We start from the raw sequence: 265256 nt of genomic DNA, 5'->3' as shown, positions 1-265256 counted from the left end.
TTTCTAATACCCCATCAGTTGATTGATACTGCTTAACATCAGAAGGAAAACAAAATCAAATTACTGTTCAGTGTGGTCTAATTCTATGGAGAAAAATATGCGAAAATAGCTACATCTGACACCCGTTTTATTAATCAGAATATTTTTAGAAGATAAACCAGTCGAGAAAGCAGCAGGAGTTTAATAAACTGTACATTAGTAGAACGATTATGGAGTAGTTGCAACAGAATGTTCCCTCTGATAGCGAGCAGTAGGAAACAATGTTCGGCTGCAACGCAATTCAGCATTCAAGTGAATAATAAGGATTTCATGGCCCTCTACGTCTTATTCTGCAAGGCAGGTTTTGAAAACGTTAGGGAATGCCTGACATAGCTCCATAGCACATTAAACAGCAAAGGACCTCAAAACCATCAATGGTTTTATACTCACGTCCTCCTCCTACAGAAGGAAGCACTGATACACTGAGCAGAGGGGGATGCAGGCTGGATTTTATGTCTTAGCCAGGGGCTGGAGCTCCTATTCTACACACTTGTTCTTTAAATGCCCTGGATGAAGGTTTGTTTTAGAAAGCACCCATGAAAAAAAAACATTTTCATCTTCCAGCTTGTCAACTGAGCCCAGGCTGAAAAGTTATGCAAATTTATGTAAATTTTATGTTAATCCAGAAGGCCCTAAAGATACTAGATAACATTTTGTCATCAACCGCTGGTGCCATCCCTACTAACTCAAGCACTACCAGATGTACAAAGTGATTTTAAGGGCTGAAACAAGCAGGAGCAGCTCAGACGTATCCCTTCATTCCCTTCTGTCTGTACATTTTACCAACGACTAATAATAACTATTGAGTCTCATAAGAAATAAATTGCATATAGTAACACGCTGGCTACTATGTCTTGTTTCAAAGTAACTTACAGGCACTGTATTTCCCCACTGCAATGTGAGTCCTTTGCAGTAATGAAGTTGTCACATGCAAGACAGATTTCTGCGTGGCTCCAACTGCCTTTTTTTACATTATAACTGTTTGCAACTTTATGTCATCTTCATAAATGTGATCAATAGCAATAATAACGTTGTAAGACAGATTCTTCTTTTCCCCATAAGCCCAGCCTCGCTGTTGGTGGTAGCTCTACTTTGGTTTTTTTCCTTACATTTTCACTGTTTCTTGAGTGAAATTCATACAGTAAAAACATGCTGCCCCCCTGCTCCTGCTGGCTGCACTGTTGCTGATACAAGCCATGATGCCATTGGTCCTCTTGGCCATCTGGGTGCACTGCTGGCTCATGCTCAGCAATGTTTGCCCTGTGCATGGCTCTACATTACAATATATATGGCCTGAAAGTGTCACCTCCCAGAGTCCTGTACAAACCAAGACTCTTCACACCATCAGACCAAGCAGGCAGACCAAAAACTCCCCGAAAAAAGAACAACTTTATCTATGAGCATTCTTGCATGGTGAATAAGCAGGTAAGCAAAGCCATTGTCATTACAGCACACAGAACTGGACAAACCTACTGCAGGGAGCCTGCTTTAGAGGGGGGATGGATTTGATGATCACCACAGGTCCCTTCCAATCTCTACAATTATGTAATTCTATGCTTCCTTCTGCTAGAGGAAGTCTAAACAGACAGGCAGTTATGTGAAAAAGTCAACAATTAGCCAGCAAAATCCTTTCCAACTCTGAAACAAACAGCATAATTGAATCTGAACCTGTATGACTAATTAAGTTAACCAACACAGTTATTGCTGTACCTCAGGCACTGTGAAGTTCCAAATGAAGTATTGCAGACACCAGCAATAATGTATTTGTTAAATAAGCTTAATACAAGGTGGAGGCTGGAGGAGAAATACACACGTCCTGGGGCATTACTCCATCATTTCCTTAGAGATCAAATATAAACTGATGGTTTGAGGAACTGGAAGCAGTGAAACATTGCTGCCAACCTGCAGATGCCCATCCTGCATGCACCTTTAGCATTGATTAATTCAGCCAACCCTTAGATAAAGCTGATCCACAAGATTGGAGGCCTGAGCAAGTTCTGCCACAGGGAGAAAACACAATGATGCATCCACACTGATATCTCTATTATAAAATCTGTCATGTTTCAGAAGCTTTTGGGAGCTTTTCAGTATCTAAAGGGAAACTACAGAAAAGAAGGGGACAGGCTCTTTGCAAGGACTGTGTGGACACAACAAGCACAAATGATTACTGTCTTAACAAGGGGAGATTTAGGTTGGACATAAGGAAAAAGCCTTTTGCAGTGAGAGTGGTGAGGCACTGGAACAGGCTCAGAGATGTGATGGAAGCTCCATCCCTGGAGATTTTCAAGGCCAGGCTGGACCAGGCTCTGGGCAACCTGACTGAGCTGTGGATGCCCATGTTCACTGCAGGGGAGTTGGACTAAATGGCCTGCAGAGGTTCCTTCCAACTCTAAGGATTAGATTATTCTGTTCTACAGTTCTATTCTAACTTACAGGCATTAAATTCTATTTGAAGCTGTGGATCTCAATAAACCCTTAAGATCTGAAGAAGAGACTGAATTACTACAGGGGGAAAAAAAAAGTGACAAAAGAAATCCCACATTTAAAGCAAACAAACAAAACACAGAGTAAAGCAAATACGGTTTTATGGCAGAAGCAAAAGCGGAGCAGTGACAGCATGATGGATGAGGTAAAAAAAGCCACGCAGAGATCACTTAGATAACAGGAAAATTCTGAGCGCTGGGCACCACCAGAACGTGATGCTAATTTAAGGCAGAGCACAACCTTGCAGAATGCAGGCTGACGGCAGCGGCTCCAGTGACAGCTCTGCGGACTGCGGCTGTCATTGTCCTGACACCATGAAATATAGGAACAGCAGAGCATCTTGATCTATGGTGGAGCTGTGAGGTGCTGCCTGGCTGAAATTAGACCCCGACGAGAAAAAAAAGAAGTTATGAGGATCACCTGGACAAAGTCAGCTGTGGGTGGCTCATACACTAAACTATGTAGCACAGTCATCTTTTCTGCCGGACCTTACTCATGTTCAGGACGTTATTCCCAATCTCTTCTCAGTTTCCTAAAGCCATTTTAACTATGCCCCATTCCTAGGCAGAAGAGAGCCTGCAATTTTCTCCTCATCTATGTCTGGACAGTAATAACTCCATTCCAGACTGCTCATTTTAATAGCAAACACCATTACTGTCCAAGCAATCTCTGCACTCCATGGGAAGCGGTCAGTAAGCGCTCTCCTGTGCCACATCCAAGCTCTATCTTTGTCTATGGGCACTCATGCTTCCCAGTTCACCAGGGCAGAACATGTTTGCATCGTGTCATGGTGTGATGCCTGCAGGAGCTGTGGGGTTTGCTGGGAGCCCCTGAGCTGCGTAGTGATCAGATCTGTCCACATCTCATCCTTGTGACCAGTCAAAGTCAAGCACAAAGCTTTTGTAAGGAAGGGAAAGAGATGCTAAGAGAAAAGCAATTAAAAGCATCATTTAAAAACACAGCTGTGTGGGTACTTGCGTCCTTCTTGATGGCATGAGAAGCACAATCAGAGCACTCCAGATTCTGTCTACGTGTCCTTTCCAAAGAATCAGAGCATTCTCCAGTCATTCCTACCAAAGTTTTTATCTCAATGAACATGCAAATACTCCTAAAGGGCAGAAAGTAAAAGGGATCCAGGAAAGCTGCAAATGTGAGAACTAAGATGTTGGTCTCACGTGGCTTAGAAAGAAAACTGCCTGGAGGAGCAATTACTCACAGGTGCACAAAACAGAAATCAAAACGAGCATGAATCAAGAGTGGCAGAAAACAGGGAGATGAACAATAAACAACTGCGGGTAGATTCCATTTGTCATCTCCTCATCCCTGTAAGGGAGAGTGACGGATGGACACGGTAACATCTCTATCACCTGTGTGTCACATCCTGAGTATCAAGGAATCCAACAGTGGCACCGTTTGCATCAAGACGAATGCTAAGAGCTGTTTGATGGGAAAGGGATGGGGTTATCTGTAGAAATAAAAATCATCTGCCTAAAGAACAACCAGGACAGTTACACCTCTGACATCACAATCTAAATCAACTTATAATTGCTCATTCTCTTTCTCTCCTTTCTACCTTTTGCTCTAAAGGTATTTTGCTGGGTATGATATTGCTGTAAAAGGAACACATCGTTTTCAGCGCACAGAGAAATTGTGAAGATGAAGGAAAAAGACTATTTTTTTTTCTCTATGGAAAGAAGAAGAATTACAGATACGTGAGCAAATGTACAGAATAATCTGCAAGCTATAATTTAGGAGAGAGCTACAGATTTCACACTTGTCATTTAGAAGGGGAGACAATTACAGAGCATAGGAGCCCTGGTGCTGTGGGAGTGCCTCTCTAACTGCAAATTTATGCTTGTTTTACATGTATTAAAATGTATATGAAAAATGAAAACTCCTGAGGATTTGTTGATGCAACAAACACTTTGATGGCATTTAAGAAAACAGGCTATTTACCTCAAAATATTTACATTACAACGCATTGGGTTGCCATCTACTTTTCTTCTTGCAAATGTCCTCCAAGCTCCCAGAGAAAAAAATGGAGTTTCTCTAAGATGTGAGTGCTCTTAATAAAAGAAATCCTGCTGTGTGATGGGAAGGCCACAAATATCTGTCATCCTTATGCTTAAGAAATGGTGAGCAAACCTTGTTCTACCCACTGATGGTGAGACCCTGACACACCTTCCTGGAGATGCACTATCCCAGGTAAGAAGATTGGGAATGAGGCTATTGAAGCCAAAGCAGTGATGGATTACACCCCTCCAGTGAATTATAAGGGAAATCAATATTATATCAAACACTTGGGTTTGAGGTTGGTAGCAATTTGTGATCACACTTTCTAATTAGGAGATGCTAACAGGATCGGGCAAAGTATAGCAAGTTGTTGGTTTTAGTATGTACACTGCTGAGAGAAGCCTTAATTAATCAGCAAGAAGATGAAAGATAGCAAAGGACACACAAAGTGTCCATGCAATATCTTTAATGTACCATGCCTGGCTATCAACACTGGAACACAGAGCAAAGTGACCCCAAATCAAGGGAGAAGAGTTATTAAGGTGTTATATATAGAAGTGTGAGTATGTGAGAGTGTTTGCTCTTGGTACCAAGTTCCAGCCACTAAGGCAGATTTCATGGGAACAAAAATGAACCTCCCAGCTGTAAAACTGGGGATTTATAAAAGTGACTCTAAAAATCTCGTAAATTCAGCTGATCTAATTTTCTTTGATGAAACTGAATGCCAGAATCACGTCCTTGTCACAGAAATCAAAGAAGTCTTCATCTTTAATCTAGGTGCTGCTCTACACCATCTCTTCCACAGCGGTGCAATTCAGCCAGCTGCCATTGAAGGACTACACTCCATTCGCACCAACCCAATGAAATAAATTATATTTCATTTTCAGCATTCAAACGAGTCCCTGCACTAAAAGCTATTCTGAGGTTGCTTGAAAAGTCTCCGCCTGAAGGAAAAGTACAGTGAAAAAAGAGCCTAAATTTTCATCTTGTGTTGTGCACTTTAAAACAGGAAAAAAAGGGTTTTTTTAAAAACAGATTAAATTATGGCCACTAACCGGTAATCAGACAAAACTGGATTATAATAACTAGTTAAAAAGCCTGGGCTATAGATAATTCAGTTAGGTTACATAAATACTCATCAGTTATAGTCTAGCCAGAAAAATATAGTTGATTACATTGACAGCAAAACTGATACGACTCATCCAGATACACATTTTACAGCTCCTATAGCACAACAAGAAAATCCTAACCGATGTGCCCTTGAATGAATGAATGCCATCTCTGTGCCCGTAAGCTGAAATCCTCCTTGACAGAGTCCTCATAGTAGCTGTCAAGGAGTAGAAGTATGCTGACGAATTATCCTCTGCTCACAGTTCAGACCACAGAAACACATCATGTGGGTCACCACGCATCCTCAGGGCTTTCCCAGTTGCTGTGGTCAGTATTCTGCCATCTGTCACCAGCCAAAGTCTCTCCTTCAGTACAGCTCTTTGGGCATGTTGTCATATATCAGCTGTCAGTAGATCATACCCCAGTGGCTCTTCCTGCTCTTGCACCAGGATTCCTACAGCACCCTGTAAAGTGGTGCTGGTGAGTTTGGGTCGGCCTCTGCTCCAAAGGGCTGAGAAGTGATGAACTTAAGTTTCACCAAAGGAGGTTCAGGCTGGATATTTGGAACAATTTCTTTTCCAGAAGAGAAGATCAAGCAGCGAACAGGATGGACCCATGAAGGTTTCTCATAGGCAGAGCATCTCATCTCCTCTCCTGAGAAACACCAACATGTGTCTCTCACAACAGGGGTTTAATTTAATTTCTTTCCGTAGTGCTCATCTTCGGATGGAAATACATAGATTAATTTCCTGTGTTCATGACAGAGCTGTGATAACCACATGGGAGCACATACTGAAGTGGCAGAAAAACTCTAAGCCTGGTAAAATGCTCTGAACGGAGCCATCTCCATGGCAGAATAACCTCAGCCTTCCTCCCCCTCCATAACGGCATAAAAATGCAATTGTGTATTGCTTCCTCTGCGAAGGTGATGGGCCGAGGAGACTGAAGGGGATATAAACTCCCCATATTCTCAGCATGAACCAATTATTGGGAGATAAAAAGAAAAATCTGCAGGTGATGCGCCCACATATCATCTGTATAATAGAAATAACAGCAGCACTGCTCTGCTCGGCTTACTGCTGAAAGGACGAACACGCTGGAAACCTCAGGAGGACAAACATCCTTCTTCATTCCTTCCTAAACTTTACTTCTGAGACATGAACTGCAAAGACACCGTCCTCAAATCTTCATTTTGTCATCAGTCTCTCACCTCTCCCAGGTGTCTCTGTATATGCAGATACAGGGGGAGGTAACAGAGGCTGCTTATTTTTGCACTCAATTCGATCAATTTGTTTTGGAAAGACAGTTTTTAATCATTCTCAACTTGAGAGCTGGCAATGCAACATTTCAGGCTGGTTTCATGGCAGATTTATAAGGGAGTTACCGACAAGATCTTAACTATAGAATCATTAATGTATTGCTACAGTAACCCCAGAAACATTCAGTGATTTTTATTGGAACATACATATTTCTTCAAGACAGTTCATGACATCTTATCAGATTTGCTTCTGTAAAGAAAGTTTTCCTATTACAACTAAGCCATTTTACTGTTGCTGTGGTAACTACAGCACCAGTTACAAAAGGTAACCGCAGAACAAATGCAATCGCTATGTAAAACTCATAGCCAAGTTTTCTTCATTATCTGGGAAAGGAGGGAGAGGAGCTAGAAATAGATACGTATTAAAATTCAATAGCAAACTGCAGTTGGGGATCTGAAATTTGAGGTCAACCCTTTAACTCTGTATCCTTCCCAACCTGATGTCTTACCCTTGGTTGGCACTGGGACGATGTGACCAGATGCTGCTGGTGCTCCTGCCATCACCACCTCCCTCCCAACACTCAGAAACCCCAAATTCCTTTCAACCCAAGAATTCTGCAGTCACAAACATCAGAGTAACGACGTGTCTGAGCTGGATGGGTTTGGTGCTACTTTACTCTCAAGGCAGCGCATGGTGCTGCACATATAATCCTGGCATCCTCAGAGCAGAGGTTCATTTGATCACCTTCAGAGCAGCCAATGCTCAGCTTCCAGATGTGTCAAATCAAATGGAATATCAAGGAAGCACAGCACTCACATGAATTCACCCTAAATCCAGCATGAATTTGGACTCTATGCAAGAGCAAAAGTTTTGTTCCATTCTCTCCCAGAATACAACAGCAGTCTAGCACATCGCCTATTACAGGTGGATAATATGTTTAAAAACTGTGGGTTTTTTTTGCTCTACAACAGTAATTTTCACAATTCTCAGGTCAGAATCCTGCAAGTCTGGCAGTTTCATAAGGACGCCTGTTCTCGCTTTGCAAAATTGATGCTGTTTCATTACGTTTGAGGAAGGAAAGCTGTTGAACAGCAGCATCCTCCGGAACCGACGTCATCTCCTTTAATCAAGGAAAATAACAGTCATAAATCAATTGGTGTTTTAACTTCTTCAGCAACGATGGTTACAGTCAGTGTGTGCTATTCCATGGCCCTTGTTGCATCTCATACGCAAATGATTCTGTCTTAGAGCATACAACAATAAATGCTGCATACAGAGCTACTGGATTGCTTCCACTTCCTTGCACTGAGCTGTTGCACGCAGCCATACACCAATATCTGCACAGCAAAGCCCTCAGGGCAAGTAGCATCATCTGCAAAACAGCCTCAGTGGAAACAAGCACGGGGTTACAAGTGGAGTTAGAAGAGCCAATAACCATGGACAACACTTCAGAAATAGGATTTTCTGGCAAAGAGACTCCAAATGCCATTTCTGGAGAGATGGAACGCTGGGAAGATAACTTCAAGTTGTTTGAAATCTCTTCTCCATTCTCTCGACAGCTTCATTTCAGACAAGTCCACAGGTCTGTCTGTTACTTTCTCATTTACAAAACAGGTTGCCTGGCAATCCAGAGAAAATCTGCTCCTATCGGCCCTTTGAGACCAAGGTGTTGCCCCAGCAATTACGGGGGCTCTGAATTATCTTTTAGAAAGATACGGCTCTTCCCAGCCCCTGAAATGTTGTCATTTTCCATTCAGTTCTGCAAGGCCTCCCTGGAAGGGTTTGCCTACATGTACAGTAATGACACAAGATAATTGCACAGCCACTGAAATAATGCATGAGTCTCTGGGAATGAGACCTCAGAAAGGTCACAGGCTCCCTCATTATCTTTCTGCTTTCTTTTGTTTCTCTACTCTGCCCTTTTTCATCCTGAGAAAATGCTTCTGAATGCTAATGGTACAGTGCTTGGCATCCTCTTCACCAGCCGTGTCAGCATAATTAATTAGGATGGTAGAACAAACACCATTTCACACAGGTCAGGTAAACCCATCCTGACACCAGAGGAAGAGCAGACACAGGAGGATGATGCACAGTACCTCACCACGCTGCCAGGACTCAGGAAACAATAGAAGAAAAGAAATTTCAGCTAGAAATCATGGGATGAAATGGAAAGAAATGCAGCCTGCCCATCAATGGAGACTTATTATAGCAGAGAGTCACCTGGGAAGGATGCTGGAAACCAGACAGAGCTTTGAGGCTCTCCACACACAGAGTCAGACCCTGCCTTCAGGCACAACGTGAGCACAGAACAATTCAGGAAAGCATTTATGGCTCATTTTCCCTTTTCCTTCTGTCTTGCTGACTGGCAGCAAGATTGGCACCAAAGTGTTTCCTACAGCTCTGAACACTCCGATCCCTTCCCATTGCCCACAGACCTTTTCCAGGGACTTGGTTAACTACAACAGAGGCATTCATTTCATTCTATTTATCCTTTCACATACACACACTTGTGTTGCAAAAGGTCATTACAGAAATAACGCAGCCTTTAAAGCCATGGGGAGTATTTCTGCATCTTCAGTGAACAGATTGTTCTTCTCATACACAACCTCACGTACACGCTACCCCCAAGGAACAGAAGCAAAATACTGTTGCTGCTCACAAGATGTTAGTCATGCTGAGACATCACGATTCCTTCTCATTTAACACAGGTGCCTATGAGAGCTGCCACATCCGTATTTTGGGCTCAGAAATCAAAGGAAACATCCCATATGTCAGCATTCCTCCTTGCAGTCAGAGAGTGCCCAGGTAGGAGGTTTCAAAGTAATACTCTGGCGGAAAAATCCTGCCAATGCCTTTAGCTCATCCTTAATGTATGGTTGGCATGGATGAACTTTAATTAGAGCAGATCTCTGGGACATCGTGCCTTGCTTGACGTGAGTGTCACACAGGAAACCACTGGGACCAAGAGCAAGACAGCTAATGAGGAAACCTCTCCCTGGTTCATCCCAGCTTGGGAAGTTGCTCACACTTGAGCCCTACCAACATAAAATGCTTTGATTCGACCAGCCTTAAGGCAGTAAACTGATTCAGGTGGGGGGCTATAAGCAACACTCATTTTTCCCCTTCTCCCTTGGTATGAGATGATGTTTGGGGGAGGAATGTTAATTTCTGCATCTCTCATCTGACTGATCAAATCTAATACTTTTAAATAGAAACTGTAAACTGAGCAACTCCAAATGTCAAAACGCTGCAGAGTGGTATTAATATATTGATTCCTATGTCCTCTGACACACAAAGAACACGATCTCATTGACTGCGTGGGGAAGTACTCCATTTCTGATTACTTTAAATGTCAGAATGGTCAAATTGCTACATCCAGTATCACAGCAAGGAAGGACGTGTGGCCAGACTGTGCCCCTCCTATGCATCAGAAATGGATGCTATGCATGCAGGGGAGGGCACCACTGATTTCTGATACCATACAGTTGAGTGCAAGCCTCTGCAACATGAATGCCTGAAGAAACAGCCCCGAATTTTGCAGTCATTTGTTCAATCTCTCTCACCCCTTAACAAAAGGATCTGAGTAAACCTTTAGGGAAATAAACTGAGACTGACGCAGAAAATGGACAAACTCCTGGTGTAAATAAACTGCAGGAACTAATGGGACCACCTAGAAGAAAGAGGTACTCCTCACAGATAGGCAGAAATGTCAGCAAGGATGAGGGGAAAGCATTCAGACAGAGCAATGAAGACCAATGGCACAGAGATACCCCACAGCAAAACCCATCTTCTTCAACCAACAGGTGATTCAGGTTCCACTGCCCAATCTAACTATTCATACACTGATTTTCAGTACCCAGAAAAGAAATTAATTCAATGAGCAGGGCCGCATTCAGCTCTGAATGCAGCTTATAGGCTTCCCTTCAATGTCCTGTGGGATGCTGTAGGGCGTCTTACAGAGGACTTACAGAGCACTCATGTAGTGCACAGATTCAACATAGGGCTGCATCACACTGTGGGGATGGGAGATATTTCCTTCTGCAGTTATCTTCCCTGTCATTTTTAATGCTTTTCTTGTAGAGGTCCACATCTCTACTACAGCTTCTCAGCCAGATCCATGGGAATTCATTTCTTCTCCTCAAAAAAATGCTTTTCACTTTCGAACAGAAATAGGTTTGTCAACTGGATGGATCTGATAGTTAGATGAATGTGTTTTATCAACGGAATGGATTAGGCTGTTTGCATTTTGTCACTGCAATCTCAATCCATCCTGCCAATAAAGCATATTTCATCAAAGCTTTAGGCCACCATGCTAACAGAATGTGTTTTGTCAACAGCCTAAATCCATCCTGTCAACAAAATCCATTCCAAAGGAAAATAACTCAATCTCTTCTGTCAACATCAGGAGCAAAAACTTGGCTGTTAGTATATGGAAAGCGGAAACAAACTCCATGGTTAACCATCAATATTTTCAGGTCAAAACAGGAAAAATACAAAAGTATCCATCAGCTTAGCACATGTAAATGAAAACAACTGGGAAAATTAAACTAAACTTAAGCATTTCCTGCTGTGATTGGGATGTGAACATGCTACAGAAGTGTCCAGTCTGAAGCCTGAGGCTTCTGCCACCCAGACTTCAAAGCCTGATCCTAGAAGTGATGGTTAATGAATACATATTAATTAAGAAAATTCAAAGGCTCTGTATGCAAATTACCAAAGTTCATTGAAGACAGAGAGCCAGAAAGCCAATTTCTCTTGCTGACAGAAAGCTACAGTGGCAGAAACATAAATAACGCTGTCATGGAGGCTCCATCCTGTCCCTTGTGCTTTAATTAGAGCTTGCAAATTAATTGGACTGATCCAGCCATTACGGTCGGTCATGCTACTTCTTATCTGTACCTCTACTGTTGATTTCTACAGTCACTTTAAGGCACAGCGTAGATTTTTTAAGCAAGAATAACATCAGGTCAATGCCAAGAGCCTTTCCTAGGAAGATTAGAATGGTCTCAAAGCAAGATTGCATATACCAGAAGTCTGATAGCTCCACTTGTAAAAGAGGCCTTATCTGCTCATCAGTGCTCTCAAAAGGACACTGAATATTCACAGTAGCTTCCATTCTAAGCCCTCCCTTCAGAAAAGGCAGCCCATGAACTATCACAGCCAGGCATCCAAAATCAACAACCCCATTTAAGATGTTTGTTCCTCTCTAAAATTAGCCACTGTGGAATTGTAAACCTTCAACCTCATAAGGCAAAAGAACTTAATAAAATGGCACTCCATTAAACACTCACATGACTTTATTTTGTTGCTTTTATGCTGTAATCCTTGCAAGTGGTATCATTAGGACAGCCTTAGGTAGGGGAAGGTGAGAGAAGAGATGCAAGACTAATATCTGAAGCAAATAAAGCCTAACAAACCGAGTTTTCTCCAATAACTAAGTAGAACATGTAAATACATAAACCTGGGGCCATTACAACACAAGCTTCATTTGTTACCTCAGCCTATGCTGAATCTTAATATAAACACGAATAAGAAAAAACCCTCATGTGTTGTGAAGAGATCTGAGAGTACTCAGCACTCCATTAAAAATTCATCCCGAGCAACAGGACGTCACATACATCACTCCCTGCTAAGGAAAGCCTTGCATCATTACATTAATTCAATTCCTCCAGTTGCTCACTTCAGCATTTCACCACTTGAAGTGAAATTCCTGCTATTTTACAATTGGTTCCAGCCTCTTATTAAAAGAAGCCTTACCTTCCTCCAGATGGTCTGTGCTAATTATCAGCCTTATGCGTTGCATTATCTTAGTCTGTATTGTGAAGCAAAAGGATTCGTTTTAATCACACAAAACAGTAATAAAATCATCTCCATGGGGAATTCCACAATGTGGTGGGGTTTTTTTTTCACCTACAGAATAGTCTTAAGTGTTTAATGATTTATTGATAGAGTTGCTTTGGCTTTATAAGCTTTTTAATTCTCTTTATTATGCATACTGCCTTCCAGACCCTTGATTACACCACTCGCCTTAATCATTTACAACTTGACATCATCTTAGCAGGCTCTCATCAAGCTCTGTTTCATAACATTCGGCAAATAAATATAAACAACAGCAGTAGGCATTTATTTTTCCTATTAAAAGAGATTCTTGTATTGTGACCTCTGGCAATGGGATGATGCACCCTCATCATTAACAGGACGGAGTCCTTTAGAACGGATATCATCTACTAATTACCACTGCAGAAATTCATACTACTGCAGAAATACTCTCCTCCTCCCATGAGGATAAATGCCCAATTCTCATCTGGTTCTTACAAGTATTAATCCATTGACAGCTCTGCAGCACAACTTCTACCCCTCTCATTGTATTCCTCTATGCACAGATTCACTCATCACCTGCAACTGGAGAACTTGGGATACTCAGAGCAAACAGTATAAGGCACATCATTGCTGATCTGGCAACTAGGAACACAAAGATTATTTGGTGCAGAAACAACACAACACGAACCAAAAGGAGGAATCAAAACGTGGTTTGCAGTAGTAATGCAGATCACACTAATGAGCTGTTGCTGTCACAGTTCAGCATCAGGGCCAGCAAAAATCATTGGGAGAAAATATTTGTATGTGCGTCCATAGACACGCAGACACACATATATGTGTGTATTACCATTGAACCATAAAATATTCCAAGTTGGAAGGATCATCGAGAGCAGCTCGTGTCTCCGCTATGCTCATATTCATCATCATCACAGATGAAACAGTTTATTTTACTTCTAACAGCTTACTTCTGGCTCATACTCACTGCCTGTGCATTTCCAGAGCAGGATTCCTGTATTTGCATTTTTATTAAAACCTTATCAAGCCTAATGCCTCCATTTGTCATGGTACAATTATATAAAACTAGAGATTAGGCAGTCTTACACATCCTGCCTTTTAGGTGCTTTATCATGTCCTTGTAGTGATGGCATTCATCAAGTCAAACCCAATGGCCCCCTCGTCCACTATATGCACTGGTGGCTGCTCTGCCTGTCACCTCTGTGATTAGGGATCTTCCCTAACTCCTTTTCCTAGCTCAGCTTTCTAGCTCTGAAAAGTTACCCTCCAGGTGAGCAAATGCTGTTGCATCCCCACCAGAATCTGCTGATGTTGCTTTGAAGCAAACAGTGACTAAAAGCAAAAACACCCCTCACTTGGCACAAAACATTGCAAGCAGCAAAGCCAGTTTGTAGCAGCACAGAGGAAAAGAGGCTTAGCAGCCCAAGCATTGCATTTCCAGCACTGTAAAAGCTGGTCAAATAATGGAAAAATGTATGCAAGTATCAAGTCATTTGATGATATATGGGGAGGATTAAGCTCTGTTGAATAAGTTATCCTCTGCAGAATGTATTTTAGCCTTACCATCCTGCCCGACAAAGAATGGGCAGATTAGGTGGCTAAATTTTGCACGAGGTTATGTTTCCTAGGGCTGTAAACCACCCCCTCAACACACGACATTAAGGAAAAAATAGGTTTGGTTTTTTTAACTTGAAATTTGCCTTTTGGAATTTTCGCTCCCCATCCTTAAAAATTCATCCCCACAAAAGAGCCCAATAAAATTAATCTGCACAAAGTCCCAAACTGGATTTATTAAACCACATTACAGTGACTACATGTTCCTTTCAGTATTTTTCATGTATGCGGTATGATAAAATGACCCGAGGCTACTCTGAATCTGGGTGAGAATTAACACTGGGGTTTAATTAAAGGCTCAGAATTTCTGTGACTTCACCAAAAAAGTTCTTAGAAGAGTTTAAAAACCTGCCTGTACCGTGGCAGCCATAGGGTGAAATGCAGATTATTCCAGCTCCTGTTCCAGGATGGAATATTTTCACACCAGAGTCTTTGTTATGCCAAAGACCCTCACAATAAATGATCTGCAGACATCTCACTCGAGTCCCCTGGCTGGAAGTGAATACCAATCCCATTACTTAGATTTCCCATAAAGGGAGAAAAGCCATTTCTCTTGCCTTCCTGTCTGCCTTCTCCTCCCAAATCAAATAAATTTTAGATATTTAAATGAATTAAAAGGTAATAAATCCTCACCTGAGAAATGGTAGGAGTGCATAGCAAACACTGCGCTTAAATAATTTACAACAATGACCTGCTGTGATATTATGCCTTCTGAAGTTCAGGTATTTATTAGAGTCCCTTTCTTTGTGCTTTGGTTCTTTCATGAATACCATTACATCAGCAGAGGTGTCCCATGCTGCAGTAATGGTCTGCTGGCTTAGTGCACCTCTAACAGCTCCTCACATTCCTTTCTGATGGCTGAGGCACCTTGGAATAAGAGCAATGACGTGGTCCATAAAGTGTGTAAGGCCCAAGAAAGTACAAAGAATGGGACATTTCTGATGTGCAGGGCAATGAATCTCCTCAAAATCCGTACCAAAAGCTCAACCAAAGACTCAAAGTCACTCTGCCTCCAATAGAACTACACTGATGACGACTCTGATCCAAAGCAAAGATCCAAAGCATCAAGATCAGTATCCTCTTCATATATCTCCGGACACAAATCAACACACTGAGAACTTGTCTCTGGTGCAGCATCCATTAATGGAATTAGTTAAAGTTATACAGGCACACTTGAAAATGTTCACACTTCTTTCCACACTCTACATGGATTTCTGCCACTATAAACCAGCTGTTTATACCCTGACCAAATTCCACATAGCAAATGCCCAAGAAGAAAACAATTGATTTAATTGATTACCTTGTTATTCACACATCAGCCAGACAGACGAGTGCTTGAACTGGATCAGCAGGCCATGGCAGAACATGAGTGGAAAGCAGAAGGCATCTACTGCTGCCAGCATCCCCATGCCTACAAAAAGAGAGGACTGAGAGTCAACATTTTAGCCATGCATGTGCTTTTTGGTACAACTTCTGACACAATAAATGCCAAAAGATTGGATATTCTAGGCCTGTTATCAAATAAGAAATGAAGTCTTCCTGAGTGGAATGCCTTTTTTTGGGTCCATGCAAACTGTATTTTGGGTCTATGATGCTCGTTGGGTGTTTCACACCAAACCGCTTCCCAACTCCCTCAGCTCAGATCCCTCACATTGCTGAGAATCCCAAACAAGGCATTTCATACCCATTTTATAATAAATGCCCACTGACAGATATTGAGCCCACACTGGTGGGTAACTTAATCAACAGTCAGTTTCCAGCAGTCTGTATAGCAAATTATAGCTGGCATTTAATAGAACTGGAAAGCAGAAATAGCGTTAGCACACCAGTTGGTATTTTAAACCACATAATGAATTCAGTGCTACCCAGTTACACATCAATTAATAGCACTAAACATCTTTAATGTATTAACAAAAAAGTCATTCAGGCATTAAAATTTGGATTAATTAAAGCAACGATGAGGTTATAACTGCCTGATGTCTTAGAATTCACCTGATCTTATCAGCCACTGCAAAAGGACCTTTAGCCAACAGACATCAGCCTCATGAAATTCAAACTCCAGAGAAAATTAAAGACATGGACTTGCAAATATTGCCACGGAGCACCTGACTTGGGGTCAGCACAGGGCCCCAAAACAGCCCCAAAGCAGCAGGATGAACAAAAGAGCCATTCCAGAAGCTGTGTTATTATTATCTGAGGTGATCTGAACCTTCAGCAGATCCACGCACAGATGGAAATCAAGTCAACTGCTCCATTAAAAATCCCACCGGTGGCTGTGTGTATTTACCCAGCGGTTTGTGGCTGGCTGGGTTGTGCAGTTAACTGGGAAGAAAGCAAACAGGAGCAATAGAGCTGTGTCTGCAACGGCACCTGCTGACCTGCAAATATTGAGGCAAAGAAGGGGAAGAATAATAGGTTGGACTCACCCTGACATGAGCTTTTAGCACAGAGGTTCCTGCAGGATGATTACGGCCCATTTGAAGCTGTATTTTTTTGCACCGATGGTTGCACGGGGATTTACAAGACTTGAAGGTAACGCAGGAAAGCTGCCTTCAGTCCAGGACTAGCAAATCGCACTGATGAATTTAATATCATTTTCCTGCATTTGCACGATTAGTTTGGGGCCCAGGCTAAATCAATCAACCTTTATACACGAAGGTCATCTCCATCTCCCTGCTCGTGCTCTCTCCCATCTCATGGCATCTCTTTGCTGAGCTGCACAGAAGCTGCTGATGCTCAGAAATACTTTCTGTTGCTCAGGGGTCCATCTGTCTCACTGCAATTTATAGGAGCAGGGTCTCATGCAGCAGACCCAGCAGAGTCCATTGGCAGCAGCGATGGATCTGAAGGCAGATACCTGCCTTGTTCTTCAGCACACACGCATCTTCTCCAACATGCAGGTGTCAGGTCGTGAGGAATCTGACGTCAGAAAAACTCACTTCGTGGTTGCTGATCCCTCTTTTATCCTCCTTTTTCCTGCCTCTGTGACATTCTGGGTGCCTGATAAGAGTCATGTGCAGCACCCCGAGATAAGCCCACACAAAGAGCGCTCTTGTTGCCCCCAGCCACCAAGTCTTTAGATAAAAGACTTCTCCAGCTCTCACCACCGCTTTCCTGGCGGTGGAAAAGGAAAGGAGACAAAGGAGCGATGGAATGAGGGAAGAAACTGAGGCGGTACCAACGGTTCGGCTCGAGACCCGGCCAGGCGCTCCGGGACAGGGGGAAGGGCAGAGCGCGAGCGGATCGTTAGAACAAAGAGCAAATGCAACGGCAGAGACATGAGGAGGAACTGGAATGGACCCCATGGAACCGAACCGAAGCACGAGACGAGCCACGAGGGCAGCACGTGCTTTGCTCCGCAGCTGAGACGGCCAGAAGCAGAGAGCGGCTGGAGTCCGGTCCGGAGTCCGGTCCGAATCCCGGCCCGGTTCCTCCTCGTGCCAAGTCCGCAGGGGATGCCGCCCCTCCCCTCCCAGAACCCAAAATGCCTCCTTTGCACATGGATCAAACCGACCTGTGCATCCCTATGCACAAAATGCATCCTGCCTGTTCCAACTCGTGCCTGCACTCACAGACAAAAGGCTGCCGGATTCGAGTCTGCATTCTGCTTTATGTTAAATTCTAGTGCTGGAAATGCTAAATCCAGATATCTGCTGTGATTTACTTTCCTTTTGAACAGCAATCAAATTAAGCTTGACTTTTACTTAACTGCCTCCAGGTGGGCCCCCATGGCTGGGGTCTAGCACTGAAAGCAGTAGGTGTGTAATCAAATCGAGTTAGACAGTGATTGATATTTCGCATACCCCCTAATTATGTTATTAAAGATCTGGCACGTTGTTTGATGTCAAACGATACGCGGTTGCTGGAAATGAAATGCAATTCATTCCTTAGTTTGGAAGGGAGGCTGATAATGGGTTGTGAGACACCAGCCGTGTTCTGCCAGCCTTTGGGGTGCGTCGTGTGCAGTTTTGATGTGCATCAGAATGAACCCGTGGGTGTGCCCGGATTGAGCAGACCATATATTGGTGCAGTCCTTTATCTGATGGATCTTTATCTGATCTAATGACATATCCCACTGCATCTGGCAAATCTGCACCACGAGGAACTTCAGCATAAGAAGCAGATTTGGTTTTCAGATGTTGTGGGGCTGTTGTTACCTACAATGCAGCCATTGGGATTCCCTCCATCCATCCCCAGCCCCGTGACCAGGCTCCAGACTCCCTCTGTTATGGGAACCATAACCACATTAGTGGCAATTCCTCATCCCTATGGAATAGATCTCATTCACTTTCCTCCCCTCACCCCAGATAGAAACCAGCATAACATACAGGTTTATCTACACTTGAAAGTTAATTGAAGGTTATAGTAGAGCACGGGTTTAAAGAGAAAGAAATATTCTTCAATAAGCACACGGAGACAGCTATTCTGGAATAAAAGGGTCCTATTTAGTTTAATTCACTTTCTTTAATCACTAATCCTAAACAGGTGATTAGCTCTTTATTAACACACTGAAACCATATCCCAACCCTTCAAAAGCCATTTCTTAGAATTCCCAGGATAACAAGGCTGGTCACAGACCGTAATTAAGCTCAGAGTGAGGAAGTGCTGTTCTGCATGGGAGAGCCAAGCTGAGCTGACCGGGTGTCAGACTGAAGCTCCACTCCAAGTCCCACAGCCACGTCATCTTCCTTTTGTTGGTAATTGCAGCACTGGATAGAGAGCAAACTCCTCAAAAGCAGCATTAGCTGAACTGCCCCCTTGTTTCTTTGTACAATCAGGAGGAGTGCTTTGGAAATGAGGTTTTTATGATCCGTTATAACAACCCTCCAGCACAGAGACTTCGCAACCAGAGGTTTCAATTTATTTGCATGATGGTTTTAGAAAGAGTTACCCACAACAAGATGCCCTCAGAGCATCATAAATAACGCGCTGCTAAGGCTGAATCTCTGTAAGAAATCCCTCAGCACAGGAGAATGAAAGAAATTGACCGAAATTCCAGAAATACAGAAATTACACAGGAGAAATAACAGAGGAAATATTCTCTCAAGCTTTCACAAGGAACTGGCAGCATTTCATTCTTAGGTAATTTATTCCTTTTATTTAAATTAGCCATTGCTGTGTTTTCTGATGCAGTCTTGTAACAGAAGCAGCCTCACAAGCCTGGGATATTGGCCTTGGAAATGGAAATATATCAACCCTGAAAATATATCTGGGTGTTTTGGTAGGAGACACCTGTATCATGAGAAGGACTTAAAGTGGGAGTTTAAGGGCTTCGCAAAACTAAATCCTTGCCAAATGTGCAGATTTAACTCATCCTGTAGACTTGGTCGGGTAGGATACAATTATCTGCTCTTTTCAATTTAAAATGGTAGAAAAAAAGTATTAAATTAAGTTCAAGAGAGCTTTTCAATCAGACCTCGAGAAGCCCAACAAAAATCCTACAGTGGATTACTGAAGTGGATACTCAAAGCATGGGAGCATTTGAAAACTGAATCCATATCTTAAGTAATTGATATTGGCCTTGTAAAGCAAATTGTAAGGACCTTACTCTAGAAGGATCTTGGGCAGAGGAAGCCCAGCAGAAGCTGTTTGTATGTGTATGAACCTACGCTTGTCAGCCACACAGAACAATGTTCAGGGTCCAGCAGTAAATACCTTTTGCACAATGAACTAGATCTATTGGTTCCATTTCATACAATGCTGAGCCTTTAAATCAAGGCAATAATACAAGCTGACTCCTTGCACACTCACAGCTAAGCACATACTTAGCACTGCAGAAGTTGGGCAGGCTCAGGATGCTCTGCCCTTCCTTCCCTTCAGTCAGAATTGACGGGAGGCTTAGAAACCTCACTTATCTTCATTGAAAGCCACCACTGGGGCTGTATAAACCTTATCTGGGCTTTAACAAAGCTGCTTTCGCAACTGCACCAAAGAGCTGCAAGAATGATGCTAATGCTCAAGGCCTTGGATTAGCTTTAATTCTTCGCGCGAAAGCTTGAGAAGGGCCAACTCTGGGAGAGATACCTTACAGAATGCAAGGCTGGAGTGATTTCTGAGGTCTGTATATGGAAAATTCAGTGAAATAAGAATGTCCAGAAACAGAATGTGACAACTGGAAGTACCAGTTTAACAGCAGCACCAGTTAATTCAGCTCCAGTTCACATCATTGGCCATAATGACACAGTTCAGTGCATGTCATAGAATCATTAAGATTGGAAAAGACCACTAAGATCATCTAATTCAACCATCAACCCATCACAAGGATGGGTTCATGAAGGGATGAGGTTCATGAAATGACCTGGGTTCCTTCTTCATTCTGTCTGAGTGGGTTTTTCTCTCCCTTTTAGCTATTAGGAATGAAACCTTTTCAGGACAACTTGTTTAAGAGAAGAAACAAAACAGCAACTCTCAGCACAGCAAGGTACCAGTTTTCTGCACTGTTCTGAGGTATTCTGCAGAAAACAAACTGCTGCATCCAAAGGGAAACATCAGGAAGTTCACCACCACAATTATCTCTTTCGCCAAACGCTTAACACCCTGCAGCTCAATTGAAAATAAATAGGTCAGCTGGATTGAATGAAAAATCACTTAATTGAGGCATTTCTTACTTTTAATTTTGCCCATAAGAACTGAATACTCGGCTGGTGTTTTTATTGAAGCTACCTGATTTATATAACGCTGAATTAATTAATTTTGAATCACTATTTGATCTCTTACGATATTGCTTTACTTTCTTCCTCCTGCTTGCAAAGAGTGATTAGGCTGTGCCACTAATGAGAAACATTAATAGTTTTAAAATACATCATTAAACTCATTCCTTGAACGCATTAATATTTCTGATTTATTTTGAATTCAAACACCAGCTCTTCCCCTTTAAGTAATGAAAACTCCACTCTGCATTTCTAATGCAAGCAGCTGGTGGTGTGCAGGGGTGTCTGCCTTCCCAGCCCTGTGACTATGTATTAAAGTGTAGAAATCGCTAAATTCAGTGACCAACTCTTCCTTCCATGTCCAATAGCCTCAATGACCAATAGAGCAGATAACAGGAAAATTCCTAATGCATCCTACAGCCCTAAATATTCCTCATCCTACAGCACGCTCTGTATTTCAACTGGAGATTCATTCCTATGAAGAACAGTTCTGCCAACACACAGCAGCCAAGGAGCTCACCCATCAATTACCATCAATGAATAGTACAAAAGGAAAAAGAGGAAGAAAACAAAAAGGTTTTTGGGATCCCACATAGCAAAAAGAGCAGAAGAAATGAAACTAAAAATTATTTCCACTGATGAGGATGCCGGCTCTAAGACAAACCATGTTGAACATGTTGCATCAATTTCATGAGCCCATCTCACAAGGAAGGTTCGGGGGTTTCCAGGTTTGTATTGTATCAGTGGTTCGGCACAGTTCACTGCTTTCAGATGTGCTCACTTCAGATTGTTTGACTGCAGCTGGAATTCATTTGGTGATGGATTGCATTGAGAAATGTAAGGAGGCATTTAATAGCAATCGCATCAGATCGCTTTGCTTGTGCAGTCAAACAGAAACATATTACTCTGCTAGGGTAAAGCAATAATGGATTTAGGCAACAGGGCACAGATACATGTGTGTATGACAGTGACCAGTATCTCTGAGCTACATCCTTTCCTTTGCTTCTATGGAAATGACAGTGGAGACCAAACCAGTATGTATCAATCAATAAAAGAAATTCAAGATCAAGAAATAAAAATAGGCATTACCTCATCAGTAGCAAAACAAGATGCCAACTTATCTGAAGCTGTGCATAGGATTGATGGTTAATTTCCTTGCAAAGCTTTGCCCCCTTTGTAAAGGAAAAAGGACCTTTTTTCTTCCTTTCCCCCACTCCCTCCACTGCCATTTAGTATATTAAGCAGGGAAGATGAACTTCCAAGCACGAACCCAGCTCTTGCTGTCATGATGCCCATCTCCCAGGTGCAATACAACAAGCAGAGTGAAATTTCTTTCCAAGATCAAGCCCAGCGAGAGTGGTGCTTTTGTGGTGTTTTTTTTATTGCAGATCTAATTTATCGGTGAACAATAAGGGTTATAAAAGCAGTCGTCTCAAGGTTAACGTGCTACTCAAAAATCCAGCAGTCAAGCAGAGTGAATAATTCATAACTAATTGCTTATTTAATTGCACACTCTTTGTACATGATGCAAATGTAGTATTCCTGGAGGCTTCAGGTTCCCCCCTTCTTTTCAGCAAGCCATAAAACTTCTCTATCTGGTCTCTAACACGTGCACTTTGCTGTTTGACTGGGATATTTCCATTTCCCAAATAGATTGCTTCCAAAAGCACTAATTGTAGCATCGTGATAACAACAACCCAGTGAAAACTTTGTATAATCCATTTTTAAGCTCTGCCTGTGTGTTCTTCTCTTTGTTGGCAAAATAATTAGACTTATACATGGGGTTCCTGAAGGAAGGACTCACACTGAAGATGGAATGTGCTGTTCCACTGCACCAGCGTCAGACATTGGTTTGTCAGAACAGACACAACTTTGCCACTATTTCTAGCTCAAAACATCCATTCCTTTACTCTTCCTCCTCTGTGCCCTTTTCTAAGCTGACCTCTAGCAGACAAAATATCACCCCCACATCTGGATGACACCCACAAGTGCTCACAATAGAACAGTGACATTTTACCATTAGCCAGCACATGCATTTTGCTGCCTACCTACAGCAGAAGAGAGGGGTGGTGATATATAAAGATCCTAATTCTATTCATACTGACATTTAATGTGGAATTCCAGCAAGAGAGAAAACCTCTCATTTTTAAGCTCTTCTCACAGACAAGTGGGCTAGAAAATGAGGTAGAAGTTTCAAACCCTTGCAAAGAACTTGCAAAACCAACTGACCTGCTACATGGAAATACCAGCGTGTTTTAATTAAGCAAAATAAAATATTTTAAAAGCCTCCAAATTGAAGTCTTTTCAAAGGAAAGGTATTGATTTCATCAGGGTACCAAAGAACTTAATCTCATCCAGATGCAGCCTCTTGGTTTGAATCCATCCAGTTTTAATGGCAAAAAGTCCATTTCAGTTCTTCTACTCCAACCACACAACTCCTCTCTTGGCAAAAACTCTCCCTGAAGCCATTACTCCATTCTCTACTTCTTAAGTGATATAATTCCCAAAGAAAACTGGAGAAGCAGTTCAAGATTAAAACATTATTTATTATATTTTTTTTACCCTAAGAAATGAAGATGTTCAAGTCACTACCTGCCTCTTGGCAGTAATTTGCATGCCAATGGATTATGTGGGGTTTTAATGTGTAATTGTTTTGTGATTCAAAATGAACTGTTGCCATAGCAATCCCTACACACTATGTAAGATGTATTGTTAGTGAAGTGTCTCAAAGAAAAAGCTTACCCAGACATGCACTGACAGCTTCAATAGCCTCCATAAGCCAACCCATAGATCTCGATGTCTGCACACTCAAGACATTTCAGAACCAGAGATCCAAAAAGAGGGAGGTCAAAAGAACAAGCCACCAATATTAGCCATTTTTTAATTCTTTTACAACAAAACTCTCACACAGCTGATGTACATTGGGAATTATTTTCTAGTAGAGGAGCATCCTGGTTTTAGGATTTTTTAGGAAATATGTGAACAAAACTCCCCTTTCCTAGATCCCCTCTGGTCCACAGCAACAAAGAGTTGCCAGAAGGACCAACACAAACTTCTTGCTACATCACAACAGCATTTTTCAGACTGACCAGCTAAAAAGGAGCTGCTGGTGTATTATCAGCTGAAGTACTTGCAGTTTTGAGACTATTTATTACAACGCTTTAAAAGGCATTGAACACTTACCTTGACCTAAACAGATTACAATAAGCAAACAAACAGGGCCCTATTTTTACTCAAGAGTTGTCCACATTCTCTCTTTAAGTTCTCTTCTATTTCTACAAATAGAAGTTTTACCAACCTGTAGTTGAAGCCCTTAAGATTTCTTTGCTGAACTACAATAGTTTCCATTTATACCCCCAACTCCCAGTGCAACATATATATCAAGCTGCTCTTTCAACTCCCGCATTTCCAAATATTTTAAACACCTTAATGGCTTTTCTCGGTGAACCATAAAAATTATTTATAAATTCATTTCAGGACATTCATGCAACAAGAAACTCATAACGTATCATGGAACACAAATTATGTTCAGTGGAGTACAAAAAATCGTTTGGGTCTTTGTAGATGCAATGAAGAAAAAAAGCCAACAGCTTCTCGAAGTGGTCTCTTACTACAGGCAGTCACCAACTGCCAGGTGAGGAGGTAATGAGTTATTTGTTCCAGAGTAATTTTTTAAACAAACAACCTGACAGGAAAGAACAATCTCTTCTAAGACTTAATTTGAATTAAGTACGTTTGGTGAGTTGCAGAAGGATCGTGGTACTTCATCCAGTATTTTTCACATCCAAGTAGCTGCAGCATCTGCTTTTCCCTAAGGTTAATACTAACACCATGGGCTATTAATCTTTGTTATCTCTCCACAACTGAGCAACACTCCACAATCACCCCAATGCTGACATTTCAGGGGAAATGTTTTTAATCAAGATTCATATGTTATTGGGACTCCAGAAGAAGGAGAGGTTAGTTTCTACATAACTAATGATATGTGAAGTGCTGACAGCTGGTAGTCGTTTTGGAAACATTCAGCTGTTGGAGGCATAACTGTGTGAACACGAACACAATCAGATGCATAAGATTATAAACCACTAAATCTAAAATTTAAACTGAATTCAAAGTTCTCAAAACACAACCAGCAGTTTTGACATTTTACTCCCAAGAGTCATCTGCCATGGCCACGATCTGGGTTATACCCACAATGGATCATAGCTCAGTCATGGAATTTGGCAGGTAGAAGAGGGTCTCTCTACAGCTCTCTTGTTCCTGTTTGCCCTTGTAGCAGGCTTACTGTTGTAGCTCATCCTGTAGGGCTATAGTACACTGAGAAAAAAAGGCTGGAAGTTATTAGCCAAGAACTTTTGGATACCCTTTTAGGCCCAGCTGGTCACCTTTAGGACAACACCTCAGTCCTTTTGGCCATTCTCAAACAAATGTTTTTCTCTTTCTGTCTATCATCAAATGCTGTCCATCTGCCACACCTTCTCCTTCCCTTTTAGTAAAGAGCACAGAGATTGCTTGCAAAGAACCATTAAAAGATGATAATGACAAAGAGCATGCTATCTTTTTAGCACTGATGGAGCAGGATTCTCTTCTCTGTAGCAAATGGGTCCTAACATCTCTTTTCAAGTTTAGTATAAAGTATTTCAAAACAAAGCGTAATCTGCCAGATCTGTAATGTAGACTTTTAGTAAGATCCTTTGTGCAAGGAAAAGGACATAAACCACCTGCCTTTGAATTCAGATGGAAACACTGATGATCTAAATCATCCAACCCTGGTGTATAAATGAAAGGCAACAACCAGACCAGGGACTGATCCCTGGAGAACTCCTTTATGATTCACTGTGGAAGATGAAAAGCTGTCTATGTAAACAAATTGTTTATGGTCTGTTAAGCGAAAGTAAAACCAATGGAGTGCAGCAGATGCAATTCCAGCTGAGGATTCAATCTTACAAAAGTGCACGGGTCTGACCCTGCAGCCCTTTTTCATAAGAACCACTTCCCTGCAGACACTCAAACAAGCAAGGACTGCAGAACTTGCCATCTGTGCCCGATTGGTCTCCAAAGAAAAGAGTCAAAGCTTGAAGCAGCGCTTTGTGTTCTGCCATTTGAAGGAGGGCAGAGAAGCTGCAGCCAAAGGCAAGCTCTGGGAGTACAACAGCATCAATCAGTTCCTGCATTGCCACCATGATCATCCAGAGAAACGTTACTCTTCCAGAGAGCTTCACTATTTCAGGTTCCAGTCTTAACTCAGTTATAGAGTCATAGAATCCCTAGAGTTGGAAGGGTTCTTTAAAGGTCACCTAGTCCAACTGCCCTGCACTGCATGGGGACTTGCACAGCTACATCAGGTTGCCCAGGTTCTGACCCAGACTCAACTTGAAAGTCCCTGGGCATCCACCACATCTATGTGTTCTGGTGCCTCACTGCCCTCACTGCAAAAGACTTTTTCTTTATATCCAACCTAAATCTACCTTCAAGTTTGAAAGTTAAGAGCAATTTGTTTTCTGATGGACACTGGTGCCTGCTATTTCCTGTTTCTTTCCAGACATCATCACACTCAAGCTCAGATTTCTTCATTAACCCAAGGCTGGTATTTCCCAGTATCGCATGACAGCTGCACCATGCTGAGCAGAGGCAATAAAACACCTGCACGCTCTATGTACTCATCCAGGCAGACAGGAGCAATGGGGATTCAGCTAATAATCCTGATGTTCTTCCATGCCCACCTGGCCTCCTTTATGGCATCCCTTAGGGCATTATACCTCACACCACTTTTTCACTTTGGTTTTAAAACTAACAACCCTTTGACATTTCCAGTTTACAGGCTCTTGATAATTGCTACTGTGATCAGACAGCAAGAAAGAATAAACACCGCCCAGCAGAGCCCTGGGGAGGGGATTTGTGATTGTGTAACAAATTCACAGGTAAAATAAGATATTACAAATCCATTCCTGTACTCATCTTTTGAGTTTTAGGGTTTGTAACCACCCCGTGGGTCCCAATTAAAGCTGGCCTCTGCAGGCCCGTACCACAAGAAATACCCACTCTCCTAACAGAATAGGGATAAGTAAACGTCTGGCACTGGGAAACATTCAAAAATCAAATCGAGTGTGAAATATGGGATGCTGGAAATAGAAAGAGATAAATGGTATTAAGTAGTAAATAAGTGAGACAAGGTATGTGTTGTTCAAGTGTGGCCACTGGGGTGGGGAGAGCTTGCCCTACCCAGATAATTGTCTTCAAGAGAAAAGTGTAAAAGATTATGAAATCTGGAGTATTTTTGTATTAGTCTGAGATGTGCACAGATCACTTCTTCTAATTACTTCTGAAGGGGAAGACATTTATCTCATTACTAAATTAGTGCCAACAGCAGATAAGGAAGATGTCATGCCAAACCAGCTCTTAATTCTCAGATGCATCTCTAGGAGCATTGTCTAAATGTCCGTATCTCCAGAAGGCAAAAAAGTCATAATCACAGGACAAATCTGATCTTAATAAGCAGAAAATCGTAGGAGCTTCCCACATCTGTTTTCTTCTTATTAGATTAGCAGTGGTGTCACATTCGATGTCATGCCACTATACACTGACCTTCAGCAACTTAAAAGTCGCTGAAGCTTTTGGAAGGAAGCTTTTGGAAGCTGCTTTTCATGGCAAGGAACACATGTACACAAACTGTGTAAGTGGAGATGTCTAAAAAGTGCCTGACCAGGGACATGGGGGAGCCCATATGCAAGTATCCCCAAATAGCATCCAGCCACCCTCAAAGCTTCTCTGAGAAATGAGAAGCGTTTGTCTTAAAAAAGAATATTAAAACCAAATTTTTGCACATTAACCACAGATGGAGGAAATGCAGAGAGGAGACATCCCAGCATCCAATGGGATCTATTGTGTAATTATGCACCTAAGTAGGTGAGCTGTGAAACACAATTTCCTCCAGTGGTGTAACCAAACAGCCCTTCAAGTACCCGGCTACAAAGTTATCTCATGTGAAGTCTGCAATTCAGAAATGACAGAGCTCAGCTCCTGAAAGATATTCTGCAGAGGCAGCAGAATTTGAACACTGCTCAGCATCACATCTGTGCAGCCTCACCTGCTGAGTTCAACCACGTGTTCGCAGCAGCATCTGGGATGAGAAGGATCAGGTTTGGGGTTTGATGCTGAATTCTGTCTTGGCCTTCCTCTAGGCTGATGAGCACCATGTTCTGCCTTGAAAATGTCTATTTTTGCACTTGGACTATTTTATTTCCTTACTGTGTTAAAATGAAAAACTGGCCAAACCATCTCAGCAGTGCCTGTCACACACTTGCTTTCTTCTGCAAATCCTAAAGCTCTGATTCTCTTCATTAAGTCACTGATGATATAAAGATAATCCTCTATGTCAACTATCACCAACACAGTTAAATGCATAGAAATGATGTAGAAATTGACCTGTACCATCACTACAGTACAAACAGAACTTTCTGAAGAGGAAATCCTTCCACATCCACAACCTAGAACTCAAAACAATAACGACCTGAACTTTCAAAGCTTTCTTCTATTAAATGCTGTGACAGGATTCAAAGCTTTCCAAACTTTATAGATCGTTTAAAACGAACAGAAGCACAAATAAAATATCCCACCTCCACTCCACACCAATAAAGCCATCAGCTGTGAGAAGACAGAAACAGAGTTATCAATCACTCCTCCCTGCAAAAATGCAAGCCCAGCTGAAGGTCAATCCAATAGCCTGCCAAGCCCAGTTTATCTGGTAGTGTGTGCTTAAAGAACAAAGTAATCAGAGACAAGCACACAATGATACGTCACTCATCCTCGTGGCAGATTTGCAACACGTCTTTGCCAGAATTCTCCCCTCCATCTTTCCCCTGAATATCTGCAGTGATGGCAGCAGTGCAATGCATGACGTTCCTTGGAGTTGGAAGTGCTTTGTAAACAAATAGCCACATCTTCAAGTACAAAACAAGCAGATCCGGCTTTCAAACATTTGGCAAGGTGCAGGTGCACGATGACAGCGTGTTAAATTCATTATTCAACACACTGCAGAGTGTAACATGTCAGAGTGACAATTTGTACCGTACTTACCTCCAGTCAAAGGTATTAGAACAGAACGACGGGTGCTTGAGCTACAGCAATACAGCAGAAGAGACATCCAACCTGGAGCAGCAAAGAAAACCACTTATCAGAATTAAATGTCTTCATAACAAAGGGGAATTCAAGGAAATATTTTGAGCTGGAACAATTTTGTTGATAAAACCATTTAAACAACAAAAACAACTTGCAGTTGTTTCCAGTATCCTTAGAGAGTTGTACAAAAGTGGGTTCCCAAATGATATCATACAGCACTTCCCTTTTATTCTTAGTGATCCAAAGAACTCAGTGGGATCTGCTGCACTTGAGTCTGCTCAGACAGAGATGTTGGTCTTCCAGGATGGGCTGAAACCAGATGATCTTTGAGGTTCCTTTCAACCCAGGCCATTCTATGATTCCAATGTTCTTATCTGTGTCCTTGCTGATGAGAACATATCCCCATAGGTTGGCAGAATTGGATCATCCCAGCTCCACTTCCAGCCTGCAGGCTGACCTGGAGCTGGGGAGGTCGGTCTGGTTTTAAAGTGAGGATAACACTGATACTCACTGCCAAACTCTTGGAAATGAGTCAAAGTAAAGCACATGCTACTAGGACAGGCATCATTTTTAGGGTTAGTGCTGCAGTCGAGCTCCAGACCACGTCATTTCTCCTGCTGAAGAATTCTCCCAGCAGCAAGCAAGCAAAACATCCTGAAAATACTTAAGCTTTAAGTTGATAAACAAGAAACCTCCGCTGCAGGCACCAAGGGCATAAAGGCAACGACTGCCTTGACAGCTCAGGTAACTCAGCCTTTATGGCTGCAGAAGTTGTCAGTGCCATGCACACACCATGCAGCCAACAAGTGGCAGCATGGGGCTCCTACTCCTGTTTATCGTAAATCATTCATTAAAATGGATGTTACCCAACATTAAAAGTATGTTGGGTGTCTGGGTGCAATAAGAATTAATTTGCCATTCACAAAGCTTCTCATTTAGTTAAATCAGCTCTGTTCCAGCTTCGTTATCTGTGTGTTTCTAATGTATTCCTTCCCTGTATTTTTGCAGAGCTGGCTCAAACTGAGCTTTATTTTTTATTATTAATTTAATGGAATTTGTATGTATTCCTGGGAGTAGGCCACGTCGTAACAACTGTACAGCTGCACTGCCATCTCCAGGCAAGAGGAAGAACTGTCTAAGAAGCTCTTTCAGATCTGAATACAGATATCCATATAAAGGATTTTTTTCAATTAAAGATCACTATTTGTTGATGTTAAAATCAGTCTTAGAAACCAGAATGACATCGGAGTATGTTAGATCTAAGCTGACGAAATCTCATTAGGTAAATGCAGTGCTTAGCCAGAGCACTCCCCATTGGAGAAGAATGCAGCTGAAACATAACTAAATTACTGTGCATAAATAGGAACCAGATGAGCATTTTTATGCTTAACATGTTTGCTATCTGTTTAAAGGGCCTTCTTCTCTCTCATCTCTAACATCAATGCCAAATGAAGAAACTGGAAATAGTACCAAACATTTCTAGCCAAGAAATTAATAACCACAGAAGATAAATACAATTACAGAGTGAAGAGAAACATGGTGAACTGATGGCAAATTTTAAGGTCAAAACAGGGTCTCATTTCCTTAATCAAATCATAAAGGCATCCAGTCCTTGATAGCAAATGACAGATTCCTGCCCTTTTGCTAAACCAACTCTTTTCACCACTGCCCAGTGGCAAATACTGGTAATCATCAGTAAAGCACAGATGAAGGTGAGGATCCACACAAAGCACTAATGCTACACACCAAAGCAAACAGAACAGATTCACCACTGAGGACCAGTTAAAGCAGAACATCAACACGATGTGCTCTGTTTTACCAATGAAGCATTGAGAGCCTATGTGAAACTGCAGACTAATTCAGGTATAGTTTTCAAACTCATTTCTCATCTTGTGACAAAAAAACGTATGTGGCACAGAAACAAATAGTTCCATGCTCTGAGCATATCCAACGAGACTGGTTGACACGACAGTGTTGTAAAGGCCATCCAGACCTGTTTATTCTGACTAATTTCCATAATCTATTGTGCCTGCATCTGGAAGTGTTTGACTCCATCACTTTTGAAGGCAGCTCGTTTTTCCAAACCCATCTTCAATTTGGTGGCATCAGGAAAGAATTTTTCACTGAGGGAATGGTCCAGCATTGGAACTGGCATCCCAGAGAAGTGCTGGAGAACCATCTCTGGTACTAATTAAGAGACATATGGATGTGATTTAGGGATGGGACTCAGCAGATAAGTTGCTGGTTGGATTTGATGACCTTAGAGGTCATTTCTAACCTGAATGATTCTATGTGGGGCAGACTGTGCATATTCCCATGTGGGTCAGCATCCTGGAGCAGAACCAGGCTCGTCTCAGCAGAGATGACTCAGATCACCCCAGTTCCTTTGTCACTGAACTGCAGTTTCATGATGTTGCAGAAAATCGGACATAATTCTCCCATCACCGAGGCAGTAAACCCCCGTGATTCCGAAGTGCCCTGAGTTGTGTGAGTGAGAAGCGCTAAGTGTACTATTACTACTCTCAGCAGCCATCAATCATCCACCTTTCAGCAGCACTAAAAACTCAATCCAAGCTAAACCTCAGCAGAACTGCTCCAGAATAGGTCAAGCTACATAATGAGTATTCTCTCTTTTAGGACTGATGGGCTGATACAACACATAAGAGTCCTAGCTCAGCATGCTGCTCTGCTAATGCTTCCTCACGTACCCAATTATACTCTTGTATTTGTTAATGTTACATGAAAAATCTTTACAATTACAGTAAATCACCCACTATGAATCCTGCAGCTGAAATTTTTTAATGAACATTCATTATAGGAAGAAAACATCTCCTCAGGCAAAACCATGGGGGAAAAAATAGATTTATGGCACATGAAATTCTGCCTTTCCTTATCTAGTAAAATTTACTTTGTAGATTTAGCCCGACGCAGCTCTTACACACGTAAAATGCCAATGTTTAACCTCCACACAATCAACTGTAAGTGGGAAGGTCAGCAGTCTCGCTAAGATTTTGGTTTCATTACACCAGCCAAAACATCATCAGAGCTTGGCCATTTGCAAATGTCATAGTAAGCTTAACTGGCATCACTCGTGGCAGAAGTGAACTGTAGGGAAAGGATTTATTTCGATGTTTTGAGTCGCCTGTAAGCCCAAGAGTCACTGAAACACATCTATGCCAAAAACACAGCATGCTCTATAATCTCAGCTAATTTAAGAGTATAGGTTTCCTTTCAATAATTCCTGAGGCATCTCCCCCACAGGACACATCACCACTGATGGAGATGTCTGCATTGCCAGCCTTAAGAGGGTGAGACCTCCCATGCAAACCTTCTTCCAACTGCTATGAATAACTGGACTTTTATTTGTGATCTCTGAAAATCAGCTTGTTCTGAGTCCTTCTAATTAGCTTCAGCAGTGGCTGAGAAATTATTTATGATAAGAGTGACCATGCTTGCATTAAGAAGGTGAATTAGAAACTTATAACTCACACCAGGACTCAGTGGGGTGGTGAGGAGAGCAGAATCAGGACATGCTTTGCAAAACTTTTCATTGTAAAGCATTGTCTCTAAATCTGCAACTTAAATAAATAAACTTCAGGTAAATCAAGTTATTTTAGCCATATAGAATGGGGGAGCTGCAATATCATAGAATATCCCATGTTGGAAGGGACCCATGAGGATCATTTGAGTCCAACTCCCGGCTCCACACAGGACATGAACTCTTGATTAACATAACTCCAATTGAAACCAGAAACAAACTGCCCTCATCACTTCCTCAGTGCTCTTAAACCACTTTAATTAATAAAGTGGTAAAAAGATTAACGAATCACTCAGGAATCTGACATGAGCGAGGACCACGCTACGCAATGACGAGCAAGGCAGGGTAGACTGAACTGTGCCACCTGCAGGTAAATTGGTTGTCTGATCCCACCCAGCAATACCTGTTGTAATTTGAAATGCTAATTATTATCGTGGCTGAGCTTTATTTGGTAACGGCGGGGAAGAGATGGATCTTTAGAAGCTGTTCATTCTGCAGAAGAGAGAATCAAGGCCATTACGTCAGGGAACAGCTCAATTACTGCATTTGCTGCTACTGGAAACAAATCTGTGTGCCAGAGGCACAGCGAACAACTGTGGCACGTAAACGAAGAAATTAATTCCGGTGGGTAATGAAATTCAGATGGAGTTACATATCATAACCATGAGAACGCTGAACGAAGAGCTCACTGCAATGTGGTGGGAGGAACAGCCACAAGGATGAGACCTCCACCTCCAGCTCCCATTTCAGGTTTATACCTTCCCTGCTTTAAACCTCAGCCTGAAAAACGTTCTAAGAAATATCGCTGCTAATTCTCAGCTTGTTTTCTCCAAAAAGCAATATAATAGCTGTACTAAGTGGTAGGTGGAAGAATAATAGACAAACACCAACAGCCTTTGGTGCAAAGATTAATAGATGAGTGAGGCAGCATCCCTGCAGATAATACGGATTAGTGATAACTGCAATAAGTCCTTATCAGGCATTCCTCCAGGTACCAAGAAAAAAGAAAAAACAAAGAAAAGGGTCAAAAGAAAAGTGTAATTAATTAGTGGTGGGGAATTGGAAGACGAGAGATAAGTCTCAGGGCTGAAAAATGGAAAAGGTTTTGGTAAAAAAATCTTTTATCGTATCTGTTCCCCACTCTACAGGAAAGCAGCCTCAGAGAGAGGAGAAGAGCATGGGAACAGCTCAGCTGGGCTGGAAATCTGTCATGGGATTTGGCTGCACAAACCAGATTTAAGGAGCAAGTTATCTGGTCTAATAAATTGACCAATAGACCCCAGAGAGATTTGCTAGGAGGTCCATATGCTTGGGTCTCAAGTACTTCAAGCTGCTTTTTTTCTTAGATTGAGTGATGCTGGATCAAGCTTGGTTGAAAACAGGATTGGAATTGAGGTGTTGACAGCTTTGTGTCCACACAAACTGTGACTTGTGCCATGGGAGCAGCCAGGACCCTCAGGTGCCAACCACAGGCGAGTTACCCAGTGGAAACTCTTCTTACATCTTCGTTCAACCTCAGTGTATGAGCTCAGCTTGTAAAGGAGTAAAGCAAGGTGCTGCCTTTCTGTGAATGGCCAAGTTCTGCCAAGTCAGAGATGGGAAAGATGAAAGCCATCTAGAAATCATTATGCAAATTCTCATGTTGGTTTGAGGGGGGGAATGACATTAAGGTCATTTTGCAAGACCTTGAATATTTTTAATTCAAAATATGTATCACATTTTAATCAAAGCGGCTTGCTGCTATTTCTATACAAGTAATTTGCATTCTGGCTGTGTCATGGGGGCAGTTATGAGTCAGCTAAGCTCTCTAATATAATAACTATCAGAAAATGGTCTTTCATTATTCATGTTAATTATGCTGAACCAAACACTATGGACAGGAAAATGTATTTCCTGTCATGATACTTTTTTGCCTCGTAAAGATTTTAATAATCGATTGGACCAAATTTCTTCCTTAAGATTAAACCTTCAGAAATCAGCAATGTCAGATACATACATGCCTTTGCAGACAGTGGAAGATCTGGGTACTGGCTAACAAAGCTTCGACTTTGTTATGGTGCCTATCATTAACCCTAGCAGGGTACAGGTACCTCCTACTCAAAGACTTAGTGTTGAATCTCAGCCTTTTAGGCTCCAGATGTCCCTCTTGTCATAACACAAACTTCCCCAAGAGAGCAGTTCTGCTGAGGCATTTGAATTAATTGCTGGGAGTCCCTAATTTATTGATAGTGAGGCCCTGAGTGTATTGACAGGTATCAGTAGGTTCACATGGGCATAGATTTCATGAGCCTGAATGTCAGCCAGCACAATTATCCACTGCAAAATACACCAATTATCAGGTCAAGTGAAGATGTAGTAATTCTTCTTAAGAACTTAAATAACCTTTTTACCAGCTAAATAAAAAGGAAGGTCAGCCAACACTAATTAAATACAATGCAGCTTTGTACAGCAAAGACAAAAGACCATGCAAGACCATTAATGAGCTAACAAAATCAAAATTAATGGCTTTATGCAACACCTCCCATCAATTATTTTGCAATAGGCATCTCAGCATACAGCAAGTTACCCAGGCTGAAGTCTACCTTGCTGTTTTCAGTTTGACATAAGAATCCATCCGACAAGTGGGATATTTCCCATTGCTCACTGCAGTGGGACAACCAGCCACAGCAGAGCTGTGAATGAATGGGTTGATCTGGGTTTCCAGCTTGCCCAGACATCTCTACTTTATGGTTCTCACAGTAGTCTGAAGATGTATGCCTCAGCTGAAAGCTCCTTGTGAAGTCAACAGTTTATTCAGATAATAAACTGAGGCAAAAAGAAGTTATAGCTGTGTTTTCAGCCAGGCCAGAAGGAAAAGGTTTTGGTATTCTAACAGCATAAAATGGTCAAATTAAAAGAAATGAAGAGTTCATTTCTGCACATCTCCTTACAGCCAGCTTCCCAATGCTTCCCAATGAATAGCAGAGCAGAGTTTGCTTTCCCATCACAGCCAACTGAAAATGTGTTATTTTCCTTTTGTGCTGTAACCATGCAACACACAATTTCCGTTGACAGGCACTGGGAGCTGCAGGACACGCATTTACCTTTCTGCCTCACATTGGTGGCTGGCCATTTGCGTGACACCACAGTGAGCATTGCAGTGCATCCTCATCCAGAGGAGAAGAAGAAAACTAGTTGTTGTTGCTGAAGGACTGCAATTTGGAAAGCCCAACAGCATCTTCAGAAAGTAAGCTTCACTACAGGAGACAAAGATGAGATGTGACAATTACTGCAGAACCATCTATCGCAAGGAACACTCAACAACCTAAAAATGTCAGCTCTTGTCATGTTACTGACACCGCCGGTGATTTTAATTGCCTTTCGTCCTTCTCAAGTGAGCCATATAAAGGACAGGTGGAATATTAGATTTAAGTCCCTGGAAGTTTAGTCCAACAAACATAAAACAAATGTAAAACCTTTGTCGCCTCCTCCGCAGCAAGAGAGGCTGTCAACGAGCAGCTACACAACCACAGGGCCAGGGAGAAAACTTCTAATGGGAGAGTTTTGTCCAAATCCCCGTTGAAATTACAACACAGACAGCTGTGTTCTGCTTCCACATCCTTGACCATTTGCAGTGTTGGAGGAAAATAAAATACATTCTACTCAATGTGAGTTGTTCAACACATCTGTGGTGAAATGCTGTAGAGTAAACCAAGGTATGGTGAAGGATAAGAAATAGATGCTGCTGTGGCTGAGCACTGTTCTCATCCCAGATTGATCAAAGAGCAGGATGGGGAACAAAGGTGAAACCGCATTAGACATCTCATTCGATCATTAAGGATGACATAGATCAACATTCATCTAAACACCCTACAGCAACTGGAAGACACATCCCTATCTTTTAACTGTGGAAAATTCTTTTTGACCAAGGAGGGGAGCAATGCCTCCATTGTCCTTGTTCCATTGAGGATAGCACTTTCCCTAAAGCTTCTTCTCACATCAACATCAGCTGTCTCATTTCCTCTCCAGAAGGGCCCCAACAGTCAGAGGTAGTTACACGACTTTGAATGACAACAAAGTGAAAGCAATGCTACACCCTCCAAGGATCCTCCTCAACAGATTCAGGACATTTTCCTTCATCATTTTTATTTTCAGCCTCTACAGATAAGGAAAATGTTATAATTTTGATGTTTATAATTAGAAAAGAAAAAGAGAACAGGGGAGATTCTTGAAGGTATCGAAACTAAGTTTTCATAACAAGCTGTCCATTTTCTCACTATCTGTAATGTATTTACCATCAAGATTTCCATATGTATTCAAACTTCTGGGAACAGCTTAAATGCTTCCTAGCAAAAAAGGCACTTTCTATTCTGAAGTGTTGTGTTCCTTAAGCCTCACAAAACCCAAGACTGAGTCCAGATTTGTCAGCAGCATTTTGTAAATCCTTTGCATGTGTCAATTGCCGTGGGCATCTGCACTTATAATTCCCCATCCAGCTGTGTTGCAGCACAGCTGCAATGCAGCAAGATTTGCACACATACCTTTCCAGTATTCACTCAGAAAGAATCAGTTTCCAACTTCAGTTCAGTGGTTCCACAAATGCTGTCAGTGTATCCATCAGCTCTTCAGGAAGATGGTAATAGATGAGCTCACAGGAAAAACTCCAGGAGATTTGTCTGCTGAGACTTGCAGTGTGGAAAATTGTATTTAGATATATGGGAAGGATGCATGAAGCCTTCTATTACACTGCCTGTCATTGAAGGCAGTTTAATATAACTGAAGCTCTATTACTATGAGGACCAATGATGGCTCTGGATGGTTCAAGTTTAGAGGAAGTTTACTGGTGCAGGAGGGGCTCATTGACACAAATTACAACACACAGCTGAAATGTGTACTGTAAGCTTTCTGTTACCCTAAACCACAGCATGAACACAAGAAGACACAAACTGAAGGAGCAGATACTCGCTGCTCTTGGAAGGAGAGCTGCGATCGATAAAACCCGAAAGCTCTGGAGCTAAGGCCAATAAAACCCATTGCCCCTCTCAGGATTTGCAGCCTAATGGAAAGGTTCCCACTGATTTCAGTGAGCTCCAGGTCACGCCCTGGGCTTTGACAAGCATCCTGGCTCCCAGCGCCCATTTCTCTCCTGAATTACACAGGGCCCTGGGGGTGACTTATCCAAATAACCCCACAGGCCAAAGGTGGTGGTCCTTGGAATCAATCCCCCTCAGACATCCCTTCCAGCTGCATTTATTGGAGCACTAAGCACCAGGCACAATGTAAGCAGTGTGTGGGAACTCTTCACCCACAGCAGAATTGGAAACTTGGAAGAATCTTGAGCCTTTACTTTCCTTTGCAAAGTAAGTTTCTTCCACTCAGCATACTCTGCCCTACCAACAAATGTCTGATCTTGGATGGCTGTTAAAAACTGGCTTTGGTAGCATCTGAATGTTAAAGAATTGGCTCTGGTAGCAATCACTGAAATGCAGAAGTGCAACCTTTTACTGCTGTGCACACACAGTGTCCATGACACAAATCCCCTAAGGAATGTAGTGGGATGTCCAGCACTTGCTGGCCACATCCTTGCCATGGACATCTCATTTGCTTTAAGTTCATTACCAGAGCTGCAGCAACAACTTGAATGTTTTTCCCCTTTATCTTACACACATGCAGAGAACTTCTCCAAAGTTACTCATGCAATATATTTAAGGAGGTTAATTCAGGACAAAATCCCAGGAAGCGAATAGCACAGAAACTACCAACAGATTCCCTTTTTTATTGTTTCTGACAATCAGTAGTAAAATGTGTTGTTGCTACCAAGGGAGCCAGTTCTAGCATTACTCATTTTACATTAGGGTCCAGAAGAATAAATCCTTCCAGAGCTCTTGCCGGCATTAAGCTGAAACATAAGTCTAGATTTGTAAAGGAAATGTATTAAACAGATGAGACAGCAGTAGAATACAGATTTAAAGGAGACAAGAGATGCTGTATCTTCCTGCTCTGTAAGCTATTAAAGAATAAACAGAAGGGAACCACATGGAAACAGCTGAGCTGCAAATAACTATCAACTGATGAATCACTGCATTTCCACCGTTAATTTTTAGTTAGAATCTGGAAGTTTCTGCAATGGTAGATAGAGTGATCTGGGAGAGAGCACCCATTGGTTTGGGTGAAAACCATCACAAATTTGTTTCCTATAGAGAAGAAGAGAAAATGCAGTATGTGAAAACACCACAAAAATCAAATTTTTTTTCTTCCTGGATGGTATGGAGGAAGTGGTTTCTTATCCCCAACCTCCACCTCCCCTGGCAAAACTTAAGGCCATCACTTGTCATCCTAGACAAACCATTTGACAGCCAAGCTTCATGAAAGGAATTGAAGCTCCCAGCAACCCACCACCATACATGCATGGCTTGCACATCCCATTTCCCTGCCCTCCTTACAAGATGAGCACGATTAGTTTAGCATTCACACCACATACCGCAGCAAAAGAGCTCTTCTTTTCTTTCTACTATGAAATTTTCAGTGCTCATTCACGTCTAGAGCTTGGCACAGCAAGAGAAAATCCAAGACTTGTCTATAGCTCAAGATGTCAGTGTGGGTGAGAAATCCATCATCACTTCCACCACCTGCTCTTGGAGATCAGATCCAGCATGGATCTTGAATTTAGCAAGTGCTGCTCAAGGTCTTTGTGCAACCTTTGGCAAATCTTCCCACTACCTTGCCCATCAACCATGTAACACAGATAATGCCAGCATCATCTGTGTGCCCTGCAGGAAGTCACAGCACTCTCCTGGAGAGCATTCCTAAAATCACAAAAGTTTGTCAACATTTGATTTGTTTCCAAGTCATGTTCAATGTGAAAGACACTCGTACACATCACCAAATGTTGTGCTGTGTACCTGAGAAAGGCAGAGCTGAACAGTAAACTACATTTATCAGCCCGGTGCTCTGATAGTTGGATACTTTATGGAAAAAAGATGAATTGCCAAAAAATAAAAACCATAGTATTTTAGGACAATTTTATAAGAGCCAATGCACATCTATTAATAGAGAAATCAAGAATATCCCATTGAATTTCATCCAAATTACATGCATTGAGCAGGGGACACTGAATAGTTTGGAGAATATAAGCAAACGAAGGACAAATAAAACCTAAACACTGCCTGAGATTCTGCTCAAGGGGGAAATTATAAGCCTAAGTACTACAGTTCCTCTCAGCTGAAATACTCTTGTGTTAGTCAAAACTGCATTTATTTCCAACCACAATACCATGGTGTACGCAATTATAGGGCAGAGATTCCAACCCGCTGCATTTACTTCCCTTTACACTGTATAACATTAAAGTGGCCCAACACACACACTCTATGGTTACCATGAGAAAATAGGTTATGAGTTCCCTGCTACAATAACATTCCAAACTACAGCAGTGTTTTACCATCACACTACATGAGTGGCAGCTGTGGGTGATCATAAAGAAGATTTGCAGGTATGAGTGGGTAACCATTAGGTCTGCACACAGTCCACAAGAGCAGAACCATGTCCTGAAGGTATAAAAGGTGTGGAGGAGTTTTCTTTCCTCTGCCACCAAGGATCATCATTTGCAGCCCAACGGAAAACTTTGCACAAACCCAAACAAAATAATTCATTTCCACTTGAGTTAGAGAAAGCTGCATTTTTGCTTAAGCAAAGATTCAAGATAAGAGATTGAACAAAAGTGGCAAAATTGAAACTGCTATTTTTTGCCTAACATGTAGAATAATAGAATCCTTAAGGCTGGAAAAGACCTCTAAGAACATCAAGTCCAACCTCCCACCAGTACTGCTCACTGAACCACGTAGCCACACAAACCACACTTGTCTGGAACTGCCATAAAACAGAAAAATCATCTCAAAGACTCACTGACAACTTTAAGTGCAGCCCGAGCTACCAAATTCACTCATACTCTAAATAAATACTGCCAGGCTACTCAGATATAGCATTTAGTCTTCAATTGCTTTTTTTAGCGAAGCCTTCTTCCAAGTCATGACATAACAGATTATTCTTTGATAAGACAAATTAAGGTCTATACAGACTTCAGAAGCATCACATTTAATGACTATTTACTTTGAGCCAGGACTGTAAATTGTAACATTTAAACCTGATAAACCCATGCTGCTAGAGAAGAAATTCTCCTTATATCACAGCAGGATTTGACTAACCTGCTTGTTTAAGGGTATTTATCCTTCTGAATCGCCTACTGAGCTTACTTTATAGTCCTTGAAAATACATTTTATTTCCACACTGGATGACAAGGCCAGCTGTGGGATGCTCGTCACCCTTCTTTCGGCTTGGTTTCTTTCTGAATGAAGCTGCTGATGCCCTGTTTGTTTGCCCCTGGAAAATAATCTACTGAACGTATTGCCAGTCTTGACAGAAAGTAATGAATGAGGTGATGTTAATGGAAGCAGTTGTGCTGTTTACAAGGATTTCATTATTAGTATCAAATAATGCATTAACTTTTGTTTTATTGATGGGAAAATATAGCTTAATAACCTAAACCATTGCAGGCAGAGCAATGTAGAGCTTAATTAAAATTGTGTTTCTTTCAGACTTTTTTAATCAGCCAAGCTGACCATCCTACACTTGGGCTAAGCAATTCCAGTGGTAATCACCCAGATTTGTTATATCCCCTTCATTAGGTGCTTTCCCTACAAATACCTCTGCAATGTTTAATAATGTAGTACAAAACAGATCCATCAAATTTCCAGAAAAAAAAAATATATATATCTATGGAAAAATTATTTCATTGCGCCCATGACTAATTTTATATTAGACAAGCTCAAGAATGCAGCATGTTACCTGAGTTAGTTACTCAGCAAGACTATTAGAATCCAAGATTCACTCCTTTCAGAAAGATTGCCGTTTAAAATTAATCTCTCACTAAAAATACACAAATATATACTGCACTTTGACAGCCAGGTATTATTTCCATGCCTATGACACAATCCAGTACCTAAAATTCATCAATCTTGATGGCACCCCAGTAGCTTTCATTAAATTACCTAGGAATCATTTTCTTCAGGGTAAAAAAGCTGCATATATTGGGAGTCCCTCATTGGCAGTATTTGGTTCTCCACTTTGTGTGACATTCCTGGCCCCTGAGAACTTCTAGAACAGGTAAATTACAGAACATCCACCCTTATTGGGACACCATGAAAGCAGATAATCAAACACCTTGTCCTCAACTATTCTTGGGTTGAGGTTCTCATTGGTAGAGACAACAAACTGGTGGGATTTCCACAGGTATAGGCCTCACGCAGCCTGTTCTTTCCCAAGTCTTTGTGTGTGTACAGTTGGAATAATGCAAAAATAGTCATGTATAGTTAGAATAATACAAGAATAGTTGTAAATAGATAGACAGAAGGTATCTATGGGAAAAACTCACCAATTCTGAGGCCTTCAGTCAAGATGGAAAATATTGAGGCCTACTACCGGAACTCCACAAAGGAGCAATGTCCACAAAGAGATGCTGCTTTAGTGGTGGTCATACGGTGTGGGATCTGCCAGACTGATGGCAGAACCAAAGTCCTCTGTGCTTTAACACTAATATCTCAACCACTCTCAGATGAAACCCAACCCAAAACAAACTCTGGGTCAGATGTGGATGCAAAGGTTTGGGATCAATAAGAAAAACTCAACCTTAAAGACCAGCCTTCAAGATTTGGAGTTGCTCAGAAGTTTTAAAGGACAGATTAGATATGCAGCCTCAAAACAGCCTTTCAGAAGCCCTACAAGCTTCAGGTTTTTTCCTCCCTCAAAAGGGAATAGAAGCTGTTTATTTCAGATGTAGCATGGAAAGGAAAGAAAAGGACAGAGAGTTAAAGCCTCCCTGTGTGGAAAAGGAGGATGAAAAGAAATACAAGACTTATGTGCAAGGTTTGTGATCATTTCTTGCTTCCTCTCATCCTGCTCCAAGAGCTGATCCAGGCTACAACCTAACCCTCTACATTGCTCTGTTTTACACTCTGCTTCCCACTTCCTTGCATGATCCCCAGAAATAAGCACTGCAAAGCACGCTGTGACATTGCCTCTAAAGAACCTTCTGCTGGGAGCAGTGCCAGGCAGCATCTTCCATGTAGCTCCAGGGCCACTGAAGCTGCTTTATTTTACAAGAGCACATGAAAAGGGATTTAGCATGACAGAATTTGGTCCCAGTAGAGAGAAAGTTTCAGAAGTTTGAAATCAAATGATTTTAAGTGCCCCGAGATGGTGTTTCAAGGGGAAAAACCAACAACAAAAACAACCACCACAAAGTCTTTAAAAAATGTGTGTGTTACTTTGACGGCATCCCCTCCAACCTTCAGTTTTATGCATCGGATATTAAAGGATTTTGAGCATATATATTAAGGCTAAAGAAATCCACATCTCTACTATTTTAGCCTCACCAGACTAAAGATATTCACCTGGGACATTCAAAATACAGCACGCAAAAGCCTTGGGAAGAGAGATTTAATTGCAGCTGCAGCTTCCATTTCCACTCCAGCTGTCTCTGCTTGATTACAGCAGGGCTTAGGAAAGAAGGGAAATAAGATCACAGGGACTCCCAGACTATTTCTAGCTCTCTCAGTACCCAGCAGCCTGGAGCAGTGACGTGTTGGGAGAACCTAAGGGCTGAGCAATGGTCACATCTAAAATATAGAAAACTTATTCTTGCACACTTTTTCCATGGCCTCACGAACAAGCTTTAACTGTATTTGCAACCTTAATCGTACTGCTGTATCTGATCAATGTGTGGCAAACCTCACTCCATGCATAGACAAATGAGGACTTCTCAACTATGCCAACAGACTCCAACTGGAAATGCTCTTTAGATGGGTTGCAAACCATGTGCTGCCATCAGCACATAACTCCTCCCAGTGCCACAGATCATCTCTTGGCTCAAGCCATTGAGCTTTTGCTTCACAAGTCCATTGCTCCACCTGAGCTGCCTCTCGGTTCTTGCAGTTAACTTGGAAGCCAGGAAGAACTGAAATATATAGAGATATTGCTAGCTGGCTTGATATCTTTGCCCTGACGTGACGTGAGCTCTGCCTTAATTCTGAAGCTCTACCCAGTGCTACTTTTATAAAATGCATTTGTCTCTCAACATCTCGCTACGCTCTTTCTCCTCGAAAGCCAATTTTAGTTCTAAAGGAGCTGTCTTAGCACAAGGCCCAATGACACGTCTCAGCCAAGTCCGGAGCTATAATTAAAACCTGTATGGGAGGAAGGTAGGTGGCATCAGACTTCCAGCTGCTCTTTTTAATATATTGCTCCTGTCTGGTGCAGAAGCCAATGTGCAGTACAAATGGCATGCTCCTGTTCCTTCCCACCCTCACCTTTAAGAAGCAATGCTTGCTAATTGGCAGTTAACCACTTCTTCCAATGGGGCACATAGCAAGTGGAAATTTGATTGCTATCCTTGCGAGAACCAAAATGTTCTCTAAGCTGCAAGTCTACAACAAGTCCTATTTTGCACAACCAGATGGAACATGAGCCAGTAGCGTGCTCAGGTGGCCAAGAAAGCCAAGGGCACCCAGGGATTCACTGAGGTTGCCAACTTTTGCAACTGCATCCTGTGCTTCTCTCCTTTTCTCTCCCTTCTGGCTGCAAAGAAGCAAGGCTTTCTATGCTCTAAAGAAATAGCTGGACTGGCCATTGAGATGGGAGAAGGTTCTGTATATTTAAAGTCATTTTTGTCCTAAATCTGCAAGCTGTAACATTATTGTTACCTCAGAGCAGCATTGCTTTCTCATTTTTATTTAGTCCCTTAGCCCCATCTAGTGCCAAAGTGAAATAAAAAGCCTTGTTCTTTCAGCAGCCCCACTTGGTCCTTACAGTCCATCCTAAAGAACCAACAGTTTATTTCCTGCCCAGTTCATAACATCCATGTCTGCAGACAGGGCAGCCCCAACCAGAAAGAACCTGCAGCTCGAGCTCAGAAAACTCATCAGGTAAAACATTCTCATGTTTACTGCAATGTTGCTGAGCAATAACATGAGGAACTTTAGACCTTACAACAGCCCTATTTTCTATATTCCTGCACTGAACGTCAGATCAGATCACCTATTATTAACCTCTGCTGCCAGACTGATCTTTCAACTCTCCTACAGCAAACACGCATGGCAGCCAACAGCCAAGGGGATTCAGCAAAAATACCATGTGTGATTTACAGCCCTCAGTCAGGAATTTGGGCTTTTCATTTGGGAGAGTCAGGGGGTCCATAACTGGAATTACACTCTAAATAAATGGTGCTGGGAGCCTTGCAGACCTCTGGGTCCCAGCTACACAGCCGCTGCAGCAGACTTCTCATAGCCGCACTGAATTGCCATTACTTAGCATGGAAACAAATGCACTGTGCATTGGATAATTCCCAGCATAATTTAAGCACTAATTAAACAAAATGGATTTTTATCATGAATCTTAAATATTTACCCAACGCAAGAAGCATCCCTTAAGAACAGAGGCTTTACTGCACATTCATTGAGGAACACGATAGCGTTACAATATTGTGCATTACCTTACTTGATAATCTGGGCATTGATTGCACCCTCAATAAGTTTGCAGTTGACACCAAATTGGGGGAAGCATCGATCTGCCTGGGGGAAGGAAGGCCATACAGAGGGACCCTGTCCTTCACTAAGGTCCTTCATAAGGTCCTCCACTACCACTACTACGAGTTATAATTGCAGTATGTTTGATAAAGATTTGTGCCCATATATGTGCTGGGATATGCTGTAAGAAAGCTGATGAGCAGAAAGTCTGCTTCCAATCATCAGATGATAGTGAAGGAATACTCCAGGGTTGTGTATGACTGTAGGCTAACATGTAGTGTAAACATGTTAACATTTAATAACATTTAATGCAAACCCAACGTGTCTGTGCTCTGCTAACGTGTTAAGGTTGACAGGTTTTCCAAGAGCCCTTTCAACAAAGAGAACATTTCCATAGCAAAGCTTAAAATCTGTAATAGTTGTTAGCAGGGAAGGAGACAAGAGCATGCATGGGAAGTGCCAGAGTGTGTCAAGGAAAAAAGACACCAAGGTAAGCAACCTTCCTAAGGGTAATAAAAAATGCTGTTTAAAGCAATTGCTGAAGCCCATATAAAGAACAATAGGGAAAATCTTCAAATAAGGCTTTTGCAGAGACAGAGCTGTGCTGTATCTAGAACATTAACTGCTTAAACACACACAAACACATCCCCTAGGGCTTACTTTTCAAAACACCTGGTTCAAAATAGGAAGCAAAGCAATGAAGCCAGGGCTACGCTCTCAGCTGTGGTAGATGACAGTGTAAAAACAGCAAAAAATAAACCCCACCAGAATTCCCATGGGCCAAGTGGGTAAAAGCACTCACAGGTGCCTGTTTTCTTGTATGTAAAAGTATCCTGCCTTTAAAATTAAGTGGACATAAGAATATTATGCTAGAGGTTCTTATAGGAATGAAGTCAGGCACGTGAAAATAGAGGCAATAAAAGATACAATGAAAGATGAGTTGTCTGACTTTGGAGACATCTAATGAATCAATCAGTGCTTAAATCCCACTGCCTGAAGGAACCGGAGGGCAAAAAATTAATATAAGCTATGGACTTGCCAGTCAAAAACAACCTGTAAATGTAATACCAGATAACAGGATAAAATGGACTTAAATAGTGAACAACACTGTGATTTGGAGTGACCTTCAGCCTTTCCAGTCTTTAATAGCAAAACCTTTCTGACACCAAGGAAAGCATGATGGATCTTTTACAGCATTCAGCTGCCTCTTGAAAGATGTCAAAGGCAACCTGAGCCGGTTCATCTCACTGCAGCGCAGTGATCAGAGGGGCTGAGGGGATTAAGGAGTGAGGGCGGTGCACTCAGGGGTGCTGTATTTTAGGAAGATAAACTGAATATCAGAAGCTGTGATTTAAAATCATTAAAGAGGGTGAGGGCGACCGCTAAGGCAGTGTGAAGGGGAAGCAGAAGGAAGGGCTGAAGTCAGATCAGAGCAGGCGATGCCTGCTAAGCACATCAAGGAAAATCCCCATGGCAAAGGTGGCAGCCAAGGGCTCCAAGCATCTTCCACATTCAAGCTCCAAATTGAAACTTGGGAAAATCAGTGCAAAATACCAAGGCAAATGGGCCTGTCCATCTCTCAGCACCCAAACAGGAGTAATAATGTTTGGGAGACTTTGCATTTCCAAATACTAATTACAAGAATGTGATGGATGCACCGCCTGAATTAAATTCATAGGAACAAAAGAGTACAGAAGGGAAAACAAACAGAAAGTGGGAGGAGGAATTAATGAGGGATTTAATGAAGAGAAATCAAAACTCAGTTGTTGTTTTGGGAGGAGAAGGCAACTTTTAATGTGAACGCAGAACTAGCTGAGCAGCATCAAATTGATGTCTGGCCTGTCAGAGGTAGAGTCATAAATTACTATTTTCCATGATTTATTTTTTCCTTCTAAAGCAAATACTTCATTCTGTTCTGCTTCAAAGCCACATTATTTTAAAGACAACTTAAAAATATCAGTGTAATGAGCTATAACGTGGACATTTATAGCATGCAGCATTTTGTGATGAGGTGTTTAGCTTCCTAGAAGTAGTAAGGAGCAAATTTTTTTAGTAAGAGGTGTATTTTCCAAGCAATTAGGCACAGGAGCCTAATTAAAAATTAAGTCAGTGTTCAAATAAGCATAATAGATTATTAGCTGTGATCTGCAGAAGCACCAGAACAGCTGGAGTGCTGCTTGGTTTTACTGCTTCCTCAAAGAATGCTGGAGATGTCAGGAATGCATTCCAGGATGTGCATTTTCAAGGTCACCTTTGGAAGTTCACATTGCTTCACACCAGGGAGAGGGAGGGTTGGATTTTGCGTGGTTGTCTTTGGACAGGTTTGCCTACATCTGGACACAGATAGAAGCATATCAGGTTGGTTATTAGTAAGAATTGTCATTCAGGGGAGAACTTTTTACATTTAATAATTCTGAGGGATAATTTGGCCTCAGCATAACAAGCACAAAGCTTAACTTGTACTATGAGGACTGTGATTACACAATCAATGAAAGCAACAAGGGACATTTAAACATGACACTGACATTAAAGGCAGTTCCAGCAGGTTAACTGGAAGTCAATTAACATTGAGAAAGTTAATTACTAAAACCGTCTTGTTTTCTAACAGTAAAATTCAGTTTCACATAGACAAGCCCTCACAATGCAACCTCCACCCAGATCAGCTGGGTGTCTGTATGTATTCACATCAAAAAGAGAGGGGTCATGGTGGTTGTATTATCAGTGTGTATGAATACTCCATGGGGAGAGCAAAGAAAACAGAGCCAAACCCTTCTTGGTAGTGTCCAGACACATGGCAAGAGGCAATATGCACAGAAACATCTCTTGTTAGACACCTTAAACCTATGTAATATCCTCACTGGGTCATTAATTTGGGGAATTTTCACATGAATTCTAATACTCTACGCTATTCCCAGTGAGATCCTGTAGCTAAATTAGCTATTTTACTTTCTTTAACTTGGGCATTTAAAGTCATGGAGTTTAATCTCCCTGAGAATTAATGAGCCCCAGTTAAAGAGATTACCACAAAGGTCTGGGGACCCAAATTGATTTTAATCTATTTATTCTATACTCGCTTGGAGAGAAGATTACCACTAAACAAGGCTTTTGCGTCCCTGCCTGGCTATGTTAATGTACTTTTATTATCTATTCTATCATCTGGACTGTGGTCTCAAACTGCTTTCTAAGAACTGAGCATCCTCTTTCACTTTTGGAACATGTGGCTGCGTGCTTTCCCCATTTTCCCTGTTTAACCATTAACTGCTGATAGCATACAGCCCATTACAGCCCAGCAGCACTTTAATCGTGTACAGAAATCCCAACTACAGACCGAGGCTAAATATTTAAGCAGACAACTTTCTGCAAATAGGCAACAGTCCCTGGCTCAGCATTGCACTGTAACATTGCCTCACACTGTGAGTTTTAGTCTGTACACATGTTAAATGATGAAAATATGTGGAAATAGTGCACGTGCAGTTCTAGTCCACGTAATTCAGACCCTTCCAGTGATGAATTTCTCCTGCCAGCTCCTTCTTCCTTCTTCTTCCTACTTGCCATCACAATAATTACAGTAATTAGGCTCTCTGTTCACCTGTGCTCCAATTTCATATTCAGCGCCTCTATTGCTAAGTGTGGTCTGCCTGGAGATTTTAATTAGCTTTGCATGAAATATCGTTCATTAAGAAAACCTGAGGACAGTAAAGCATATGCCAATTAGCTCAGGGTGTAGAGGGGAACAACACATGCTGCTCGCAAATAGGAGTGATTCTTATTTTTATAGATCTGAACACACGATATTTATGGAGACCTTTTTAACTCAAATGCCGAGAGAAAATCAAATAACATTTCAGGCATCGCTGTTTCACTCCTTGATAAGATTTCTTATCTAAAACAAAACCGTGGGGAACTCTGAATATTGACTACCTGACATTTTTCCTACTTTTCAGCTTTGCATAATTGGGGTGTATTGGCAAAAATATTGGCCAAGGCTGTCCAAGATCAGACCAGCATAGCCAGACCAGCAGAGCCAGGTAGCCTGATATGTCTGGCTGCTGTATCGATTAACCAAGTAAGAGAGTAAATCGGTTACTGTGGGGCAACAGCAATTGAGGTCTGGTCAACTTCTGGATGATTTCTTCCATGCGACAGAGCACGGAAATCAAGAAATATCCATGAGAACAAGCAGCCCAAAGTTCGGAGAGATGCTTTAGAAGCAGAAAACTTCTGTGGGCTGTTTGCTGCTTCTTAAATTCTTAAGCATTTAAATCGGTAAGTGGCGGTGATGGATTAAAGGCTGCAGAGTTAAGGGACAGTGAAAGAAATGTCCAGGAGAGGGAGCCCAGAAACCACCCGGAAAGAGCAGACTGCAAAGCTGGGAGCTTAAAGCCAAGCGATAAAACCGAGTCACTGCATTGCAAAAGAAAGAAAGAAAACTGTTATTAATGCTTTTGTCAGGACTTTGGCTTTGTGTGTGTGTGGAGTAGGAAGAAAGAGGACGTTTTGTTTCTCAGTTTGAAATTAGCTTTCCTTTGCTCACTTTCTTCAGCCCCAGTCAAGCTGACCCTGAACCTACCAAAAACTGGCCAAGCTTCAGGACTTAGAAGCCAAGTCCTCAGTTTGATTCAGCCCTTTGCATTCAGCTGTCTGCTTATATATGCCTTATATATCTCCTTACATGAGCCTTTCCCTGCAGGACCAGCCCTGATTGCTTTTGCTGAGTCACAGAGCGGAGCCAAGTCAGTGGACTTGCACATTTTACAGCAGGAGATCTGTTCTGCTGCTCTTCTCCTGCAGAACATCCTCTCTGCAGCTTCTTTGGAAGCCCTGTGATAAAACGATGAGACATCAATGGAAATGGCACGACTTTATTACCATCAATATTATTTATGTTAAAGCGTGTTTACTCGGAAAACAGAACATTTCCCCCCCAAACACGTTGCAGTTAAGTGACACATTGCAACAGACATTCACATAAAAAAACATTCAGGGATCCATAAAACCAGATGAGTTTATCTCCTTCTCTGTCTGTCTGGATACAGTGAGATGCTGGCTTCGTGCAGCAATCAAAGTAACGAAGTGCTGTAACTTTCTGTTTGTTCAGCTAAGATTTTTGTAAGAATCACTCCAGAAGATCGTCTGCAATTTGAAGACTATTCTAATTTGCACTTATGCTTGGACATTAAAATAACAGGGTGTTAAAATTACAGCCAGAAAAAAAATGGGTGAGTCATGTTGTTCCCAATTGCTATAAGGAAAGTTTTGCATTATGAAAACAGTAGGATGTTCAAAAATGACTTCTTGGAGCAATACAGAGGAATCATTGTCAGCTGTGCTGTGCGCTTTCCTCATAATAACACAGCAGAGCATTGAACTTCTTTTGGTGGAACGTTGCTTAGTCGTTTAGAGAGATCTGAAGAAGCTGCAGCATCCCATTTCATACCTTCAGTCTGAGATATTTGGGAACGCTTGATTGTTATGGTCATCAGTTAAGCTATGATTGCAGTCTATTATTGCATCTCCGTGATGCTGGGAGAAGAAAGCAAAGTGAGCAGCACTGCACGTTCAAGCAGGAGGGCAATGGGAGAAGGAGCTGTTCATTATTGTATACAGATATACAGAGGTTTTTTTTAAAGGAATGCATTATCTTCCATCTGCCTTAAATCAATCGTGTGCTCTTAGTCTGTATTTTCAGCCCATTTACTTCTAGTTATGCTCTTCTTTACACACAGCAAGCTGGTAAGTGCCTTTTCAGCATCCATTCCTCATCATTATCAAACTTCCTTTCTGCCTTGTGAAGTTAAACCCTCTTTAGAGGATACTCGTAAATGTGCTTGGAAGAGGGAACAGGCTGCCGGGGGGAGGAAATGGGCATGCTTTACAACTTGACCTCCCGTGACTTCCAAGAATGCTCAGACCCAAGGGACGTATGTTCTTAACTCTGCTGAAAGCTGCCTGGATGGCCGTAGCCAAGACATGTGCCATTCCTGCTCTTCACACTTCAGTCAGTGCAGTGGGACTGTTCTGTCCTCCTCCCTTCCTCCTCTTTTCCTTCCCTGGACTGTATGCTTGGCATCTGAGAGAAAGAGCTGTGCTGTCTCTACACTGTTCCAATGTTTCATCTCTCTCTGCTCCCAAACCCAGCTGCAACTACATACAAACTGTTTGTACGGCCAGCACCTCCCTTCATCATCTGCTGCACTAATATCTCTATATCTATATGGAATGCTCTCCCATACCCAGAATGGCAAAGGCTCTGTGTTAACCCATCCTCAAATCGGTTCCTCCGAGTCATCCTGATGGCAAAGGACCACATTTCATGTCTCAGAAATAGACAGACCACATTTCTCCCAGACTTAACTCCAAGCATCACAAGCTCAAAAAGCAGCAAGAATGTCTGAGGTCGGTGAAAACCTCTGAAATTCCTTTACAGTATTCCCTAAGGAGCCCTCCCAGGCACACACTGGCATTGCAAACAGCTCTTCTTATATGACACAAATGCATCCAAGGATAGAAAAGATTTTTCATGTGTGACTGCAGGAAGATGCTCAGGCATCAAAATATCCCTTCCTAACTGAAATGGGGGTGCACACCATGAGCTCTGTTCAGTGTGTTGTACAATGGCAGCGTGGTGGGATATTTTGGTTGTCCAGATGCTACCATAGTAAAAATAGAAGGTAGTGGTCATTTTATGCAGAAATTGGAGATTAAGTTGTAAAATCTGCCCTTAATCTTGAAAACTGATATTATTAAGATAAAAAAAAGACAGCTGACAATATGAATAATGCCAGTAAGTCCAACCCTTCACAGCTGACACTGAACCCCAGTTTGGACTCATTGAGCGAAGGCTGGAAACAGCCTCTCAGTAGCACTGCAGATCAATTATTCATCTTCTTTCTTGGAAATCAGTGTCTGGAGGAAGAGCTCAGGCACCAAACTGAGCCCACATCACGGTGCAATGCTCCCACAGTCATTTGGTGAACTGGAAGAAACAGAAATCAGTTTTATTATGCCTGCAAAATCCTTATAATCTCATTCTGAACTGTTCCTCTGGATGATATATATCCCAACGTCCAGGACAGGTAAAACAAGGCCAAAAAACCCCACCAAGCCCATCTGTCCCACATGTGTTTTCATTCCCACACTAAAGAAAGCTCAGGCTATTTCCTGGTGCATTCTCTGCTTCTTCTCAGTGTGGCTTAAAATTAAATTAGTCACTTTGCTCCACCACAAGTATGTGATCTGGTTACAGTATTGGCTCATGTTTACTTTAGCAAGCAAATCTCAGAGACAGCCTAATCCTTCAGTGCTTCCATCAACATTTTTCATGTCAGAGAGGAAAAAAAACCATCTACAGGCTTTTTAAATGGGTAAATATACATAGTGCACACCATGTGCTGTTCCAGAAGGGCGAGCGCCGTATGACTGATAGATAATTCTTTTCCTGTTCCAGCTCTGCACAAAGGAAAAGTAAATAAGTGTTTGAAAGAGAAGGATTCCTATTTTTAATGCGGTAGCACAGAGTCAGCCCAATCTTTGTTGAAATTTCATGTATCCCTGCACTGTCTCTGTCCAGCAAAGCACTTCTGCTTCTGTTTGACTTTGACTTACAAGCGCTTCAGGTCTACTTCTAATCTGCATAAATGCCAAAAACGCAGCCCACAGCATTTTTAGCACTATTCATTCTTTTGTCGTTTTGACTGTAGGAAATTGTTAAGAATGAACCCAAGTACTGCCAGCCCTGCTTGTCATTGGTTTCATTCTATAGGAAACCCAGTCATCTTTAGGAGTATTTCAAAGGAGTCTGCTGCTCTTCCATATGAGTATCACACCTGGGACCACATGTTCCCAAGGGGAAATACACTAAAAGGCCCAAATTTTCAAAGGCACACAACATTTTCTCTATGCTCTGCTTCTGGATTGCTTCCCTTATGGCTGTATCTATGCAGAAAGGTGAGATTTATTACAAAATAAACAGTATTCCCTGGCCACACAATGGGAGGGTTGTAGACTCTCCAATTAAGGTAGAAATTAATGCAATGAATATTCTCTACAGGAGCAGGCTGGTGTGGGATATATTATGAAGGCTCAAAGTAGTCCTAATCCTCAAGCAGATTTTGGGTACTTACTTAATCACAACATAATTCAATGATGTGAAATGGTAGACACATCTGGGAGCAATACGATTGCAATACCCAATAGCATCATTCCAATGGGCCACATTCTGCTGCCAGGATCTCCCTTGTGAGGTCCACGGTATGAGTTTTGTTGATACTTGTGTGATTGCTGCTGGACCTGGGCCCACTAAAGGCACATTGGATGTAGTTAAAGGCCTGGTTAGAGATTTTCTCATGAAATGGGTTTCCGTTGGAAAATGTCATCTTCTCAAAACCCAAACTATTCGTGGGAACACATCTAACTGCATGCAGCAAAAACGGCATTCCTGGTCACAGCTGGAGACAAAGGGGAAACAAAGACAAACAGAAGAGTAGGGGGAAAATTCTTCACTAACCCAGAATTAGAAGTATGATTTCCATATGACGATGCAGTCCCATCCCATTAAGTACTTAAATACAAAGGAGCACAGGATTGACAGTTCTCTGATGTAATTTGAGTAGTTAGCAGTAAAGAGGCAAGACTTTAGACTGTGATCAAGGCAGGAAAACCACTTTTCTGTTGATCATATTGGATGCTCCTGTATCATCTTCTCTTCCTCGCATGCTTTGTTGGCAGGCATCTCAAACTGCTCTCCTCACCTCTTTCTGCTAAGTGTAGCCATGCATGAAGTGGTAATAGCAGTGCTGGTATGTAGCTTTCAAGCTTAATTAATGGTCCTGAGAAACTTCAAAATTCTTGACAAGAGTTCCTTGGTGCAATTAAGTGTTATTGCCTAGTGCAGACTAGATCCTGAAACCTTGGAGAAATTAGCTATGTGATGTCATTGCCCATTTACAGAGAAGTCACTGCAGATGTTAGTTTTAGCATACGTTGTCATCAGGAAGGTGGTAGATGATACAGCTGTTCTCTTGGTCAGTGGCTTCTGAAACCAAGGGGTTTCAAATGATCCCTGTGACTTTATTGGGGCTCAGCTTCTGGAGTAGATGTAAATTAATATTTCAGATCAGCTGAGGCCCTCAATGTCTTAAGAGTTTAAATATGACGGAGTGAGGACTCATTTGGCTGGGTGAGGACACGGCACAGCTGCTTGTCTGGGAGATGGAGCGAGCGACTTCAGACAGGCACTTATAAGTTACCAGGTATTGTATGAAGCCAAAAACAAACTGATTTGAGGAATACTTAGAGCTCCAGAAAGGCCATGTGGTGGCAGAGCTCCCCGGGGTTTTAAAAACAGCACTGCTCTCTCGCAGACGCAGCGCTGATTAACCATCTGATTTGTTAGGCATTTAATTCTGACAGCTGCTTTGCTGAATCTAAGCGCACGCGATAAGCGCTCATAAAAACACTCATGGACATTATTGTACATCACACACTGTATGCGCCAGGCAACAATTAACGTAGCGGGATTGTTATTGTCTCCAAGCAAAAAGTATTATTAGCAGCACTGGAACATCTCCAGTTCTCCAGCCAATTGCATTCAGTTCCCACTGCTAATAGGATCTTGCTCGTTTTAGAATCCAGACGTAAGGCATATCAGCGTGACGAGAGCATATGTATAGGTCTAAATGCTGAGAGAACTGCTTAGATATATCAGTGTTGGATAGCAAACGTTTACAATCTCAGCAGGGTTTGCTAAGAAGTCTCCATCTTTCGTGCATAGACAGAATTATCAAGATAAGGGCTAACCTGAGGGTGGCTTCCTCCTCAATCAGCATTTTGGTGAAATCTCACAGCACTGTTAGCAATGTTAGGCTTTTTTCCCCCTTCTGCTGTGTTGTTTCCTTACACTGTCGGCAGGTTGCAGTCACAGCTGTGTCACGCACCCATTGAATTCCAATTGGAGCCTGGAGGGAATTAAGAATTCAGTTTGGAAGGTAACAGATGCTTCCAGCAAACCTCTGGGCTGAATAGCACATAAAGCTAGCATTAGGCAAACGCGTCCATCTTTTACACTAAGTGAAATCTCATCCTACTGAGATCTGTGGGAATGGTGCCACGGACTTCTCTGAAGTCATGCATTTCTCCACAGCACCCCAGTGCTTAATCACAAGCCCTCTCCTGCATTAAGAGTTGGCTAAATTCATTAGCATCCTATAGACTTTTTATTTAATGTAGCAAACGCAGCCAAATATTTATGATGATTTTGCAATGGTAACTGCATGGACTGCTCCTCCATGGCCTAGGAGGAGTGTGCCAAGATATCATTATTGTTAATTAATCAAGTCTATTTTGAGCCAACTTCTGCTCCCACTGAAATGAATTGCATACATTTCGGTGAATCCAGGATCTTCACTATTTGGCCATCCTTACTGCTAGACGCTGTATTTCTTTTGTTTCATTAAGCAAGGTGGCCTTACCAGCATTTCCTGGCATTTCTGCTTTATTTTAATGAGGCCCTTCAGGTCAGTTCCAACTGTTGGGGGCTGAGCTCAGTGAAGCAAAATAGGGTCACTTCTGTGTGTCAGATCTCCCACAGTGAGATCTGTTCACCTATTTCCAGCCTGGTATATGGCCACACCTGGGCCGTGCTCAATAGAAGTGCTTGGCTTTGGGTAGACCTTGAGGTCTACCACGCATGGCAGCGCTGCATCACGCAGCAAAGTCAGCTGGGACAGGGGTTTGTTTTTCTGTAACTGATGGGAAACTGGTTTTTAGGCTGGGAAAAAGCAGAACTTTAACCCTCAGTGAACTAAGTGGGAGATTTGAGGCACCAGGCTGAATAATTACAAAGGTGGTTGATACAATAAGATAATTCAGTTCGGGTCCATGGGCGCCATGGGCTATGGTTTAGTACAGTGACACTGATTTATTCCTCACCTCATTTCATTGACACGTGTATAATTACACAAATTGCTTTTGCAGACAGAGATTCCTCACTGTCAGGGCTGAGCAGATCGGCTCAATCACTGCCAACCAAATTGTTTCATCAATGTAATGACAAAAAATTATTTCATGACCTACTGCTCACACAACAGCTGGGAGCAAGGAGTGGGAAGAGCTGATCTGCTTGCATTGGCTGGCATACTGGGGTACAAACCAGCAGCTCAATCATTTGCTGAAGGTGGAGAAGCCCGGGGTAAAATCCCTGCTGCAAAAAGGAAAAATAACTGCTGCATGGAGACATTGGCAGTGAGAACAGCAGACCTCCTCCAGTATACATAGTGTTGTTGTCAGCTGCCTTCTGCTCCCAGATCCCAAAGGATTTGAGTGTCCTGCCGGCCAAACTGGGTGGAATTGAACAAGGAAATCCATCAATGGGGAAAGCTTGTGAAGGAAGATGGGCAAATCTATTCATTGCCCTGCTCTCCCTTCTGTCCAGGAGGCTGCACTCTCCAAGCAATGGGAGAACAAATGGGTCAGTGCAGCTCACATCTGCTGCTGCTGCCTGGATGGCCCACATCCTCATCACAAAGTCAGCACAGCACAGCTGTGCCTTCTTGGAGGCTTTTGTGTGCTGCTTTTCCCTTGGAAGCCCTGTTTTCCCTTCTGCCTCCTGCCTGGCATTCCCCCACCTTTGAAACAGAGGCCCGGAGCTGTTTGCACTCTGAGTTTTGAAGTGTGGTTGTGCCAGCAGATGAACCAGCATAAGAGAATGGTGCCATTAAAAAGGCAACAACATGATACTGGGATATCTCTGAAATTTGCCATTGGAGGAAAAGAAACGTTCACCCAGAGTCCTCCAGTCTCAAAGGTGCTTTGCACCCATCAAGCTGAGCTCTTCCAAAATAAATGTCCCCTTGTATTTGTAAAGCATCTCTCACCCACAGAACAGAAAGTGCAGGGAATTACTATTAAATCTTCTATCACCTTGCCAAGGCATTCCTAGATTGTACTGAGTTATTTTCCCTTTTATTGAAGGCATTAATTCTGGAGGATTTTACTGTCAGGCAGCCAAGGGGACTCAAAATCTGTCGACAGCTCCCTTGATACCAGAACAAACAAAGGAACTAAGTACACTCCTGTTCTTGTTTTATGGTAAATAACAACAGATCACACCCTTATAAGAACCTAAATCTGAGCTACAAAATGCTCTGGAAAGCCAACAAGGAAAGGTCCAACTACAGCAGTGCCACAGCTGAGAGCTACCAGCAAAAGGAGCATGAGACCGTTCAAAACCCTTACCAGCCACAAAAATAGCAACAAGCAAAGTTTGTCCCTGGTCTCTTGGCTTCAGCAAGCATCCCGTAATGCCAAAGACTTGTCATCAGAAGCACCAACAGGACATGGGAAGAGTGAGCTGCTCCCCTGCCCTCGCTGCTGCTCAGGCTTGAAGGCAGCTTACAAGCAGGAGAGAGACCAATATTGACATGGTCTGATAGTGAGAGGGCAAAGGGGAATGGCTTTAAGAGACAAGATTTAGGTTAGATGGTAGGAAGACATCTGATGTGTCATTGGAGCCCAGAGAAGCTGTGGGTGCTCCATCCCTGGAGGCATTCAAGGCCAGGTTGGATGGGATCCTGAGCAACCTGGTCTGGTGGCTGGCAACCCTGCCCACAGCAGGAGGTTGGAGCTGGATCATCTTAAAGTTCCTTCCAACTGAAGCCATCCCGTGACCTATGATTCAACAATTCAACCATTCAGCAATTCAGTGATAAATCACACGCCAGTAGGAATTCTCCCAGCAAATGACAGCTGAATGTGCTTAAGCCATTCAAAAAGGTATTAACAAATATTTTCAGCTCATGGAATTACAGGGACTGGAGTCTGAGAGCTCTGGGACAACTGCTGGACAGTTTATTTTCCTTGTTCCCTTTCTGCTTTGCTTTTCTGAGAATATTTGTACAACCCCCAGCTGAGGTGATCTTTGACACTAAAGTTTATTTTCTTTCAGTTTCATCATTTGTCGCTGATGCTTTGATTTATTTCTTTCTCCACAGAGCATAATATTCAAAGCTCTCTGCAGTGAATGAGTTTACACCGCCAGGAAGCCAGCAGGACGGAGATCAAAAGCACTTGTTAAGGACCTCAAATAGCAGCTGCTGAAGTCAGTGGGAAAGGATGTTTGCTGGCTTTGGCACATTTCAGGTCAGACTCCAAAAAGCAAATGAAGCTGCCTGGAGAGGGGGCTGGAGAGAAGCAGAACAAAATGGGAAATTAGATCAGATTGGATGAGGGACATTTGTTTGGAGTAGGAGGCGGAAAAGTAACTTATTTCTGTATTTGCTCAAGTACTTTGTTTGTGCTGCTTCTTCTCTTAAAACCTTTTAGGGCACTGTACAATAAGAGGGTCTGGATTTTGTGCAGGTAGTGTTAAGGAACCTCAGAGATCACTGTCTCTTCAATATCTCTTTCTCCTGCTCTTTTCCTAAGGATACACTCCATTCTTTCCATCTCATACAACCCCTGACAGAAAACCCTGAACTTCATTCAAAGTTATTCTGCTGATGGGCTGGAGACAAACAGTGTGAGGGACTTTATGAACAGTTTACAAGTTCAATATATTAATGGTTCTGCTGAGACGCAGATTGTGAAATATTAGAGACTAAAATAGCTCCTATGATTATCTTTTGTGATGCCTTGAAATTACTTTGCCATAAACATACGCCTCCTCAGATACTGTTGGAATAGATTACTGCCAGCTATCTTTCACTCTCCGGGAAGTTAGAAATTTTAAGTGGAGAAAAGAGCTTCCATCTCTTTTCCTGTGCAACTAGAAGGATTTCTCAGTGTTATTTAGCCTAACTCTATGGAGGAATGATTTAATTTCCAAGTTCAGTCTTCCTCCATTTAGCCAAGATGCTGAAATTGTGACAAATATCTTGGAGTTATAAAAAAAAACAAGGTAAGAGGAAGAGATAACCAATTAGCTGTGAACCTTCTGATTAATTTCACAAGCCTTCTGTCCACCTAACTGACAATTTCTTCTAAACAGCAAGAAAAGCTTCCCTACTAAAGTGCATTTTTCAAGGCAGTGCAGCTTTGACTTCAGTGTGAGTGTTCTAGGAGGGAAACGTGTGAACGTCTGCCTCATGAAACAGCAAAGAAGTTGGGGGAGTACAAAAGAAAATACTAGTTGATTTCCAATGGTATCTCAAGTTCCTTGCCAGAGAAATAGAATAAAATTGAATGCCAGCCATTAACAAAATCTATACTCTTTTATCTGATGCTTCAGGCAGGGGCATTACATCCAACTAATTAGTTAAAAGACGAGGCCAACAAACTTTCCTAAGAAGTTTGGCATTGATATTGCAAACTAGCTCAACAGAGTTAGCAAAACAAGAAGACATCCAGCTATCCTTTTCAATAATCTCTGTGCTACTGGAAGCTTTTGCTAGCACAATAAACAAGAAAAGCAGCGCCTCTTCCTATTCAGATAATGGAGACAAATTTAAAAAATCATTTCACGGTGGATGAACAGCCAACTTATTTGTAGCTGTGCTATCATAAAGACATTGTAAGCCTGGAATCGAAATGGGGAGAGAAACAAATGAAAGACTGGGCAGTTTGTGCTTCTGTGTTTGTTGCTGCTCCCACAATCTCTTGCATGAAATTGGGAGCCCCCTGCAACCAATGTGCAGGCTTCTGCTCTGCGTCTGATGATGCAACCAGTGAATATTTACTTCAATAAAGGGCAAAGATAATGCAGTGCATTGCAGCCTGGTTTCAGACAGACTTAATCTTTTGGGGATGTAATTCTTTCAACCTTGCTCCTCATCCACTTTGTTTCTGAAAACCAAGGAGAATGATTTTGCTAAGCGTGGGCACTTTGAGCTTCAGAAATATCCACTCCTTAACCACAGCTACTTTGCACACAGCTGTTCTTAAACCTCACCTATAGGTAGAATTAAATAGGAATTTTGGCTTGAGCATCCTCTGATCTCTTTCTTTATAACTCTTTTTGTCCAACAGGCAGGAGAATCAGAAGCCACAGCAGCACTCATCAAAAACCGAGTCAGCTGTTGGCAGCATATCAAGGCCTGGGGAAATATTTTAATCAACATTAAATCGGGTGGTTTCGAAATCACATTGTCTTAGCACCGCAATGAATTCATTTCACTGAATGTGTTTCATTATTAAAGCCCAGAGACAGAACTGATCAGGATTTGAGCAGCCATCCAATAGCAGCATCCTTGTAACCAGATTGGTAACGCTGAATACAGATGACCATCTTTAGGAGCTAGCTGTAAGAATCTGAATTATTAGTTGCCTGCTTATTAGTCTTGTTACCTACTGTCTTCTTACTTGGCTACTTGAGGTTCCTCGCTGATATCCACTGGTGTTTCGTAGTTGCAACAAAGATGTGGTTATTTAGTGAGGAGTGAGAAAGCACAAAACTAAAACACTAAAGCTGTTCCTGGGTTGGAAGTGAACTGATAACAAAATAGCTTAAAGCTCATAAGATTGTGGGATGCTCTCAGTTTTGCCTTCCAGTCTCTGTAAATCAAATACAATCCACCTGTATTCTATTCTGTCAAAGTAGGTACCCCAGATTAATCCATCTCACTAATAAATAATTTGAGATTTTCCTGTTTTGGGGTTTATCAAGATGGCTTTACACAGAGAAATACTGACCATCTCGTACTCAAGTATCTCAGTCTCTGTTAATGCTGAGAGTTATTAGTGCATGCTATCATGGAGATGGGTGTTTGGAATAATTGGGTGACTGGGACTGTGCCATGGGAAGAACTGATTGGAAGCAAGGCTGTAAAACACAGTTGTCATGACAATCTGTGAAAGACTGTGGAGTGCTGGGATGTCTGTGTTTCAGTCATCAGTCCAGATTTTGTCACTGTAATCATATAGCAATCTTTGGCTTTACGATAAAGGAAGAAAATATCAGTGTTAACTGATAGAAGGAAGGTTTTAGTGATAGAGAGCACCTTAAGCTTGCCCTTGGACCATCAAGAAAAAAAAATACTGTGTGTTTTAAAGCACAGCAATGCCTTACGGTTGGGTAAGCATGATATGCTCTGCCCAGATAAGAGCAACACGCCGTGATTTGTTTGGCTGATGCACCCCGATGCCACGCAGCGATGATGCATCAACCAGAAACACTCATAAATCTGCAGATGCCTGAAAACCAACGTCACACACTTTTTGTTAGTGGAATGTAACATCTTAATGCGTAAACTGGGCAGCCATGACTCAATTAAGAGCAAAGCTATTAAGATCTTACTACAAATAATAGAAGACTGACCCATACTGCTGTCTCCATTGTAGTAACACCTTAATATCCTATTCTAGCTGTATATTTTGTGTTGACAGCAGTAGGTGTATGACTGATGGATTAAGATGAGTGGCCGTAACTTTTAGCCTTCTCCAGAACTATTAATGAGCTCATTAACACAATGAAATGACAGACAAAAGACCCAAGGTGAGAAGCTAAAATCAATAAGCGTTGATTTCTTTGTATCAAATAGCTTCCCTTGAATTTATTAGCCTTCTGTACTGCCGAGCAAGCAAAATTATCATTTACTGTAACTGATAACAAGTGATGATCAGAAAACAAAATTAATGACAGCAATATTTCAGGCAGCCCCAAGCAAATAGGCAGTAAGGCTGAATATAGATCCCCAGTACTGTGCCATGAGAGCCCTCCAGGAAACCTACATTGCAGCACTTTCTGTACTGTGATTTTGGATCTGTAATTTTCCAGCCCTGGCAAAATCAAGCCATGAGGTTGTTTGTCCCCCGATCTCCTTCAGTCTGCACAATGTCTTCAGTTGCTGGAAGCTCTGGGTCACAGAAATAAAGGTTTGCCCCTTAAAAATGGATTAGTCAGCAATCATTACCCATCCCAGATGTTGTGTCATTTTTCTTGCACACAGATAAAGATTTAATAACTGTTTTTAAAAGAGAAAAAAAGAAGAGAAAACAAAAATGATCTCTGGCCTTTGCAAAAAAGTCCTGAGGAGACAATTAGGTTAAAGCAGAACAAAAACATTTCCATCTTTCCCATGCTCTAATTGAGGTCATGAGAGATACTCCTCAGTTAGGAAACTGTTGTCTTTGCTTAATTATTTTCTCGCAGAGTGAGACAATATAAGCTGTAGGAACTTCACTTTGATGGTGAAATTTAGAGTTCTTTCCTTTTTGTCTCTTTGTGTCTCTGTTAGTTGATTATAAATGCAACCAAAGTAGATGGATCAGATATAGGCACATACATCACCGAGATAGGCACAGTGAGATAGATGAATATACTAATTAGCATTTACCTGCCTGGGAAAGAATAACTGCAGTGGCACTCATTACATTTTGTTCTACCAACCCTATTTTTCCTATGCGTTTGCTGACTTAATGTGTTAACACTTCAAAACAGGACGTAAAACCAATTCATTTACAGTTCATTAATAATCTTAAGTACATTCTGTCACATGTCTGCTTTCCTTCGTGTCCTCAATGCCAGCTTGGTTCTGTTGTGAGAGAAGATGACATTTCTCACAATTTTCAGTCCTCTGGGGCTCTGATAGTGGCAGTCTCCCATTACTAGAATGGCAGAAGATCAGTTTCACTTCTTCATTCTCCCTGAACGGCTGTGGTTGTAACTAATTTAAGCACAGATGTGTTTTTGAAGGAACACAATTAAGCAGTTTTATTGTTCAGCTCAACATAGCATTCACTGTTCCATAGCTTAAACCACTCAGAAGAGTCCAGCTGCCCACCTAGATGCTACCCAAACCCACAATGCACCATTTGTAATAGGATCCATTTTTTCCTCACTCTCCCATAAAAAACCTGTTATTATCTCTGACCACCACTGCTTCCTTACAGCTGGGAGCCCTCCAGTCTGAAAATAGATGGTTATAGTTGACTTTGTGTTGCTTTAACAATCTGCTCTCCTTGTGCCTGTCAGTTGAAACCATCCCAAAATCAAGCTATCAATCACAAAATCACTGAGCCAGCCCTGAGCTAGCAGGAATTATCACTATCTAAGTCATCTCCGTGGGCTACCTGTCCAAAATCTACCCAAGCAGGTCTTGATAAGAAACCTGACCGTGTGCTTTCTTGGCTTGGTGTTTTGAGCCTTTAGTCATGGGCAAACTCAGCTGAGTCAACATTGGGAAATATCTTTGAAGGCAGAAGAAAACATTGAGACAACCAGAAAGTGCTGCCTTTCTTGTTAATCAGGTTCAGACTGTACTGCTGCTCACCAGCAAAGCTGTAGCTCCCAAATATACTGGTTCCCAGGGAGCACTTTTAAAGCAGGAATAAAATCATGGAAATGGAAAATGGATGCATTGCTTTCCCCCTTTATATGCCTCATGGACATCGTTTAATCTTTTTCCTACAGCCAAACTTGCATCACCCAATGAGAGGAATTCAGAGTGAACGAATGGATCCGGCCCTGCCTGACTGCAGAGCGTTAATAATTGTGCTGAGCTCCCTGCTTCGGTTGCTATTCACAACAAAATTTTGGCCAACCACAAATGAGCAGTGTTTTAGATATCAAAGCCTTGGAATGGCTTGCCAGCTAAATGCAAGAAAGTCTATCTCTAAGCTTGTTTAAAGCCAAGACTCCCAAGGCACCACTTAGCACATAACAAGTCAACTTCCTAAAAATACAGACATCTCACAATTACGGTGACTTCATTCCTTGTCTTTGCTTTGTGCATCATAAGAGATTTGAATTCCCCAGTCCAAGCTAGCAGAGAAACTGCCCATGTCTGCACCCATAAAGGCAGCTGCAGTGAGCTGGGGATGGAGAAGCCAGTAACACGATAGATGATATCAAAATAATGAAGCAGTCCCGAGTATTATGCTCTCCACTCTCTCATGACAAACACAATTCATAGATGCTTAGTTTAGCTTAGGAGCAGCCCTAAAGAAAGATTATTTTATCTCCGTTTTACAACCTACTCAAAATAGAGGGCTTTGCTCTCCCCATCCCCAGCCCTGCACCTAAATCTTAAATCTTGTCCTTCCTACACTGCTCTATCATTTGTTAATCCTGATCTCTAATAAATGCCATGTTTGAGAAAGATGCAATAGTACACAGGGATAAATAAATTCAAGTTATATATCCAAAGAATCATCTAGCAGCAACTGTCCCTTATGCCTTGCCAGTGTTCCTCAGCCCTGAATTTAAAGACATCACGTTTGGCTGTGACAGGGCCATCCATCTGCACACAGCAGTTACACATCTTGCTGAGTACCCACAGCAGCAGCACTTTATGGATGGCTGCAGATGCGTGGCACCAATGAGAAGGAAAGAGTCCAGGAGGGCTGAGCAGAAGGTTATTTGGGATGCCTGGAATCAATGCTCCATTGCCTGAAGATGTTATTTCATCTGTTTCTCCAGTTTTTACACACTCACAGTGAAATCAGGATACTTTCCCGCTTTGCAGAGGTTTCATAGAATCGTAACATCATCCAGGTTGGAAAAGACCACTGAGATCATCATTTCCAACCCAAACAGTTCCATTATTCTACACAGCCCATACTTTAACCTCAAGCTGACTGCATTTGGTATTTCCCAGCTGACCAGCACAGATTGGTCTCTGCCCTTAATGTATATTGAGTGCCAGTAAACAGGAAAAGTTTTACAGGACTAAAATATGAATGCGCTGTTTGCTCAATGAGAGAAGGCATAAAAGCTTGAGAACAGTTGGTTGCAAGCAGCCATTTAGCTTGCAAGGGCCAAAAAGTGAGTGCTAGAGCAGAAGAGCTTCGGTTTGCCTTGTATAGAAGTAAAAGGAGGATGTTTCCCAATGTGGGTGAATTTCTTGCTGGCACAGAAGTGGAGGAGCTGGCAAAAGAGAGCAAATAAATCGGGTCCATCTGCTCAGAATTAACTTCTGAGCTCTTACAATCCGCAGCGCAGCAGTAGTGCACAAAAGGAGCATGAAACCAAGAGTGTGTGAGTTATGGTTGATCCGGACGTTTCCAACTTGGCGGAATTTTCTTGTGGTGATGTGCTGGTTTTGTCAAATAGAAGCTTTTTTTCTCTAGAGCTTCAGTCTTCGTTCAGAGCAAGGCGATGAACCTTCATTAAATAGCAAGGACAGACCTGCATGGAAACCACCATGTTGCCATCCCAAGGCAGACGGGCTGAGCTCATTCTGCTTCTGTTCTAACGCAGGATGAAAATGAAACATGAAACTTGAGCGGTTACAAAACAGATTAGTCCTCTCCCACTTGGCTCTAATGAGAATGTTTTTGGACAGAGGTCAGGAAGGGCATTACATAAACATACAGGTCTATTTCACATCTTTAAAGGGAATTCCTGCGTTGTCTACTAACCATTAGTGACCATCAGGTTGCAGCAAACACTAAGCCTGCAGTGATTCGTACCTTTTGGACAGCCACTGCTAGGAGTTAGCACAGGTAGTCAATAGCAGTCAATAGCTTTCCTCCTGCCATGGTTCTCCTGATGCTAACTGAAGTGTTTCCACCCACCTTCCCCTCAATGGAACCTACTGATACTCTACACCCTTCCAGTTCATTGCCCAGTTCCTTTTCTAGGGGGTCCCTGTTTGTGAAATGCTTTAAATGACCTCTCACGTAGGGTTGGCTCTGGTGTCATGCAAAAAAAAACCACCCTATTTTCTGCATAGCATTCAGGTTTTTATTTTTATTATTTTTCTAAGAAAAAACCAAAGCACATCACTGCAGACAGATTCTGATGATTTGAGAGTTTTGTTTTCTGATACGCTGCAAAGAGTGGGAAGAAAAAACTGCAAGGCACAACAATTCATTTCTGGCTTTCTATCACCGAAGCATTTATCGTTCAGTTCTCTAATATAGTCTCCCACTTCAGGCAGAATGAAAGCAGAAAAACACACTTATAGTTCTTTTATTTAAGAGAAAATGTAGTTTGTACAACTAATCTTTATGGTGTGTTTTTGCAGTGGTAGGAAAAGAACCCTCTGCAAGAAGCAATGAACTTTGGCTGATGTGAGCAGAGATATTTTTCCAGCCTCCAAGAGCTGGTTTAAAATGTTTTTATATATTCCAAGCACGGTCTTTACCAGATCAAGCCAATTAATCATAGATTATCCCTAGTTGGAAGGGACCCATAAGGGTCATCAAATCCTCCCCCTTTATCACCTTCACCTTTCTGCTAGAATGAACTGCTGTCTGAGCCCGTCCTGTTAGATCACTGTTGGGAGTAGAAGGTGCAGCAACAGTGTGCTGTGTGATACCAGGATACCAGGAACTCTATTATTATTAATCCCTTGAGCAAATCACACTGAAGTATGGACAAGAGTATCCTATACCAACAGTTGCAGAAGCAGTAACACTCTCTACTCTCACTCAAAGCCATAAACATACTTTATAAGCCCAATCTTCCCTGGATCAATGATCTTTGCACGGGATTTTCCAGTCTGTGGGACAAGAACTGAAGTGGTTCTCCTACTCCAGACCATGAATGCTTGTACCTACTGCCTGGAAACTGAGTCAGGCACCTAAACATAAGTGATGCAACTATGTCCTTCACATTAAGCTTAGGAGAAAGTTTCGTCATGGGATCCAGCACTCAAGATTGGTTTCTCTGATGTTGAGTCCTAGGAATTCTGTGTGTTGTTTGAGCATGGAAAGGGGAGGGAAAAATCATTTCAGTTTGGGTCCGTTCCTCAGATTACAGAGAACATTGTGTCCCCAGATTCTGTCAAAAATCAGCACACACTGGCACCAGCCATCATGGGAAGTTCTGTGCATGTGGCAGCAGCTCTAAGGACACTAAAGACACATTGCATTTCCAGGAGTGATCAAGAGCCAAAGTATCGTCCTAGGTGTGTGCTAATGACCACGTGTCAGTTCAGAAAGAAGCAAAGATGTCTGCTTACTGCAGGCCAAAACCACTTAAAACACTTAGAAACCACTTAAAAAATAAATAAATAAATAAATAAAAACTATGATAAACACAATGGCAAGAAAGTAAGAGATATCAAGGGAATCAGTAGCATCACGCCTCTGAGATGGCATTTATTAGGTGATAACAACCGCATAAAGCTAAGGAAGTGTTCTCAACAACAATAAACGCTGACTATCTCCAAATACAGGCAACATAAATGTCAGTCTGAGAGCTGAACTGAACCCAAAGGCCACGGCTGAGGCTGACTGGCCATTGCCAGATATCTGAGCTGGATTACAGAGCATCCCTGCAGGAGCAGTGTTGTATTTTTCGTGGTTCTTGTTTTCATTTTCCCCTGTGTGACAGCAGTCAGCACAGAGCACAGAGCAGCTCATGGTCCTGCTCTGCAGCCACAACCATGATGCGTCCCCTGCCTCCAGATAATAACCTGTCCAAACAGTGGGATATTCTGATCCCTTTCACATTTGTGGGTGGTATTCAGTATGTGGCCGGATTAGTCCTTAGAAAGAATCAGTGAGAAGGATCCACATTTGCTTATAATTGCACTCAGTTTCTTGAAAAGCTGCTGCTGGCAGCTCTGCTGTGGTCTGGAGAACAATAAACAGCACCGTGGATCATTTCTTCTCCGTAAAGTAGATTTACAGCACAACAACCCCATTTCTTCTTTTTTTCCCCTGTCATTTCACATTGAAATTTAGTAACTTTTGTGGCAGCGAAAGATGTCAGAAATCTTGGCTTAATAAACATCCATTTTGAGGTATTAAAAAGCAGGTAGGGAACTCTTGCCATGTCTGTCTTCACACACAGGTGACCCAGGAGGCTCAAGCCAAGTAAGGCAAGGTCTGTAAGGCAAGAAAACAGCACATCATGCCTTCCTCTATAGGATTACACCATGGGATAGCAAAGCCATCTCTAATTCACACACAGAATCTTCCAGGGGCACTGACTGGAGTGTAAATAAAATGTATAGCATCATTGAATTCAACTCCTTAACAAATCTGTGCTTTGCAAAAATAATTACCATTCCTGACTGTTGAAGTTGTGAAATGTCAGGCAGTTGGCAGAGTTTGTTTGGATTTGGGGCTTTGTGCTGTTTCTTTGTTTTTCGTAAGATGTTAATTTGCCGTAATTGTGTTATGCAGTTTTAAGAGCCTGGCTCCAAGGAAGGGAATTATTGGTGTGTGCATTTTAGTAATAATGATTAGAGGGACAGGAAAAAAAAAGGAGAAACTGAGACAAGAGAAGGAACACATTGCTAAAATGCTCACATCCTTCCCAAGAGAGCTGCAGTTTGTTGCTTTAAGGGGAAAATTCTGCCTGTAGTCTCTCTGACACCTGTGCATTTCTACAACACAATTAATTCAAGGCAATTAATGGAAACGAAGGCAGAAATGGGCAGTGACTTGTGTTGTGACACACATGGAAGCTGCGAACTCCTGCAGTTTGAGGTTCTTAAGAGGAAGAATCCACCTGGGGAGGAAAAAATAAAGCACAACTGCTTGTTGATGCTACTGTAGCAATTCCTCAATATCTTAATTAGGAACACAGCGTGCTCTGCTCAGACCTGAAGTAGCTCAACCCCATGTTGCTTAAGACATAATAAAGCAGATGGGCAAAGGAGCAGGCAGGTGTGGCAAAAGCTAAATTCACATCCCACACCTGCCCAGTCAAATCCATAGCTGAGGGGCCAGGCTGGTGGGTTGGCTCCTAAAAGGCTGATGTAGTGGCTTTTTCTCTTGGAAAAAAAAGGCTTTTACCCCAGGTTAAACCCTTCCAGGAGTTTGAGCACAACTTCAGCGCCCCACAGCCGTTTTCCATATTAAAGATCCATGTCAAGCTAGGGTAGAGGAAAATGGCACTACAGGAATGCAGCAGCAGCATCATGAGAAAGGACCCAGCTCGACATAGGAGACAAAAAAGAAAAGAGCAGAAGGGATGAAAACTAAAAAAAAGGCACTTTTTTCTGGGTGGATTTTTACAGCAGTGGGTAAAAATCAATCTTCCCCAGGCTAGAGGATGGCTTTGTTCTCTAGACGTGGTTAGACTTGTTCATATCACCCAAGCAATACGTCAAGTCACTCCTCATGAGTTACATGGTAACTCTAACGTCTCTATTGATTAGGCAGCCTTCAGAACGGCAGCCATACACAAAAACCAGGGCCCCAAATCTTCACCCACTGCAAAGTGAAAAAGCACTGCTGGCTTTAATGAAGCTGCCTGGCTTTACATAAATGCATGGCTCCTATCTGCCTGGCAATCAGCCCATGCTTAAGTGAGTCAGGAACACGGTGAAAAAGTCCCCATGAATCCCAAGATGGAAAATTTGAGACATCTGTAATACTTGGACATCTCATTATTAAATGGCTTTTAAATAAACACACAAACCTGTCTTGTTTGAAAGCTTTCAGCCCAATTTATCTTCAGCTCAGCTGTGCTACAAGCTCCGGGCTCTCCTAATCTCAAAAGGCAGAGCAATGGGTCCTCTTCCCTCCAGCTGAGGTTTGCTACACAGCATTGAGCACAGCTTGCCTTTGGGTGGGCTTTCTATCTTCTCCAAGCATAAGCAAAACCCCAACTGAACCCTGAGGGTTTAGCAGCAATCTTCACCACTTTCTGAAAGACAATCAGCTCCAACCATACCAAAGCCAACAGCACCACAGAGAAGAGCTCCACCTCCTCCAGCATCACAGGCTGCATTTCTTGATTTCCAGCATCCCTGCTGTTTTTATCCTCAATCGTTATCAATACTAAACTTCTGAACTGGCCTTGTGCAAAGACTGCTCCATCAGTCTCAGCTGTGCCAGTCATCCTGCCCCATCCGTCTTCATCTGATGGCACACATGGACCATCCTTTGTTCAGTGAACCTTCTGACCTTGGACTATTTGCGGTCTCTGGATGTATGAGTTCTTCACTGCAATGCATTCATTTTCTCTGAGAATTTTCGTGGATAAACAGCTGTCTGGCACTTCCTTCTGCTTCCCTTCAGTTCCATAAAGACATCTTCCAGCAAGGGAATTACTCACAGGGAGCTGGTATGCCATAATACAGGGCTATTAACTGCAGCTATGAATGTGAATTTATTTCCATTGTGCACTTAATAACTTGGAACAAGCCACCACCATGAAGAGGTCATATGGACCAGTGACCTCATCCTTTGCTTCCTCAAACATGCCCTTAAGTCCAGGTATCATGTTCCTATTTCAGATTGCCTCCTTGAAGACAAGCAGGAGGAATCAGCAGGGATTTGCACTGCACACCTCCAGGATTTCTCTGCCCAAGAAGGAAAGCCCCCCAGTGCCAGTCCCCATGCTGCACACCCAGTGCTCCATCCCAGTGTGCAGATAACAGGCAGTGACAGCCATGCTGCTCGTGTTCTTTCCTTCATGCTCCATTTGTCTGGTAGGCAATTCTCTGTTCACATCACCACAAAAATTACTTGTTATCCTGTACCACCAGAATTGCTCTCTAGCCTGCAAACAGCATCTTGCTAGCTGGCTTCCGCTGTCTGATCTCTGCAGGGACTGGCAGTTTGCATAGGGCAGAAAAAAAACCAACACTGAACACACCACTTGGCATCAGATAAGTGCTCCTTCTTTCTAAGCAATACGGGAACAGCAAGAGATTACGGTAACGCAGGGATACTGCCTGCTCCAGCAGCAGAGCAGCAAAGTTCCTGCTGCTCCTTGGCAGCGTGGAGCCGAGAGCTGTGAGTGGTGCTGGGCTCCCAGGGATGCTGGAGCTGAGCTCCCCCCGGGCACTGGGATACTGGGAACCAGTGTGAGTCATCACAATGCTGGTGAGGAAGGAGAGGAGCAGGGGGTGTGCAGGCAGAGAGTCCCACCTCTGCATGAAGAGAGGAGGCTGCTGTGCTGTGGGGCTGCCCATCCCCTTCCAGATGCTCAGAGCTGTTCCTTCTGCTACAGACTGAGGTGAGTGTGTGCTGGGGGGCACAAGGGGTGAGGGTGAGCTCTTCCTTTGCATCTTCTCTCCCCACAGGCAGAATATCACCTGGTTGCTTTGGAGCATGAGTATCCATCAGGCATTTTTGCTGCATCTCCTTATCTTACCTTGAAGTTTAGTTCCAGGTGCTTAAAAAAAAGCAAGTTTGATGATGGCTTCATTTCCTTGTCCACCAGCACTGCTATAATGACCACAGTTACGGTGATCACAAATGCGCAGTGCCACAGCCTATTTTCATTGATGTGCTCATTAAAATCTGTCATGTGGGGGTTGGAACCCTCCAACTTAAGTCATTCTTTCATTCTGTGATCTCCTTTCTTGGAATTATCCTTCAACTCATTTCCTCCTGGGGAAAAGAAAATACAAAGATTGAATTTGGTTTCACTGCAGGGAGGGCAAATTCCCACAGTGGAATATCTCTCCATTTCCCTTCCCCATTTTCCCTGTTACAAACTGGGCATTCCAGAGGTTTGGGGTAAGAGTTGTTCCAGATTTCTTTGCCCAAAGGAAAATGTGGTTTTGTGACCAGGCTACGTGACATTTCTGCTGTTTGGTGTTTGCAGGAGGTGTGATGTGAGGGACTCATCCAAAGACCTATACTACAACAGTCAGCCTTACCTTAGATTTAACCGGAGCATTATTGGTGGTGGTTTTTCAGATGTCCCATCAATATTTTGGATGGCACTGTTGTACCTACATGTAGGTGTTGGGAGTGGATCTTAGCTGACATATGCAGTTTCTCTTTGTAGTCCTGAGTCTCAGTTCCCGGTTTATTCTCACATCCCCATCTGATGTACCTTTTCTCCATATTTAGTCAGCCGAGGCTGAGCTTGGCTTCCAGATACATGAAATGTTGTCTCTCTCAGTAGGAAACTTGTTCCTTGCAACATCTTCTGCTTGGCAGAAGTTGCTTTTCCTTATAGATTTCCAAAATTGGCTGTTAGCTGGACTCGTGAGTAGTTCAGTGTGTAAACGGAGTCGCTCAATAAAGAAATTTCAGGTTAAATTCTGGACTTACAAATCTGCCTCACAGTCTGTAGTCCCAAATTGTGTCCTGCAGGCTTCTCTCTCCAAGAGCAGCTCTCTGCAAGTGAGCTGATGATTGGGATGCATTGCTGTCCCTAAAGGAGAGCAGAGTGCTGCTAAAAAGGCAGTGAGAAAAATCCAAGCGACAAAATTCACATTGTTCTTGTAGTTGTTAAACAATGCTGGGCCGAAAAAGGTTGGTTCCACCAGCTGGAGCCAGCGTGAGGAAGGCTCCCTAAAATAGCTCCCCACTCTATTCTTATATGGGAACCATAGCAGTGAGTGAACGCTGCTTCTGGGAATCGCATTGTGCCTTTGTCTCTTCCAGGGGTTGATCATCTGAAAGCAGCACAGCAGCCTGAGTCAACAGCGTGGCAAACTTCACTCTCCTTCAGAGCCAGAAGTGGATGAAAACCAACTTCAAGGAGCTCAACTGCCAGCTGCTCCACATGCAGAGGCTCAGATCGACCCTTTGGACCCTACAGAGAAGTGGTGGCACACATCCCAAGTGACGCTGCAACAGCCTCCACCTGCCAAACTCTTTTGTAAGATAGAATCAAGGCTAGCAGACGGTAATTAAAAGCACGAGTGACTGTTCCTCTTTGGAGAAACCTGGATTTGAGACCCTATGGAATATTTTTGCTCCTTAAATATTCCTTCTTCCCAATTAGATAGAAATGACTTGCACCTGTGATTATAATACTTCTCATCGCATAATCCTGGAAAGCAGGAAAAGCAGCCTCAGTTCCATGTAGCCTCACTTCTGCACCCCAGGAACAATGCAAAAGGGGTTAAATCTGACTTGGAAATGGAGGCAATTCGCTGTGATAGAACAGTAAATATCTGGGGAGAAAAGAAGGCTTTTGACTATATTTTTGGATCCTTCTCATTGCTCCTGGTGCTGCACTTCTGAAACTTCCTTAAAAAACTCTTCCACCCAGCAGAACCAGGCGATGTTGCCTGCAGGACGTTCTGAGGACTGATCCCATCACTTCTTCTACCTGAAAAGGGCGTGAAGTACAGCAGCCTTGCATGACCGTTGCCAGCCACTCACCATGGTTTTCCTCTCTGGGAACTCATCCGACTGTTCCAACTGCACCCACTCTGCAGGACCCGTGAACATTTCCAAGGCCATTTTGCTGGGTGTTATTCTAGGGGGGCTGATAATTTTTGGGGTTCTGGGTAACATTCTGGTTATCCTCTCTGTAGCCTGTCACAGGCATCTTCAGAGTGTCACCCACTACTATATAATTAATCTGGCTATAGCCGACCTCCTTTTGACATCCACTGTCCTGCCCTTCTCAGCTACCATGGAGATTTTGGGCTACTGGGTCTTTGGGAGGATCTTCTGCAACATCTGGGCAGCTGTTGATGTCCTTTGCTGCACCGCTTCCATTATGAGCCTCTGCATCATCTCGATAGACAGATACATCGGGGTGAGCTACCCACTGCGATACCCCAGCATCGTGACGGAGAAGAGAGGCCTCCTGGCTCTGCTGTGTGTGTGGGCACTGTCTCTGGTCATCTCCATTGGACCTCTTTTTGGATGGAAGGAACCAGCACCCGAAGACGAGACCATCTGCCAGATCACTGAGGAGCCCGGCTACGTGCTGTTCTCCGCACTGGGCTCCTTCTACCTCCCCCTGACCATCATCCTGGTGATGTACTGCCGGGTGTATGTTGTGGCTAAAAGGGAGAACAAAGGTTTGAGGTCAGGGCTGAAGATGGAGAAATCTCGTTCTGAAGCAGTGACCCTACGGATCCACCGCAAAAATGCTCCCGAAACGAGCGGGTCCACGGCCAGCTCTAAGAGCAAGCATCACTTCTCCGTGCGTCTCCTCAAGTTCTCCAGGGAAAAGAAAGCAGCCAAGACCCTGGGAATTGTTGTGGGATGCTTTGTTCTGTGCTGGCTCCCATTTTTTGTAGTCATGCCTCTTGGTAAGTAATGCACAAACCCCTTCGACAGCATCTTCCCCCGAGGGAGAGCTGTGTTTTTGCCTGTGTTCAATAGAGCTGATCAGAAGAGAGCTGAGGGAATGGTTTTCTGTTGGAAAGCTGTCAGAAATCAAAACATGCATCAAAACTGAAGGTGAAAAATGAAAGTGTCAAACTTAACCAAGCAGGTCTGGTTCAAAGGGAAGCTAAAATGCTGAAAAGAATGAAACTGATTTTGACAGTCTTTTTCCACCTAGAAAATACTCTTTCAGAACAAGGACTTATTCCTGATCAGTTCTGCTATAGGAATGGTATTTTTGCTGCATGGGTTTATATTCTATTTTGCGGCCAGTTCTTTGGGTGATGTAAGTTTATAAAAGGTCAACCCATAAAAGTGTTCATGGTCTCAGCAGCAGTTTACTGTTTCAGGACAAAACTCTCTAAGTGCTCAGAACCCGTTAATGCCCTGCTATGAGAAATAATCAGCTCCCTAATAGAAGGTGTCACGCTATGAAATACCATATTCCAAATGAACGTCTTTTTAATTTATCACCCATCCAGCCACAGCGCAGCCGTGAGGATCCTCCAAACTAATTTTACACTTCCCTGGTTTGCATCCTACATGGAAACCCACAGGGCACACTGGCCAAACACCGGCTGCCGTCTCACCCTCTGCACTGAATACAAATATTTATTCCCCAGCCATAACTCTAAAGGGGAGGGATGTGTTCTGTTTTGCTATCACCGAAATATAAAGTAATCAGAACCTTAATTAAACTTTGCTCAGTCACCTTTGATGTGGTTTCAGGATTTAGAACCAGAATGCTAATTTTATGATATATCTGAGCGTGGCACATCACAGAAAGTTTGCAAGGCGAGAGCTGTACTAAATGCTGGCACTGGAAACAAGGAACCTTCCATCTACTCTGTCCAATTTCAGCAGCTTTTCTACAGGCTCAGGCTGTATAGGAAAAATAAAGTGAGACTGCAGAATGCACATGAGTTTTAGCTAGTAGTGCTACACTGCATACAATGAAAAGGAAGAAGGATGCTTACCTAACTACTAAAAGGTTTGGGAGATTATTTTCTTTTCTTACACCTTACAAAAGATGTTGGGTTCTTTTTCAATTAACCTCTCCTGGGTTAACTTGCTTGTTTCCCCCCCAAGAAAAACATCACGAAAGTCAACAAACACACAAAAAAAAGGTACGGATTCACTCTGATTGGTCAATAGGTGGAGGTGATGGAGTAGGAGTTGGAGTGTGAGCTGTAGGAGTTGCATAAAGGGAGCCCTGGAAAGGCTGGCTCTGCTGCCCAGGGTGTCAGCATGTTGGAATGCTGGTTGCCAAGATGCCTGAAACATACCCAAAAAGGGTTTGTGAGAACACATCCAACACGCTACTTTTCATCTGCTGTGCGGTTGCACACATGGCACTGTTGCTAATTTGCTTTGGATTAGGAAATTTGCTTGATTGAAGACCCAGCTCTGCGTCTTTCTTTGATCCCTTATAAAGCAACTTTCTTCAGGTTATTAGCTTCCCTGTCTTTGCGGAGTTGCAATGTTGTTTTTAAAGTCTTTCAAAATGACTTGTTGATTTGTTAGAGACAAGGAGCTGTTAAACTGACAAGAGGTGCAAAAGTAAACAAGCATCCTGAAACAGGCTGCTCCACCTCAACCAGCATCATCAAGATCCCTTCATTTCTTATCAGCCCTGACAGCTGGGAACCAAGGTGCAGCTAGAAGCACCTGGCTCATTGAAGCACACAATGAGCAGGAGTGGAAATGTTTGGGGTGTAGGTACAGGGAAGGCAAGAGTAATAAAAGGAGATGGAGAGTGGGATAAAGGCGTGACATCCAGATCAGCAGATATCGCCAAAAATAAATGGAGAAACAATTTGAGTATCCCTGCCACATGACAATATCTTAATTGAAATCAGTGTGTAAAATTGCCAGTTGCAATCTATGTGAGTAATGTCTTACCTTCTTGGATCCCTCCATGGGAATGAGCATTATGTTCCATACACCTCCTCACTTGGCTTTGACAATTGTGGAACAAGCCAGCAAACAATAATCTTGTTGCATGGAAATAAATGAGGTTAGGGCACTGGCATGCAAACTCTGCTTTCACAAAACGTCTCTGATTTGAAGGACTGTCACATCAGCTCATTTCCCCTGGAAGAAGACAGGTTTTCACTTCTTCGTGTGCTTTCTCTCCCTCTTTCCATCTGACCAGTGGACTTGCTCATTATTACACATAGAGCTCAGCCTATCCTCACAAATCATTTAATGAAACTTACCTAGAAAAGTTCTAACTCAAATTGCAGTCCTGATTGAGTCTCAGCTCCTCTCTAGACAAATGACTTTCTTAGCACATTGTGAGGTTCTTTTCCAACACAATTTAGACTGATTGAAATGCAGGTTCCGTTGTATCAATCCTCCAATTCATTTAAGCCTAAATAAGAGTTTAGTCTCAGAACCATCAAGAATGGTGTCCATTAACCTCTTTGAATGATACCTTTTCTTACTGAGCCCAAGTCCTTTCTGGCCCACAGCAGTGGAAATCTGATCCCATACAGCATTCTATCATCTGCAAATCTCTCTTTGAATTCTTATCGCTCCCCCCCACAAAAGAGCTGTAAACCCACTAATGAACGAACTTTATACAGATACTTCCTAGGAGGAATTGTGTCCAATGCTGCAGCCCTCGTATTAGGTTTTAAGCTAAGGAGACTGAAGTTCACATGCATCTACATCTGCCTGGTTTGTATTACCAGCAAAAAAAAAGCCCTATCAGGTGCATCTTGATGGCTCTTGCACATTTCAGGACCGTCTGAGGTTCCGTTCATTATGTTCTCCTGTCACAACACATTTTGATTGACTCCCACTGCTTCTGGCTGAGCCATCCTCCATCCTGCCCACTTGTTGGCGAAGTTATTGGGCTTCAGGCCGTGTTCCTTCTCATGACAGGGTTGGGTTAGAGATGTGAAGTGGGTGCCTGCTCTGTCCATGTTTTATTGTAGGAGGAAATCAGCTACCTGCTCCTGCCTTGACATTCACACTCTGCAACTCACTGTTCCCCTCCTGCTGACTCCTTCAGACACTGATGCTTTAATAAGCAAAAACTGAGAATGACTTTCAGAAAAATAGAATCCAGCTTGAGAGACACCAGTTTGAACATTATTTTTAGGGTCTTTTAGGGGCAAAAAAAAAGAGAGAAATGCTTGTGATTCATCCATTTCCAACTGTCTGACCAACAGTATGAATGGGAACTAGTACTGTGTGAGATTCAGAAGTGAGCTGGGATTTATCATTGACAGGTAAACTGCAGGTACCAAACAGAAAGTCACCAATTGCCTGTAGAGTCAAAGCTATTTTGCTTGATGATGCTGAAGTATTGGCTAATTCTGTGAAGGCAGTGCCAAAATGTTTACAAGCTGGGAGAGTAACCCCATTTACTGATGGGGAACATAAGGCAGAGTAAGTTAAAGCTTCCCTGGCAAGGATGGGAATCCCCCTTCTTATCTTTGTTCAGCTGATAATACCTAAAATAAAATGAATAAAAGCTGGGATAGCCTTGCCCTAAATAGTTTTCATATCAGAACATGCTGAATTCCAGCCATGGAGAGAATATTCAGAGCTGGATTCCCTATGATAGCATTTCAGCGTGCTTCCTCAGCCACAAAAAGAAAATAAAAGGGAAAGAAATCCAGAGTAGAGCCCAAGCTACAGAATGATGGGTCAGAAAGAATAAGGGATTTTAATGCTCTGTGAGTGACGGATTACAGGGCTGTGCGTTAAGACATTGAATGGGGAGGAAAAATAAAAGAATCAAGATATTTGGCATGTATGTTTTGTCTGATCTCAAGGGGTGTTTTTGTAAACACAGTCTGCAAAGGCCTTGTTGGTGTAAGCCAGTAACAGCTATGCTGCAGCCAATGGCAAAAATCCCATTGACATCCCCATGGCCAACATTTCTCTGCTGTCACCAAGTCCTGAAATGTGTCCCACTGACTCATAATGCAGCAAAGCTGGAGAAGGAATTGCTAACATTAATAGCCATTGAAATGCCAAGCAGGGAGAGAATGTGGAGCGAGTTCTGCAATGTGTCGTGATTCATATCCACAGCTTTCCTGCATGAGTTACCTGTCAAGAAGAAGGCTCGTCCTTGTCTTCAAAATGTTCTTTCTTTGTGCAGTCACCACCTGCAGGCACCTGGAGTAAATGAACCACGAATGTCATTTTCACCCCCTCTCCTCTCAGACATCACGGTGTTATTTAGAATTCGTTAGGGACTGAAAGGTGATGAATAATTCTCCCACCCCACCCAGCAGATTTCAGGGCTTGTCTTTGATTTGGATGCATGAGGGCTGGACAGTCAGCTTTTGCTAAAGAGTGTAATTCAAGTGTAGCAAACCCCAGGGATTCCAAATCACAACCAGCAACCAACTCATCTTTTCAAGCAGTCCTCTGACCCACGCCATTGCTTTTGCTTCTTATTATTTAAGTGAAAGCTGAGGTTTTGTTGTAAGTGCACGCCTCCAGGAGCTGGGGCTTTGGGAGGAATAACCGCTATGACAACAACATCAGCAAAGAGATCCTGAATCATTCCACAGCAAGGGAGCTGGAATTTCACTGGCAATTAAAACAATCTATAAACTGATGTTATCATTTGGGCTTGCCGAGGTAAGGAAAACTCAGTTCACCTTCCCATGTTTTTGGAGGGTTTTTTTTTCATCTACTTTCTAAATCTGCATCTGCACACAGTGAGACTGGAAATAGTTTCTTAGTGAGATGTTTGCTCTTTGCCAGAAATATCATCCATCCTAAGTGGGTACAACATGAAACAGAGCATAAATTAGGCCTGAAAAAATCTGAGTAATCAGAGCACCATTCCCAGGCTGACCCACTCCCAATGTCCATCTGTGCCACCTGTATCCTTTGGAGATACCCACACCCTACAGAATGACCCAGAGATCTGAATTCAGATCCTTGCTCCTCTTCCTATGGCTGTTTATTGCAGCTGAGAGAGATCCAAGCACAAAGCCTTTCTCATTTTCCCCCTGAATCAGCCATAATAATCCAGATCCTGGGACAAGCACAGCTGGGAATGTGCAAGACTTGACAGATGCAGGCTCTTACCCTTCCTCACATCTCTTCTCACTCAAATACTTAACCACTGTTCTGCATTTGCTGCACTAATATGATCATAAAAAATAACAGAAGCGTTTCCTCCGGTTGAAGTGTTCTTTGATCCCATTTTTGTTCCCACGGAAGATACTTTCCATACGGGTGGGACGTGCTGGGACGGAATATACATATAGAGTGCAGCTGTTGCATGTCAGCAGCAATACTTACACATGAATGCACTCTCTGCGGGGTGGCTGTGTTTGACCCGAGGTGCATATGGAATGCTGGTCTCGTGGAGTAAAGTTCACCACGAATGTTGAGCTTGGGAACATGAGATGATGTTCATTTGTCAGCACTGGCAGCACAGAGATGTGGAGTCACTGGTCTGTGGGAAGATATTAAGGATCCTCTCTGCTCCATCCTCTTTGTCTTCAGGGCAATTGACAGATCCCATAAGGCCTGAACTCCATGACCACACAGCCACCCCTGTTTTCAGCTTGCTATGATTGCAGATGCTTAATCCCAGGTGTCATAGGCAAGAGATGTAAAGATTTCAGACTTGTGCAAGGCATGAATGCACTTTTCTTGATTCCCTTGGATGCTTAAAGCCCTGCCAGCACAGTCCTGACAAACTGCATGTGGTTCTGTGCTCACAGCGTGCAGGGTACTGCTGTCCTCCCCCCAGGTGGGATTGGACTCAATGATCATTATGGATCCCATCCAGCTCAGGATGTTCCATGATTCTGTCTGATTCTGTGAGTGTTCCCATACATCCCTGCCTGCCTTTCCCTGAGCTCTGACTCAGTCAATAAATTTACACCATAAAAAGAGGGGAAAAAATAGTGAACCTAAACAGAGCTGTGAGATAGAGCTGGATTTTAACAAAGAGGTCCAGGAGCCATGGAAATCTATAGGATCTTATTCCTGTGGTGCTAATGGAGATGATACAGTGTGAACAAGAATTCTCTTTAGTCTGGGAGCTGCTAAGTCCCTCTAAGCTGTCCATCAGTGAAATGACATGTGACATCAGCGCTGGCTCTTAAACAACCTATAATCAAGCAGCTCTATAACTTCTGACTAATGACACAGTCAAATTACATCTCTGGGGCTGAATTGGCACTTACTCACCGGGGGGTGCGTGGAAAACTTCTCTCTCAGAGCTGAAGAAACCTGAAGTTGACAACAGGAAAATAAATGGTGAGGGAAAGGAATGCAGTCCTGGTATTTTAGGGGTAAGCAATGAGATACTTCATGGCAGAGGATCTCAGGATGCTGATAGCATGTTTTATTTTATTTAATATTCATATAGCAAGCAATTGAGTTGTGCTACTGGCACTCAATAATCCTCAATCTGCTGTAAGCAAAGCAGGAATTTCAGCATCCTTTAAGTCGTAGAATCGTAGGATCTCAAAGGTTGGAAAAGACCTGTAAGGTCACCCAGTCCAACCATCTACTTATCACCAACACTTCCCACTAAGCCAGCTAGTCAGCCTACAAGTCAAAGACATTAAGAGATGAGATGAAATTTCCTTTGGTTCCAGCACAAACTATTGGGAGATAATGGCAGATGAAGGCTCTGAGCTGTTTTGCCACTATTTATTATTTTATGCCAGGAAAGACTTTAAGACCTCCACACATGGGATTTTTAAAGGTCAAGAGGCAAATGAGGCCATTACTCCATCCTCCTGTATGTCACCTACCAAAGGTTACCACCTCAAACTGCTGCGTGGGATACAGGCAGCCTTATGTTGTGCGACGTTAAAGCAGAGAGAACTCACCATTCTGCCTGGTTATTTTTTCTCATGGTTAAGAGCAGCCATTCTTAAAAAAAAAATAAAAATGTTTTATTTCTACTTTAATCCTGTCTGGCTTTCAGTGCCAGCCGCTGCCTGTTTAAATGTCTCTGCGCATTGAACAAAATACTTTATCATCAGGCTTAGCAGCTCTGTTTGAATATTACTCCTACTTGCTACCAGCTCCATCTACCACTGATATTAACCATGACAACAACATCACTGGATATTTCACTCCCAGAAAAAAGGAACACGCTCTCAGTGTTCCCCTGAAGAAGAGGTGGCTCAGGGTAGAACTTCTTGCTCTCTATGATGCCCTGAAATGAGACTGTGGTGAGATGGTGGGGGTCAGCCTCTACCCCAGGTAATAGCAATAAGATGAGCAATAACCTGCTGTCCCAAACCCCAAGTTGCATCCACCCCTGCAAAGAAATAGCTAATGACAACATGTAATGGGACCCACTCATAGCAAAGTTTGTACGCTGTCAGTTCATTTGCTGTACTCTGACAGTGTGTTGTTCCAAGGCAACAAATCTCTACACCAATGTACTAAAAAAGGCTGCGTTAATAAATTAGCATGCTGATCTCCATCTCCGCCCCCCTCAAAAGAACAGGAAAAAAATGAGCAAGAGGCAGACTCTGACACTGGCTCTTCACTATTTTTAGCAGACTTTGGCAAGGCACTCACATTCCGTTTCAGGCGAACCAGAAGTTGCAGCAAACAGGAATTGTTATTGTTTACCCATTCTTATACTCAGCCTTACACCTGGGCTTGTTTCACCTTTGTCTCAGCACAAGATGGGAGAGCAGTGGGTGTGCTGCACCTAAATGGAGAAATAAAGGGAAAATGGAGCGGGATTGGGGCATTCTCAGTGCTTTCATACTCTTCATCTTCCAATGACTTCAGCCAGAAAGCTCTCCAAGAAGCTCATGTAGATGTTTTTAGTAGAGGCAAGTGGTGCTACCTTGCTGAGAAAAATCCTGAATTGAAGATGTACCTGCTTACACTGAACTGCAAAACAGGAACTGCTGCTTTGACATTGTCAGTCATAGAAAATGACAGCACTGAAAGCAACAGTGCTGCACGCAGCAGGAGGAGGGGAGCAGGGAGCACCATGTCTGGTGTTTGATGGGTGCTCCCAGTGAAGGATACCTGCAAGCAGCACCCCAGCACCTCTCTCCCTGCCTATCCCCATAGGGGATGGAACCCAGCACCTCTCTCCCTGCTTATCCCCATTTCTTCCATAGGGGATGGAAGAAATTTGGCAGTGCTCTGCATTTCGCAGCAGAGACCACGCTCAGCAGAAGCAGGGTGAGCGCATCATTAATCACACTGCACTGTTTGTGTCCCCTGGTCCAGGCAATGTTTTGATACATTCTCACACAGGCAAAAACACCATGAGAATTGCTTGCTGCTTGGAAGCATTTGCTGCCCTCGTTGTCTCTTTGTTTGGCAAAGAAAGGAAAGGATAGGGAAGGAAAAGTTTCGAACCAAAATTCAGCACTCTCAGAATTCAATTAGAAGGCTCTTGTTGCTTCGCAAGCTTCTCCAGAGTCAGTGGAGGTCCAACAAACAGGCCAACCTCTGTCAAGCTGAGGAGTTGATGCAGAAATCAAGGAAACTATAGAGGATATATACTTGCTGGGAAATTATTTTGCTCCCTGTGCCCATGATAAGCAATCAAAATGAACTGCTGTCAAAGGAATGATACAATCACTTCCCTTTATTTTTTCCTGTCTCACTGGAGGTAAGCGAGAAGCAGCCTTTCCTTTGGCAGCATATGGGAAATGTTTTTCTCTTTTTTCTCATTCTGGATCTGTTTTGCAAGGCTGGCCTTAGAAGTGCTGTTATCACTTATCCCACCCCCACATCGCACGGAGTTTGGTTTTCTCTTTCACTCGCATTCAGCCAATATTGTTTTTATTTCCACACAGAGAGAAGTACCAATAAGAGAATTAGAAGGTCCTGTTACAATGGCTGGTTTCCAGTGTCACTCAGCAACAAATTCCTAAGCCATTCTCCATGAATTGTATTTCAACGATAGCTGATCATTTTGAAGGCTTCTCGTTGGTCAATCCAGAAATCCTCTTACTCAGACTTCCAAAATGCTGTGATTTTCTACCTTTTGAAGCCCTTTTTGACAACCTCCTCAACATGATTATTATTTGTCTTTCTGATCTTGAATTAGAAGTTCTAGAGGGAGCAGTTTTCCTTTATCACTTGGTATCTGCTCTCTTGCCTCAGGCTGTAAATGGGAGAATACAATGCTTGTATAATGAAGTGGGTGTCTTGAGCCTTGAATTGATCTCTGATAATATCCTTGTAATTGTACAGCATCATACATTCTGAAAGACTCTTTCCCGCAGGAATTGGACTTTGAGTCATAAATTTCCCAAGACAGCAGAATCTTATTTATGTTTTTCCAGTGTTTAAGTTTCTTTGGTTACCTGCAATTTCTCACCGCCTCTGCCTTAACACTCTGTATATTTTCCATTTTAGGTTCTTTCTTTCCTACAATCAAACCCCCGGACACACTTTTTAAAATAACATTTTGGCTTGGATATTTAAACAGCTGCATCAACCCCATCATCTATCCATGCTCCAGTCAAGAGTTTAAGAAAGCGTTCCAAAATGTCCTGAGAGCGCAGTGCCTCCCAAGAAAGCACGCAGCAAAGAAGCAGTCCCCAAGCTTCAACCTCAACCATCCCAGCAACCAAAGCATGGGAGGTGGCAAAGGTGTGGTCCGTATCCCCGTCGGCTCAGGAGAAACCTTCTATAAGATTTCCAAATCCGACGGGGTCTGTGAATGGAAGATATTCTCCGCCGTGCAAAGTGTGCCGACCAAAAACGCGGTTCCTAAAGACCAGTCCAGCTGTACTGCTGCCAAAGTGAAAAGCAAAGGTTTCCTCCAGGAGTGCTGCTGTGCGGGCACTTCAGGGAGCGCGGTCCATGAGAACTGCAAAGTGCCAACCATTAAAATACACACCATGTCCCTCAGTGAGAATGGGGAGGACGTTTAAATGCTCTGACAATGAGAGGTCTCTCCCATTTTAATGGGATTATCCATTTTATTGGGGATGGAAGTAGATGCTACAGCAGTGAAAGGGGTTGGGATGAAATGAATAGCATGCTGTAAAACAGTACCACGCCTTGTGGGAGTGCTGGTAGCCTGAGGAAAGCCCTTAAAGACAGTGAATGTCTGTAGTGGATGGTGAGCACCCTCTGCTCTTCCAAGAGACATGGTTTGCCTGAGATTTGAAGGCCTCATTTTCACTGCATTTCCCCATTTTGAAGTCCAGCTGCTCATATTTAGACACAGTGTGGGAGCAAGAGCCAACTACAAGGACCCTGTTCTGACTTCAGCATGGGTACTTTCAGACAGCTCCAAGTTTAGAGCCAATTCTGTGACTTTTGTTTGTTGTTTTTTTTTAATAGATGTGTGTACAAACGTTGATACAACATCCAGGAGAGCTGAGGTTGGGAGGCTCAGGTCTTGGGACAGTGTTTACAGATCTCTGCTTACTTTTTGTTAATGGACTGTGGATGAGAATGCATTCCTACCATGTCTTGCCTCTTCTGTTCATCCCCAGATTGAAATGCAAATCTACACGCATCCTAAGTGTGTTTGAAAGCTTTCTGCGCTTTGATGTGGGTCTGATAAAATGGAAAAGGAGGTAAGACACCACCAAACAAGGCTCAGAAAGGTCTCTTCTCTTCATCTGTTTGCTTCCCTTGTTTCAAGTTTAGCAGAAAACCACCTCAAACCTCAGAAACTCCTTGCCCAGGTGCTTTCCCCAGTCACATCCTAAGGTACTGCCGTGCCACAGTCACTGGAAAAGCTGGATGTCCCATTGTCCCTTTGCCCAGCATTATGCTACAACCCTCTGCAGTGCAAAGTACCCTAAGCCTTCCAAGCCTGTGTACCATGAGGTCAGGAATGTTATCCTTCTTGAGAGCAGTGGGAGCTAAACCCAGTAACTGACTTAAGGCCATACATCCTCATGAGAAAGGCCCTTCCTATGGGAATATGGGCAAAAAAACATTTGGGAGCCTGGTATATTTTAATGCAGCTAATCCAAACAAATAAATAAATAAAGTGGGCTGCTCAGCATCTGGAAAAAAATAGCAGGAGGAATTCTCTGTGCAGTATTAGAAATAAGCAGCTCTTGACATGCCTCCTCCTGAGGCTGCCAACTGAAAAACGCAGCTTCCTTGAAACAGCACATGAGCCTCCACTCGTGTCTCAGCGTCAGCTCCTGAGATGTGCTGGGTATGCACTGGTTTGGAAAGGAAAAAGGCTTAAACTCAGCTTTTTCAGGATGGGACCTTGGAAGGACAATAACCTTGATGAGGAATCGCTCTTTGTTCATCTCTCATTCTGTATGGTCTCCAGCATCAAGACAAAATCTATTTGTTCTCTCATAGAAATGCTGGGTCAGAGAGCTACAGATTGTCCCAAACAGGTTAAAATTAGAGAAGACTTCAAATCCAGTCCTTAGACTCAAGTTCTTGTTTCTTTCCATACTTGCAGGCAGCATGTCTGTAGCATTGTCCTGTTTTTATTTATAATGAGAAATCCACTCCACCCTTTGAGCTTTTCCTCAGGTTTTCAATGATTGGAAACCAGGAGTGCTAAAATACCATGAAAAAAAAAAATATTCTCATGGTATTTCAAGCCAAGACCAGAAGCAGAAAAGCTGGAAATCTCATAAGAAAGTCATATGAGACTCCAAGCCAAGGTTCTTGGTCTCGTGGGATTCAAATACGTGGGACACTCGCTTGAATAAAACCTGAACTCTGAAACACTGAAAAAACACCCATTAAATGGAGCAAAACTAGTGAGACAGTATCTCCACTGCAGCCAGGTGCTGCCCCATTTGGACGGATACCTGCTGTGTAACTCAGACCAAAGGGTCAATGTGCCATCTCTCCTTTAGAGCTGTGAGATTCCCAGTCTTAGGTTTGTTGTAGGTTCCACAGTGTCGGGCATGGGGTTGTTGTGGAAGTTTTCCCATTATCCAGATAAATGTCCCCTCATTTTTTCCCTGCCAAGTCCAAGGATAAATTACACATTGTGTAAAGCAATATTTTCCTTTGCCAGGCTTCCATGGCATTGCACTGTATCTTACAAGCTACACCTTTCCCAGCTACAAAAGGGAGCTAATCCATAAACACCATCAACTACTTTTTGAAGGTATTCACAAGCAAATGGTTTAATGTATGACAGCGTTATGGAAGTCCAAGGTACTACAAGAGAGTTTGTGGTGCATTAAAACAAAGATCTCCCATCACCTAGCTTGATAAATGTAATTGAATCACTTCTTTCCCAGGAGGAGGTTATAATGTTTGTATTTGGGATTCAAGTAAAATGTCACGCATTCTAGGCAGAGCGTGCTGCATATTTCTCATACTGGCAGAGAAGGGGAAAAATAGCTACAGGGAAATGAATTGCTAAAAAGAAGAGCTGGTTATTGCAAGCAAGTATCATATCGGAAATAACATGTCTTGTAGTTGCATGACGTGCTCAGAGGTCTCGTTAATGCGGATTACTGTCTGTTACACCGAGCTCAAATCCAGGCTGACAAACATCCTCTGCTTTAGCATCACAACACTTCCAGGTCTTTTTCAGAGCCAGAATGTCCAAGAGTTTACACCGCAAGGCAGAACTGATTTTCCATCACTCAGTGTGTCAGACCGAACAACAAGAGCTTCTTGTATTGACCTGCACTGCGACTGTCAAAACTTGGCAGTTCTTCTTCTGAAGAAACAAGAAGAAAACATCCTAAATCTGGTCTGCATCTCAGATTTCCCTTTAGAAAGCAGCTCCACTCGGCTAATAATCACAGCATCATTAGTCTGTGGTACAATGGAAACATGCTGAATATCATTAAGAACTCAGTTGTACTTATCTTACAACTGTGGGAATTGTACGCAAGCCGGGGCCGTTATTTTGTTGTTGTTGTTTGGATGGGGGTTTTTTTGCTTAGGCAGCCTTTGGCCGAAAAAAAGGTTTTATTTTTCCTTCTGTCTGCAGCAGCACTTGGCCTGCATGTCATACACGTCTGGCTGCCAATGGTTTCTATGGACATTTCTTGAAATGGGCACTGCATTTTCTGAACGTGGTATTCCAGTATCACTGGGGTTTGTACATGCTGTTTTTATGGACTCGTTGTTTATGATGCAACTTGTTTGAACAGTTGTGCTGGTCATTTCCCTAAACAACATGAATGTATATGAAATATTGCTTGGTGAACAAATAAATTATTGGGGGGAATGTGCACTTTGGAGCTACACGTTAATCGCTTTTTTTATCTCTTTCTTCCCCAAAACATTTGTACACCCAACCTTTCCCTAAACACAAAGTCTTTGGGTAGAGGATTGGGTTCTGAAGACCTCAGTGGTTTTAGTGGGAGTAAGATACAAGGAGAATAAAGGAATCATTCTGTTTCTACTGTCCAAATGATGGATGGACATCAATGCAGCTATAAATAACGTACAGTGCAAAATGCCTCTGTGATCAGTATGTCCACTGCCACATAATAGAGGCTATTTTTAATCGATGGCAGGAAATAAGTGGAGCTTTTTTAGCTGTGTAAAATAAATCAAGATTACATAGAAAGACATCAGCCTTTCTTAATACGATGGCTCTGGGCCCCTCCTCTACTAGGAAACATGTTCCTTTGCTGTGAACAAGGCCAGAAAGGAATCAACTTTTCTGACACATTGGACGAGGGGTTTATTTCCCTGACTCAGTTGTGATTTTCTGACCAAATCCAAGCACTCTGTGTTTAAATTCCCACTGCAACAGATGTGATCCATTCCAACTGTCCCGGGAACACTGAGCTTCATCAAATGCCAGCAGTGACTTTGAGAAGCTGACATGTGTCAGGACAAAAAACGAAATAAAACCTGGTGTTTGTTTCACGTCATTCCAACGGCACGAATTAGGCAGAAGCTGCCAGTGCTTATTCCGGGATAAACTTCCCACCCTTTTCCGCTTCCTGGGACGTCTGCGATGGATTCTCAGTCCTCACAGTCCCATTGCATCCTTTATATCTAAAATCACACTGAGATAAAGTTTGTGACATAAAGCTGAGGAGCTGATGTGTGTCCTTCACTGTCCTTTATTTTCTCACTACAGCTGCTGAGATGGAGTCAGATTTTTGTTAACACCACCCACACTGAGCCAGGACACTTCTTTATCATCGTGTTGCTACTGGAAAACTGCACAGATCCAATCTGAGGTGAAGCATTCACTATTTATTAGCGAATTAAGTAAACGGTATCTACGTCTGTTGGCCCCACGCCTCTTAAACCAAACATCCCACATGTTGGCAGCTCCCATGATTTATCCTTGAGAGAGGCTGTGCCATCTGAACTCCGGCTCAGGGATTCCAAAATGCTACTTCAGATTCAGGAATGTTCTGCATTTCCCTCAAGAGACATAGAAAGCTCCAACTAACGGCGCTATATCCAGAGCTGCAGTGGAGGAGGGGGCTGGTAGGAAGAAGATTGCCACTGAGTTTTGATTTTTACAAATATTTCTTTCCTTGGGTACATATAAGAGGGAAGACAAGTCGGTTCCAAGAAGCGCTGTTAAGTGCATTTATGATCATGGCTACGATCTGCATTATTAGCAGAGAACTTGCTGCAGACGGTTCAGATGGGATAAATTCATGCCCACCCCAAAAGCCAGTGCATTCCCATCCACCGTCTGAATAGTTGTATGAGAATTTATAATGTGCACAGCAAATATGAAAAGCCAAAGACATGCCAATGCTGAGAAAAAGGAATATGTAGTAATTTATGAGCAGTAAGTCCAGACCCATAAACTGCCTCCTCCTTTTGCCAAAAAGAATAGGTTCCATGTGGTTGTTAGCAGGCTATTTTAAGGCACTTCCATGCTTTTCACTGTGTAGACATATCCGAAGAGCATTTGATTGGGGATTCATTTCTCTAATTCTGAATGCATGACACATACCCAAAAAGAGGCAGTTAAATTTAATTGCAAGCCTTGCTTGGGTTGTTGTTTCATTTGTAACCTGCCTGGAGTGTCTGCTGGCTTCACCGGGAAATATTGCAATATAAATGTCATCTCAAGCTCTATTTACATATGGCTCTTTGCATATTAAAAGGCTCCGGAGGACTCATGAGAATCATACACCCCTCCCTGGTGCTGCAAAGGGATGGTGCCTCGGTCCTCCAGAGCCCGGCATTCACATCAGGCATAATGCTGGGGACATTTGTTTTGCTGGAAGCTGTCTATAAAAACACAATTCAGCGTCTATCAAAGCAGGTGGCAAACACGAAATGGGCCAATAAACACCTGTTGCATCCCTGGTACTTTTCAGGGCATGTTTGGCACAGCTTTGCCATCTTGTGGCCTGCTCAGCTCTGCAGGATTGGAAGCAAAGCTGGGGTAAGAAGAGCACCTGAAAGTGGGGAAGAGAAAGCAATGGTTCTATGGGAAGATATGGCTTCATCTGCTGCAAGCTGAATGCTGGAGACTTGAGAATCAAGCAGGATGGGGCTGGAGGAGCTTTAGAAGTGCATTAGCCTAATTGGTCTCATTAATCAAACTAGCATCATATCCTCTTAATTCATATTGAGGTTAATTTTTGTTTAGGGAAAAAAGAAATGGCTAGACCTTTGTTTAATGTTGTTATGTGTGCCTTTTAGAACAGCTATTTTACTTTAAATGACGGATTGAATTAGGGGTATAATTTCCTCTCAGGTTCAGAAAATTAGCATCTAATTATCCTTAACCTAAGGGATATTAGCACTTCTTACAAAAGCCAATCACAACCTGACCTAAATTTAGAAGAGAGACCTTCCCAGTGCATGGCGAGCCTGGAACTGTTTGAATACAGAAGCAAATCACATTAAAAATGAGAATCACTCCCTAAAACATCAGGAATCTTTTTCTAGGATGACCAACATTAAAGGGCTCTGCCTGTTCCTGTATTTGTAACATCACCCCGCAGGCCCCAACCTGCAGCTCCTGCATGACGCAGCAGTGGGGTTTCCATTCCCTTTGAGATCCCCCTGAGACCCAGCACAAAGACATGGCAGTTTTTGCTGTCCAAAAGCACAACATATGGTGGCCAAAGTGTGTGTACTTTCTATTGAGGGGGGTCCTTATTTCTGTGTGGAAAGGAGAGGGGAATAGGCTTAAGAAAGCAATAGGAATGTAGTTTAAAAGCGTGAGCCTGGTGCTCTCTTGTGGAAACTCTTCAGGAGAGCAGCACAAATGCTCCGAGCTTTTCTGTGTCTCTGGAATGGGGATTTTCTTTTCCTTAAGTTCCACTCAGTGCGGACTGAGGGAGGGAGGAGAGTTTGGAGGAAAGGAATGGGGCTGGTGGGGACAACCCTGGGACACGACACGTTGTGCTGCCCCGTCCTGCCCTGCAGGTGGGCACTGGGGTCTGGGGGGGGATTTGGTGCTGCATGAACTGCAGGCGGAGGCATAGGAAAGTGAATACAAAACATTTAATAATATAACATATAATTTAACAGAATCTAACAGAATCCAACAGAATTATCTAACAGAATCTAACAGAATTTAATGGAATCTAATGGAACCTAACGGATCACGTTGTCTCAGTCCAAGGTGTTGTTGGACAGCTTGTGTGGGGTTGGGGCTGATGATGGAGCCCCTGGAGCGCTGCTGCTGCTCTCTGTGTGCCATGGGAGCCAGAGAGGAGCCTTATTCACTGGCTGTAGCTGTTGTCTCCTGCTGCTGGGCTGGTTTCTGTGGGCGCTCTCACTTGTGCTGAGCCCATCCAGCTTCACCTAACGCTGGCGTTTCAGTCCTGGAACATCCTGGTCCAGGGGCAGCTTCCTCTTTCTGGTTTGGTTGCTGCCATTGCGCTGCTTTTGCCCTCTGCTCTTGTCTTTCCTGGTGGTGCAGATGGGCACGGGGCACTTGGTGCCATCCCCAGGGTGGTTGTCTGGCACATGGCAGGACATGGAGCCCGCATCCTCCATCAGATGCTCCCAGGACAGTGACTCAGAGGATGCTGGCTGCCCTGAGGACGGACCCCTGAGGGGTCTGCTGCCAGCCTGTGCCACTCTGTTGAGCTTCCTGCTGTAAGCCCGTGCCATTCTGTTGATCTTCCTGCTGCCAGCCCATGCCACTCTGTTGAGTTTCCTGCTGGCAGCCTGCAGCGCTCTGTTGATCTTCCTCCTGCGCCTGGGAAAGCTGGAGAGCGCCCTGATGAAAGCAGAGGTGCTGAGGTTCCTGGAGACGTGTGGGGACATCTGCTGCGGGTCCTTCAGACAACTCGATGCTTCTGCAAAAGCAAGAACATAAGAACATCCCCAGAGCGATGATGGCAGCCCTTCCCGCAGCCTCTCAGTGCGGACGTCCACCTGCCACTGCTGCAGCCCCTGAACTCACCAGCGATCCAGGTGAGCAAGTCGTCGATTTCCATGTTGTCACCTGGATTGTCTGAGCTGGGTGTCTCTTCTGGAGGAAGGAAGGAAATCCCCAAAGGGGCAATGCCAGCTTTCCTGCAGCCACTCACTGCAGACATCCCCGCCTGCTCTGCAGACCCTGAACTCACCGTTGCTGATCCACTTCAGGATATCATCGATCTCCGCGGTGTTGACCGGGATGTCTGCGTTGGATGTCAGTTCTGGAAGAAGGAATAAAATCCCCACAGGGGCAATGCAGCTTTCCCACCCTCACTTGGTGCGGACACCCACCCGCCACCTCTGCAGACCACAAACTCACCAGTGATCCACGTCAGCAGATCACCAATGTCAGCCATGTCCTCTGTGCTGTCTGCGCTTGTTGTCACTGCTGGAAAAGCAAGAACATCCCCAATGGGGCAATGCCAGCTTTCCCACAGCCACCCAGGGAGGGCAGCCAGCCGCCCCCTCTGCAGCCCCCAGACTCACCGCTTGATTCTAGCACTGAAGCACTGCAGGAGAGAGGAGCCGTGGCGGGTTGGGGGCACGCGTTGGTGGGTGCTGGGTGCCCCTGGTCCTCCTTATGCATCACGGCATCTCTGAAGGGCCCCACCGCCTGCTCCCGGCTGGCAGGCAGGGTGCGGGGCACCTTCTGCCGCACTGAAGGAGCTGGCAGAAGGACTGGTGGGGGGCTGGTGAGACGGGGGGCCTGCAGCGGGCAGCTGCGTGCGGGCTGCAGGGGCTCCCCATGGAACACAGCCCCAGGACACAGCCCCATCGGCTGCTGGGGCTGCAGCGTCCCTGCCAGCAGGTGACGGTGGGCAGGGGCTTTAAGGGGAGCTGTACCTGGGTGCAGCCCCCAAGGTGGGAGCTGAACCACAGTTATAGGCAGCCACCCAGGTGGGAGCTGCACTCCCTGTCCTTGGACACATGGTACCCCAGACCAGGCGGTGGCCTGAGGCGCCATGTGGATGACAGTGGGGACAGGGAGGGGTTTAAGTGGGACCAGCACTGCTCTGCTGATGGGCTGCATTGCAATGGCTGGTGGAAGTAGAAACGATCCAAATAAAACGGCGTCGGGTGACAAAAGCACCTTCAGCATCCACAAGGGAATTCTCTCTGTGGGGAAACGCACAAACGGGTGTTGGGTGAGACCATAGAACCATAGAATCACAGAATGGCCTGGGTTGCAAAGGACCACAATGAACGTTCCAGCCCCCCTGCTGTGGGCCAGGCACCACATCCAGCCTGGCCTTAAATGCCTGCAGGGATGGGGCATCCACAGCCTCCTTGGGCAACCTGCTCCAGTGCATCACCTCCATCTGGGTGAAAAACTTCTTTCTAACATCCAACCTCAACCTCTCCCTCCTCACTTTCAAACCATTCCCCCTTGTCCTATCCCTGTCCACCCTTTAAGCAGCCATTCCCCCTCCTGTTTATACACTCCCTTCAAGTATTGGAAGGCCACAGTGAGGTCTCCCAGCAGCTTTCTTTCTCCAAGCCAAACAAGCCCAATTCTCTCAATGTTTCTCCCTCGCAGAGGAGCTGCAGGGCACTGGGATCACCTGGCGGTGCCGGGAGCAGGAGGGTCGTGCTGCGTTACCTGCTGGGACAGCTCGAGAATGGCAGCGGGGGGCTCCGTGCCCACTGGGGCCAACCCTGTGCCCTGAGCTCACAAACAAGGGCTCTGTGATGTGTCACAGTCTCGCTCTGTACCTGCCCCGTCAGCAGATGGATCCCACAGCTCGTGGCTGCGGCTCATTGTGGTTTTCTATGGAGTTTTTACACGTTGGGGCGGTGACGGGACAGATTTAAAGCACAGACACGGGGTTGGATGCGATGTCAGGGATGTTCGTTACACCCGGCGCTGTGCGTGACCACGGCACAGAACGGACACGGGGCGGTGTTGGAGCTGAGCACGGACTGAGAACGGACAGAGACGGACAGAAAACGTTTAATATCGTACATACAAAGCAATAAACGGAGAATTAACCCCATTTCCACCCAGTTCCCATCCGAACCATCCCCCCCCATCACAGTTTCCCGTCTCGGTGATAACACACGCGGTTCCGTCCCGCTGTGCTGCCGCCCCGTGTCCGCCCGGTGTCCGCCCGCATCGCTTCCCCGCATTGAGCCCCGCAGCTCCGCCATCTTGACGGCGCCATAATGGCAACCTCGCGTCCGCAGCCGCCATTGGCTGAGAGGCCTATTTGGCTCCGCCTCCTCCGCGCTCCCATTGGTCAGTTCGGCGAATGGGGGCGGGTACTTTTCGTGGGGTCCTTTCCCTCTGTCGTCGCGCTGTTGTTGCGTCATCACTATGCGCGTCCTCATGGCTGGATCCCGGCTGTCCGCGGCGCTGCCCGGTTCTACGCCCGGTTCCATGCCCGGTTCTACGCCCAGCTCCGCTCCCAGCGCTCCGGTCCCGGCTGGTGCTGCAGGAGGAGGATGCGGGGATGGGGTGAGGCCTCACGGGGCCGGTGCTGCCCCGCTCAATGCGGCCGTTCCCGCTGAGCTTAGAACACGGGCTGGGGGCTGCCCGCAGCTGGGGGGGCTGCTCAGGCCTCACCCTGTCGGATCTCCTTCCCTCCTTCCTTCCCTCCCTCCCTCCCTCCCTCCCCCGTGGGCGGGTGCAGCGCCGTGTGTCCCTCGGTCCCTCCCCGCCGCGTCACGCCCGGCCCAGCCCCGCTCCGCGCTGTACGGACGCGCCCTGCGCTGGGGGTGAGTGGCCACGAGCGACCACGGGACGGAACGTGGGGATGGAGCGTGGGACGGCACGGAACGGGGGGCGGGGGGGAACGAGGAGCTGCGGGGTCCGGTCCGGCTGTGATGTTAATTAATGTTAATTAATGCCCAACGTTAATGCGGAGCGGTCAGCTCTTTGTTAATGCCGAGGGTGGGAAAAGGGAGAAAACTGTTCGTTTTCTGCTGCCCGGGTTGTAGATTGTCCGCAGTTCTATGAAGGAGGGGACGGGAGGAGCTGCTGTGTGCAATGCAATGCCGGGCTGAGCTGCTGTGTGCAATGCAATGCCGGGCTGAGCTGCTGTGTGCAATGCAATGCCGGGCTGTGATGCTCCAGATGTGTCAGAGTCACATGCAGGGCAGGGCAGGAGCTGCTGCTCTTGCACAAGGGCTGGGCTCACCAACACAGCGCTCAGCAGGACAAGGGTGTCACTCTGCTCTCTGTAACCTCAGCCAGGCTGTCATTCTAGGGATGGAAAAGGCATTTCTTAACCATTGGTGCCATTGTCTGCTTGTGCACCACGTCCCTCTCATGCAGAGCTGCTGTCCTGCTGCATAGCAGCCCTTGTTGGCTCAGTGCAGAGCAGACTGGTTGTGTGTTTGTGTTCTTTCAGATTGGGAAATGATGTGTTTATCGTCATGCGTTATGGTCACAGTCACTTGACCAGCACCATAAAGTGGCAGGGGGGTATGTTCTAATAACTGTTAGTTAGAAAACTGGTTTTTATTGCAGTTACCAGCTGTTGGTGGGACCTGAACAAGAGACTGACCGAAACCTCGAGTGATGGTGAGTGTGTTTGTTTGCTGTGCCACGCTGTGCCAGGCATTGGCTCAGATCACACAAACACAGGGAGCGTAGATAGGAAGAGCACCACCTGGCTTTTTATGAGCGGTGAATTTGTAGCTCCTTTCTATTTCCTCCTAGGGGACAATGCCCCACACATCTCTGCTTTTCCTGCTCAGGAGTTAATGAAAAATCCAACTGAATGTCAGCTCACAGAGCGAGTATTTTTCCAGATAAGCTCTCTGGGCACGCTGCTCCCTCCCGGTTCAACCCACAGGGTTCCACCCATGCAGTGGTTATTTCTGTGCCTGTTTTCCAAAGCCCAGACTCCAGGAAGGTCAGCGCTGTTTTGCTGTTGATTGGAACAGAGATGGGTCGTAGGAGGCAGCCTGAGCCCACAGAGATGGCACTGAGCAGGAGGCAGGAGAAACCTGTTTGTGAATGGCCAGTTTGAGCCAAACACGGCACGTCGTGGTGTGTAACGGAACCATGGAATGGTTGATGTTGGAAGGAGCCTCTGGGTTCATCTGGTCCAGCTCCTGCTGCAATAGGGCCCTAAACTGGTGCCTGGGACCATGACCAGATGGGTTTGGAGATTGACATGGAGAAGGATGAAGGCCTGGTGGGACTGAACACAGATGCCAGGTGGTCCAGCTTTTGTTTCATTGGAAACCAGATACACAGCAATATGGAGATATTTTCTACCTGTGGTTGTGCCCCCGTGGCTTCTTTCTGATGTGCCTGGGAAGTCCCAGTAGAATACACTGCTGTGTAAGAGAGAACCTGATACAACATCACTTGTGTGGGTGGAGTTTTACGTCTTTTACGTTTGTTTTTTGGTGTGTTTTATCTCCCAATCCAACTCTCTGTGTGCTTTGGTGCAAATCTGCCTTTGCTAAATCCTTCTCTTGTGGCCTTAGGCAACAATCAAAGGGGTCTCAAGTTTCAGCGCTGAGCAAGAAGCGCAGGCACTCAGGAAGGCCATGAAGGGCTTTGGTAAGTTGATCTCCCTCCACGGGTTGACTTTTATTTCCCCAGCACTGGGAATGGTTTCTCTGGTGGTTTGTTAGAAGGAAATGTAGCTGCTTGTGTTGCTCTGCTGCACAGCTGCCCTTAAAATTGTTGGGAAGTGGAAGCAGAACTGCTCTTCATGTCCTGAAATGCAGCTTCTCTGGTGGGCTGGGACCTGGCAGCTTTGTGTGCATGGATGTAGCCCTGGGGCTGTTGAGAACTGGCTGTGCAGGGGACTGGAGGTGGTACAAGACCAGAGGGCACTTCTGATTCTTGTCCACACAGCCTGACTGGCTTCCATTTGTTTCTTGCAGGCACGGATGAGGATGCCATCATCGACACCTTGACCAAACTAAATGTTTCCCAACGTCAGCAAGTTCTGATCACCTATAAGAGCACTATTGGCAGGGTAGGTGGCCTCCAGAGATGTGTGAAGGTGGTTGAGGTGGTGAAAAGTGGAAAACAGCCCAATCTCCATAAGAGAAAGGTTGGCAGTGACTTTACCTGACCAAGGTTGTTTTGTTCTTGCTGAGTTCAGAGCAGTTGTTGATGCAAGGAGGGCTGGAGCCTGAAGAGGAGTGGAGATCAGCTCAGTTCTGTCTGTCCTCGAAGGCTGTACCTCCTGCCAACTCCTTTCTCTTGGCCTTGTAGGATTTGATTGATGACTTGAAGTCGGAGCTGAGTGGGAATTTTGAGAGGGTGATCATTGGGATGATGACTCCCACCACCATGTATGACGTGCACGAACTGAGGAGGGCTGTGAAGGTTTGGAAATCTTCCTTTTGTATTGTTTAAGTTCTGGCCAAGGTCTTATTGCTTTGCTATGTATGTCTTCTTGTTTATTATTAACTCTTAAAGAAACCTGCTTGCATGTCCCGAGCTGTTGTTGGTATCTTACATCTTGCCTTGGCAATTCCTTAGGGAGCAGGAACAGATGAAGGCTGCCTGATTGAAATTCTGGCTTCTCGCACCAACGAAGAGATTCGTCGCATTAATGAGAACTACAGGCTCCGTAAGTGGTGTCACCAGCATCTAAATTGTAGTAAATAAAATGGGGAGGAGCGTCCTGTCTGTCAGCGGGACGTATGGCTCTCTTGCCAGTTTCTTACTGTCTGTGCTGCTTAATTGGAGGCTGTAGCACTAATGATGATGGCTGGAGTGCTGCAGTGATGCTGAGCCCTGGGCACAGTTCAGTACTTAGCTAGGAATGTTGTGGGCGGCACCCAGGTGCTGGCCCTGCTCCTAACGGATGCCATGTGTGTGTTCTAACTAGAATATGGCTGCTCCCTTGAGGATGACATCGTATCTGACACGTCTTCCATGTTTCGAAGGGTCCTCGTGTCCCTTGCAACGGTGAGTGGAGCCAAGGGGAGAACAGGGTGAATCTTCTTGTGAGCACAGCTCTGTGCTCAGCGGTGAGGAGCTCCAGGCTGGTCTGTTCTCACCCTGTGTGTCTTTTGGTCTGCTCCTATAACCCAGCTTCTGCAGGGAGGGGATTCTGACTCATGAATGCTGTGGGCTCTTTTCTAAATGTCCCAGTAAAGTGGGTTGCTGCTCATTTCAGAAGGAAGCCCAAAGCACATTTTAGTTGTTTCACTATGTTTCTAAGCTAGTATTCCTTTTGAAGAACCCCATTACCCATCTCCAGCAGCTGTTCCTGAATGGAGAACTCTCAGGAGTTGCTTCCAGTAGGTGCTGTGGGAGCTGAGTCTTCCATCCTTGTGTCTTTGCAGGGAAACAGAGATGAAAGCACTTATGTGGATGATGCCCTTGCTCAGCAGGATGCTCAGGTGCGTAGTATCGTGCTTCCCTGCATGAGCAATATATTCTTGTGCGTGTGATGCGTGGTGAAGAGGAGCCGACCTGTGAAATGGGAATGATGATTCTAGTCTTGTTTGCAAGTCTCTAATGAGAGGTCTCTAGATAAGCTGGTTACTTGGCAGGGGCAATGACGTTTTGGCTGTGGGTTGCCATGCCTGGTTGGTGCTTGTTGGAAAATAGCCATGATTTAGACAAGTACAGGCCAGCAGTTCTCCAGCACCAATGAATTAAAGGTTTTCTGTACGCCCAGTCTTGTCCGTGAGCCTTATGTTGTCATCCATAATGTCTTTAAGTGCCTGTATGAAGCGGGGGAGAAGAAATGGGGAACAGATGAGGTGCAATTTATGTCCATCCTCTGTACACGGAACAGGTATCACCTGCTGAGAGGTAGGACCCCTCCACAGTGTCCTGGGCTTTTCTTTCCTTTCTGTTTGCATGATGCTCCATACGTGTTCAGTCAGTGTGAACTCCTCTGAGTCAACAAATGTCCTTGAGAGAGCCTCACTGCATCTATTCCATTTGGGCTGTTTTATTCCCTCCTGAGCCTAAAAGGGACCTCAGAAACCTAAGTGTGACCACCACTGTGACGGGGGGGCAAAGAGATTCATCTGCCAGCATGAAGTAGCAGGTCTTGAAAATGGTACCAGCTTTGATAGGCCAATTAACAAGACTGTTAGCAATGGAAATGAGTTATTTCTGTGGGACGGTCCTGATTTAGCTGGCAGTGCTGCAGGAATCATACAGCGTTCATGCAGCTTATGAGGAGCTTGTTTCAAAGTGGTCCTTTGAATCTCTCTGACTCTCCACCATGGACTCTTCCTCCTAGTTTTTGATGTGTACAGAGGCATTGCTAACAAGGACATAACAGACAGCATTAAATCTGAGATGTCAGGAGACCTGGAAGATGCTTTGCTGGCTGTGGGTGAGTGCTCTGCTTTTAAACCTTATCTACAGTGTAGTAATGAAGTGATCAGAGGTGCTGTGTGTTCCCTTGAGTGGCTGTTAGAGGTTTCAGGGGGCAGACATGGTTTGTCTTTGTGCACACAAAGCCCGGCTGGGTGGGACTTGGAGCGCCTGGTGTAGAGGGAGGTGTCCGTGCCTACTGCAGGGGGGCTGGAAGTAGATGATCTTAGGAGTCCCTTCCAACCCGAACCATTCTATGCTTTTCAGACCCAGTCAGGTTAGAAAGCTTTATGCTTTACGGTACATTGTGCTTGGCCAAAGGATGCTTTGGCAGCAGAGGTTTGCTGTCAGGAGGCATTAAAGCCTCAGCACAGACACATCAGCTCCCAGCACATCACTGGCTGTTGGTGCCCGCACTGCCCCTGCTGTTTGTTAGCCTGGAGTTGCATCTTGACAGAAGAAAGTGCTGCAGAGGTGTGGGAATCCTCCTGCTTTTGCTGACCTTAACTCTCTTGTTCTTGTCTCTCCTCACAGTAAAGTGCATGCGAAACAAGCCTGCGTACTTTGCCGAAAGACTGTATAAATCCATGAAGGTAAATAGATTGTTTGTGGAGTAAAATTGCTTGCTTCTTTCTTGCATTTTCGTGCTCGAGTCAGCAGCATCACAGCTCCTGCACTGGGCACTGAGACCTTTGTGTCTGTGGGTGATTCTCCAGAGGGTTCTGTGTTAGCTCTATGTGGTTGTTTTGCTTTCTAGGGCCTGGGAACAGACGACAACACTCTGATCAGAGTGATGGTGTCCCGCTCCGAAATAGATATGCTGGATATCAGAAGAGAATTCCTGACCATGTATGGGAAGTCACTTCACTCCTTCATTAAGGTAAACTTAGACACAAGGTGGGATTTTCAGAGTCCCCCCCATGACACCTTTGGGGCATTTTAGAGCAGCTGAGACAAAGCAGATGTTACAGAAATATACTGAGAATGTCCCTGAATGTTCTGGCGTGGTCACCATTGTTCACCTTTGTATCCCCAGGGAGATTGTTCAGGAGACTACAGGAAAGTTCTGCTGAAGCTTTGTGGCGGCGAGGATTGAAGGGTTCCTGGTGTATGTCCCATGTTACAGGGAGGAGGGAATCATAAGGATTTCTCTTAATTTCTGGGGGCTTTTCTCTCATTAATTGCTGAGTAGTGACGTTGATTAATGCTCTGGTTGGGTGATGGCAGTTGCATTTTAACCTTAACTTTTGTATTTTTGCTTGCATTGCCACTTTGTATCTACCTGAGCTAGGAAAGCCTTATTTAAACAGAATGCTTTAACCAAATCTATGCAAGCTTTGTTACCTCCTTGCAAGCTGCCCCTCTGCGCTTGCAGTAAATCCTGCCAAATGAAGCAAATTTGGGTTCAGAATGTAGGAATCTGCAGAGGGAAGAATGAATTCTGTCATTATATGGAGAGAATGCAGCCTGCCTCCAGCTTCTGGAGGATGATTAACCCCCTCCAAAACAAAACTCATCTGAAATACAATCAAATTAGATGCCATAGTGCTCTTCTCCAACCTAAATGATTGTAGGGTCGCCAAATCCAATGCCAACCCATTCCCACTAATCACATCCCAAGGATGGTCCTTGTGGAGCTCCAGCTTGTCAGTGTGGAGCACAAAGCTCCGTGCTGCACTTTGTTGCCTGTAGGTCTGGATGTGGGGAAGCTGCCCCGGTGGCTGCAGAGGGGACTTTAGCTGCACTCCGCCTGGTTGCAGGTCGGCCTCGTAGCCTTGGTCTGTCTGCCTTGTCTGGGGGTGTAAACCACAAGGTTTGTGGCAGCCCTTTGCTCTCGGTTAATTGCTGTCATTGGGATGGTACCTATGAAGGAATGACCTGTCCTTGAAGTATGTCTCATCAGCACTGTCTGATGCCTCACACTGAGCTGCCTTGTTCTGGGCTCACGTACCAAAAGTGCCAGCGCTGTCTGCTGGGACTCCTGCATAACACTGCCAATAGGAACTCTGCTTCTGGGGCCTTTGTGTGATGTGAAATTCCCTACCAACCTCTGAAATAAATGCTTTCCCCTAAGCTTAGCTCCTGTCTGCTAAGCTGTGGACACTACAGCGCGTGGCTCTGGTTTGCTTTTACAAAGTGTAACTCAGTGGATGACGCTGGGATGGCATCACAGATCACCTGCTTGTCTCCATAGTGCTCAGGGGCTTTTCTGAGCTGCTGGCCCCACAGCGCAGCCCCACAGCTGGTGATGGACTGAAGCTGGAGCATCCTGGCAGCAGAGGACGCTCCTGCCCCACAAGGGCTCACAGCTCCACCGCCCCCCTGCTGGATGGGAGGCAAAGCAATGACTGCAGTCCAGCCAACCTTACACCTCGTGTGGTTCACTGCCAGCAGGAAGAAAGGTGGGCACAGGTAATGCTGCATCAAAAGGGACTGCAGGGGCACACGAGGGCACAGGTTCACGTATTGCACCCACTGCTCCTTGCTGTGCCCCAGGAGCCCCTGGTACCCGCTGCTTCCTGGCTCAGGACGGCCTCGTGTGCCCCCAGCAGCATCCCTTCTGCCTCCATTTCCCCAGCAGACCCTTCGGAACACGAGTGGGTGTGGGCTCATCCCGTCCATCGTGCAGGGTGGCCTGAAGGGGTGAAGGACCCCTGGCTCCACGCGCTTAGTGCTGCACGTGGCCGTGATGCAGGACCTGCAGGGACACGAGGTCTATGGGGACACAGGCTGGACTCCGACCCCATGACGGGGGGGCAGCGGGGCGGGGGCACCCGGCCACTTCCTGGGGCAGGTGCCACTTCCAGCCCCACGTCAGCGATGGCCCCACGAGGTGATGGCCCACAACAGCCCAGCCCTGAGCTGCTGACCCGTGTCACATCAGTGGGGAGGACAAATGGCAGCACCCAGGTTTGCTGCCAGCCCCCCCATCCAACACCCCCCATCCAACACCCCCATCCAACCCCCCCCCATCCAACACCCCCACCCAACACCCCCACCCAACACCCCCCATCCAGCCCCCCCATCCAACACCCCCCATCCGACACCCCCCATCCAACACCCCCATCCAACCCCCCCCATCCAACCCCCCCATCCAACACCCCCCATCCGACACCCCCCACCCAACACCCCCCACCCAACACCCCCCATCCAACACCCCCCATCCAACACCCCCATCCAACACCCCCCATCCAACACCCCCCATCCAACACCCCCCATCCAACACCCCCCATCCAACACCCCCATCCAACACCCCCCATCCAACACCCCCCATCCAACACATCCTGTGCCCACTGGGCCGTGGTTCCTGCTGGTCAAGGTTCGGTCCCGTAGCACCGGGGGTCGTGCAGTTGGGGGGGGATAACACAGGTTTGGGCTCTTTGAGCCTGGATAAGGGGGGGGTCCAAACGGGACCAACCGGGGCTGGGTGACGCCGTGATAGAGGTGGGGTCCTGCCGGTCCCGGTACCACGCTGGCCCCATCCCGGTACCGCAGCCGGCGCACTCAGACCCGGCCGTTGTGTGGCCGCACCGGGTTGTTCCGGATCCGCCCCCAGCGCCGCGCTGTGTCGGTCCGGTTCGGATCCAGCCCGGCCCGATCTCGGTTCCGCTCCGTCCCGTTCACGCACGTGGTTTCGTGGCGCGCTGCCCGCGCAAGGACCCGCCGGTCGCGCCTCCGCCGCCGAGCGGAGCTGACCAATAGCGGCGCGATCCCGACCCCGCGGCGCTGAGCTGACCAATCAGAGCTGTGAGCCGGCTGTGACGTCACGAGAGGGCGGGCGCTGGGTGTGGGCAGGCTATAAAAGCGGAGGGGCGGGGGGCGGCCGCGCAGTGAGAGGAGGAGGCGGCGAGTGGGGCGGGTCGGAACCGGCGGAGCCAGCGGAACCGATTGGAGCCGATCGGAACCATCGGAACCATTGGAGCGGGTCAGGGCGGTTCGGAGCGAGTCGTGCCGTGTGCAGCCCCGTCCTTCCCGGCCCATCGGTGAGTGTTATGGCCGAGCGAGGCCGAGCGTGGAGCGGGACCGGGTGGGTTCGGGTGGTTCCGGTGGTTCGGGTGGTACCGGCTGCCGCTGATTCCCGCTGTCCGCCCGCAGGACCCGCCGTCATGGAGCCCGGCCCGGCCCTGCCCGCCCGCCGCGTCCCGCCCCGCCGGACAGCGCTATAGCGGCGGCAGTAACGCCGCCCGGTTAATTAATTAATCCCCGCCGTTATTTATTGCTCCACTCCCCCCACATCCCCCTATATCCCCCCTATATTCCCCTATATCCCCCCTTTCCGCTCCCACCCCCCGGCTCCCCTCATTGCCGGCCATGGAGCTGCCCGTCCCCACGGCCGCGCTGCTCCCCCCGCCCGCCCCCTCGGGGCCGCTCACCCCGCTGCTGTGGATGCTGGTGCTGGGTTTCATCATCGCCTTCGTCCTGGCCTTCTCGGTGGGCGCCAACGACGTGGCCAACTCGTTCGGTACGGCCGTGGGCTCCGGCGTGGTGTCGCTGCGCCAGGCCTGTATCCTGGCCAGCATCTTCGAGACCGTGGGCTCCGTGCTGCTGGGGGCCAAGGTCAGCGAGACCATCCGCAAGGGGCTGATCGACGTGGACATGTACAACGACACCCAGCACCTGCTGATGGCCGGCTCCATCAGCGCCATGTTCGGTGAGCCCTGTTCCCCCTGGGACCCCCGGCTGCTCCCCATAGTTCCTTATTATCCCCCCTTTGCCCTTCCAGGCTCGGCCGTGTGGCAGCTGGCGGCTTCGTTCCTGAAGCTGCCCATCTCGGGGACGCACTGCATCGTCGGAGCCACCATCGGCTTCTCACTGGTGGCCAAAGGGCAGAAAGGCGTCAAGTGGTCCGAGCTGCTGAAGATCGGTGAGTGGGGCCGGGTGATGCCCCAGGAGCAGCAGTGCACGATGCTGTGCTTCAAACCTGCATCAGGGCTCCAACAAACAGCGTCTCCTCTCTCCTAGTGTTGTCCTGGTTCATCTCACCCCTCCTCTCCGGCATCATGTCTGCTGTCCTCTTCTTCCTTGTCCGTAGGTTCATTCTGCACAAGGTAAGGATGGCCCGGCTGTGCTCATGAGCTGCTCACTGCTTTGTGTGCTGGGCTATGTGGGTCTATGTGGGTCTATGTGTGTCTATGGGGAGGCGATGGGGAGCCCGGGCAGCTCTCATCCCATGAGGTGGGGACCAGGAGATAAGGAGCTTTCACTTTCCTCCTACCAAAACATCTGGGCTGTTTGAGCAGCTTTGCTGCCGGAGTTGATAAGGTTGGAGCTGCATCTCCGGCTTTTCTGGACTCACGTGAGGCTCTTGTGCTGCAGTGGAAGGTGACAAGTGATGATGGGGCTTTTTTTGAAGCCGGGAGGACCAAAATTGTCCCCGGTGCCTGGAAACTGCACTTCCCTCTGCGGGAGAGGCAGCCTGAGCAGCCCACACCTCCCGGCTGTTCTGCAGCCACTTCCCCACTGCTGCGAGTTTCAGCCCCCTGAAGTCAGGATTTGGGGTGTTGTGTATGGTTGGTAGCAGCATCGCATGGTGCTCCATTCAGACCCTTTGGTCTCCTTTGGTGTTTGGGGGAGCTGCTGCCTGCAGACATGGGAGTTTCCATCCCGAACCACTGGAGAGCAACAGGTCCAGTGTGGGGCTGAGCCACATGGGGACCCTCTGGTGGTTGTGTGCCGTGCTGTCCTGGCAGCTGAAAGCTGTCCTCAAAGCTCCTTGTTCCTCCCTGCCCTAAACCTTGCCCAGGACCCTGATGGGGCAGTGAGATCTCAGGGGAATCCAATAGCTGTGACTGTGCTAGAAAAGATTTCTGCTGTTTGGAGGGTCTGAAAGTCCAGCAAAAAAAGGGGTCTGGCACCTGGAACATTGGGGGGGTGCAGCTCTGGAGGTCATTTCTTGGGGGTGATGAACTTGAAGCTCTTTGATCCTTTGGGTTGGGGGCATTATCTGTCAGCACTTTGTTCTGCACGTTTGGGTTTAATGACACCCGTGATTTTAGGTCTGGAAGAACTACTTCTGCTCCAGGAGATGTTAAGATCTTATCGCTCTGCTTTCTGCCTGGCAACCCTTGCAAAACACTCCCGGCGTCACTGCTGTGGGAGCTGCCTTGCATAACTGCCCTTTCCGAGCCCTGCCTGCCACCTCCTGCTTCCCGCTGTCCCTGTGCAGTGCTGGGTTGGTGCTGCCTCAGGACTGCAGGGCTGTGAGCTCCTTGCGAGTGAGGGCTTTGTTGTTCTGCTTGAAGCAGTGGGGAAAAGGCAAAAGCTTTGTCTGTGGAGCTATTTTATCCCAAAAAAAGAGGGATGGTGGGATGGAAAAGCAAATGTTGTGTTGCAGACAGACCCCGTCCCCAATGGCCTCCGTGCTCTGCCCGTCTTCTACGCCTGCACCGTGGGGATCAACCTGTTCTCCATCATGTTCACCGGCGCACCCTGTAAGTACGCACTGCGGTGCTTGAAACCTCGCTTTGGAAATCACTGTCAAAGCCTCCATTAAATGCCCGATTTACCCCTTTTTGCTTTTCAGGGCTGAATTCTCCTAGAAGGCGGCTGGCCTGTGCCGGTTTCAGAAGGCGGCAGGCTAGCGTGCGCTGAGTTCTGGGCTATAGATAGGTGCCTGCCTGAACTAAACCCCACTGAGCTTTGCCCCTAGAGCTCCAGATAGTGATGTCCCCTCCTGTTTTGGGTACCCAGGTGTTGTTGGGGCTGCTGTGCTTGCCCTGTAGTGAGGAGCGGGGCCGGAGGCTCTTCCCACACACCCACCCCTAGGAGCAAACTAATGATCCTGGAGGTTTCCTGGTGAGAAGAGGAGCTCATGTCGCAGTTTGCAGCCCCTTTGGGAACAGCAAATAGGAATGTTTGTGTTTGGTTGTTGTGTAGGGGGATGGCAGGGTAAGGGCTGGCACACAGAGAGCGGTGCCCGCAGAGCTGAGGGCAGGTGGTGCAGGAAAACACACAAATCATAGCTTCCATCAGGCAGAGCTGCTCGGCGTGAGCTGTTTTCAGTCTGAGTGGGTTTCCTGTTGTGGAACAGTGGAAGAGGTCATTGGAGGCTGGAGGTGGAGTGACAGAAGGCAGCGTTGGCTTCCGAGGGTTTTGTCTGTAAACAGTGCCTGGAAGGCTCCGGGGGTGTCTGCTTCCCTGCAGCATCCACAGGAGGAGGAGGAGGAGGCAGCAGTTGGGCTGTAGCCTCCAGCTGGACTCTGTGTGCTCAGTGCTGTGCAGCTGTTGTGTTGGTGCAGAGGGAGCAGCGTGTTGCTGCCTCCAGCGTGGTCACCTCGTTTGGTCTGGGGTCTGCAGGCCAGCCCCTGGCTAAAGGCACTCATTGCCTGGTCATAGAGTGCATCAGGTTCCTCCTGCAGGTGTTGGAGCAGGAGCTTTGAGTTGAGGTGTTACAGCAGAGAAATCCCCTTCCCAGAGCTGCCGAGGTCCCCGTGTGCCAGGCAGGCAGCGTGGTGCTGCGGCAGCCGTGCTGCTGTTCTCTATGACATTGCAGCAAGGCAGGGCGCAGGGCTGAGAGCGTTCCTGCTGCTCTCAGGCAGAATGCACAGCGGGCACTAATCGGGTTTGGCTGCAGGAGGGGAGGGAAAGTGCCTGAGCATGTGGAACAGATTAGCTCCCCGTGGGGGAGACCGCGGCCCCGAGGGGCTCTGTGAGCTCCAGCTCTTGTTTGCTGTGTGGTCTCCGGGCTGGGGGAGCAGAGTCGGACACGGAGGGGTCCCCGGGGGTTTCAAGATCCCTTGTTTTATTTCCTAGTGCTGGGCTTTGACAAACTGCCTCTCTGGGGTATCCTCCTCATTTCGGCGGGGAGTGCTGTTGTCTGCGCTCTCGTCGTCTGGTTCTTTGTATGTCCAAGAATGAAGAAGAAAATCGAACGTAAGTACGTGGCGTTGTGCAGCTGGGTGTGCTGCTCCCGGCTCCTCTTTGCACCCACCAATCTCATTACCACGGGGCTGTTCTTAGCAGGGATCTGCAGCTTCACTTATCACTTAAGCTGCTCTGGGTGCGTGCAGGCCATGCTGACGGCCCTGAAGGCTCCAGCCAACCCCACAGCATGAGGGGACCCCAGATTCCTGCTGGGAGCAGCTCCGTGCTGCTGGCTGGCAGCCCGTGGCCCTGCCTGCACTGCAGGCTGCTATAACCTTTAATCCCGGTGTTCTGGGATCGATGTGGGTTGCGAGGCAGAGCTGTGCAGGCTGGTGAAATCCTCCCCCCGGGTCAGAAATACCCATTGATAAACACCCCCTGCAGCAGCTCCAGCAGCATGGGAGGGCTGTGCACTCACATACACACAGAGCACGCAGCCTGCTTCCTCATTTGCAGACCTGTAGGCAAGGGGATAACGAGTGTCCTTGTCAGCTGCTGTAATTGGGGTGTGACTGACAGCTTTATGGCTGCCCGAGCTCCATGCAGCTGCAGGGCAGGCTCCCTCCTCTGCCTTCTCCTTCCAGCCCATGGGAGCAGCCTCAGCTTCTTGCCTTGGAAAGCAGAGGCAGATGGGGATGTTTGGGCTCACAGCTCCATGATGGGGGGGGTTTTGCAGGAGGGGATGGTGCTGGCCTGGCACAGGTCACTGCATGGAAGCAATGATGGCTCACGTGGCTGCAGGGCAGCCCGAGGGAGGTTGGATTGCTGGGAAGGGATCAGTGCCCGAGGAATAACCGGCAGGAGCCCGGTCATGGTGCTCACCACACCCCGTGTGGGTGGGGGGGATAAAAATAGGAGATGAGCTGGTGCCGCGTGTCAGACAAGGTGTGACTGATGAGCACTGGGCTGGAAGGGGAGCAACAAAGGTCAGAATTGAGGAGCTGTAAAGCCATTGATCTGCCATAAATGGGGGGGGCACAATGCAGGGCAGGTGTGGCTCAATGGCTGTGCCAAGGGCTGGGGTGTAACGGCAGCTGATCTGTGCAGGAGAAATCAAATCGAGTCCCTCTGAAAGCCCTTTGATGGAGAAGAGCGGCAGCCTGAAGGAGGAGCGTGAGGAGCCCAAGGTGCCGCTGGGCGACGCTCCTATGGGCGATGCTAAGAGCCCCAGCACCGAGGCAGCGTCTGCTGTGCCACCACGGGCGGCCACGGAGGAGCGGGCTGTGTCCTTCAACCTGGGGGATGCAGAGGAGACCCCCGAGCGGCCCCCGAGCATCGACCTGAAGGAAACCAATGTGGATGGTGGTGAGCAGCGCTGCGGGCTGCAGTGGGGCTGCGGTGCTGTTCCAGATGGGTGCTCACTGCTTTGGTGCTCACTGCTTTGGTGCTCACTGCTTTGGTGCTCACTGCTTTCTCCTTTATCAGGAGCCGTTCAGCTGCCCAATGGTAACCTGGTGCAGTTCCACCAGCCCGTGGGCCACCAGCTGACGTCCAGCGGGCAGTACCAGTACCACACTGTGCACAAGGACTCGGGGCTGTACAAGGAGCTGCTGCATAAACTGCACCTGGCCAAAATGGGGGACTGCATGGGGGACTCAGGGGACAAACCCCTGCGGCGCAACAACAGTTACACGTCGTACACCATGGCCATCTGCGGAATGCCCCTGGACTCCCTCCGGGCCAGGGAGGGGGAGGAGATGGAGAAGCTGGCCTGGCCCGTGGCGGACACCAAGAAGCGGGTGCGCATGGACAGCTACACCAGCTACTGCAACGCGGTGGCCGACGTGCACCCCGCTGCCGACGTGGATCTGAACGCTGCTCAAGTGGAGATGGGCCTCGGGGACAGGAAGGGCAGCAGCAGCTCGTTGGAGGAGTGGCAGGACCAGGACAAGCCCGAGGTGTCCCTGCTCTTCCAGTTCCTGCAGATCCTCACGGCCTGCTTTGGCTCCTTCGCTCATGGTGGCAATGATGTCAGGTCGGTACCAGCAGTGCTGTTTCTGTTGTTCTGAGCTGTGCTCCAAGCTCTGACCCGCTCTCCTTCCTCCTGCAGCAACGCCATCGGCCCCCTGGTCGCACTCTACCTGGTCTATCAGACGGGTGATGTGGCCACCAAGGTGGCAACCCCCATCTGGCTGCTGCTCTACGGGGGTGTGGGGATCTGCATCGGGCTGTGGGTGTGGGGCCGCAGGGTCATCCAGACCATGGGCAAGGACCTGACTCCCATCACACCATCCAGGTAGGGCTGAGCTCTGCTCCTGGGGGCTGTATGCCCGGGGTGGGGGGATCTTGCCCCCTTCTGGTGCAGCTGTGAGCAGTGCCTGCCTGCACGCCCACCCTGCTGTGCACAGGGGTCGGTCCTGCCATGCAGAGGGTCTGCCTGGGGGGCGCAGGGTGGGCTCTGTCTCACTTTCCCTCCTGTTCTCATCTCTGCAGTGGCTTCAGCATCGAGCTGGCATCCGCCCTGACCGTGGTCATCGCCTCCAATGTGGGGCTCCCCATCAGCACCACGCACTGCAAGGTAGGGCCGTTCCCATGGGCTGAATGTGTCTCCCAGCAGCTCCTGGAAGGGCTGCAAACCTCGAGGCTGGGAGAAGCGGGGGGCAGAGCTGCAGCCCCATGTTGTGCTGTGGGGGTCCCGGGGGGCTGCACTGAGCTGTGCCGTCCCGCAGGTGGGCTCGGTGGTGTCGGTGGGGTGGCTGCGCTCCAGGAAGGCGGTGGATTGGCGCCTGTTCCGTAACATCTTCATGGCCTGGTTCGTCACCGTGCCCATCTCGGGTCTCATCAGCGCCGCCATCATGGCCCTCTTCACGTTCGCCGTGCTGTGAGCGCGAGCCCACGCTGTGCCTGCTTGCTGCTGCCCGGCGTGAGGAGGGGGACACACACACAGCCCCCTCCCCACCATGGGGCTCCCTCCGTTCCTCCACGTGTTGTCACCGAGTCTCTGTATGGTTTATTTTTATAGCTGTGTGGTGCTGGGCTGTCCTGCTGCTCTCAGCCCAGCACTGACGAGGGCTGCGTTACTTTTTTATCCCCCCCTTGCCCTCTTTGCCCCCCAGTTTAACCCGGACCCTGCAGTGACCCCCTGGGGGCCATGGGCTGTGCTGTGCTCGGCTTTGCCCCCCGCACTGCTGCTACCTCGGACTCAATAAAGGTTTCCTTCGTACGCCAGCGCTGTGCCTCCCTTTGGGGGGGGTGGAGGGATGTTCGTCACCCCCTGGGTGTACCTGGGGCTGGGAATGCTGATAAGAGCCTCACGTGTGGCCCCGCTGTCATGGGATGGGGATGGTGTGTGCGGGGGGGGCTCTTATCAGGGCTGTGCAGCCGCGTTGGGCTGATGGCAGCGTTGGCTGCTGGGGGGGTTGGGGGCCTTTGGTGGGGGGGACTCGTGCTCCATAGTGTTGGGGCTGCCCAGGGCCGGGCCTTGACCCCCCGGTTAATGATTGTCCGCTGCCTCGGGGGAGGGGGGGGGCGGAGCGCGGTGCCCCTTAAAGCGGAGGGGAGCGGAGGAGGAGGAGGCGGCGGTGATGGGCAGCGAGGGACAGAGGGGCCCGGCGATGGGGGGGGGCGACCCCCGGGCACTGCGCAGGGACTGCCAGCATCGGTGGGGAGGGGGAGGGGGGGGGGGAAGCGGACGAAATGGGGGCTCCTCATTGCCTCCCCCCTAACTTCTGTCGGTTAAATCCCGATTTTCTGCCCCAATAATTCACCGTCGGGGCCCTCCACAGCCGGGGGGGGTCGCACGGCCCCGTGCTGCTCCGTGGGCTCCGGGCCGTCCCTAAACCCACTGCTGTCCCCACCAGGATCTTCGTGAACCGCAGCCTGGCGCTGGAGAAGATCAAGTGCTTCGGCTTCGATATGGATTATACCTTGGCCAGTGCGTGGGGCTGGGGGGGGGGAGGAGGCTGAGCCGGGTGTGGGGGGGGGCTGAGACCCCCAGACCCAAACCCAGGTGTCTCCTTGGCTGTGCAGTGTATAAATCACCTGCCTACGAGGAGCTGGGCTTCAGGCTGCTGCTGGAGCACCTGGTGTCCATCGGGTACCCCACCGAGATCCTGCACTACAAATACGACCCCACCTTCCCCACCCGGTGAGTGCTGCGGTGGGGGGGGGTGGTTCTGGGGTTGGGATTGGGGGGCACACGCTCATTGGGACCCCTCTGCCCTGCTGCTGGTCCCACAGGGGGCTGGTGTTCGACGCGCTCTATGGGAACCTGCTGAAGGTGGACTCTCATGGCAACCTGCTGGTCTGCGCCCACGGCTTCCGCTTCCTCCGGGGGTGTGTGAGCATTTCTTTTATCCGGGGGGGGGTTGGGGGTCCCTGGGTAGTGCTGGGGTTTGGTTGGAGGGGCTGAGCGGCCCCTGTGCCCCCCGCAGGGCTGAGATCCTGCACTACTACCCCAATAAGTTCATCCAGCGGGACGACACCAAGCGCTTCCACATCCTCAACACCCTCTTCAACCTGACGGGTGAGCTGTGCCCCCCCCCAGACCCCAGCCCTCCCCCCATTTTGGGGTGCTCCCCCCCTCACGGCCCCCTCCCACACAGAGACCCACCTGTACGCCTGCCTGGTGGACTTCTTCTCCAACTGCCCCAGATATGTCAGGTGAGCGGGATGTGGGGGGGTCTCTGTTTGGTGATGGGGGGGTCCGGGGGTCCCCCATGCTGTGTGGTGCTTTCACCTCCTATTTCCCCATTTTTCTGCCCATTTTTAGCTGTGACACTGGCTACAAACACGGGAACCTCTTCATGTCCTTCCGCAGCATGTTCCAGGACGTGCGCGAGGCCATGGACCAAGTTCACCTCTCGGTGGGGCTGTGGGCAGGGCTGGGGGACCCCGCAGCCCCACCAGGTCTTGGGGGGGGGGCTCCAACCCTCTGCCACCCCCTTACCACCCATCTCCCCCCCCCACAGGGCTGCCTGAAGGAGAAGACATTGGAGAACCTGGAGAAATACGTGGTGAAAGATGTGAGTGTCTGTGAGCCCCCCCAGACCCCTGGAACCTCCTCAATCCCTGTGTGCCCCCCAGTCCCTGTGTGCCCCCCCCCACTGCTCTCACTGTGCCCCACAGCCCCGTGTGCCGCTGCTGCTGAGCCGCATGAGGGAGGTGGGGAAGGTGTTCCTGGCCACCAACAGCGACTACAACTACACCGATGTGAGTGGTGCCACTTCTGGTTTTGGGGGGGGGGGGGCAGAGCTCAGGGTGACCCCACAACCCCACCACCCTCACGGGTGACACCGCGTGTTGTTGCAGGCCATCATGACCTACCTGTTCGACTTTGGTGATGGTGACAAGGTGAGGGGACAGAGCCGAGCTGGGGCTGGGGGTGCCCCCACCCAATGGTGACCCCATCCCCTGTCACCTTTCCTCCCTGCCCCCATGCAGACCGGGACCCCCCCACGTCCCTGGCGCTCCTACTTCGACCTCATCGTGGTGGACACCCGCAAGCCGCTCTTCTTCGCCGAGGGCACCGTCCTGCGCCAAGTCAACACGGTGGGGACCCTGGCACCATGTGTGTCCCCCCCCCCCACCTGCCAGCACCAAGTGGGCAGAGGTGGCAGTGAGCCCACGGGGTGCTCTGTGCACACAGGACACGGGGAAGCTGCGCATCGGGACCTACACGGGGCCCCTCCAGCACTGCGCTGTGTACTCCGGTGGTGAGCGCCTGGATGGGTGACGTGGTGGTGTCATGGTGTGGGGACATGGTGACCCCAGGCTGTGCCGTCCCGGTGTCTCAGGCTCGTCAGACTTGGTGTGTGACCTGCTGGGCGTGAAGGGCAAGGACATCCTGTACATGGGGGACCACATCTTCGGGGACATCCTCAAGTCCAAGAAGCGGCAGGGCTGGCGCACCTTCCTGGTGGTGCCCGAGTTGGCCCGAGAGCTGCAGGTGTGGACGGAGAAGAGCGGTGAGCAGCCCCTGCCCTGCCCCCCATCCCTCGGGGGCTCTTCCAGCCCCAGGTATGGTGATAGGGCTGCAGTGCAGGCACTGAGATGGAGTTTGCCCTGGCAGAGCTGTTCGAGGAGCTGCGGAGCCTGGACCTGTTATTGGCAGAGCTGTACCAGTGAGTGGGCACCACGCTGGGGTCCCTGCAGCCGGGGGGGGACACAAAGGGCCCTTGTGAGCCCCCCGCTCCCACCGCAGGCATTTGGACAGCGGCAGCAGCGAGCGGCCGGACATCAGCTCCATCAAACGGCACATCCAGGTGACCCCAATGGGACCACATCCCCATCCCACAGAGCAGCCCACACGTGGGGTATCGCTGCCCTGACCGCCCCGACGTGCACACAGAAAGTCACACACGAGATGGACATGTGCTACGGGAAGATGGGCAGCCTCTTCCGCTGCGGCTCGCGCCAGACCCTGTTTGCCAGCCAGCTGATGCGCTACGCTGACCTCTACGCCGCCTCCTTCCTCAACTTCCTCTACTACCCCTTCAGTTACCTCTTCCGGGCACCCTCTGTCCTGGTACGTCTGGTGCTGTGCCTCAGTTTCCCCCCCTGCCCCTCTGATGTCCCCAAGCCCATCAGGAGCCGGGTACCAGCCCCAGGTGCCAGCCCCAGGTGCCAGCCCTGCTCCTGCTCATCCCACTGCAGATGGCCCATGAGTCAACGGTGGAACACGGCCCCATAGATGCTGGAGAGGGAAGCGCAGCCCTGGAGCTGCAGCTGGAGCAGCACAGCCAACAGGTGGGGGCAGAGCTGTGGCACAGGAGCCAGGCACCCAGTGCCCACACAGCCCAGCACCCAATGAGCCCCTCTGTCTCAGGTTCTGGGGCTCCCCCAGGACTCCAGCGGGGAGGAGGAAGAGGACGGCGAGGCCTGAGCCCACTGATCCCCAGCAGACAGCGGGTGCTGCCCCTGGGCTGATGGTAGCAGAGCATCCCCGCAGCACGGTGCCCATCTCCACCCCCAGGAGCTGCTGCAGGGCAGCACGATGCACCCAGCAGCTCAATCAGCTCCAGCACTGGGAACTGCTCTGGGGGAGGGGGTTGATGCCCGAAGATAACAAGGTCCTGGGGCCAGCACTGCTCCCTTTTACCTGCTGAGAGTCCCAACCTCTCCCCTTCTTTACCTTTGTCTATTTATAAAAGGCACGCTCACATCTTACAAAGTTTTATTGGAGTTACAGCATAGTGGAACAGACATAAATCATATTTTTTTTTCAAAGGAAAATTCCTTTGCCCCGAGCCTGGGGAAGGTTGGAGCAAAGGGCATCGCCAAGGCCTGGGCTGGGAGCTGGGATAAGTGCCATGGATGCACACAGGCCCTGGGGCAGCCCTGCACTGTTGGTTCTGCTGCTCCTGCTGTTTGTTAGGGGCAGGAGGATGGAAAAGGGGCTCTGCTCTGTGCTTAGCAACAGCAGAACCATCGTGCTCCCCTTACAGGGGGGAACCTGTGGCATCCCCTGGGCTCTGGGTGCCCTCTGCCCACAGCACTGCTGGCTTTGAGGCCCAGCACAGCTCTCCCTGTGGTCCCATACAGGGGCTGTGCATTCCTTCCTCCTTGGGATGTCACTTCCCAAACCCTGCGAGGCACCCAAAGGGCTGCAGCGACCAGAGCCATTGGCCAGCACAAAAAGCAGGGTGTGCTTTGGGGTGATGGAGCTGACCCGACAGCACAGAGCCCATATCTCCAATCCCAGACCTTGCTCAGCTCACACTGTAAGGCTTTAAACACTTAAAAACAGTGAAAAAGGCTTAAAGAGGCCACCCCTGCAGAGTTACATCTGAGAGGCGGCAGCAGTCAATGGCAGGGCAAGGCAGCCCTCAGAATCCCTCAGCAACATCTGGGGCTACATATTCAAAACATCCGCCTTTGCCACCTGTGACAGAGCTTTATTCTTGCGGAATAAGAACTGGGTCTCCTTGTCATTATCCAGGATCTCGCTGAGGGACGACACCACGGGGTCGTGGTCCTTGAGCATCCCAGGGTAGCGGCTCCCAGCCTTCTCAATGCGCGTTGAGCGCCGCACCGGCGTCAGGAATTTCAGCTCTTGTCCTTCTGGCACCTGCCTCACCCTGTGGGGAGGAAAAAAAGGCATCAGTGAGCAAAGCCCGCAGAGATGGCACAGGGTGTTTGTGCTGCCAGCAGCTCGGCCTCACCTGGGCACAGACTTCACTTGTAGCTTGATGGCGGAGGTGGGCAGGCTGCTCAGGGCGCTCTCTGTTTGGCATGGAGTCATGGCCATGTGCTGCCTCTTGCCTGGGCAAGGAGTGGTGGGCTCCCATTGAAGGCAATGCTCAGGATTTTCCCCTGACAGGAGAGAGGGAAATCATAGATCAGAGCAGCTTCGGTCAGAGTGGGACTTAAAGATCATCCAGCTCCAACCTGCTGCCATGGGCAGGGTTAGCAGCTGCCAGCTCAAGCTGCCCAGGGCTCCATCCAACCTGGCCTTGAATCCATGCAGCATTGGGGCAGCCACAACCTCTCTGTGCAACCTGTTCCAGTGGCTCAACCCTGAGTAAAGAATCTTTTCCTATCATCTAATCTAAATCTCTCCTCTTTTAGCTTTAAGCCATTCCCCCCTGCCCGACCACTATAAGACACAGCACTGTGACTTGTGGCTTCCATTTGGACATAGAAAAGGGCAGCAGGATTGTAGAGAGGGAATAGAGCTGCAGCTGCAGGGGGCACTACAACACTGCAGAGCTGTGGACATAACCCTGGGCACCTCACATGCTGTGCCAGGCCCAGCTTTGGCAGAGGAATTCTGCCTCATTTCTGAGTTGAGGGTTCTGGACTTTCACAATGCTCAGCCCTCAGCCAACTCAGCAGGGACACGGAGTGCTGGGACAGGCTGCAAAGCACGCAGGAACACCGGCCTGCCCTGTGTGCACGTGTTACCTTCTGATGGCTGCTCTGCAGTCTTCAAAATATCGAGGACAACAACTCTGAGCTCCTGGAGGGGCTGCAAAAAGGGAAGAGAAAAATCAGGACCCGGGTCAAGGAAGGCAGGGAGAGAAGAATGAAGTCCCAAAGCAAGCAAGACCCACAGCTCTAAAGGCCTTTTTCACCAATGACCACTAAACTGATCCCAAAATCTGACCCTTTGGGCTTTGGTACAACCTGCTGCTGTGCAGGAGGAACCAAAGAGCTCCCTACTCACCTCAGCACCAGCACAGACCGCTGCTTCGTACAGCCCCATCACGTCCAAAGGGCTGCTGCGGGCGAGCAGCTTGGCTTTGCACATCCAGAACTTGGCACATTTCTCTGCACTGGGCTCACGGCACAGCATTGCTGAGATCTCCTCTGATGGGGCTCCCTGCAAAACCAGGGCAAGGTGCTGGAGAAGAGGTGGGCACGGAGGAGCTGCCCATGTACAGCATCCTCCCAAACAGTTGGGGGACAGGTCACCAAACCCAGGGCTGGGCTAACAGATGCCATTCCCAGCAGTGGGACCCATATCCTGGAGTGGTTTGAGCAGCCTGGGCTGCTGCTGCAGGAATCCCTGCTGCAAGATGCACTGCTACACACCAGGACATCCGCAGGGATGCCTGTATAGGGGCTACCAAGCCACGTTCCTTGTCAGTGCATCTCCCCATACACCCTCAGCTCCAGGGGTGAATTGAGTGTGGTGACTTCTAAGCCAAGCAGAAATGCCTTGCTTCAAGAGCCCCTTCCCCACTCCCACCTCCTCGATGAGCTTCAGGCACTCGCTCAGCAGCGCATTGATCCTGGCCAGGTGGAGCTGCTCCAGCTCCTCTGGCTTTTGCTCCTCCTGCGCAGTGCTCCCCTGGGGCGGCTTCTCCTTCTGTTTCATTGGCTTTTTTGGGGGCAGCCCCATGGGCGGCCGCTTGTAGCACTTGCCTTTGGAGGCCAACCACTGCTCCAGCTGCCTCCTGTGAAAGGACCAAGGGATCAGTGTTACCAACACAGCAGACCACTGGCACTTGTGAGGCTGCTGCTCTTTCTGCCCTTTGGATTTCTAGCTGCTTGGGAAGAACTTCTGCCCTAGGGATCACACCCAAGCCAGGCTGGGAGAGAAAAACCCTCCCAAACTTAAGATAAAACAGGAGAGGCAGCACAGAACAGCAAGGCTGTATCTTCAGACGCTGCTCCCTCACTGCTGCCTGCAGGCAATTATTGCATGGGGGGAACAAGGGACCCAAACGACCATCAAACCTCACCCCCCTGTACTGCAGCATCCCCACAGCAGCACACAGACCGTGCAGCTGGGCCCTGCAGCTGACTCATATGGTCCAGCACCTCACTCTGCTGTCCCCAGGAGGACAGTGAGCCATGGATGTCACTTACCTACGATCCTCCGGTGTTGGGGTCTTGGGGACACGGCCAGCATGCACTCCATGCTTCTGCGGCAGCTCTGCTTTATGCACCTCCCTCCTGCTCCCAAATCCACCCTGATTTCCTGGATTTCTGGAGCTGTTGGTGCTGGGAAGAGGCTGTTTCTGGGGGGCTCCCACTCGGGATGTTGCTGTGTGTCCTGAAGGTGCTGCCTTCACGTCCTTCCTGTCTGCTCCCCCCCTCACTGTGGGTCTTTGCTGCTGCACCGTGGTGCACAGCGTCAGGCCGGGTGTCCTGGTGGGTCCATTTGTGGTGCCCTGGGGCCGGCTGGAGGCTGGGGGCTTTGCAGGAGCTGTGTTGGAGTGCTTAAGAGTTCCCATCCGAGACGTGCCGAGCTTCCCCACAGGTTCCCTTGCTGCATTGTTTTTCTCCTGTTTTACAGCTGGCTTTTTATGTAGCAAATGTGTGGAATTAGCAAGTAACTGAGGGGGCTGCAATGGCCGAGTTGTGCCGCTGGGTTTTTGGGATGCGCCCTTTGAGCCTGGCAGGGGATTCCTGGATTTGTCCTGATTCAGCATTTCCTTAGTGTGGCAGCCATTAATTCTGTCCTTTGGGCCCTTGACAGTCCTTGACACAGCGCCTGAGCTCTGCCCACGAGCCAAGGCTCTCTCGATCCCCACACTGTTCCCATTAGACTGAATAGTGTTGCTGGGCACGGGGTTTGTAGCTGCTCGTGCTGGTAAGTTCTCTTTGTCGGAGCCAAGCCATCGCTGCCGGCTCTCATCCAGGGAGCAAGGTGCCCCGGGCACAGACTGCCCACTTCCAGCCTCCTCCGGCCCTCCAGGGTTTAGGTGACAAGAGGCAGAAGGTGGGACCTTCCCTCTGGGCTGTGCAGGGGGGTTTGTGCTCGGAACGAGCCCTGCAGGCAGCTCTGTGCCCTTCCCCAGCTGCCGTGGCCGTACCACTCCTACTCTCTGAGACGCACGTGGATGCTGCCGCAGCGTAGCACACCCAGCTGGCTGTGCAGGTTTGGCTGCAAGTTTGCCATCCTTCCAGGTGCCCTTTGCTACGTGTTGGACGATGCCCTTGTTCCTGCCAAGCTGCAGAGACAAAGAACATCAGGCAGAGCCCAGAGCAGAGCTCAGCTCAGTCACACCCCGACACTCAGCCCCACCAGCCCAAGGGATGCACACAAAGCCCAGTGCGGGGAGACAAGCCCAATGTAACACCCAGCACTGAGACAGAGGATGATTCTCTCATTATTTGCTCTGAAAATTAATTGCTTGTCTCAGGGCCGGATGTTTAACAACGTGTTACTACCACCCACCTGGGGTCAGGAACTCACCGTCCTGCTCTGTGTTCCCCCATCTGCATGGATGCACTTCAAGCACAAAACCAGACTGAAAAGAGTCCATTTCTACTTACATGTTCTGGTTCAGAAACTGCTTTTAAAAGTGGATCCAGGTGATTAGTCTGGTCCTTTAAACAGGCCCTGCAGAAACAAGGTGAAAGAGCTCAAATGCTTCTGGTTGCTTCAGCCACAGCAGCTGATGAGAAGCGTTTGGAAGCCTGAAAGCTTCAAGGAAGAACCACGTCGTGTTTCTTTCCCTTCCGTGTGGCAACAGAAAAAGTGACAGCAAAGAGTGTTACACAACACACAACTTCCACTGACGGGAAAAGCCATCAAAGCGCTTCCTGCAGCTGACGGGGCCGGGCAGGACATGATGGGAACCCACCTACCAGATCAGGTGTGGTAACGAGCTTCCTCCTGATTGCTTTAAATGGGCTGAAGGTGTCCCTTCCTTATTACCATAAAACAAAGCTGCACAGCTGGCAATGCAACCAAAGGCTGCTCTGCAAACCCAAAGCCTGGGATGGGAAGGTTTTGTGGAGACACCCAGCATTAAAGAGCAGGAAATAACAACTCAACCACGGCTGTGTTGATGCTACCAGGAGCTGCCCCAGGCTCAGTCTGGCACAGGGCTGCTCCCATTAGCACACACTGCAGAGGTGGCAGATGCTGGTGATGCAGATACAGCTGCACAGCCCAACTTACTTGGTGCTGGTGCATTTCGGCTTCCTCCTGGCCTCCAGGTACTCCTGCAGCTTTCTTCTCCGCTCTTCTGCAAAGAAATGGGAGGAGAACATGGAGCACACAGCGCTGGGAATGGGGGGTATGGCCGTCCTGGAGCTCAGCGCTGCTCACAGGCACCAACAGCACCCAGCACATACAGAGTGATGCCCATAGCAGCACTTAGACACACGGGGTGCTCCTATAACAGCACTTAGACACACGGGGTGCTCCCATAGCAGCACTTAGAGCACATGAGGTGCTCCTATAGCAGCAATTAAAGCTCTATGGAGATCCTATAGGGCAGGGCAGGTGCTGCCAATGCAATGGGGCACCCGCAGCTCCTGCTGTCCGTCCCACCCGACCCCATTCCCACCCTGTAGCACCCTCCATTCCGGTCTGGACCCGGATCCATCCCATATCCCATACCCCATACCCCATATCCCATACCCCATATCCCATATCCCATACCCCATATCCCATACCCCATACCCCATATCCCATATCCCATACCCCATATCCCATACCTCATACCCCATATCCCATATCCCACACCCCATACCCCATACCCCATATCCCATCCCTCACCTTGTGCCGCCATCATCTCAACCCCCCCAACCTCCGCCACAACCGCCGCCCCGCGCTCAGCGGCCGCCGCCGCTTTCAAACCGACCAATGGGGAGCGCCGCAGTGAGGGGGCGTGGTGGGCACGGGGAGCTGTGATTGGGTGAAGTCAGAGGATGGGGCGGGGCCAACGGAGACACATGGCCGATAAGTGTAGGGAAGGGGATGGGGGGGGAGTGGGACGGATGGGGGGGGGTTTGGGAAGGGGGTCGTTGATGGGTCTGGGAAGGGGGGTCCTGGGGGACATAAAGGGGGTCTGGGAGGGACATATGTGGGTCTGGGAAGGGGGTTTTGGGGGCATAGGGGGGCCTGGGGGGGACATCGATGGGTTTGGGAGGGGCTCTGGGGGACATAGGGGGCTTTGGGAGGGACATATGTGGGTCTGGGGGACATAGGGGGGGTCTATGGGTCTGGGAGGGGGGTCTAGGGGACATAGGGGGCTCTGGGAGGGGGGTCTGGAAGGGACATCTATGGGTCTGGGATGGGGGGTCTGGAAGGGGGGGTCTGGGGGACATAGGGGGGTCTGAGGGCGTTTCTAAGAGGTTCTAATGGTCTGCAGGGGGTTCTGGTTCTGATGGGGGCTTTGTGAGGCAATGGGGTTGGCTGTTAAGGGGCAGTAGAGCTCGGAGGGTCGTGGGCATCCCGAGGGCAGCAGTCGCTGTCTTTGCCCCCCAGGTACCCGCCGCTGTGTGGGCAACGCTCCTCCAGCCTGAACCACCCCGACGACCCCCAGAGGGACCCGGTGAGACACGGTGAGACACAGTGAGCCACACATCCACAGGGAGCCTTTATTTGTGAGAGACAATAAATAGCTCCACCCCAACGCGGGGGGTGGGACAACAACGTTGTGATCAAATATAAAAAATATATAAGTTAAAAGCAACAGGTAACGAAACATAACGGTGTGACTCGGGCCCACGGGGCCCAGAGCGGCTATTCCACGTGGAACAGCATGGAGGGGCAGCGGGTTGTACTCGGTACATACAGCACGAAACCAGCCACGGGCCGGTTTGGGTTTGGTTGGGTTGCAGGGGGCACTTAGTGCCCGCTGAGCTTGTAGGTGGCGATGTTGACCTGGTCGGGTTGGTTGGTGATGCCCACGGGCTGCCGGGGCTGCAGGGACGTGCAGATGAACCAGCCGGGGAAGGCGGCCGACTCGAAGCGCGTGGTGCCCTCGGCCGGGCTGTCCAGGCGGTAGAAGATGAAGCGGGTCAGCTCCACGCTGTCAATATCCCGCAGCACATCGGCTTCCTGCCATACGGACACGGGGGGGTCAGCGGGTGCTGGTGGTATCAGAGTGGGATATGAGGATGGGATGGGGGCTGCTCACCTCCAGCTGCAGGGTGGGCTCAGCGCCGCTCAGCACACACGACATGTACAGCTTGTAGCCCTTGATGCCCAGCGCCACCGGCATCTGCCCGGCTCCAGAGCTGCCCCGTGGGCCACGGGGACGGTACAGAGCGATATTGAGCCTCACTGTGGGGAGAAGGGATGGGTCAGTGGGTGTGATGGGGGGCAGGGGGTAGGGAGAGGGATAGGGGTCAGGAATGGGGATAGGGGGTAGGTATAGGGACAGGGATAGGGGACAGGGACAGGGGTAGGGGGTAGGGACAGGGATAGAGATAGGGGGTAGGGATAGGGGTAGGGGATGGGGATGGGGATGTGGTGCCCTCACCTTTCTGGCTGGAGGAAGGCCCCTGGAGGTGCAGGGCCACCAGCTGTGTGGGTGACTCCAGCACGAAGCACTTCTGGTTGATGTCGAAGATGTCGAAGGACTGTGAGCGGGTGTAGCGGAAGGCGGGCGCCCCGGCGTAGCTGCTCTCCAGCCGCTGGAAGGTGACGGGCTCTATGGGGGGCAGGAGGGCAGGGAGGTCAGCGGGTACCAACAACAGCCCAGCCACCATCCCTCCTCCTTGTCCAGCACCGTGCTCCTACCAAACACCTCCTCCAGGAGGGCGCTCAGGTCGCTGTCATTGAAGTCCCTGCTCCTGGGCCTCCGCAGCAGTTTGGTCATGGCCACCACCAGCACGGCAGCGTGCCGAAAGCTCCGGGCGCCGCGTCCCTTCCTCACCGTCACCTGCACGTCCACTGAGCCGCCGGGTCCTCCCGTCCGCACCTTCTGCTTGCAGAGGCAGGACGGGCCGTAGAAGGTCTCATCGCTGAGGCTGGAAGGCAAAGCAGACGTTGAGCTTTGAGCAACGTGAAGCTCAGACCCACCCTGAGCCCCCAGCTCATCTCAGCGCTCACCTGCTGCTCTCCAGCACGTCCAGGTCGGGAACAAACGCCATCTCTGTGCTCTCAATGGGAGCTGAGGGTGAGGCTGCCTGCAGTGCTGTGGGTGCTGTGGGTGCTCCTGCTCCTCCTGCTGCTGCTGCTGCTGCCTTTGGAGCTGTGAGCGCTGCTGCGGAGCGCTGGGTTTTGAAGGGTTGCTGGAAGGAAGCGGCACCCAGCGGGATTTCCACGTTTCGCAACGGTCGGAGATTGCCGAGTTTCGTTATCTGCTGCAACGCGGCACCGGCGCCGCCTCCGTGCTGCTGGCTGCGGGGCAATGCGGGGCAATGCAGGGCAATGCGGGGCAATGCGGGGCCCATGGGGGCTTTGGGGTCACTGTAGAGCTCAGAGCGTGCTTTCTGCTTTGGGGCTCAGAGGGGCTGTTTTGGGGTCAGTAGGAGACGCAGAGCTGCTGTGATTTGGGGTCACAATGGGGCACAGTTTGGGGTTGGTATGGGATGCGATAGAGCCGTGCTTATTGTAGAGCTGAGTGTGCTTTTCACCCATGCTTTGGGGTCAGAGCGGTGTTTGTCAGGATGATGCTTTGGGGTCAATGTGGGGCTCAGTGGAGCCGCCCTTCAGAGCTGTTGTGGACCACACAGCAGATGATGCGTTGGGATCAGTGTGGGGCCCAGCAGGGCGTTGCTTTGGGGCCATGCACAGAGTGGGGCAATGCTCGGGGTCTGGCTGACACATTGGGGCTGCCCCATGGCCGCCAGTGCCCCCGATGACGCCAGCTCTCGTCAGGGCTGCAGCGAGGCCAGATTCCCCTATAGGGGCCGGTGGTGTAAGTGCTGCCGCTGCCCCATTTCCCCACCCAGCCCCACTGTTTCCTGCCTGACCCCACACGTCCCTCTCCCTCTGATTGCTGTCTTAGGGATGTTGTCCACTTGGGCTTCCTGCCGCTCAGACCCCACATCCCCATTGCCGTCCTATAGGGCACCACATCCAGCCCTGGTGGCTGCCCCGTGGTTGCGCCACGCTGGACGGGGATGTGCGTGTGTGGGGTGTGTGGGGCGGCCGCGTGTTTTCCTGCAGCCGTTTCACTTCCCAAATGGTGTCACTGTCCCCACAGGACGTGACTCAGGGCTGGACCCTCACGACCCTCCCACCACCACGTCTCCGTTCCCAGGATGTCCATCCCCTGTGGGCAGCGTCCCCACGCTGGGTTTCATCATCGTGGACGTCCCCGTGGGGGGATGATCCCATAACGGATGTTCCCCACACCCGGAGGGCTCTGCACCACAATGGCCATCCACAATGTGCATCCATTGTGTGCTGCAGACCCCAATGGTTGGATGGCCCTATAGATGGATGGATGGATGTCCCTATGGATGAATGTCCCTATGGATGATGTCCCCATGGTTGTATGTCCCTACGGATGGATGTCCCTATAGATGGATGGATATCCCTATAGATGTATGTCCCTATGGATGGATGTATGGCCCCATGGATGGATGGATGTCCCTACAGATGGATGTCTGTCCCTATGGATGATGCCCCTGTAGATGGATGTCCCTACGGATGGATGTCTCTATGGATGGATGGATGTCCCTATAGATGGATGGATATCCCTATAGATATATGTCCCTATGGATGGATGTATAGCCCCATGGATGGATGGATGTCCCTATAGATGGATGGATGTCCCCATGGATGGCTGTCCCTACAGATGGATGTCCTTATGGATAGATGTCCCCATGGTTGTATGTCCCTATGGATGGATGTCCCCATGGATGGATGGATGTCCCTATAAGTGGGTGTCCCTATGGATGTATGGCCCTATAGATGGCTGGCTGTCCCTACATCTGGCTGTCCCCATGTATGTCCCTACAGCTGTCTGTCCCTATGTATATCCCCATGGATGGATGGCTGTCCTTATGGATGGATGTCCCCACGGTTGTATGTCCCTATGGGTGGATGGCTGTCCCCATCTATGTCCCTATAGATGTATGTCCCCATGTATGTCCCTATAGCTGTATGTCCCTATAGCTGTATGTCCCTATAGATGTATGTCCCTATAGCTGTATGTCCCTATAGATGTATGTCCCTATAGATGTATGTCCCCATCTATGTCCCTATGGCCGCCCCCCCCCCCCGTTCTCAGCGCGGTTCTTTGGGGGCGTGTCCGTCGTTGTGGGCGGGGCGACGCGGTGACGTCAGAGCGGGGCGTGGCGACGCGGGGCGGCAGCCGGCGGTTGGGGGCCGCTGTCAGAGTCGGGGCCGCGAGCGGCAGCGCGGAGCGGCAGGTACCGGGATGGGGGACGGGGCGGGTCGGTCCGGTCCGGTTCGGTTCGGTTCGGTCTGGTCCGGGGCCGGGCGGGTCGGGGTTGTTGTGTTGGGGGGGGCGGCCCGAACCGGGTCCGTGTCCTTGGCGCCGCCGCCAGGGCGCCCCAGGGCGGGGGAGGGGGCGGGGCCGCCGCGGGGACGGACGGTCCGCTCGGCCAATCGGGGGGCGGCGACGCGCCTCGCGCCGCTCTGATTGGTGGCGGAGGGCGCGAAGGCCGCGCGGCGGAGGCGGGCGCTGATTGGCGGGCGGGGCGCGGGGGCGGGGCCGAGCCTGGCGCCCTGCAGCACGTGGGAACCGGGACCGGAACCGGGTCGGAACCGGATCGGAACCGAACCGCGAGCGGGGCCGGGAGCTGTGCAACGATGCCTTAATGCCTTAATGCCTTAATGCCTTAATAATACCTTAATGCCTTAATGCCTTAATGCCGGCCGGGAGTCCAGGCCCGGCACTGCTGCGCTGCCGTCACCTTTAACGGCAGCAGTTCTGTACCGGGAGGTTCGGATGGTTCGACCCAAACGCTCGGCACCAAAATCCGGCACTTTAAGGGGAATCGGAGCCGCAACGGGGTGAAACTGCGACCGGTCCGTGGGGAACCGGCAGAGATAGAGACAGAACGGGGGGGTGTGAGCTCATAGAGCCATAACGGGCTGTGAGCCGCCATTATAGAGACATGGGGGCGAAAAGGAGCCGAAAAAACATCAGGGGTGACCATAAAGTGATGGGAAAATCAGTGTGAGGCTGTGGGGGCACATCCAGTGTGGGACGGGTATGGGATGGACACAGGACAGGGAGTCTCGTCAGCCCATTCTCATTGCTGGGGCTGTATCATTGGCCTTTATCGCAGTGTGAGTGGGGAGGAGATGGGGGGACCTGCCCAGGACCCCACACCCTCTTTGGTCCATGGGATGCTGAGTTGTGTTGTGGCCCAGCTCCTCCTGCAGTCACTTCTCCCATTGCCCCGCAGTTCAAGGTGAGCTGTAGCACCTCGGTCTCTCGCTGCACTCCCAGCCCCACACATTGTGGGGTCAGCCCCATCCCCCTCAATGCACTGAGAGTCACTGCGGGCTCCTTGTCAGATGGATGGAGGCCAGAGGCAGCGTGAGTAATGCAGCAGGAATGGGCCGGGCTGAGCCGCTCTGCTCCACGCGCAGCAGGAAGGGGAGCGAAGGAGAAAGCTCTGGTTATACAAACCCTGCTCGGGGTGCTGTGCTGTGTCCCGGCAGGACGGGGTCAGCTGAGCGCAGGGCAGCGCAGCATCCAGCTGGTAAGAAATAAATCAAGTCGCTGGAACTTTCCGGGCTGGTTTGGCCCCTGTTTGGGTGGCATCCTGCAGCTCCCAGCCCCGACTGTGCTCCTACACCCAACAGTGCTGGGCTCTGATTCCATGCGGTGCTGTCCCAATGCACACCATGGGCACGGGGCACTGCTGCCCATGGCCTGGTGTGAGCTGGGCACCTCGCAGGGCTCCCTTGTGCCGCAGTCACGTGCCCATCAGCTGAGTGCATGGGGAAGGGATGGGAATAAATCAGCAGCAGCTCCGGGCTGTTGTGCGAGCAAAGGTTGTTGCTCACTTACGAAGCTGGTGCCAGGGGTGACGGTGCTCGCGCTGCCTTGCGCCCCTTCCTAAAGCTCTGTTTGCTTCTGTTCCCACAGGGACTCGTGTGAGGCCGTCGGACAAACATGTTTAACTTAAGGACTTGTGCAGCAAAGCTGAGGCCGCTCACGGCCGCTCAGACTGTTAAGACAATTTCCCAACAGAGGCCGGCAGCGCCCAGGACGTTTCAGCCCATCCGGTGCTACAGCGCGCCGGTGGCTGCCGAGCCTTTTCTGAGCGGGACTAGTTCAAACTATGTGGAGGAAATGTACTATGCGTGGCTGGAAAATCCCAAAAGTGTACATAAGGTAAGGAGCAGCTCCCCGGGAAAACGCCTCCGCTTCGGTGTGTGCGTGGCCCTGGGGGCAGGTAATGCAGCGTCCCACGAGGATTCATCAGGGTGTGGATGTCTGTTCCTCTGCGCTCAACTGAAAGCAGCAGCTGCATCAGAAGCTTCTCGTCTCCAGAGCGACCACCCTGTGCTTTGTGTGCAGCCAACACGTCCTGGATCACACATGGATACAAGGAACGGCTTCATTGGGAATCCGTCCTGCCGAGCTCCAGATGTTGTCTGCTCTCCAGCCCTTACAGGAGGGTCCATCCTGGGGGTGACAAGGAGAGGGTCCCCCTCACATCTCATGTCCCGTTTGCTGTCTGTGCCCTGCTGAGCGGGGCCGTGTGTTGGTGCATCACTGCAGCACGAGGCAGAGCTGTGGGCTTTGCTCCTGGATGGTCGGGGCATTTCTGAAAGCCCGCCGTGTTTTTCCCCCGGCGTCACACAAAGGAAGTTTTACCGCAGGGAACGAGTTTCAGCCTTACTCACATCATCTGTAAAAGGGTTTCGTGCACGTTGTGGTGCTCCCAGGGCAGACTTATTGTGCAGCTGTCACACGGGTGCTCAGGGGATGTGGAAGGAAGTTGGTGCTCAAACGCTTGTGTCAGCAATGAGCTGTTTTCAGAGCATTGACCTCACGCATCCAAACAGCCTGTGGGAGCCCTAAGGCAGGGTCAGAGCCAGGTTCTCATCAACCACTTCACTGCCTTCCCTTTATGCAGCCAGCGTTGTGCTCAGGGCCCTGTGCCATCCGCAGACCTCAGCGCAGCCTCTGAGTGTGGGCTGGCTTAGAGCATTGCTGAGCACCTGAGGAGCCCCAGGGCTGCAGCTTGGTCCCACTGACCGAGGTTTGCAGTGAGTGTTGCCATCACTTGTGTACAAACAGGTCTCTGGGGCTTTGCCCTGTCTCTGCCCTGGGTGAATCCTATTCTGTTTGGTTGCTGCTGTTGGTCCCTGTGCTGCTGGTGTGGGTCAGCCCTGTGTGCTGTGTGGATGCTGAGGGTCCTGCAGCTGCGGGTTCTCCTCTTGGAGATCTCCAAACCCAGCTCCGGGGGGTGGCTGGGAGCTGGGTGGGACCAGAGGGGCCTGGAGATGCCTCTGTCTGCAGCCATGTCACGCTCCTGTGCTGGTACCCACATCAATCCCCTGGCAGGAAGTCATCACATCCCCATGGGGACTTCGTAATTTGCCCAGGACCTCGGGGAAAAACCGAGCTGCCAGGGAGGCGCTGGCGTGTCCCAGCTGATAGCTGGGTCAGGGTGCGGCGGCCAAACCCAGCAGGCAAAGCTTATCTCTGCAGCCAGCAGAAACCCAGCGCCTGTCCTGGGCAGGGCTGGGAGGAGCTGGGATTTCTGAGCTTGGCTCACCAGGAACCTCCTGCCATCATCCGTCCCAATGTGCCTCCGGGCGCCGAGCAGGGCCAGCTCAGTGAACTCACTTCCTCCATCCGGGGCTGATTGCTGAGGTTGCAAAACGTGTTGATGTGCTGGTTTCATTTGAGGAAGGAGTTTTTTCTGTTGTTGTTTCACTATCTTAAGCTTTTTTCCTCATTCTGTCCTTCATCTGAACTCCAGTTTCCCATTAGAGAGCTTTGCTGGAGTCAGATGAGCAAATGGGAGCTAAGCTGGGGAATAGGAAAGGGTGGAGGGAATTGTTGGGCGGCTGCTGGGAGCCTTCCTGGTGCTGGCCCCTTCCCATTGCTGCTCCTACAATGAATGGTGACACACTGCTGGCTGGAGGCTGGGATGCTGTCAAGCAGCCCCTGAACACGACCATGCTGACAAGGGTCCAGCTTTGCCCCTACGCAGCATGGTCTGCTCCTGCTGCTGCTGTGGGATCGATATGGGCAGGAAAGGCTTTGGGAACAGCATCAAGTGCTGTGCAGAATTGCAGACAGGGAGCACTGAGGGCTGTCCCCTGTGGAGGGATGCCAGTATCGTGTTGGGGAAGGGCTGGACCAGCATGACTTGCCTTTGGTAAACGGGCACCGGCTTTTCCCCATCACCCGCTTTGTTTGGTCTGTAGCAGTTTCTGGGAGGACCCGTCCCATCCCTTTCCCAGGAATCACAGTCCTGTTGTTTCCTGGCTCCTCTTTTGGGAGCTCTGTAGCTCTTGCTGACCTCAGTGCTGCCTTGGCCTTCCCCACTGTGTGCCCTGATGAGGTTCTCACTGTCCCTGGGGGGTGAAGCACAACTTCATTGCAACCTGTTGGGTCAGGGTGGTCTGTGGTTCCCCCTGCCCTTAGCAGGGGATGGCCTGCCCTCGTTCCTCCTGCGTTTTGCCCTCGCTGGGGGCCCAGCCTGCAGCCTGCCGTGCCCTGCCATTACGTTGGGCAATGAGGCGTTCAGTGAAAGTCCGATAGCGCTGCACCGCACCCTGTTTGGAGAGCTCACAGCTGAGCTTTTCCTTTCGGACCAAAAGCAAAGTGCGTCTCCGAGAGGCAAAGGTCTGCGGTGTCAGAGCGGACGTCACGAAGGCAGCAGCTCCCAGTGAGCTCAGTCCTGCTCTGCAGCAGCCAGAATCGCAGGCAGCAGGAGGGGACGGGGTGGTGGCATCGCTCTGGGAGCAGGAAACAATGGCAGCACGGTCAGGTGCTGGGTTCAGTTTGTTCATTTTCTTTCTTTATTCTTTTTACCATCGAGGGAAATGAGCTGCGTGGATATCAGTTACAGCTCCAGGTCTTTCCAGGTTTTATTTATGTTCCTCCAGTGTGACTTGCTTCTAAAACTGTTCACCCTGGGCAGCCACGTGTTGGGCATCCGTGTGAGCTGGGGAGGCTGGAAATAGCTGGGGCAGACAGGCCGGGTCACTGCAGTGCGCCCAGAGCTGCCTGCAAAGGTTACACTGCAGCTCCTGTTCCCAGGTACCAGGGGGAAGCCCCATCTTCTGCCCCAGCCCCACATTGAAGGCTCTTTTTGCCACCTGTACTTCTGAGACCTGGGTGGGAAGCGATGGACCACGTAACCTAAGGGCTGGAAGAGCTTGAATCCTTGTCCGCATACAGCTTCACCTTTTTGTCCATGGTCTCTAAAAATCAGGATCGAAGCACTTGAGGCAGCATCGCCCCGTGGGGTTTTGGTGCACGCTACAAAGCAGACTCTTCCTCCTGCTCTTGTTGTTAACGTGCTGTTTTCCCCTATGAAGGCATCAGGGTCCATTTGTGCTCCTGTCGCTGTCCTGTCTGCTCCATGGAGGAGCTTTGCACTGAGGACATTTGAGTTGCACCTGCTGATCTGTCCCCATTTTTTCCCTCTAGTCATGGGACATCTTCTTTCGCAACGCCAACGCCGGAGCTGCTCCAGGCACTGCTTACCAAAGCCCCCCCCCGCTGAGCTCCAGCCTTTCCGCTCTGTCCCAAGCACAGTTCCTGGTTCAAGCACAGCCCAACGTAGACAAGCTGGTGGAAGACCATCTGGCAGTGCAATCTCTTATCAGGGCATATCAGGTAAGGACGCAGCGTTGCGCCGAGCACCGCGTTACCCTCTGCAGCCTTCCCAGCAGCTGCCATGTGTGCACAGCCCCTCACTGTAACACTGCCTGACAATGGGAAGCTTAAAGCCACTGCCACCCCCCAGGGCAGAATCAGCCTCTGGGGAGAAATGAGTTCGTAGCAGAAAGGAAACCTGCAGCACGCACCCATGGCTGGGTTTAGCTCAGGAGAACGCTGAGATGCATTCCTGCACCCATCATTCTTTCCATCGTTCTCTCACTGTTGTTTTGCCCAGCCATGCTCAGCTCTGGGGCACTGCTCTGCTCTGCCTGGGCTGTTCGTGAGCCCCCTGCACTGTGCGTGGGAGCTGAATGTGGCATCATTGGAGGCAGCCACGTCCAAGCAGCAGTGTGCACACAGAGCCCTCTGCTCCCCCTCTGCTGTCTCAGCCCTGCAGTAGCTCTGCTGGGAGGTGGTTGTTCTTGACCTGCTTTTTCTGATCTGGATTGAGGAAGTTGCAGCCGTAGTGGGGAGGTTCCAGGTGGGGAGGCTGAACGTGGTGTGCAGGCGGGTGAGGGCCAGCAGCCCGACCTGTGCTATGTGACCTACTTAACCACCAGGCAATTAACTTCCGAAACCAGGTGGAGCTGGAGAGGCCCTGTAAGGATTTGTGAGCGGTGTCCCTGCCCTGTGCTGGCTCCTGGTGGTACCAGCACCGGTCTGTTCCTCCCTCATAGCAGTGCTTGGGAGCCCGGTTCATTATTTCCTTTACATGACTGCTGTGGTCTTGTTAGGGCTGGGGAAAACAATCTGCCTCTGTGTCCCTGTGGCAGAGGCAGCCATGGAACCCGCATGGTGGGACTGCTGCCTTGGGGGGCTCTGTGTGCCAAAATGGGGGGGAAAAAGAGGAAGAAAAGAAGCACGAGAGAAGACCCCATCCTTGTTCCCACCTCCGGATGGAGGAACCCAACTTGGGAGGGCACTGCAGCCACTGAGCCCTGGATCTGCTGACCCCGATGTTCTGGATGGCCCTCGGTGCCCAGCCCTTGTCATCGATTCTGGGGCATCCCATAACACAGCTCAACCCAGTGGGCATCGTGGATCCAGAGGGCAGCACTGAGTATTGGAAATGAAAGCCATGAGTGCTGAAAACAAAAGCAGTATGGACTGAAAAGGAAAGCAGTAAGCGCTGGACATCAGTAAGTGTGGGAAGGAAACTCTCAGCGGTGCCAGGGGCAGCAAGGAGGATTTTCAGGCTGAAGAGTGCAGCTCTGGCTGCTGAGCTCTGTGGGGAGGCGCAGGTAAGTGGGTGGCAGTGGCACAGCGCTGCTGGGCCCTTCCCAGTGCTGTGCTGGGGGCTGCTCCAGGCTTCAGAGCCATGGAGTGGGGCTGGGACCCTCCCTGCTGGCTCTATGGGAGACATGAGGAGGGAATCTGCATGAGGTTGTGTTGTTATTGCTTTAAGGAACATCAATGAGTGACTAATCTGTGTTGTTGCTTCCAGGTCAGGGGCCATCACATTGCAAAGCTCGACCCTCTCGGCATTAGTTGTGTAAATTTTGATGATGCGCCCGTAACTGTTTCTCCAAACGTCGGTGAGAATTACTCTGCAAATTAATTTGAATGTAATTTAACTTTTTTACCCCTCCCCTCTTTTTGTTTCTCTCCCTCTCCCTCCTGGTACCTGTCCTCCCCTCCATTCCCGGCCCATCTCATAGATTCGAGGGCACCATGTAGCACAACTCGACCCCCTGGGCATCCTGGATGCGGATCTGGACTCATCCGTTCCAGCCGATATTATCACATCCACAGACAAACTGGGTGAGGGCTTTGAGAGCAGTTAGTGCTGCATTGCTTGAGCTCCTCTCTGTCTCACAGCTTTGTAGGTAGAGCGCTTACACCAGAGCAGGGGAAAGGTCTGAAGTTTCCTTCCTAACCACGGCTCCAAATCAGTCTGGGGAGCGCAGCGGTGGCGGAGCAGCTCTGCCCCCCCCCGGCCATCACTGCTCCACGTTGGCTGAGCTCTGAGCTCTGACTGTGCCAAGGAAGCTTTGGGATGCGTCCCCACCTGGGTAGGGGTGGAAGTTCCCCTGCTTGGCAGTGAGGGATGATGCATGTGTGTGTGGCACAGAAGGGGGTGAAGCTGTAACGCTCAGTGCTCTCCAGCACAGCAGCAGGAGCTCCGTCACCCCGCTGCTGCTTCCAGGGCTGGTCCTTTGCTGCAAGGCATGCTCCTAACCTAGAGTAGAGCTCAGCGATGATCACTAACCTCGCACAGCTGCAACAGCCCATCTGGATTCTGTCTGTCTGTGTCTGTCTGTCTGGACGGGTCGCTCGCCCCGAGCCTCGTGCTGCTGGGCTGGGATGGAGGAGCACAGGATGCTCCGTGTGTGGCTGTGCAGTGCAGCCCTGTCCTGGCTGCATTGCCTGGGTTAACCCTGACCTCTGCCGCAGCCGGGCGGTCGCTGTGAGTTCTATTGTGGAGTTGTTGCTGAGGTTTGGCACCGTGGCTCCCGGTGTCCATTTAATTACCAGCAGTGCTTAACGAGAGCAGGGAGCGAGCTGTGCTGCTGCTGCCAGCTGCTGGTTTGCACCGGGGCTGGGTTGTGTCGGCTGCCACAGCCACTGTGTGATGCAGTTTGTGCCATCAGGAGCACCAGATGCAAAACCTCATCCCATGGATCCTGAGATGAAGCAGCTCATGATGAGCTGAGCAGCGCGGGGACACGGCGGCTGGGAGGAGAGCTGCCATCCCCTGCTTGCGATGTGCAGCCATCCCACGTGGCTCCATGCGGTGCTGCTTCCTTAATTGGCAACGGCCTCATCGCTGCCGAGCCAGCACTGCTGCCTTCCTACATGGGAGCTGACCCACACCGTGCTGTGCTCACAGAGGGCGCAGTGGATGGGCTCTATGGGGCAGGATGCACATTGTGTCACATACCGGGTCCCCATGGCACTGCTGGGTGGTGTTTCCCACTGGCAGCCCAAGAGATGCTGCAGGAGGTGATTGGGCAGGCAGTGCTATGGGAGGCTGCAGCACATCCTTAGCTCTGACATGGAGAGAGATGGGTTTGAAGGGAGATGGGTGGCTGCAGGTGTAGGTCAGTGTAGGGGGAGCCCTGTCTGCCTGCAGCCCGGCCCCGTGGCTGGGGTTTGTCAGGAGGACAAGGGCAGATTTTCCAGCCAGTGCAAAAGATCCGCCGTAAGCTGTTGTTTGCAGAGAAAGCCAATTTCTAAGCAAATCCTGCTGCCTTTTTGCTTGGGAAAAGTATTTCCTAACACTTGGGCTGCAGTTAATTTGTGGAGCAGTTAATAAGGGCAGTGTTTGTGAGGCTTGTCCTGGAAACAATCCTTTGTTTCCTATTTCTGTGCATTGAGATCCTTAAAGGTCAGCTGTCACAGCGTGAGCTGCAGGCAGCTCCTGCTCTGACTGTGCACATCGGAGGGGCTGGGTGCCTTGTCTCTAAGCTGATCTTTTGTCTCAGTTGCCTTTTGTTGGGTTTGGAAGCTGTGGGTGCAGCAGAGCAACCTTTGGGTTAATGCAGGAGTGCTGCATCCCATGCAGAGAACCCCTTGTGCTCAGCCCCGTTCTTGCTCAGGAGCCGAATTGCTCCTGCGTGTGGGTCTGTCTGTCCATGGAAGGACCCTTTGGCACATCAGCTGTGCCCACAAAACCCTCTGCTCCCTTTGGGCCGTGCTCCAGTTGGAGGTACTGCCCACTAGAGGAGACCTCAACCCATGCAGCCCAACTGCTGCCCAGTGTCTGATGCCCATCCCTCCCCCGTCCCACATTTACCACCAGGACCCTTTGCCACGTAGCACAGCCATCCTCCACCCCCCCCCTCTTTGCCCCCGTTGGTGCCCGCTCTGTTTGAACGCTGTTCTCTGTCTCATTTTTAGACTCGTGTTTCCCCACGGCCGTTCTCCTCGCGGTTTTTTCCCTTTACTAACTCTGACTGCGTCTCTCTATCTTCTCCCTCTGCACCCCCCGCTCACCCCAGACCTCGCAGTGTTCAAGGAGCGGCTGAGAGTGTTAACAGTGGGAGGTACGCACCGCGGCAGCCCCAACCCTCTGCAGCTCAGGACTCTCTATAGGTTATTCTGGGCCCTTTGGCTATAGGCGAGCGGGGCGCGCGGTCGGCGATGCTTCACCCCGAGCTGGAGCGTTCCCTGTAGCAGCACCGGGTGCCCTCTGATTTGCACACACCTTTTGCTCCATGGCCTTTCGTTGTGACCTGGTTGTCTCGTGCTCGATGTTAATTGCTGCTTGGTTGATGCTCTCAAACCTCCTCCGTGCTCATTTTGGGTTTTGTGCTGCTTTTATCCCCCTCCCCTCCCCTCTCCTCCCTTCCCCACCTGCGGCCGTTCCCCCCCGGCTCCATCCCTTCCTTCTCTCTCTGCTTCCGCTCTTCCCCCCCACCGCAACCCTGCAGGATTTTATGGGCTGGACGAGTCCGACCTGGACAAGGTTTTCCATCTGCCCACAACCACCTTCATCGGAGGAAATGAGTCGGCTCTTCCGCTCCGGGAGATCATCCGCCGCCTGGAGGTGAGGGCTGTGTGTGTGCAGGAGCAGCTCCTGCAGCACAAGGGCTGTTTGAGCAGCGCTGTGGCTTTGCTGCAGGTCCTTGTTTCCTTCCTGCCTCACTCCCTATTCCTGGCTGACCTCAGCAGGGTGATCAGTGTCTGAGATCAGCAGTGGGGTCCTCCTTCCCTGCCTTAACATGGGGTCTGCTCCTGGGAGGTGCAGCTCTGCTCGCCCTGCTGGGTGCTGAATGAGGGGACCAGAGGATGCCCTGGCATCACACAGAGCTTGGAGGGGTCTGGGGGTGTTTGCGGCTCCCAGCGGTGCCTGATGGTCTGTGCCGTGCTCTGTGCAGATGGCGTATTGTCAGCACATCGGCGTGGAGTTCATGTTCATCAACGACCTGGAGCAGTGTCAGTGGATCCGGCAGAAGTTTGAGACCCCGGGGATCATGCAGTTCACCAACGAGGAGAAGAGGACGCTGCTGGCGCGCCTGGTTCGCTCCACCAGGTACGTGATGAGCAGCGTGGCCGTGGCCCCCATTTAACCCCATTTATTTTGTGCTGGATGGCTGCCCCTGCTGGACGGTCACCACCCACATCACCTCTCCTTGGCGTCATCCACGCGGTTACGACACAGGGCTCACTCATGTGCTGCCATAGCGCTGGCACTGAGCCTGCAAAGATGATGCTGGAGAAAACAGCTAAAAATAAGGCACTGTTCAACAGCAGCACAGCAAGGAGTCAGTGTGCACATGGGGTGGGGAGCTGGGCAGACAGAGGGGCAGTGGGGTGAGCAGGGGATGTGCCCCCTGTGAGCTCCCATCTCTGCTCCCCCTTCCAGGTTTGAGGAGTTCCTCCATAGGAAATGGTCTTCGGAGAAGCGTTTCGGTCTGGAGGGCTGTGAAGTGCTGATCCCAGCCCTAAAGACCATCATTGATAAGTCGAGTGAGAAGGGAGTGGATTATGTGATCATGGGGATGCCCCACAGGTATGTGTTGGGACCCCATCCCCTCCATAGCTCTGGGCTGTAGGGCTGCCCCCTGTCTCTGTGCTGGGGGAGGCACTGGGCTGTGCTGCCTGCTGCTCACTGCCAGCACTGCTTTCACAGAGGGCGCCTGAATGTCCTCGCCAACGTGATCAGGAAGGAGCTGGAGCAGATCTTCTGCCAGTTCGACTCCAAGCTGGAGGCTGCTGACGAGGTGAGCCCTCCTCCATCCCTCAGCAACCCGCAGGCCGTGCTGCTGTGAGCTGCATCTCAGCACTGCCTGCAGCGCTGCACTGCAGTGCCGTGACCCCCCTCCCTCCCCCAGGGCTCCGGTGACGTCAAATACCACCTGGGGATGTACCACCGGCGGATCAACCGCGTCACCGACAGGAACATCACCCTGTCCCTGGTGGCCAACCCGTCCCACCTGGAGGCGGCCGACCCGGTGGTGCAAGGCAAGACCAAAGCAGAGCAGTTCTACTGCGGGGACACGGAGGGGAAGAAGGTGAGCAGTGACGTCGAGGGGCTGCCACACAAACTGCCGTCACCACGGCTGCTCCCGCGTCTCCCCCTGGTCTCTGCTGGTAGCTCCTGCCATTGCTTGACCCTGAGCAGGGCTCCCATCCCCAGCATCAGGGCTGACGCAGCTCCACGCTGCAGGGTCTCACTGTGTATGGGTGGGAGTGCTGGGGGCACCGGGATGGCTGCACCCACGTGCTGGGGGGGTTGTGCCCAATGTCACAGCCTCATTCATCGCCTGTGGCACTTCAGAAGTGGAAGGGTGGGATCAAAAGTGCTTCCCTTCCTCCCACACCGCGAGGGCTGGCAATAAGTAGAGCAGCTCTGTCCTCGCCTGGCAGGCGTCCTCAGGCAGCCCCCAACTAAAGCAGTGGAGCAGCTGATGGTACAACGAGCTCTGCCACAACGCGCTCCTTCTTTTGGGGTGAAAACATGCAGGAAAGGTGCACTGATCCCAACCCAGTCCCTGGAGCTTTGGAGCAGACGGGTGTTGGGGTGGGACAATGACCCCGAGCATCCCACAGGGATCACAGCAGCTGCCACTCAAGCGCTGTGGGAAATCATTGCACTCTCCCATGGGGCTGAGATGCGGCTGCAGCACCACTGAGTGATGTCCTTGGCCCCACAGGTGATGTCCATCCTCCTGCACGGAGATGCAGCGTTTGCAGGGCAGGGAATTGTGTACGAGACGTTCCACCTGAGCGACCTGCCCTCCTACACCACTCACGGCACAGTGCACGTCGTGGTCAACAACCAGGTGAGGGGCTGCCCAAAACCAGGGGGGATGCTGCGGCTCCAGTGCTGGGATGGAGCTGGGGAAGCCCGGCTCTGTGCAGGCCCAAGGCCTGGAAGCCTCCTGCATTCCCCAGGTGCCATGCAAGCTGATGGAGCGTGCCTGGCCCGGCGCCTGGCTTCAGTGCCAGCCGGGATCTGCAGGCAGCAGGTTGTTCCACATCCCGTCCTCCCCTCCAGATCGGTTTCACCACTGACCCACGCATGGCGCGCTCCTCCCCGTACCCCACCGACGTCGCCCGCGTGGTCAACGCTCCCATCTTCCACGTCAACGCGGACGACCCTGAGGCCGTGGTGTATGTGTGCAACGTGGCAGCAGAGTGGAGAAGCACCTTCCATAAGGACGTGGTGGTGGATTTGGTAAGGAGGTGACACCGGGCTTTGCGGCTCCTCCAGCCTTTGGGACACGGTATCAGAGGATGTTTGTGCCAGGTCCTGAGAGTGTGATGACACTGGAGGGAAAGTGCAGCCTCTGTCTGTACACCTGCCCTTGTTGCTGCTCCCTCCTGGACCTTCCATAGCACACAGACCCCGGCTGTGCGAGGCACAAAGGCTGCAGGGCTGCTCTGAGTCTCCCTCCCTCCCTGTAGGTGTGTTACAGGCGCAATGGACACAACGAGATGGACGAGCCGATGTTCACGCAGCCCCTGATGTACAAACAGATCCGGAAGCAGAAGCCGGTGCTGCAGAAATACGCCGAGCTCCTGATTTCACAGGGGGTGGTGAATCAGCCGGAGTACGAGGTACTGACACCAGGGTGCAGCTGGGCAGCGCTATGGGGCGTGGGGTGGGGGCAGAGGAGCTGGAACCCCCCAGTGCCCTCCAGGGCTCCACGACAGAAAGGTTTCAGGGCACAGCATATGGGATGCAGGGCACTGAGCACACAGACCTGCCCTGGCTGCCCCACAGCCTTGTGAGGCCACTCGGTTTGTTCAGAGCTGGGGTGGCATCTCGTGGGCCCATCGCCGCTCTCCTAAAGGTGGCAGAGCTGTGCTGCACCGCGCTGTGACTGCGCTGGGAGCTGCGGCCATGGGCTGTGCCAGCTGGGAGCAGGAACATCACGTTCCCATCTCACTCCCTTGATCCCTGCAGTGCTGAGCTGCTGCAGAGCTCTGCCTTGCAGCACTGAGGGCTGGGGCTGAGCTCAGGGCCCCCGGGGGGTGCCTGGCATGGGGGCCCACTCTGAGCCCAGGAGCCCCATGAGCTCGTGCCAGCTCTGCTGCTTGGAGCCTCCTCAGCAACGCGGCTCTGCTGCTTCTGCCTCGCAGGAGGAAATAGCCAAGTATGATAAGATCTGTGAGGAGGCCCATGCACGATCCAAGGATGAAAAGATCTTGCACATCAAGCACTGGCTGGACTCCCCCTGGCCTGGTAAGTCGCTGGCAGCGGTTCAGTGAGCACATAGCCCGGCTTCTCCGGAGCCTGCTGGGATTCTGGTGCCCTGACAGCTCTCAGCAGACACATGCTCATGGGGTCAGGGCACGGTGCTGGCATTCCTGCTGCTGCCCTCGGGGTGTTGGTGGAGCCGGGCATGGCCCTGCAGCACTGACTGCTCCTCTGGACGCAGGTTTCTTCACTCTGGACGGCCAACCCCGCAGCATGAGCTGCCCCTCCACCGGGCTGAACGAGGAGGACCTGACGCACATCGGCCAAGTGGCCAGTTCTGTGCCCGTGGAGGATTTCACCATCCATGGAGGTAGGAGCACTGGGGGGTTCAAAGGGAGCTGTGGTTAATTAAGGGAGGAACACAAGGAGCAGCTCATCCTTGGAGCTGCCCAGAGGGCGCAGTGTCAGCCCATGGGCAGGTTTGGGGATGGAGGTGTCACCACCGCCGCCATCCATCGTCTGCCCCTGCAGGTCTGAGCCGAATCCTGAAGACCCGCGGGGAGATGGTGAAGAACAGGACTGTGGATTGGGCCCTGGCCGAGTACATGGCGTTCGGCTCCCTGCTGAAGGAGGGCATCCACATCCGCCTGAGCGGGCAGGACGTCGAGAGGGGCACCTTCAGGTGGGGCAGCCCCTGGAAGGGATCCCAAACCACGCGGCCTTTGTCCTTGGGGTTGTTTATTTTGCCACCCTGCGCCACGATCCCCTGCTGGCAAAGCATTGCACCGAGCAGCTGGGGAGGGGGAATGGCCCAATGAGGCCCCATGAGGCAGCAGCTTGTATTTGGCAGAGGGTGACGCTGTGCTTCCCTCCCTTCCAGCCATCGCCACCATGTGCTGCATGACCAGAACGTGGACAAGAGAACCTGCATCCCGATGAACCACCTGTGGCCCAACCAGGCTCCCTACACTGTCTGCAACAGCTCCCTGTCTGAGTACGGTGTCCTGGGTAAGAGTGGCTCTGCACCGGGGGGCCACGTCCCCACTCCTCCCCCTCACACCCCCCTTGACCCGTCCTGCAGGCTTCGAGCTGGGCTTTGCCATGGCCAGCCCCAACGCCCTGGTGCTCTGGGAAGCCCAGTTTGGGGACTTCCACAACACTGCCCAGTGCATCATCGACCAGTTCATCTGCCCTGGGCAAGCCAAGTGGGTCCGGCAGAACGGCATCGTGCTGCTGCTCCCCCATGGCATGGAGGGCATGGTGAGGAACCACCCCCCCCCCCCAGACCCCCGGGTGCCCCCAGCCTGGCTGTGCCTTCACTGTCTGCTCCTGCAGGGCCCTGAGCACTCATCCGCCCGTCCCGAGCGGTTCCTGCAGATGTGTAACGACGATCCTGACGTCTTCCCTGTGAGTGGGGCTCAGCCCGACCCCCTGCTCAACCCCTTCCCTCCCCCATCCTTGCTGGGCCCTGACCACCATAAAATTTGAGGGTTGGTGGTGGCCCTGGGGTGGGCAGGGAGGGCATTATCCCACATTGGGGGGCACGATGCACGGCTGTCCCCATTGCTGGGGTCTCTCTGTCCCCATGTACTTTGGGAGGGGGCCGGGGGGTGGCAGGGCTGCGTGCCCGGAGCTGCGGGGCCATCAGGTGCTGCTGTTCCTGGACACCCCCTGACCCCCCCTTGTTGAGGCAGAAGCTGGATGACTTCGACGTGCGCCAGCTGTACGACTGCAACTGGATCGTCGTCAACTGCTCCACTCCAGCCAACTTCTTCCACGTGCTCCGCCGTCAGATCCTGCTGCCCTTCCGCAAACCGGTCAGTGCCCGGGGCTGGGGCAGCTTTTGGGTGGAGCCTTTGGGTTGAAAACCAGCGTTGTCCTTGGGCAAATGGAGCAGGGCAGCTGTGCTCCCTGCGAGTTCTGGCTCTGCTCACCTCTTGTTGTCTCTCCCTCCCGCAGCTCATCATCTTCACTCCAAAGTCTTTGCTGCGCCATCCCGAAGCGCGCTCCAGCTTTGATGACATGCTGCCAGGTACGGTGCTGCAGGGCCGCGTTTGCCTCCTGGGGGGCGAAGGGCAGCAGCCGGGCGGTGTAAAGTCCTGCTGGCAGCATCCTCGTGCCGTCCAGCCTCGTGCTGCAGCACATTGGGTTCCTGACATCCCTTTGGATGTCACAGAGGCGCCGTGGTCACCCTGGTCGTGCTGTGACCGCGGGCTCCCATCTCTCCGCAGGCACCAACTTCCTCCGCGTCATCCCCGAGTGCGGCCCCGCGGCTCAGAGCCCGCAGAGCGTCCGCCGGGTGCTGTTCTGCACCGGGAAGGTTTACTACGACCTGACCCGCGAGCGCAAGGCGCGTGGGATGGAGGCAGACGTGGCCATCACCAGGGTGGAGCAGGTGAGACCAGTGTGCCAACACAGCTCCGGGTGCATTGAGCCCATAGAGCTGTGCTGGGCTGTGGGTTACCCATCCCCATGTCACACTGGCTTCCACCTCCCCCCTTTGTTGCCACAGTTGTCGCCGTTCCCCTTCGACCTGCTGCAGAAGGAAGCTCAGAAATACCCCAACGCTGAGCTGGTGTGGTGCCAGGAGGAGCACAAGAACCAGGGCTACTACGACTACATCAAACCGCGCCTGCGCACCACCATCAACCGCGCCAAGCCCGTGTGGTAGGAGCCCGGCTGGGGGTCTCCATGGGGCAGCACCGCGCTCAGGGCCGGCCCAGAGCCCCCCAACCACCATCATTTATCTGTCCCCCTGCAGGTACGCAGGACGGGAGCCGGCGGCCGCCCCCGCCACCGGCAACAAGAAGACGCACCTGACGGAGCTGCAGCGGCTGCTCGACACCGCCTTCAACCTGGACGCCTTCAAGGACCTGGCCTGAGCCCCCCCCCCAAAACAGCCGCTGCTGCTGCATGCGTGCGGCTCTGTCCGTCTGTCTGTCTGTCGCTGCCTCCCGCCTCCGTCCTCAACTACACGCAACTACAAACCTTGTCAACCCTCCGCCTGGACTCCTCTGTGCCGCCACATGGGGATGAGGGTCCGGGACCCCCACACTGAGCCTGAGCCCCCAGTGGGGTTGGGAGCCACACACTGATGCTGGCATCCCTTGATGAAGCCAAGACGTCTCCGTTGGGGCTGGGACCCTTCCAATTGGGGCAGGGACCCCTCTAATTGGGGCTGAGTCCCCCCCCCTCCATTAGGGTCAGATTCCCCACTGACCCCAGACCCCCATTGGGGATGGGATCCCCCGAGCAGTGAGGTTTGCTCCCCTGCAGGGCTGTTCCAGCCCGTTGCTCCCAAAGCCGGGGGCTGCAGAGGGGCTGGGGGCTCCAGGGTCTCCATCTCAGTCCCGCCGGCTCTCGGCTGCCTCGCGCTGGGGGCGATAAGGGGTGACGGGGGGGGGGCGCTGGGACCCCACCTCAGCGCTGCCCACGTGCGGCGCCTCCTCTGCCGCTGTGACACGGCGCTGCGGGCCCGTGGGAGCCCCCCCCCCTCGGTGCCACCCACCCCACGTCACCCGCGCGGAGCCTCCGCCATCCGCCGTGGCATCACGGCACCGTGGCATCACGGTATCACGGCACCGTGTCATCACGGTATCACGGCACCGTGTCATCACGGCATCATACCATCCTGCCCCCCCCCCGCCGCCCCCTGCCGCAGTGCCGCCCCCCCCGCTCCGTGCCCCGTTCTCCGCTCGGCTCTCGGCTGCCCACGCCTGGAGGGGGGGCAGGGTTGGGGGGGGCCGTGCTGGGGGCGGAGCGGCGCACACAGATGAGCGCTCGGCCCCATTGTGCGCGGCGCGCGGCGGAGCGGGTTCGGTTCGGCTCGGCCCGGTTCGGCTCGGCCCGGCTCGGCCCCGCCCCGCCCCGCCCGCGCCCCCCCCCTCCCTGTTCCCCTTCCCCGCCCCCCTCCCCCCTCCCCAGGGCCGCGCGATGGAGCCGGGGCCGCGCGCGGGCTGAAAATCCCGCGCAGCTTCCGCGCAGCCGCGCGCACGGCGCCGCCAGGGCCATTTTGGGCCGCTCGGTTCGGTGAGAGCGGGGACGGGGCCGGGGGGGGCGCGGGGACGCGGTTTGGGGGCGGGGGGGGGCGCGCGCAGCGGCTGAAAATCGCCCCGCGACCTGCGCAACCGGGAGCGGCGTGAGCCGGAATGAGCCGCCCCCGGTGCGTCGGACTGCGGGGCTGATGCGGGATGATGGGGGGGGGATGCGGGGTGATGCGGGGATGGTGATGGGGGGGGTCCGTTCTGCCCCCCCGGCAGCGCTGACAGCCGCCCCCATCTCGCCGCCCCCGCGCGGGGCCGGTGCGGAACCGAAACGTCGCGCTGCGCCCGGGGGGTGGGAAATACCCGGGGGGGGGGGGGCGCCTCCGGGGGGCGGGGGGAGGCCCCGCGGGTTCCCCCGCCCCGCTGTCACCGATGGGAGGAGGGGGGGGGGGCGCTGCCGCGTCCCCAGGGGTGACCCCAGGGGTGACATTGCGGGGGGCGGCCCCAAGGGTGTCCCGTCCCCTGTAGGGTGACACTGTGTGTGTTGGGGGGGGTCGCATCGTGCCCCCCCCGCGGGCAGCGCGTGTCGGGGGGCCGGGCAGGGCAGGACGCCGAGTCCCAGCGCTGGGATGGGGGGGGTTGTGCCCACGGGGGGGTTGTGCCCACGGCAGCTCCGCGCCGCCCCGCGCCGGGTTGGCTGTGGGTTGTGGGTTGTGTGTTGTGGGTCGGGGGTCGTGGGGGGGCGCTGCCCCTCATCCCTCCCCGTACCCACCTCCTGCCCCCCCCGCAGTCCCGCTGCCGGGTCCCGCAGCGCCCGATGAACTCCATGAACCCCATGAAACCGTCGCTGCCTCCCACCCCCCACGGGTGAGTGACCCCCCCCCCCCCCCCCCCCCACGGCTCCGCGTCCCCCCCGCCCCCCCCCCTCATTAAGTTGTTTTTCTTTCTAGTGATGGTTCATTCGCATACGAGGCTGTTCCCTGGCAACCGAGCACCAATCAGCCGCCGGGATCCCTCTCCGTGGTAACCACCGTCTGGGGGGTCAGCAACACGTCGCAGAGTCAGGTACGGCCGGACACAGCGACCCCCGACCCACACAGCGACCCCCCCCCAACACACGGAGCCCCGGGGAGGGGCTGCCCTGAAGGGTGGGGCCGGGAGGGGGGAGGGGCTTCCGGAAGGGGTGGGGGCACCCGGAGTGGGCGGGGCTTCGTGGGGGGCTGCCAGGTGGGGGGGGACCCCACTGAGACCACATTGACATTGAGACCCCATTGACATTGAGCATCCCTTGGAACCCACCGGGACCCCCCGACACACACTGAGACCCCATTGACTTTCCATTGACCCCCATTGACACCCCATTGATCACCCATTCACACTGAGACCCACTGAGACCCCACTGGCACCCAGTGAGTGTCCACTGACCCCCACCGAGACCCTGTTGGTCACTGACACCCCATTGACTTTCAACTGACCCCCACTGAGACCCCATTGGCACCCAGAGCTCCCATTGAACCCACTGAGACCCCATTGACACACAGTGAGTTCCTAATGACTGTTCATTGACCCCCATGGGAACCCTCTGACCTTCCTTTGGCAATGACCCCACTGACCCCCACTGACCCCCACTGACACTCTGCCCCCCTGCCCCCCATCCCCGCAGGTTTTTGGCAGCCCCATGGGTCCCGGTGCTGGCGGTTCTGGTGCCCCGCTGCTGCCCGGGATGGCGGGTGCGGGTTCGGGGCTGAGCTCCCCCCAGTTCCTGGCACAGCCGCCATTTGCGGAGCCGGCTCCCACCAAGGGCTACGTGCAGCAAAGTGTCTACGGCCGCGGCTCCTACCCCGGCGGCCCCAGCTTCACCCCCAGGTAACGCCGGCGTTGCATTGCATGGCATGGCGTGGTGCGGTGATACCGGCACGGCCACAGCTCCATATTCCCACTGTCTGTGCCCACAGCTACGCGGGCAGCCCCGGCTCCATGGGGCTCCCGGCTCACGCCGCCCGCCCGCCTCCCACCGCCGACTTCACCCAAGCGGCCGCAGCCGCTGCCGTGGCCGCAGCCGCCGCCACCGCAACAGCCACAGCCACGGCCACGGTGGCAGCGCTGCAGGAGAAGCAGAGCCAGGAGCTGAGCCAGTTCGGCGCGGTAAGGACGGCCGTACATGGGGGGTGTTGGTGCGGGGGCTCAGTGCTGACGGCCGTTTCCATGCTGCAGATGGGAGCGGGGCAGCCCTTCGGTGCCCAGTTCCTGCCCCACGCGGCCCCACGCGGCCCCAGCAGCCTCAGCCCTGGTGGGATGGGGGGCGTCATGGCCCCGCTGGGCGTGGGGCCGGGCCGGGCGGCCGGTGTTGGTGCATTGTATGGCACACAGCGGCTGCCCCAGCACAACTACCCCGCGCCGCCCCCCCCCGCACAGCAGCTGCCCCGGCAGGGCGTCAAGCGGGCGTACGAGGTGAGTGCGGCTCTGGGTGCGGGGAGACGCTGCGCCGTGCGGGTACCCGGAGCTGACGCTGTGCCCGCAGGGGTACCCGGCGCAGCAGTACCTGCAGGGCGGGCAGTACCCCGGCACGCAGTTCCCCCCCAGCGCAACACAGTCCTCAGCGCCGTCCCCGTCCTACCCCGGGCACAGGATGCAGCCGGCCATGGGACAGTACCTCTCTGCCGCGGGCGGCACCGGGGCCTATTATAAGGTATGGGACGGTGTGAGGGGTGTGGGGCTGGTGCCGTGGGGCACGCGGTGCTGACCAACATGGCACCATCCCTGCAGGCAGCGGAGCAGTTCAATGGGCAGAGCGGCACCTTCGGATCCTACAGCCAGGCAGCCGTCAGTGGGGTGAGTGCGGGCAGTGTGGGTGCCATGGGGCTGACGGTACAGCCACACCGTGATGGTGGTGGTGACAATGGTGATGGTGATGATAATGATGATGGCAATGGTGACAATGATGGTGATGGTGATGATGGTGGTGATGATGATGGTGATGATGATGGTGATGGTGATGATGGCAATGGTGACAATGATGGTGATGTGTCCCCACAGCCGGGGCGGTCGGTGCCCGGTTACCCCAGCTCTCCCCTCCCTGGGAACCCCACACCTCCCATGACACCGGGGAGCAACATGGCGCCCTACATGTCCCCGGGTCAGGACATCAAGGCGCCGTTCCTGCCCGACGTGAAGCCCAGCATGGCTGCCCTGCACTCGTCCCCCTCGGGTAGGAGCTGGGGGTCGCTGGGTGCTGCAGTGGGTGGGAGGGGCTTCGGGTCGGGGGGGTGTGGCCAATGGGGGGGGTGGGAGAGGGGAGGGGGCTCGTGGGTGCTGTCCGAGTGCTTGAGGGAGGGGGGTGGTCATCGATCCTGACTGCGACCCCACTGAGAGCACACTGAGCACTCACTGACCCCCTGCTGGGACCCAAAGACCCCCACCAAGAACCCAGTGACCACCCATTAACGCCCACTGAGACCCCTCCATCACTGTCACCCCCCTAACACCCCCCCCCATCCCCATAGGACCCCCCGCGGGTGAGGAGCTGCGGCTGACGTTCCCGGTGCGTGACGGCGTGGTGCTGGAGCCGTTCCGCCTGCAGCACAACCTGGCTGTCAGCAACCACGTCTTCCAGCTGCGCGACTCCGTCTACAAGACACTGATGATGAGGTCAGGGCGGTGCCATGGGGGTGGTACGGCATGGGGGGGGTGAGCTGCCATGCAATGGTGGGGCACTGCGGGGCATGGGGGGCTGAGTGCGGCACAGGGATGGGAAAGGGGGCTGCATGGCACAGCAAGGTACAGCATGGCACAGGGCTCCATGGTATGGCCCTACATGGCACAGCATGGCACAGCATTGCCTGGTACAGCCCTACATGGCACAGCATGGCACAGGGCTCCATGGTATGGCCCTACATGGCACAGCATTGCCTGGTACAGCCCTACATAGCACAGCATGGCATGGGGCTCCATGGTATGGCCCTATATGGTAGAATATGGCACAGGGCTCCATGGTATGGCCCTATATGGCACAGCATAGCACAGCATTGCCTGGTACAGCCCTACATGGCACAGCATGGCGCATTGCTCCATGATACACCCCTATGGAGCTCAGCATGGCGCAGTGCTCCATGATACACCCCTATGGAGCTCAGCATGGCGCAGTGCTCCATGATACATCCCTATGGAGCTCAGCATGGCACAGTGCTCCATGATACATCCCTATGGAGCTCAGCATGGCGCAGTGCTCCATGATACATCCCTATGGAGCTCAGCATGGCGCAGTGCTCCATGATACACCCCTATGGAGCTCAGCATGGCGCAGTGCTCCATGATACATCCCTATGGAGCTCAGCATGGCACAGTGCTCCATGATACATCCCTATGGAGCTCAGCATGGCACAGTGCTCCATGATACATCCCTATGGAGCTCAGCATGGCACAGTGCTCCATGATACATCCCTATGGAGCTCAGCATGGCGCAGTGCTCCATGATACACCCCTATGGAGCTCAGCATGGCGCAGTGCTGCACACAGTGGTGCTGAGCAGCACAGTGTGGCTCGGTGCAGCTCGGTGCATCCCCCCCCGCTCCGTGCCCACCCTGCTGCCCCCCAGGCCCGACCTGGAGCTGCAGTTCAAGTGCTACCACCACGAGGACCGACAGATGAACACCAACTGGCCGGCGTCCGTGCAGGTCAGCGTCAACGCCACCCCGCTCAGCATCGAGCGCGGCGACAACAAGACGTCGCACAAACCGCTCTACCTGAAGCACGTCTGCCAGCCCGGCCGCAACACCATCCAGATCACCGTCACCGCCTGCTGCTGCGTGAGCGGGGCCGGGGGGCTGTGGGGGGCTGTGGGGCTGCAGGGGGCCATGGGGGGCTGTGGGGCGCTATGGGGCTGTGGGGCTGCAGGGGGCCATGGGGGGCTGCAGGGCTGTGGGGCTGTGGCTCAGGACCCTTTTCACCCCGCAGTCGCATCTGTTCGTGCTGCAGTTGGTGCACCGGCCGTCAGTGCGCTCGGTGCTGCAGGGTCTCATCAAGAAGCGGCTGCTGCCCGCAGAGCACTGCATCACCAAAAGTGAGTGCTGGGGATGGGGGGCGCCGTGGGGCTGGTGGGCGCCTCCTCACCCCACGTCTCCCCCCAAGTTAAGAGGAACTTCAGCAGCGGGACCATCCCGGGGACACCGGGACCCAACGGGGAGGACGGGGTGGAGCAGACGGCCATCAAGGTGTCACTCAAGTGCCCCATCACCTTCCGTCGCATCCAGCTGCCAGCACGGGGGCACGACTGCCGCCATATCCAGGTGGGGGGGGACGGGTTGTGATGGGATGGATGGATGGGATGGGATGGGATGGGATGGGATGGGATGGGATGGGATGGGATGGGATGGGATGGGATGGGATGGGATGGATGGATGGGATGGGATGAAATGGGATGGGATGGGATGGGATGGGATGGGATGGGATGGGATGGGATGGGATGGGATGGGATGAAATGGGATGGGATGGGATGGGATGGGATGGGATGGGATGGGAGCCCCATTGGTGCCAGCTCAGCCCCGTCTGTCCTGCAGTGCTTCGACCTGGAGTCCTACCTGCAGCTCAACTGCGAGCGGGGAACGTGGCGGTGTCCTGTGTGCAAGTGAGTGCAGCCCAAAGGGATGGGGTGTCCCATAGAGCCATCCCTGAGTGAACCCATAGAGCCATCCCTATGTGTCCCCATGGTGCCATCCCTGAGTGTCCCATAGAGCCATCCCTATGTGTCCCTATAGAGCCATCCCTGGGTGTCCCCATGGGGTTGTGCCTCAGTGTCCCTTAGTGCCCATCCCTTGGTGCTGCAGTGGAGCTGTGCCTCGCTGCCCATGCAGGGTTGCTCCTTGGTGCCCCCATAGAACTGTGCCTCAGTGTCTCCATGAGGATGTCCCTTGCTGTCCCTCAGTGCCCTGTGGTGCTGTCCCATGGGGTGTCCCTCATTGACCCATCCCTTGGTGTCCCAATGGAGCTGTGCTATCGTGTCCCCCCGGCTCCATCCCTTGGTGTCCCCGCTGTCCCTGCTTTACCCATGTGTGTCCCGCAGTAAGACGGCGCTGCTGGAGGGGCTGGAGGTGGACCAGTACATGCTGGGCATCCTGATCTACATCCAGAGGTGAGTGCTGCAGCCCCCCGGCCCCATACAACCGCACCGCCCACCATCACGCCGTGCCCCCCCCCACAGCTCGGACTACGAGGAGATCACCATCGACCCGACGTGCAGCTGGAAGCCGGTGCCGGTCAAACCCGACGTGCACATCAAGGAGGAGGCGGACGGGCCGGTTCTCAAGCGGTGCCGCACGTCCAGCCCTGCGCACATGGTGCTGCCCAACATCATGGAGATGATCGCGGCGCTGGGGCCGGGCTCGTCGCCGTTCGCCGCCCCCCCGGCCGAGTACGGCCCGCAGGGTGAGCGCCGCCCCGCCCCGCCGTGCCGACCCCAGCCCCGTTTGGTTCCTGTCCCGCTCAGCCCGCTCCTCCCGCAGGATCCACGTTCCCGGCCGCCTACCCCGAGCCGTTCCCCCCCGCCGCCCCCGGGACGCCGACAATGGGGGACTTCGCCCCGCCCGCCTCATTCCCAGCCGAGCTGCTGCCCCCCGACAAAGCGCCCGCCGCCCCCCTGCCAGGACAGGTCGGAAGGGGGCGGGAGGAGGATGGGGGGAGGATGATGAGGGGGAGGATGATGAGGGGGAGGATGATGAAGGGGCGGGTGCTGAGGCCGCTGTCCCCGCAGCTGCCCCCCGCCGGCCGGATGGAGCCGTCCCACATGCACAACATGGGCAGCCCGGCCCAGCACCGCAACGTGCCGCCCCCGCGACCCCCGGCGGGCAGCGCCGGCCCCGATGTGACTTACAGCGCTGCCACGGGGAGCGGGGACGGGACGGAGCCTGCGCTGGATGTGAGTATGGGGGGGTGTGAGTATGGGGGGGTGTGAGTACATGGGTTGGATGTGAGTACGGGGGGTTATGGGGGGGTCGCTGTGGGCGCTGCCCTATAGCTCCGCCCTATAGCTCCGCCCTATAGCTCGCCCTATAGCTCCCTATAGCTCCGCCCCATAGCTCCCTATAGCTCCCTATATCTCGCCCTATAGCTCCCTATATCTCGCCCTATATCTCGCCCTATATCTCGCCCTATACTGTCCCCGCAGCTGCTTCCCGAGCTGACCAACCCCGAGGAGCTGTTGTCGTACCTGGGCCCCCCCGACCTTCCCAGCAGCACCAACGACGACCTGCTCGCCTTGTTCGAGAGCAACTGACCCCCGTGGGCAGTTCGGTCCCGCTGTACATATGTACAATGCATTAAATCCTTCCTGTCCGTGTTTCTCGCCGTGTCCGTTTCCCCTCGTGGGGGGGGGGATGTTTTGGGGGCTCGGGGGCGCGCTCCCCCCTCCACGTGCGCGTTCCCGCCGCTCCCATCCTCCCCCCTCATTGCGCATGCGCGCCGCTCCCCGCCCGCTCCCGCCCGCCGCCCCCTCCCCTCCTTTCTCCATTCTCCTCTTTTCCCCCCATGTCGCGCTCCCATTGGCTGCCGCGCCCGTCGCTCCGTGACTCGGCGCGCGGCGATTGGTCGTCGCGGTGCGGGAGGCGGGCGTTGCGCTCGGTATATAAGCGCGTCGAGGGCGCGCTCTCTTTCCGCTGCGCCGCGCTGTCGGAGCCGCCCGGTCCGTGTCCGCCGCCATGTCCAACCCCGTCGTGTTCTTCGACATCACCGCCAACGGGGAACCGCTGGGACGGGTCACCTTCGAGGTGGGCGATAAGGGATGGGGGGGATGAGGATGAGGATGGTGATAATGGGGGGTGATGGGGGGGTGCGATGTGCGGGGGCGGCTCCACGTGTCGGCGGGGCCGGGAGAAACGCGCGGGAACAAAGGACGGGGGGGGGGGGGAGAAGCGCGCCGGCGCCATTTTGTGAGCGGGGCGATGAACAGCCCCCCCCCATAGACAGGTATGGGATATAGGGGGGGATATAGGGGGGGATGGGGGGATAATGGGGGAGATTGGGGGATGGGGGGGGTTGGGGGTCACGTGGGGCTGGGGGGGATTGGGGAGCTGTGATTTGAGCTGGGCTGTGGTTGGGGTCCGGTACACTGTGCTCTATGGGGTTCCTATGGGGTGCTCTATGGGTTCCTATGGGGTGTTCTATGGGTTCCTATGGGGTGCTCTATGGGTGCTCTATGGGGCTGGGGTCGCGTTTGGGGTATCTCGATGGGGTTTGGGGTTCGGGGTCGGGCTGTGCCGCATCGCTGCGGGGTCCCGCGTTGAGGCTGGGCTCGGATCTGGGTTTTGGGGTCAGGAATCCCGGCTCGGGGTCAGCTCTGGGTCCCGGGGTCGCTGCCAGCCCGTGTCCCCCCCCCGCTGCATTGCCGGGCTGCCTGGGATGCCGCCCCTGTGACGGCGCAGTTTCCAGATGCCGCAGAGCCGGGGGGGGTTGAGCTGTTCTGCAGCCCCCCCGTGTGACCGTTCGATTCCATTTGCAGCTCTTCGCTGACAAGGTGCCCATCACAGCAGGTCGGTATTTGGGTTCCTGGGGGTGCTGGGGCTGCCCCCCCCCATTGCTGGGCTGTTCTCACCCCTTTTCCTTCCCTCGGCAGAGAATTTCCGTGCGTTGAGCACCGGTGAGAAGGGATTTGGCTACAAGGGCTCCTGCTTCCACCGGATCATCCCCGGCTTCATGTGTCAGGTACGTGGCAGCTCCACGAGGGGTTTGAGGGGGTCCCGGTGCTGCCCCTCCCTCCTGTTGCACTGCATTGAAACCCACGTGGCCGCGTTTATCCCATAACCAGAAACACGTTTGTTTCATTAGGGCGGTGACTTCACACGCCACAACGGCACCGGGGGCAAATCCATCTACGGGGAGAAGTTCGCCGATGAGAACTTCATCCTGAAGCACACGGGGCCTGGAATCCTGTCCATGGCCAACGCCGGCCCCAACACAAACGGCTCCCAGTTCTTCATCTGCACCGCCAAGACCGAGTGGTGAGTGGGGAGGGGGCACAGCATCACAACGTGGGGACCCCGGGGGGAGGCAGCTGCATCCCCAACCCTGGTGGCACCCAATGGCCTCCAATGGTACTCAGTGGTTTCCAATGGCACCCACACCTCTCTGCAGGTTGGATGGCAAGCACGTCGTCTTTGGCCGCGTGAAGGAGGGGATGAACGTGGTGGAGGCCATGGAGCGCTGCGGCTCCAAGGACGGCAAGACGAGCAAGCAGATCACCATCTCCAACTGCGGGCAGCTCTCGTAAACCCTGTGTCTTAACGCCTGACATTCCGCCTGCAGCCCGGGCAGCTCCCGGTGCGGCCCCCCCTCCCCTCGTGCTCCTGATTTACTGCTGCGTTTCTACTGGGTCTCGCCGCATGTGCACAGTCCGACCGGACTGCAGAGTTATTATGAGTCTAAATAAAACGAGTTAAACCACCGCACGGCTGCTCTTCTTTGACGTGGGGGGGTAGAGTGGGGGCCCCTATGGGATCTGGTTCCCTTCCTGCCATGAAGTGGCTCACTGACCTCAATAGGGGCAGATGTGGGGGGTGTGAGGCCCCCTCCTCCCCCTATTGCTGTGCTCAGCCCCCCCGGCCCCACAGGGGCTGCAGTGCTGCTCCTGCACCTCCCAGCGTGGGGAAACTGAGGCACGGGGCCTCGGGCAGCTTCTTTAGGGACCTGAGGGGTGTGAATGGGGGGAGCCCAGGATGGGGAGATGGGGGGGAGTTGGGGCAGAGGGGGTTTGTCCCCCAGGTTACTCGGTGGGGGGAGAGGGGAATAGAAACCCCCCCTGGATATCGGTGTGGGGGGTGTCCCCCACTATAGGGTTTGTGGGGGTGTCCCCCCCATCTGTCCAGCACAGCAGGGGTTTGTGTATGGGGGGGTTTAGAGACGTCTGCCCGCTCTGGGGGGGAACCTGAGGATCTCCCAGTGTTCCCAACGTGGGGGGGGGCAGCAGCGCCCTGTTGCTGCCGTGTTGTGCTGTTCTCTGCTTGGGACCCCTCCACATGTGGAGGCTGTTCCCGTTCCAGCGGGATATGGAGCCGGTTCCCGGGTCGCCCCTCCCCACATCCCCCCCCCCGGTTCGGTCTCGTGCTGCGGCGGCGCGGCCCGGAACTCCCGTTGCCCGGAACCATTGTGCTCGGCTCAGTTCCCCGCGCAGATGAGCAGCGAGGAGGACCGGAAGCGGCGCCTCGCACGGACCGGAAGCGGAGCCGGGCGGGCGGTTGCCGTGGCAGCGGGCCGGGTCCGCCATGGAGGCGCTGACCGAGATGTACGACCAGGCGCTGCTCGGCATCCTGCAGCACGTCGGCAACGTGGACGACTTCCTGCGAGTCCTCTTCGGCTTCCTCTACCGAAAAACCGATTTCTACCGCCTCCTCCTGCGGCCCGGGGACCGGCTGGGCTTCCCGCCCGGCGCCGCGCAGGCCATGGCCATGCAGGTACCGCAGGGGCCGCCCGTGTCACCCGATAAACGGACCCCCCGGCACCACGGGGATGAACGGGGCCAACAAGGGCAGCGCTGGGAGCTGGCAGCGCATTGCAGCACAATGCAGCCCAATGCTGCCCATTGCTGCCCATTGCTGCCCATTGCTGAGAGCTGACAGCCCATTGCTGCCCATTGCAGCCCATTGCTGAGAGCTGGCAGCCCATTGCTGCCCATTGCTGCCCATTGCAGCCCATTGCTGCCCATTGCTGCCCAATGCTGCCCATTGCTGCCCATTGCAGCCCATTGCAGCCCATTGCAGCCCATTGCAGCCCATTGCAGCCCATTGCTGCCCATTGCTGCCCATTGCTGCCCATTGCAGCCCATTGCAGCCCATTGCTGCCCATTGCAGCCCATTGCAGCCCATTGCAGCCCATTGCAGCCCATTGCAGCCCATTGCAGCCCATTGCTGCCCATTGCTGCCCATTGCTGCCCATTGCAGCCCATTGCAGCCCATTGCTGCCCAATGCTGCCCATTGCTGCCCATTGCAGCCCATTGCAGCCCATTGCTGCCCATTGCAGCCCATTGCAGCCCATTGCAGCCCATTGCTGCCCATTGCAGCCCATTGCAGCCCATTGCAGCCCATTGCTGTGGAGCTGGCAGCCCATTGCAGCCCATTGCAGCCCATTGCTGCCCATTGCAGCCCATTGCTGCCCATTGCTGAGAGCTGGCAGCTCATTGCAGCCCATTGCTGCCCATTGCAGCCCATTGCAGCCCATTGCTGCCCATTGCAGCGCATTGCTGCCCATTGCTGCCCATTGCAGCCCATTGCTGCCCATTGCTGCCCATTGCAGCCCATTGCAGCCCATTGCTGCCCATTGCAGCCCATTGCTGCCCATTGCAGCTCATTGCAGCCCATTGCAGCCCATTGCTGCCCATTGCAGCCCATTGCAGCTCATTGCAGCCCATTGCTGCCCATTGCTGCCCATTGCTGCCCATTGCAGCTCATTGCAGCCCATTGCTGCCCATTGCTGCCCATTGCAGCTCATTGCAGCTCATTGCAGCCCATTGCAGCCCAATGCTGCCCATTGCTGCCCATTGCTGCCCATTGCAGCCCATTGCAGCCCATTGCTGCCCATTGCTGCCCATTGCAGCACATTGCTGAGAGCTGGCAGCTCATTGCAGCCCATTGCTGCCCATTGCTGAGAGCTGACAGCCCATTGCAGCCCATTGCAGCCCATTGCAGCACATTGCAGCACATTGCAGCCCATTGCTGCCCATTGCTGCCTATTGCTGTGGAGCTGGCAGCTCATTGCAGCCCATTGCAGCCCATTGCAGCTCATTGCAGCCCATTGCAGCCCATTGCTGAGAGCTGGCAGCCCATTGCTGCCCATTACTGAGAGCTGACAGCCCATTGCAGCCCATTGCAGCCCATTGCTGAGGAGCTCACAGCCCATTGCAGCCCATTGCACAGGCAGCAAAACCCTGCGGCCAGGTCTGTCCTGATGGTGCAGGTGTAGGCAGTGTGCGGTGTGATACCCACGGCTGGAGGCACAGCAGTGCGGCCCCAGGTACATGTTCCTTGTCCTCTCCCTGGCAGCCAACTGTGTTTTTTGCAGGCGTTCAAAGTGTTTGAGCGGATGGCCCGGCAGGACGATGAGAAGCGCTGCCGGGAGCTGGAGGCAAAGCTCCGCAAGAAGGAGGAGGAGGAGGAAGCTGCCGCGTCTGCCGAGAGGGTGAGAGTGGCCCCGGCTGCACATGAGGTTGAGGTAGAGACCACGGAGGAGCCCGAGCCCTCGCTGGACGCGGGGAATACGAAGGGGCCGCAGGATTCACCCACAGCCCCGGCAGCAGCAGCCGGCCCCGTGCCAGCAGAGCCCCCTGCACAGCCCTCACCTGCCGAGCTGCCCACGTAAGGCTCCCCCCTCGTGCTGCTTTCCTCGCCCCGCTGGCAGGGGCTGGCAGGGTGGGGGGGTGGAAGGGGTTGCGTGATCCCCCGTGGGAGGCAGAGCTGTGTTCTGTGCTGGGGGTTTGGGGTTTTGTGGCTGCGCTGAGGGCAGGGGGTCGTCGTGTCTCTGCGTTGCTGTGTGCTGGAGCTGTGCACACTGAGGTCACTGTTCTTGGGAAATCCAGATGCTGTCCCGCAGCCTTTTCCTCATGGAAATTTGGGGTCTGTGCCCCATATGTGTGCAGTGGGAGCTCCCAGAGCCGGATGGGTGCTCTGCAGATCGCTCTCATACTAAATATCCGTGTGGGCAAGTGGCAAGGCCAGCATCAGCATTGGGTGTGCACAGTTCGGGAGCTCCAGAGGTCTCTGCCCTGGCCTTCAGCTCAAAGCAGAGCCAGCTTTGAAGCTACATCAGACACTGCTCAGAGCTTTATGTACCCTTTCACTGAACTTGGGGGCTTTCAAGCTGGGCTGAGCAGCCTCACGCTCCAAAAACGTCCTTGCTCCAAAGTCCCCCCAGCGTGTCTGAAAGCTGCTGCCAACCAGCTCCCCTTCCCTGCCAGGGTGAGATGGCACAAAGCCCGTGGGTCCTGCACTGATGTGTGACAGCTCCAGGTCCTGGAAAAGCTGGGGTGGGATGGATAGAGAGAATGGAGTGAGAGGGGAAGGTGCCCAGCAGCTCGGTCAGGTGAGAGTGAGAAGGCTTTGTGCTGAGCTCAGCCAGCCTGACCTGTGTTGCATGGGGTAAAAATAAGCCAGAAGCCACAAGTGATACGACCTGAAAAGCCACGTTCTGTTGTCCCATGAAGGAATTTGTCCCTGGGGCAGTCAGTCTGACACCTCACAGAATTAACGAGCCAAAAAAAAGCCCCACTGGAACCAACAGAGCTCTTGTGCCTTGCCTCAGCTGTGACCTGTGTGTTCCCAACCTGGGCTGGGGAAGGGAATGGGGCAGCGTGGCTGTGGGATCCAAGTAGGGCAGAGCAGGCAACAGGTTGCTGCTGTAGTTGGTGTTTGTGCCTCTGGGGGGCACTGGAGCCCCCCGAAAGGCAGCAGGCATCCAGGGCACCCCTGACAGGCTATTAATAATTGAACCAGCTGCTTAATTCTGCACAACCCCTCCTGAGCAAAACCCCGAGCCGCCAGCTTGGAGACAAGGGGCGCATGAATAACATGCAGTGCCAGCAGCAAGAATGCAGAAAAGAGATTAAACAAAAACATTTTTCTTCTCCCTTCCCCCCCCCCTCCACCCCCCTCAACTGGTAAAGGAAACCATCACCACCAAAATCTATATAAAAACTCACTCATTCTGTCAGCCTCGCTGCCGTGGAAATGTAGGGCAGGTACCAGCCCAGATCTGCCAGCTCCCATCAGAGCCTGCTGCGCTCCTGGGCACCTTGGGATGGGAGCAGCTTTCATAGGGCTGCAGGGGGAAGGAAGAGCAAAACCAAGCCTGCCTCGCACTCAGCTTTGCCCATGGGTGAGGCACATGGCTGGCTTATTCCTTGGCAGTTCCCCCTCTGCTCCCCACCTGTAAGTGGGGTGATGTGGCTCCTGTTTGCTGTGGGGCTGCCCCATGGCTCCACTGAGGACCACATGTGCTCCCACCCTCCCCAGCTCATCTCTGGGGTTGATGGCTCAGCTCCCAAAGGCACAGATCCCGCTTGTCCCCCACAGCCTGAGCTCGGCTCCGAGCTCAGCACACCTCCACCGCCCAGCGCCCTCCCCTTCCCTCAGCTTGGAACCCAGCCTGCATACATTTGTCACGCAGCATTTAAAATAGAGCCCGGCAGCCCACGTGTGGCACTGCACAGCCTGGCCTCGGCGCTCTGCTTCCTGCCATCCCAATGCACGCTGCTTGCTCCCAGCCCTAACCTGGGGTGCGTTCTTCTGCTGCCCAGTGGCCTCTCACTGCATCCCGGTGTGAGGCTGTGGCAGCTCCATCGCTGTCCCTTTGGGCCAGGACCTGCAGAGCTTTATTGTGTGCCCTGGGCAGGAGAAGGCCCTGCCTTCTGCCAGCAAAACTGCACCAAGACATGTCCACCCGCCTGCTGAGGCTCCTGCTCTCCTAAACTGCTTCCAACACGGGGCGTCTTAAGCTGGAAGGGACCCACAGGGGCCATCCAACCCTTCGCTCTACTCTGACCACCCAAACCCAGAGTCAGAGCAATGTTCCAGTGGCAGTTTGGGGCCGTGCCCACCGCCCTCCAGTGCAGAACCTTGAGTCCACTGTAGCACTGGTTAATGGCTGCAGCCCTGGGAAATTTCCATCCATCTCCCGCATGGATCCCATTCATGTTTGGCTTTGCCCAGAGCCCAGATGGATTCTTTTCATTCCTTGGTACCCACATTATGTGTTTCCTGCGTGCATTCGTTCTCCTCAGGGTGCTGGGCAGGGGAATTTGGCCACTTCAGATTGTGGGGCCGTGGAGAAGGCAGTGCAGATGCTGGCACTGGAGACATCTTTGTTTGAATGGTGATGGTGATGTGGGCAGCCCCTGGGAGCTCCATCTGGTCCCAGGTCCGGCCTCCAGCCCTGGTGTTGTGCAGGGAGCAGAACCAAACAAGCACTGTGATGCTTCATTGGCTCTTACCCCCAGCGGGCTGTGACCCCACGGCTCTGTGTGCCAGGGCGAGCACTTGGACTGGCATTTCTCATGGTGGGTTTCTTCTCTCCTGCAGCAGTGGGAGCTCAGCTCCTGGCAGAGCATCATGTTGAAGGGCTGATGTAGGCGAGGTGCCCCCAGCCCCATTCCTGTGTCCACTATGAGCCCCTGGCAGCTGCTGAGGCTGCGATTGGGACCCAATTGTCCGATGCTGTAATGGGGAACCAGAGCCCTGAGCTCGCTGAGATCAGCAGCGCCCTGTGAGCTCCCCTGTCACGCACCCGATCGCTCAGGGCTTTGGTTGCCCTACCAAGGTACTGAGCTCCAAAATTAGGTCCCTGAACCAAAAATAACTAAATTAAAACCTATAAATTTTTCTCTTAACAAGCAGAAAATCCCAGGGCTGGAGGCCGGGGGACAGCGTGTGCCTGATTCTTATTTAAAAAAGAAAGCTGTGTTTGCTTGCTTTAGCACTGAGTTGATCTCTGGGGATGGACTGGAGGCGCTGCTGGCTGTGGGGCCGTGGAGCTCTGCTCGGCCAGGTCCCCTTTCCCAGGAGCTGGAATTGATCCTGGCGTGCAGTGCTGGTGCTGCTCCCTTGGAGGCCTCTCCAACCCAAGGTTGTGTAAGCTGTGTGCCAGCAGTGAGGATCCCAAGGGACTTTGCCTACCAGCAGCACATCCTGCTGTCCTTGACCTAAATTTCCCAGCAGTAGTGAAATTTAGCCCTCTGGTGATGACTCCGAAGCTCTCCTGTGAGCTGGCAGTGGCATTTCAACCACCCTAATGGCAGCAAGTTGGCTCTCTTGAATGGCTCCATAAATAACTGGGAAATCAGAAGTGCGGGCTAAAAGCTCCCCCGAAGAGCGTGGAAAGGAGCGAACCCCTCACTGCAGGCTCAGCAGGAGCAGAGCACGCACCCGCTGCTGTGCATGGGGAGCCTGGGGAGCTGGAATTGGGTTTTTGGATGCGGTAGGTGGTGTGGGTTTGGAGTTTAGCTGTAGGGTCAAGTCACAAAGGCGCTGCTTGGAGGTGCTGGGCACCTCTCTGCACCCACCCTAACAGTGTGATATTGGGGTGACAGTGGCCTTGGAGCCATCCTGGCTTGTGGGGACCATCATTGTGGGTGGGATGGTGTTGTCCACCTCTGGCAGCGTGGTGTGTCTGCTGTGCTCAGTGAGCCCTGCCAGCTCCAGCCCCACGACTCAGGATTGTTGTGGGGTTATAGCACTCCTGTACATCCTGGGGAGGGAAGGCGGCCTCCCACCCGCATTTGGGGATCCCCCCACCCATCCCACCTGGATCCATCCTACATGGGCTTCTCCCCCCCAGCCCCCACTCACAGCCCTGTGGCTGCAGCCCACAGCAGCCCGGTGCCGGCAGCGGCTGCATCGCAGCTTGTTTACTGCACGGAGCTGACAGCAGCAGGCTGGTACTCAGCCGGCTCAGCGCTTTGCTGGAGACCCAATTAAGTGGAGCAAAAAACCGAACGCCACACGCCCGATGTTTTGGTGCTGCAAAATGTGAGATCTGGAGGTGGGGGGAGGCTCCTTCGCGGCTCGGTTGCAAAAACAGCAGAGAGCACAACCCTGGGATTTTCCACGCGCTCCATCCCTGCGGTTTGCGGATGCGGCCGTCTCAGGGCTGACACTCGCAGGTACCTGTTGCTCCGGGGAGCAAAACCTCGGCACATTCATCATCGAAGCTCGTCCGTTGTTCCTCCTGCCCCGGCCCCGTGGGACAGACCCCTGGGTGGCTCCCAGTTGTCCCCTGGCTGCTGAGCGTGAGCGGCACTTCTCGCTCTGGAGCTGTATTGCAGAACTGTTGCAGAACTCAATCTGTGCAGCTGATGGCTGCAATACATGCCAGGCAGCTCCCTGCAAGGCTGCGTGTTTATGTGGGTTAGGCACGCGGCGCCTTGTGCCTGATTTTCTCTTCCCCTCCTTTCTCAGAACTTCATTATTACTTAATGAGATCTTTCCATTCTCGGCTACCTCTCGAGCTTGAGGGAGACGTGGTGCATCACACGGGGCCTCAGCAGCGGGTAACAAAGGCTGGGGTGTTAGTGGGGTGTTAGTGCACTGCGGGGTGGCCTGGGGCAGCACCGTGCCCCTCTGCTTTCTCTGCTCCATGTGGAGGAGGACGGGACAGGTTTGCTTTGCCATTGGGATGTGCTTGTGGGGCTTGGTGGGATGTTACCTGCGCCTCCTCTAAGAGCAGGTGGGGGCTCAGCCTCCGCTTCTGCTTATGGGCAGCTGGGCCTGGCCCCGTACCCACATCACCCACCTCACCCTCAGCCAGCTCCGCTCATTTCAGCCATGGCTGTTTCCTGCTCCCCTCCACATCTGCACTGCCTGACTGCTCTGACACATTTTCCTTCAAGCTGCCTAAATAATTCACCTTGACTAAGAGCAGACAGCCCCACAGGACAGGACACAGAGCACTGAGCACCAGCACTCAGCAATGAGCATGGATCAGTGCTGAGCAAGTGGGAGACACGGCGTGGGGCCGGCAGTGTGTTGTGCTGTGCTGTGTGCTGTGTGCTGCTGTGCTGGTGGGACCCTCGTGGTGACCCTGTGCCATGGGGACGGTGCGGCCGCGCTGCAGCTCCTTGGAGCACCAGATTTGCTGCTTCTTAACCGTGCATTGTTAAAGGTTTCACCTCCCCCAAAATGACACATGGTGAGCAAAAATAGAACAAGACAGAACACACAGACCCACCCACACCATCCCCGCCACCCGGCAGCCGGGTGTGCGCGGTGCCAAACCCCGGCCTTTAAAGCTGCTGCTTTTTCACCCTTCTCTCTTGCCCTCAGCCCACGTGTGCTGTGCTCCATGGGTCTGTGCAGGCAAAGGGGACAGAGGGAGAGCAAAGCAAGGAGCTGGATCCAGCATGGAGCAGCCCGGCCTCAGCCTCCCCATGGAAACAGCTCCATAGCACTGAGTCCTCCATGAAAGCACTTTGTTCCTGCGTGTCACGGTGCCACGTGCTCGGCACAGTGCCTGAAAGGTGAAAGCATCCAGAAGCGCCTTGTCCTGGGTCGTGCCAGAGCAGGATGGGAACCGCTGGGAGGACGTGCAGCTGGTTGTGGAGCCCAGATGGGTTTCTGCATCCCTTCACACAGAGCAGAGAGCGGAGAGCAGACTGTGCCCAGCTCTGCTCCTCCATGTTGCAGCCATCTGTGTGTCCTGCCCCCCCTGTGACCCAGTGACACCCCAGGAGCAGGGACACCCCAACGCTGTGCCCGGTTCTTGCTGCCCCTCCAGCTCCCGCAGCCCGGGGGTGGTTTGGAAGCCGCCATCTGGAGCCAACCAGCGCCAGCGCCGCTTCGGTGCTGCCATGCCAACCCCGTTTCTATGGCAATGGGCACCCAATGGGTGAACGCCAAGCAAGGCCAAAATTCCCAAGGAAAAAAAAAAGAGAAAAGAAAGAAGTGGTTGCAGGGTCCCCCCGCCAGCACAGCACTGCTCAGCCAGGGCCGGCAGCACCAGGAGCTGTGACCACACTGCAAACCCTCCACAGCTCATGTAGGGCTGCAGCATCCCAGCGCCCGCCCCAAAAGCATCCCCAGAAGGACCCAAAAAAAGAGGCGTGCGGGCGTGTGTGTGCACACAGACCCTTCCCGAGCCTAATTTAATTAAACCCTGTGGATCTTACGTAATGCTTGGGGCTGGGAGCCGCCCCCGCCCTCACTGTGGGGGTGTTGGGACGTGGTCCCCGGGGCTGCACAGCCCCTGCACCCTTATGTAAAGCCAAGGGCTGGGTGTGTATAGGAGCAGCTCTGCTCTTTGGTGGCTCCGCTGACGGCTTTGGGAAGGGGTTGTTTTATTTCCAAGCCCTCTCCGGGGGGGTTCAGTGGTGCACAGCAGTGATGTAAAGGGGCGTGAGGCTGGTAGGGACATCTTGGCTGGAGATGTGTTGGGTATTTCAAGGTGTGTTGCTGATGGTTTATCTGATCCCCCCCAAATCCCTCCACATCCATCCCTGAACCCTGCACCCTTTGGGCAGCCCAAGGGACATCCGTGTCCCCCCCTGTCTCATTGCCATCCTCACTGGCTGTGAGGTGAGGGGTGCTGGGGTGCCTTTTCCTTTCCCTGTGTGCACCCCACTGTCTGAAGCACCACAGGGTGCCACAGCAGGCTCTGCTCCCTCCCTGCTCCCAGCCTCCCTGCTCACCCTGCGCTGCCCCACACTCAGCCTCTCACTTGTTCTTCCCAGGAGACAGGAGCAGTTCCAGACGAACCCCGACAGCTACAACGGGGCAGTGCGGGAGAATTATGCCTGGTCCCAAGACTACAGCGACCTGGAGATTAAAGTGCCTGTGCCCAAACACATCATGAAAGGCAAACAGGTAAAGCAACGTTAATAATTTGGCTTCAGGCATCTCCTTCCCCTCAGGGTGCTCTGCTGTCCTGGGGAGCTGTGCTGGGAGCAGGGATGCTCTGCAGGCTGTGGTCGTGCCTTGTGCTCCAGTGGTGGGGACCCACAGTCCCAGCCTGGCCACGTTCCCGCTGTGGCTGCTGCATCCTGTTACTCAGAGCCCCAGCAGGGTTCCTTGGCTTTGTACTTTCTGTGCTTTCTCCTCCAGTTCCACCTGCTGCAATCTCACAGGCATCTCTCAGAGCTCCATGTCCCACTGTGGCTCCTGTCTGCACTCGGACAGGGCTGGCCTTCCTCCTGAGCACCCTCAGGCTGTGGGGCAGGAACAGGGATGTGTCCTTGCTACCTTCTCCAGGCTTGGAGCATCACTTGCCTTTCTGAGACCCCGATCCACAGAGCGTCCCAAGACAGGCTGGACCTGCAGGAATCACAGAGCCCAAGCCCTGGCTCCACACAGGCCCACCCAAAATCCAAACCCTGTTTCTGAGGGTGCATCTCAGAGCCATATGTGTGGCATGTGGCCACACTGGGTGTCCTTTGGCCCCTCTCCTGTCCCTCTTCTCCCGGCCTTTGCTTGCCAGGGTGAGGAGCAGCTCAAGGAGCACACACAGGGCTGGGAGTGCTGGCCCCAGGAGTTTGACCTCTCCCAGCTTTCCCCAGTGCTCCCAGCCCGCAGCTCTTGCTGTATTTTTCCATGTGGGAAATCGGTGCTCCCCCACCTCCCGTTCTCCTCTGCTGCTTCCAGGACAGCTGAAATGAGCACGCTTGGGTTTGCTCGCCGGCTGCAGCCTACACAGCTCCTTGGCGTGCCAACAGAGCGTAATTGGCAGCAGCAGCCCAGGCTGAAGGGGTGATGGCTGCCATGGGGACAGCAGGGGGACTGTGAGATACATCATTCCCATTGGGTGTCTAAAGCAAAGCCAGGCTGTTCCTTGGAAGGGCTCAGGGGTGTCCAGACGGATGTTCCATCCCCTCTGTATCGAATGGCGCTCGCGATGCCCGGGGACGCGCTGGGGAGTTGTGCCCATGCCAAGATCCCAGCATCACAGCCCATCCTTTGGCACCCAGCGCTGCGGGGGCCATGCAGGTGCAGCGAGGAGCTGGGACAGGACGTGCTTTCCTGACCTCTCCTGCCTCCCTGCAGGCTGTGCTGGGGGTGCATTTGCTGCCAGCAGCCTGAAGTGCCCACAGGTGTGCACCGACCCAGAGCAGCCCCATGGCACCCCGTTTAGTTCTGTACCCACAGCTCCAACATTTGGCTTTCCTTGTCCTGGCAGTGTATGTCCTGCTCGGGCCTGGCCTCCCCCCAGTGCTCCCCTCAGCCCCTTGCAGGCAGGTTTTCATTTCAGAGCTGCTCTGTGTCTCTCCAGCCAGAGGGGACAGGCAGATACTGGCTGGGTCACAGGCCAGAGCAGGGCGGTTCAAAGCAATTTTCAAGCTGGATGGACTTGGGGCAGATTATTGATGGGTTCCTGCAAAACAGGAGCGTTCCCTGCATTCCCCACGCAGCTTCGTCTCCTGAAATAATTATCAGTTTTTTGGCTTCTGCCTGCCAGAACGAGATTAACAATCTCCGTCTGGTCCCTGGGCTCTGAGCGTGCCCGGCTCCATCGCCGCTCGGAATGGCACTCCTGACACTTTTTGGATTCAGGCTGTTGCTATGGCACCTTCTCACTCGGGTAGGCTGGAGGTTTCCTTGTATGGAGCTCCGCAGAGTGGCCGTGGAGCAGAAAGGGGAGAAGGGGTGGGTGGGAGCAGCTCGCGTTCCCCACCTCCCCGATCCACTTAGAGGCGCAGCAGGGGCCCGTGGAGCCCTGAAATAGAGATCACAGCAGCAGCCTCTGCTGCCTGGCTCACAGGACATGAGCGAGGTTGGCTCCCAGCTTTGTGTGTGCTCGCTGTGCTGGTGGGGGCAGGTGGGGGTGTTCCAGGGAGCCGCTGCGGTGTGCAGCCCGGTGCAGGGCTGTGCTGTGCGGCACAACGCGGTGCCACGGCCGTGTGTGCTGTGCTGCCCTGGGGCTGGCAGCATCACAGCCCTTTGCTCAGCCCTCAGAGGGAAACCCCCATAAAGGGGGACTGGGGATCACCTCGGTGAGCTCAGAGACCTGCTGGCAGTGACCACATGTGTATGATGGGGATGGGGAGCTGAGGTGAGCACAGCCTGGTCCATGTGTCCCGTCTGTGCACCCTGGAGGAGCTGCAGCATCAGTGGTCACATCCACGCCCCAGGTGAGGGCCTGCAGGCACAGTGCTGGGTGTCAGTGCTGGGTGTCAGTGCTGGGTGTCAGTGCTGGGTGTCAGTGCCGTGATGGCCGCTTGACACCCACATGGGTTCAGGGCTCAGCCTGGTGCCGCTGGTCCTGCAGCCGCGGTGCTGCCGCTGCCTGGAGCAGCTCTGCCCGCATCTCGCCTGCGTGGAGCTAGTGAGTCACTGGAGATCTCCTAGGTAATGGATAATGTAATAACATTTCAAATTAGCTCTGCAGAGCGGGAGGAAGATCTGGGGGAACTCTGGGAGAGAATGCAGGCAAATCTCACTGCAGTCTCCTCCTCTCGGGTGAGGGCCAGCAGCACCAGGGGCCCTGAGCTGTCCCCCCCCCAGCCCTGCTCCTTGCAGCCTGGCCATGCAGGGCGGCAGCAGATGGGCTCTCTGGGGACTGAGGCAGCTCTGTGCAGCTCAGCCAAGTGGCAGCCTGCCACCGTGTCCCCGGGAGGGCCACGTCACCTCACGGCGGGTCGCAGCAGGGTTACCTGTATCACTGCTGCAGGGGGGGACACACAGACATCCCTGTGCATGCACGGAGCCTGGTGCTGGCTGTGCCTTGGCTTGGGGGCCAAACAAAGCTGGGGAGCGCAGCAAGTGGGCACCCAGTCTGTGAGCTGGTTGTCCAGGAAGGGAAACTGAGGCACAGAGAAGTGTCTGTGAGAGTCTCTGCAGGGCGGTGCTGCCTGCTGCTCCCCAGAGAGGTTTCCTTTCACCTCAGAGCTGTTTGCTCCGAGATGGCAGTGGGATTCCCACCCTCCATCTGTACAAGCTGATGGTTCTTCTCTCTCTCTCATCCTCAGCGAGTGCTCTTGACCCCATGCCCCAAGCAGCGCAGCAGGGAATGGAGCAGGAACCTTGCGATGCTTTTCTCTCTGCCTTTCCAGGTGTCTGTGGATATCAGCAGCAGCACAATCCGCGTGGCAGTGCTGGAGGGGAGCAGCCAACGTGTGCTCATGGAGGGGAAGCTCACACACAAGATCAACACGGAGAGTTCCCTCTGGAGCCTGGAGCCAGGGAAGTGCGTTTTGGTAAGGGCTGCCCTCTCCTTGCCTTGCCTTGCAGCTCCCTGTGCTTGGCCTGGAAAATGGGAGCAGCTGGAGGCTTGAGCCAGAGCTGGCTGCGTCCCACGCTGCCTTTCCCTGGCTGTCCCTGTGCAATGTGCAGCTCATGTGTGCCAGGCAAGGGGAAACCCCACTGCTTGTTTCTGTGCTGCCCCGGGGTTCTGACACGCTGCCGGTCCTGTTGGAAGCAGTCAGTGCAGCTGCTTCTCGTTGCCTTTTACGTCTTCCTGGTCGAGGTGGTTTGGGGGCAGCAGCTCGTTATGGGATCTGCTGCCCCACAGTGAATTGCTGCTGGCTGCAGGTGTCTCTGGTGTGCTCTAGCGATGTGGGCAGAGGGGTGATGCTGCTGGACTGTTCCCACAACAGAAGGCAGTTGATGGGCACCCGAAGGTGCTGTGACTTTAGAGTAGGAATCCTACCGGGTTCATCCCATTGAGTGCAGAAGTGCCAAGGGAAATGCATAGAAATCATGCTCAGGCAGATTCTGTGATCTGGGTTGAAAGGGACCCCATGGATCATGGAGCTCCAACCCCCGGCCGCAGGCAGGGCCACCAACAGCTGGTACCAGACCAGGCTGCCCAGACCCCATCCAGCCTGGCCTTGAAGATGTATCCTGGGGCAAGAGACCAGCGGCCAGGAGGGCCCTATGGGAGAGAAGAGCATCTCCAGATCAGTTGGCCGTCTGAAGGATGTTTGAAAGGAGACAATGGGATCATTCATCAACACTTTTCAAACATGGAACTTTTGAAAACCGTCTGATTTGGGCTTGTGCACAATCCTGGGAAGGAGCAATATTGTTCAGGAGGAGCTGATCCACACGTGGCTGTGTGTGGGCAGCTGGCATTGCCTGCCCGTGTCCTGAGCTCAGCAGGGTGTTACACAGGATGGGAGCAGTGTGGGCAGAGCGAGACTCGGGGCTTTCTGCTGTGACCGTGGGGAGCGGACCCCTCATCTCCAACCCGAGCTGGAGGCAGGAGCCTCAAATTAGCACGAGCTCAGGGCTGTGAGGATCTCCAGCTGGCTGCCAACATATTGATGGTGGGATGAAATGTCTCTGGAAGAATTGTAAGGTAACTGGAGCAGAGTGAGTAATTCAACCCCAGAGTGTCTCCTTTCTCCGTGCGCAGAGTAGCCGAAAGTGCCGGGCGATTCCTTCCATTCATTCATCAGGAGACACGCAGCCATTTGGTGCTTCAGCTGCTGGGAGGGAACTGTGAGCACTGGGCTTGTCCTGAGCATCTTCGTGCAGGACGTGTGAGCTGCCGGGGGCAGCAGCCTCCAGTGAGATGGGGGCACAATGAAGCCATGCTCAGTGTGCCAGCGCTGTGCTCGCTGTCTGGACGGTGCCTGTCCATTCCCCTCACTCCCAGATCTGGCCGAGCCCTCGGCACATTTCATGTCCTTGGGTGCTTTCATGGCTCTTTGGCACCCAGATGAGGCAGAACCCCGTGGGCTGTGGCTGTGGAGCTGCCTGCTCTGCCCGGCGCCGCAGCCCGGCCGTAATCCCCGTGCTCTCCCCTCGCTGTCACGCCTGCTCACTTGTCAAAAGGGAGATGAAAATAGCTTCGCAGGAGCCGTATTTAGAAGGCTCTGCTGGGTGTTGTGCACAACACGTTGGGGATTATTTTTGTTGTTGAGGAGCTTTTCCCCCATTCCCTCTTTCTCTCCTCTCCAACGTTTGTGATCCACGCTCAGGCTTTGGTCACCCAGTTCTGTCTTGAGCAGCTCTTACATCCTTTGCCTGTCATCTCCTGAGCGGGGAGTTAATAACAATCTGTGGCACTCCCCAACCTCCATGTGCCGTTGGAAGTTTGCCCTGGTGCCCCTCAGCAGCTCCTGTCCCCCGCTGGCTCCCAGGGCCGCTGCTGCCGTGTCGGAAGGGAAGCAGGTGGCAGGAGGTGGCTTTTCCAAGTCCTGCTTCCACCCTTTGGCAGCATCCCATCCCTCCAGATCTGACGCAGCACTTGGGATCCAGGAGGGAACCCATCACTATGGCAAAGCGCAGCACACGCAGCGAAGGACTGGGCCCCTCCTCGCAGGATATGGGGACATGGGAGGTGACACGGTGACGCTCGGTGCTGCTGCAGCACACAGGTCTCCCTGCAGCCCATCCTGCCCCAGCCCGTGGCTTCATACAGCTCCAGCATCTGCCGGTCCCAAAGCAGAGATGTGCAACCTGAGCATGAGGCACCTGGAACCCGATCCTCCCTGCAGCTCCGAGCTGGGGCAGAGCACAAGAGCAACGTAATCAGGTCAAGATTTATCCGTCCCTGTGGTGAAGCCCTGTTCCCTTGGCAGAGCTCCGCAGGGTTCCAGTGTGCAGCCACCTTCCATGGCCACCTCCCAGGGCACAGCACGGCTGGAGCAGCGCTCATGCAAGGAACCGACCCCGCACCACCAACCAAACCCCAAACCCCAAACCCACAGCTCAGCAGCTTTGTGACCCTGCCGGCACTTGGAGGTTGTTAGGAAGTGGGGCTGCAGCCTCAGGGGGGGTCCCACTTTCAGTCCTGTCCCCCTGGAATCTGGGGGCAGAGCAAACCCCCCCCACGCGCAAGGTGGGCTGCAGAGGTTCATTGTGACTGTTTGCAAAGCTCTCAGTGCGGCGGTGATGCACAGAAACGCTGCCGAGGAAATGAATAATTCTGCCTTCCCAGCAGGGTGGGAGCGGGACGTGGTAAATAAAGCCGGGCTGGGAGGAGGAGAGGGGCCGTGGGCTGCAGCTCTGCGGGGGGCTTCACACCCACTGCCAGCCCTGCCGTGTGGGCTGTGTGCCCGCTATGGGGCCGCGCACCCCATGGCTGTGTGCTCCTAGTGCTCAGTGCTGGGTGAGCACCCAGGGTTTGGCCTGACAGAAGGTGCTTCGCTGCTGTGCTGGAACCCACCGCCCTCAGCTCGCTGCGCTGTTGTGCCAGCACTGCTCTCCCAGGAGGACTGAGCACAGCCACCCCCTGCACCAATATCGGCTCCCAAACCTTCATGGCTGCCCCCGTTCTGTGGTTGGGCTGGGGACAACGGGACGTCCCCCCTCCCTTGGGCTGCCCCTCCAGGGATGGAGGATGGCTGTGATGCTCTGATGTCTGCACAGGCCATGGCTACAACTGTGTCCCCTGACCTGGTGACGTGTCCCCATGGTGGGACATGGGCTCAGGGTGTTGTATCCCATGGTGGGACATGGGCTCAGGGTGATGTGTCCCATGGTGGGACATGGGCTCAGGGTGATGAATCCCATGGTGGGACATGGGCTCAGGGTGATGTATCCCTATAGTGGGACATGGGCTCAGGGTGTTGTATCCCCATGGTGGGACATGGGCTCAGGGTGATGTGTCCCATGGTGGGACATGGGCTCAGGGTGATGTGTCCCATGGTGGGACATGGGCTCAGGGTGCTGGATGGGTTTGGGGTGACGCATCCCCCACTCCCTGAGCCATCCATTGTCCCCAGATCAACCTGAACAAGGGGGACGAGTACTGGTGGAACGCCGTCCTGGAGGGCGAGGAGCAGATTGACATCGACAAGATCAACAAGGAGCGCTCCATGGCCACGGTGGACGAGGAGGAGCACGCCGTGCTGGACCGCCTCACCTTCGACTACCACCAGAAGCTGCAGGGCAAACCGCAGAGCCACGAGCTGGTGGGTGCCCCCAGCCGGGAGCCAGGCCCTGTCCCCCTGGGGGTCCTCAGTGTCCCCCTGGGGCAGGGGTGGTGGGTGTGGGGCAGCCCCACGGTGACGAACCCCCCTGTTCTTTGCAGAAGGTGCACGAGATGCTGAAGAAGGGCTGGGACACCGAGGGCTCCCCGTTCCGCGGCCAGAAGTTCGACCCGTCCATGTTCAACATCTCGCCCGGCGCCGTGCAGTTTTGACCCTGGTGTAAGCGGGACAAGCGGCGACGTGGGGAGGGGAGACCCCAGACCCGGTGTGGGATGCCCTGTGCCCACAGCCGGCATCAGCACAGCACGGGGGTGGCATCCCATCCCATCCCATCCCACCCCATCCCATCCCATCCCATCCCATCCCACCCCATCCCATCCCATCCCATCCCATCCCACCCCATCCCATTCCATCCCTATCACCATCCCCATCCCATCACCACGGCATCCCAGCACCGGGCCCCTTCTCTCCTCTCCTCGCGCTGGCGACGGCTCCGTTGTTTTTCAGGAATAGACGGAGCTCGTTGGTGACATAATTATTATTTTTGGTGGTTGAGGATATTTCTGGTTTTTGCTTCTTTTGCTCATCCCCCCCCCCCCCGGCTGCTCCCTCAGTGGTGGCTCCACGCCGTGCTCTGCCCCACGGGCTCCACGCGTGTCCCAGCCCCGGGTCAGCACGGCAATAAAACCTTGTGCCCAGCGCGGGGGCTGCGAGCGCTTCGGGGACACGGGTGGGGGCGATGCCGCCTATGGGGGCGAAGCTCCATCACTTGTGGGGCCGCGGCTGGTCGTGGGGCGGCTGGCACCCACGAGGACAGCACTGCCATGGGGACACCATGGGGACAACACCGCCCACGCGGGCACAGCCACCCGTGGGGGCTCTGCCGGTGTCCCCAGCCCCACTCGAGGCCGCCGCCCGTTCGTCCCCGCGGGGCAGCAGCGTCCCACGGTGCCCACGGGGCACATCGCCGGCCCGTGGCTCCGGGGGTCCCGCCCCGTCCGTCCCCCGGTGACAGCGCACAGCCGCAGCCCCACGGCCGCCCACGTTCTCCATGGCAACGCCGCCTGCCGCCCACTCGCATCCCCCCCCCCAACCCCAGCGTGGGCCCCGATCCCACGGCCCCGCCCACGGGGGTGGGGCTTCATGTCACCCTGCCCCCCCCCCCCCCGTGTAGAGCTGGGTGGGCTCGGGGGGGGCTCAGGGGGGGGGTCAGGGGGGTCCCCCTGTGGCTGGGGGGGATTTGGGGAGTTTTCCCCCCCCCCACCCCCGTTTTGGGGCAGAACTGAGGGGGCTGTTGCACAACGTTTGGGGACATTGGGGGGGGAGTTGGGGGTCGGGGGGGTCGGTACGGGGGTGTTGGGGGGGTTCTGGGGATGGGGGGGTGGTATGGAGGGGTTACATATGGGTTGGGGGGGAGGCGGTGGGTGATGGGGGTATTTAGGGATGGGGTCGTCTGGATTTGGGGGTATTTGGTGGGGATCTGGGTACGGGGCCGTCCGGGGGGGTGGGGGGGGGGTCGGGCTCGGTCCGTCCGCGCCGCCTTAACGGGGGGGGTGAGGAGGGGCGGGGATTGGGGCGGGGCGGGGGGGATCCCTGTGGGCGGGGGGGGGCAGCCCCGGGCTGGAGCCTCCCCCGGGCGGCAGCGCCTCCCCCTCCTTCCTCCCCCTCCTCCTCCTCCTCCTCCCCGCGTCCCGCACCCCCCGCGCCGGGCGGGGCCGAGCGGAGCCGAGGAGCAGCGGACGGAGCGGGCGCTCATAGCGCTGGTGGCGGCACGATGGCCACCACGGTACCGTGCACCCGCTTCACCGACGAGTACCAGCTCTACGAGGAGATCGGCAAGTAAGGGCCGGGACCGGGGGTCCGGGGGGGGGGGGGTGGGTCGGGGCCCCCCGCAGCGGTGACGCATTTCGGAGCCCAACACCCGCCCCCCCCCCCCCCCACGGGGACCCCGATGTAGTTCTGCCCCCCCCTGCCCCCCCCCGGCCCCGCCCGCATTGACCGGCCCTGTCTCCCTCCGGCCCCCCCCATCCCCATGGGCCCCCCCCGCAGGGACCCCCACGGCCCATATATCCCATATATCCCATATATCCCATATACCCCGTCCCTCCATGTACCGCATACCCCCCCGTAGCCCATAGAGCCCCCCTCCCCCCGTCCCCATGGCCCCCCCACAGACGCCCCCCGCTCCCTGCAGCCCCCCATAGCCCCCCCCATCCTATGGAGCCCCCCAGTCCTTACCCTCCCCCAATACCCCCCCAACCCCCCCCCCATTTCCCCTGTCTGCCTGCAGCCCCCCTGCCCCCCCCCATTCCCTATACCCGTCAGGTTCCCGCAGACCCCCCCGGACCATAAATTCCCCCCACTCCTTATAGACCCCCATTCCTCCCACACACTTCAGTTCCTACAGAGACCCCCCAGTCCTTCTATCCCCAGGTTCCCATAGGGCCCCCCCTTCAAGTTCCCTCCCTCCTTCCATCTCCCCCCTAATGCTCGTAGCCCCCCAGCCCCTATAGCCCAGGGTTGTGCAGCCCCCGTTCCCTGTTTGCCCTCAATCCCTATAACACCCCAGATCCCACGCTCCCCCCATCCCCTGCAGCCCCCCCCCTTTCCCTGTAGCCCCTGGATCCTACAGCCCCCTTCACATCCCGGCCCTGCTCCCCTTGTTCTCCCCCATTTTGCAGCTCATCCCTACAGACCCCCCCAGATCTCTATAGACCCCCCCCCCCATCCCGACCTCATCTCTGTTTTAGCCCCCCCAGCCTTCTCCTGGGCCTTATATAACTCCCCACAGCCCCTCCACTCCATACAGCACCAACCCTTTGGGACCCCCCCGGTCTTCAAAGACCCCCCAAGACCTTTGAGACCCCCCCCCCAAAGACCTTTGGACTCCCCCCCCCCCCCCCCCAAAATCCTTAGAGTCCCCAATTCTTAACCCCCCCCATCCCTTATTCCCCCCGAGGCCTTTTGGACCCTCAGTGCAGGTGGTTCATTTTGGGGGGGGGGGGGCTGTGCCGTATCTCCATCCCTCAGCCATCCCCGGTTGCCATGGCAACGGGGCTGCCTCCCCATCTCCGTGTCACTGGCAGCTCCGTGTCCCCCCCCCCCCAGCGCTGCAGCCCCTCGTGGGGAAACTGAGGCCCCAATTTGGGGGGGGGTGTCCAGCCATCCTGGTATCCCTGTATCCCTGTATCCCTGTATCCCTGTATCCCTGTATCCCTGTATCCCTGTATCCTTGTACCCTTGTATCCCTGTATCCTGGTATCCCTGTATCCCTGTATCCCTGTATCCCTGTCCCCTCCCGTGTCCCTCAGGTGTGTGTTGGGGGGGTTCAGGCCCTGGGTGGCTCCCGGTGGTGGCGGGGCCTTGGGGACCCCCCTGTGTGTGTGGGGGGGGCACAGTGAGGACCCGGCAGTGGGGGCTGGGACTCCTCCGGGTGCCCCCCCCCCACTTGTGGGCTGTGACCCCCATCAGAGCGCGGTGCTGCCGGGTGGGGGGGGCACACGGAGCTTTAGTGCTGTGTGGGGGGCGCTGGGGGCTGCTGTGGCCACATCACTGTCCCCAATGCCGGGGGGGCCGCCATCCCCGCGCCCACCCCCGCTGCCATCCGGGCCACCGCCGTCCCCATGGCAACGTGCTGCGGGTGCAGCTGCTGCCCACGCCGCCGCGACCCCCCCACCGCGACCCCCCCACCGCTCCACAATGAGCCCCCCCCATAGCCCCATAGCCCCGTATCCCCATATCTCCATAGCCCCATATCCCCATAGCCCCATATCCCCATAGCCCCGTATCCCCATAGCCCCGTATCCCCATAGCCCCGTATCCCCATAGCCCTGTATCCCCATATCCCCATAGCCCCATATCCCCATAGCCCCATATCCCCATAGCCCCGTATCCCCATAGCCCCATATCCCATTGGGTTGGGGGCGTTCGGGGTGTCCCCCCCCCATCCAGGTGCCGGGTTCACCTGGCGCTGAGTCACGGCCACAGGTGCTGAGTCATGGGGAGGGGGTCGGGGGGCTGTGGGGGGGGGTGACACTGAGCGCGGCCCCGCTGTCCCCAGGGGGGCTTTCTCGGTGGTCCGGCGCTGTGTCAAGCTGTGCAGCGGCCATGAGTACGCGGCCAAGATCATCAACACCAAGAAGCTGTCGGCCAGAGGTACGGACACAACGCCCCCATGGACCCCCCCATGGACCCCCCCATGGACCCCCCCAATCCCCTCCAGCCCCACAGCCCTGTGCTGTGCCAGCCCCATCCTGCTGCCCCACTGTGTGTGTGTGAGCACTGTGTATATGTGTGTGTGTGTGTGTGTGTGAGCACTATATGTGAGCACCGTGTATATGTGTGTGTGTGTGTGTGTGTGTGTGTGTGTGTGAGCCGGGGCTGGGGGCTGTGGGGGGGGGCAGTGCTGGGGCAGTGACGGCCATGGTTCTCATTGTGCCCAGACCACCAGAAACTGGAGAGGGAGGCGCGGATCTGCCGGCTGCTGAAGCACTCCAACATCGGTGAGCGGGGGGGGGGCGGCTGGGGGGCAATGGGGACGGGGTGGGGGGCAGCTGGGGGCAATAGGGGGCAGCTGGGGGCTGTTGTGGACACCAGGTGGCGCCCGGGTGACGCTTACGGTGGATGGCACCTATGGGCACCAGGTGGCGCTTGGGGCCCATAAAGGGGCACGTGGATGGGGCTGGGGGCGCCTATGGACACCGGGGTGGGCATTGGGGACATCGAGGGCAGCTGGGTGCTGCTGGGGGGGGGTATAGGGGATGCTGGGTGCTGCTGGGGGGTATAGGGGGTGCTGGGTGCTGCTGGGGGGGGTATAGGGGGTGCTGGGTGCCCCCCCTGCCCCCCCAGCCCGTCCCTGTCCCGCAGTGCGGCTCCATGACAGCATCTCGGAGGAGGGATTCCACTACCTCGTGTTCGACCTGTGAGTGCGGGCTGTGCCCGGGGGGTCCCCGGGGGGCGCCCCCATTGCTGAGCTGAGTGTCCGTAGGGTGACGGGCGGGGAACTGTTCGAGGACATCGTGGCCCGGGAGTATTACAGCGAGGCGGACGCCAGGTGAGCCCCCCGGCCCCGGGCGCTGCGGGGGGGGCAGCAGCGGGGCCGGCCCGGGGTGGGGGTGGGGGAGGAGCCGGGACCCCCCGCTGCGGGGTGGGGGCAGCGCCCTTTTCCCACCCCCCCCCCCCCTCCACCCCCCGGCTCCATTTTGCTTCGGGGCCCCTCCGTGTCCGAACCCACCCGACCCCCCCTTTCCCCCCCCCAGCCGGTGCCGCCCCATGTGCCGCCGTGTGCCCGTCCCGTGGTCTCTGGGCTTTCACAACATTGTTTCTCTCCCTCTCTCGTTCCCCCCCATCTCCCCCCCCCATCCCCATCTCCCCCCCCATTCCCCGACCCCATCCCCCTCCTTTGTCTCCCCCCCCTTTGCCCCCTCCCCCCCCCCCCCCCCCCGTCTCCCATCGCTCTGTGTGTGTCCGTGTGTCCGCCCATCTGTCTCTGTCGGTCCCACTGCTGCCCCTCCACTCGCTGCCCCCTGCACCCCCACCCCCCGGCTCCCCCTTCCCCGTGTTTTGCCTCCTCTGACCCCTTACCTCCCCCCACACCTCACTGCCCCACAACCCCGTACCTGCTCCTTTCCCCCATGACCCCTCACCTGCCCTGTGGCCCCGTAACCTGTTCCCATAACTCCTCCATACCCCCGGCCCTGCCTTACACCCCTCATCTGCCCCCCAACCCTCTCAACCCCATACCTACCCCCCCCCCCAACTTGCCCCCCTCCCTTTAAACCCAACCCACACCCCATCCCCTCCCCCAACTCCCCTCGCCCCCATCCCTGCCCTCCTAACCCGCCCTATTGCCCCTAAATCTTCCCCATACCAACTTTATAACCCCTAACCTGCTCCCCGACCCCCCCGATCCCACACCTGCCCCCTCCCCCCACCCATCCCATCGCCCCCAACCTGCCCCACGTGCCCTAACCCCCCCCGTGCCTTTTCTATAACCCCAAACCTGCCCCCCCCCCCCCCGTGCCCCCCATCTCGCCCCATCCCGCCGCCCCCCGCCCCCCGTTTTGTTTTGCAGTCACTGTGTCCATGAGCTATTAGCACGCGTTTCTCACACCCATCACTTTGCCTTTGCGCACAGGCAGCTGCAGGTCAGTATAAACGGGGAGGGGGTCCGGGGGGGGCCGTGCCCCCCACCCAGCCGGAGCCTGGCGCTCCCCCCGCCGCACCCCCCGCTTTGGGGCTTCCTCCTCCTTTTTCCAATTTCCCCCTTAAAAAATAGATATAAATAGACATAAATTACAAATTGCTTTTTTTTGCCCCTCCCCCCCAAAAAAACCTAAGAATTAAAAATCCACAGCAATTATAAATGGTGGGGAGGTCGCCCCCCCCCCCCCCCCCCCCATGCCCCGGTGCCCCATTCACCCCCATTTCAGCTCTCATCTCCTGCTCCTCCCTCTCTTGTCTCGTCTCATCGCCCTCCCGCTCCCTGTCCGTCCTGTCTGGGGGTCCCCAGCGATGGGGGGGGGCACAGCGGCACCCGGTGTCCCGTCCCCCCCCAACAACTTCCCCATCCCCAGCTCTCCCTGGGGCCTGGTGGGGAGCGGCCCTGTGTGCAGCACAGTGGGTCAGGGTCAGGGTCTGGGGTTAAGGTCAGGGTTATGGGTTGGGGTCAGGGTTGGGGTCAGCCCTATGGATCATGGTTTAGGGTTAAGGTCTGGGTTAGGGTAAAGGTTAGGGCTGGTTTGGGTCAGGATTTGGGGGAGGGCCATGATATGGGGTTAGTGTGAAGGTTAAGGTTATGGGTCGGGGTCGGGGTTAAGGTTAGGGTCACGGACAGGTTTATAGTTTGGGGTCAGGGTTAGGGTTATGATTTGGGGTCAGAATGCAGGACCATTGTTAAGGTAATGGTTTAGGGTTAGGGTCAGGGTAAAGGGGTCAAGGTTTGAGTTGGGGTTTGGGGTTTGGGTTGTGATTTGCATTCAGGGTTTAGGGTCAGTCAGGGTTAACGTAGAAGAGTCAGAGTTTGGGGTTAGGCTCAGGGTTAGGGCCGTGGTTTGGGGTCAGGATTAGGGTCAGGATTAGGGTCAGGGCTGGGGGTTGCTGTGTCCCCATAGTGGGGTGGGTCTGGGGGTGGCGGTGCCGCTGACCCCGGGGCTGTTTGCCCGCAGCCACTGCATCCAGCAGATCCTGGAGGCCGTCCTGCACTGTCACCAAATGGGGGTTGTGCACAGAGACCTCAAGGTGAGCGCGTCCCCCCCCGTCCCTCCGCGTCCTTTGGGTCTGTGTCCCTGTGGGGTGTGGGGGGGCACCCAGCCCCACGTCTGGAGCCGTGGGGTGATGACGTGGGGCCGCCCCCCATCCTTCCCTGCAGCCAGAAAACCTCCTCCTGGCCAGCAAGTGTAAGGGCGCGGCGGTGAAGCTGGCAGACTTTGGGCTGGCCATCGAGGTGCAGGGCGATCAACAGGCCTGGTTCGGTGAGTGACCCCCCTGCAGCCCCCCCCGCAGCAGCAGCCCCCCACTCAGCCCCTGCCCCGTGCCAGGCTTCGCCGGCACGCCCGGCTACCTGTCCCCCGAGGTGCTGCGCAAGGAGGCCTACGGCAAACCCGTGGACATCTGGGCCTGCGGTAAGGGCAGCGCGGGACCCCCGGCCCAACCCCGGGACCCCCACCCCGTCCCCATCGCCCCCATCCCATCCCCAGCCCCCGGATCCCATCCCCACACCCCCCGTGCTGTCCCCATCCCTTCCATCCCCACCCTCAGCCCCTCCGTCCCATCCCCGTTCACATCCATCCTGGTCCTCTGCCCATCCCCATCCTGGTCCCACGCTGGTCCCATCCCAGTCCCCATACTGGACCCATTCCACTCTATACTGGTCTCCATCATGGTCTTTTTCCTGGTCCCCATCCATGTCCTCAGAGGGATTCCCACCCTGATCCCATTCTGGTTCCCTTGCCAGTCCCCACACTGCTCCCATTATGGTTTATACTGGTCCCACTGCAGTTTATACTGGTTCCCATCCCAGTCCCCATATTGATCCCATTCCAGTTTATACTGATTCCCCCCCCCCCCCCCAGTCCCCATATTGACCCCCATCCCAGTCCCCATATTGACCCCCATCCCAGTCCCCATATTGACTCCCATCCCAGTCCCCATATTGATCCCATTCCAGTTTATACTGATTTCCCCCCCCATCCCAGTCCCCATATTGACCCCCATCCCAGTCCCCATACTGGTTCCATCCGAGTGCCCCCTACTGGTCCCGTTCCATGTTATACTTCGCCATATCCCCGTCCCCACACTGATCCCATTGCAGTCATTTCCGACCCCCCTCCCAGTCCCCACTGCTCCCATCCCTCCCCCATCCCTGGCCCGTCTGACTGTTGTGGCTCAGGGGTGATCCTGTACATCCTGCTGGTGGGGTACCCGCCGTTCTGGGACGAGGACCAGCACAAGCTGTACCAGCAGATCAAGGCGGGCGCCTACGACGTGAGTGCCCCGTTACCCCCGTTACCCCCCCATGGGTACAAAGAGCCGCAGCCGCCCCCTCCCCACCCCGTCCCGCTGTGTCCCTGCAGTTCCCTTCCCCCGAGTGGGACACGGTCACCCCCGAAGCCAAGAACCTCATCAACCAGATGCTGACCATCAACCCCGCCAAGCGCATCACTGCCCACGAGGCCCTCAAGCACCCGTGGGTCTGCGTAAGTGTCCCCCCCCGGCCCCCCCCCCCCCTTCTGTCCCCATGGGATTGTGCTCCCCACGCTGACCCCGCTGTCCCCGCAGCAACGTTCCACCGTGGCCTCCATGATGCACAGACAGGAGACGGTGGAGTGCCTGAAGAAGTTCAACGCCCGCAGGAAGCTGAAGGTGGGTTGGGGTCCCAGCCCAGCTCGTCCCGTTCCCACCCCGTGTCCCCGCAGCCCCCCCACGTCCACGTCCTCTTCCCACCATGACTGTGTCCCCATCCCATTGTGACCGTGGCCCCATCACAGCCATGTCCCCGTTGTCCCCCCATCCCCCATTGTCCCCCTGTACCCCATTGCCACCCTCCAGTCCCAGTGCCCCCCAGTGCCACCCTGACCTGGTTCCATTGCAGGGTGCGATCCTCACCACCATGTTGGCCACCCGGAACTTCTCAGGTGAGTCCCCCCCCTCCCGGCCCTGGGACGCCTCAGTGCCCCCCGTGTCCCCGGGCCTGGCCCCGCTCGCTGCCGCTCTCTTTCTCTCTTTCCCCCTCCCCTCTGATCTCCCCCACCCCCATTTTGACGCGAGGACGGCCGTGCCGTGCGGTAACGGGGCTGGGGGGGGAAGCAGGAGGCGCCGTGGGGTGACCCCCAGCAGGGGCTCCCGCCCCGTGCCCACCTAACGGGGTCGCTTCCTTTCTCTCCTCTCGCTGCCCGCCCCGCAGTGGGCAGACAGACCACCGCGCCTCCCTCCATGTCGGCCGCCGCGGCCCCCCTGGGGCTGGTGGAACAAGGTAGACGCCGCACGGACCCCCCCGTGCCGCCTGCTTGCCTCTGGTCCCCCCCACCCCAGTTCCCCTCCTCCTCTTCCTCCTCCTCCTCTTCCTCCCCCTCCAGGCTCGAGGTCCCTCCTCGGGAATGGCACCGCACGCATGGGACCCCCTGTCTGCCTGTCTGCCTGTCCCACCCCCCGGCTGCTCCTGGGGAGGGAGGTGTCCCCCCCCCGCTGGCACATAGTGTCCCCGTCACCGCTTGTGTCCCCATCCCAGGGCTCAGTGGGGTGTGTGGGGCCGTGGGCTGGGGGTGCACCCCGTGCCACAGCACTGTGGGATCCCTGTGGGACCCAGAACCCCCCATGTCACCCAGGACCCCCATGGTACCCAGGATGCTCGTGGTACTTGGGACTCCCATGTCACCTGGACCCTCGTGGTTCATGGCATCTCCATGGCACGTGGGATCCCCAGAGCAGCTGGGGACCTTGTGTCACCCAGGATCTCAGTGATATATGGGATCCTCCTGGCACATGGGACCCCCACGTCACCCGGGATCATTGTGTCCCCTGGGATCCCCGTGGTACATGGCATCCCCATGGCACCTGGAACCCCATGGTACCCAGGACCCCCATGTTGTGCAGCACTGCTGTGTCACCTGGGACCCCTTTAGTACCCAATATCCCCCTGTGTCACCTGGGACCTTCCTGACACCTGGGCTCCCCGATGGCACCCACCGTCCCCATGTCAGTGGGACCCCTGTGGTACCTGGAAGCCCCGGCACCACGGTGACACCTGGAGCCCCAATGGCCCCCAGCCCCCCAAGGGACCCGCTGTGCACCCCCATGGCCCCCAGCACCCAGAGCCCCAATGGCACACGGTGGGATGGGGGGGTGGGTCAGAATTCCAGAGCCAGCCCCCCCCTCTCATTTGGGGTCTGCCCCCCCCATGGCTGCTGCTCCATCCCACGGCATTGCTCTGCTGCAGGGGGGCTGCATCGCTGCATGGGGGCTGCACTCCTGCATGGGGGAAGTGGTGCCGCTGTATGCGGGGGAGGGGCTTCGTGCAAGCACATGGGGGGCTGCGTTGCCGCATGGGGGGCTGCATTCCCCTGTGGGGGCTGCTCTGCATCACGCCTGCACGGCCCCGTTGCGCTGCAGCCGGTGTTTGTGGTGCCGCGAAACACTCGGCGGGTCTTAAACCCTCCCACAGCCAACGAGCCCCCCCCGGGGACCCCCCCGATGGCTCTGGTTTAGACCCCGACCCCCATTGCCGCAGCCCCCAGCCCGCTTCCCGAGGAGGGTCCGCACCCCGGGGACACGGCTGTGCCATGGGAGTGTCCCCACGACCCCCCCCCGCCCTTCCCCGTCCCCCCACCCACCACCCGATGGGTTCCACACCGACCCCCCCCCGGCGCTGCCATCCCCGACACCCGGTGAGGATGGAGCCGAGGACGCCCACAGGTGACACCGGCGCTGGAGGGGGGGACACAGCGGCGCAGCCCCCTCCCGGCCGTGCACCCCCACCCCAAATAGGTCAGGCCAAGAGGGGCGGCCGCCCCCCGTCCCGGTGCCCCCCCTGCACGGTCTGCGGGGTGCGGAGCTGCCGCCCGCGCTCAGATTCTTTGTGTTTTTCTGTTTTGTTTCCCCCCCCCCCCCCCATCTCTCTGTCTCTTTCTCTCTCTCCCCCCCTTTCTCTCTCTCGCTTTCCTCTCTGCATTTCTCCAAGGTAAGCCAACCCCCGGCCCCCGCTGTGCCCCCCCGGTGTCCCCCCGGGGCGGGAGGGGACGGTGGCCCTGTCCCCAGGGGGGGGGCACACAGCGCTGACCCTCTGCTTTCCCCCCCACAGCAGCTAAGAGCCTGCTCAACAAGAAGGCTGACGGCGTCAAGGTGAGGGGAGGTGGGGTTGGGGGGGGTCACAAAGGGGGATGGCCCCCCCTCAAGCTGCCATCGCTGACCCCCCCCAACTCCCCCCCATCCATCCCCACAGCCCCAGACCAACAGCACCAAAGGCAGCGCTGGCGTCACCAGCCCCAAAGGGACCCTCCCGCCCGCAGCGCTGGTAGGTGCCCCCCCACACACCCCCCCACCCCACACCCCCCTCCATCCCATCGCATCCATTGCCATGCTCGTCAGCGGCACGGCCGGTCACCGAGTGGGGGGCAGGGACCCCCCCCAGCAGTAAGTAAGTGTCCCCAAAGCATCACGGGGCTCACAGCCCCCCCCTCCAGCATGGTGGGCTCAGGATGTGGGCACAGAGGCAGCTGTGGGGCAGGTGGGTGCAGGAGTGACGCAGGGACAACACCAGGAGCTGCTGGTGAAGGGCGGGATATTGGGGGGGTGGGAGGGGAAGGACGTGAGAATGGACATGAGATGCACCAGGACCCCACTGGGATGGTGGGTGCAGGATGGTGGGTGCAGGATCATCCCGACCCCGGTGCTGGAGCAAAGGGGTCTTGGTCAGCATGGGGGGGGTTGGGGGGTGCAGGGACCTCAGGGTGCAGGCACGAGGGGTGCCCCCAGCACACGGATGGCAAGGTGGGTATGGAACGCGGGCACGGGGCTCTGTGTGGGTCAGAGCAGTGGGTGCAGAGCCCCCCACCTCCGGGTCATTGCAGTGGGCTCAGGATGCGATGTGGGGCAGCGCCCCCTGCACGGTGGGTGCAAGACGTGGCCCCCCCTCCCTCTCTCCCCCCCTCTCCCCGCTCTCTCTCAATTAAACCATGTCGCTTTGCTGGACTAACGACTCTCTGCTTCTCTCCTCCCCGCCCTCCCCACCCGCTGTGGGTCTGTGCCCCCGTCCGCGTGCCCCCCATCCCTTCTCCCCCCCCCCCCATGCCGCTGTGCTCTGGTCTCTCCTCGCCTCCTTCCTCCCCCTCTCTCCTCCTCCTCCTCTGTCTCTCTTCCTTCTCCTGTAGGAGCCTCAAACTACCGTAATTCATAACCCCGCGGACGGCATTAAGGTATTGCTGCCCTCCCTCCGCTTTCCGCCTCCATCCTCCCCCCATCTCCCATCTGTTCAGGGCTGGGGGCTCCCGGTGGTCCCAGGGAGGCGTCACCCCCACGGCCGGGGCTCGTGGTTTCCCCCGTCCCCCCAAAACGGGCGCTGACCCCCCCACCCTCTGTCTCTCCCTCTGCACCGCCGCCCCCCCCCGCTGGCAGGAGTCGTCTGACAGCACCAACACCACCATCGAGGACGAGGACACCAAAGGTGATGGGATGTGGGAGGGTGGGGGCACGGGGGGCACTGAGTTGCATTAGAATGGAGCTGGGATGCACTGGAATGGCACTGGGATGTACTGGAACAGCACTGGGGTGCGCTGGAATGGAGCTAGGATGCATTAGGATGCACTGGAACGGCACTGGGATGAAGCTAGGAGACACTGGGATGCACTGGAATGACACGGGTTGTGATGGAAGAAAGCTGGGAGGCACTGGGGTGTACTGGGATGGAGCCAGGATGCACTGGAATGGCACTGGAATTGCACTGGGATGCATTGGAATGGCACTGGGATATACTGGAGTGATGCTGGGATGCACTGGGATGGAGCTGGGAGCGCTGGGGTGGTGATGCACTGTGCTGGAATGGCACTGGGGTGCACAGGGTGGTGTGGGATGGACTGGGATGGACTGGGATGGACTGGGATGTGGTGCAATGCAGCAGGATGGCGCTGGGATGTCGTTGTGTGCTGGGGTGGGAGCGGGGTGTGCGGTGTCCCCTGTGTCCCCAAGGTCCCCATTGTCTGTCCCCACTGTCTGTGCGTCCGTCCGTCCCCACGTCCCCATCACCCACCCGTGTGGCTCAAGGGTCAGTTGGTCCCCTGGTCCATGTGTCTGTCCCCATGGCCATGTGTCCCTATGGCCGTGTGTCCCCTGGTCCGTGTGTCCGTCGGTCCCCGCCCCCTTTGTCCCCCCGCGGTTCCGTGACCCCGCTGTCCTCGCAGCCCGCAAGCAGGAGATCATTAAGATCACGGAGCAGCTCATCGAGGCCGTCAACAACGGGGACTTTGAGGCCTACGCGTGAGTGGGGTCGGGGGGTCGGGCCGGGGTCGCGGGGCCGGTGCTGACGCGGCGCTTTGCAGGAAGATCTGCGACCCGGGGCTCACCTCGTTCGAGCCCGAAGCGCTGGGGAACCTGGTGGAGGGGATGGATTTCCACCGCTTCTACTTCGAGAACCGTGAGTCCCGCACAGCCCGGCTGCCGCCCCCGCCGTCCCTGCCCTCCCACCTCCATCCCCATCCCTCCGTTGCCGTCCATGCGCTGGCTCTGCCCGCGTTCTCCCCCTCATCCCTCCCGCATCCCGCTGTGCCCGCAGTGCTGTCCAAGAACAACAAACCGATCCACACGACCATCCTGAACCCGCACGTTCACGTTATCGGGGAGGACGCCGCGTGCATCGCCTACATCCGCCTCACTCAGTACCTGGACGCGCAGGGCCGCCCTCGCACCAGCCAGTCGGAGGAGACGCGCGTGTGGCATCGCCGCGACGGCAAGTGGCAGAACGTCCACTTCCACGGCTCGGGGGCCCCCGTCGCCCCCCTCCAGTGAAGGTGAGGGCGGATGGGGGGGGTCCCGCCGCCTCCGGACCCCCCCGAGCACCCCCGGCCCCGTCAGCCCAACCCGAGACCCCCCCGCCGAGGCCGAGCCGCCGGCCCGGTGCCGCGGTCCCGGAACACGCGTCCGCATGCCTTGTGCCCCCATATCCCACCCCATCCAACCCCCCCGGACCCTCCTCCGCCCGGTGCCTGTGTTTGCAGAAAAAAAAAAGACAAAAAAAAAGCCAAAACGACGGAAAACGTTCAAAAATCGCCTCCCCCCCCCCCCAACCCCCCAATAACCCCCCCCAACCCGATTCCCCTCCCGGTTCTTCCTGCCCCGACCACGCTCCCGTTGGCACGGAGGGGCCGCTGGAGCACGCGGACCCCCATGGTGTCCCCCTCCGTGTGCTGGGCTGGGGGCGCTGCCCGGACCCCCCGGCCGTGCTTGTGGAGTTTCGCTGTTGCTGGTGGTGGATGTTGTTCTTTGGACTCTGCTTTCGCTCCCTCCCTCCCCGGGTCCCTGTACATAGAGAGAGCTCTTTATTTTTGAATTCCCGCGGGAGCAGCCGGTGCCCCCCCCCCCCCCCCCTTATCCCGACCCCCACCCGGTGCTCCCCACCCATCGCTCTGCCCCACAAGTGTGGGGCGCGCTGAGGGTTGGGGGGCAGGAGTTCAGTCATTTGGGGGCTGGGGGGGTTCCGGCCCTAAGGGCGGGGAGCGGGCGGGGGGCTCGGGGCTGACCCAGCACCCAGGCAGCGGCGCAAGCACTTTAGACTAAGAGAAGGGGTCTCTTAGGGGGCACAGGCTGCTGCCCCCCCCCCGCATCCGACCCGGCCTCCAGGGGTCACCACTCTGGGGGGGGAACATCGCCCCACGCCCCCCCACATCCCCCCCCAACGTCCCCATCCCGCACCCGTTGTCGCTGGGGCTGTTTGTGGCTGTGGCCGTGGGGCTGGGGGGGGTCGGGGGGTTATTTTCTGCATGCCCTTTGCGCGGGAGCACCCTGGAGCGCTAACGCTGTATGTCGAGGAGCTGAGCTGAGCTGTTTCTGTCCCATGAATGCTGGTGGATCGTTGCCGAATTTTCTCCCCTCTCCCCTTTTCTCTCGTTCTTTTCCATCCCTCCCCCCCTCCCCAGCATTTCCCCCCCCCTCCCCCTTCCTCGGACCCCTTCGTCTTTTCTTTCTGAGCCTTGTAAGTGTAAAAGATGACTCTGATTTTGTTTTTGTCTCGGAAAAAAAAAAAACTGCAAATAAATTATGAGGAAAAACAACTGATATAAAGGAAATCCCGGTGGATGATGTGGGAGCTTTCCTATAGGGCCACCCCCCATTTCTGCCCCCCAGCCCCACATCCCGCCCCCAGACCCGCAAGCAGAGCTGAGATACAACCGCCAAAGACTTTATCGGCCACGGGTGGTGGCACAGAAACAACAGCAACACCGACCACACGACAGTCCCGAGAGAAAGCTCTGCCCATCCCAAGGGGGGGCTGGAGGCTGAGACCCCCCCTGGCTGCAATGGGGCAGAGTGAGGAGCCCCACGCCCGTCCCAGCCGGTTCCCCATGTCCCAGACCTGTCCCCATGGGACGGGCAGTTACTGGGGGCTCAGACCCGTCCCAAAGGTGGCCGCCCCCACCAGCACCATTGACACAGGGCACAGGGTCCTGGCAGTGCCGCGTCCCTTCGGTGCCGCCCCGTCCCCACGGCCCCTGGTTCTGCTGGAGGAAGGGGACAGAACACAGCACTGACCCCCCCAACCTGCCGCAGACCAGAGCAGCTCATCTCCCCCCCCACCCCCCGCAGCAGCCCCATAAAACCCCCCATTTCCCGCACAGCCCCAGGCCCTGCGGGGGGGGCGGCTCCTCTCTCCCCATCCCACGGCCGAGGCACTCGCTGGTGTGACAGGCGTCATGGCGGGCACGGCGCTCCCCAGTTTGGGGCCCAGTTTGTGGGTAAGGCTGCGGCACGGCCCGGGAGCCCGTGGGTTCTGCTGTCAGTCCTGGGAGCAGCCAAGATCCGAATGGGAGTGAAGGCCCCGGTGGGTGCAGCAGGAGACCCCCGGCTCCGGGTCACATAATCTCACAGCACGAGTTCTGCTTTCGGGCCTGCAAAGGGGGGAGGAAACGGGCTGAGCTCCCTGCACACACGTGGGGTGACCTCGGCCCTACGGCTCGTGGCCACGCTCCAAAACCACAGAGCGAGGATCAGCTCTTGGAGGGGCTGAGCAGCTCCATGGTCACACTGGGAAGCTGAGCTGCTCACAGCCCATGGGAGCAAAGCACACTCACGGTTTTGTAGAAGGCTTTGGACTGCACCCCCAGCACCTCCGACTTGGACACCAGGTCATCCAGCTTCTCCCCTCGCTCCAGCAGCGACTCCATGGTGTTGTGCTGCCCAAAGGAAGCGGAGCTGATGGCACCGCGCTCCCAGGGATGGAGGGGGGGAGCGGGGACGGCGGCGCCGGCAGCTCACCAGGATGATTTTGGTCTCGTCCAGCTCCGCCTGCACCCTGGTCATGGGGTCGGCATCGCGGGGGTTCTGGGATGGGACACACAGCGTCAGCACGGCAGCAGCACACGCAGCACAGCGGGAAGCACAGCCCCCATACCTGGTATTTGCTGAGGTATCCATCCAGGGCTGAGTAGTTGATGGTGGACGGAGACCCCGAGGGCCACTCTGCTCTGCTCACCTGCCTGCTGAACTCCTCCAGCACCTGCACAGGACACAGCGGGGTTTGTGTCAGCCCTATAGGCAGCCCATGGAGGTGACCCACACGTCCTGCCCCACACGACTCACCTTGTCCAGCAACGTGAAGCACACCCGTGACGGGTATTCATTGTCGGCAATCACCACCCCAGCCAGTCCATCAGCGCGCACGTACACGTGGCACAGGTAATCTGGGCACACAGGGGGGGCAGGGGGGTCCAGAGCCCCTCAGTGCTCAGAGCTCAGCCCCCCTCAGTGCCCCAGGAGGGAGCTCAGCCCCATAGAACGGGGATGGCTCTGGGGCTGGACCCCGCTCTGCCCCCCAACCTCCTGCCTGGAGCAGGGAGGGGAGCTGTGGTGTGACCATGGGCAGCTCCCCCTGCTTCCCCTGCTCACCTTGTTCCCCTGCTCCCCTTGTTCCCCTGCTCCCCTTGTTCCCCTGCTCCCCTTGTTCCCCTGCTCCCCTTGTTCCCCTGCTCCCCTTGTTCCCCTGCTCCCCTTGTTCCCCTGCTCCCCTTGTTCCCCTGCTCACCTTGTTCCCCTGCTCACCTTGCTCCTTGACCGAGGCCCTGCTGCCCAGCTCCGAGCGCTCCACGATCAGTTGGCTGGTGAAGGTCATGAATTCCTGCACGCTGGGAGCACAAACCGCAGCTTCTTTAATGTTCTTTTACCTCAAAACTTTTCCCCTCCATGGCTGCAGGTGCAGAAGCCGAAGCCCCCAAAGCTCCAACAAACCCCCACAGCCGTTAATTGGGGCGTTAATTAATTGTGAGCAATTCCAACAGCCCAACAGTGACATTCACAGCACACAGAGCTCCCAGGGCTGAACCAACCGGTACCAAGTGGGGTGTCATTAGTGACAGGGTTTAATTAGAGCGAGGGGTGGGGTGTAATGAGATGGATGGGGGGCGGCTGTAATTAGAGTGAGGGGCTGGTTGTAATTAGAGCGAGGGGCTGGTTGTAATGGGCTGGATGGGGCTGGCTGTGATGATCTGGCCGGGGCTGTGACTCTGTGTGTGTTAATGGCCACACGGGGCCGGTTCTGACCTGGATCTCTGGAAGAAGTTGAACGTGGTCACGTCGTGGGCGGCTTTGAGCAGCTGCACGCGGGGCTCGGCCTTGTACAGCACGGTCAGACTGAACAGCCTCATGGCGGCACCTGGGCACCGGGAACAACGGGGGGACAACGGAACAGCAGTGAGAGATCGGCGAGATGAAACCGGGACCAACGGGACCAACGGGGCACAACGGGAGCCCATTGGGCACAACGGGCCCAAACGGAACCGCATCGGGACCCACCGGGAACTCACCGAGCGGCCATTGGGACCCAACGGGGCACAACGGGACCGAACCGGGACCCGCTGAGACCCCACGGGGCACAACGGAACCACAACGGAACCCACCGGGACCCACCGGGACCGCAACGGGACCCGCTCAGACCCCACGGGGCACAACGGAACCGAACCGGGACCCACCGGGACCCACGTCCCCCCCCCCCCCCCATCGCCCCCCGCCCGGTACCGGCGCTTTGGACTGTTCGGAACCGACGGCGGAGGGAGTGATCCCCACCCGGAAGTAGAACGGCGACGGCCGGAAGTGACCCCAACGCCGGTCACTGCCACGGAGCCACACCCGCCCTGCGCAGGCGCCACCCTCGCCCCGCCCACGTTTTGTCTTTCAGCCAATGAGAGAGAGACAGGATGGATGGCCACGCCCACCCGCCGCGTCGGAGCGGGGAGAGCCAATCAGCGCCTCGATGACGTCATGGGTGAGCCAAGAAAAGGGCGGGACTCTGCGTTGTGGGCGGGGCTTCGTCCGCGGGGGGCGGGGCCTAAAGTGATTGTGGGCGTGGCCTGTAGCGATGGGGGCGGGGCTTAACGGGGCGTAGCCGATTGTGGGCGGGGCTTCCGAGCCGTGGGCACGTGTGGGCGGGGCTGTTCTATGGGCCCCCTATGGGGCAGCATCACCCCATAGAACAGACCCGTTATGGGGCAGCATCACCCTATAGAACCCCATAGAACAGACCCCTATGGGGCAGCATCACCCCATAGAACAGACCCCTATGGGGCAGCATCACCCTATAGAACCCCATAGAACAGACCCCTATGGGGCAGCATCACCCCATAGAACAGCTCCCTATGGGGCAGCATCACCCCATAGAACCCCATAGAACAGACCCGTTATGGGGCAGCCCCCGTGCCCCCCCTCCCGTCCCCGCTGTGGGACCCTCATGTCGGTCCCGTGTTGCCGCTCGGTGGGTCCCACTCGTGGCTGCCCCCGTTGCCGTGGTCCGTCCCCGTCGCCCCGTCACCTTTGTCACGGAGCCGCGGTCTCCATGGTGCCGTTGAAGAGCTGGCGGCCGTGACCAGGACACCGAGTGGTTGCCGTGACGACTGACGGGCCCACGGGCTCCTCACCGCCCCGCGGGGCCGCCGGCAGAGCGGGACGGAGCGCGGGCACCCCGCAGCCCCAGGGGCCGCCCCGGGATGTGGGGAGCCGGGCCCGAACCCTCCTGAGCCCGCGGCCGAGGGGGGGGAGCGGGGCCGCCCCATGAGCTAAAGGCGGAGATCCGGGCGGGGGGCACGTGGGGGGGCAGCGCCGTCCAGCCCACACCGACGGCTGCCCCCATGTTGGACCACAGGAGCAGGATGGAGAGCTGGCGGCACGAGAAGGTGAGCTCCAGCACCAGAACCCCACAACCCCATGGCCACGTTGATACATGGCCCCATTAACGTGTGGCCCCATTAACGTGTGGCCCCGTGGCCCCGTGGCTGGGCCCTTATGTGGCCATACGATGGGGCTGAGGTGCTGGGAGGTCGGGCTGTGGGTGCTGAACATCAGGCATCACATGGGACACGTGGGATCCAGCCCCAGGAAGAGCCCAGTGGGACCCTGCGTCCTGCGCTGGTGTTGGGTGGGAAGGGGCAGACCCCAGAGCACAGCAAAGCCCCACATTGGGAGCATGGAGCCTGGGGGGGGTGGCAGGAGGGCAGGGGGCTGCACGTGGGGCACCATCAGCTGCACTTCACCTTGGGGTGCTCCTCACCATGGGGCCGTGGTGCTGTTTCCCCATGGGGGGGTTTGGGGCTGAGACCCCAGAGTTGTACCCACGGGGCTTCAGTGCTGGGGTGGGCATGGAGGGGTGGGGGGGATTCAGCGTGGAGCAGTGGTGCTCAGTGGGGTGGGGAGCTCTGTGTCACCCCAAAGGTGCTATGGGGTCACCTTGAGGGCCCCATTGGGATCACCCCAAAGGTTCTGTTAGGGCCAGGGTTAGGGTTAGGGCTAGGGTTGGGGTTAGGGTTGGGGTTAGGGTTGGGGTTAGGCTCTGTTGGGGTCACCCCAAAGGCTCCATCGGTTCGTCCCTTTGCAAAGCAGTAACAGCAGGAAAACAGCCCCAGCGCTGCAGCCTTGGGCCTGCTGACTAATGAGGCCTTAATGCAGCCAGCACAGCTGCTGCGGGGCCGCAGCGTGGCAGGGGGAAAACAGCAGGGACGGCGGTGGGGGGGGAGGTTGGGATCCCCTGGGTTGGGGTCCCCTGGGTTGGGGTCCTTTGGGTTGGGGTCCTTTGGGTCCTCAGCACTCATTGCCGGGGGTCCCGCGGCCCCGGGGGTCCGTGCAGGTGGAGCAGATCCTGTCCGAGTTCCGGCTGAAGGAGGAGGACCTGCGGAAGGTGATGCAGCGCATGCAGAAGGAGATGGACCGCGGGCTGAAGCTGGCGACGCACGAGGAGGCGTCGGTGAAGATGCTGCCCACATACGTGCGCTCGACGCCGGAGGGGTCGGGTAAGGAGCTGTGGGGCTGAGCCCCCCCGTGCTGCGGAGCCGTGGGGTGGCAGCAGCTGCCCCACGTGTCCCCACGCGCTGCAGAGGTCGGGGATTTCCTCTCGCTGGACCTGGGCGGCACCAACTTCCGCGTGATGCTGGTGAAGGTGGGTGAGGGCGAGGAGGGGCAGTGGAAGGTGAAGACGAAGCACCAGATGTACTCCATCCCCGAGGACGCCATGACGGGGACGGCTGAGATGGTGAGCGGGGCCAAGGGGTCCTGAGTGCAAAGGGAAGGGGGGTGTCCCCAGTGTGTGTCCGTGTGGGGACAGTGAGGGTCTGGGGATGGAGCGGTGGGACGTGGGGGTGAGGTGGCACTGGGGACAGGGAATGGGACATGGTGGGTTGGGGGGCAGGGAGGTGGGGATGTGGCAGTGCTGGTGATGGGGGCTGGGGCTGCAGCTGGGGGCACCGCAGTGACATCCCTCCTTTGTCCCCAGCTCTTTGACTACATCTCGGGGTGCATCTCCGACTTCCTGGACAAGCACCAGATGAAGCACAAAAAGCTGCCCCTGGGCTTCACCTTCTCCTTCCCCGTGCGGCACGAGGACATCGACAAGGTGAGGGGACATTGGGGCGGGGGGACACGGTGCCACCGCGACCCACACCCACCGTGCTGCCCCCCAGGGCATCCTGCTGAACTGGACCAAGGGCTTCAAGGCCTCGGGAGCGGAGGGGAACAACGTGGTGGGGCTGCTGCGGGACGCCATCAAACGGCGTGGGGTGAGACGTGCCCCCAGCCCCACTGTCACCGTCTGTGTCCCCACCCTGGGTCTGCAGTGTGTCCCCATCCCATATCCCCCATCACTGTGTGTCCCCATCCCATATCCCCCATCACTGTGTGTCCCCATCCCACACCCACCATCACTGTGTGTCCCCATCCCATATCCCCCATCACTGTGTGCCCCCATCCCATATCCCCCATCACTGTGTGCCCCCATCCCATATCCCCCATCACTGTGTGTCCCCATCCCGTACCCACCATCACTGTGTGCCCCCATCCCATATCCCCCATCACTGTGTGCCCCCATCCCGTACCCACCATCACTGTGTGTCCCCATCCCATATCCCCCATCACTGTGTGCCCCCATCCCATATCCCCCATCACTGTGTGCCCCCATCCCATATCCCCCATCACTGTGTGCCCCCATCCCATATCCCCCATCACTGTGTGTCCCCATCCCATATCCCCCATCACTGTGTGCCCCCATCCCGTACCCACCATCACTGTGTGTCCCCATCCCGTACCCACCATCACTGCATTTCCCCTGCCCCCCCTGGTGCAGGACTTCGAGATGGACGTGGTGGCCATGGTGAACGACACTGTTGCCACCATGATCTCCTGCTACTACGAGGACCACAGCTGCGAGGTCGGCATGATTGTGGGTAAGGGGCTGCAGGGTCACAGCAGGGGGACACCGGGGGGCACGGGGCGACCCCAGGCCCCAAAGCTGCCCCCCAACCCTCAGGGACGGGCTGCAACGCCTGCTACATGGAGGAGATGCACAACGTGGAGCTGGTGGAGGGCGACGAGGGCCGCATGTGTGTGAACACGGAGTGGGGCGCGTTCGGGGCGTCGGGGGAGCTGGACGAGTTCCTGCTGGAGTACGACCGCGTGGTGGACGAGACCTCGCTTAACCCCGGTCAGCAGCTGTAAGGAGTGGGGCATGGCGGCTCCTTCCCGTGGGGTGTGGGGCGGGGGGAGCGGGGCCTTGACACTGCGCCATCCCCAGCTACGAGAAGATCATCGGGGGCAAATACATGGGGGAGATCGTGCGGCTGGTGCTGCTGCGGCTGGTGGACGAGAACCTGCTGTTCAGTGGGCAGAGCTGCGAGAAGCTCAAGACACGCGGAGCCTTCGAGACGCGCTTTGTGTCACAGGTGGAGAGGTACGAGGGGGCATGGGGGTCCCTCACGGTGCCTCATATCAGCGGGTGCCCCCCATCCCCTCTCCCCAGCTGCCCCATGTGGGGTCCTGCGTTCCATCGCCCCATGGCAGCGATCTGCAGCCAACCCTTATTGGGGTTCCAAAGCCATTTCTCAACCCCTCATTTCCTCACACTAGACACTGAGCTCCCCTGCCCCATCCCTGTATCCTGTGTCCCCCATTGGGGTCCCCTGCCCCATCCCTGTATCCTGTGTCCCCCATTGGGGTCCCCTGCCCCATCCCTGTATCCTGTGTCCCCCATTGGGGTCCCCTGCCCCATCCCCACACCTCTGTCCCATTGCAGCGATTCAGGCGACCGCAAGCAGATCTACAACATCCTCACAGCCTTCGGGCTGCTGCCCTCGGGGTCGGACTGCGACATCGTGCGCATGGTGTGTGAGAGCGTGTCCACTCGCGCTGCCCAGATGTGCTCGGCTGGGCTGGCCGGGGTCATCAACCGCATGCGGGAGAGCCGCAGCCAGGAGACCCTCAAGATCACGGTGGGGGTGGACGGCTCAGTCTACAAACTGCACCCCAGGTGAGACCATGGGGAGGCGTCATCCCCTCACCTTAACCCTAACCATAACCCTAATCCTTACCCTAATGCTAACCCTATCCGTATCAGTGGCCCTAACCACAACCATACCCCTCATCCTAACCCTACTCCCACCCCAAACCTTCCTCCTCCCCCTGCAGCTTCAAGGACCGTTTCCACGCCACGGTTCGGCAGCTGACCCCCGGCTGCGACATCACCTTCATCCAGTCGGAGGAGGGCAGCGGGCGCGGGGCCGCGCTCATCTCGGCCGTGGCCTGCAAGATGGCGTGTATGATGGGGCAGTGAGACGCGCCCAGGAGCCGGGACCGATGTGGGAAGGGCTTGGATGGCGCCGGGACGGTGCCGGGGCTCCCCAATAAATGGGGTCGGCGTGGACTTCTCCTTCGGGAACGCTGTCCCAGCGCTGCTCTGTGTGGCCGCTCTGTATGGTCCCCTCCCCGAGACCCCCGGGTCATTCTGCAGACAAGGATGGAGCGCTGGGGGAGCCGTGGTCCCACCCGTGGGGCAGCACCTGGTGACCCCAAACCCGACGGCCCCCCACAAGTCAGCATCCCCACCCCGCTCGGTTCTGGCGGTCACAGCCCCATGGTGACATGTGCCACTACTTGCCGCCGTGTGGAGCTCAGAGCAATCATCGTGGGGCCAACAGCTGGGGACCCCACTCATAATCCCATGGGGGCTGTAGGGGCACCTTGGGGTCTGGGGCTCCCTGCCGTGCACAGGCAGATGGAGCCCCGTGGGGGTGAGGACACCCTGGGGGTATGGGGCTGCCGAGTGGCACCCCACAGTATGGGGACCCCCTGGGGGCAGGGGGACATCGGGGGGCACCCTGGGGTCATGGCACACAGCCCCTGCCGTGGGGTCCTGTGCTCTGCCTGGTCCCGTTGGCTGCAGGATGCCCTGTGCTCTCATGGGCCGTGACCACAGAAAGGATCTGCTGTGCTCTGACTGCCTGGGAGCGACACAACGGGACCCACTGGGCTCAGCTTGTCCCCCATCACTGCGTCCCCTCCATCCCACCATCCCAAACCCCCACGTCCCCACAGGGTCCTCGTCCCTGAGCTCGCTGTGCACCCGCCCCCATAGCCCCAGCACTGAGGTTCCCACATGGCAGCCCCCCCATCTCCAGAGCCCCCGTGTGCCCCCGCAGCCAAATAAAACCCAAATCGAAGGGGCAATGAGATGAGCAGCTTTATTGCGTGGGAATGGGGTGCAGGTTAAGGCTGGGACGGGGCTGTATATCTGCATTGTGGGGTCTGCACACAGGATGTGGGGCTGTGGCACAGGATGTGGGGCTGCAGCACAGGATGTGGGGCACAGGATGTGGGCTCTGGCCGCGCTCAGCCCTTGCACAGCCCCAGGGTGGTGCACACAGAGCGGGGATCGCTGTCGTCCTGCAGCGCGTCGCTCAGCTGCTGCCGGAGCTTCTTCCCCAGCTGCCTGCAGATCCCCTTCAGGATTCTCTTTGTACCGCAGACCTGGTCGAGTGCTGTGCCAATGGCCTCCTGTGGGTCCCGGCCCCAGGGTGTTAGTGGGGCTGCAGCCACTGGCCCCCCGACCCTGCCAGGACCCCCCACTCACAGCCCCACTCACCTCATCGGGGTCGTCACCAACGATCTTCTGCAGCTTCTTCACCAGCTTGATGCAGGCGCTGCATTTCATCTTGCCTGGTCCCATTGCGTCCCCTTCATCCCACTGTGGGCACAGCACAGACCCTCAGAGCGCTGCCACCCACCCTCCCGCCCCACGCTCCAACCCTACGCGGGGCTGCCCCACAACGTGCCCCACAACCAGGGCGCATCCTCACCACGGCCGAGCCGTCCTGCAGCAGCTGCCATTGCTGCTCCCAGGGGCTCCCAGCAGCCACGTCCCGTTGGTCATCGTGGGGCGGCTCAGTCACCACCACCTGCAACACTGGAGATGGAAGGGGTCACCACGCTGCCCCATAGCAACCTCCGGCCCCATCGCACACCCCCATCCCCCCTGACCCCATGTCCCCACACAGACCCCTTCCCCACGTCCCCATATCCACCTCCTCTATATCCCCATATCCACCTCCATGTCCCCATATCCACCTCCATGTCCTTATATCCACCACCTCCATGTCCCCCCCTGACCCCACAGCCCCCGTTCCCATCCCATGTCCCCCCATATCCGCCCCATACCGGCCCCCATTGCCATCATGACGATGATCGCAGCCGCCATGTCGCCCCGTAGCGCAGCTCAGCGCGTCCCACCCGCCTTTATAACCCCGCGGTGGGGCCGAACGAGCCACTCAGCGTGAAGGAAACACAACGAGGCCTTAAAATGGGCACGGACCGAGCGCTTCGCCCCACACCCCCGCCCCACAGCTCCCACATCTCACACATCTCACACATCTCACACCTCCGCCCCGCTCGTCACGGCGGTGTCACTGTGGCGGTGTCGCTGTGGCGGTGTCACTGTGGCGGTGTCACTGTGGCGGTGTCGCTGTGGGCACGGCGGCTCCATGTCCCTGCTCAGCCCGTGACGCCATGTTGGTTTGTTGCCCGCAGGTCACGTGGTCCCGCCGCTCACCCCGCGGGCCGTGGGACCCAGGACCAGGCCTCGCAGTCACCATGGCAACAGCGGTCAGCATGGCGCCGCCGCTCTGACGTCACTTCCGCCGCGCGGCTTCGCCGCTTCCGCTCCCCGTGTTGGCGCCACTCGGTGCCCCCCCCGGCGCGACACGGGCCGTGTGCAGACGGCCGTCACCACGTGACCTCTGACCTCTGACCCCGTACGGCACCGTGTGGGAACCGGATGTGGGGGGGGCGGTCCGGTACCGGGGGTGATTTATGGGGGTCCGGTACCGGGGGGCTGGGGGGGGAGTCTGGGTAACGGGGGCAGTTGGGAGGGTCACGTGGTCACAGTGCGGGTAACGGGGGCAACCGGGGGGGGAGGGGTCGTGAGAGGGGACCGGGGGGTCACGTGTCACCGGTGGGGGGGGGATTCGGTACCGGTGGTCACGTGGGGTGTTACTCGGTACCGGTGGTCACGTGGGGTGTTACTCGGTGTGGTTCCGGGTCCCATCCCGGTGTCCCTGACCCCCCGTTTCCCCCCAGCCCCGCCATGTTCCCTCCGGTCCCGGTCCCGGTTCAGTCCCTTCTGTCCGCTCCGTCCGCCGCCCCCGCCCCGTTCCCCCGCTCGCTCAGCTCCGTGTCGGACCGTTCCGCTCCGTTCCGCCTGGGGGAGCGCAGCTTCGCCCGGCAATACGCGCATCTGTACAGCACGAGGCTGCTGGGCATGAGGCCCCGCCTGGAGCGGCGGGCACGGAGCCGATGGGGTGAGACCCCCCCCGAGACCCCCAGCCCCGTTATCGCCCCGTTACCTCCCCCCGGTGCCCCCCCCATCCCGTCCCATCCCCCCACTGTCCCACCGCTCATTTCTGGGCTCTGCTTCTCATTTGGGAACACTGACCCCCCCCATGCACACAGTGGGGCTGCAGCTGGATGGAGCTCCGGGTTCAGCTGCTTCCTGTCCCCAGGCAGCCACGTACGTGGCCACATACCCACATACCCACATACTCACATTCCTAACGTTGCTGGTGCCGTGCCCAGCCCCCATCACCCCCCCTGTCCCCCCGTCCCCTCTCACTCATCCTCGTCCTTCCCACCCCAAACCCCAGCATGGTGACACACCCCGGGGTCACCCTTACACCCTTCCATGGCTGCTTTCCCAGCACTGTGGGATGAGGGGTTTGCTCTGGAGGCCTGGAAGTTCCATGGGGGTGTTTTGTGGAGCAGCCTCAGCACGGTGCCAGCGATGTGTCATGGTTTTGTTTGAACCTCCCGGCCCCGCAGGTGACGATGTGCTGCTGCGGAAGCTGTGTGAGCTGCAGACAGGGGAGCGGTGCTGCGTGGTGGGGACGCTGTTCAAGGCCATGCGGCTGCAGCCCTCCATCCTGCAGGAGATCAATGAGGAGGTAGGGCTGAGCACCCCCCCCCCCCTCCCCGCCGCTTCCTCCTTGGCCGCCGTGCTGGCTGCGCACTAAGTGAAAGCAGCTGGAGAGCAGCCCCAGCACAGGCCGTGAGCCTCACTGAACCGGGGGTCTCGCTCTCGTCCTCCCCACCCGCCAGCACAACCTGGTGCCGCAGCCCCCCCTGGCCAAGTACGTGGACCCGTCGGACGAGCTGGTGCTGGAGGACGAGCTGCAGCGCATCAAGCTGACGGGGAACATCGAGGCGTCGAGGCTGGTGACAGGTAGGGGACGGCAGTGGGGCGGTGGTGGCCCAGATGGAGATGGTGAGGCTGAGTGTCCCCCCACCCGCTGCAGGCACCGTGTTGGCTGTGTACGGCCACGAGCAGGAGGATGGGAAGTTCCTGGTGGAGGAGCACTGCTTTGCCCACCTGCCCCCTCAGCTGCCGTGGTGCGGTCCCAGCACCGATAGGTGAGTTCCTGTTGTGTCCCCACTGTGTCTCCACGCGGCCCTGGGAGCCATTCATCCCATCCATCCTGAGGGACACGATGGGGACTGCAGTCCTCTGCCTGCCCCCCGCCCAGGTTTGTGCTGCTGGCGTCAGGGCTGGGGCTGGGCAGCGGCAGCGGCGAGTCCCTGCTGGGCACACAGCTGCTGGTGGACGCGGTGACGGGGCAGCTGGGTGCTGAGGGCCAGCAGAGCTGCGCTGCTCTCATCTCCCGCGTCCTGCTGGCCGGGAACCTTCTGAGCCAGAGCACACAGAGCCGGGACAGCCTGCACAAGGTATGGGGAGAGTGGGGGGGGCTGGTAGGTGGGAGGGAGGGATGGAGAGAGATCGTGCTCCTCACAGCATCCTCACCGCCGCAGGCCAAGTATTTGACCAAGAAAACACAGGCTGCCAGCGTGGAGGCGGTGAAGATGCTGGATGAGATCCTGCTGCAGTTCTGTGTGAGTGCCTGGGCTGGCAGAGCGGCTCCCGCAGCCCCTCAGGCCCCCAACAGCTTCACTCTGCCTGCAGAGCTCCGTGCCTGTGGACGTGATGCCCGGAGAGTTTGACCCCACCAACTACACGCTGCCGCAGCAGCCTCTGCACCGCTGCATGCTGCCCCTCTCCAGCGCCTACCCCACACTGCAGCTCGTCACCAACCCCTACCAGGCTGACATAGATGGCATCCGGTGAGGCACAGTGTCACCGAGGCTGGGATGCCGCTGGTGGCATGGGGTTCTGCTGCAGGTTGCACTGAATACAGATCCACCCTCAAAATACAGGTTTTTGGGGACGTCAGGGCAAAACATCAGCGATATCTTCAAGTACAGCAGCCTGGACGACTACCTGGAGATCCTGGAGTGGACGCTGCTGGCGGGACACATCAGCCCCACGGCCCCCGACACGCTGGGTAAGGGGGTGCGGGGTCCCGGTGCCACACAGTGGGGTGCTGGTTTGGGTTCCCCAGCTCACTCTGCTCCTGCAGGCTGCTACCCCTTCTACAACTCAGATCCCTTCATCCTCACCGACTGCCCACACGTCTACTTCTGCGGCAACGCGCCCAAGTTCCAGTCCAAGCTGCTGACCGGTGAGTCCCCGCTGCTGCCTGTCCCCGTCCCCGTCCCCATTCATGCTGTGACGCCTGCCTGTCCCGCAGGGGAGGATGGGCAGCGGGTGCTGCTGGTGGCAGTTCCAGCCTTCAGTGCCACGCAGACCGCCTGCCTCATCAACCTGCGCGACCTCAGCTGCCAGCCCATCAGCTTCTCTGTCTTTGGAGCCGAGGACGACAGTGACATGGAGCTGGGGCAGTGACATGGAGGTAGGGCAGTGACAGCACAGACGTCACCTCATCCCCCTGCGGCGCGGTGCGGTGGGGAAGCGATGCGGTGCTGCTACCAATACAGCTTTGTTTATTTGTGTAACAAAACCACGCTAGGGCCCTGCCCTGCTTCCTCCATGCTGTCACAGTGTCACCACCAGCTGCCTGGGCACGGGGATGTGTGTGTGTGTGTGTGTGTGTGTGTGTATGTGCCCAGCCCAGGGGCTCCGGGAGCACGGCATGGTGCCCTCATGGAGCACCTGGAGGCAGGAGTGAGGGGACAGGCGTCCCCTAATCACCAAAGTTCACGGTGTAGGTCTCTGCAGTGGTGAAGGGCTGTGCCGTCCCTGTGCCCACATCCCACAGCTCCGTCACCGTCACCAGCTCGGTCACCAGCTCCGTTTCAGTCTCCATCTCCCAGGTGCCGGCTGTGGGTGGCTCCTGGCTCCACGGTGCGTACGTGGTGCTGCTGAACGGGCCGGGCAGTGCCGTGCTGGGCGGTGGGGCCGTGGGGCCGGCGGTGCTGGCGGTGCCGTTCAGTCGCCGCAGCCTCATCCGCTCACGGAGCCGCTGCCGGAGCCGCAGGCGCTGGCGCAGCCGCAGGCGCTCACGGAGCGTCATGGGGCGGCCGGGCACCACACGGCGGATGGGCCGGTTCCCGTTCATGGCCATGATCTCACGGATGCGCTTCCAGTTGGAGCGCGCCAGCACGAAGTTGCACTGGGTGGCCCCGATGTCGTAGAAGACGCTGCAGGTCTTGGTGCTGGGGTTGTAGCCCTCGGCCCGCGCCGACACGCGGTACTCACCCGGGTTCAGGATGCGCCAGTAGTCCCCACCGCTGGCTGTGGGCAGAGATGGGGTCAGGGGGTGAGGGACCATCCCTGTGCCACGACAGCCCACCCCACCTCCTACCTGTCCTGACGCTGTGCTTGATGCCGCCCACCACGATGGTGGCGTTGGCGATGGGCTCTCCCTGCTGGTCTGTCACCAAACCTTTGATCCCCCGGTGGGTCTGCACAGAAGGGGACGAGGGCAGCGCATGGGGACAAGGGGACGACCACCAGCTCCCGGCACCGGACCCCAGCTCCTACCTGCTCCATGAAGGTGAGCAGTGACTCTTTGTTGTTCTCCCACTCCTGCTGCAGCTCGCTCTCGTGGGGGAACTTGTCGCAGCCCAGGTAGACTGAGAGCTCCAGGCAGTTGGTGTGCAGGTAGCTGAAGTCATTCATGCCTGCCAAAATCCCAATGGGGCAAGAGCTGCACGTTACCTCCTCCTCAGCTCACTGTTGCAGTGGGATCCCTTAGGTGAGGACGGCCCTTAAGATGAGTCCAATGGCTGCCACCTCGATGCCCACTTACTGCCGGTGCGGGGCTTCCATTTGGCACCCTGCACGATGCCCATGGCCTCGGTGACATCCTGTGTGTGGCAGCCCCCGCGGAAGGTCTCGGTCATGGTGAGGTGTGCGGAGGCGTAGGAGATGGCCAGCCAGCGGAACACTGCGTGGTCGGGCGTCTCGTGCACCTCGGGCCGCTCGCCGTCCTCATCCTCGTCCTGTGGGCGCGGGGCTGCGGGGGTCTCGCTTTGGGGCCGCGCCGCGTCGAAGGGGAAGGAGACAAACTTCTCCCCGCCCTGCAGGTTGGCTCCCAGCACAAAGGGGTTCTTCTCCATCCAGGCCATGATGGCTCTGGTCTCCACGGCCACCTGGGGAGGGGACGCTTTGCCACCCGTGTGCCACCCGTCCCGTTGTGCCCCTGCCACACTCAGGGTGGGTGTGTGCTCACTGCGGCGTCCTCCTGCAGGTAGTGCTCTGGGATGGGGATGTGGTGGCTGGGGAAGCGATGTGGCACCAGCTGCCGCTCCTCGGCCGCCCACAGCGGCGACGTCAGGTCAGGGAAGTTCTCAAAGAGGTCGAAGCCCTCCTCGGTCCAGTGGCCCAGCGCCCAGTTGCCCAGCTCGGAGCCCTGAGGGAACCCCAGTGCCACCAACACCACCCCAGTGCCACCATCCCAGTGCCCCCCCGCAGCCCCCCGCTCTCACCGCCTCCCGTGCCAGCTCGTATCCGTCGGGGTTGAGCGAGGGCACGAGGTGGATGCGTGTCTCCGTGACCAGGCTGCGCACGCGGGGGTTGCCGTCCTGGTACTCCTTGCACAGGAACTGCATCAGCAGCAGCAGCAGCTCCCGGCCCAGCGCCTCGTTGCCGTGCAGCCCCGCAGTGTAGCGGAACTCGGGCTCTCCTGCAGGGATCATGGGGTACGGGGTGTGTGGGGTTGGGGTAAGGCACCCAGCCCTACCGCCTATGGGACAGCACAGCCACCACTAGGATCAGGGCCTGGGTTGGCTTTGGGGTCAGGGTTAGGGTTAGGGTCAGCTTTAGGACGAGGGTGAGGATTAGCTGTAGATTTAGGGTCATGGTTAAGGTTAGGACAGGCTTTAGGGCTAGAGTTAGCTTTAGGGTTAGGGTTAAGGTTAGAGCTAGGGTTAGTTTTAGGTTCAGGGTTAGGGTTAAGGTTAATGTCAGGGTAAGGCTTTGGCCATTGCTGCAGTGGGACAGGATTAGTGTTAGGGTTCCCATATGGCACAGGGTTCAGGGTATGGCAGCGACAGAACTCAGGTAGGGGCACGGCCACCTGCAGTGTCCCCACGCCCCCCCTCACCCGTCTCGTGCTCCCCCGGGTTGTCGGAGATCTCCATGGCGTAGATCTTCAGCCCCCGTGAGCTCTTGCCGATGTTGTAGATGCGGGTGATGGTGGGACACTCCTCGTTCACCACCTTCATCAGCTGCAGGGGAGGGGACAGGCGCTGGGATGCAGCGTGGGGACATGGCTGTGTATGGAGCCATCACACCCACCTGCCTCATGTCCTTGTAGCTGTGGTGTCGGAAATCCAGGTTGTCAGTCGACGTCACCTCGTTCTGCTGCGTGTAGTAACTGCTGACGGCTGTGGAGGACAGTGATGTGTCCATGGTGTCCTGGGGACCACCAGCCCCGTGTCCCCTCCCGGGGCCACTCACAGGACAGGGGGCAGCCCAGCACTTCCAGCCGCAGGCACAAGCTGCCGTTCCAGGTCTGCGGGTACACGCGGATGTAACGGGCCACCATGGGCTCGGGGAACTCGGTCAGCACTGGCGTGTCCTTGTCCACGTTGCCATAGAACTTCTGGGGACGGGGATGCAGCTCAGGGTGGCACAGTGTCCCCGTTGTGTCCCCCCCATCACCCCTTCCCCCCCCATACCATCTCCTCGTAGCCGTTGGTGTACATCACCCAGTTCTGGCTGTCATTGCTGAAGCCCACATAGAAGCTGGTGACGAAGTCATCGCTGTGGGAGGGATGAAGGGGACAGTGTGGGACCCCCGCAGGGCTGCCCCACAGCCCCCCCCCCCCACCCGCTGGCCCCGTACTGGATCTGGGAGTCGCGTCCCTGTGTGATGACTCCGGTGAACTTGGTGGTGCGACGCGTGTCCACCTCCAGCCAGTGGGAACGGCTGTCGTCCTCCGCACACCACGCGCCGTCAAAGAAATCGTCCTCATTGGGACCCACCTGGGGACAGTAAGGTACATGGATGGGGTGAGGGGGGACAGGGATGGGATGGGATGGGGATGGAGATGGAGATGGGATGGAGATGGGATAGGGACTGAGATAGCAATGGGGTGGGGATGGGATGGGGATGGGGACAGGAATGGGGACAGGACAGGGATGGGGATGGGATAGGGGTGAATGTTGATATAGGATGGGGATGGGATGAACACCCACCTGCATGTTGAGGCGGCCGCGCTGTGCACCCAGCCCATGGCGCAGCATGGAGGAGGCCAGGATCTGATCATCCTCCACACGATGGGACTCCATCCCGATGGGGGGACACTCTGTGGGGACAGGGGACGGGAAGGCCATGGCACTGCAGCGTAGTGGCCCTGACCACGGGGATGGGAACACTCACTCGTCTTCTCCTCTGGTGGTGCCCACTCGTCCTCATCTGGTTCCCATTTCTTCCCACCCGGCTTTTTGGGTTTTCCTAGAGAAAAGGGACACAGTGAAAGGGGCACGGGCTGGGCAGGGGCACAGGGTTGGGGTCACCCACCTTTGCTGTCCTGGCCTTTCTCCTCTGCCCACGGATCCTCCTCCTCCTCCTTGCTGCTTCCGCCCTTCTTGGGCTTCCCTGGTGGGAGAGCAGCCATCAGGGATGGGAACAGGGACAAAAAGGGGACAGACAGGGATGGGGATGGGATGGGGACAGGGACGAGGACAGGAACAGGATGGGGACAGGGCTGTGCCACTGCTTCTCACAGGGCTTCAACTTCTCATCTGTCTCCATCTCTTCCTCTTTCTCTGGCTGCTTCTTGGGCTTGGGAGGTGGGAGCAGCCCGTAGTCCACTGTGGAGTGGGGATGGGAGTGAGGGGCTGGGACCCCCCTGGAGCCCCACAGAGCCCCCTGGGAGCAGGGGATGGGTCCTGGGGTCACTCACTATCATCGTAGTCGGGTCGCTCCCAGCCCTCCTCGTAGTCACGCTCAGTCACAGGGCCAGGCAGTGGCACAGGGGGCTCCTTTGGTGTGGCTGGGGATGGCCAAAGGGTTTGGGGTGCCTATGGGGTCCCCTATGCCTCTGCAGGGTCACTGTGTCCCTATGGCATCTTCATGTCACTGTGAGGTCCCCCCTTACCCTACGGGGTCCTCACATCCCTGAAGTTCACATACCTTTATGGGGTCCCAATTCTCTGCAGGAACCCATATATTCCAGTGGGATGCTCATATACCATGGCATCCCTGTAACCCCCATGTGGGACCCTCTCTGTCCTCACAGGACCTCCACATCCCCATAGGTGACCCCTGCAGGACCACCATGCCTCCATGGGCCCCCTGCACCCCCCACTCACTGGGATGTCCCCGTACCCCCCCCACCCCTGGTGACCCCAAACCCCCCTCCCAGCACTGGGGTCACCCCTGTCCCTGTGTCCCCGCACTGACGCGTCGTTGCCTCCGGTTGGGGCCAGACCCGCTCGGGTTTCCTCCTGTTTGGGGGTTTGCGGGGCTTCTGCTGCCGCCGGATGTACTCAACTGGGGACAGAGGGGGACACAGACTGTGGGGCCATGAGGGATGGGACCCCACAGTGCCCCCGTGAGCCCCAGCACCGTACAGTCCTCGTAGTCCTCCCGCTCCAGCTGCTCGTTGTAGTCCAGTGTCGGCGGCTCCGGCTCCTCGGGGACCTCTGTGGGGTGACATGGGGACATGGGGCACAGAGGTCAGGGGAATGACATTAGGATGCAGGGAGGTGGCCCTGGAGATGAGGGACATGGCCCCAGGGCACAGGGAGGTGGCACTGAGACATGGAGGGGTGACAGGGGACGTGGGGTGGCACTCACCTGCCTCAGGCTCAGGGCTCTGATCCTCCCGGCCCCACTCCCAGCGCTGGGTCGGCCGCTCCTCCACCTCTTCTAGGATGGGGACACAGGGGACGCGAAGTATTGGGGTGGGACATGGGTGGCATTGAGCTCTGCCCCAAAGGACCCCACAGTGTGCCCCCCCCCCCACTCACCTCGGTCTCTGCCATCCTCCTCCTCCTTCTCCTCGGGGACCCACGGCTGCCCCACAGACAGAGATGTCCCTGGTCTGTCCTCACCCTGTGGGGGCTGTGGGGCTGTAGGGGGCTCCCAGGGGCTGTCGGGTGGCTGCGGTGGCCTCGTGTCCAGGGGCTTCTTGGTGGCCTTGGGGGGTTTCTCCTTGGGGGGCTTCTCCTTGGGGGGTTTCTCCTTGGGGGGTTTCTCCTTGGACTTTTTGGAGCCCTTGGGGGGCTTCTCAGAGCCTTTGGGGGGCTTCTCTTTGGGCTTCTTGGGGGGCTTCTCCCCATCAGCGTTCTTGTCCCTGTCCTTGTCCCTGTCCCTGTCCTTCTTGGAGCCCCGGTTTCTCTCTTTGGGTTTCTTGGTGGGTTTGGGTGCTTTGTCCTTCTTGGGTTTCTTGGGTTCCTCGGGCTCCATCAGCCGCTCTGGAGGTTCTGTGGGAGCAGGGCGGGATGGAGGCAGCCCCCAGCCACCCCAGTGCCCCCACTCGGTGCCCCCAGCCCTGCCCAGCGCTCCCAGTTCTGTTCATTTCAGTTCACCCCAACTCACCTCACACCCCCCGGTTCCCCCTGTGTCGTCCATCCCAGTGCTCTCATCTCGGTTCCCTTTATCCCATTTCCCTCCATCTCAGTGCCCTCGTTTCATCGCCCTCATCCCATTTACTCCCATCCCAGTTCCCCCAATGCCCCCAGTTCCCCTACTCCATTCTTCCCCCATCCCAGTGTCCCCATTCCAATTCCTCCCCAGTTCCAGCGCCCCACACTCCATCACCCCCATCCCATTGTGCCCACCCGATCACTCCCACCCCGTCACCCCCCGCCCCGCACTCACCGCCGTTCCCCGCTCCCCGCTCCCCGCCGGTCCCGGGCTGAGCTCCGAGCCGCCCATCGCTGCCGTCCGCTCCTTCAGCGCCGTCTCCGGGCGCCAGGAAACCGCGCAGAAACTCTTCGATCTCCGCGTCCGTCAGTGCGGGAGCGGCGGGGCTCGGCCCGGCCCCGGGCAGCGCCGGGAGCAGCAGCAGCAGCGGGAGCAGCGCGGCGGAACGGGGCGGCATCGCGGAACGGCACCGAGCGGAGCGGGACGGGACCGAGCGGAGCGGGACGGGACGGGATGGGATGGGATGGGATGGGACGGGACGGGACGGGATAAGGGGGGTGTACGGGGGAGGGGCGGCACCGCCCTGCGGGGGGACCGGCTCGGGCCGGAGCGGTACCGACGGCGTGGGACGGAGCTGCGATGGCATCGCTCTGATATTGCACTGATAGTGCACTGATAGTGTACTGATATTGCTGATATTGCGCTGATATTGCTCTGATATTGCTGATGTTGCACTGATAGTGCACTCGCGTTGCACTCATGCCACACTGGCATTGCATTGGCACTGCATTGGCATTTGCATTGCACTGACCCTGCACTGGGGTTGCACTGGTGCTGCCCTGGCATCGCATTGGCAGCAGCACTGCACAGCAACCAGCTGCACTGACGCTGCTCCGGACCGGGACTCCGTGGCACCGGCACCGCGTGGGATCGGTCACGGCGCTGTCACTGCCCTGGCTCAGGGCTCGGGACCCCCCTTGGTACCACCCAGCATCGCCCCCCCCCCCCATTATCCCCGTCCCGTGCCCCCGATCCCGCTGCGAGGCCCTGCAGGCTCCCCGGGCCCCACGGAGGCCGAGCCACGTGGCTGAGCCCCCCCCGCGCTCGTCACACGTGTGGCCCCCAGCCCAGCTGTGACTCAGCACCCAGACACGCTGTGGCGGGGGTGGCCGGCAAAGGGGGGCTGCCCTGTGGCAGCTACAGCTTCCCAGTTCCCCCCAGTTCCTCCCAGTTCCCCCCAGTTCCCCCCAGTTCCCCCCAGTTCCCCCCAGTTCACCCAATACTCCCCCAGTCCCCCGGTGTTCCTGGTCCCCCGAGCGTTGCCCCCCTCCCCACATTACAGCCCCCCCCCATTCAGCCCCATTCAGCAATCCCAGTACAGGACGTGACTCCAGTGCTGCTCCCCAACCACCAGCTACAATTCCCAGTGCACCCCCCGCTCCCAGCACAGCCCCCCCCATGACATCCCCCCCCGACCAGCAGCAACAGGGGCCTGGGACCCCCAGGAGCCCCATGTGATGCTGACTCCTGTTTGGGGGGGTCGTGTGCCAGCAGCCCCCCCCATGGCCACGTGCTCAGGGTGGGGGGTACATGCAGGGACAGGCCCACCCCCCCCATCCCCCCATCCACCCCCCCGGCGTCCACACCCTTTCCTGCTTGAGTCAGAGGCATCTGACTGCGGCTTCCGGGTGTCCCACGGCTGGTGGGGCGCCCGCCTGTTTGTCTGTGTGTCCGTCTGGGTGTCCTCCTGTCTGTCTGTCTGCTCACGGGGGTGTCCAGCTGTCAGGGGGTCCGTCCTTCTGCCTGTCGTTCTCCTGCTGCACTTGGCTGTACTTCCAGGTGTCCGTCTGTCCGTCTGTGTGACCCACAGGGGTGTCTGTCTGTCCAGGTGCCCATTCATTGGGGTGTCTGTCTGTCCGTTGGGGTGTCTGTGGTGGGGGTTGTGTCCGTCTGTCAGTTGTGGTGTCTGTTGGGGCGTCCATTTCTCCATCGGGTGTCTGTGGTGGGGGGTCTGACCTCACTTCTGTCTGTCTGTCCATCAGGGCATCCATCTCCCTGTTGTGGTGCCAGCCTGTCCTTCCAGCTGTCTGTCCATCCATCCACCGCCTCCCTGGCACCATGTACACAGCACTCCCCAAAAGGTCCCACACCCTCCAAACCCTCCCCGCCCCCCGTAGCCCCATAGACCCCATACCAACACCCCTCTCCCCGCAGCGGTTCCCCCTTTGGCCCCACACCCACCCGCCCTGGGCTGCACATCTGGCGCGTGGAGAAGCTGCGCCCGGTGCCGGTCCCTGAGAGCTCCTGGGGCATCTTCTATTCGGGGGACGCCTACCTGGTGCTGCACCTGGGGCCCGAGGAGCGAGCCCACCTGCACCTGTGGATCGGTGAGCACGGGGCGATGGGGCGATGGGGGGACGCGGGGGTCCCGCTGAGCTGTTGTTCCCCGCTGCAGGTCGGGAAGCGTCGCAGGATGAGCGGGGGGGCTGTGCCCTGCTGAGCACACAGCTGAATTCACTGCTGGGGGAGCGCCCCGTCACCCACCGCGAGGTGCAGGGCCACGAGTCCGATGAGTTCATGGGATACTTCCCCCGCGGCGTCACGTACCAGGTGTGGGGCTGGGCACCACCAGTCAGCAATGAGCATCACCAGTGGGCCATTGGGTGACACTAATGGGGTCTGGGCATCACCAGTGGCTCTTGGGCAGCCCTGATGTGCGCTGGGCATGGTGATGGTGCCGGCCATTGCTCAGTGTCCCCTGCGGTGCCGGCAGGACGGCGGGGTGGACTCTGCCTTCAAGTCACCGCGGCACAGCGCTGGTCCCGGCCCCGTGCGCCAGCTCTACCAGGTGAAGGGCCGCAGGAACATCCGGGCCACGGAGCGGGAGCTGAGCTGGGCCAGCTTCAACACTGGAGACTGCTTCATCCTCGACCTGGGAGAGGTGCGTGGCTGCATCAACCCCGTCCCTTCTCTGTCCCCCAGGTCCCTGGCTTGGTGTAAGAAGGGCAGCATGTCTGTGTGGTGTCCGTCTGTCTGCTGGGGTGTCCTTATGGTCATCAGGGCAGCTCTCCATCTATAGGAAGGCTGTCTGTCCTGATGGGTGTCTGTCCATCTGTTGGGGTGTCTGTCTATCAAAGCATCCATCTGTCCATAGCAGCGTCTGTTTGTTTTCCTGCCTGTCCACCTGCCCATTGGGGCGTCCATCCACTGGGATGTCTGTCTGTCCTCCTTGATGTCCACCACATTGCCACCTCAATCCTTGTCTCCAGACCATCTTCACGTGGTGCGGGGCGCAGTGCAATGTCCTGGAGCGCAGCCGGGCGCAGGAGTTGGCTGCAGCCATCCGTGATGGCGAGCGGGGTGGCAAAGCACGTCTGGAGACGGTGATGGATGGTGAGGAGCCCCCTGAGATGCTGCAGGTGCTGGGCCCAAAGCCCACCCTGATGGAGGGCAGCCCTGAGGAGGACGTGGCGGCCGATCACAGCGCGGGGACGGCTGTTCTGTACAAGGCAAGGCACGAGGGATGTGTGGGGCTGGGCATGGCTCAGGGACCCCCATGCAGGGGGCTGGTTGCCCCACAATGGGTCAGGTTGCCTAAAGCTCCATCAAACCTGGCCTGGGGCACCCGGGGCTTCCCTGTGGGCTCATAAGGGATGTGTGGATATGGCACTAAGGGGCAGGTTGTTGGTCAGACTTGGTGATGTAAAGGTCTTTCCCATCCTGGCACTGGCTGTGGGATGGGGGTGACACTGACCATCCAGGTGTCGGACGTGACGGGGCGCATGGACCTGAGCGAAGTGGCGCGGGGCTGCCCCTTCAACCAGAGCCTGCTGTGCCCCGATGACTGCTTCGTGCTGGACACGGGCTCCGGGGGGAAGGTCTACGTGTGGAAAGGTGCCCACGGATGGGGATGGGGAGGGCACAGGGCCACCCCATGCAGCACTGACAGCCCCATCCACAGGGCGTAAAGCCAACGAGCAGGAGCGGCAGGCGGCGCTCAGCGTGGCCGAGCAGACCATCACCCGCATGGGCTACTCGCCCCACACACAGGTGGGTGCAGGTGGGCTGGGGGGCGCAGGCCACGTCCTCCCACCCCCATCGTGTCCCCATCACCGTCCCACAGGTGGAAATCCTGCCCCAGGGCCGCGAGACGCCCCTTTTCAAGCAGTTCTTCAGCGGCTGGAAGTGAGGGGCACCGTGGGGACAAGGCAGGGACAGGTCACCATATTCCCCACTGCACCTCCATCCCTGTGCCAGCTCCAAGCACAGCCCAGCCCTGCTCCATCACCCCACCCCCATCATCCCCGAGGTCATGCCATCCCCACGCCACCTCCCTCTCCAACCCCATTCCGTGCCATCCCTGCTCAGTGCCATCCCCATGCTTCAGCACGTGCCATCCCCAGGCCTACGCTGCCATGCCACATCCCTGCCATCATCGCCATGCCTGCATGCCACCCTCACGCTGCACAAATAAAGGCATGATGCGAACGCTGCACCGAAATACCACCAATGGCACAGAAACCCTCACCCATGGTCTGTGGGTGGGGGGTACACAGAGCCCCACAGGGTCCTGACACCAAAGAAAGCCCTTTTATTCACCCGCAGCCAACAACCACCGCATCTTTGATCCCAAAGCAAACCAGGGGGAGAGGAAGGCCGCCTCTGCACCGCGCTCTTCCTCCTTCACAGTGAATGGGGCAGGCAGCACTCACAGCTTGAGGGGGGGGGGGTCACTGCAGGGTGCTGCCGTTGCCCCCCAGAAAGTGCTGGGGGCTCCGGGGGGCACAGCACGGTGCTGGGGGAGGGGGGAGGAAGGCAGGAAGCTGGCGCTGCTCGGAAGAACCAGTGCTGGTGGGGGGAGTCCGGGCACTGCCCGCCCCACCGACCTCACTCCAGCAGCTCCACGTAGTTGGCAGGGAACATCCCGAAGTGGCCATCGGGGCCGTAGCCCCGCCACCATCCCTCGTCGATCATCTCAATGTTGGTGATGATGTTCTCGGGGTCAAAGGAGATCTCGGTGTCGTCCGCTGGGAAGGAGGAACAGGGGGGGGGATGTGGGATAAAGCAAGTGAAACCCTGGGCCCCCCATCCTGGGGGGGACCCCTTACATTTGGGAGGGATCTCCCTCCCATACCCGCCTGGTAGTCGTAGAGCGCGCGGGCACACAGCCCCTTCCCTGCCAGGTCAGGCTCCTGCTGGTACCCAGCCGGGTACTGGTACTGAGCTCCATCATCGTGGTCCTGGGGGAGAATGGGGGGCATTGAGGGGGTGCAGCAAACCCAGCGTGGGGCTGAGGGCAGCAGAGGCACCCAGAGGGGGTGCACCCCCATAAAGCTGGACCCGAAAAGCAGAGGCAGAGCCCAACCTGTGGGGGTTCCTCATAGATGGCTGCGCTGTCAGCTGCGTCCTCATACACGTTCTCCCCATCCGTGTGGGTCCCCATTGGGCTCACATTGTGCCCTGCGGGGGGAATGGCGGCAGCTCACTCATAGTGCTCCCCCCATAGCAGTAGGGTTACAGAGCCCTGAGTGGTGTTTCCTGTTTGGGGGGGTGAGGGGGAAGGGGGGAGCTCGTGCCCAGTGTGAATCATTGCCTAAAATACCACAAATAGCAACGCTAATGGGAAGGGCTGCGCCGGAGCTTGGCCAACAGCAGCATCTAGCGGTGAGTGCGGCCCCACAGCACCGTGCTGCCAGGGGGGTGGGGGGTCATGGAGTCATGGCAGGACTGTGGGCAGCTCTGAGCCTCTGTGCCCCCACCCAGCACCACGTCCAGGTGGGTCGGGGATCTCCAGGAGGAGCCCAGGTCCCAGGTGGGCGCACAGCACACACCTGCAGCCAGCACCGGTGATGGGTCCAGGACGGTGGGGGTGGGGGTGGGCACCGAGTCCAGCTCCCGCTGCAGGAATGGGCTGCGCAGTTTGCCTGCAAGAGAAGAGGGGGAGTTCAGGGGGGTCTGCAGATCCTCCCCTGCCTGGGACTGGGTGCCCACATTCTGCCCCCACCCTGAGACCCTCACCTGGCTGTGCAGCAGCCGCAGCATCACCAGGTGCCGCCTGCTCCCTCTGCACAAAGATGTCCCGCGGGTTCCCCGGGCGCTGTGCAATCAGTGACGCTGCCTCCTGCGTGTAGAGCAGAGCTCAGGGTGGGGGGAGAGTCCAGTGGGTGGACCCCCGGCTGTGGGGCCATGGGGCCATGGGGCCGTGGGGCTGTAGGGCCATGGGGCCGTGGGGCTGTAGGGCCGTGGGGCTGTGGGGCTGTGCTCTCACCTGGGCTTTCTCCACTGATTCGCTCCTCCGGACGCTGCGGCGCTGCCCGGCCTCACGCTCCTCTGCCTGCTGCTCCTTCTGTGGCACCAGAGAGGAAAGCGATGGCCCCACCGTGTGGACCCAGGGAATGAGCAAAGGGGGCATCTGCACCCCAAACACCCCAGGGACAGCACGAGGCTCACCCACTGCTGATGTTCCTGCCTCTCTGCCTCCTGCTGCAGCCTCCTGCAGGGAGATGGAGGGTGACAAAGGGGAGAGAAGATGACAGAGGGTGACGGGGTGACAAGGGGCTGGCGGTGCTCAGGACTCACTTCTGGGCCTCGATCTGGCTGGAGCGCGCCTGGAACCTCTGCTCCCTCCCTGCTGCCTCCTGCAGCTCCCTCTCGCGCCGTTCACGTTCCAGCCGCTGCCGCTCCTCCTCCATGCGCCGCTTCTCCTCCAGGCGCCGGTTCTCCTCATCCTTCTGTTGGGTGCACACACCACCTCAGCCCCACTGCGCTGCCATGCAGCTGCACTGCTGTACTGCGGCACTGCTGCACTGCAGCCCTCACCCCATCTCAGCCCCACCGTGCTCTGCCATGCAGCTGCACTGCTGCACTGCGGCCCTCACCTCAGCCTTGGCCCAGAAGTGGTCCTTGTTGACCCGCTTGATTTCTGACATGGCGTTGGTTTTCTGGTAGACGGAGCCCTGTGTGGGGTGGGCAGGGGGGGTCAGAGCGCTGCACAAATGACCTTCCTGCATTCCCTGCAGAAACACGCTGACCCCGCTGCTTTGTGCTGCCGTTGTGAGGGATCGCAGCACGGTTGGGTGGGATGGGACCTCACTTCCCCAGCCCCATCCCACGGTACCAACACCAGCACCGACCCATCTCCCATACTCGGTGCTGTCAGCCCAGCAGTGCCCCAGCCCTGGACTCACCACGGGGCCCTGTGGCCCGGCGTCCTGGAAGCGGCTGCTCTCCTTATGGAAGCTGTAGTTGGCCCCCGAGGCTTTGGCCACCTTCTGCATGATGAGCTCGGGCTCCACGTCCTCCTCCGCTCGAGCATTGATGGTGACGTGGGCACCCTGCACGGGGACATCAGGCTCGGGGTAGCACCGAGGTGGCTTCCACAGGGAAAGAATGGGGACAGCAGAGCCGAGCAAACCTTCAGGAAGCTGGCAACGGTGCTGACATGGTTGGCACACGCTCCTTTCCGCACATCATTGACACCCTCACCCGTCTGCATGGAGAATCAATGGCAAACCAACAGAAGAGCAATGGAAAACCAACAGAGTACCAATGGAAGATCAATGGAAGAGGCAATGGAACAGCAATGGAAGAGCAGTGGCACCATGAGCCCCTCCCCAGCAGCTCTTTCCCAACCCTTTGCTTTGGGATGTCCCACATCCCCATCCCAGCTCACCCAGTTGACGAGGACGTATTTGGGCAGGCCAGAGTTGGGGTCCTTCACCCTGCAGAAGGCGTACATCACCTTGCCGCTGTTCAGCTCCTCCACCATCTCCTCCAGGCCGCCCTCTGCGCCAGGACAGGAGCGGGGCTGGGCCAGGGGACACCGACCACATCCTGGCTGCCCCCAGGGAGCCCACAACTCCCGGCATCCCCAGCAGCACGTGCACGGGAACCACTCAGGAATGAGGAAACCCACAGAACACACTCCCACCCCCAAACCCTTCCTCATAAACGCCCCCAAAGCAAAAGGCAGCAGCACCACAACGGCCAGCCCCAAACCCAGACCCCCTCACAGCAGGAATGGGCCTTCAGCCTCCATTGGCAACCGAAAGGGGTTATGGGGCAGAGCGGGAGGGGTGGGCGGAACGTGCCGGCATCACTTCCCCATTTGTAATAAGGCGCCCAGAGCTGGGGCACAACTCACCCCCGGTGCCGGCCACGCGCAGGTCGTTGCTGTTGCCTTCATAGGTGAACAGAGCCCTGTGGGTTCGGGGGGGGCTGAGTCACGTCCCCAGCCCCAAAGCGCTGCACCCACCGATACCGAGCCCCAGCTCCCGGGCATCCATTGAGCCTCAGGCACTAAACCCCCCCCACCCCACAGCCCCACAGCCCCCATCTCTGGGCACTCCGTACCCTGACCAACACCCCCCCCCATGTACCCCATAGCCCCCCATGCACCCCATGGCTCCCCATACACCCCATGCCCTCCCAGTCTGTCCCCCCACGTGCCCCACATCCCGATCCCTCCCATCACCCCACACCCCCATCTTTCTGTGCCCCCCCCGCTCTGCCCGCCCCCCACCCCACACTCCACCTCCACCCCCCAGCCCCATCACCCCCCTACACCCCCCACATCCTCCTTCCACTCTCCCCCCTCCGGTCCCCCCAAACCCCCCCCCTCCTCCCCCAGATCCCCCCCCCCACCAGTCGGTGTTGCTGCCGGCCGCCACCACTCTCCCGTAGGCCTCCTGCAGCGCCCGCCCGTTCTTGCTGAGGTTCAGCGCCATGGCAGCGCCGGGTCCCGCCACGCCCCGCCCCCGCCCCATACAAGCCCCGCCCCCCGAGCCCCGCCCATCCGGGGAACGCCCCCCGTTGGCCACGCCCCCGATAGACCACGCCCCTTACGGAAGCCCCGCCCCCATGGCCGCGGGCGCGCGCTGCTCATCGCCCCCCTGAGGGGGGGACACGGCGGCGATGTCACCCCCCCCCCCCAACCCACCCCCACCCGTGTCCCCTCCTGCGTCCCACGGACACCGCGGGGCGTTGGGACACGGGCTCCCCCAGCCGCCGTGGGACCCCCGTGTACAGCGTGTCCATGGGGCACCCTGCTGCCCCCCCATGATGACATGGGGCAACTCCGAGCACCTTGAGCCACCCACGGGACCCCGGGGACACCAGGAGCTTCAGACCCCACGCCCCCCCCACGGGCACCACGGGGCTCCCAGGCAGCCCTGGATACACCATGGGGACACTGGGACCCTCGGGCAACCCAGCCCCCCCCCCCAGATGACATGGGACCCCCTGGGCACCCCCGGCCACTCTGGGACCCCCTGGGATCCCCCCAGCCTCCATTTGGCCCCGGGACCCCCGGACAGCCTGGCACGCCCCCTGACCTGTGGATGCCATGGGATCCCTGAGCACCCCGAGTCCTCCAGCCACCCCAGGAGCCCCAACCACTATGGGACCCCTGGGGACAGTGGGACCGTGGGACACCATGGGACCCCCCCCATCCTCCATGTGAGGGGCTGCCTTCAAACACCCCAAATTGGCATTTTGGGGGTGCGACCCCCAGGGACAGATCTCCCCAATGGGTCAGAGTGACCCTGGGTGGGATGGGGAAGCTGCTTAGTGCCCCCCACAGCTGTGAGCGCTGCCAGCAGCCAATTAATGGGAAAGTTAATTAAAAGCAGGGCCATAAAACATCTGGAAGGGGAGTGCCTGGGCAGCGCAGTGCCCCGCAGCTGCTCCTTGGGGTCACCGCTGAGTTCTGTGCCACAAAAGCCTTTTCATAGGGGATTTCAGGCAAAGGGACCTTTGTGGGGTGGTGTGAGGGGGCCCGGAGGGTTGGAGGGGGTGGGCGACTCGGTGCCAAAAGAATAGCAGCAAAAATAGACAAAATAGGGTTTGTCAGTGCGGTCCTGTCCTATGGGGCAGCCGGGGGCTGTACAGGGACCCTGCTCAGTGTGGGGTGGGCTGGGGGCTCCGTGAGCACCCCACTGTGATGGGGGAGTGCTGGTGGGGTGGGGGTGGGATCCCCCCTGAGCACCCCATTGGGATGGGGACAGCTGAGCAGTTTGCTGACACCTGGGTGTGATGGGACACATCTGTGGGATGGGGACACCCAGATGGGGCTGGGGCACCCTATGGGGGGTGAAGGCAGGACAGGAACATGTTGGTTGGATGGGAGCAGCCTTAGTGGGACAATGGCATCTTGGCATTGGAGCCAACGGGGTGAGGGCACCCTCAGGGGGTGGGGAGACCCTGGATGGGACGGGGGGACCCAGAGGTGCTGGTGCCCCCAACTGAGATGGGGGGAAGGAATGGAGCAGTGCAGCATTCCAGAGGGGCTGGGGGGACCCTGATGAGATGTAGGGACCCAAGTGAGCTGGAACAATCCTGGGTGGGAGTGGGGGCCCTGAATGGGATATGGGGGACCTGGGAGGGTAGCGGGGAACTTGGGATGTGGGGACCCAGTGGAGGTGGAGGGATCTGGATGGGGTGCGGGGCCTTCGACAGGACAGGGACAGCCCAGATGGGATGTAACAATCCTGTAAGGAGCACAGCTGGGATGGGGGGAACCCAGATGGGATAAGGGCACCCAGGTGGGATGGAGCAGCCCCGGTGAGATGTGGGAACCCAGATTGAATGGGAGGGACCCTGGGTGGGATGCGGGGGCTCAGATAAAACTGAGGGTCCCGATGGGGTGCGGCGCCTCGGGAAGGTCGGGGACACCCCGGGCGGGACGATCCCACGAGGGATGAGGGACCATAGACGGGCTGTGGGACCCAGGTGAGCGGGACGGGGCAGCCCGAGCGTTAGGGGAGGGCCCGGGCGGGACGGGGCAGCCCGTGCGGGGCGGTGCGACCCGGGGGAGCGGCGGGACCCACGGCCGGGATCGCGGAGGTTCGGCCCCGCTGTGCGCGGAGCAGCGGCGCTCGGGGCGGCCCCGGGCCCTGCCCTGCCCTGCCCTGCCCTGCCCCGCCGGCCCGGCCCGCGGTGTCGCCTTGCAGCCCGCCCCCCTCCGCCGCCCCGCGCATTCCCGACCCTCCGGGCGGCGTTGGCGGCGGTGCGGGGCCGGAGCTCGGGGCCGGAGCTCGGGGCCGGGGTGGGGGGGGGGGCCGCGATGCCGCAGCTGGAGCCGGCGGCGGGGGACGACCTGGGGGCTCCGGACGAGCTGATCGCCTTCCAGGACGAGGGCGAGGAGCAGGACAAGGGCGCGGGGCGCGGCTCGGCCCACGGGGACCTGGACGAGCTCAAGTCCTCGCTGGTCAGCGAGACCGAGGGCCGCGCCGCCGCCCCGGGCGGCCCCGACGCCGAGGTGAGGCCGGGCCCCGGCGGGCGGGACGGCGGCCCCGGCCCCCCCCGCGGCCCTCACGGCGCCCCCCCCGCTGCCCCGCAGGCGGAGCGGCCCCCGCAGCCCCGGGAAAGTTTCCAGAAGCCGCGGGACGCGCTCGCTGAAGGTACCGACCCCCCCCCCTCAAACTCCGCTCCTCGCCCCGCAGCTCCTTTGTTCCCCCGGGCACGGACCCCCCCCCCCAATCACCGCCTCCCTCCACGGACGGGACCCCCCCGGACCGGGGTTCACCCCCACCCCCCCATCCCAAAACCGAGCGGAGCCACCGGCCCCGCCCCCCCCTGCACCGCGGGAAGCGGCGGCGGGACCCCCCCCCCCAGCCCCGTCCGTGGGAGCGGGACCCCCGTGGGTGCGCGATACCCGCGTGGGGCTGGGGCCGCCGTTAGGCCTGGGGGGCTGCGATCCCCCGTGGGAGTGGGATCCGCCATAGCGGCGCTGCCCCGCGTGGGACGGGGGCAGCCAATGCACCGCCCCATAAAAGTGGGAGCCCCTCTATAGGGCTGGAGCGCACCCCAGAACGACACTGAGCCCCCACCTGGGGAACTGCGACCCCCACATTTGGGAGTGGGACCCCCCCCCCCTATAGGGACTGGAACTGTCCCAAACTTGGAGCCCCTGCTTGTAGAACTGCCCCCCCATAGGACTGGGACCGGGTAGACTAGACGGGGACCCCCCCGTTAGGAGCTGAGCCCCTCGGTGTCACCCATGGCCCCGTGGTGCTGCACGTAGACCCACCCCCAGTCCCTCTCCCCGTTTCCTGACGCTCTCCTTTTCTCTGCAGTGGTCAGACGGCAGCAGGATGGGGGCTTTTTTAAGGGCCCCCCCTACCACGGTTACCCCCTGCTGATGCTCCCCGAGCTGGGCACCCCGTACCTCTCCAATGGAGCTCTGTCACCTGGAGGCCCCCGCACCGTGAGTGTCAGCGCCCGTGGGGCTGCGTATGCAGCAAAAACGGGAGGAATTTGGGGTTTGTTACCTTTGTGGTCGCTTGACTCCTTCCAGACGCTGCTCTTGTGCTGAATTTGGGGCGATATGGGCAAGTTTGGGGACTTTGCATTGAGTTTAGTTTCTTTGGTTGTGTTTGGGTTCTTGGGCTGTGCTTTGAGATGTGGGGTTGAGTTTGGGGTCTCTTGGTTGAGCTTAGGGCCCTTGGTTGAGCTTCAGAACATTTGGTTGAGTTTGTGGAGTCTTTGAATGAGTTTGTGGGGACTTTGGTTGAGTTTGGGTCATTTGGTTGAGTTCGTGGGGTCTTGATTCAGTTCGGGTCTATTGATTGAGTCTGTGGGTCCTTTGATGGACCCTTTGGGGTCTTTGCTCGAGTTTGAGCTCTTTTGGCTGGGTTTGGGAATTCCTGTTTGAGGTTGGGTCCTTTGGTTGGGTCGGGCCCCCCCGCTGCCATGAGCAGCCCCGAATCCTGACCCCGGGCTGCGCCGCCTTTCTCATTGAAAAGCGCTCCCTGCAACTTCCTAAAGCCCTTAATGGGCTGACATTGTCTGGCCCTGCTTTGGCGTTTAGAAAACTGATTAAGCAAATTGAGCGAGCACTGGAGGGGGAGAACAGCCCGGCCCCCTCCGGCATCCCGTGCTGCTCCCAACCCCGCACCCACCGTGGGTGACACGGGATGGAAACCCCATAGGGTGCTGTATGGGAAACGCAGAGCGCATGTACGTCGCAGTGCTCACGTCGGGGTTTCATGTCCCTGTGAATGGATCCCGTTTTCCAGTCATCATTTCTCTTTTCTGGTGCTTTGTTTTGTGATTCCTTTGAGGCTGGGCTGGAAAATGGCCTCAAGCAGAACCTTGCGGCCCCAAAGTTTGGGGGAGTGTCAGCAAAGGGACCCCAGGGTTTGGGTTTTGTTCCTGGGGGGCTCCACGAAGTGGCTCTTTTTGCCTTTTCTCTTCATTTTTCTCCCCAAAAGCAACAGATGGGGTGATGCTGAATGAAGCACTGCAGGGAAAGAAGAGGGGTTTGGGGTTTGGGATAGGGGCCAGGCAGCGCCGTGTGGGGCAGACCCACATCTCTTCACTCTGAAGCGTGCAGAGGGGTGATGCCATCACACTCCCGAGTTGGGCACATCAGTGGTGCTGCCGGTGATGGACACATTCCTTTGCCCTGCTCCCAAATCACCCGCCCCCTCCCACTGCTGGGTGACCCACAGATAGAGGAGGAATTCGGCTTTTTGGAGCCTTTTAGCCCCTTTTTCCCCACGATGGGGCTGGGAATGGGACGACCCCAAGCCTTGACCCCATCCCATCGCTCCATCCATTTCTCGGAGCTGAGTGGTGACCCTTTGGGGCTTTGGGAAGCAGCTCAGGGTTGGGGCTGATTTCGGCTCTTTTGGGAGCTGTTCCCGGGATGCTCCTGCTCACAGGCTGCCCCACAGAGGCAGATCTGTCTGCAAAAGCAAATATCTGCCCTCGGCCGCGTTGCCAAGAACAATGATCCAACCCCAGCTCTTGGCACGGGGCTGCACGGCGGGATCCGGCGCTGTGTTGGGGTTTGTGCCGCTCCGGGTCGCTGCCACTTCGGCCTGGTCGGGCGCTGGGCACCAAAGGAGTCGGGTCCTTCTCCCCCAGCCCGGCTGCAGGCGCTGAGCTGAGCGTTGGGTGCTGCTGTGCTGTGCCTCGGTTTCCCTGTGAGCAGCACCTCGCGCTCAGCCCTTGGCACACAATGGGCCCTTTATGTCTGCTCCTTAATTATGCTCTTCGGCTAATTACCCCGCTTTTTTTTTTTTCTTCTTTTTTTTTTTTTTTTTTGCTTAAATGAGACCTACAGGAGGTTTCCACTAAACTCCTCCGCCCCCTCCCTCCCTTTTCCAACACGATTCCCAAATTAAAGCAATGAAGTAAGTGCTCCGGGCGACTCTCATAAGACCTGGTTTTGTTGGGGGACTTAACGCGCATTCATCATCTTTCTGGAATTCCGAGCAGCTGCTTTTCATTAACGTCCCTTCCTTGAAGTCGCGGGCGGTAGCGAGGGAAGGAGCGGGGAGCAGCGCCCGGCGCATCCCGGCTGCGGGGAGATGGAGGGGTACGGGGCAGAGGGAGGGAGGTGCTCAGCCCCGGAGCAGGGGGAGGAGGAGGGAGGAAGGGGATGGGCACAGTGTGCAACGGTTGGGGGTGTTTGTTGCAGGGATGTGTGTGTGTGCCACGGGAGTCCTGGATCCTGGGTGTGTGGGGCAGCAGGAGTCCTGAGCCCCAGGGAATCCCAAACCTGGAAATCCAGAGCAAGGGAATCCTCAGCCCCAGGGCATCCCAAATCCTCACCTGTAGGAAGTTCAGCCTTCCCAGGGGTCCTGGATCCTGGGAAGGCTGAGCCCCAGGATTCCCAGGCGCTGGGAGCCATGAGCACTGGGAATGCTGGCTCCCAGGAATCCCACACCCTGACGGTCCTTCGTGCTGGGAACGCTGAGCCCAGGAACCCCAGCCCTGGGGAAACCTGATCCCTGAGAGTCCAGAATCCAGCAAATCCCACCCGCTGGGCAGCCTGAGCCCCAGCGATCCCATCAGTCACACACCCTGGGGATCCCACACGCTGGGAATCGTGAACCCTGGGATTCCCAAACCTCAGGAATGTTGATGTGGGCCCACAGGTGGGGACTGTGGGTTCAGGTGATGCCGTGCTCCCAGCTGCCATCCCAGAGCAGAGGATGTAGAGACTCTGTTCTCGGAGGTTCCATCCCCAAACCCAGGGCTGCGGGGTGGGCTGAGATTCAGCCTTGTTGCTCCCAGTGTCCCCGTGCCTTTCGGTCCCACACTTTGGGATTCCGGAGCCTGAGCACCGTACAGAGCTGTGGCCGCGTGAGTGCGGGGTGAATGAATGGAGCCATTCACGGGGCACAGACAAAGCCCCGGGGTGGCGGGGAATTGCTGCCACTGAGGTTATCTGGTGGGGGAGAGGAGAAAAAGGGGTGTTTAGGGGTCCAGGATGTGTGTGGGGCTGAGGCCGTGGGGTGCTCAGGCATTGTGTTGCCCCATGACGTCCTAATGATGCTCCGGATCCCGCTGCAGTGTTCTGCTTCCTCCCGGCTCCCTGCGCTTCCTCTGCTGCCTTCCTCCTCCTCCTCCCCCCCCCCCCCAGTGCCACGGAATCTGTACTGAAGACAAGGCGTCCCCTGGAAAACCCACAGCCCTCAGAAATTGCATTTCCTATGTGCCAAACTGGGTTGGATTTACCCCAGCTGTTCCCAGTGCTGGGGACTGGGAGTGCTGCAGGGTCAGAGCATCCCACCTTGCAAAGATTTTTGGGGTTCTGCGAAACACTCAATGCAACCCAACGTGCAGCTCCTGCTGCGCTGCATCGGGATGTGTTTTGGGGAAAAGGAGCCAAATTGGAGGCATCAGGGGCTGCTTGGATGGCAGTGCTGGCATTGAGAGGGGGATGGCGTGGGGGCAGTGGTGTGGGCTGCATCCTGTGGGGTGGGTAATGCAGCACAGAGCCTTGGTCTCAAAATGAGCCCTTCTCACCCTAAAGGAGAGGCTGTGGTGGGTGAGCTGGGTCTGGTGCTGCAGGGCCTTGCAGCTTTGGGACGTGGGGTGCACGGTGCTCAAACGAGATGTGGGATTCCAGGACACTGGCATGTAGGATGTGAGACTTCAGGACATTGGGATGTGAGATGTTGGGTTGTGCAATGCTGGGACAATGGGATGTGAGATGTGTGATGCCAGGACATCCAGATGTGGGATGTGTAACGTTGGGACACTGGGACGTGGGATGTTGGAGTGCCAGGGCTCCATAGCTCCACAGCACCGCGATGTGCCGATATTCCCTATTCCCAGGGTAGCATCTGGGATAAATCCAACCAAGTTTGGCTCCAGCAGCACACAGAGATGTGATCTCAGGGGAAGCTGGGAGCAGCTCCTCCTGGGGAACGCGGTGCTGGGGTGGGTGGCACCGGGATACACAGTGCTGGGATGTGGAATCCATGGACAGGCTGTCTGGGATGAGTGGCAGTGGGATGAGTGGCAGTGCGATTTGTGGCAGTGGGATGAGTGGCAGTGTGATTTGTGGCAGTGGGATGTGCCCCCCCCCCCTTCGGTGCCACCACACAGTGGGGCTTTTCCCCCACTCCCCCCTTTCCCAAGGAAAACATCTCAACCCCGTGCAGAAGAGGGGAGGAAATCCGCTCATTAAAGCCCCTAATTGGGCATTAGGGGATCCCGCAGCGTTCACGCCTCCTCCCCGAGCTCACCGCAGCCACACGGCACAGCCCTCCCCAACTCCCATTGCTGAGGGGGGGGGACAGACAGACACACAGACAGACACACAGACACAGGCAGATGGGAGGGCTCACAGTGGCACTGCAGTCCGGCAGGGAAGGGGTTAACCCCCCTGGTTTTAATTGGGGAGGTGGGGGGGGAGCTGGTAACGAGGAACCAGAACTTGCTCTAATCTCTCTGGAATGTGACCGATTTTCAACTATTTTCCTCTTTTTTTTTTTTTTTTCTTTTTTAATAGCTCCAATCTGCTGCTCGCAGCCCCACGCGTGGCCGTACAGTGGGAGCTGTGTCCGGGGCTGGGAGGGGGGAGCTGGGGGGAGGCTGGGGGGGGCTTCATTTTTCCACATTAGCACTGAACCGTTCGCCAGCTCCCCCCTCTTTGTATATTTTGAAAGGGTCCCCCTTCCTCTCCCCTCCCCGGCCTCCTGAAGCTGCTTCCAAATGAGAAGCAGCCTTTTATACACAGCTCTGCCCGGCCGCCGTCCCCCAGCGGCTTCTCCGCTTACAGAATAGAGCAGAAAGCGCCTTTGTGATGGGCGGGGGGTGGCGGGGGGTGAGGGGCCGCAGCAGGCACTGAATGGTCACCCCTACGTGGACGTGGGGGCAGCTCCCGTGTCAACTCAGCGTGGGCACAGGGGAACCTCCTGTGTCACCTGGACGTGGACATGGAGACACACGGTGTGTCACCCCAGTGTGGATGTGGGGACACGGGGATACCTCATGTCACCCCAAGAGGGACATGGGGACACCTGGTGTGTCACCCTGACACTGACATGGGGACACCCCCTGTGTTACTTTGACGTGGGCATAGGGACCCCTCATTTGTCACCTCCACCTGGGAATGGAGGAGTACAATGGAGATGGGGTGACTGGAGATGGATGGGAGATACTGGGAAGGGATGGGGGATACTGAAGGTGGAGGGAAGGTACTGGGAATGGGGGGTACGGGACATGGGGAGTCCTGGCCCGAAGGGGAAATACCGGAGGCCCAAGCGGAGTGCTGGGGATGTCAGCAGTGTTCAGAGGATGAGGAGCTCCTGTGAGCACCAGGGGATACTGGAGATGGAGAAAGGAACTGGGAACAGTGGGGATGCTGGGGATGGAGCAGAGGTGCTGGATGTGGGGGATGGGGATGCAGGCGGGGCTGCTTCCTTCCAGTCGTGGGAGAGTTAATGCTCCTAGAGCCGAGCTGGGCTTCCCTTCTCCCCTTCCCCTTCCCTTTCCCCTTTCCCTCCCCTTCCCGTTCCCCTCCATTTCCCTTCCCTTCCCTCCCCATCCCATCCAGCTGCCCAGGCTCAGGACGGTTCCTGGTGGGGAAATTCCTGGCACAGCTGCTCCATCCCATCCCGGCTGCATTCCCCAGCACCACACAATGCACCTTTATGTTTTCCCTGTGCCTGGAGCGCACAGATCTGGTGGGGCACCAAAAAAAACTCAAGAAGTGCCATACGTGCCTCTCCCCCGGCCCTTGCTGAGTTTGGGGGGGGGGTTTCTCACATTCTGTGACAGTGTGGCTGAGGATCCCATCCCAATGGGCACTGCTGCATCCCCCAAATCTGCTTTTATGGGGCTGTGGTGGCTGATGGGGCTGAGAAGAGGCACCCCAATGTGCTATCAGCCCCATGGGCTGAGCCTGCAGTGGGTGTTGGGGGTGTTGTGGGGTGCAGTGGGGTGTGGGGTGCTGTGCTGACAGCTCTTTGCTCTGGCAGTACCTGCAGATGAAGTGGCCGCTGCTGGATGTGCCGGCTGGGGCCACACTAAAGGACAGCCGCTCACCGTCACCCGCACACCTGGTAAGGACTGCGGCCCCAAACCCCACTGAGTTGTGGCCTCAAACCCCACAGAAGCAAACAGAGCTTCAGCTGGGGGTGGCGTTCGAGGGGCTGTGTTTTGGGGAGGTGTCCTTGGGGGGCTGTGTTTTGGGGTGGATCACTGTATCTTTCCTCCCATCCCCTACAGTCCAACAAGGTCCCGGTGGTGCAGCATGCGCCCCACATGCACCCGTTGACGCCGCTCATCACCTACAGCAATGACCACTTCTCTCCTGGCTCGCCGCCTGCGCATCTCTCACCTGACATTGACCCCAAAACGGGTGAGTGGGGGGAGAGGGGTTGCATGGAGAGAGGGATGTTTAAAGGGAGTGCTTATAGGGAGATGAATGCTCAGAGGGAGAGGGGATCTTATAAAGGAGAGGGGTATTTATAGGGAGATGGGTGTTTGTAGGGAGATGGGTGCATGTAAGGAGAGGGTCGCTCGTGGAGAGAGGGGTGCTTATAGGGGGTTGAGTGCATTTAGGAAGATTGGTGCTTGTAGGGAGATGGGTGCCTGTAAGGATGTGAATGTTCATAGGGAAATGGGGGAAATGCAGGGAGGTGAGTGCTTATAGGAAAATGAGCGCTTATGTAGAGGTGAATGTTGATAGGGGGGTGGATGCTTGTAGGGAGGTGGATGCTCACAGTGAGGTGGGTTTAATGCTGCTCCCCCCACAGGGATCCCGCGCCCGCCGCACCCTCCCGAGCTGCCCCCCTACTACCCGCTGTCGCCAGGAGCTGTGGGTCAGATCCCTCACCCGCTGGGCTGGCTTGTGCCGCAGTAAGGATGGGCTCCTCCTGCCCCGGCCCCACTGCGTCCCCGGCCCATGCACCCCATGCACCCTTGGTTCCCAGCGAGCTGGGTGCGATGGGGTGGGGAAGGGAGGGACTGTGCTCTGGTGGAAATGTGGGATGTTGTCCCCATTGGGATCGGCTGGGGACTGAGCCAAGAGTCCCGGTGTTGTGGGGAGGGGGCTTGTCCCTGTGTCTGCTGCAGCTCGTGCATTTGCAGGCAAGGACAGCCCATGTACTCCATCCCCCCTGGCGGCTTTCGGCACCCCTACCCCGCCCTCGCCATGAACGCCTCCATGTCCAGGTGGGTCCCTGCGCCCTGGTGGGTCCCCGTGGCCAGGTGGGTCCCCATATCTTCGTAGGTCCCCATGTCCTCGTAAGTCCCTATGTCCTTGTGTCCCCATGGCCGGGTGGCTCTGAGCAGGGACAAGGGACCTCCTTGGGCACCCTGAGCTCCGTGTGGGTGACTGCACTGGCCCACGCTGGCCAAAAACAGCCCCATGGTGACTCTGTGGGTGAAGAGTGATGTCCCTTGGCTCTATGGTGCCAAGTTCAGCCACAGACCAGTCCCCAGCAGTTCGGGGAAGAGTCTCTAATCCCAAGAGATCCTCAGTAGGATTTGGGGGGACATTTGGGGTCATTGATGCCTGTGGGGGGGCTGACAACCCCACTCCCTCCACTGCAGCCTGATGTCCAGCCGCTTCTCCCCACACATGGTCCCGCCGCCCACCCACGGTCTGCACCCCTCAGGCATCCCACACCCCACCATCGTCTCACCCATTGTGAAGCAGGAGCCTGCCCAGCCCAGCGCCAGCCCTGGCAGCAGCTCGTGAGTAGGGACATGGGGGGGTGGTGCCGGGGATAGGGACAGGATGGGGACAGAATGGCATGGGGATGGGAATGGGGATGGGATGGGGATGAGGATGGCATGGAGATGGGGATGGGGGTGGGGATTGGGATTGGATGGAATTCTGATTGGGATTGGGGTTGGCATGGGGGTGGGGATGGAGATAGGATGGGGTGGGGATGGCGATGGCAACAGGAATGGGGACAGGAATGGGGATGGGGATGAGAATGAGGATGGCAACAGGGACAGGAATAGGAAGGGGGATATGGAGCTGAGCCTGCATGTTGCCCCCTGCAGGAAATCCCCCATCACAGTAAAGAAGGAGGAGGAGAAGAAGCCCCACATCAAGAAGCCTCTCAATGCCTTCATGTTGTACATGAAGGAGATGAGGGCCAAGGTGGTGGCCGAGTGCACACTGAAGGAGAGTGCGGCCATCAACCAGATCCTGGGCCGACGGGTACGTGTCTCCCTCGTGCCTTCAGCTGCCTGCACACCAACATGGCTGTGCTGGGGACCTGCAGGCACCGCCTGCTGTGTGTCCCTGGGGTCCGCAGTGTCCTTTCCCCTTTCAGTGGCACTCGCTGTCGCGGGAGGAGCAGGCCAAGTACTATGAGCTGGCACGGAAGGAGCGGCAGTTGCACTCACAGCTCTACCCCACGTGGTCGGCCCGCGACAACTACGTGAGTGTGACCCACATTCCCCAGTTCAGTGGGGTTGGGAGGCCTGAGGGTGGTGGGGCTGAGCTGGGGGGACACCACGGTGCCAGCCCACATCACCCCCTGGGTCACCATGACCCCAGTGTGACCATGAGCCCCTGTATCACCATGTGCTGCTCCGTGGCGTCGTATCACCCCCCCCCTCAGCCTTTGCCCATCCTGTGGAGCATCCCGCCCTCACACCTCAGTGCTTTGCAATATTTCACAGGGCAAGAAAAAGAAGAGGAAGCGAGAGAAGCTGGCCCAGCAGCAGAGCCACGAGGCAGAGAGTGAGTACCCGGGGGGAAAGGGCGGCCGTGGCCATCACGTTCCCCCCTCTGCCCCCACACTCAGCACCTGCCCCGCACCCCGCAGGTGCTCTGCCCTCCAGGAGCAAGAAGCCGTGCGCCCCACACCACCTGCCCCCCGATAAACCCTGCGACAGCCCGGCCTCGTCCCACGGCAGCATGTTGGATTCACCTGCCACGCCGTCAGCCGCCCTGGCCTCCCCGGCTGCGCCCGCAGCCACACACTCGGAGCAGGCGCAGCCGCTGTCGCTCACCACCAAGCCGGAGGCCAGGGCTCAGCTCGCCTTCCTCTCCGGCAAAACCTCCTCCTCCTCCTCCTCCTCCCTGGGCTCCCCCCCGTCGCTGCTCCCCCGGCCCATCGCCTTCCCCTCGCTGCTGCTCCCCTCCCCTCCTGCCCCGCAGCAGACGCAGCCGCTCGCGCTGGTCACCAAACCGGCCGACTGAGGGTGGGCTGAGCAGGAGCCCCCCACCGCCCTGCACCGCCACAATCACGACTCCCAACGCAGCCAAACCTTTATTGGTCAATATTTGACCTTTTCTGAACTGTTTTTTTTTGTGTTTTATTCTTTTTGTCTTTTGGGAAGCAGACTCTGGAGGAAGAGGCTCTTTCCCTTTACCAGCAGTCGACCTAAAGACTGTTTTTATTAAAAAAGAAAAAAAAAAGGGGGGGGGGAGGGGGAGGGAAATGTTTTTTTGTGTTTTTTAATATTTTTTAAGAATAAAAGAGAGAAAGAAAAAAAAAAAGAAAAAGGACCTTTCCTCAGGCTGGACATTCAGTGCTGATGCCCCCAGTGCCCCCAGTGCCCCCAGTGCCAGCCCACTACAGCTGGACCCCGTCCCCAGCTCGGTGCTGGGCTGGGGGACATGGGGTGGGGATGGGGGGGGGGTTTCTCATTGAATCCCTGTTATTTTTCACAAAAAGAAAACAAAACAAAAAAAAAAAAAAGAAGAAAATAAAACTACAGCTGCAACTTTGCTGCGTGAGCGTGGTCCGTGCAGGAAGGTCGGCATTGCTGAGCGCTGCCGATGTCAGCCTGGAGCCCTGCTCTGTGCTGCAGCTCCAAGAGCCGAAATGCTGCCTTTTTTGGGGGTCAGAAAAGCCAAAAACCGCTGTCCTGCAAAGGGCCGGAGCCACTCAGCCGACACCAGGAGCAGGATGCGGCCGAGCAGCGCCTTGAATGGGATTTCATGGGAAATTAAAGGCATGAAGAGACCTGTCACAAGAATTAAAGTCTGGGCCGGAGCCAGACGGCTTCAAACAGATGTTGGACTTCAGCGGGAGAATCTTTCTTTGTTTGGCGCGGCGTGTTCCCATACGGAGCACGAACATCTGTCGGGTGCGCTGGGTCCGGACGGTCCCTTCGGGAGGACGGAGGCACGAGGAGCTGCTGCTCGTGGGGCGGCTCATATGAAGGCGCCGCGTCCTGCCCGGCCGCACCGAGTCCCGTCCATCCGTGTGTCCGTGTGTCCGTGTGTCCCCGGCCACCAGGGAGCGGCCTCGTGCCGTCCGTGTCCCTGCGGTGACACGTCGCTGCTCCGCCGGCCCCGTTTTCCTTTGGGTCACTCCATCCCATCCCTAATGGCCGCCGTCCAACAGACCCCCGGGGCTGTGCTGCCCGTTCACTAATTGAGACGCCTAATGAGCTCCCTGCGGAGATGGAGCTAATTAGGAGCTGCCCGGGGCCAGTGGGGGGGTCCCGCCAGATGTCGCGTTGCACCGGGGTGAGGCCGCGCCTCGTACCCGTTAATTGCCGTTAATTTCCCATTTGCTGATGGATTCGATCTCATCCCGCCCCGCTCAGCGGATCGTGGGCTGCAGTCAGTGCCCAGGGATGGGATGAGGAAACGTCCCACGAGAAGGGCAGCGCCAAGGCCCAGAGCGCCCGGTCCGACCCCAAACCCCCCGTTCTGACCCCAAATCGCCCCCACTCGGCTCAGCCGGCGCGCCCCCCCCTCGCCGAGCCCCGCCCCCTGCTTTGCATGGCCACGCCCACTCGCACAAGCCCCGCCCCTCTGTCGGCCCTCAGCCGCGTGCCGGAAGTGACGTTTTGAGCGGAAGCGGAAGCGGAAGCAGGCTGTATCCGGGTGAGAGCAGCGGGCCGGCATGGCGCTGCGGGTGGTTCCGCTGCTGCTGCTGCTGCTCCTCGGCATCGCCGCCAGGACCGGGGACGGGACCAGTAACGGGGACGGGACCAGTAACGGGGACGGGACCAGTAACGGGGCCGGAGCCGGAGGTAGCGCGGGGTGCGGGGGGAGCTGGTGGGAGCCGGGAGCGGACACGTGTCCCACGGCCCCGGGTTTTACGGGCTCTGTGTCCGCGGGAGCTGCCGGGATCCCGTGAGCGCGGCCGGGCCGAGGGTGGATGATGTGAGTGATCCCGGCGGGGCGAGGAACCGCCGCGTCAGTGACCGCGGGGAGTCGGGGCTCGGCGGAACCTTAACGGGGCGGCGGGACGCTCGGGGCGGGAGGCAGCGCGGTAACGGGAGCCGGTAACGGAACTGCGGGACCGGGTGGTAACTGCGGGCTCCGTGTGTTTGTGGCAGGCGGGGAGCAGGGAGCGGAGCTCACGCAGCCATCCGACCCTTCAACAGGCGGCGGAGGATCCAACGGGGCACAGGATGGAGACAGCGGAGGGACAAATAACGGGGGAGGAGCTGGTGGTGCCGGTCAAAACACAAACGGGATTGAGACGCAGCCCGGAGGGACAGGGGAGAAAGATGATAAAGAGACGGAAGAGAGCAAACAGGGCAAAGACACCAGCCAGAGCAATGGTAATGATGGCACTGGGAGCCACGGCACCAGCCAGAGCAACAGCAACAGTGGCAGTGGGGGCCAAGGCACCAGCCAGAACAATGGCAATGATGGCAATGGAGGCCAAGGCACCAGCCAGAGCAGTGGCAGCGGTGGCACACAGTCTGGCAGCAACACTGCTGTCCAACCCAGCACCCAAAACACTGACAGCCAAAGCAATACCCAGCATGGTGATGATCAGGAGCAGAGCAGCCACAATAGTGGCAATCAGGGCACCAAGACCGACAGCCAAAGTAACCACCAGCAGGGCAGTCAGACCACACAAAATGGCAACACCAATGGCCAGAGTGTCCAGAAAAATGGCAGTGCTGGTAACCAAAACAGCCAGAAAGAGAACACTGACAAGGGCAATGGCCAGACCAACCAGCATGATGACAACACCAGCAGCAGCCAGAACAATGTGCAACATGGCAACACCAACAGCCAGACCAACCAGCAGCCTGATAACACCAACAGTCAGACCAACCAGCAAGGCAGCGCCACCCAGCAACATGGCAACACCAACAGCCAGACTAATGAGCAACATGACAACACCAACAGCCAGACCAACCAGCAAGGCAGCAGCACCCAGCAAAATGGCAACACCAACAGCCAGACTAATGAGCAACATGATAACACCAACAGCCAGACCAACAAGCAGCCTGATAACACCAACAGCCAGACCAACCAGCAACCCAGCAACACGCAGCATGATGGCAACACCAACAGCCAGACCGACCAACAGAGCAATGATGCCAATGGTCAGAATGACCAGCAAGGCAGCGACAACCAGCAACAAGACAGCACCGACATGCAGGACAGCAATCAGGGCGACCAGGAAGACTCAGTGGAAAATAATGGGCAGCCCTCGCAGTCAGTTTCATCTGTTCATGACACAGAAGGCTCCCCAGATGGTGACGAACTCCCTGAGGAAGAGAACGGGTTTAGGAATGGTAATGGTGCTGCCTCATTTAATGAGAGAGAGAAGAGTATTCCTGTTTCTCCAGGGAAGAAGTCAGAGAACAGCCACTTCTTTGCCTATCTGGTGACCACGGGGATCATTGTTGCTGTTCTGTATGTTGCCTATCACAACAAACGGAAGGTGAGTGGTTCTGCTCCTTGCCCAAGTTCCCCCCTGTGGTTTAAAAGCTTCCTTCGCAGTCGTTGGGCAGTGCTGCAGGTGGGGACATGCTCGGCTGAACATCTTTCCCCTTTGCTGCTCTCATTTTTGCCTTTTGCTTCCTGCTGAAGCCTCCTGCTTGCTGGGTGGGTTTGTTTAGTGTTTAATTTGAGGCCTTGATCTCAACAGCTTTGAGATGAGCAGGGAGGAGTGTTGTAACCAGGAAAGCATTTGGATCTCCGTGGAAATGGGATGCCCTCAGCTCCAGCGGTTATTTTCAGCAGTGAGAAATGGAACTGAGCGAGGAGAAAAGGAAAAGATCTGTGCAGCTGCTCTGTGTTTCTCATGGACAATGAGTTTTCTGTACCAGGTTGTGAAAGACTCGCCTTTAAATAGCACTGCACGGGGGAATACAGCCCAAGTGATAAAGCCCATCTTTTCTGCTGTTTTTGTCCCTCCTGCAAACCTGTTTTTGTGGTAGGAGAGGGATCAACTTCTTAACTGTTTTCTGTGGAAAACTGTTTTGCCATGTTTGGGAAAGCCTCATCATTTCCTGTTTTCAATCTGAGCTGCTTTTAAATGATGATGTTTATTTCAAGTACTTTTAGAAGGATGCAAGTGAAGCTTCTCATTGGCCCACTAGAAAGTGCCTCTGTTAGAAGTCAGAAAAACTGCATGTGGTCGTTCCTGTCCTGCTCACCTTGTCCTGCCTCTCTCTCTCCAAAGATCATCGCTTTTGCCCTGGAAGGGAAACGTTCGAAAGGCGGTCGGCGGCCCAAATCCGGCGATTATCAGCGGCTGGATCAAAAGGTAGGGAGGGGGTTGGAGAAGTCCGTCGTGTTTTCCCCTTGAAACTTTGGATTCACATGCATCTGTAGTTATTTTCTGTGATAGGAAGCCATTGTGAGCTTTCACATTGTTTTAGCTTTTCTTTTTTCCCTTTCCAGATCTAGATTCCTCTTCAGGTGTTCAGTGGAAGAATGCTGCTTGGCGACAACGGGACCAGAATGGTGGGACACCATCAGCTGCCCTCTGTAGCACTGAATCATAGCTTTGCTGTCGTCTTCGGATCTCAGAGAACAGGAAGAAGGGGAAATGCTTTTACTTTTGCACCTGCACCTTGGTAATGTTCGACTTCTCACTTCCTTAAAATGTGTTTCTCCTTTCCCAGCGGCCTGAAAATGAATCAGTTTCTGCGTGGGCATCTGGTTTCTAGACCGTGGCCCAAGAGAAGCCAGCTCTGGCACTTGACAGAACTTTCATGTCTAAACGAAATGGGATTTGCCAGCTACTGTACCGACATCTCTTGAGAAAAATCCACCTGCGAAATGAGCCATCTGATTCTCTCCTTTCAGAGTCGTAGAGCTGCCTTTGTAACCAGCACTGTCCTGCTGGAGGCACCAACAATCTCTTTCTCTGTCCATTGCATTTGGATGCTGAAGTTTGGAGCGTGATTGCACTAGCTTGGAAATGATCTGCCAAGGACTCTGCTTTGATTTCTTTTCTTCCTCTGCGATGAAGGTTGTGTTTGCTTCACATAACAATTCTCACCTTAATGCACTCCTCTGGGAATGCTGGAGCTGCCCTCGATCCTCTGGCTGTAGTTTAGACTTCCTTACCTGCCCTATGGCAGTTGTGCTCCACGTGGCTCTGTTCCCTTGTGGTCCTCACAGCTGAGATGCTTGCACTAATGAGGACAATTAGTTTGATGCTGCGAAAGCAAGCCATTCAGGCTTACGAAGTTCTGTGCCATACAGCTGCAGTGATGGAGCAAACTTAACCTCAAAAAGGTAACTCTTCCCTGTTGTTAAAACATTGTCATGATGATGCAGAGTGGGTGATAGTGTTTGGGATGAATGAAATTTGCAGTCATTCAAACCTCTTCTCAAGTACTGAGGCTCTTCAACAGGAAAAGTGCAGCTCTTGCACTAAGGTGTTTCCCAGGCAGCTGCCCTGTGAGAGGGAGGGTTTGTCCCACAGCTCCCAAACCTCTCTGCTCTTCTGCTGCTCTGTCCTCAGCCTGCTAATGGGGTTTAACGTGATTGAATGTACACCTCACCAGCAGCTTGTTGCTGTTTTCTCAGCGTCACTGTGGGGCACTTAAATGAGGGCCTGGGATGTACTAGCACTGGTTGTATTGAAGACTGCAAAGTGTATTGATTCCTGAGCTGTAGCTGTTACGCTGGTCTTGTTTTTGTAGTTCTGCTCCAAAGATACTTACTCAAGATAGGGCACTTTTGAAGGATGTGTGTAAAGTGCCCAGCCTCTTAGTTAGTTTTTTATCCTATTTGGGCAGAAAATGACGGCTGTGACACATGGAGGGCTATTCACATGGGTACACGTGTACCCAGAGCCGCACAGAGGAGTCCTGTCCCTGCTTTGAGGCTGGAGGGGCTGCCTATCCCCAGCCCTGCATGAAGGGTGACCCTCCCCATGGCTGCAGGGTGATGAGGGCAGGGAAGATCCCTTGTCTGGCCATGAAGGCTACAGTTGTGTCCTGGTTTTCCAGCACAAAGGGAGAGCGGGAGAAATCTCCTCTTGCCTCAAACCTGTGGGATCGACTCCTGGTGTTTCTTTTCTCTTTTTATGCAATGTGTTTCAAACTGGTCAAGGAGTGTGAAGCCTTTTCCTTTTGCCCATGGCACATTTCTGAATGGACGGTACCTGTTGGGTACATGATTTCTCTCCAGGTGGGGCTGCTCCTGGGCCTGCTGCCTTGCTGGCACAAAGCAGCGCACAGTTTGTTTCCTGCTGCAGTGCAACGCAACTTGCTTTGAAGGACCAGAATTTTTATATTTCTTTGTATTTTTTTTTCTCCTGTGTGGTAAAGTCAATAAATGACTTAAAAAATACAGTTTTAAGGCCTTTAGCTTTAAACCCCCCCCCCCCCAATCTCTTTGATCATTGCTTGTGCTCTAGGCTTTGTGCAGAGCCTCTATTAATGGATGCCAGCTCAGCCCTCACATGACTAAGCACCCTGCAGGCAGAATGAAACGAGATGGCCTTTTGCTTGGAGACTGTTTATAGAGTTCCCCGTGTGCTTTGCCTTTCACCCAACTGGCCTTTGGTCAGTAGCAGACTGAGCCAGCTGGCGAGGATCTGCATTCCCCCCTTCACCCACAGGGAGGCTCCTCGAGCAGCATTCAGTGCTCGGTGGCATTAGGATGAACTGGGAGAGAAGGAATGCAGGGCAGGGTGCTGCCAGCAGAGCAGGGTGCACCTGGGTGCAAGAAACTTTCCCCCAGTTTCTCTCTGGAGGACAAACTGGGGGCAGGGGAGGGTTATTTGTGGTTTTTTCTTTACTTCTTCCGCCTTGACCGGGTCACTGAGAGCCTGGGGGAGGCAGTGGTGAAAGCAGGAGATGGAAAATGGAGACAGTTCGGTTGTGTGTTGGACTGGAGTGCTCTTTGGAGCCTTCCTACTAGGGGTGAAAGCATTGCTGTGTGCATCTTCAGGGTCACTTCCCAGAGAAGCAAGTATTGGACTCCTCCAACAACTCTAAGCCCCATGCCCAGCCTCACCCCGACCTGGATGTGCTGTAGGGGTCTCCAAACTGTTTTCTTCCTATGGGCGGTGTGAGTGCATAGGGAGGGAGCAGCTCAGGAGGTCCCCCAGCAAGAGGCAGTGATATGAGCACCCCAGAGCACAGGGCTGTGTCGGGGCAGTGGTCCTGCTAATTGACCTCAAAATAATTATCTACGGGGCTGGGCAGGGCCTATCAGAGCATGGCTGAGAAATACCAACACGAACAGAGTTTGTCTGAGAGGCCCTCAGGGTGGAGGCAACAGATTTAAAGGCTGAGTGCAGAGTGAGCCATGCATGCACAGTGGGGAGGCTTTGTTGTGCTCATTGTGGTGCCAGAGATAAAACTTCCTCCATGTCCTGGCTGCTCCTGTTCCTGTTCATGGGAAAACCACTCCTTCATGGGCTCCCAGCAGGTCTTTAATGCGGACTGAAGTCCACAGAGCAGAACCAGCACTGCAGTGCTCACTGCCTGGCACTGGGGCACCCACTGATGGCACATAAACAGCACTTCCAGCCTCAGAGGGGCCTGTGCCAATGCAGGACAGTCACAAGGACGGCTCTAAACTGCATCTCCTCTCCCTCCCAAACTCTGCCTTCTGCCATGCTGCTGTCCCCCAACCACGGGACCTGGGCGCAGCCCCAGTGCCAGCAGCACCCTGCTGCTCCCCAACCACAAGGAACACTGTCCCCATCATAAGGCAATTTTATTTCCTGCCTTCTTGCCCTTCCCAGCACCAAAGCAGTGGTGAAGGCTTTGGTTGTGCTCCCGAACACAACCAGCAGACAAACAGACACATCATCAGCTCAGGGCAGAACCAACAGCTCCGCAGCATGTCAGGGCTGCATTCACTGTGAGATCCCATCTGGAAGCACCGCTGTTGCTCCTGAGCAGCTTTACACTGCCTTAAGTCAATCCACCCTGAGCGCAATCCATCCCTGATGCTGGGCTCCTCGACACGGGCACAGAGCCCAGGGCCTCTCCTTCCTCACACAGCACTGGGGCTGATAAGCATTGTGCATCCAGCATTGTGCAGGGCTGATGGTAAATGGAACTGATGGAAAACCGGTCCAGTGCCACCTGGGTGGCTGTGTGTGGAGGGAGGGGTTCATTCCTCAGCTTCCACCACCCTGCAGATACCAGCTCCATGTGAAGCTTTCTCAGCCCCATTCAGCACAAAGCTATTGCATGCAAGGTTAAAAGCAGCAGTGTAAGGCTTGCTGCCCTCAGCCAGGCAGGTGCCCATGGAGCTGAATGCTCCTCCAGAGGCCCAAAGGGCTCTGACAATGGAGGGCATCCAGTGGTGCTGGGTGGTGCCGTTGTTGTATAGGATCAGGATCTTCTCTTCCTTGTGCTGGAAAAAGGGCTTTTCCCTTCAAGCAGGCAATGGGGAGGAAGCAGCAGCGTGTGTAGTGGCGCAGGGAGATGAGCTATGGTGGGATGGGACCCATTTGGAAGCAGGAGCGGCTTCATGACTGGTGCTGATCCCACAGAGCCATCAGGAAAGGATGTTAGCTATGCAAGCAAGCCATGAGGGAGGGGAGGGGTCCTGGCAGTGGCACCTGGCCTCAGTTCTTCTTCTTGCCATTGGAGCCCTGCACACGCTTCCGCAGCTGCAGGGCATCCAGGTAGATGTTGCGCTTGAGGATGGCACTGGTGCAGAGGAAGGCTCCCTGCAGCGCTCCAGCAAAGCCACACATGGCCACGTCCTGCCCTGCGAGACAGAAGGGACAGTGCCACCCCAGGCTCCGCTTCCTGGCCCTTCTCCACCCCCAGCATGGAGAGGGGTTTTGTCTCAGCACAGCAGTGTCAGGCAGGGAGGCTGCGCCCTGGAGCTGGGGGACAAGCAATGCTTCCCTGCTGCCATCAGGGTTGAGTGGCAGGGAAGTGTTTTGATGCAGTTTGAGCATCAACCCATAGCATAGCAGCAGCTCATCTCCGTGTTTCATGGCAGGATTGAAGGCTTTGCCCTCCCGCTCTGCTTCCCCAGAGCCACCCCATGGAATGGAGGACGTGGTACCTGTCAGGTAGAGGTTGGGGACAGCGGTCTGTGGCCGCGCAGTGGCGATGGCTTCGATCTGTATGCGTGACATGTCGTGGTCCATGCCGTAGAACTCGCCACGGGGGCTGGCGATGTAGTGCTGGTTGGTTAGTGGTGTCCCCCCAGAGACATACTCGACCTGTGGGGGACAAAGGGACACAACGATCCCAATGGAGCAGGCCATAGTATGGGGTGCCTCATGCTCTGGAATGCTGTTTTTATGGCATGGTATGGGACAAACCTCCCTGCAGACTTTTGAGTGGTGGCTGAGGCCACATTTGGTCTGATGGGTTGGTGGCCATCAGCCAAACCTCACCCTGCAGCCCCAGCGTGCGCTGGGCAGACGAGAGCCAGGATCTGACCCCAAGCGGCCACAAAACCCGTATCCTCTCACCTTGTCCTCGATGTGGGGGTACAGTTTGAAGACAGTCTGCATGATGGCATCCACAAAGGTCTTCTTCACATTCTCATAAGCGTCTCCCCGCTTATGGACCGTCTTGTCTTTCCACTCCTCAAACCACTCATACTTGGCCATGGTGATGATGGACAATGTGCTTTTACCTGCAGGGGGACAAGGTCAGGGCATCCGAACTCTCTGCCCATCTGCCTCAAACCATAAATCCTCATTCTTGTGCCAACATCTGGGCAGCTGTGGTCCCAAGCCTTTGGTGCAGGCATCCTGTAGAGCCTCTCCTCCCTCCCTAGTAGCTGCACTGAACTTCCCTCAAAAACTCAGCAGCTTGGAGGCTCTCAGCCTGCTCTCTGAATGAAGCCAGCTCACACCCCCTGTTTGCAAAGGCCCACGGTGCGACGTGGCAGCACTGGGGGGTAGCCAAGGAACCCATGCCCAGTGAGGTTAGGCTGCGCTGCATCACCTGGGTACCGCATCTCCCACGTGGGGTCCTTGGCAGACGGGCTGGTGACAAACAGCAGCGGGATGTTGGCAGCCGCCTCGTCACGGGAGCTGTTGCTGTAACGCCGCATCCTGCAGAGACACAGAGGTTTGGAGTGGGGCTGGGGATCCAAGTCACCACCCAGAAATGTCTCTCCTCAGTGCTTAGTGGAGCGGGACATACATTTGGTCCAGGTTGTTGTCTGGGTAGATGTAGTAGTTGGTGGCTTCCAGCCCCAGCTCCTGACTTGAGCCTCTGAGCCCCACGAAGACGGAGAAGCCACCTTCACCGTGAGCTGCCATACGCAGCTGGGACTGAATCTCTGCGGAACAAAGGAGAGGAGTGGAAAGCGAGGGCGGAGGGAACCTGTGCTCAGCCCCACGCTGCTCCCGTTGGCATGGATCTAGCTGGGAGTATCCCATGTGCACCCAAGGGGTGGGAGGACCTCCAGGAGCCATTAAGCAGTGGTGCTGTGCCTCCCTGTCTGGGGAGGTTTTGCTGATTAGTCTGTTCCCAATTGTGAAGTTTTAGGGTGAGTCCAGTATGGGGTTCGGGCATATTTAACCACTTTCTCTGATTCCTGTGCTCCTGTTCTGAATGCCTGTAGTCCCCAGCAGGATGCACCAGGCTTTGCTGCTGTCTGGGAGGGAATTACCGCAATGCTCGCTGATGGGGCGTTGGGGTTGAGAAGGGATTAGTGCACTAATCCCAATTAAACCCAGCACTGCACCAAGGGGTTTTACCAGGCAAAGCACGCGCCTCAGGTGGCAGCAGCCGCTCATAGGTGTTGAATACCCCCGCATCCGAGATGATGATGGGAGCGTAGATGTTCACCACGTCCTGGCCCTTCTTGACACTCACACCTGGGAGGGAGGAGAGCTGAGAGTAAGGGCAGCACAGAGGAAATGGGGGGAGCCCTATCCCAGATGCATTGCTCACCGCAGGCTCTGCCCTTGGAGTCCAGCAGGATGCTCTGCACCGGCGCCCGGCCCAGCACGTTGCCACCAGCCTTCTGGATGATGGGGATGGTGCGGAAGACGATCTCCCCAGAACCACCCTTGGGGTACCAGGCACCCCGCAGGTAGTGCTGCACCAGGATGCTGTGCAGGGAGAAGCTGGCCTTGGAGGGCAGCACACCTGGAAGGGGAGCATAGCGCAGTGTTACTGGGTTTACAGTGTAACCTGAAGGGGTTAGGATGAGGCCAGGTTTGGGAAGCACATGGAAAATGAGGAGCAGAGGTCCCTGTGAGGAGCTGGCCCTGATGTGCTCAGGACACAGCCCTGCAGATCTGGGTTTCACAACCCTTGGCTGAGCTCCAGCATCCTGAGTCACTCAGATCCGGGATAGGAGGGTGAAAGTCAAGGCCAAAGGGCTGCAGGCACTGGATCAGGGCAAGATGGCCCCTCCTCTGCCTGCGGGAGTATTGCAGTCTGCAGGGAAGCTGAAGGATGCAGGAAAGGCCCCAGGATGGGGTGGGTGCAGAGGACACAGTACTCAGCATCCTGCCCTCGGGGGTTCTATCAAGAGGATAAGAAACCTTTCATTTTTCCTGTTAAATTATCCAATTTTGCTCTGCTGTGCCAAGCAGCCCAGTACTATACCGTAGGTGGGGAAGATGTAGCTGAACACGGCCCTGAGCTTGGGGTTGGTGGTGAGACCGTCGACCACGTCCTTGACGCTGCGTGAGGCCATCCGGCAGAAGGGGCTGAGCAGCGACAGCAGCCCCGAGCAGCTCAGCAGCCGCACCAGTGGCAGTGGCAGCATTTTCAGCACACCCAGAACCCAGAGGCCTGTGGTGACGCTCTGCAAGAGAGGAGAGCAATGTGCAGAGCTCACTGGGAACTTTTAGGGACTTCTGAGATCTGAGAACCATGGGGACTTTTGAGGAAATCTTGAGCCATCTTGGGGTCCCCTAGGCCACCTTAGGACCCCCCTGGGACCTTTGGGTACCCCCCCCCAGCTCCAGAGGAGGCTGCAAGAAGCCAGGGGATGGAAGCAAAATGGAATTTCTCCCTTTATTTGCTGCTTAGTGAATGGCAGTGATGAGAATCTGCAGCACTGTGGGAAGGGGAGCAACTGAACCCACCAATCACCCCCAGAGTGAAGCCCTGTTTCCCCCCTTAACGGCATGTGATGTTAATGTGATAACCCAGGAGGTCCCAGAGCATCATCCTGCAGCTGTGGGGGCTGCTGGCTCATGTGCCGCTCAGAGCTCTGCTAAATGCCTTAAGGGCACCCTCTGAGAAGGTTAGGAGCTCTGGGTACAACATGTTGGGGCAGTTGTGCAATGCAGCTGCTCTGTGCCACTGCCAAACAGGGCAGGAATTTCCCTTCCTCCCCCCCCCAAAATGAGCACATGAGCCACGAGCAGAGCCAAGTGCTGCAAGTGCAGCCCCGTGGCCCCATTACCTTCACCAGCCGCTTGAATTCATCAATGGCGGCTTCCTCACCGGGGAACTGCTCCTTCAGCCTGTCAAAGTAAGCCCTGGGCCCAGTGCAGAGCTGGATGGCTTTGTCACGGCCAGGCTCTCCCAGCACCACAGCATCAAAGGTGGGAGGCATAGGAGCCCACTCCAGCTGCCCATCTGTCAGTTGGTCCACCAAGAAGCGCCACAACGAGCCGTCGTGCAGCTGCCCCACGTAGTGGATCCCTGCAGGTAACGCTGTGTTATATCACGTGTGCGAGACCTGGGGGTGCTTCTTCCTACACTGCAGCACCCCCCAGCCTCCATGTGTGGGGGACAGAGTCCACGCTCCGAGGGAAACTCATGTGCTCAGCACCACGTATGAGGAATGTGGGCACTCATTAATAGAACCCCACGTGTTTGGGGTGAGAGGCACCCAGAGCTTGTTGGGGGCTCTGAGTCCATTCCCACCAGCAGGGCATGCCACAATGCCAGCACCACTATGGGCAGCAGCGCCGCCACGTCCTCCAACCAAAGAGGATCTGGAGGCAAAGGCAGCTCTGCCATCCACCACCGCTCATCCCACTGGATCCCACTGCAGCCCTATGGGTGCCGACCAACCAGCCACATCCCCTCCAAAAAGCTTTTGTGTCGCTGCCCTGTGCCCCCCTGTGCCCACACGTACCGGTGTCAAACTCGAAGCCCTTCTCGCTGAACGCGTGGCAGCATCCTCCCAGCCTGCCGTGCTGCTCCAGCACCAGCACCCGCCGGCCCACCTTGGCCAGCAGCACCGCCGCTGCCAGCCCCCCGATGCCGCTGCCAATGACGATGGCATCGAGCTGCTCCGGCACTTTTTCTGGAGAGAAAACTGCGGGAAAAGGGGGGGGGGGGGGGGGGCATCAGTGGGGGGCGGCACCCAACGTGTCATTTGTGGTGCTGGGATGGAGTGGGGAGCAGCAGGACTGGGAGCCCCGAGGTTTGCTGGGGGAGTGTAGGGATGGGGCAGCCCAGGAGGTACGGGGGGCACTGCTGGGGGGCGCGGGGCACCACGGGGGGATGCGGGGGTGGGGGACCGGGGGCATCTTGGGGAAGAACAGGGACGGGGCACCCGGAGGAGCACGGGGAAGGGCGGGGGTCCCGCGGCATCTCGAGGCTGATTGTCCCGGGGCATCCCCGGGGACCCTCGGGGAGCAGCAGGATGGGGTCACCTGGGGACACCTGGGGACACCTGGGGATACAGGGATGGCGATACCTGCTTTCAGCACCGTCCGACGAACCGCCTTGTCGGTGATCAGCGGGGCGGGCGGGCGCCGCGTATCCACCGCGAAGGGGTTGGGGCCGCGGGACCCGACCCAGCGGTACAGGGCGAGGGCGAGGAGCAGGAGGGCGATCACTGCGTACAGCCCCATGTCGTACAGCCCCATGTCGTACAGCCCCATGTCGTACAGCCCCATAGCGCTGCCTGTGCCGCTCTGAGCCGCCCCTGCCCGCCGCTCTCCGGTTGGTCCCCCCCGACCCGCCCCCTCGATCAATCCCCGCCCCCTCCATTAATGCCCCCCCACCCCGGTGTCCCTCCCGCGCGGTGCATGCCGGGTGCTGTAGTCCCTCGCGCTCCCCGGGCTCCCAGAACTACAGTTCCCGGCAGGTAACAGGCGGCGCCTGCGCACTGCGGGGCGGTCGGGAGGGTCCGCGGCCGGGAGGTCCCGCAGCCGCTTCCGGTGGGCGCGGGGTCACGGGGCGGGGGCAGCGGCGGGGGGAGCGGGGCCAACGGGCCGGGGGGGGGGACACGGGGCGAGGGTCGGGGGATGTGGCGGGTGGAGGCCAAGGGGGTGGGCAGCGCCATTGGGACCCCTCTGGGGAGCCCTGTCAGCGCTCGGAGACCTCGTAGGCCGCGCTGCGGACCCTGTGGGCGCCTTGAGGATCCCCCGGGCCGCACTGCGGAATCTTTGCAACCCCTTAAAGTCCCTTAGGCCGCTCTGGGGCCCCTTGGGCACCTCTCGCACCACCCTGGGGACGTTGGGGTACATTCAGACCCTCATAGGCCGCCTTGGAGCTTTGGGGGCCCTTGAGAAAACCCCAGGGACCCACTGACCAGCACCTTCCCCCTACAGGCCATGAACGCCCACCCAGCTGACACTGCGCGGCCCGAGGAGCCTCTCGTGCCCCATGAGCCCCTTCCCACGCGTGTCAGGGGTGAGCAGCTCTGGGCCTGGGAGCAGGAGGGGACAAGGCTGAAATCTCAGTCCTGAGGCCTCCCAGCCTCCAGTAGCATTGGGGTAGGGATTGTTGGGTTTCATTATGGCACGTGGGGTAGGGGATGCCACCAAAGAGTCCTGATAAAGGCTGTAAGGGGCACGTGAACCCCTCGGGGTCTTCCCCAGCTCTTGCCTCCTGTGTGTGCTTCCCTTGGCAGGGATCAGTGCGGAGCAGCGGAGTGCCCAGGAGGAGTGGGAGGCAGTGGAGGATATCCAGTCAGGTACAGGTCCCAGAGGTGTGAGGGAGGGGGGCGTAGCTCCCAGAAGGGCTGGGGAGGGGCATGGTTGGGGTGGTGGAACAGAGCTGGGGAAAGGGCTGATAGGAAAAGGAGTGGGCTACAGGCTCCTCTCATTCCCCACCATTCCAAGCCTTGGTGTCACTGCAGCACTGAGGTGTGAAGAGCAGCACAGAGGATCCCCAGGAAGCAGCTGCTGCTCTGGGATCAGACAGAAATGGTTCTGGTACTCATTGCCCTGGAGCAGATGGAGGGCTGATGCTGCCCCGTGCTGTTCTGCAGTGCTGCTGGGGAGATCAGCTGGTTCCGTGCCTCTCATATCCTTCAATGAAGCGCTGCAGTTCTTCCAGACCGCAGACCTGTCTGAGTGCAGGGTATGTGCAGGGCCAACCTTCACTCCAGAGTTGTTCCCTGCCTTGTGCTCAGTGGTTGGGCAGCTCTGTCTTATGCTCCTCATTCCCATTGCCTCTGCCCTCCTCCGGCTGAGCTCTGTGCGACCCCTTTCCCTCCCAGCTCACCTGCTGGCTTTTCTCCCAGGGGATCGGTGCACCCTCATTTCTTTGCCTGTTCTCTCTGCAGAAGAAGATCCAAGTGACAGTGCGCAGGCAGGGCCTGGCTGCTCTGCTTCACTTCCTCTTTGGGCCCCCCCGGCTCCAGCAGCAGCTGCAGGGAGAGCGGGACCTGGCTCTCGCCATCGCTCAGTGTGAGTGTTCCCTCACATCCCCCAGACTGCCACACGTGTGCTCTTGTCCCCACCAGTGTCACACTGAGCATTGTTGCTCCTGCATGGGATTCATGTGGAGCAGCTCAGGAAGTCTCGGGCACAACACAATCTGTGTTCTTTACCTATGGCAGCATGCTTGTCCCAAGGGATGTGTTCCCTGTTTCCTTTACTGGGACACTGATGTTTGCTGGTGGAGGGGGACAGATCTCCTGACTCCTGCCACAGCAGCTCTGGTCATGCTGCAGCTGGTGGTGGTTGCTGTGCTGTCCCACCACGTCCCCCTGGTGGCAACTGAGGGGGCAGCAGGCTGCTCAGTGTCTTTCCTCTGTCAGGTGGCTTGGATGATAACCAAGCAGTGCACATGAGAATCCTGCAGACCATCTACAAGAAGCTGACCTGCTCCCGGCTGGGATGCCCGCGCTACGGCACGCACTGGGAGGAGCTTGGCTTTCAAGGTACAGCATGGAGAGACCTCGAGAGCAAACCTCTGCCCAGAGAGCTCTTGGTTTTCCCATTCCATCCTCCAGAGGTGAGATCCGGAGCCGTGCTCCTTACCTCTCCCTTCATGCAGCTGCTGTTCCTGCTGTCATTTCAGAGAAGGTATATGGCTGCTGCCCCAGACAGCTGTCACAGGCAGGACAACATCTGGCCTGGTTTGTCCATTGCCAGCTGCTGCCCCTGGCACAGTTACCTGTATCCAATCAGTGTTACAGAAGTAGCTGCTGTAGTTGCTTTTCTGGGGCTGTTAATGTTCTTCATTAGCAAGCAGTCGCTGTGGCTAATGAGGCATCTCTGGAGAGCTGGTTTATTAGTGAAGCTCTGGTCAGGGCTCTGGCACTGGGGTTGTGTCACAGATTGCTTTCAGCCTCTGCTGGGTAATGAACATTGTGTGATTAAAGCTGTCTCTGCCTTTTTGAATGTGGCTTCAGCTGAGTTTTCAGTGTGCCTGACTGGAGTTAATAGGCCATTTAGTAATAAAGGCTGAAACCCTCAGCAGAAGGTGAACGATTCCCTCTCCTCTATAGCATCAAGTACACAACTGGCTTTGGGCTTCAGCTCTGGGACAAGTAGAGCTACTAATTCTTAGAGACAATATGGAAATAGGCGTGTGGGTGGGAGAACCAGTGCCTGTTGGTGCCCACATGGAAGAGGCCATGGCATCAGTTTAGTGCCTGTTAGGTGAATTCCCAAAAAGCTTTCCCCCTGGATGCCATTGCCAAAGAGAGTCAGTGTGGTTCCACCACTTGTGAAATGCCAGGGCTGTATGCAGTCAGCCCAGGAAGGAGGAGAGGTATCAGGCTTGTCAGAGTGCCCTTTCTTTCAAGGTGCAGATCCAGGGACTGACCTGCGAGGGACGGGGATGCTGGGCTTGATGCAAATGCTGTACTTCGTGATGGACTCTCAGACACTGCCTCTAGCTCTAGAGATTTTCAAGCTCTCCCAGCACGAGACACAGGCATGTCTTCCTCCTTTGTTCGCCCTCTGTGGTGGTAACTATCTGTTTCTTTCTAAAGCTCGTGGAAAGATAAGCAATGAAAACCTGCTTCTCTTTGGAGATAGGGCTTGGTGTTTTGCTCTTTGCTTGGTGGGAGTTTGTCAGTGATTTCTCTGTCAGCTTGAGCAGCGTGGATGGCTGCATGGTCCTCCTTGCGCTGGTCAGGTGAGGAAGGTGGGCCCCAAAGAGCTGAGGAGCACTGATGAAGGCTGAAGCCACACCCTTGGGTTGGCTTTCTGGTGTGAATAAGATTTTGGTGAACAGAGCTTTCTTGAATCAAAGGTGTTTTTAACTTGAGATGCTGACATTAAGCTTTCATCCTAAGCTTTCATCTTAAGCTTACTTCTTGCGCCTGGATGGGAGCTTGGCTGGAAGTACAATGTCCATCTGAGCCCATACTCATAGTATTACTGCCCCGATCCCAGAATCTGTTGCCTTCACCCTCTCAGCATGGGTTTGGGGCCATGCAGGTGGAGTGTAGTGGGGCTGGGGGTCCTTGAGCACCTCAGAGTGCTGGAATAGAGGAGCTCCCTTCCAGCAGAGCTGATGTAAGGCCGGTTCTCTTGCAGAATTTCCCCTTCTGCATCATGTCCGTGAACATCACCCGCCTCGTGCTGCAGGCCCTGAGGGAGGAGTGTCTCTCCAGGTGAGGTGTGAGCGGCCGAGGGCTGTGCGGCAGGGCTGCTGGGCAGGAGGAGCAGCCCTGGGGTGCTGGGGTGTGGGCAGTGCTGACTGAGTCCCCTGCTCCCGGCCAGAGAGTGCAACCGCAGGCAGCAAGTCATCGCCGTGCTGAACGACTTGTATGCAGCGGCATTCCTGCAGCTCTACCGAGTCTGGAAGTCACAGCACAAGACCATTGCTGACTCTGGCTTCCTACTGAAGGGTGAGTTGCCCTGTGCTTTGTCCTCTGTTCCTGTCTGGGAAAGCTTGTATAAATGCTGTTTGCAGCATGCTACCTAAGTGGAGCAGTAAGCACCACATTAAACAGCTGGGAAATTTATGCCAGAAGGAACAGCCCTGATGTAAACAGAGCTGCTCATTTGTGTGCTGATGGCTCCCTCATACTTTACGGTCCAGCTGCTGTGCCTTCATCCTCCATCCCCAGCAGCTCTGGGGCTTCCCCTCTACTGGGGTCTGCTGTAGGTGCTGCAGTGCTCAGGGCTATGTTGCTGAGCTCCGCTGGGGGGTGACAGGCAGCATTTTGTGCTTTGTGAGCAAACGTGACTGTGAGCTTTACAGGAGGGGATAAAGCATATTGATATTTGGGTAATGCCTTACGCAGGAGCTTGTATCCCCAGCACCATCCCAGGCTTGCTGTTTTCATGCTTCTCTTTGACCTTTCCAGAGCTGGAGTTCTCCACCAAAAAGAAACCAAAGCAGCTCCTGAAATCCCTGGAGACCTATGTGAGCAGAAGCACAGTGTCCGCAGCAGACGGCATCCAGCAGCCATCCCCTCTGTCCGTCAGCAGCAGCCGGGCTAGTGAAGAGATAAACTTCACGGGTATTTGTGACCTGCAGGTTGAGCTGGAGGGAGAGGTACGACTGATCTGAAATCAGCTGTGAGGGGCTCAGTGCTGTTTGCAGTACTTAGTTCTGGGAGGAGAGTCAGGGACCCGGGCAGTCAGCGGAGTGCTGCAGAGCGTGCATTTTGCAGCAGGGTAGCTGTGTCCATCTCTGCCTCCCCCAGCATCCCGGCCACAGTTTGCTGGTGTTGCTCAGAACTATAGGTGCGAACTGCATCCTTTGACCCTTTCCAGGTAGAGGTAGTCAAGCTGGTGGGTCACTTGGTGTTCAAGGGAGGGTTTTCCAGCCTAGATGGGTCTGTGACTTGAAATATGGCAACACAGGAGGGAAAAAGAACAGTTAGCCGCCAGTTTGGTGCTGGGCTCCACGCCTGCCCTGCTGGCTCCGATGTGCGGAGCTGCCCATCCCGCCCCGGGCCAAGCAGACTGGAAATGCAGGTGGGAAACTTCAGGTGGGAACCCTCCGTGCTGCGGGGCTCAGTGCTCCTGAGCACGTGGAGGGCTGTGAAGCCCGGAGCTTTGTGTTAGTGCCCCTTATCGCCCATCCCTGCTGCTGACGGCGCCAGCACAGCCCCGCCGCTGAGGTTAGGGTGGGCGGCAGCTCCTCCCCTTCTTGGGCCTCCCCCAAGGAGTGGCTGTGCATGAATGTACCAAAATAAGCTCTTAAAAGGGAAAAAACACTCCTTGGCGTTCAGAGACTTATTGGTGTGGGCTTACTGGGGGTTTCCCTGGCGGGGCTGGGTGCGGGGGGTGTGTGTGGCGGGTCAGGGGTCTGGGTCCTCACTGTGTTTCTCCCTTCCTCACCCCACATCTCAGCGTAGGGCTGTGCAGGAGGCAGCCCCGGGGCTGGCATAGAAATGGATGAGCACAGGTTTGGGGTCAGCATCTCTGGTGGTCTCTGGGGTCGGAGGGGCTCAGGGCAGCGCGGGACAGTGACTCCGAGGACCTCCAAAGGAATGTGGGTGCAGAGTGGGGGGTCAGGGGGACACGTGTTGGCAAAGGGATGGGGGTATCCGTGCGGCATGGAGGTCCTGGGGTGAAGATGACGGCGCTGGGAGCGGTGAGAAGGGGACGCGGGCACCGGGTGGTGACACGCGGCTGCCTACCGGGACTCAGCCGGTGCCGAAGTTCCGCCGGTCCTGCCGCAGCTCCCGGTCCCTCCGCGTGTCCCCGGGTCCGCCCCGGGGGCGGGGGCAGCTGAGAGCCCTCCCGTCCCCAATAAAACCTGGAGAGGCGGCGTCGGGAGGAGCAGAGCCCGGCGGCACCGGCACCGGTAACAGCGGCGGTGGGTGGGGGGGGAACATCCAGAGACCCGCGGGCAGGGTGTGGGGCTGGGGTGCAGGCTTGGGGTTGGGGTTGTGGTTGTGGTTAGGGTGAAGGCTTAGGGTTCAGTTAGGGTTAGGGTTAGGGTGCAGGCAGCACGATGCTCATCGGGACCCCCATCCCCCATCCCTCCTCCACCCCATCCTGCCGTTCCATCCCCTGTCCCCCCAGGGGATGCTGAGTGCCACCAGCCTGTCCCTGCGGCCAGGCTGCCATCCCTTGCCATGCAGGGCCCCACAGGCAACTATTCGGTGCAGGCCACCGCCGCCATCGCTGCTGCCATCACCTTCCTAGTGCTGTTCACCATCGCGGGCAACACGCTGGTGATCCTGGCTGTGCTGACCAGCCGCTCGCTGCGGGCACCCCAGAACCTCTTCCTGGTGTCCCTGGCGGCTGCCGACATCCTGGTGGCTGTCCTCATCATCCCCTTCTCGCTGGCCAACGAGCTGCTGGGCTACTGGTACTTCCAGAAGGCGTGGTGCGAGATCTACCTGGCTCTGGACGTGCTCTTCTGCACCTCCTCCATCGTCCACCTCTGCGCCATCAGCCTGGACCGCTACTGGTCCATCAGCCGCGCCGTGGAGTACAACGCCAAGCGCACGCCGCGCCGCGTCAAGTGTGGCATCGGCATCGTCTGGAGCATCGCCGCCGCCATCTCGCTGCCGCCGCTGGTCTATAAGGGTGAGAAGAAGGCGGCTCCGGGCGGGCGGCCACAGTGCAAACTGAACGAGGAGGCCTGGTACATCCTTTCCTCCAGCGTCGGCTCCTTCTTTGCGCCGTGCCTCATCATGATTCTTGTCTACCTGCGCATCTACCTGATTGCCCGGCGCCGGCACCGCCGCCAGCCCCGCGCTGCCCTCAGCCCCCCCAGCGCTGCCCCCACCTCCCACGTGGGTGCCCCGGGACCCCATCCCCTGCCTGCAGACAGGACCTCGCTGCTGGGCACTGGGGAGCTGGCGGCACCTGGAGGGTCCCCACAGCCTTCAGGGCGGCCCAGGGACACCGTGGCCACAGGGACAGGGCGCGTGGTGCTGGCGCCGGTGCTGAGTCCTGCTCCGTGGCGGAGGAAGGCACAGGCAAACCGAGAGAAGCGCTTCACCTTCGTGCTGGCCGTGGTCATCGGCGTCTTCGTGCTCTGCTGGTTCCCCTTCTTCTTCCTCTACAGCCTGGGCGCCGTCTGCCCACGGCGCTGCAAAGTGCCTGACGGCGTCTTCCAGTTCTTCTTCTGGATCGGGTACTGCAACAGCTCCCTCAACCCCGTCATCTACACCGCCTTCAACCGTGACTTCCGCAGGGCCTTCCGCCGCATCCTCTGCCGCCACGGCACCCGCACGGCATGGTGAGGGGCTCTGCCCCCCGGTGGCTCTCAGACCCCCCTGCTGCCTGCTGCTCCTTCTCCCCTTCTCCCCTTACTCCCTTTTCCCCCGCACCCAGTTCTCCTTCCCTTGCCCACTGCCCTGCAGGTTTGGGGCACACACAGACCCTCCTGATCCCATCCCACTAACAGTGATGTGCGGGCGCTGCGTCTGGGGGGAAGTGTTTCTCCCCACCCCATGCGTGGTGCCCCCCAGGAAATCAGGGGCTATTTCCCCCTTCTCTCCATCTTCCCCATGTCCCAGGTGTCCCGGCGGCCACCGCCTTTTAACAATAAAAGGTATTTTGTAGTCAGAAGAACCATCTTGCTGTCTTCTCCCTACTGCAGGGGATCCGTGGGGCTGGGGGCAGCCATAGGGCAGAGCCATTTCTGCAGCTGTGGGTTACAGGCAGTGGATGGAGGAATGCGTGCAGCATGAGTGGGAACAGAATGTTTGCATGGGGTCGGTTATTTATGGCAGGAAAATGATTAGAAAAACACCATTCTCCTCCCAACCCCCCTGGAGGGTGACTCCCTCTCATGGGTCACGGCCCCAAGGACACTGAGTCGTGACAGGGACAAAGCCCTGTGCTGGGCATACTGATAGGGAGGGGATTCTCAGGTGTCTGATATAGTGTTGTGCCACCCAGCCCTGGTCAGGGGGTGATTGTGAGCTGTGCCCATGGGGTGCAAGGTTCTGTTGGTGTGATGTGACCCACACCAGGCTGCTGTGGCTCAGGACGGTGTATAGCACTCCATAGCAGTGTGCTGCAACCCACACTGGTGAATCGTGACTTATGGCAGTGGTGGATCGTGACTGATTTATGGTGGTGTGTGGTGAATGATGGCAGTGTTTGGTGACCCGTGGCCGTGTATGGTGACCCATACCAGTGTGTGGTGAATGACAGCAGTGCAGCATGACACACAGTGGGGCTGGTCAGCCCATATTGTGCCCCACATCAGTGGGATCCCAGACACCCAGGGTTTGGTGGGCCTGATCAAGGGAAGGAGCCCACATGGGGTGGGACCTCCCCAAGACCCTGTGGGCCCTATGTGGGGCCTGTTCCCCCACATCTCCCCTGGTCTGTGGGGTCCCTCACGATGCTGCACAGTACCCCTGAAAAACATGTTCCCAGGGAACCAAGCCCAGTCCCCCTGTATGAGGCCGGGGACAAGCAGAGGACATGGGGCTGCATACACTGAGCTCAGCCCCATGGGACAGAGCTGGGGACATCTTGCCCCTGTTGTGGTAGAGCAGTGCTGGCCCCCTGCCACCTGCCTGTCCCACCAGGGACGTGTCCTCTGGCTGCCCCAAAGCTGAGCTGAGCTCTCTGGGAAGGCTTTTCCCAGCTTGGACACTTTCCTCCCCATCCCAAATTGGCCATCAGTCCAACCCAGTGTGCTGGGACAGCGCTGGGGTGGGGGCTGCGTGGTAGAGGGCGTGCGACTGTGGCCGCTGCATGCTGAGATGGGCCCCTTCCAGCACTCCCCATGGCCCCTCCACTTGCCTCCCCACATCTCATATGGGGTTGGGCATTGTCCTGAGGGGTTGGGCATTGTCCTGAGGGGTTGGGCATTGTCCTGAGGGGTTGGGCATGGGCCTACGGGGCTGGGCATAGTCCTGTGACCTGCACACAGACCCAGTGCCCACCCTGCCCCACCACTGCCCCTTTGCCTTGTCCCCTCCCCACTCCGCAGTGCTCGCAGCCTTCCTCTCCCCAGTAGTTTCCCCAGAACAGCACTGGGTTGTCATGGTGACTCACTGAAATCCCCCTAAACCAGGTTTGCTGCAAGAAGAGACCACATAAAATTCATTTTAACAAATCCCTGTTGTTTTTTTTTTAAACAAACAAACAATTTTTGTAACAAATCCCAAAGATGGAAGATCATATAAAACCTGGGGGATGTGGAGTGTGAAGAGCTGCAGCCAGGGCTCAGCCCAGGGCCACGGGGCTCCAGGGGATGGAGCTATGTTTGAAATGGGATGCGAATGGTCCTAAGGGGTTGGCAGCATTCTATAGGGCATGGGAATGGGCCTATAGGCTGGGCATGATGTTATGGGGCTGGGCATTGTCCTGCAGGGATGGGAAATGGTCCTACGGGGGTGGGCATGACCCTATGGGGTAGGACACGGTTTTGTGGGGTTGGCAACATCCTATGGGGATGGGGACGGTCCTGCGGGGTTGGGCTTCATCCTATTGGGCCGGGCATGACGCTCTGGGGCTGGACACGATCCCCCGCCGAGAGCCGCCTCCCGCGCTGCCCTGGGGGTCCCGCGGCGCCGCGGGGAGGGAGGGACGGAGGGAGGGAGGGAGGGACGGAGGGAGGGAGGGGCGCCGGGGGGCGGAGCGGGGCGGCAGCGCCGGACTGTGATAAGGTGGGGCCGTGGGGTCGGTGTGGGGCTCGTGTGATTGGGGACGGTGTGGGGGCCTGCGTGGGTGAGGTCCGTGCTCGAGGCCCTGCGGGAGCCATGCAGGCCCCATGCAGGCCCCATGCAGGCCCGATTCCCCCCTCCGGGGCCTGTTGGGGTCTCTTCCTACCACGTGGTCCTGTGGGGCCCCGTGCGGTGTGGAAGGGACCCATGCAGGGTGGGACCCCCAACCAAACCCTCTGGGAGCCATGCAGGGGGGGGATTCCAAACCTACCAGACCCCGTGGGCCTGTGAAGGGGAAGGAGCCCGTGTGGGGTGGGGACCCCCTCGAGGCCCTGTGCTCCACGCTGCCCATGGGGCACATTGGGTCCGTGGGGGTGCCCTGTGCAACAGCCCCTTTTTCAGGCCTGACCCTATGTGACTGCTTCCTTCATCTCTCCCCCAGCTGCAGGGCACGGGACCCCTCGGCTGGCATAGTGCAACTGCAGGTGAGTGTCCCTATGGAACAAGGACGGGCTGTCCCTGTTCTCTGCGCTTCCATGTACCCCTTGTCAGTACCTGGCCGGGGTCCCCTGTGGGTGCCTCCAGGTGACACAGCACGTGCTGACATCAGCCCTGTTTCCCCCTTTGGCTCCCCACTGCATTTGACAAACAGGTTGTTTTTCCATGTGAGCGAGTGCTCGCGCGCTGGTAGCTGCCAGGAGGAGCCTCGCTGAGTGCAGATTCCTGGAATGAAATGACTTTTAAAATCTCCGCTCTGAAGTGAAGCGGGGGAAGGAGTGTTTGCAGCCCCCCTGGCTGCACCTGCTTGGCCAGAGGGGTTTTTTGCCTCGTGAGTGGCCCCAGGCCATCACCCTGCTCTTCCTGGCACCTGTGTGCCTCATTAGCAGTGGTTTATTTTCCTGCTGTGTTTCCTTGGGGGAAGCTGTGCTGGCTGAGCAGCAGTGGGTCTGTTCTTGGGGATTTCCAGGAGCAGCAGTGGAATGCTGGGCTGTTCTTGCTGCCTGACCCTTCCCCTTGGGACCATCGTTGTGAGGTCAGGTTTGGGCACAGTAGAAAGCAACACTGCTCTGGGTGCCCCTGACCCTCCTGGGGACACAGGGGATCTCTGCATCTTGGGGAGACCATGGGAGTTTTGGGTGCAGATTGGGATTGAGTTGCCTGGGGGAGGAGGGCGTGGGAGGGAAAAGTCAATTGCAGCTGTGCTGGAGCTGTCTTACAAAGAAGAAATTATTTTCCCGAGGGCTTTTGGTACGTTGGTTGCTGTTCCCCCCCCCCTCCCCTTTTCCCTCTACAATAGAACAACTCATCTCCCCACTGAGGAGTTGCTCCCTTCCCTTCAGGTGCCTGCAGTGGGGAAGGGCTCAGTACCTCCTTTGTATTTCCCATGGATCCCATCCTGCCTCCACTCTGTTGCCACCCCCATCCCTGTTATTGGGGGAGAGGCCTCCTGGCTGCTGTCGTGCTCTCTGTGCTGTGGGATGGGGACAAGGTGCACATCCCCATGTGTCCCAGCTCTCTGCCTGTGTTTTCCCAGCTGAGCTCCGTGGCCGTGACAGACATCTCTGAGGGCTCGCTCCCACCAGCGCATGGTGAGTACCCTGGAGTGCTGGTCCTGCCCCATCCAGATCCCCACACTCCTGCAGTGACGGTGGCACATGCGTTTCGGTGACGAGCTCTGGGGGGTTCAGCACCAGCACGCAGCACCTTTGTTTCACCCCAAGAAGCTCAGCAGTGGGGGCTTCCCCTCTCCCCAGTGGCTGTGCATTTGGAGCACCATTTGTGCACACTTCATTATTTTCAGGTGAAGGATGTCTCATGCCATCCCTCCCTCCCTTTATCTTTCTGCCTCTTTTCAGATGAAGGCCTGGGTCTCTGACTCGGGGCGAAGAGTGGAAGTTTTCATCCCCTCTCGGCGCTGGCTCCGGCCACTCATGGGGCGCTGCTGCCAGGCCTGCACCCCGAGGAGCTGGGTGAGACCAGGTTCAGCCAAGGGCTGCTACCTCCCCCAGCCAAGGCCAACCCTGTTCTCTTGCTCTGCTCCCAGGATGGATTCTACCACGCACATCTCTCCTCCCTTGGCTTTCGCAGTGCCACCTGGGTGACGGAGGAGGACACCAGGTGAGGTTGAGGCTCCCTTTGCTGGGAGTGCTGGGCAGAGCACTCATACCGGGTTTTGTTCTTTGAGTCCCAGTGGAATTAAGTTCCTCTGTGGCACTGGAGTGTGGGTATGCCTCTCTGTCATGATTGCTCACTAATTAGTTCAGAAAGCAGTCATGCTAATTATTTTCTGAATGGAAGGCATATCTCCTAATGTAGAGAACTAATAACAGCAGAGAGGAAAGGGCTTGGTCTGTTCCTCTTCTGACTGTCACCCTTATGGCCTAGAGGGGTAGCTAGCCACAGTGTCAAGGGTTTGTGAGTTCTAAAATCAACACTTGGACTCTTGAAGCTGTTGGGAAGAGCCTGAGAAGGGGCAGGGGTTGTTTTGTGCTCCAGCACAAGGAAGATCATGCATGCTGGGCCAGCTCACTCCCAGCCCCCTGTGTGTGTCCTCTTCCCATGGTTATGTGCTGGAGCTCAGCTGCTGTGATGCTGAGGAGATGACGTGGCTGCTCCCCTGCAGTTATCTGGTTTTGGAGGTGCTGGACTCCCCTGGTTCCTCTCCTTTTTGGAGCAGTCCCTGGTGGTTCAGCAGTTTCATGCTGTTTTTTTTTTCCCCAAATCGGGTCACGATGCTCCCTTCTGCTTGAAATATCCCAGCTCTCAGCTTTCAAGCTCTTTGAATAATTCATCTCTGCTCAGAGAGTCAGGAGCTGCGGGATGCTGAAGTGAGGATGGAGATGAGAGTGAAAGAAGACAAGTATCAATCGCCACATTGCTACCTGAGTGCCTCACACCAGCTTCTTGTGCACTGCAAAACTCAAAGCTTCAGCTTCACCCCTCTCTGACCCAGTGGTGTTTGTCTAGCTTGGATGTGGGCACATCTGGGGGAGTCCCAGCTTGGGATGGAGCGTCCCTGCTGCTGGCAGGGGCTGTGGGCTGAGCGGGCTGGTGCTGGCAGCAGCATCTTTGGGGAGGCTGCCTGGTGCCTGGAGAGCTTCCCACGCAGCCCAAAGCCACCATCATGTTCCCAGCACATTTCCTCAGCTATAAGATGTGAACCGGAGCCACAAATGCTTGCCAAGAGCATGTGTGTAGGAGGCTGAGGCAGTGCCAGCACCCTGCATGTGCTCACTGTGCTCAGCACTCTGTCTCACCCAGGTACCGGGGCTGGCTGGTGCGACGGATCTGCTGTGTCCTGGCTATAGGCGGCTGGAAAGTGCTCAACAACACCCCCGGAGACCTGCTGGAGAGAGTCTGCAGGAATAAGAGGTGTGTGGAGACTGCTCTCTGCTCCCCTTTGGTGCCACCCCCACAGGGTCCTCACACGGGGGCTGCTCTGTGCTGCACAGCACTGGGTGATGTGGCCTCATCAGGCACCTGTCACCTCCACCCTTGTCACTGCTAATTATACAGCACAGGGTTGGCAGTCAGAACATTGTAATTACTGTAATCCATAGCTGGTTTTTTTTTTTTTTTTTTTTTTTTTTTTTTGTCTTTTGCTGAAAAACGCATTAACCCCTTGCTCCTACCTCATCTCCGTGTAGGGTGCAGGACCTCGTTGCCAGCAAGACACGTGGCTGCAGAGGGGAGAGAAAGCTCCAGCAGCAGTGCAAGGAGAAAGTCCTTGGGATCCTAGCTGGGATCCAGGCCCCGCTCTGTCTTCCCATTCTCAGGTGGGTGTGGGACGCACAACATTTCCCAGCCCCACTCTCTCTCATCCTTCAGTTTGTGCACAGCCCCATGCATGGTGCTTTGCTCCTCATACAGCCCTGTGGGGGTATTGTCCCTTCTGCAGAACGGAGTGCAATACCAGAGTGGCAAAGGGGGGGAAAAAGGCCACACTGGGGGGGATGGGAAGCAAAGCAAAAGGAAATTTTTCTTTCTAAGCCTTTTTTTTTTTTTTTTTTTTTCTTTTTTCCTTTTTACCTCCTGTCATTGAGAAATTGGCAATTAAAGGTTGCATTGTAGCCTAATTGCTTGTCTGATTGAGCTGTAATAAAAGAACCCTCTGAGCAGTCTGAAGTATTTAAAGGGAAGAAATTACCCAGGGGATAAAAGCATTCGGATCCTTCCCGTAAGCAGTGTGCGGGAGGACGGGGAGATGGAGGGGTAATTGACTTGAGCTTTTGTTGCTGGGGAGAGAGGGGGTGGTCTTGTCACATCCAGCCTTTAATGTTTTAACTTAATTTATAATAAAGCTGTTTATTTGGTTCATGGGAGCCTGAGCATCAAGACGAGGATTCGATGCTGTGCAGTGAGCCATCTTGCACAGCCCTGTTTGGTGCCTGGATGGGGAACATGAGGCAGGGGACAGTGCAGTGATGGGGGAAGCACATGCCCATGGCCCTGGTTGGTGCCTGGGTGCTGTCTTGTTGCCTGGCTGAGGTTTTGGAGGGCTATGGGTGCAGCCCTCACCCCTGTACTTTGCTTCTCTACCCCACAGGCTGTGCTGCTGGGCCCTGCTCCGCTTCTTGAGCCGCCTCTTCCTCAGCGTACAGCTGCACCGGGGGCAGCTGGAGATGGTGCTGAAGGCTGCCAGGACGGTGAGGAACCTGACCACCTGCTCCTGGCACACTGCTGTGCCGAGCTCTTACTGCATCTTCCATCCCCACAGCCCAGCGTGCCACTGGTTTTCCTCTCCACCCACAAGTCCCAGCTGGATGGGCTGCTCCTTTCCTTCCTCCTCTTCTCCCAGGGCCTGGGGGTGCCCAGGGTGACAGTGGGCAACTTGAACTGCAGCTCTTGCCTGCGGTAAGGCATGGGGAATCCTCTTCCAGGCTGGCACATGGCTGCTTCCCCACATGGGGTAAATACAGCTGTGCACAGCAAGCTGGGCTAGGGAGTGGGAAGGGCGCAGGGTTGGCAGTGGGAACATGGATTTGTGCAGGGTGGGCACTCATAATGGTTTCTTTCCCCGCAGGGCCTTGCTTGGCTGCCTGGGAGCAGTGTTCCTGCCCACAACGGTGGAGCAGGCGTTGAGTGACCACGATGGAGATCTCCCAGTGGCTGTGCTGGCCTCGGTATGTCTCACCCTGGCATTCCCCTGGTGCTGGGGTGGGAATCAGAATCAGGGAATGGTTTAGTTGGGTTTAAGATCATGCAGTTCCAGCTCCTGCAGTGGAGGAAAAACACCCCCCCCAAGCTCCCAAGGTGCTCAGTGAGGGTATCTTGGGCTCAGTCAGAAGGGCAAAGCTGCCAGGCTTCATTAAACCCCCAGCAATGGGTGGTGGCACCTCTTGCATGACCCTATGGTGCCACCATCACCTTCAGCTTCACCCCTCTCTCCAGTACCTCGAGGAGGTGTTGAGGAGCCGGCAACCTCTTGTGATCTTTCTGGAGGAGCCCTGTGCCCAGTGGCACCTCTCCAGCCCTGCCCGTGCATGGCTGGCACTGCTGTACCGCGCCATGTGGGACAGTGCTGTGCCTGACATCCTCCTGGTCCCTGTGGGCATTGCCTATGACTGCACCCCTGACAGATTCTGCACGAATGGAGAGGTGAGACTGTGTGCACCCCAGCTGGGGTGGGGGCGTCCCTTCTGTCACCCCATTAATGCTTCCTTCACTCTCCCCCCAGCAGAGTGCTCAGCCTCTCAGCCTTGGGGCCTGCCTCTGGGCTGCATGCCGAGCCCTGTGCCGATGCTTTGGCTGTGCTCGTGTGGACTTGGCCCAGCCCTTCTCCTTGCAGGTACAGTGGTGATGGGTCTGGCTGGGACTGCTGTGGTAGAGCTGGCTCCCAGAATCCAGCCCAGCCCTGGAAGATGTGCTGCAGCAATGCTTTGGGCTATGTGAGCCTTGTGGGGTTGTACAGAGGGGCTTGGGGTGTTGGGAGGGAGATCTGCACAGATCCTGTGAGCCCGTGGGGCAGCTCTTGGTGGGACTGAAAGCAATGAGTCAGTTGCAGGCTGTAGGTATTCATGGGCTGTGTCCTCCACTCCAGGAGTTTGTGGCAAAGAGCCTCATCTGCCACAGCAGCATGGGGAAGCCACTGGAGGAGCTGCTGCCCACCATCATCGGCATGCTGTAAGCCAGGGGGAGCGGGGCCTTTCCCCCAGTACCTGTACCCAGCCCTGCTTTCTCACTTCTCACTCTTATTTCCTACTGCTCCAGCCATCCAGACTACAGCAGGGCAGATGGTCCAGTGCACAGAATGACCACCAGCTCAGAGGCAGAAGAGGAAATGATGGTGACCAAGCTGGGCCTGCATGCCCTGACTGGTATGGGGCTCTGTGGGCAGGCATGGAAATTCAAAGGACCATATATCCCCACTCCCTCCCTGACAGACAGCAGTTGTGCTGCTGTTATTGCTCATTTTCATGTGTGGCTGCTGCATGGCAGCACCTGCACTGGAAACAGAGCTCAGGCAGCTGATTGCCTCTCGCTCCTTGCAGATGCCACTGTGTGCTCCGCCGTCACAGCTGTGGGGATCACATCAGCACTGCTGCTGCACAAGCACCGCAAGGTGAGGCAGAGCCCTTTGGGGTTTCCAGCTATGTCTGCTGCTGGAGCAAGCTTCCAGGCCTGCCCCTTGCTTGTAACACTCGGCCAGCTCAGCCCTCCTCTTCCCACAGTGTGTGCGGCTCTCCCAGCTCATGGTGGACTTTGCATGGCTGCTGGAGGAGACGCTACTGCGGCAGCATGATGTGAGCTTTTCGGGGCAGCTCCGTGCCCTGGTGCTGCACAGCCTGGCCCTACTCAGAGACCATGTCACCCTCTACTACCTTGCACCCTTCGGTGACATTGTGGTGGTCGTCAAGGACTCAGCAGAGACACAGTGGGAGCTGAGCCACCACAGTGCCCAACTTGTGCCCATCTTTGCCAGTGAGGCAGTGGGAGGTGAGTGGTGGGGTGCTGCTGGGGGTCCCTGCGCTGGGCAGCAGTGTTGCTGCTCACCATGCTGTGCCCACAGCCTGTGCCATCCGTGCCTTGCTGCTGGAGCTGCTGCCCTTTGTGGGGGAGGCCCCCTGTCCCTCCAGCATCACCTTCAGTGAAGATGAGCTGCACCAAAAGATCCTGGCACTGCTGCAGCTGTTGCCCCCCAGCCTGCTGGGGCTGAAGGTAGATGCAGGTGGCACCAGGGCTGCTGATGGCACATGGAGGTGGCCGTTCAGCTCCTTGCCACCTCCTTCTCCCCGCAGCCCTGCCAGCCCCTCGACTGCCAGAGCCAGGATGTCTTGGACAAGCTCATGCTGTGCAGGCTGCTGGAGGCTGAAGAGGTAGGTGCCCTCCTGTCCTGGTTGGGAAGGGAACAAAAGACTGTGCCACGAGTCCACTGCTCCCCTAGATCAGGAGGTTTGCCCTGAGTAGAGGTGAGGGGTGGGGACATGCAGTGCCAGCCCAAAGCTTCACTCTGCAGGAGGGCGAGCACTATCTCTGCGATGTGTCCTCACGGCGATGCAGCAGGACATCACGTTGGACCAACCTTGACTTCAGTGACAGTGACAATGACAGTGATGACAACCACTGTAAACGCTTCTTCAGGGTACGCAGGGGCTTCCTGCTAGGCAGCCCCAGGATGTTTTGGGGCACTGAGGCTTAACAAACTAATTGAAAAACTGTCTCTTTTCAGATCTGCAAGCCCAAGGACTCACCCGGCTTCCTCCTCTTCTTCTGTCACCTCCTCAGCCCTGTACTGGTGACCTATGTGCGAGCAGTGGCTTTCCTGGAGCAACACAACTGGCCCCAGCCTGGTAGGGCTTCCCCCAGACCTCCCACACGATCCTGGGCCACCCATTTTGTCTCCACGTCAGCCCCACTCACTTCTGGGGGAGACGGAGGCACACTTGCAGCACTTGCACTCATAACTCCAGCTTTTTGTTGAAGCTGGAGGGGGTTGCAGTCCTGTGGGGGGGCACTGAGGTTTTCTCCCCACCCCATGCTGACCCTGCTCTCCCTTCAGAAGCCACATGTGCATCTGCACTGCAGCAGTTCCTGGCAAAGGATGGTTTGGGTGAGTGGGAGCATGATGCTGGGGGTCCTCCCGCCCCAGCTGTGCTGTGGGTGGAACAGGGTAGGGGGCACCTTTGGGGATTTCTCTTTCCAGAGCGCCCCAGGTGGAGCCTGGTGCTGAGCACACTGCAGAGCTTCAAGAACATAGGGGTGAGTGTAGTGGATAGATCTCTGCCCCCATCCCCAAGAGCTGTCTTGGAGGTGACACCCCCAACCCTCCCCAGGTGCTGAAGGAGAGGCCGAGCCCTTCGGGGCCCCTTCTGCAGCTTGTGCAGCCCTTCTGCTCCAGTGAGGGCCGGGAGAAGCTACAAGCCTTCCTTGAGCAGTTCATGCAGCTGTAGCCACCAACCCTGCAGAGCAATAAAGCCGGGAGCAGCAGCTGTCTCCTGGTGCAGATTTATTGAGCACCGTCGCATCAAGGCACGGGGGGTCTGAGTTGGGGGGTTCGGTCCTCACACCACCTTGTTACAGATGGTGCCCAGTTCCTCGATCTCGCACTGCACCTCGTCACCTTGCTGCAAAGGTAGGAGATGCTGCAGCCCTATGCACGTGGCAGCTCCTTCTACCCCAACAGGGAGGATGGACGGGGAGGGAGCTACGGGGGTAGAGCAGTGCCTGGGTTTTCTATTTTCAGCAGGACTTGAGAACCCAGAAAGGGGGGGAAAGCTGTGTTACTGAGGAGGTTGGTGATGAGGGATATGGAGGGGGACACGTGAAGCTGAAGTGCTAACCTGAGAGTGAGCTGTTCCTGCTCTGCCACCGGGACCCACCCAGTCCTATGCAGTGACCCCACCCTGTGCTCACCTTGAGAAACATGGGGGGCTTCCGGAACACCCCCACCCCAGGAGGGGTTCCTGTCAGCAGGACATCCCCAGGGCGCAGCGTGACAAACCTGGGAGGCACAGGAGATGTCAAGTGCCTAAATAACTAGGATGCTGTTGTTTCCCTCCTCCCAGTGCTACATACTGGGACACCCAGGCAACGAGCTGGGGCAGCCTGAAGACGAGTTGGTTGGTGCTGCTGTTCTGCATCAGCTGCCCGTTGACGCTGCAGCGGATGCGCAGGTTGTGGACATCTGCAGAGGAGATGTGTCATCCCATGGAGCTGGAAAAAAGCCTCCCACCCCGCGAGGTCCCCACCTGTCACTGAGTCCTTGGTGACGATCGCCGGCCCTATGGGACAGAAGGTGTCAAAGGTCTTCCCCAGCAGCCATTGCCTCCCGTTCCTTCGCATCTGCCAGTCTCGGGCACTGACATCGTTGGCCACAGCGAAGCCCACAATGTGCTCCATAGCGACTGACTCCTGCGGGTGGAGGAGAGCACGGGGACCCACTCGGCCACCAGGACTGGGACACACAACAAGGCCGGGAGCGTCCCTGACAAAGCATTACCTGGATGTGCCGCCCCGCCTTCCCAACGATGGCGGCCAGCTCCGCCTCCCAGTCCACCTCCTGGGGGAGAAGACGGTGTGCGGAGGGGCCGGGCCGGGCCGTACCCCGCAGCAGGACGGGGCCCGCGGACACTCACAGCGCTCTCGGCTGGGTGCACGATGTCATCGAAGGGCCCGGTGATGGCGCTGGGGAACTTGCTGAAGATGAGCGGCTCCTTGGGCACCTTGACGTCCTGCTCCAGGCAGTGGTCCCGGTAGTTCAGCCCCACGCAAATCACTTTCTCGGGGTCGTCGATGGGAGCCAACAGACGCACTCCCGCTCGCGGCAGACGGTGCCGGCCCGAGGCCAGCGCTCTGCGGGGCGGGGCTGAGCACGGGGAGCACGTGGCACCTCCGAGACTCAGCGCCCGCCTCGGGACCCGGATCGCCGCCGCAGCGCCCGGGGACCCCGGCGCCCCCCGAGACGCCCCGGTTCCCGCCCTGCGCCGCCCCCGCGGGGCCCCCGCACCGCCCTCCGCAGCGGCTCGCCCATCTCCGGGCCCCGCCGACCCCCTGCGGACCCCACCTGCGGGCGGCCGCCAGCCCGTGCTCGCCGCTCTCCAGGAAGGCCCGCATGGAGCGAGGCAGCTCGGGCTCGGCCTCGCTGAGGTCCACCACGTCCCCGCCCTCCTCCTCCTGCAGCCCCAGCCGGGGCCCGGCCGCCCCGGGGCGCTGGAAGCGGAGCAGGCGCATGGCGCCGGGCAGCCGCGACACGGCCATAAGGACGCGCGGTGATGACGCCACGACGGCGCGACGGCGGAGGGAAAGGACCCCGCAGGGAGCGGCCGCCCCGAGCGGCGGAAGCTTTCCAGGTTTTCCTTGTTTTCCCGGTATTTCCCCTTCCCGACTCTGCGCTTTTCGCGTCACCGACACGGACGGACGGACACGGTCACACGGAGCGCGCTCAGTGCTGCCACCGCGCGGCCACAATGCGGAACTGCACCAGGCGCCACGTGAACGGGACGCATGCGCACAGCGAGACTGACGCAAGCGCATTGAAGTGAGACCACAAGCACATGCGTGCTACTAGTGTTGAGAACTGCGCATGCGTGGAGAAAAGAGAGAGGAAAAAAACAAACCAAAAAAAAGACGCATGCGTACTGGCATCCTAAAACTGGCGCATGCGTATTGGCGTCATAAAACTGGCGCATGCGTATTGGCGTCATAAAACTGGCGCATGCGTATTGGCGTCATAAAACTGGCGCATGCGTACTGGCGTCATAAAACTGGCGCATGCGTATTGGCGTCATAAAACTGGCGCATGCGTACTGGCGTCATAAAACTGGCGCATGCGTACTGGCGTCATAAAACTGGCGCATGCGCACTGCCGTCCAAAACTGGCGCATATCCCCTAACATCACCCCCAACAGCACCCTATTGTCACCCCCCCAAAAAAAACCTGGATTTGGCCCCAAAATGGCGCTGCGTACCCTTATAGCCTCACTGTGGGGATTCTATGGGGCACAGTGGGTCTCTATGGGGTGCCGGGTTCCCTCTGGCGCCTCCCCCATCTCCTCGTGACTCCCGTTGTAAATAAGAGGCGGGTTCCGGTTCCAACCGGGCCCCCGAACCTCCCACAGCCCCATGGCGAAAACACCGGAAACGGACAGCCGGAAACCGAGCTGCACCCCCCACAGCCGGAACCGGAAATAAGGCGGTCTCAGAGATATCCAACAATCCCCTCCGCCGGAAACGACGCCATTGCTCTCGAACAAAATGGCGCCCACCAAATGAGGCGTTATATCCCACAATGCACCATGCCGGAAGTGACGCGATTGCGCATGATCAAAATGGCGACCGCTACATGCCCCGTTATATCCCACAATGCACCATACCGGAAGCGACGCTACTGCGCATGATCAAAATGGCGATCTCCAGATGCCTCGTTATGCCTCGTTATATCCCACAATGCACCATACCGGAAGCGACGCTACTGCGCATGATCAAAATGGCGATTTCCAGATGCCTCGTTATATCCCACAATGCACCATACCGGAAGCGACGCTACTGCGCATGATCAAAATGGCGACCTCTAGATGCCTCGTTATGCCGCGTTATATCCCACAATGCACCATACCGGAAGCGACGCTACTGCGCATGATCAAAATGGCGATTTCCAGATGCCTCGTTATGCCGCGTTATATCCCACAATGCACCATACCGGAAGCGACACTACTGCGCATGATCAAAATGGCGATCTCCAGATGCCGCGTTATGCCGCGTTATGCCGCCTTATATCCCACAATCCACCTTGCCGGAAGTGACGCTATTCCTCAGTATGAAAATGGCGCCCGCGACGTGCCGGGACACTGTGGGGCTTTATGGGGCACTGTGGGGCTTTATGGGGCTTCTATGGGGCACTGTGGGGCTTCTATCGGGCACTGTGGGGCTCTATGGGGCTTCTATGGGACTCTGTAGGGCTTCTATGGGGCGCTATGTGTCTCTGTGTGGCTGTGTGTGGCTGTGTGGGGCCTCCACTGTCACCACCATCATTCTCTTCACACCACCCACATCACTGCCCCCCACCATTACCCCCATCAACCTCATCAACCCCATCAGCACCATTATCACCATCACCCCCATTACCCCACCATTGTCCCCCCACTATCGCCCCCCACTGGAACCTCTCTCTCATTCATCACCGTTGTCCCCCACCATCCACTGCTGTCACACCCATCACCTCCCCTCCACGTCACCCCACTGCCTTCCTTCAACACCACTCCCTGATGTCACCCCCACTGTTACCCCAACATCACCACAACATCCCTTCACAGCATCACCCCAACATTAACCAACACCTTCACTGCTCACAGCAGTGTCACCCCTTCATGTTACCCCCCAGTTCACTCGCCAGCATCCCATAAACAGGGAGCAGATCCTCCCAGCAGTTACTGTTACTGTCCAACACCCAATATCACCCCATAAGGAGCAGATCCTCCCAGCAGTTACTGTTATGTCTGATCCCCAATATCACCCCATCACCCCATAAGGAGCAGATCCTCTCAGCTGATACTGTTAATGTCTGATCCCAATATAACTCCTTACCACATCTTATTTTTCTTCCATTCCAACCCTGCTTTTCTTGGTTTTCTTCCACTATAACCCTGCTTTTCTTGTGTTTTTTTTGCACTCTAACCCTGCCTTTTTTGGTTTTCTTCCGCTCTATCCATGCTTTTCTTTGTTTTCTTTTGCTCTAACCCTGCTTTTCTTGGTTTTCTTCTGCTCTAACATGTTTTATCTTGATTTTCTTCCACTCTAACCCTGCTTTTGTTGTTTTTTTCCAACTCTAACCCTGCTTTTCTTGGTTTTCTTCCACTCTAACCCTGCTTTTCTTGGTTTTCTTCCACTCTAACCCTGCTTTTCTTGGTTTTCATCTGGTCTAACCCGTATTTCTTGATTTTCTTTCACTTTAACCCATTTTTTCTTGGTTTTCTTCCACTCTAACACTGCTTTTTTTTTTTTTTCTACCGCTCTAGCCCTGCTTTTCTTGGTTTCCTTGCACTCTAACCCATCTTCTCTTGATTTTCTTCCACTCTAACCCGTTTTTTCTTGGTTTTCTTCCACTCTAACCCTACTTTTCTTGGTTTACTTCCGCTCTAACTCTGCTTTTCTTGGTTTTCTTCTGCTCTAACACTGCTTTACTTGGTTTTCATCTGCACCGACCCGTCTTTTCTTGGTTTCCTTGCACTCTAACCAATCTTTTCTTGGTTTTCTTTCCCCCTAACCAGACTTTTCTAGGTTTTCTTCCATTCTAAACTGACTTTTCTTGGTTTTCTCCCACTCTAAACCTGCTTTTCTTTGTTTTCTTTTAGTCTAACCCGGCTTTTCTTGGTTTTCTTCCGTTCTAACCCTGCTTTTCTTGGATTTCTTCTGCTCTAACCCTGCTTTTCTTGGTTTTCATCTGCTCCGACCTGTCTTTTCTTGGTTTTCTTTCGCTCTAACCCCTCTTTTCTTGGTTTTCTTCGGCTCTAACTCTGCTTTTCTTGGTTTTCTTCCTTTCCAACCCTGTTTTTCATGGTTTTCTTCCTTTCTAACCCGGCTTTTCTTGGTTTTCTTCCGTTCTAACCCGGCTTTTCTTGGTTTTCTTCTGTTCTAACCCGGCTTTTCTTGTTTATTTTCGGCTCTAAGCCTGCTTTTCTTGGTTTTCTTCCGCTCTAACCCTGTTTTTCTTGGTTTTCTTCCTTTCTAACCCTCCTTTTCTTGGTTTTCTTCTGCTCTAACCCTGTTTTTCTTGGTTTTCTTCCGTTCTAACCCGGCTTTTCTTGGTTTTCTTCTGTTATAACCCGGCTTTTCTTGGTTTTCTTCTGCTCTAACCCTGTTTTTCTTGGTTTTTTTCGGTTCTAACCCCGTTTTTCTTGGTTTTCTTCCGTTCTAACCCGGCTTTTCTTGGTTTTCTTCTGCTCTAACCCTGTTTTTCTTGTTTTTTTTCGGCTCTAACCCTGTTTTTCTTGGTTTTTTTCGGCTCTAACCCTGTTTTTCTTGTTTTTTTTCGACTCTATCCCTGTTTTTCTTGGTTTTCTTCCGCTCTAACCCTGTTTTTCTTGGTTTCATTCCGTTCTAACCCTGTTTTTCTTGGTTTTCTTCGGCTCTAACCCTGTTTTTCTTGGTTTTCTTCCGCTCTAACCCTGTTTTTCTTGGTTTCATTCCGTTCTAACCCGGCTTTTCTTGGTTTTCTTCTGCTCTAACCCTGTTTTTCTTGGTTTTCTTCCATTCTAACCCGGCTTTTCTTGATTTTCTTCCGCTCTAACCCTGTTTTTCTTGGTTTTCTTCCGTTCTAACCCGGCTTTTCTTGTTTTTTTTCTGCTCTAACCCTGTTTTTCTTTTTTTTTTCCGGCTCTAACCCTGTTTTTCCTGGCTTTCTTTGGCTCTAACCCTGTTTTTCTTGGTTTTCTTCGGCTCTAACCCTGCTTTTCTTGGTTTCCTCCCATTCAAACCCGGCTTTTCTTAGTTTTCTTCTGCTGTAACCCCGTTTTTCTTGGTTTTTTTCGGCTCTAACCCTGTTTTTCTTGGTTTTCTTCCATTCTAACCCGGCTTTTCTTGGTTTTCTTCTGTTCTAACCCTGCTTTTCTTGTTTTTTTTTCGGCTTTAGGGCCTGTATTTCTTGGTTTTCTTCCACTCTAACCCTGCTTTTCTTGGTTTTCTTCCATTCTAACCCTGCTTTTCTTGGTTTTCTTCCGATCTAACCCTGCTTTTCTTGGTTTTCTTCCGCTCTAACCCTGCTTTTCTTGGTTTTCTTCTGCTCTAACCCTGTTTTTCTTGGTTTTCTTCCGTTCTAACCCGGCTTTTCTTGGTTTTCTTCCGCTCTAACCCTGCTTTTCTTGGTTTTCTTCCATTCTAACCCTGCTTTTCTTGGTTTTCTTCCGTTCTAACCCTGCTTTTCTTGGTTTTCTTCCGCTCTAACCCTGCTTTTCTTGGTTTTTTTCGGCTCTAACCCTGTTTTTCTTGGTTTTCTTCCGTTCTAACCCGGCTTTTCTTGGTTTTCTTCTGCTCTAACCCTCCTTTTCTTGGTTTTCTTCTGCTCTATCCCTGTTTTTCTTGGTTTTCTTTCGTTCTAACCCGGCTTTTCTTGGTTTTCTTCTGTTCTAACCCAGTTTTTCTTGGGTTTTCTCCGGCTCTAACCCTGTTTATCTTGGTTTTCGTCCCCTCTTACCCTGCTTTTCTTGGTTTTCTTCCGCTCTAAAACAGTTTTTCTTGTTTTTTTTCAGCTCTAACCCTTTTTTTCTTGATTTTTTTCGGCTCAAACCCTGTTTTTCTTGGTTTTCTTCGGCTCTAACCCTGCTTTTCTTGGTTTCCTCCCATTCAAACCCGGCTTTTCTTGGTTTTCTTCTGCTCTAACCCTGTTTTTCTTGGTTTTTTTCGGGTCTAACCCTGTTTTTCTTGGTTTTCTTCCGTTATAACCCCGCTATTCTTAATTTTCTTCTGCTCTAACCCTGTTTTTCTTGGTTTTCTTCCGTTCTTACCCGGCTTTTCTTGGTTTTCTTCTGCTCTAACCCTGTTTTTCTTGTTTTTTTTCTGCTCTAACCCTGTTTTTCTTGGATTTTTTCGGCTCTAACCCAGTTTTTCTTGGTTTTCTTCGGCTCTAACCCTGTTTTTCTTGGTTTTTTTCGGCTCTAACCCGGCTTTTCTTGGTTTTCTTCCATTCTAATCCGGCTTTTCTTGGTTTTCTTCCGTTCTAATCCAGCTTTTCTTGGTTTTCTTCTGTTCTAACCTGGCTTCTCTTGTTTTTTTTCGGCTCTAAGCCTGCTTTTCTTGGTTTTCTTCCGCTCTAACCCTGTTTTTCTTGGTTTTCTTCCTTTCTAACCCTCCTTTTCTTGGTTTTCTTCTGCTCTAACCCTGCTTTTCTTGGTTTTCTTCCGTTCTAACCTGGCTTTTCTTGGTTATTTTCTGCTCTAACCCTGTTTTTCTTTTTTTTTTTCGGCTCTATCCCTGTTTTTCCTGGCTTTCTTTGGCTCTAACCCTGTTTTTCTTGGTTTTCTTCGGCTCTAACCCTGCTTTTCTTGGTTTCCTCCCATTCAAACCCGGCTTTTCTTGGTTTTCTTCTGCTCTAAACCTGTTTTTCTTGTTTTTTTTCGGCTCTAACCCTGTTTTTCTTGGTTTTCTTCCGTTCTAACCCGGCTTTTCTTGGTTTACTTCTGTTAAACCCTGCTTTTCTTGTTTTTTTTCGGCTTTAGGGCCTGTATTTCTTGGTTTTCTTCCACTGTAACCCTGCTTTTCTTGGTTTTCTTCCATTCTAACCCTGCCTTTCTTGGTTTTCTTCCGATCTAACCCTGCTTTTCTTGGTTTTCTTCCGCTCTAACCCTGCTTTTCTGGGTTTCTTCTGCTCTAACCCTGTTTTTCTTGGTTTTCTTCCGTTCTAACCCGGCTTTTCTTGGTTTTCTTCCGCTCTAACCCTGCTTTTCTTGGTTTTCTTCCATTCTAACCCTGCTTTTCTTGGTTTTCTTCCGATCTAACCCTGCTTTTCTTGGTTTTCTTCCGCTCTAACCCTGCTTTTCTTGGTTTTCTTCTGCTCTAACCCTGTTTTTATTGGTTTTCTTCCATTCTAACCCAGCTTTTCTTGGTTTTCTTCTGCTCTAACCCTCCTTTTCTTGGTTTTCTTCTGCTCTAACCCTGTTTTTCTTGGTTTTCTTTCGTTCTAACCCGGCTTTTCTTGGTTTTCTTTTGTTCTAACCCCTCTTTTCTTGGTTTTCTTCCGTTCTAACCCGGCTTTTCTTGGTTTTCTTCTGTTCTAAACCGGCTTCTCTTGTTTTTTTTCGGCTCTAAGCCTGCTTTTCTTGGTTTTCTTCCACTCTAACCCTGTTTTTCTTGGTTTTCTTCCTTTCTAACCCTCCTTTTCTTGGTTTTCTTCTGCTCTAACCCTGTTTTTCTTGGTTTTCTTCCGTTCTAACCCGGCTTATCTTGTTTTTTTTCTGCTCTAACCCTGTTTTTCTTTTTTTTTTTTCGGCTCTAACCCTGTTTTTCCTGGCTTTCTTTCGCTCTAACCCTGTTTTTCTTGGTTTTCTTCGGCTCTAACCCTGCTTTTCTTGGTTTCCTCCCATTCAAACCCGGCTTTTCTTGGTTTTCTTCTGCTGTAACCCTGTTTTTCTTGGTTTTTTTCGGCTCTAACCCTCCTTTTCTTGGTTTTCTTCCGTTCTAACCCGGTTTTCTTGGTTTTCTTCTGTGCTAACCCTTCTTTTCTTGGTTTTTTTCGACTTTAGGGGCTGTATTTCTTGGTTTTCTTCCACTCTAACCCTGCTTTTCTTGGTTTTTTTCCATTCTAACCCTGCTTTTCTTGGTTTTCTTTCGCTCTAACCCTGCTTTTCTTGGTTTTCTTCCGCTCTAACCCTGCTTTTCTTGGTTTTCTTCTGCTCTAACCCTGTTTTTCTTGGTTTTCTTCCGTTCTAACCCCGCTTTTCTTGGTTTTCTTCCGCTCTAAACCTGGTTTTCTTGGTTTTCTTCCATTCTAACCCTGCTTTTCTTGGTTTTCTTCCGATCTAACCCTGCTTTTCTTGGTTTTCTTCCGCTCTAACCCTGCTTTTCTTGTTTTTTTTCGGCTCTAACCCTGTTTTTCTTGGTTTTCTTCCGTTCTAACCCGGCTTTTCTTGGTTTTC

At 54.4% G+C, this 265256-nt stretch overlaps 26 protein-coding genes and 1 long non-coding RNA gene across 109 annotated transcripts in view; 17 read left to right on the top strand and 10 right to left on the bottom strand.

Moving 5' to 3' along the window:
• Positions 1-15765, bottom strand: part of LOC107323607 (uncharacterized) — a 227618-nt gene extending 211853 nt beyond the window's left edge. Inside the window, exon 1 of the long non-coding RNA XR_014932347.1 lies at positions 15655-15765. This is a non-coding gene — a long non-coding RNA (uncharacterized LOC107323607). The remainder of the gene's footprint in view (positions 1-15654) is intronic.
• A 54967-nt stretch (positions 15766-70732) lies between these two features.
• On the top strand, positions 70733-87225 carry ADRA1A (adrenoceptor alpha 1A). The gene is made up of 3 exons (XM_032448888.2): positions 70733-71012; positions 72398-74007; positions 83426-87225. The coding sequence occupies exons 2-3, from the start codon at positions 73125-73127 to the stop codon at positions 83944-83946; spliced, it is 1404 nt and encodes a 467-aa protein (XP_032304779.2). The 5' UTR covers positions 70733-71012; positions 72398-73124; the 3' UTR covers positions 83947-87225.
• Positions 87226-90398: 3173 nt separating this feature from the next.
• On the bottom strand, positions 90399-92618 carry LOC146759098 (uncharacterized). 2 transcript variants are annotated; one of them, XM_085509991.1, is made up of 5 exons: positions 91829-92618; positions 91662-91730; positions 91492-91563; positions 91326-91394; positions 90399-91218 (listed from the first exon to the last, which is right to left on the bottom strand). In XM_085509991.1, exons 1-5 carry the CDS (start codon positions 92616-92618, stop codon positions 90719-90721), a joined length of 1500 nt encoding a protein of 499 aa, XP_085366117.1. In that variant the 3' UTR covers positions 90399-90718. The 2 variants fall into 2 exon arrangements, with proteins under 2 accessions (XP_085366117.1, XP_085366118.1); XM_085509992.1 differs by lacking the exon at positions 91829-92618 and having other exon boundaries at positions 91662-91816.
• A 1388-nt stretch (positions 92619-94006) lies between these two features.
• On the top strand, positions 94007-100703 carry ANXA4 (annexin A4). Of its 4 annotated transcripts, none has more exons than XM_085509993.1 (13): positions 94007-94057; positions 94812-94865; positions 95783-95858; positions 96188-96282; positions 96525-96638; positions 96795-96885; positions 97147-97226; positions 97607-97663; positions 97988-98081; positions 98521-98616; positions 99132-99190; positions 99355-99477; positions 99634-100703. In XM_085509993.1, the coding sequence occupies exons 2-13, from the start codon at positions 94863-94865 to the stop codon at positions 99691-99693; spliced, it is 948 nt and encodes a 315-aa protein (XP_085366119.1). In that variant the 5' UTR covers positions 94007-94057; positions 94812-94862; the 3' UTR covers positions 99694-100703. The 4 variants fall into 4 exon arrangements, 3 of the variants coding, with proteins under 3 accessions (XP_085366119.1, XP_085366121.1, XP_085366120.1); XM_085509995.1 differs by having other exon boundaries at positions 94007-94089; XM_085509994.1 differs by having other exon boundaries at positions 94007-94110.
• A 1721-nt stretch (positions 100704-102424) lies between these two features.
• Positions 102425-109628, top strand: SLC20A1 (solute carrier family 20 member 1). Of its 5 annotated transcripts, none has more exons than XM_085509986.1 (11): positions 102425-102580; positions 102693-103248; positions 103321-103461; positions 103560-103645; positions 104936-105028; positions 106350-106469; positions 107508-107765; positions 107886-108435; positions 108511-108696; positions 108894-108978; positions 109130-109628. In XM_085509986.1, the coding sequence occupies exons 5-11, from the start codon at positions 105010-105012 to the stop codon at positions 109283-109285; spliced, it is 1374 nt and encodes a 457-aa protein (XP_085366112.1). In that variant the 5' UTR covers positions 102425-102580; positions 102693-103248; positions 103321-103461; positions 103560-103645; positions 104936-105009; the 3' UTR covers positions 109286-109628. The 5 variants fall into 5 exon arrangements, with proteins under 5 accessions (XP_085366112.1, XP_015738509.2, XP_085366111.1 ...); XM_015883023.3 differs by having other exon boundaries at positions 104932-105028; XM_085509985.1 differs by having other exon boundaries at positions 102693-103461; positions 104932-105028.
• Positions 109629-109974: 346 nt separating this feature from the next.
• LOC107323638 (cytosolic purine 5'-nucleotidase) lies at positions 109975-113571 on the top strand. 2 transcript variants are annotated; one of them, XM_015882932.3, is made up of 18 exons: positions 109975-110061; positions 110261-110334; positions 110430-110547; positions 110640-110735; positions 110834-110925; positions 111005-111062; positions 111172-111265; positions 111371-111424; positions 111528-111611; positions 111711-111752; positions 111843-111950; positions 112048-112114; positions 112196-112366; positions 112471-112522; positions 112603-112663; positions 112750-112926; positions 113055-113147; positions 113227-113571. In XM_015882932.3, exons 1-18 carry the CDS (start codon positions 109985-109987, stop codon positions 113281-113283), a joined length of 1575 nt encoding a protein of 524 aa, XP_015738418.2. In that variant the 5' UTR covers positions 109975-109984; the 3' UTR covers positions 113284-113571. The 2 variants fall into 2 exon arrangements, with proteins under 2 accessions (XP_015738418.2, XP_085366115.1); XM_085509989.1 differs by having other exon boundaries at positions 113055-113571.
• On the bottom strand, positions 113558-119396 carry CKAP2L (cytoskeleton associated protein 2L). Of its 2 annotated transcripts, none has more exons than XM_015882929.3 (9): positions 119362-119396; positions 118759-118825; positions 118128-118194; positions 116715-117802; positions 116092-116299; positions 115567-115722; positions 115305-115368; positions 114563-114713; positions 113558-114478 (listed from the first exon to the last, which is right to left on the bottom strand). In XM_015882929.3, exons 1-9 carry the CDS (start codon positions 119375-119377, stop codon positions 114253-114255), a joined length of 2043 nt encoding a protein of 680 aa, XP_015738415.1. In that variant the 5' UTR covers positions 119378-119396; the 3' UTR covers positions 113558-114252. The 2 variants fall into 2 exon arrangements, with proteins under 2 accessions (XP_015738415.1, XP_015738416.1); XM_015882930.3 differs by having other exon boundaries at positions 118759-118822.
• Positions 119397-119498: 102 nt separating this feature from the next.
• Positions 119499-140466, top strand: OGDH (oxoglutarate dehydrogenase). Of its 14 annotated transcripts, XM_015882924.3 has the most exons (25): positions 119514-119550; positions 120073-120149; positions 125612-125860; positions 129143-129331; positions 130821-130911; positions 133318-133362; positions 133750-133865; positions 134197-134351; positions 134685-134831; positions 134952-135042; positions 135154-135333; positions 135976-136104; positions 136320-136499; positions 136730-136882; positions 137408-137510; positions 137707-137835; positions 137997-138147; positions 138346-138473; positions 138547-138725; positions 138801-138872; positions 139160-139282; positions 139425-139497; positions 139697-139860; positions 139978-140132; positions 140227-140466. In XM_015882924.3, exons 3-25 carry the CDS (start codon positions 125639-125641, stop codon positions 140345-140347), a joined length of 3096 nt encoding a protein of 1031 aa, XP_015738410.2. In that variant the 5' UTR covers positions 119514-119550; positions 120073-120149; positions 125612-125638; the 3' UTR covers positions 140348-140466. The 14 variants fall into 14 exon arrangements, with proteins under 14 accessions (XP_085366104.1, XP_015738410.2, XP_085366101.1 ...); XM_085509978.1 differs by lacking the exon at positions 133318-133362 and having other exon boundaries at positions 119499-119550; XM_085509975.1 differs by lacking the exons at positions 130821-130911; positions 133318-133362 and adding an exon at positions 131035-131137.
• On the bottom strand, positions 120161-121899 carry LOC107323637 (interleukin-1 receptor antagonist protein). The gene is made up of 5 exons (XM_015882931.3): positions 121645-121899; positions 121333-121562; positions 121073-121243; positions 120728-120873; positions 120161-120648 (listed from the first exon to the last, which is right to left on the bottom strand). The coding sequence occupies exons 1-5, from the start codon at positions 121683-121685 to the stop codon at positions 120436-120438; spliced, it is 801 nt and encodes a 266-aa protein (XP_015738417.2). The 5' UTR covers positions 121686-121899; the 3' UTR covers positions 120161-120435.
• Positions 140467-141139: 673 nt separating the features above from the next.
• ZMIZ2 (zinc finger MIZ-type containing 2) lies at positions 141140-148781 on the top strand. The gene is made up of 19 exons (XM_085509984.1): positions 141140-141494; positions 142239-142315; positions 142399-142513; positions 143112-143314; positions 143404-143593; positions 143663-143899; positions 143970-144137; positions 144215-144280; positions 144485-144656; positions 144952-145096; positions 146043-146253; positions 146402-146507; positions 146576-146733; positions 147004-147071; positions 147507-147575; positions 147645-147868; positions 147946-148091; positions 148194-148358; positions 148608-148781. The coding sequence occupies exons 2-19, from the start codon at positions 142266-142268 to the stop codon at positions 148713-148715; spliced, it is 2601 nt and encodes an 866-aa protein (XP_085366110.1). The 5' UTR covers positions 141140-141494; positions 142239-142265; the 3' UTR covers positions 148716-148781.
• A 310-nt stretch (positions 148782-149091) lies between these two features.
• Positions 149092-150878, top strand: PPIA (peptidylprolyl isomerase A). Its single transcript, XM_085509990.1, has 5 exons — positions 149092-149205; positions 149937-149967; positions 150051-150139; positions 150263-150435; positions 150569-150878. Exons 1-5 carry the CDS (start codon positions 149137-149139, stop codon positions 150702-150704), a joined length of 498 nt encoding a protein of 165 aa, XP_085366116.1. The 5' UTR covers positions 149092-149136; the 3' UTR covers positions 150705-150878.
• Positions 150879-151652: 774 nt separating this feature from the next.
• On the top strand, positions 151653-168341 carry NUDCD3 (NudC domain containing 3). Its single transcript, XM_015883037.3, has 6 exons — positions 151653-151884; positions 153489-153781; positions 160642-160774; positions 163954-164097; positions 167575-167763; positions 167883-168341. The coding sequence occupies exons 1-6, from the start codon at positions 151696-151698 to the stop codon at positions 167991-167993; spliced, it is 1059 nt and encodes a 352-aa protein (XP_015738523.2). The 5' UTR covers positions 151653-151695; the 3' UTR covers positions 167994-168341.
• A 1157-nt stretch (positions 168342-169498) lies between these two features.
• On the top strand, positions 169499-183042 carry CAMK2B (calcium/calmodulin dependent protein kinase II beta). Of its 14 annotated transcripts, XM_085509956.1 has the most exons (21): positions 169499-169620; positions 171842-171936; positions 172224-172283; positions 172648-172702; positions 172769-172834; positions 173855-173927; positions 174948-175020; positions 175151-175253; positions 175320-175403; positions 176171-176265; positions 176355-176477; positions 176560-176643; positions 176873-176915; positions 177185-177253; positions 179078-179118; positions 179219-179290; positions 180147-180191; positions 180391-180439; positions 181173-181248; positions 181311-181405; positions 181544-183042. In XM_085509956.1, exons 7-21 carry the CDS (start codon positions 174994-174996, stop codon positions 181774-181776), a joined length of 1239 nt encoding a protein of 412 aa, XP_085366082.1. In that variant the 5' UTR covers positions 169499-169620; positions 171842-171936; positions 172224-172283; positions 172648-172702; positions 172769-172834; positions 173855-173927; positions 174948-174993; the 3' UTR covers positions 181777-183042. The 14 variants fall into 14 exon arrangements, with proteins under 14 accessions (XP_085366082.1, XP_085366075.1, XP_085366074.1 ...); XM_085509949.1 differs by lacking the exon at positions 173855-173927 and having other exon boundaries at positions 179081-179118; XM_085509948.1 differs by lacking the exon at positions 173855-173927.
• A 108-nt stretch (positions 183043-183150) lies between these two features.
• Positions 183151-187025, bottom strand: YKT6 (YKT6 vesicular SNARE protein). 2 transcript variants are annotated; one of them, XM_085509971.1, is made up of 8 exons: positions 186785-187025; positions 185521-185632; positions 185023-185105; positions 184564-184664; positions 184376-184480; positions 184240-184305; positions 184056-184157; positions 183151-183872 (listed from the first exon to the last, which is right to left on the bottom strand). In XM_085509971.1, the coding sequence occupies exons 1-8, from the start codon at positions 187023-187025 to the stop codon at positions 183837-183839; spliced, it is 846 nt and encodes a 281-aa protein (XP_085366097.1). In that variant the 3' UTR covers positions 183151-183836. The 2 variants fall into 2 exon arrangements, with proteins under 2 accessions (XP_085366097.1, XP_015738470.1); XM_015882984.3 differs by lacking the exon at positions 186785-187025 and adding an exon at positions 185995-186052.
• On the top strand, positions 187015-191955 carry GCK (glucokinase). Of its 2 annotated transcripts, none has more exons than XM_032448883.2 (10): positions 187015-187145; positions 188093-188255; positions 188340-188494; positions 188735-188854; positions 188922-189017; positions 189581-189680; positions 189764-189937; positions 190028-190183; positions 190526-190759; positions 190918-191955. In XM_032448883.2, the coding sequence occupies exons 1-10, from the start codon at positions 187101-187103 to the stop codon at positions 190953-190955; spliced, it is 1281 nt and encodes a 426-aa protein (XP_032304774.2). In that variant the 5' UTR covers positions 187015-187100; the 3' UTR covers positions 190956-191955. The 2 variants fall into 2 exon arrangements, with proteins under 2 accessions (XP_032304774.2, XP_015738465.2); XM_015882979.3 differs by having other exon boundaries at positions 189764-189947.
• LOC107323667 (antimicrobial peptide NK-lysin) lies at positions 191946-193324 on the bottom strand. 3 transcript variants are annotated; one of them, XM_085509972.1, is made up of 4 exons: positions 193152-193324; positions 192585-192691; positions 192371-192472; positions 191946-192282 (listed from the first exon to the last, which is right to left on the bottom strand). In XM_085509972.1, exons 1-4 carry the CDS (start codon positions 193153-193155, stop codon positions 192118-192120), a joined length of 378 nt encoding a protein of 125 aa, XP_085366098.1. In that variant the 5' UTR covers positions 193156-193324; the 3' UTR covers positions 191946-192117. The 3 variants fall into 3 exon arrangements, with proteins under 3 accessions (XP_085366098.1, XP_085366099.1, XP_015738471.2); XM_085509973.1 differs by having other exon boundaries at positions 193163-193324; XM_015882985.3 differs by lacking the exon at positions 193152-193324 and adding an exon at positions 192943-192995.
• Positions 193325-193430: 106 nt separating this feature from the next.
• On the top strand, positions 193431-196628 carry POLD2 (DNA polymerase delta 2, accessory subunit). Of its 4 annotated transcripts, none has more exons than XM_015882983.3 (11): positions 193431-193535; positions 193861-194081; positions 194599-194720; positions 194875-194998; positions 195072-195186; positions 195300-195498; positions 195583-195663; positions 195734-195891; positions 195985-196112; positions 196188-196289; positions 196359-196628. In XM_015882983.3, exons 2-11 carry the CDS (start codon positions 193868-193870, stop codon positions 196511-196513), a joined length of 1398 nt encoding a protein of 465 aa, XP_015738469.2. In that variant the 5' UTR covers positions 193431-193535; positions 193861-193867; the 3' UTR covers positions 196514-196628. The 4 variants fall into 4 exon arrangements, with proteins under 4 accessions (XP_015738469.2, XP_032304778.2, XP_085366094.1 ...); XM_032448887.2 differs by having other exon boundaries at positions 193431-193547; XM_085509968.1 differs by having other exon boundaries at positions 193431-193577.
• AEBP1 (AE binding protein 1) lies at positions 196592-203252 on the bottom strand. Of its 2 annotated transcripts, none has more exons than XM_015882974.3 (21): positions 202905-203252; positions 202052-202507; positions 201879-201950; positions 201653-201724; positions 201483-201572; positions 200983-201072; positions 200804-200890; positions 200598-200675; positions 200457-200531; positions 200273-200382; positions 199920-200059; positions 199753-199837; positions 199532-199676; positions 199370-199458; positions 199176-199299; positions 198559-198755; positions 198303-198482; positions 197880-198222; positions 197612-197751; positions 197433-197532; positions 196592-197362 (listed from the first exon to the last, which is right to left on the bottom strand). In XM_015882974.3, exons 1-21 carry the CDS (start codon positions 203125-203127, stop codon positions 196812-196814), a joined length of 3447 nt encoding a protein of 1148 aa, XP_015738460.2. In that variant the 5' UTR covers positions 203128-203252; the 3' UTR covers positions 196592-196811. The 2 variants fall into 2 exon arrangements, with proteins under 2 accessions (XP_015738460.2, XP_015738461.2); XM_015882975.3 differs by having other exon boundaries at positions 201879-201947; positions 202905-203225.
• A 1039-nt stretch (positions 203253-204291) lies between these two features.
• Positions 204292-207165, top strand: CAPG (capping actin protein, gelsolin like). Of its 5 annotated transcripts, none has more exons than XM_015883045.2 (9): positions 204292-204372; positions 204713-204811; positions 204885-205057; positions 205126-205280; positions 205444-205611; positions 205940-206179; positions 206432-206564; positions 206632-206720; positions 206794-207165. In XM_015883045.2, exons 2-9 carry the CDS (start codon positions 204789-204791, stop codon positions 206857-206859), a joined length of 1047 nt encoding a protein of 348 aa, XP_015738531.2. In that variant the 5' UTR covers positions 204292-204372; positions 204713-204788; the 3' UTR covers positions 206860-207165. The 5 variants fall into 5 exon arrangements, with proteins under 5 accessions (XP_015738531.2, XP_085366090.1, XP_085366089.1 ...); XM_085509964.1 differs by having other exon boundaries at positions 204317-204459; XM_085509963.1 differs by having other exon boundaries at positions 204320-204558.
• A 73-nt stretch (positions 207166-207238) lies between these two features.
• DBNL (drebrin like) lies at positions 207239-211428 on the bottom strand. Its single transcript, XM_085509967.1, has 14 exons — positions 211314-211428; positions 210814-210869; positions 210343-210455; positions 210085-210159; positions 209858-210004; positions 209549-209626; positions 209250-209401; positions 209121-209163; positions 208939-209016; positions 208689-208791; positions 208502-208594; positions 208036-208130; positions 207805-207910; positions 207239-207697 (listed from the first exon to the last, which is right to left on the bottom strand). The coding sequence occupies exons 1-14, from the start codon at positions 211394-211396 to the stop codon at positions 207558-207560; spliced, it is 1362 nt and encodes a 453-aa protein (XP_085366093.1). The 5' UTR covers positions 211397-211428; the 3' UTR covers positions 207239-207557.
• Positions 211429-213364: 1936 nt separating this feature from the next.
• Positions 213365-224385, top strand: TCF7L1 (transcription factor 7 like 1). 5 transcript variants are annotated; one of them, XM_085509947.1, is made up of 12 exons: positions 213365-213398; positions 214009-214069; positions 214745-214875; positions 220892-220975; positions 221142-221274; positions 221672-221774; positions 222006-222089; positions 222471-222614; positions 222930-223089; positions 223205-223312; positions 223557-223617; positions 223703-224385. In XM_085509947.1, the coding sequence occupies exons 3-12, from the start codon at positions 214810-214812 to the stop codon at positions 224077-224079; spliced, it is 1320 nt and encodes a 439-aa protein (XP_085366073.1). In that variant the 5' UTR covers positions 213365-213398; positions 214009-214069; positions 214745-214809; the 3' UTR covers positions 224080-224385. The 5 variants fall into 5 exon arrangements, with proteins under 5 accessions (XP_085366073.1, XP_085366070.1, XP_085366069.1 ...); XM_085509944.1 differs by lacking the exon at positions 213365-213398 and adding an exon at positions 213610-213927; XM_085509943.1 differs by lacking the exon at positions 213365-213398 and having other exon boundaries at positions 213610-214069.
• Positions 224386-225701: 1316 nt separating this feature from the next.
• TGOLN2 (trans-golgi network protein 2) lies at positions 225702-230399 on the top strand. 5 transcript variants are annotated; one of them, XM_085509924.1, is made up of 5 exons: positions 225702-225821; positions 225858-225869; positions 226179-227527; positions 228272-228355; positions 228493-230399. In XM_085509924.1, exons 1-5 carry the CDS (start codon positions 225740-225742, stop codon positions 228496-228498), a joined length of 1533 nt encoding a protein of 510 aa, XP_085366050.1. In that variant the 5' UTR covers positions 225702-225739; the 3' UTR covers positions 228499-230399. The 5 variants fall into 5 exon arrangements, with proteins under 5 accessions (XP_085366050.1, XP_085366049.1, XP_085366051.1 ...); XM_085509923.1 differs by having other exon boundaries at positions 225702-225869; positions 226179-227087; positions 227121-227527; XM_085509925.1 differs by having other exon boundaries at positions 225702-225869; positions 226227-227527.
• A 1358-nt stretch (positions 230400-231757) lies between these two features.
• RETSAT (retinol saturase) lies at positions 231758-237921 on the bottom strand. Of its 2 annotated transcripts, XM_085509922.1 has the most exons (12): positions 237863-237921; positions 237661-237832; positions 237094-237276; positions 236413-236654; positions 235605-235806; positions 234942-235139; positions 234746-234865; positions 234186-234324; positions 233985-234094; positions 233504-233670; positions 233089-233248; positions 231758-232782 (listed from the first exon to the last, which is right to left on the bottom strand). In XM_085509922.1, the coding sequence occupies exons 2-12, from the start codon at positions 237830-237832 to the stop codon at positions 232637-232639; spliced, it is 1839 nt and encodes a 612-aa protein (XP_085366048.1). In that variant the 5' UTR covers positions 237863-237921; the 3' UTR covers positions 231758-232636. The 2 variants fall into 2 exon arrangements, with proteins under 2 accessions (XP_085366048.1, XP_015738419.2); XM_015882933.3 differs by having other exon boundaries at positions 237661-237882.
• A 124-nt stretch (positions 237922-238045) lies between these two features.
• ELMOD3 (ELMO domain containing 3) lies at positions 238046-243321 on the top strand. Of its 24 annotated transcripts, none has more exons than XR_014932193.1 (11): positions 238046-238126; positions 238520-238601; positions 238822-238884; positions 239182-239273; positions 239479-239602; positions 239956-240078; positions 240195-240223; positions 240949-241079; positions 241688-241764; positions 241874-242001; positions 242464-243321. XR_014932193.1 is itself a non-coding variant. In XM_085509930.1 (10 exons), exons 2-10 carry the CDS (start codon positions 238523-238525, stop codon positions 242667-242669), a joined length of 1017 nt encoding a protein of 338 aa, XP_085366056.1. In that variant the 5' UTR covers positions 238046-238126; positions 238520-238522; the 3' UTR covers positions 242670-243321. The 24 variants fall into 24 exon arrangements, 15 of the variants coding, with proteins under 15 accessions (XP_085366056.1, XP_015738424.2, XP_085366055.1 ...); XR_014932190.1 differs by having other exon boundaries at positions 238049-238126; positions 239050-239273; XR_014932192.1 differs by lacking the exon at positions 240195-240223 and having other exon boundaries at positions 239956-240152; positions 240955-241079.
• A 320-nt stretch (positions 243322-243641) lies between these two features.
• Positions 243642-245638, top strand: ADRA2B (adrenoceptor alpha 2B). The gene has a single exon (XM_015882937.2). It carries the CDS (start codon positions 244189-244191, stop codon positions 245305-245307), a length of 1119 nt encoding a protein of 372 aa, XP_015738423.2. The 5' UTR covers positions 243642-244188; the 3' UTR covers positions 245308-245638.
• Positions 245639-247653: 2015 nt separating this feature from the next.
• On the top strand, positions 247654-256119 carry LOC107323700 (glycerol-3-phosphate acyltransferase 2, mitochondrial). Of its 3 annotated transcripts, none has more exons than XM_015883040.3 (23): positions 247654-247695; positions 248135-248177; positions 249227-249281; positions 249549-249662; positions 249737-249810; positions 250954-251064; positions 251340-251468; positions 252239-252338; positions 252410-252546; positions 252716-252815; positions 253084-253290; positions 253373-253480; positions 253733-253815; positions 253903-254009; positions 254184-254254; positions 254364-254628; positions 254702-254850; positions 254931-255008; positions 255149-255274; positions 255362-255482; positions 255692-255742; positions 255836-255891; positions 255966-256119. In XM_015883040.3, exons 3-23 carry the CDS (start codon positions 249279-249281, stop codon positions 256080-256082), a joined length of 2307 nt encoding a protein of 768 aa, XP_015738526.2. In that variant the 5' UTR covers positions 247654-247695; positions 248135-248177; positions 249227-249278; the 3' UTR covers positions 256083-256119. The 3 variants fall into 3 exon arrangements, with proteins under 3 accessions (XP_015738526.2, XP_015738525.2, XP_085366047.1); XM_015883039.3 differs by having other exon boundaries at positions 253370-253480; XM_085509921.1 differs by lacking the exon at positions 249227-249281 and having other exon boundaries at positions 253370-253480.
• Positions 256120-256121: 2 nt separating this feature from the next.
• Positions 256122-257911, bottom strand: LOC107323701 (oxaloacetate tautomerase FAHD2B, mitochondrial-like). The gene is made up of 7 exons (XM_015883041.3): positions 257696-257911; positions 257268-257484; positions 257132-257191; positions 256881-257043; positions 256708-256816; positions 256546-256633; positions 256122-256256 (listed from the first exon to the last, which is right to left on the bottom strand). The coding sequence occupies exons 1-7, from the start codon at positions 257887-257889 to the stop codon at positions 256194-256196; spliced, it is 894 nt and encodes a 297-aa protein (XP_015738527.2). The 5' UTR covers positions 257890-257911; the 3' UTR covers positions 256122-256193.
• Positions 257912-265256: the final 7345 nt, after the last annotated feature.

This window comes from Coturnix japonica, chromosome 10 (assembly GCF_054131305.1).
Source record: "Coturnix japonica strain WE chromosome 10, WE-NBRP24, whole genome shotgun sequence".
Classification (NCBI taxonomy): domain Eukaryota; kingdom Metazoa; phylum Chordata; class Aves; order Galliformes; family Phasianidae; genus Coturnix; species Coturnix japonica.
The sequence above is the reverse complement of the archived record's forward strand: the minus strand, read 5'-3'. Positions and strand labels throughout refer to the sequence as shown.

Excerpts from the sequence above, each read along its gene's own strand:
- ADRA1A (XM_032448888.2), top strand. The coding sequence starts at position 73,125 with ATGGTTTTCCTCTCTGGGAACTCATCCGACTGTTCCAACTGCACCCAC. Across the intron at positions 74,008-83,425 it reads TTTTGTAGTCATGCCTCTTG|GTTCTTTCTTTCCTACAATC; the intron begins GTAAGTAATGCA and ends TTTCCATTTTAG.
- LOC146759098 (XM_085509991.1), bottom strand. The coding sequence starts at position 92,618 with ATGCCCCATCCCTGCAGGCATTTAAGGCCAGGCTGGATGTGGTGCCTG. Across the intron at positions 91,731-91,828 it reads TTCAGTGCTAGAATCAAGCG|CAGTGACAACAAGCGCAGAC; the intron begins GTGAGTCTGGGG and ends TTGCTTTTCCAG. Across the intron at positions 91,395-91,491 it reads CCTGAAGTGGATCAGCAACG|AAGAGACACCCAGCTCAGAC; the intron begins GTGAGTTCAGGG and ends TCCTTCCTCCAG.
- ANXA4 (XM_085509993.1), top strand. Across the intron at positions 97,664-97,987 it reads TTGCTCAGCAGGATGCTCAG|TGCCTGTATGAAGCGGGGGA; the intron begins GTGCGTAGTATC and ends AATGTCTTTAAG. Across the intron at positions 99,478-99,633 it reads CACTTCACTCCTTCATTAAG|GGAGATTGTTCAGGAGACTA; the intron begins GTAAACTTAGAC and ends TTGTATCCCCAG.
- SLC20A1 (XM_085509985.1), top strand. The coding sequence starts at position 102,909 with ATGGAGCTGCCCGTCCCCACGGCCGCGCTGCTCCCCCCGCCCGCCCCC. Across the intron at positions 103,462-103,559 it reads GTCCGAGCTGCTGAAGATCG|TGTTGTCCTGGTTCATCTCA; the intron begins GTGAGTGGGGCC and ends CCTCTCTCCTAG. Across the intron at positions 108,697-108,893 it reads ACTCCCATCACACCATCCAG|TGGCTTCAGCATCGAGCTGG; the intron begins GTAGGGCTGAGC and ends TCATCTCTGCAG.
- LOC107323638 (XM_085509989.1), top strand. The coding sequence starts at position 109,985 with ATGGGCAGCGAGGGACAGAGGGGCCCGGCGATGGGGGGGGGCGACCCC. Across the intron at positions 110,736-110,833 it reads GGCTTCCGCTTCCTCCGGGG|GGCTGAGATCCTGCACTACT; the intron begins GTGTGTGAGCAT and ends TGCCCCCCGCAG. Across the intron at positions 112,664-112,749 it reads CCATCAAACGGCACATCCAG|AAAGTCACACACGAGATGGA; the intron begins GTGACCCCAATG and ends ACGTGCACACAG.
- CKAP2L (XM_015882929.3), bottom strand. Across the intron at positions 115,369-115,566 it reads CGGTCTGTGCTGGTGCTGAG|CCCCTCCAGGAGCTCAGAGT; the intron begins GTGAGTAGGGAG and ends CCCTTTTTGCAG. Across the intron at positions 114,479-114,562 it reads CAAGTGAAGTCTGTGCCCAG|GGTGAGGCAGGTGCCAGAAG; the intron begins GTGAGGCCGAGC and ends TCCTCCCCACAG.
- LOC107323637 (XM_015882931.3), bottom strand. The coding sequence starts at position 121,685 with ATGGCGTTTGTTCCCGACCTGGACGTGCTGGAGAGCAGCAG. Across the intron at positions 121,563-121,644 it reads GACGTGCTGGAGAGCAGCAG|CCTCAGCGATGAGACCTTCT; the intron begins GTGAGCGCTGAG and ends TTTGCCTTCCAG. Across the intron at positions 120,649-120,727 it reads AGCCCACCCTGCAGCTGGAG|GAAGCCGATGTGCTGCGGGA; the intron begins GTGAGCAGCCCC and ends TCCGTATGGCAG.
- OGDH (XM_015882924.3), top strand. The coding sequence starts at position 125,639 with ATGTTTAACTTAAGGACTTGTGCAGCAAAGCTGAGGCCGCTCACGGCC. Across the intron at positions 133,866-134,196 it reads AGATCATCCGCCGCCTGGAG|ATGGCGTATTGTCAGCACAT; the intron begins GTGAGGGCTGTG and ends TGCTCTGTGCAG. Across the intron at positions 135,334-135,975 it reads GGGACACGGAGGGGAAGAAG|GTGATGTCCATCCTCCTGCA; the intron begins GTGAGCAGTGAC and ends TTGGCCCCACAG.
- ZMIZ2 (XM_085509984.1), top strand. The coding sequence starts at position 142,266 with ATGAACTCCATGAACCCCATGAAACCGTCGCTGCCTCCCACCCCCCAC. Across the intron at positions 146,508-146,575 it reads AGAGCACTGCATCACCAAAA|TTAAGAGGAACTTCAGCAGC; the intron begins GTGAGTGCTGGG and ends TCTCCCCCCAAG. Across the intron at positions 147,869-147,945 it reads GGCCGAGTACGGCCCGCAGG|GATCCACGTTCCCGGCCGCC; the intron begins GTGAGCGCCGCC and ends CTCCTCCCGCAG.
- PPIA (XM_085509990.1), top strand. The coding sequence starts at position 149,137 with ATGTCCAACCCCGTCGTGTTCTTCGACATCACCGCCAACGGGGAACCG. Across the intron at positions 149,206-149,936 it reads TGGGACGGGTCACCTTCGAG|CTCTTCGCTGACAAGGTGCC; the intron begins GTGGGCGATAAG and ends TTCCATTTGCAG. Across the intron at positions 149,968-150,050 it reads CAAGGTGCCCATCACAGCAG|AGAATTTCCGTGCGTTGAGC; the intron begins GTCGGTATTTGG and ends TTCCCTCGGCAG.
- NUDCD3 (XM_015883037.3), top strand. The coding sequence starts at position 151,696 with ATGGAGGCGCTGACCGAGATGTACGACCAGGCGCTGCTCGGCATCCTG. Across the intron at positions 153,782-160,641 it reads TCACCTGCCGAGCTGCCCAC|GAGACAGGAGCAGTTCCAGA; the intron begins GTAAGGCTCCCC and ends TGTTCTTCCCAG. Across the intron at positions 160,775-163,953 it reads ACATCATGAAAGGCAAACAG|GTGTCTGTGGATATCAGCAG; the intron begins GTAAAGCAACGT and ends CTGCCTTTCCAG.
- CAMK2B (XM_085509948.1), top strand. The coding sequence starts at position 169,556 with ATGGCCACCACGGTACCGTGCACCCGCTTCACCGACGAGTACCAGCTC. Across the intron at positions 172,703-172,768 it reads CACTACCTCGTGTTCGACCT|GGTGACGGGCGGGGAACTGT; the intron begins GTGAGTGCGGGC and ends GAGTGTCCGTAG. Across the intron at positions 181,406-181,543 it reads CCGCTTCTACTTCGAGAACC|TGCTGTCCAAGAACAACAAA; the intron begins GTGAGTCCCGCA and ends CTGTGCCCGCAG.
- YKT6 (XM_085509971.1), bottom strand. The coding sequence starts at position 187,025 with ATGGGGCGGCCCCGCTCCCCCCCCTCGGCCGCGGGCTCAGGAGGGTTC. Across the intron at positions 184,481-184,563 it reads GCTTCACGTTGCTGGACAAG|GTGCTGGAGGAGTTCAGCAG; the intron begins GTGAGTCGTGTG and ends TGTCCTGTGCAG. Across the intron at positions 184,158-184,239 it reads ACGAGACCAAAATCATCCTG|CACAACACCATGGAGTCGCT; the intron begins GTGAGCTGCCGG and ends TCCTTTGGGCAG.
- GCK (XM_015882979.3), top strand. The coding sequence starts at position 187,101 with ATGTTGGACCACAGGAGCAGGATGGAGAGCTGGCGGCACGAGAAG. Across the intron at positions 187,146-188,092 it reads AGAGCTGGCGGCACGAGAAG|GTGGAGCAGATCCTGTCCGA; the intron begins GTGAGCTCCAGC and ends GGGTCCGTGCAG. Across the intron at positions 189,018-189,580 it reads ACGCCATCAAACGGCGTGGG|GACTTCGAGATGGACGTGGT; the intron begins GTGAGACGTGCC and ends CCCCTGGTGCAG.
- LOC107323667 (XM_015882985.3), bottom strand. The coding sequence starts at position 192,982 with ATGGCGGCTGCGATCATCGTCATGATGGCAATGGGGGCCG. Across the intron at positions 192,473-192,584 it reads TGCAGGACGGCTCGGCCGTG|TGGGATGAAGGGGACGCAAT; the intron begins GTGAGGATGCGC and ends CTGTGCCCACAG. Across the intron at positions 192,283-192,370 it reads TTGGTGACGACCCCGATGAG|GAGGCCATTGGCACAGCACT; the intron begins GTGAGTGGGGCT and ends CGGGACCCACAG.
- POLD2 (XM_015882983.3), top strand. The coding sequence starts at position 193,868 with ATGTTCCCTCCGGTCCCGGTCCCGGTTCAGTCCCTTCTGTCCGCTCCG. Across the intron at positions 195,499-195,582 it reads GCCGGGACAGCCTGCACAAG|GCCAAGTATTTGACCAAGAA; the intron begins GTATGGGGAGAG and ends TCACCGCCGCAG. Across the intron at positions 196,113-196,187 it reads CACGGCCCCCGACACGCTGG|GCTGCTACCCCTTCTACAAC; the intron begins GTAAGGGGGTGC and ends CTGCTCCTGCAG.
- AEBP1 (XM_015882974.3), bottom strand. The coding sequence starts at position 203,127 with ATGCCGCCCCGTTCCGCCGCGCTGCTCCCGCTGCTGCTGCTGCTCCCG. Across the intron at positions 200,060-200,272 it reads GCGGCCGCCTCAACATGCAG|GTGGGTCCCAATGAGGACGA; the intron begins GTGGGTGTTCAT and ends TACTGTCCCCAG. Across the intron at positions 199,300-199,369 it reads GCTACAAGGACATGAGGCAG|CTGATGAAGGTGGTGAACGA; the intron begins GTGGGTGTGATG and ends CCTCCCCTGCAG.
- CAPG (XM_015883045.2), top strand. The coding sequence starts at position 204,789 with ATGTACACAGCACTCCCCAAAAG. Across the intron at positions 205,612-205,939 it reads TCATCCTCGACCTGGGAGAG|ACCATCTTCACGTGGTGCGG; the intron begins GTGCGTGGCTGC and ends CCTTGTCTCCAG. Across the intron at positions 206,180-206,431 it reads GGACGGCTGTTCTGTACAAG|GTGTCGGACGTGACGGGGCG; the intron begins GCAAGGCACGAG and ends CTGACCATCCAG.
- DBNL (XM_085509967.1), bottom strand. The coding sequence starts at position 211,396 with ATGGCGCTGAACCTCAGCAAGAACGGGCGGGCGCTGCAGGAGGCCTAC. Across the intron at positions 209,402-209,548 it reads ACTTCTGGGCCAAGGCTGAG|AAGGATGAGGAGAACCGGCG; the intron begins GTGAGGGCCGCA and ends TGCACCCAACAG. Across the intron at positions 209,164-209,249 it reads AGCCAGATCGAGGCCCAGAA|GAGGCTGCAGCAGGAGGCAG; the intron begins GTGAGTCCTGAG and ends ATCTCCCTGCAG.
- TCF7L1 (XM_085509943.1), top strand. The coding sequence starts at position 213,733 with ATGCCGCAGCTGGAGCCGGCGGCGGGGGACGACCTGGGGGCTCCGGAC. Across the intron at positions 214,876-220,891 it reads CACCTGGAGGCCCCCGCACC|TACCTGCAGATGAAGTGGCC; the intron begins GTGAGTGTCAGC and ends TTGCTCTGGCAG. Across the intron at positions 223,618-223,702 it reads GCAGAGCCACGAGGCAGAGA|GTGCTCTGCCCTCCAGGAGC; the intron begins GTGAGTACCCGG and ends CGCACCCCGCAG.
- TGOLN2 (XM_015882934.3), top strand. The coding sequence starts at position 225,740 with ATGGCGCTGCGGGTGGTTCCGCTGCTGCTGCTGCTGCTCCTCGGCATC. Across the intron at positions 225,870-226,178 it reads TAACGGGGCCGGAGCCGGAG|GCGGGGAGCAGGGAGCGGAG; the intron begins GTAGCGCGGGGT and ends TGTTTGTGGCAG. Across the intron at positions 227,528-228,271 it reads CCTATCACAACAAACGGAAG|ATCATCGCTTTTGCCCTGGA; the intron begins GTGAGTGGTTCT and ends CTCTCTCCAAAG.
- RETSAT (XM_015882933.3), bottom strand. The coding sequence starts at position 237,862 with ATGGGGCTGTACGACATGGGGCTGTACGACATGGGGCTGTACGACATG. Across the intron at positions 233,671-233,984 it reads GTGGGAGATGCGGTACCCAG|GTAAAAGCACATTGTCCATC; the intron begins GTGATGCAGCGC and ends GTCCCCCTGCAG. Across the intron at positions 233,249-233,503 it reads ACCCCCACATCGAGGACAAG|GTCGAGTATGTCTCTGGGGG; the intron begins GTGAGAGGATAC and ends TGTCCCCCACAG.
- ELMOD3 (XM_085509928.1), top strand. The coding sequence starts at position 238,523 with ATGAACGCCCACCCAGCTGACACTGCGCGGCCCGAGGAGCCTCTCGTG. Across the intron at positions 238,885-239,049 it reads AGTGGAGGATATCCAGTCAG|CACTGAGGTGTGAAGAGCAG; the intron begins GTACAGGTCCCA and ends GTGTCACTGCAG. Across the intron at positions 241,765-241,873 it reads AGGGAGGAGTGTCTCTCCAG|AGAGTGCAACCGCAGGCAGC; the intron begins GTGAGGTGTGAG and ends GCTCCCGGCCAG.
- ADRA2B (XM_015882937.2), top strand. The coding sequence starts at position 244,189 with ATGCAGGGCCCCACAGGCAACTATTCGGTGCAGGCCACCGCCGCCATC.
- LOC107323700 (XM_015883039.3), top strand. Across the intron at positions 252,816-253,083 it reads CAGTGGCTGTGCTGGCCTCG|TACCTCGAGGAGGTGTTGAG; the intron begins GTATGTCTCACC and ends CCCTCTCTCCAG. Across the intron at positions 255,009-255,148 it reads GGCTGCTGGAGGCTGAAGAG|GAGGGCGAGCACTATCTCTG; the intron begins GTAGGTGCCCTC and ends TTCACTCTGCAG.
- LOC107323701 (XM_015883041.3), bottom strand. The coding sequence starts at position 257,889 with ATGGCCGTGTCGCGGCTGCCCGGCGCCATGCGCCTGCTCCGCTTCCAG. Across the intron at positions 257,485-257,695 it reads GGGCTGGCGGCCGCCCGCAG|AGCGCTGGCCTCGGGCCGGC; the intron begins GTGGGGTCCGCA and ends CCCGCCCCGCAG. Across the intron at positions 256,634-256,707 it reads CTCGTTGCCTGGGTGTCCCA|GTTTGTCACGCTGCGCCCTG; the intron begins GTATGTAGCACT and ends TGTGCCTCCCAG.